Raw genomic sequence first — 274,048 nt, 5'->3', positions numbered from 1 at the left:
TGTCTGCTTTATGTCGGAATTAAATTTTATCCGTCCTCTCCTTTTTCTAGGCTTTTATGAGGCGCAGAACTTTAGGCGCAATTTTTCTCATTTTCATGACCAAAACTCACATTTTGAGGGACAACTCAGCTTTCAAGTGACTTTGAAAGGCCTAAATAACAGTAAAATCCCATAAAGTACCCCATTATAGAAACTTAAATTAACTACTGTATATTAAAACTCAATTTTACTGAGCAAAACCAAAATTGGAGAAAATTGCATTGTTTTTACTATCAACAACTTTTTAGGGCCATAACTTCTGTATTTTTCTGTTGTCAGATCTGGTTTAGGGCTTATTTTTTGTAAAAAGAGTTGTTTTTTTCAGTCCTATGATATTAGGGCACGTAACTTTTTTTGATCACTATTTAGAACATTTTTTTGTGATGTGTTTGATGAAAAATTGTATATTACGGGAAGTTTTTTGTGTTTTATTTTTACATCGTTCAACGGACAGGTTTAAATATTGATTTATATTTATTGTAAAGATATCACAGCCAACACTGGCACCAGTGAGACCCGTGATCCCGCAATCTTCTTCTGATACGCTGCAGAAAGGCATCAGGTCAGAAGAAGTGCCCTTAATGACCCCTGTAGAATTCCAATAGGACGGTCATTAAGGGGTTAAAGGACACCTACCACCAGGATGAAGGACAGTATGCAAATGAGCCTGAGGGGCTTCAGGCTTCATAGGTGTTAATGGAGCCTGGACCCCTTCAGGCTCATTTGCATACAACGCTTCATCCTGGTGGTAGATGTCCTTTAACCTCTTGGGGCTCCACGCCGTACAATCAGGATACAGGCCTGCTATGCGCAATACATGCTGTAAAAGTATATAGTCTCTATAGGAGATGAACTGGCATCGGGAAGCGGGGGTGTCAGCAGTAATCTATCACTGACATCCCTGTGTAACCTGCTCTGACCCCGGCTGTTAGCCCTTTAAATGCCATGGTCAACACAACCACAGCATTATCCCCTCCTTCACCCCTCATACTGTGGCCCCTCCCCTCATATTGTGCCCCCTGTCCTCCCTCATACTGTGGCCCCCTGCACTCTCCCTGGGTATGAAACAAAAAAAAATGTCCCCCACAGTCCTGTTCTGCTTATTCCAGGCTCTGCGATGATGGAGGAGGGCGCAGGCAGTACTGGGGACAGGCACTGTGGCTACTGGGGCGAGTACTGTGACTATTTACTACTGAGGGCAGGCACTGGGACTATGGGCTACTGGGGAAAGGCACTGTTACTAATGGCTGCCAGGGGCTGCTGGTGTGACTGTTGGCTACTGCAGGCTTGGTGCTGAGTCTATTGTCTACTGTGGATGGCTCTGGCTATTGACTACTGTGTGGGGACAATATGACTATTGTCTTCTGTCTGGGGGCATTAGTGAACCAGTTGCAAGCACTGTGACTAGATTAGCTACTGTGAATGGGCACCATTCCACATTGACTTCTGTATGGGGGCATTGTTACTATATTTTCTTCTGTGTGAAAGGACTGTGACTATTTTGGCTACTGTCTTGGGGCACCATTACTATTTAAGCGACTGTGGGGGCACTGTTACTGTATTGGCTACTGTATGCTGGGCCCCATTACTATATTGGTTACTGTGGGGATATAATAATCATCTGCAAGAGAACAATAGACAGTATTAAATTTGTGATAAGATAGAGGAGATGATGAAGTGAGGAACCTAAAATTTTTGTGTTGCTAAATCTGCAAAGAGAAGTTGTCACACTGCCCCTATAAGCCACACTGTCCCCCCTCCACATAGCCACATTGTCTCCCATAAACCAAACTGTTCCCCCATAAGTTACACTGCTCCACCCCAAAATATGCAGAGGCTTCTCTGCAGCCTCTACGAATAAATATCCAGAACAGAGGCAGCAGCCACCACCATTAAACATGTAGATTAAAACAGACATAAAGCATCTTGTGGCCTGTAAAAAAAAAAATGAATAAACGTTAACTTACCTCAAGAATTCATGTCAAAGGCTCCGTCCCGCTCTCAGCTTCCATGCGCCATGAAGTCATCACGGTGATAGACGGCGGTCTATCTTTCAATTACATCGGCGACACACAAGGATGCTGTTACCGATGTAATAGATTTTTCAGATTGTGGGGGCCCCAGCGCTTGTTCTGGTAAGCCGGCTGCGGGTGCCAGCCTTGTCTATGCAGTCAACACAACATTTTTGTACAGTATTCATATATACGGTATGTGTATATATGAGTTAATACATTAATTAAATTATTTTAGATATGACAGACTTCTTGCTCCCGAGTAATGATCCTATTGTTAGAATACTCTACTAGTAAAAAGCTACAAGTACTAATTACATATTAATACATTGGTGAGTTGAGTGTTTACGAACACTCATTTGCCAGGTGATCATAATGTTGTTGTAGACATAAAAATGCTTTGTGTTTGATCACACCCATATAACCTGGAATGTAATGTTGATAAATGTGAACTGTATGGTGGCAAACAATTGTATTACCAATCACTTATCTTCTACTAACAATGACTGTCAAATGTAAATAGCAGTTAACAATTACTGGTAAATATTCCAATTTGCTTCCATTAACACCTTAATAACGAGAGCTGGACAATTACAGTGCTTTGTCATTAAGTATTTATGGAGAGGGCTCACAGGTTGAGCCCAGTCTGTATTACACTGCAAACACATGCCGTTGCCCCCTGTGACCTCATTGGAGGCATTAATCTGTCGCTATGATAGCCAGGACCCTCTCCAAGGCTCTCATGGCTATCATTGGACAATCCATCATAGAGCAATTTAATTCGGTATATTGTATGAGGGACCAGATCCTGGTTCAGACACCATATTGGAGCCTGTAAAATTTAATTAAAAAGTAAAACAAAAAAAAGAAAAAGTAAACATAAAAGTTCAAATGGCACACATTTACCGATGATGGAACTATAAAATAATCCCAAAAGTTTGATATTGCTGGGTCACAAAAATGTTGCATTAACTGCATAGATCCAGAAGGTAGAACACATACAACACCAGAACCATGTTAAACACAGCACCAGAGCGGAGATCATACCAGAAATACAGCCCTCACAAAGTTCAATACATATATAGCACCAGAACCAAGCCCAAAACTTACAGTAACTACAGCAGTAAAACCAAGTTTGTATATATGAACCAAGTTCAGTAAATAAATGCAGCACAGAACCCATCTAAGTACATAAAAATAGAACCAAGCTCTGTGTAAAAGATATTTAGCATTGAGTGCAGAATTGTGAACTCATGTGTAACGCCAGCACTTACTGTAAATCCAATTAAGTCTGACTGGAAGAGACACATCATCATCATCTTTTACCTGGCTGCCATTTCAGCTTCTTCCAGCCACAACTTATCTATGCAGATTTAGCAACACAAAAATTTGTAGTTCCTTACTTCATCTATCTACTTATCACATGTAATACTTTTCTGTTATTCCCTTATTATGTCCCCACGATAATCAATATATTTGCAGTACCTCACAGTATCCAATATAGTAACAGTGCCCGAACACAGTATCCAATATAGTAACTGTTCCCCCTCAGAGTAGCCAATACAGTCAAAGCATACAAAAAGAAAGTCAGAAAGCCAGTGAGAGCAGGCATTTTTGTGTTTTGCTACTCCGCAAAGACTAAACAAGCGCTTGTTGTACTTTATCTGTAATATAGTCAAAGCGCCCACCCACTGTAGCTAATCTAGACACATTGCCCTGACAAAGAAGCCAAGAGTCACATCCATCCACAGTAACTAATAGTCATAGTACTAGCTCCACAGTAGCAGCAGACCCCATTAGTCACAGTGCCTGTCCCCAGTATCCAATAATCACAGTGATACCCACAGCAGCCATTAGTCACAGTGATACCTCCCAGTAGGCAGTCGTTACATCAATGACGTCAGTAACCACAGTAATGCCCCCAGTAGCCAGTAGTCACAGTGATGTCCCCAGTAACCATTAGTCACAGTAATGTACGCAGCACCCATGCGTCACAGTGAAGTCCCCAGTAGCCAGCCATCACAATAATGCCCCAGAAGCCAGAAGTCATTCCCTGTTTAGCCAGTTGCCAGCTGTCATGCCTTCAGTAACCAGCAGTAATGCCCACAGGTAAGACTTGAAGCGCAAAGCATACTGATCTCTGGAGACACTGGTGGATGAACCTCAGACTGGCTTCTCCTTGGCTCACTGAGCCGGCTAGAACTTTAACCACCAGTTTGCGGGGACCTGGCGGATCCCACCCCTGCTCTTACCAATAGTGTGATGAGATCATTGAAATTGACTCAATGCAGGAAATATAGTGAAATATAGTAAAAGTAGTCTTATATTAATTACAATGAATTATGTTTTAGAAATGAAAAAATCTAATAATAATAAAAGTAGATTGAAATTTGTGAGCATATAGCTTGTGTTTGAAAAAATTCCGTTCAGCGCCCGTTTGTGGATTTTCTACTTTTTTTTATTGTTTATGATTAAAAAAAAAAAAGTAAAAATAAACTATTAATAAAATCACAATAAAATTCTATTGTTGTTTGGGAGACGCGTTTCATACCCGTACCGGGTACGTCATCAGTCCAGATTCTTCTTTTTCTTTGTTCGGGTTATAAGGGGATTTTTTTGGCACATGGAAGCTAAGATTATAATAAAGCTAAGATAATAATAAAAGTAACATTTTCCAAACAAATCCATAGAACACATATTACAGTAGTACAATACTATATAGTATCACCCCAAATTCACCCCACATGTAAATAAATAACTTCATCTGGATGAAAGAACATGGTAACTACCAGACAATAGTCTGTCTGTGTCCAGCCCTGCAATTACCTAAAAACTGAGCTTTCCTTTCATTTTCACATTTCCTTATTAAATAATGTTATAATAAATCTAATTAAAATTTGATATATTGTGGGAATGGTTCCAGATGACCAACTAGCAAAGCCTTTAATGAATGAGCCCATTATATAGCTATAAACTCCACATGAAGCTGTTAGAAATTATATTTGGGTATCTGCCAAAGGTGCATAACCTGCATGTTCTGACAATGACAACATATTCCAGTGTGGGGCAGCACTGAATGTCTAACCCATCTGTTTATTTTTTGGGGTCACAGTGTTTGACATTGATGTATAACATCTACAATTATATAACTAAACATATCTTCACTGCTCTGCAGAATCTAAATCACACGGCTGTAGTCGATCAGCAAACCATGGATTGTGCACTGCCCAGATTTCAAAGACTGACCAGAGTAGTGAGGAAGGGAGTCTCAGCATCATAGTAATATATAGTGATGCATGGAGTCCCTCCGTACAGTGATTTTTTTTTTTTTTTTGTCCATTTCATAACTAGAATCTAAGTGGTTAACAGCCTCAATTGGTACAAGTACTGTTCAAGTATTTACTAACTAAGTAAACCTAGCATGTCCGAATACGTGACACATCTGTATGCTTGTTACTGATGTTGCAATTATAATGCATATAATATTTGTTATTTACATACTTCTATAAAGAGAAAGTTTAATATTTCTGTTGTGTTAAAAAGGTCTTTCCAGACATTTTAGCTACTACTGACTTACCCAGAAGTCAACTTGTGACGTACTAATATTAGGGAGTATGGAGAGGGCTCACAGAGTTGACACCGATTGTGGGCGTTAACCCTTTGACTGCAAGCAGCAAAGCCTCCAGCAGCAGTCAAAAGCTTGCGGCGTGTTGGCTTTGATCATTGCTCCCTGCGACAATATGAAGGAGCTACAACCAGTTACCATGACAGCGTGGCACATTTATAAAATTCCAGCACCTGTCATTGCTACAGATCTGTAACAGTGTGCCAGCTGCACACTTTTACAGATCTATAGCAAATTCTCCATATACTGTTATGCAGTAGTACTGTAGTATATGATGGGAGCAATCAGGCTCCCTAGGGTTAACCCCTTACCGACATGTGACGTAGTATTATGTCACATGCCGGGCGCGGTTGCATGGAGAGAGCTCACGGCTAAGCCCTCTCCATAGCCGGTAAGTCTTTGCTGCAGTGGGTGTTTTCCTGCTGAACGCCACCGGCGGCTTCAAAAGGATGGCAGCACATGGGCGCCGCCATCTTTCAGAGGATCGTCGCTCCCTGTGACGTCATTGGGGAGCGGCGATCCGTCACCATGGTAGCCTCGGGTCTTCTGAAGACTACTTTGAGTAAAATCCCTATATACTGCCATACTGTAATAGGATCGTACAGGCAACCTAGGGTTAAAGTACTCTAGGGAGTCTGAAAAATAGTAAAAATAAAAAAGTTTAAAAAAAAAATATAATAAAAAACCTAAAAACTCTTTCCCTAGAACTGATATAAATAAACAGTAAAAAAACAGGTCCGAAAATGTCCGATATATAAAAATATAATAACGTTTTTTCACTGCATTTAACCCCGTAATGGAAAATCACGGCCAAAGGCGAAAATGGCACTTTTTTGCCATTTAAAAAAAAAATTTAAAAATTCTATAAAAAGTGATGAAAAGTTTGGACAGTCCTAAAAATGATAACATTGTAAACGTCATCAAAATCCGCAGAAAAAGACACCTCCCAAAGCTCCATACACCAAAGTTATTAGCGCCAGAAAACGGGAAAATCTCCCAAAAAAAGTTTTGTACAGGAGGTTTTAATTTTTTTAAATGTATGAAAACATTATAAAAGCTATACAAATTTGGTATCCCCGTAATCATACCGACCCGAAGAATAAAGTAGACACGTCATTTGGGGCGTACAGTAAAATCCATAAAATCCAAGCCCACAAGAATACGGCACAAATACGTTTTTTTTACCAATTTCACTGCATTTGGAATTTTTTTCCCACTTCCCAGTACACGCCATGGAATATTAAATACCACCATTTGGAAGTGCAAAAAATTACACATTATACTGCTCTGTGCATGAAAGTATGAAAAAGCTACCCTATTAGCATCAGAACATTTGATCATATTGAAGGTTTTAATCTTTAAAAAATATTAAAACACAATAAAACCTGTATAAATTTGGTATCCTTGTAATCACACCGCCCCAAAGCATAAAGGAGATGTTTTATTGGAGCGCACATTAAAAGCCTTAAAACTGAACCCTCAAGAAAATGGTGCAAATGTTTTTTTCACCAATTACAAGGCATGGAAGTACAATTTATTATGCAGAAAACAAGCCCTTACACAGCCGTTGTACACAGAAAAAATAAAAAAGTTTTAGATTTCTGAAAGTGGGGAATAATAAAATGAAAACACGAAAGAGGGCCAAGGGTCAAGCCTGTTCTAAATCCACTATTGTAACGATCCCTGTACTATGAGTTATTCTCCCCCTATTGTAAATTCTAAAAATATCAAATTTCATCAAGAAACTCCATATAAAAGTAGAATGCCACTGATTTACAGATCTGGCATACAGTTCATGAACTGCAAAGTAACTTATTATATTCTTAACCCTAGAATGCATACCTGGGGCCTCGCAGGCCCGCCCTGTTAGTTGTTTTCTTTTTACTGCAAGATTACTTTAGTTAGAATTCTGAAACTCTAGGTATTCCTCAGTTATATAGTTGTTAGTCATTTCCAGTTGTTCATATATTTTTATGTTACAGGCATTTCAGTATAACTGTTTTTTGTGAATACCCCATATATACATACCTGGGGCCTTTTAGGCCCGTACTAGGTTTACATGTGATCCTAAGTTTTTTTGTCTTTTCTGTTGCTGGGGAAAACGGTGACTTAGGCTGCATTCACACTGCCGTTGCCCGCCGTACCGTAGCAGGGCAACGGCAGCGTGCGGAGGGAAGAGGTGAGCGCAACTCACCCCCGCCCCTCTCCATAGGGATACATGGCGCACGGTGCCATATTACGGGAAATAATAGGACATGTCCTATCTTTTTCCCGGGTATGGAGTGGTACGGTGCCGCATGCTCCCGTAGTGCGCCATGCGCCCATTGCCATCTATGGGGGACGTATATCGGCCGTATATACGTCCCCCATGCGGTCGTGTGAATGTAGCCTTAGTCTTTATGACTCCGCTGTTGCTGCGCAGAGTGTGGATTGTGCCTGACTACATGGTTATGTGATCTTGGGAAGGAGGCTACCTCATGATGTCATGCGTCTTTGACATCATCATAGTTCCTGAACAGGAAGGAGGAAGGAGTCAGCTTTCTTGTTTCTTGAAAAAGAAACTCTGAGCTCCAAAAATCCAAAGATTTCCACTTCACATAAACGAAAGTGGTGACCTGCTGAAGGTGAGACAGGTGAAGTGCACAGACACTAACAAAGAGTCTACAACCCCTATTGTAATAATTTTTTTTCATTATAGTTTACTGACTTCTAAGGTTACAATGGCAGAGTCTACATCCAGGGGGTTGACTGACCAAGAAATCAAAGCAATCATTTTTGATAGTGATGAAGATAGTGAACTTTCTTTGTCTGATGAAGAGTACATGCCACCAGCTAATGTCCCTACTTCATCATTGAGTGATTCTTCAGATGATGAAGAAGAAATGGATCCAGCAGAACGTACAACCAGAACATCCAAAACAAATGTTTTTTGGGACAGTACTCCTAGGGTTCTTGGATGCGTCCCATCAAATAATATTGTAAGAGTTGCTCAAGGAACTGTAGGAATTCCACAATTCTTGTCCAAAAGAGAGATTTTCTGTAAGCTATGATCAGATGTGGTATAAGTTTTCAGGAACATCCAGAGCCAAGAGATAAAAAAAGAAAGCGATGTTACATTTGTCCAGCAAAGAAGGACAGGAAATCGGAGAGTGTCTGTACCACTTGTGGACAAAATGCCTGCAAGGATCATTCTTCCGAACAGATAACATGTGAAAGAGTTTGCGGTCATTAGTAAATTCGAAAAGGAAACTTTGAAAAGGGAAATTCCTGCAGCATGTTTACTGCAACTTTTATATAAAAAAAACTTTTAGACAAAAAAACATTATTATACAGAGTTATATCAAATGAGTATATTGGGCGTTTTAAGCCCGTTCAGTTAATTTGGGGTTTTTTTTGCACAAAATGTTTTGAATTATTCACATCTTAGGATTCATTCTCACTAGTGCTGGTGTCTGCCAGGAGGTGATCCATAATGGATATGATCTCTTGGTAACTCCAGTTAAGGCTGCCGGAATGCCCGGATTCTACCAGCCTTAGCTGGGGACACCAGGAGGTCAGATCCATTACAGATCCCCTCCTGGCAGACCCCAGCGCTAGTAGGAATGCATCCTTACTTTGCATTTTTTCAAATAAACTTTGAAAAGTATTTTTATTTGAGTTATTCCATGTTATTTGCACACGGGCCTAAAAGGCCCCAGGTATGTAAAAGTGTAGATTTTTAAGGTCATGCATTCTAGGGTTAACTATCTCTTGTGATACACACTTCAGGTGCTGTACAACATCTGCATAAAACAGATAAAAATGTGATGCAGGTTAATATTCCTTCTCGGCTAAAATACTCCTCAAAAATGATAATAGAAGTATTATTACCCTTCTTGAAAAATGTAAGTGCGACTTCTGCTTTATCCATTGTATGCTCTGTGTTAAGAATTTCTGCAGCAGCTTTAACACAAAACAGTAAAATGCAGACTGCAGCACCGACGGACCTTTTAAAAAAGCGTGACATCACACTGAGTTGTAGTATATCCAAACTTGTACCATAAAGGTTCTGCTTTGGTGCTTCCTAAATCAGTGACATTTTTTTTCCTGCAGTCACCACAAGGGGGAGCTCACTGCACAGAGCTTCTTACATCATTGACTGTTGCGATACCATGCATCCCATATGAAGGTGTTATAGTGGTTTACAATCTGCGCATCAAATTAAATACTTGTTGTGTGTCAGCAATAAATGTTACAAAATGATCAACCAGGGTTAGTCCACATTTAAAAAAAGAAAGGTAATTATTGAAAAAGAATATGGAAATAAATCATGAGGCCTACTGAAGTGCAGAATTAGAATTTATTTTCATAGTGCACTACTTTTTGGATCCTAACTTGTATCAGGGTTTACACTTCTTTCCTAAATGTATGATAGTAGGAGGAGCACCAGCTCCACCACTCATCTGCAGAAATGGCTCCATTCCATACCAATGGGACTTTTTTTTTTGGCAAACCTGTAATTCGTTTCAGAAGTAACATAGAAGTCAATGGGCGCAGGACTAAGCTGCATCCTGTGCTTCATTGACTTCTTTTACACCTCTGCAATCAGGAAGTCCTGCTGGAGGGTTCCAACAAGATGACACCCCACTTAAGATCATACATTCCCCCCCCCCCCATCCTGTGGACAGAGGATAAATGTAAAACTTGATACAATCCCTTTAATTTAATATTTTTAAAATTTATATTAAAATTAAGACAATACTAAAAAAAATATATATTTAAATAAATAATATTACTGCCAGTAGCCCGCAACATACACATGATAAAAAGCACATTCCATTATCCCTACAGATGTGGGCAGATCAGTTCAGCTTTGTGTAATTTTAGTAGAAAATTCAATATCTTGCACACTAGTCCAGCAGAAACGCAAGGGATTGTGGGTTAATTTTAAGTCATATTATGAGTCTATCTTAATAAAGACCTTTGGACGGGAGAATACTTTAATGGCCTCCTCAATCTCAGAAAGTTTCTTCTCAAGCTCGGTGCGTCGGTTCTGGATGCTGAAATTGTCTGCTCGGACTGGAAGCATCAGGAGCTCCTTGAGGAGCTGGGACTGTGTCTGCTTGATCTTATTCAGTGTCTCCTGACATTCATGTTCTGGCATCATGGTGTGTCCCGGGGGAAGAGATGGGTCTGGAGTCTGCTTCTTGAGTTCCTCTTGCTCTTTCTTCCACTTTGCTTTGAGGTCTTGGAGGTACTGAGGGACATGCCCCTTCTGCTTGGTGTCATACTCTTGCTGCTGTCGCTGCTTTTCCAGCAGGACCTCGTTCAGGTTTTGCAAGGAGCGAGATCGTCTCATCTGGATCTTCTTGACATTCCTTGCATTGTGGGCTATGAAGTCAATGCTGGATCCCTGGATCTGCATGTCATTACTGGCGGAGGTGGGCCTGATGGGTCCTGGTGAAGGGCACCTCTTGGGGGGTAACCCTACACCACAGCGGGTGTGAGACTTGAGGAAGTTTGCCTGTGTTGCTTTCGGGGGCATTGGCTGTTCCTGAAGTTTGGCTTTGACCTTGGACTCCACCTGTTCGTATTTGGAAGACTTCCATAAAGCTTTGACAGGTTTAGGAGCCCCCTGCACCTTCTCCATCTCCTTCTCCTTACAGCGCTTCTGGATCTCCCTCATGCGCTGCACATTCTCTTTTCCATGGTCCTTTGTTTTTTTTGGAGGCGAGGATGCTGTGTGGAGAGAGATCCCCTCCAGCTTCAGCAGGACCCCCACTGTACCACTCTGCCCCCTTTCCAGGATATCCCTGGCATTGGGGCGGATTCTGGGTATGGGGCTGGCAGGCCTGGCACTGTAACATGTTGGATATAAGGTGGGATCCGGAGCCAATGGTCCTGACAGAAAGTCCAGCTTGAGATCAGCCCCTTCCAAGCGCCCCCGCGCTGAGGCCGGCCTTCTATAGTAATCAGGAAACAGAGTCGGGTCGGGAGGAATCGGCCCGGATATTCTGGACGCTCCTTCACACATATCACCGCCTTCTTATGGCCTCTGATCCAGCCTTGTCGTTACCGGGGACCGGTGCCTTGTTATTCACTTTCTTATACACTTTGCTGTCGCTTCGCCATAGAACCGTGGCAGTCCTGTCGCTTCCCGTTAACACGCCAAGCTCGTCACCTAGCAACGACAACTTCCGCTTCCGACGCAGAGGGATTGTGGGAATTGTAGTTAGAAGAAGAAGTCCCGGCGTGGATGAGCAGATTCCTCCATTCTGTTTTATTTGGTGTTGGACGTAACAACTGTGAAGAATAATATAAATAAGGCGCCAAAATATGATATATGCAAAGTGTGAACAAAGAGTGTCGCACAGATGAGGCATAACACAGAATTATCACCATCAGATTTATGTACAGACATTTATGTTGTAACAATATGTGCCATAGTAGACAAATGCAAATACTCTACAGGTTTATTTCATGGTAAATAAACACATCACGTTACATGAAGATTTGCTTGTGAATTTTAGTGCTGAGGGTCCCTGAATCCAGCACAAAATCTACAGTGAACGTCCATGTACTACATCCAAGGTCACACCAAATTTGAGAACATCCTGACCCGGATCATGTGCGGGAGGGGGAGATTTATCATTAGGCAGGATTTTGAGCTATGTGTTAGACTGGTAGGTTTTCACCTGTCGGATGCCTTCTGATGAGCTGTGTGTACTCTATGCGAGTAGACTGCACCAGTCGCGGGTACGTTTAACATTTGCTCAGTTTCTGCCTTTTTGCAATATTTTTACACAGGAAATTCTCAGATACCGCAAACATAAAATTGAGCAAAAAACTTCCCCCTGTAGTAGCAATGGACCCACATCTAATAATAATAATCTTTATTTATATAGCGCCATCAAATTCCGTAGAGCTTTACAAATCATAGGGGACATATACAAATATATTACATAACAAAAAACAAACAGTCATATGGAACAATAGGAATGAGGGCCCTGCTCACAAGAGCTTACAGTCTATGAGGATGAGGGTATTGACACAAGAGGTTGTAGAATTATCCAGCAATTCTTTATAAGGGAGCAAAGAATAATTTAATAAATAATTTAATAAATAAAAATTCTGCTGCTTGAACCAGCCCTCAGCCGCCATCTTATTTACAGGGTCCTAGGTGACAGTGACTGCAGAGAAGCCTGGAGCTTGGTGTATATCTGCTGTTTGCCGAATAACAGATGGGAGATAGGACATAGGATGGATTAGTAAAGGGAGAGTTTACATTTCATGCAGTTATAGTGTTATAGACCTGCCTAAAGAGATGGGTTTTAAGAGCATGTTTAAAACTTTGGAGAGTGAGTATTAGTCTGAGAGTCCGGGGAAGGTCATTCCAGAGAATTGGAGCCACTCGAGGGAAGTCCTGGAGACGTGCATGGGAGGTTCGAATTAAGGTAGAGATTAATCTAATGTCACTGGCAGATCGAAGAACACGGGAAGGGCGATAGACTGAGAAGAGAGATAGGGAGGTGCAGCATTATTCAGAGCTTTGTGGATAAGGGTTATTATTTTAAAGTGAATATTGAAGGAGACAGGCAGCCAGTGCAGAATAAGTGCAACAATTAGCATTTTAGAAGTTTAAATTTCAGAAATGGTCGGATTCTGGAGATGTTTCTGAGATGCATCCGGCAAGAGCAAGCAAGAGATTGAATATATGGTGAAAAGGAGAGGTCAGAGTCCAGCACAACCTGAAGACAGCGGGCCTGCTGCCTCGGTGCTATAGTGATCCCACAGACTGAGATGAGGAGGTCAGGGTTGGGTTAGTTAGTAGATGGTATAATGAGGAGGTCAGGGTTGGGTTAGTTAGTAGATGGTGGAAAGACAAGAAGTTCAGCCTTAGAAAGATTAAGTTTCAAGAAGAGAGAGGACATGATGTTAGAGACAGCAGAGAGACAGTCACTAGTGTTCTGGATTAAGGCAGGGGTGATGTTACGTGCAGAAGTATATAGCCTGGTATCATCAGAATAGAGATGATACTGGAAACCAAATCTTCTGATGGTTTGTCCAATGGGGGCAGTATAGAGAGAGAAGAGGACCTAGGACTGAGCCATGAGGAACCCCGACACTGAGAGGAAGATGAAAAGAGAAAGATCCAGAAAAGGAGACACTGAAAGTGCGGTCAGAGAGATAGGAAGAAAACCAAGAGAGTGCAGTGTCCTTTAGGCCAATGGAGCGAAGCATCCTAAGGAGGAGCTGGTGATCCACAGTATCAAGTTGATAAATGTGGTGTTGCACACTGTGTGGTGTATTTTTTCTGCCATTGCGTGACTTTAGAGTTGCGTTTTTTTCCCACTAAAAAACCCCACAAAATTAGGGTTTGCGCAAAATTAGATGCCAAGAAGCTACATAGGACTAATGATTAATCTCCCCCACAGCATCTACACATTACAGATGCACACACATATGCAACATATATACATCACATATCTGTTATATACATATTATTCTGTACAATGTGCAGCAGAATATGTATATAATGGTGCACATTCCCCATTCATTAGTGTGAGGTCGGATGCCGGGCTCCCTGACACAGTGGGTCCCATAGTGGCCGCTACCACTGTAATTACTCCCCTTCATACACTGCATTTAATGCCTAAATAGACGGGGGAACCAATCACAATTTTGGCTATGAGGCCAAGACTATACTAGTTACGTCCCTGGTATGAGGAGGCTGGTTAGTATTGCTTTAGAATTTCTTTGGAGCCTTTTCACATTTTATTTGGTATGTATTTCATTAGTATCTGTCAGTCTGTGCTTATTATCAAGAGCAGGCTATTCAAGAAACATTTTTCAATATAACTTCTGTGATTAGGATCCACTTCCGCATGTGTTATAATGAGACATGATGTGAATAAGACTGAATACAGGTTTTACTGTTCTCTTTTGGTACGAATTCTGACACTCAAGATGAATTGTTTTGATTCGTGACTGCCCTCTTGTGGCCATGAATGGAACATTTATTGTAAATATTAATACGGTAGATATTTTTTGTCTGCTCTAGTGATGAAATCCTGATCCCCATTATGTCTCCATAAGGAGACAGCCCATAATATCATCAGTTGTCAGGCGAACCATGATGATTGAGGGTACGGTCACATGGTGCGTTGTCGGACCGTTCTTAATGCGCTTGTAAATACACTGAAAACGCATGCATTTTTGCATGTTTACTACGCATTTGGCTGGTATAAAAATGCACCCAGCACACACCATGCGACTGCACCCTTAACCCCTCAACGCTGCGGTGCAGAGGTGCGGGGGGTGTATCTCTTAGCTGTCAGTGGATTCAGGACAGAAAGTTGATTTACACAAACTGTTTAAATAAGCAAAAAAGGCATAGGAAAAAGGACACAAACAAATTTCCTTAATAAATTATATTACAAAGTTTTCTATTATCATCTGGTCTAATTTAGTTATGCTCTAACTCAGGGTTCCCCAAACTACGGCCCGCGGACCATTTCGATCCGGCCCCCGACACTTGGCGCGCCAGCGTCGGGCCCTCGCGGCCTGCAACAGTCGGGCAGGAGCCTCCGTCCGTCCGAGCAATATTACTGGAGCGATGTGGCCGGAATACAACCCCGGCGCACATCGCTCCATGAACTAGGCTGCGCGGCCGCGTGATGACGTCATCCCTTCCTGCCCGGACGCGGCAAGAAGATAGAAGACTTAGGTGAGTACAGGGTTTTAATTTTTTTATTAAAAAGGGCAGTAAAAAGATTGTGGCGACTGGGGGCCAATAGTTAGTTATGAGGGGCAGAATAGGAAATAAATAATTATAAGGGGCAGCTTAGGAAATAATTAATTATGAGGGGCAGTATAGGAAATAATTAATTATATGGGGCAGCTTAGTAAATAATTAATTATGAGGGGTAGAATAGGAAATAATTAATTATGAGGGGCAGTGTAGGAAATAATTAATTATTTGGGGCAGCTTAGTAAATAATTAATTATGAGGGGCAGCATAGGAAATAATTAATTATAAGGGGCAGCATAGGAAATAATTACTTATAAGGGGCAGTGAAATCACTGATGAGCTATAATGATAATCAACCTAGGACTACAATTTACTGGAATTTCTGACTGGAGTAGTCGTGGAGGTAGGTAAAAATTAACTTTTATTAAAGAATTATTAAAAATGGCTCCAGTGTGACAAACAAAACAAGAATGTTCAGAATGTACAATGTATTATGTGACATTCTGCAGAGCCAGAGGTACGTATTGCTGCGGGCATATACAATACCCCAGGTTCATTACTACTATGGGCCACTTTGGTGTAGGTTGGCTCTGCCATCCTATGTGCGTGACACCATGGACGTCCTCAGGAAAATTGATGGGATTACCATCCCTCAGGGGACCTTGCTGGCTAGCTTAGATGTGGAAGCATTATACAGCTCTATTCCACATGACAAAGGATGCCTGGGGGTTAAACACTTTTTATCCATGAGAGGTTCACACCTATCTAACCATAACCAATTGATTATGGACCTTCTGGTGTTCATTTTAGAACATAATTATTTCCTGTTTGACGGGCGCTTCTTCCACCAGCTCAGGGGAACTGCAATGGGGAGCCCAGCTGCCCCCACATACGCAAACTTATTCCTGGGCTGGTGGGAGGAGCGTCTCGTCTTCACCGAGGAAATGGACGCATGGACATCCAAGATATGTCTGTGGACAAGATTTATAGATGACGTCCTAGTGTTATGGACGGACACCAGAGAATCATTCTCTGAATTTGTTACGGTCCTGAATAACAATGATTTAGGCATAAAACTGACGTCAGAAATTCAATCAGAAACGATTTCCTTTTTGGATCTCGCGATCACCATCATGAAGGATGGGAGTTTGGGCACCTCAGTTTACCGCAAACAAACGGCCTCAAACAACCTGCTGATGTGGCAAAGTCATCATCCACCAGCCCTAAAGAAAGGAATCCCCAAGGGACAGTTCCTCCGGATGAGGAGGAATTGCTCCAATATGTCTGACTTCGAAATGAAAGCCAGTGAATTGAAGACACGCTTCATGAGGAGAGGATATCCTGAAAAAATTCTAGATGAAGCCAGGTCCTTTGCTAGAGACCAAGACCGATCTTCTCTACTGGTCCCAAAACAACGAAGTGATGGCGACAATAAAATCAGACTCATCGCCACATTTGATGAAAAAGCCCAAGAAATTAACAATATCCTGAGGAAATTCTGGGATATCCTGAAATATGATCAGGATCTGAAACAGAGGATTGAAGGATACCCCTCCATAACATACAGAAGAGGGAGGAATATCGGGGACCGTTTGGTCCATAGCCATCTTACATCGGCTACCTCTGAGAATTCTTGGCTACAAAAATGCAGCATCAAAGGGACCTTTAGATGCGGAAAATGTAAGGCCTGTAGACACATCAACCAGAGTAAAACTTTCTCGAGTGTCAAAACAGGCATTACCTACTCCAATCGAGATTTCATCAATTGTAGAACAATGGGAGTGGTCTATCTTGCAACTTGTCCATGCCCCCTAAACTATGTCGGGAAAACCATTAAAGAACTGAGAGTAAGAATTCTCGACCATATTGGGAACATCAGAAGGGGCGAGGATAGACCCCTGGCCAACCATGTCCATCAATACCATGGTGGTGACCTTAATGCTCTGAGGTTTCAGGGCATTGAAAGGATCCGACCCTCCCCAAGGAGGGGGGACTGGAACAATAACATCCTGAGAAAAGAATCTCAGTGGATATTCCGGATGAAGTGCATCAAACCTGATGGTTTGAATGATGCAATATCATTTGCACCGTTTATTTAACTCTGAACTTTTAACACTATATGTTTATGCAACATAGGCACTAGTCCACTGCTTACATTTAGACTAATGCGTTAGACATTTATCTAGTGCCTTGACAGGAATATATCGGGCTTATGAATAACTGGGGCCCGTGTAATCTCCTGCATCTCAGCATTAATAAGGATTAACCACCCCTTTTGTGAATACCGGGGTGCTCCGGTATCTTTCTTTGCCTTGCCATGAAAAAGAAAAAGTATTTACCTGTCCGCCGTCCGATGAAGGGGCGGGGTCTGAATAGAGGGCTGGTGTCAATACCCGCTCTCCACAACCTATCAGCGGGGCCGACGTGCTCCAGCCCGTAATCGACTCCCCTGGATAGGTGGACAGTCTCGTGCATCATCTAGTGTGCGGTCCCACATTGGCCGGGGGGCGGAGTCATGCCGAATATAAGGACGGCTGTTCCGCCGCGCCAGTGGCTACGACTAATACACGCCGGCGCCCACCATCAGGACGCCGGCGTTCCACTATGTTTTATGTTCTGTCCTGTATGTATTAGATTAGGCATAACAGCGCTTGATGTCCCAGCTCTATGTCTCCTGATGAGCCCTAGCATCCAGGGCGAAACGCGTAGAGCCTGAGCGCAGGGACTAATAGAATTTAAGTGATCTGTAGCTACCAGAGCCAGACTACTGGGCAATAGGATTAGAAGGTCCACGATCTCTCATCATTGGGGGATCGGTTGGCAGCTTAATACATTTGCCGCGACCCTAACCTACACCAAAGTGGCCCATAGTAGTAATGAACCTGGGGTATTGTATATGCCCGCAGCAATACGTACCTCTGGCTCTGCAGAATGTCACATAATACATTGTACATTCTGAACATTCTTGTTTTGTTTGTCACACTGGAGCCATTTTTAATAATTCTTTAATAAAAGTTAATTTTTACCTACCTCCACGACTACTCCAGTCAGAAATTATAAGGGGCAGTATAGGAAATAATTATAAGGGGCAGCATAGGAAATAATTACTTATGAGGGGTAGAATAGGAAAAAATTAATTATATGGGGCAGCTTAGTAAATAATTAATTATGAGGGGCAGTATAGGAAATAATTAATTATATGGGGCAGCTTAGTAAATAATTAATTATGAGGGGCAGCACAGGAAATAATTAATTATAAGGGGCAGCATAGGAAATAGTTACTTATAAGGGGCAGTATAGGAAATAATTAATTATAAGGGGCAGCATAGGAAATAATTACTTATGAGGGGTAGAATAGGAAATAATTAATTATGAGGGACGGTATAGGAATAATTAATTATGAGGGGTAGAATAGGAAATAATTAATTATGAGGGGCAGCATAGGAAATAATTAATTATGAGGGGCAGCATAGGAAATAATTAATTATGAGGGGCAGTATAGGAAATAATTAATTATAAGGGCAGCATAGGAAATAATTAATTATGAGGGGCAGCATAGGAAATAATTAATTATGAGGGGCAGCATAGGAAATAATAAATTATGAGGGGCAGTATAGGAAATAATTAATTATAAGGGGCAGCATAGGAAATAATTACTTATGAGGGGTAGAATAGGAAATAATTACTTATGAGGGGTAGAATAGGAAATAATTAATTATGAGGGGCAGTATAGGAATAATTAATTATGAGGGGTAGAATAGGAAATAATTAATTATGAGGGGCAGTATAGGAATAATTAATTATGAGGGGCAGCATAGGAAATAATTAATGGTGGCGGCAGCATAGGAAATAATTAATGGTGCAGGTATAGGAAATAATTAATTATGGGGGGCAGTTTAGTAATTAATGGGGGGGAGGCATATTCAATAATTAATGGAGAGAGGTCCCAGTATATTAATTAATTAACCCCTAGGGGACACAGCCTATTTTGGCCTTAAGGACGCGGCCCCATTCTTCAAATCTGACCTGTGTCACTATAAGTGGTTATAGTTTTGGAACGCTATGAGATATCCAGGGGATTTTGAGATTGTTTTCTCGTGACACATTGTACTTCAAATTAGTTTAAAAATTTGGATGATATCTTTTGTGTTTAGTTATGAAAAAAAACTAAATTTGGCAAAAATTTGGAAAAATTCTTTATTTTCAACGTTCTAAATTCTCTACTTTTGATGCAGATAGTCATGGCTCCCAAATAAATTCATAACTTACATTTCCCAAATGTCTGCTTTATGTTGGCATGGTTTTTTAAGATTCCACATATTTTACTAGAATGTTATGAGGCTCAGAATTTAGGTATCATTTTTCAAATTTTTTGTAAAATCACCAAAACCTGTATTTAGATGGACCTGCTCAACTTCTAATTGACACTGAGAGGCCTAAATAATAGTGAGACTCGTAAAATACCCCATTGTGGAAACTACACACCTCAACGTATGAAAAACCACTTTTAAGAAGTTTGTTAACGCTTTACGTGTTTTATAGGGGTTAAAACAAAATGGAGGTGCAGTCTGCAAATTGTAATATTTTTTCACAATACACTCATTTTGGGTGGAAAATTAAACATTTACAAGGGATTAAATGAAAAAAGGCTCCACAAAGTTTGTTACCCAATTTCTCCCGAGTACACGGATACTCTACATGTGGTGGTAACCTGCTGTATGGGCGCACGGCCGGGCATAGAAGGGAAGGAGGCGCCATCCAGATCAGATTTGCTATGTCATATTGTACAGGCTATAATTTTTTTCTTTTTTTAATGTGGACCTATAGGGGCTTATTTCTTTTGCCACATGAGATGCACTTTTCTGGTACGTAATTTGGGGGAATCTATAGGCTAATTGGTGAGATTTTATTAACTCTTTGTTGGTGGAGGAAATGAAAATCATCACTTTTCAGGAAGATTTTTATGGGGGTTTTTTTTGGCTGTTTACCATACCATAAAAATAGTATATTATTTTTATTCTATGGGTCGCCACGATTACAAAAAGACCTCATTTATATAGATTTTTTATTTTTTTCCCATTTTTAGTGCATAAAAAGTAATTTGGCAAAAATGTTGTTACTTTTAGCATCACCGTCTTTCATATGCATAACTTTTTTATTTTTCGCCTCACAAATCTGTTTAAGGGCTTATTTTTTGCGAGAAGGATTGTTCTTTTTAGTGGTCTTATTTTAAAGTGCATAACATTTTTTAAATCCCTTTTTAGAGCATTTTTATAGGGTATTAATTGAAAATGATCTTTTTTCTGGAGCTTTTTTTTGTTTTGTTTTTTACGGGGTTAACTTTGCGGATCTAATAACAATTCTGTTTTATTATGCAGATTGTTACGGACGCAGGGATACCAAATATGTGGGGGTTTTGTGTATTTTATTCAATTGTACTGAATAAAAACCAATTTGGAGAAAATCTTGTACATTTTAGCATCACCATCTTTTCATATGCATAACTTTTTTATTTTTCGGCTGACAAATCTAGTTAGGGGCTTATTTTTTGCGAGAAGAGTTGTTCTTTTTAGTGGGCTTATTTTGGAGTGCATAACATTTTTTAAATTACTTTTTAGAGCATTTTTTTATAGGGTATTAATTAAAAATTATCTTTTTTTCGGAACGTTTTTGCGTTTTTTTTTTCTACGGCGTGTACCGTGCGGGTCCAGTAACGATTCTGTTTTATTATACAGATTGTTACGGACGCGGCAATACCAAATATGCGGGGTTTTTTGTGTTTTTGTGTTTTTTATACTTTATTAAGTGTTTTTATGGGAAAGTGACATTTTAGGGGCTTATATTTTTATGTATTTATTTTTTATTTATTATAATGTGAAGTGTTAAGTGTTTTTGCATATTTTTACTTATACTTACTTGAACTTAAACCAGTGATGCTCTGATCACTGGTTTAAGTTCAATACACTGCTCTACAATACTATTTTATTGTAGAGCAGTGTAAACTGTCTGAGCAAGCTTGCGCATGCTCAGACAGTTTACAGTCAGACCCGGAAGGGGTCTGGCTGCCATGGAGACCGGGCAGCTCCAGGGCACATGCCAGTCCTCGGAGCTGCCCAGAAGTGGATCGGATCCCCCGGTAAGCGGCACGGGGGATCCGATCCACAGCGCAAACACCCTTACACGCCGCTGTCATGTTTGACCGCGGTGTGTAAGGGGTTAACACCCGCGATCGGAGCCGGCTCCGATCGCGGGTGTTAGCGCAGGCTGTCAGCTGTACTAGACAGCTGACAGCCGCTGCTTCTGGTACCGGCTCCGTTCGTGAGCCGGTGCCAGAAGCAGGACGTTATAGAACGTCCCCGTGCGCTAAGCATCTAGCCCCGGGGACGTACTATAACGTCCTGGTGCGCCTAGGGGTTAATTGGGCCAATATATAAAATAGTTCACAAGGGGGTGCAGTACCGGTATATTAAATAATTAATTGAGGGGGGTGCCAGTGTATTATGGATGCGGTCACATGTTCCGCTATTTATTTTTAAACTTTAGTCCGGCCCTCCAACGGTCTCAGTGGACAGTGAACGGCCCCCTATGTAAAAAGTTTGGGGACCCCTGCTCTAACTGCTCAAAAAGTGGTAACAATTGTGAGACTACAGAAATCATTATATCACTTTATGGTAGGATCACTGCTTTATTAAATAACAATTATTTTGACATTTGCGATTTGTCTGATATTCCGTTGTGACCCCGGACCTGTTCCCGTTTACGCTCCTCCTCCTCCTGACCGTCTGCTCTGCCTCTGAACCTTTGCTGCCTGTCTTGACCTCCTGTCTGTTCCTAACTATGATCTTGCCTTACGACTCTGTATTTCGCCTTGACCGCCACCATGGCCTTGGAACACCACACCTGTGGAACGAGCTGGTGGTACCACGCCGCAGCAAGTCCAACCTGCTTTGCGGCGGACTCTGGTGAAAACTGGGTGCCACTTAGACTCCGGTCCCAGGTGTCAGCTTACGTCATCGTCCGCAGTGGTCCAGTGGGTCCATATGTAAGTCCTCTTCTCCAGCTGGTGCAGGCTTCTTCTTTGTGACCAAAAAGGATGGGTCACTCCAACCATGCATTGACTACCGAGGTCTTAACAAGGTCACAGTTAAGAACCGACACCCCTTGCCATCAGTCACGGAGCTGTTTAACGGTGTACGTGGAGTCAAGATCTTCTCGTATCCGCAAGGGAGAGGAGTCGAAGACCGCTTTTAATACCTGTGATGGACACTTTGAGTACCTGGTGATGCCGTTTGGACTCTGTACCAAATTACCGTTTGTGCCGACTTCAGCAGATTTAAAGGCGCTGGCCATTTCCCAGAATATTCGCCTTGGCAGTTACCGCGGACAAAGTCTTACCTGTGGAACGACCTGGTGGTACCACGCCGCAGCAAGGCCAACCCACGGTGGGTTCTGTTGAAAACCGGGTGCCACATAAATACCGTGTTGGCTTACGTCTCCATCCATGGTGGTCCAGTGGGTCCTGCAGCTGCCCACCCCCAGGGAATATCAGCATAGCACACTCTATTAAAATCTGTCAACAGCTTCAAATAACATTTCTGGGGAGAGGTTTCCTTAACTTCTCAGAATTTCAGATTTTCTGGTAAATTAGAATTTGCTCATAAACGAGTAAAATACAAGTATCCTTATACACCTTCTAGTGTATTGACATAACTTCAGAATTTAACATGCCAAGTGTTGAGATATCTTTCAAGTCTTAAAAAAACATCAATTGGCCTGCTTCTAGTGTTACCAAAATCTCTCTATGTTGACTGTTTACTCGGTTGCTGAACAACTTGAAATCTAGGCACCTACATTTACCCAGCTAAACTAGCAGGTATCGTATAATATATCCAAAGGAGAAAAAAATAGCGGCACTCACCCGTAAAAAACGACTTTTTATTTCAGAAAGAGCATGGGTGCAGGAGAACGCCCGGTGCGGCAAGGTTACGGTCTGTTTTGAGCTTTCTCAAACCACTGACGAGTGGTCAGTGGTTTCAGAAAACACTTCACAGCGTGAAACGGAATGTAACCTTACCGTGCCTGGCATCCTACCGCACCCATGCTGTTTCTGAAAAAAAATTTTCACGGGAGAGTGCCACTTTCACGCGTCAGAAAACGGGGGGGGGGGGCCTGGGACGATCCAACTGATTCGAACTGAGCGCGGGATTTAAAGTGTAACCGTCATTTCAAAAAACTTTTGATATGTTGTAGGGCTGGTAAATTTAAGCCCTTTTAGTTACCCGAATCTTGCTCCTTTCTCTTGTATTCTGCAGACTTCCCCTATATGTCAGTGACTGCTCAGATAGCTGATGTTAAGCACATCCCGTCTTCAGAAAGGAGCAGAGACTACAGAGCAGGAGACACACCCCCATCCCCCTCCCTGCTCTCAGCTGATCACCTCACAGCTCACTGCTCCAGCATGTGCAGGGAGAAGCCCTAACTAATGTAGTGACCAAACACCTAAACTCTTATCTCTCCCTCAGCTTTCCCTACACCTGTATATAAACAGATAATCCACACAGACAGAAATTGCAGCTCCTCCTCCCCCCATCACCTCACACAAGGAAGTGGCAGGAGACACTCTCCAAGTCTACAAGCTGTGCCCTCAAGTGCTGTGCTGGAGTTTTTCTTAGATAGATGATAGATAGAGATAGATGATAAATAGAGAAAGATAGATAGATGACAGATAGATACATAGATAAATAGACATTAGATAGGTAGATAGATATGAGATAGATACAGTATGTATGAGATAGATAGATATATATTAGATAGGTAGATAGATAAGAGACATATAGATATGAGATAGTTATGTATGAGATAGATAGATATGATATAGATAGGAGATAGAAAGATATTAGATAGATGATAAATATGAGTAGATAACAGATAGATATGGGATAAATAGATATGAGATACAGTAGATAGTTATGATAGATAGCTCTGGTGTCATTTGTCAGCAGTGCGGCTTGTGATGAGGTGACAGGGGGCAGGCTCCGCCCCTCCATTTTGGTGATTGTAGTTTTTTTGAGAGCTGGAAACCCTGGTTGCTTTGGGCCAAAAAAGGTACTAAATGAGGCCCGAGAGGCAAAATACTTTGAGGAATGATTCCAAGGGAAACCTAGAGCAGAATTATGTACTATAGTTTTTTTTGCTCAGAATGACGGTTACACTTTAAGATTCAATTTGTGTCGCAAGACATGCACCAGGAAGAAGAAGGTGAACTCTGTCGGACCTGAGCAGGGAAGCGACACATGCAAGATATTAGGCGCACGATCTTAGTGAATCGTGTAAATGTGTAAAAATAAAAAAGTTATAGATTTTTGAAGATGGGGAGTGAAAAATGGAAATGTAAAAACAAAAAAGGGCCAGGTCGTTAAGAATGACTTTCCTAGTTTTTGTACATTTTGCCATTTTTGGCAATATTATGCACTGCTCTTCTTGCCCTGCTTGGTGCTCACTGGCAACAATTGATCTATACTTTTATGTTTTGATAAATAAAAAAGATGATTGTGAGTAAACAAAGAATGATTTTCCAAGCATGGAAGGACAATCTCACTTTCTTAGATTTCCCTCAGCTTTCATTGTCTGACTTGAATTAGTAACAGATTTCTGCTCTCAATAAAAGAAATTTCACAACTCACAAACGAAGCTAACATCAGTGCTTTAAAAACATGCAACAGCAAATGCATCAAGGCCAGAAAATTACTATGTATATTCTGTTAGGGCGCTGTCCCACATTGCGTTTTGGCTTCTTTTGCAAACGCAAACGCAGACCAAACTGCACCAACCGATCCTGATCGCAGGCGTTGACATAGAAACGCAGCCAAAACGCAATGTGTGACAGTGGGTAGCATTGCTGGCTAACTTTAGTATCTGCATATTCTGGTCTTGATGCCACCTGCATACAGTATACAGGTACAGGCGATCCCCTTCTTAAAGGAAACCTACCACTTCCGATGGAGGTTATAAGCTGCAAATGCCGTGCACCAGCTCAGGGTGAGCTGGTGCCGGCACTTATCTTCATTACATTTTTCAACAGATGTAAAGCATTTAAACACTTTAGTAATCTTTATATACAAGTAGCTTGTAAAAAATCCCATTGTTATTGGGACAAAAAAAAAATTCTGTCTGGAGCTACAATAAACAATAAAATATACAGTAACCACTTACATACAAATTCAACTTAAGAACAAACCTAAGGAACCTATCCTGTTTTTTAAATGATTTGGAACCTCATGTCTAAATACGGTAGAAGAACAAGTTTTACTTCAAAGATACAAACATCTATGTGGTCTCTTTTTTGGTTTAATTTTAAAGTTGTGACATAGAACCGTTAATACAACATAGTAGTACAGAGAAATATTGGCAGAACCAAAATTACTACATAGATATGTTAACACAACCAAGATTATTACATAGATATGGTAGCAGACCCAAGATTACTACAAAGACTGTGTTAAACCAGCATCTGGTCCGCAAATCCACTAGGCAAAATAAACGAACTTGAGGTTCTTAGTTACATTTTGATCAAATTGTCTAAGCCCACTACTCACATCACAGCGACCTTGCAACGGCGGGGTACTTTGTCCGCGGTGATGGCCAAGGAGAGGTGCAGAGTCATCAGGCAGAACCGTGGTCAGGGACATGCAGGACATAATCAACGTCAAAGGCAAAGCAGGAGGTCAGGGCAGGCAGCAAATGAGCGTAGTCAGGGATGGAAAGGGATCACAACAGGAATTCACAAAATGAGCATTATGCATAAGGGACAAGCTTTTTCAGAGGCACAAGGCACAAAGATCCGGCAGGGGATACAGGAAAGGGCTGGGATTTCAACAGAAAGGCCAGCGGCAATAATCGCCAATTAGAAGGCGGGGATGTGCGCGCCAGAGTGAGGAGATCGTCGGTGGATTGTGGGAAGTTAAGAGAGACAGCTGCGGGGGTCCCGGGGCATAGAGAGGGGCACGGGTGTGCCTATGCCCCCGGACATGGGTCACAAGAGCACCCGTGAGAACCAGCAGGGACCGAGACCCAGCAGCTCTTGTCACCACCATAATCACACTACAGAAACAGATCTTGAATGCTGACCATTCCATGTTGTAAATAAGTGGCCACTTTATGCAATCTCCTGTGCAATAAAAACACCAAACCCAGTGGAACACTGGTGCCAGGAAAAATACAAAATAAGGCTACATTCACACGGACTTATGAAAACGTCCGTATCCGTACCGTTTTTTTACGGCCACATTCATTTCAATGGACAATACGTCCAACCATTTATATTGCCGTTTTTGACACTGTAGCGTACCGTACCGTATACTAGCCGTATAAAAATATAGAACATGTCCTATTTTCTCCCGTATTTCAGTCCTGTATGCCCTAGAAGTCTATGGGGATGTATAAAATACGGGTCACATACGTGCTGCATATGGATGAAAAACGTCACGTATATACGTGCTCATACGGCCCGTAAATACGGGACTGGAGAAATCATACGGTCGTGTGAATGTAGCCTAAATCAGAGGACAGAATTCAAACTGTGAAGTATTGTTTTATGTTTAATGAAAATGTTTTTACTTTTTATATACTAAGATGAGGCCAGACTATGGATGAAGATTGCTAACAGAACCCTGTGCAGTGAAAGAATGTGGCCTTGGCTGATTTACGATACCACCACTCCAAGAAGAAACTTTGTTCCTGCGATGATCATATTATAATTTACTAACCAATGAACTACAGACGTTACTTTTTATCTTTGGCAAGCCAAGCCCTGGTGCAGCCCACTGAAAGTTCTTTATGATCCTTTGTGACATGAATAAAGTTACATACATCTGCCTAGCCTTGCAGAGATTTAGATATTATACCATAGATTGTCTTGGTCTAATTTCTTCTGAGCTCAACTCTGTGACTTTTATCAGTTATAAGAGAACCTAAGGTTGTGTGAACAAGGACAAAACTTGACAAAACTATACCAACATTTGGAGAGAGAAAGACTTGGAGCGCAGATCCACACAGTAACATAAACAAAATCATAAGCATATTAGAGAGTGATGGGGAGTGTTGTCGCTCCCCAAAATGCCTGTTCTATTAAGAAATAAAAATAATTACCGGTATCCTGTAATGGGAAAAAACAGACAAATATCCTCACTTAAAAATTATAATGAGTGAGAGGTTATACAGTTCCAAAAATTGTATCAATGAAAACAGCTGGCCCTACTTAAAATGACACATTACAAAGCTCCAAATATCAAAGTATACAATTCATACCAACTAGTTTCAAAAAAGTGAACCAATCCCCTGTTCTTCCTCTAGGAAATAAAATTTTTTATAAATAGGTGTTATTATTCTCCAATAAGAATTACCCAATTTTAAATAGACAGGAGGTATTTGTTAACTCAACTTTTTGCTGTACCATACGAGATCTAATCTGGTTTGTTTTGTGGACCTGCTCCTCCAAGGTCGGGGGTTACCTTAGAAAAGTTTCTCGCTTCTCACTTTCAGGTGTGTAGCATAAAGGAAGAAGCTTAACTTCAATAGCCAGGGATCCAGATATATGAAATATATGTACTTTATTGCATAAGAATAAAATTCTTAAAACATGTACAAGTTTGTTTTCCTGTTTTCTTTTTATTCTCGACTCACTTTCTGGTCACCTCATTGTGGATTGTGACATCAAGCTGATTTATATGCTAAACCCCTTTACCGCTGAAACTCCATTGTTTTACGTTTTACGAGTTCAAATTGTCTTCCGTTCCTGGTTGCTTGATGCTCATCTCACACAATACACTATTCCTATTTGGGAAGGCTGGTTCAGGAATAGTGAGGTTTCCTTGAGTCAAATAGATTCAGGTTCACCATGTTCTTCATGGGTTGGACTTGCAGATTTGTTTTCAAAAAACCTTACTGCTCAACTAAGTACATAGCTTAATACATTCATTTAGTTCTCACTTATGAACTTACAGAAACTATGCCTGAGCACCGGGCTTCATGTCACTTGATCGCTGTATTTTGTTGATGACTGCACATGCGGGCTCATGCGCATTACCTGGAGATGAGAATGTGTGCTAGCTGTATTTTCCTCATTTTCTTATTTTGATGTAGTCGAACGACTGTGTCAGAAATATGACTTTAACAGTTATAAGGGTAACGTTTATATATATTTCAGTAAAAAACCTGCAGTCCATGATCCTAATTTAATTAAGGAAAAAATGCTGTCAAAACTGAAGCAGGTATAATGAACAGCGCCCACTGTGAATACTTGTCTGCTGTGTTAGTGAATGAAATCATGGATTTAACTTTTATATCTCCAACAGGGCAGTCAAGGTAATGAGCAAGTGTGAAGCTACAGGAAACATTTTACCAGCATTTTATTGATGTCTGTCAATGTCGTAACAGGTACGCCTGCGCTCATTTTACACTGTAACATAATTATCAGCAGCCTGACATTATTTGTATTTAATCCAATATTCCACATCAGGAATCCTGCTGCAACAGTAAAAGCATAGGACTTAAATACAATAATTACAACGTAATTTACTCTGCCAAGTGACAGCTGCATGTGCCATTTCAAGATAAGGTTGTCAGAAGAAAAAAGAACTTTACAAATAATCCCCTGCAATAAGCCTTTCTCTTCAAAATACAATCACTCATTCTAAAAATTAAACTAACAGTTGTTTGCCTAAAAACAAAAGTATTTGAAGAGTTGGCAAAAACAAATAATAGAGCCCAGTCGTTGGGCTCACTTAGGCCCCTTCTATACTTGCGTTTTTCATACGCGTGCTTTTGACACGCAGAACTTGCATTGCACTCTGACCCATTGTAATCAATGGGCTTTTTCAAACTTCCATATTTTTTCACGTACATATGTTTATATCTCAACATGCTATACTTTTGCAAGTCACGCTCGTGAAAAATGCACCATACAAGTCTATGGAGATGCATCAAAAAAGCATTGCACTCTGAGACACATGCCAGTCCAATGCAAGCGCAATTTGTTTTTCACGCACCAATTGCCATAGAAAATGCATTGAAAACATGCGTGAAAAACTGAGACGCTGAACAAACTCTGCCTGAAAACTGATTGAACTCTGATGCAAATTGTTGGTTTTTCACTGACCAAACCCTGATCGCACCCTGATCAAACTCTGACGTGATCTGCAACGCCTTAGGCCCCTTCCACACTAGCGTTGCATTTCACGTCAGGGTGCAATGCGTGAAAAACTGCATTTTTGTTCCATTTTTATTTGGAGTCATTAGCGTTTTTGCGTTTTTCACGCGCGTGTTGTTCACATTTTTCTTGCGTTTTTTAAGTTAATGGGAGACTCGAGCATTTTTCAAAGGGACCATGGTTCGGGAATAAAATGTTTTATTTAATTGAAAAAGAATGTCTTCTGATAAGTTACAGCATAATATGTATATAACAGTTCACATTTTCTACAGGACACAGCCTGAATCAGCAGCCCAGATAAGAAATGTCAGAGGAGAGGGAGAGGACAGCAGAATGACAGGACTAGGCATAGTATCATAGTATCATAGTATCATAGTATATAAGGCTGGAAGGAGACGAAAGTCCATCAAGTCCAACCTTTAAGAATTAAATAAATGTTTTATCCCCATAACCCAGTGATGGCTAACCTATGGCACTGGTGCCAGAGGTGGCACTCAGAGCCCTTTCTGTGGGCACTCAGGCCATCACCAGAGATGACTCCAGGTATCTTCCTGCAGTCCCAGACAGCCCAGGACTTGCTGTGCACAGAGCTATTTTAAAGTGACAGGACTACCTGGTGCTATTTTCTGCTTTATTGGTGTCCTCGGGGGCTGGTATCAATAAAAACTGTGAGAGAGAAGGGAGTATAAATCACAAATTGAATTTCTGTGTTGGCACTTTGCGATAAATAAGCGGGTCTTTGTTGTAGTTTGGGCACTCGGTCTCTAAAAGGTTCGCCATCACTGCCATAACCTGTGATATTTTTGCTCTCCAGAAAGGCATCCAGGCCTCTCTTGAACATGTACATAGAGTCCTCCATAACAACCTCCTGTGGCAGAGAGTTCCATAGTCTCACTGCTCTTACAGTAAAGAACCTTTGTCTATGGTGATGGTAAAATCGCCTCTCCTCTAGGCGTAGAGGATGTCCCCTTGTTCTGGTCACAGGCCTAGGTATAAAAAGATCTTTGGAGAGATCCTTGTACTGTCCGTTCAGGTATTTGTACATTGTAATGAGGTCTCCCCTCAGTCGTCTTTTTTCTAAACTGAATAATCCCAAATTTTTTAATCTGTCAGTGTATTCTAATCCCCCCATTCCCCTAATAATCCTGGTTGCTCTCCTCTGCACCCGTTCCAGCTCTACTATATCCTTTTTATACACTGGTGCCCAAAACTGTACACAATATTCCATGTGTGGTCTGACCAGGGATTTGTATAAGGGCAAAACTATGTCTTTATCATGAGAATCTATTCCTCTCTTGATACATCCCATTATTTTATTTGCTTTAGCAGCAGCCGCCTGGCTCTGGGCACTAAAATTAAGTTTACCATCCACCAATACCCCCAAGTCCTTTTCAGCTTCAGTTTTACTAAGTAATTGACCGTTTAGAACATAATTGTACTTTTTGTTTCCATGGCCCAAGTGCATAACTTTACATTTATCTACATTAAACCTCATCAACCATTTCTCTGCCCATCCCTCAAGCTTCCACAAATCCCTCTGTAATGCTAAACTATCGACCTCAGTATTTATTACTTTACACAGCTTAGTATCATCTGCAAATATTGAAACTTGACTGTGTAAACCCACTACAAGGTCATTAATAAAAATATTAAAAAGAAGTGGCCCCAATACTGACCCTTGTGGCACTCCACTGGTAACGTCAACCCAATCTGAGAATGTGCCATTAATGACCACCCTCTGTTTTCTATCACTAAGCCAATTACTTACCCAAATACACAGATTTTCTCCTATTCCCAGCAGTCTCATTTTATATACCAACCTTTTATGTGGCACGGTGTCAAATGCCTTTGAAAAGTCCAGATATACAACATCCACAGCGTCCCCCAGATCCAGTCTTGAACTTACCTCCTCGTAGAAACCAATCAGATTAGTCTGACAGGACCGATCTCTCATAAACCCATGCTGACGCTGGGTTATATGGTTGTGCACAGTGAGATACTCCAGGATAGCATCTCTCATCTCTTGTTCCTGCCGTGTACAGACCTCTCTGCCCGTTGTGACCTCTGATAAAGCTCTCTGGATACTTTACTTTAGTCCCAGGCTGCAATGATCACCTGTAAGTTGTCATGGATGCACCTGCGAACCTTGTCGTGGATCGCGGGCACACCCGAGGCCCCCAGCGTGGCGCTGCGCTCCTCGGCCCGGACTTACCTTCAACGAGGCTGCTCCCAAACTAGGACCCATCCTCGCTCCTGCTGCCGAGGCCAGCCCATATAGTCCGGCACCTCCTTTCACTCCCTGACGGATCTTCAGCATTCTAATGGAACTTCCAAGTGTCACACTTAGAGGAGGGAAAGTGTGTAAAAGTCTCTTGGAAGAGTCTGTGGACCCTCCGGACCACCGCTGGAGATGGTATGAGGCCTGCAGTGGCAGCCAAGGTAAAGGATATGCAGGAAACAGTCCAAGCCTGGATTGACAGCAGGAACACAGAGGAACACTGGTAACACTGGCACAGACCGGACCGCTGGACTGGAACCCTGGAAGGCACAGCAGGAAGCGTATGATAATGCTGGAGACAGGATACACGGAGGCATCTGGAAACCCTGGAATACAGGACACACCAGGAGCGTATGGGAATGCTGGAGACAGGAGACACGGAGGCGTCTCGAAAATCTGGAAGGAACACGGAGGTGTCTGGAAATGCTGGAAGACAGGATCGTCTGGCAATCACTTCAACAGGAACCGCTGTGGGAAGCAAGGTGTGGAAACCTTGGAAGTTCCATAGAATGCTGTATCAATGCTGAAGATCCGGGTCAGAAGGATCACGGGTGTACCCGTGATCCGCGACATGGATCGCGGGAGCACCCGTGACACCAAGGTTTCCACACCTCGCTTCCCACAGCAGTTCTTGTTGAATTGATTGCCCTTCAGCGTTTCCAGATGCTCCTGTCTTCCAGCATTTCCAGACACTTCCGTGTCTCCTGTCTCCAGCGTTCCCATATGCTCCTGGTGTGTCCTGTCTTCAAGCGTTTCCAGACGCCTTCGTGTCTCCTGTCTCCAGCATTCCCAGTTTGCCTCCGTGCTTCCTGCTGTGCCTTCCAGGGTTCCAGTCCAGCGGTGTCTCCAGTCCGTGCCAGCGCTACCAGTGTTCCTCTGTGTTCCTGCTGTCACCCCAGGCTCGGACAGTTTCCTGCATATGCTTTACCTTGGCTGCCACCGTGGCCTCATACAATCTCCCGCGTTGGTTCAGAGGATCTACTGATACACAGACTCCTTTGGACTCTTCCCAAAGAGACTTTCAGTTCTGTTGTCTGTGTGACCATTACAGCAAGATTCGGCCATGGACCCCGCCAAGGCCATGGATCCCGTCATGGACTGTTCCAAGGACTCAGACCAGTTGCTGGCAGAGGTTTTTGCCCAGCAGTCTTAACTGATTTTTTCTTGGAGAAAGGATCTGACCGGGGTTACCACCCTGCTCCGACAGGTGTTAGACTCCTGGCTACCTCAAGCTCCACTCCCACAGCTTCCCAGTGCTGTTCCAGCTTTCCAAGAGCCACTCCAGCCTGTCTCCATGCCTCAGCAGCTGTTTGATTGCCAGCAACTACAAGTGCGGCTTCTATGTCGGCCTCGCTTGGCTACGGTGTTCCAAAAGCCGGCCGTGGTGCTTCCGCAGCTTCCAAGCTCTACTCTGGTTTTCCAAGAACCACTCCAGCCGGCCACCATGCTTCCACCGCTTCCAAGCTCTCCTCCTGCTTTCCTAGAAGCCCCTCCAGACTCTCCGGCTTTCCCAGAAGCCTATCCAGAGTCTCCGGCTTTCCCAGAAGCCACTCCAGAGTCTCTGTCTTTCCTAGAAGCCCCTCCAGAGTCTCCGGCTTTCCCAGAAGCCTCTCCAGGGTCTCCGGCTTTCCCAGAAGCCTCTCCAGAGTCTCCTGCTTTCCCAGAAACCTCTCCAGTGTCTCCGGCTTTCCCAGAAGCCACTCCTGAGTCTCCGGCTTTCCCAAAAGCCATTCCAGTCTCCGGCTTCCCAGAGCCATTCCAGTGTCCGGCCTTCAAAGTGCCATTCCAGCTTCTACGGCTGTCGGTCCCTGTTCTCCTCCTTAGGTATACCGTCACCATGAAGAATTGGAGGAGATGGAAGAAGAGGCGGAGGAAGATCAGGGGCCCTAATGGGAGCTACTGTCAATGATGCACCTGTGATCCTTGTCGTGGATCGCTGGCACACCTGTGCCCCCAGGCATGGCGCTGCGCTCCCCGGCCCAGAGACTCCATGAGTCTGCTTCCCGACTTGGCCGTATCCTCGCTCCTGTTGCCGAGGCCGCTGGTTCCCGTTGCTAGGGCCCGTGTGTGCCCTCTCTCCCAGCCTTAAAGGGCCAGCGTCCTCCTGATTGGCGCTGGCTTGTCCGGCTCAGCCCTTAAAGTCTGGCACCTCCCTTCACTCTCTGCTGGATCATCAGCATTCTAATGGAACCTCCAAGATTTCCACACCTCACTTCCCACAGCGGTTCCTGTTGAAGTGGTTGCCCATCAGCGTTTCCAGACACTCCTGTCTTACAATGTTTCCAGACGCCTCCGTGTCTCCTGTCTCCAGCGTTTCCATCCTGGTGTGCTCTGTCTTCCAGCGTTCCAGTCCAGCGGTGTCTCCAGTCCGTGCCAGCGTTACCAGTGTTCCTTTGTGTTCCTGCTGTCACCCCAGGCTCGGACTGTTTCCTACATATGCTTTACCTTGGCTGCCACCGTGGGCTTATACCATCTCCTGCGGTGGTCCAGAGGGTCCACTGATCCACAGACTCCTCCCTCCGGACTCTTCCCATAGAGACTTTCAGTTCTGTTGTCTGTGTGACTGTTACATAAGTTCTCTATTGTGCAGTTTAATTGATAATCCTAAATCTCATTACAGCAAAAAACTTTGAAAATCCAATTGTCACAGGGACAAAAAACTACTTGTCAATTATAAAATATACAGTTCTGACTCACATAGAGATTCAACTTAAGTACAAACCTAAAGAACCTATCTTGTACACAATTGGGGACTGCCTGTAATAGTTTACAAAAACTGCCCATTACTAAACTATATAGAGGATAAGATAAATGAGGAAAGAGCTTTCATAATTGTATGCTCATGTGGTATTTTGGTAAGATTCTGATAAGATGGCTCATTTCCCTGTAGGCACTTGCATTCGTTATGGACTAATCTATCAGCTGCTTGGATTAAAATCTGACATTTAAAGCAGATGCACTATGTCATGGGGGTTTTGCTTCAGATCAGACTGTACAGCTAATAAAAGTCACAAAATCAGTCAAGGGGCTTAGTGTTAGGTAGAACTGTGCAAGCAGGAGAAGTCTATCATTTCTTGAATGTGAAAGCAAAGATCGTTTTACATTTTTCTGTTTAATTTTACTACATTATTTCCTATTGTAGATCACTGCACCTGCTTCATCCAATGAGAAGCCTCCGGGGGCGAACCACCAGGCATTGCGATTATTTCAGGACCTGCATGACATAAACCTGATACATGTCCCCCATTGGCTGCTTAGGGGCTTGGCTATCTGCAGGAGTCTGTAGGGTGAGAATGACTTACTTTGCTATTTTAAAATACTCCATAATTTTTCACATGAAATTTTTTTAGCTTAACAATCTTGTTTACTAGGAATGCATGTGCTTGGTTATACAACAAATTACAGATTTCACTTTTTATAATGAGTGATATAATCCTTTAATACAGAGACTCTCCTTTGCAGCATTTCTCTGCCTCTGGTAATGACTGCATGTTTTCAGATCCCCTGCTTATTAATAATTTATGACTTACTCTACAATGTGTCTCATATATCAGAGAGAAGAAGCCTCATAGCTGTCTGTCAGGTTATACAATGAGGCCACAACTTTCCTGAGTTTTTTTTTTTTAATAATAATGACAACGTAACATGAACATTTGATATCTAAGTATCCAATGCATCACAACACTGGAAAGCACAGCCCGATGTATTAAAGTGGCTGTTAGTAATTAATGGGTAGATGGAACTAATCAGTCGTGCGCCATAAAAATGCTGACATCAATGAAATGTGCGCCAAAATCTTACATGGACTCCGCCTTAATTTGTCTCTCTGACCAATTTTTTCCTGGTCTATTGTGCGCCAAAATTTGCGGCAAAAAATGCCGACAAAATGCACATAAATGTGACAGATAATGTGGAAAAGTTAGGCCACACCCACTTGCGCAAAAAACCCCAGAGGAGTCGGGATAGTCGGAAACATCTGTTCTTTCTGGTGCAAGCTCATTATAAATGATCCGCAACAATTGTCAGCCAAAAAAAAAGTTAAATCCCAGCATTTTTTTGGCGCAGATATGATAATGCATTTCCCCCTATGTGCTATAAGTTGTGAGACACTGCATAAATACATAGGGGGGATTTATCGTAGATACCTATCTCACCCTCTTGGTCGCACCGGCAGGCGGCATGGCCAGCGGTAAAAACTCTGCCAGGCCCCTACAGGCGTAGTTTAAGTTAAAAACAACGAACGAAAGTTGGTTTTGCAAAAGAATGCAGGGACCGGTAAGGAACGTCCACATGGCATGGAGGAAGCGTATTTAAACTGGTGTAGAAGCAGCGCTACATCTCCACCATAGAGAGGAAGAACCGCAGGGCCTTTATTACATGTTAAGGGCATTTCTGAACAGAAGAGTTTTTGTTTGAAGGTCTGGATGGAGGGGGAAAGTCTTCCATGTTTTGGTAGAGCAATGGGGATGCTATGAGATAGTAGGAGAACAAAGCAGAAGGTCTTGTGATGAGCAGAGATTTACAGATTAGGTCTAAGCTATATGGAGGGGACAGGTTGTGGGTTGTGCCACCCCATAACCTTTTATGGTTCAACATCAAACTTTATTGACTGTTGCATATTGATACAAAAAGTAGCAATACATTGTTTGGTTTGCAACATGTAGAAATACGTATACATTTACATTATTAGTACATATGTACTTTTATAGTGGTATACATCTCATTTGGCAAAAAGGGTAAACTTTTAAAGAACATCAACAACAACAATTGTCAAAACGACCATACGGCCTGTCAAAGGTAATTGAGAAACATGAGTGTAAAACATACGACAAGACAACACATACAAGGATTAAGGGTTGGAGGAAGTAAAAAAAAAAAGGAGGGGGGAAGTGAACCGCATTTTCTGCCCTAAACCTATGTTTATAGATCATGTACACTGTTACCTGAGGTTAACCAATCATGCAAGGCAGGGGTGTCTCGATAATCGATCCAAGCAGACCATATGTTGTTGAATTGTTCATATCTGCCCTCATCGCTCGCCTTCAATTCTTCCATTTAACACTTTTCATGCCTTCCCCCCACTTCTGTTTTTCATTCCTGTTTCAATTTCTTAAAACACACTTCAATACACAGAGGATTACCTCCCATTACACTTCTGTTATTATCAGGCCGGGTGCAACTTGGTAGAAGTAACAGAGGGCACCTACAGCTGCTCACTGCTCTTGGTAAAAAAAAAAAGTAGACACCTTTGGTGGCTCCTCTGCGACCCAGCTATGTGCGCTGGGCTTGCGCGCACACAATGATGCAGCGCCTTGTGACATCATAGTGGGTGGGCCATGCGCACAGTGCTGGGATGGGGGGGGGCTACAGTGTGCTGGGGCTACCTATATACTGTGGGGGAAGAGGCTGCATTGTGCTGGTACTGCCTATATATTTGGGGCAGGCTACAGTGTGCTGGGGCTACCTATATACTGGGGGAGTTTGGCTGCAGTGCGCTGGCTACCTATATTCTGTGGGGGGAGACAGCATTGTGCTGCTACTACTGAAATACTGGGGGGGGGGGGAGCTGAAGTGTGTTGGCTGCCTATATACTGTGGTGCAGGGGAGTCTGCAGTGTGCTGGCTACCTATATACTGGGGTGGGGAGGTTGCAGAATACTGGCACCCTGTATAGTGGGGAAGGGGGCTGCACTGTGCTGGGGCTACCTTTATACTGAGGAGGGGTTGACTGCAGTATGCTGGCTACCAATACATTGGGGGGCTGCCATGTGCCGACTCCTTATAAACGGGTGGGGAGCTGCAGTATGCTGGCTCCCTATATAGTGTGTGTGTGGGGGGGGGGGAGGGTCTGCCGGGTACTGGCTACCTATATACTGCAGGGGGGCTACAGTGTGCTGGCTCCCTATATACATATATACTGGGGGGAATACAGTGAATCGCCCTGTACAACCATGACCTAGAAACTGCCCTGGTTAGTAAAAGCAGAAATTAGACAGGAGGCTCTGCGTTATTTCTTTCCACTACTCGATAACTGAATGGGGAACGAAACCTGCCTAACGCAGGTGTGAACTTAGCCTAATATGTACACAGGATTTAATAAGAGACTCCTTTATCGTGGCTTCTCCCGGTATCTCTCTATGTGCGCAGTTATACTATTATCCAGCAGGGGGCAGACAATGCATGCTGTCTATGAACTATTATGGTCTATTGAAGTAACATCCAATCACAATAGCCCAAATGCAAACCCTGGCAAGACCCAGCCCACCCCTTGACGTCCCAGACGCTGCCCCGTCCCCGTGTCTTTCTTCCATAGATTTGCTGTATAGCCCTGGTAACCGCAGTGTACGCGGCGCGGAGTGAGCCCATGTCCAGCGCCGGCACCTCCCGCTGTGCCTGAGCGGGCACCTGCACCCCCGGCCCTGTGCCCCCCAGCAGTGATGGGGTGCTTCTGCGCAGTCCCGGAGGAATTTTATTGTGAAGTTTTATTACTGGATGAGTCTAAGTTGTCACTGACCAGCCAGCAGCAAGGGGTGAAGGTAAGTGCTGTCACCTCTGTCATGTGCACCCTCAGCCTGCTCCTCCAGCGTCCTCCTCTTCCTGCTGACAAGTTGTGGCAGACAAGACAATGGCAGTGCACGCCCAGGACACTGGGCAAAAAGTTACTGCTCCTACATACTGGTGGTACCGGGAGCACTGGAGGCTGGGTCCGGGGATGCATGTCCTGCCCCGTGTGTCTGATGCTTTGTGCAGCCCATGTCCTGTGGCTGTGCAGGTCTTCATTGTCATGTATGGGCTGGCACAGCTGTGGGGTGGCACTCTGGTACAGCTGCAGGCGCTCTGTATGCATCTCTGTGATGTTCAGCTCCTATACAAAGTAACAGCATCAGTGTATATGGAGAGGTCCAGATGTCTGATGTATAGACTCCTGTAGGCTAAACGCAATGTCTTGTTATAGGGGGGTGTCTGACTACCTAAAAAATATACATAACTTATGTTACAAAGAGAATGGTCACATTAGTGAAATCCAGTATCCTCAATGTGCAGTATAAAAGCCTTTAATGGCGTATTCTAAACATCACCAAAAATGTAAAAAATAGTAGAAAACTATAAGGCTTATTCACACATACATTGTTGTCTTCAGTATGCTGTAGGAGATTTTCACAGAGAGCATACTGACCCTTTATTGTCTGTGGGCACATTCACATGTCCATTTCGTTTTCCATGAACCGAGATGCACTGGATAAAATATTGTAGCATGTCCTATGTTTCACGTCTGCTCACCATGGACCTTAATATTAGTCTGCAGAAAAAAAACGAAACATTACTGACACCAAACGGACTGAAAACGTGTGTTTTTTTTTTTTTTTTTTTTTAATTTGAGCATGTGGAATGGACGTTTCTGTGTGAATGAGCCCTTATAAACCTAAAAAACAACTTGCACACCTGTTAAAAGACCTCATTTTACAGAGGGATCAGCATCATTTTTAAGCGATAAATACATAACAATTCGCTGCTATCAGCCAATTGATTATGGACAGTGACATCACCGGGTCCTCCCTCCTACCAAGCGACATATGCGCATGACGAGACTGTGGGGATGCGCTGCATCCACTCCCCATAGCGATCTATTGCCTCCGCTGAGCGCATACGTCGCTTAGGCGGAGGCTGCAGGATGAATAGTCGTAGCTTACTATGTCTTTCCATCCAACATTTTTTGAAATACAGGAGATATAGCGATCAGATGCCTCCGTCTGCCTCTATTTGTCAATGTATACGCTAAGTGTATATGTCGGGTGCTGTCCTGGCGTTTGTGCTTGGCGTGTACAAAAAACATGGTGTGAACCCAGCCTAAAAAGCAGAACATGTCCCAGTCTGAACCGTTTTTTATGGACTATAAACAGACTGGTGGAACATTTTTGAATACTGCTTATAACTATAACCTTTTATAATTGAACATGGTGTCAGATCTACAGGCAGCATGTTATAGAGCAGTAGGAGCTGAATAGTAGTAATATCGGAAGAGATTTTGTATTGCTCATCATTTACTCCTTTATAAATCTGCTCTTTCTATATTCAGGAGCCCAATGGCTGGTCCTATACAGTTACTGACAGGCCAAAAATTACTGAACATATTGAGATATCTATCTGTCCATCACCAGGAATTCTCCTCGCTGGACTGCTAAATATAGAAAGTTGGGAACTATACAGAGACTTATCCAGCAGAAGTGTGTATCGCTAAGCTCCTCCTGCTCTATAACATGCAGATGTTTCTTATATTACTGCTATATAAGTAAACGCTGCATGTGATATATTACAGAGGAGATAATTTATCAATCCGTTCTCTACATAATTCTATTATCCCGAAAGCCACAACATGTGGATTTATGACGTGATGTGAGCGTGTTTAGCCTGGCAAGTAGATGTTGACCATATGAGAAATTTGGCGCAAATTACAGGAACACAGACTCTTAGAGATCCCTCTAAGATTTTAAAAATTCCCCTTGTAATAAATATTTCCTTATCTATTGAATGATGCTCATCCTGATGCTCCACCCCTATTCACTGGATTTCTGGGGGTCCCATTCTCCTGATCACTGGGGGTCCCAGTGGTCAGACCCTCACCATTCAATTTGTTACCCTCTATCATGTTATACAGTAAAATAAAGTGATCATTTTAACTACCTTACGATTTTTATACTGTGTCCTTTCTTGAAATCTGTGGATTGGATACAGCGTCTAACAATTGCCTCCACATAGCCCAATAACCATTTGTTATCAGATGCTCTAAACTTCTTTTTTTTTTTCTTGAGGCTTTTTTACAAGTACTACAACGTTGGGTAATGATTTAATAAATACCTTTTAAGGGGTTTTCCAGGAATTCAGGCCAGATCTAACAAAATGAAATGTCCATACACAAGACTTGGGCCCCTTCCACACTTGCGTTGCAGATCGCGTCAGAGTTTGGTCAGGGTGCGATCAGGGTTTGGTCAGTGAAAAACGCACATTTTGCATTGGAGTGCAATCAGTTTTCAGGCAGAGTTTGTTCAGTGTCTCAGTTTTTCACGCGCGTTTTCAATGCAATTTCAATGCGTTTTTCATGCACAGAAAATGCGCGTGAAATGGACTCAGGACTGAGCCCTATCTTTTCTATGGCAAATGATGTGTGAAAAACGCATTGCACTTGCATTGCACTTGCAAGTGTCTCAGAGTGCGATGCGTTTTTGATGCATCTCCATAGACTTGTATGGTGCATTTTTCACGCGCGTGACTTGCAAAAGTAGAGCATGTCGAGATTTAAACGCGCTTTAAAAAAAACGCGCATGTGTGCGTGAAAAACAATGTCTGAAAAGACCCATTGATTACAATGGGTCAGAGTGCAATGCAAGTTCTGCGCGTCAAAAGCACGCGCAGAAAACGCGCGTGAATAACGCAAGTGTGGAAGGGGCCTTAGACTCCAGGTTCTACCAGCACCAGTAGAAATAGTGATGTCTCAGAGTCCGTTGATGCTACTGATTAGTAGGAGCCAGTCCCATGACCCTTAACTCCAGGGTTTTTTTAAGGAATTCTGCTTTAAACCGTGCTCTTCTCAAAGGCTCCAAGTTTAGTCACCACTGTTCCTGCAGTGATATCATCAGGTTGATCTCTTACATGATTGGCTGCAGTGATCTACCGCACAATGAAAGTGACCTCATTTCTTCAGGACTAGTGACATGTTTTATCTTTATTTTACGCAATTTCCTAGCCCAGTTTTGTTTTTTAATTCTTTGAGTTTTAATTCTTGGACAACCCCTTTAAGTCAAAACCCACAGAGAAATGGAGTGTTAAAGGTGTTCTCTGATTAATATGAAGTTTGGACGAAACATGGATGAAACATGTTGGGGTGGAGTTCCCCCTGGTTGATATTTATTTGCTTTTGTGATGATTGCTTTTGCATTTCTCTCTCCCTTTTTATGTATTAATTTTGTGTCTCTTTACATTGGTGGGTTAATGTAATCTAAATATTTGGGCAATGTGCTTTAATGTTCTCTATGCACTTTTTTAATATCAGGGGTGGAGGGTATGGTTGTTTGGGTTGGTTGACACTCCTTATATTGTGATTTTAATGCCATGTGTTAAAACAAAGTTTATACTTCTTAATTACGTTGGTTATTGACTTTGGGTCTAGACTGTCTATTGCGATGCATTCTTTATTTCAGTGTTGTTGTTTTTGTGTTAGAGGCCATATTTTTGGACGTGCCCAACCTTATGCTGATTATTTGGTTTAGAAAAAGACTGTCTAGTGATACATCCCTAGTCCAAGGGCATGCCGACACCAAGTTGTCATCTTATTTCTAGATATACAGGAATAACAAAAGAGTAATGGGAGGATGCAACATTCTACAATTGTTTATTTATAGATACTACAAGTTAAAAACAAGAATGTCAGGAGAGCAGGGTGATTCTACCTAGTGCTATAGAAGAATTACTTTAAGGGCATCTACCACCAGGATGAAAGACTGTATGCAAACGATCCTAATGGGCTCCAGGCTCCATTAACACCTATGCAACATTCAGCCCTTTGGGCTCATTTGCATACAGTCTTTCATCCTGGTGGTCAAGTGGGCAGTCTTCTATAAGCTATGACAACCAGTACCATGGTCCATGGTCCATCTTACTCCATGATGCCCACTTCTATATCTGTAGTATTCCATGGGATATTCTGTAATACATGATGTGTCTTTGTAATCCTAAAAACCACTGTCTTAATCCCTAGCGGCAGGTGACACTATTGTTGGTATTGGGACTACTTCATAGAATAAGAGGCTGGGAAACCTTGCTCTTGACAAATGCCTTACCCTTCTGTGGCCTTTGGCACGGTTATGGTGTGAGATGTCATTTCCACATGAGTCTCAGACAATAAAACCCGCCTTCCCGGTCTCTTTGTATTTTTAATATACTTGGGAGTTGTTTGACAAGTATGTGTCAGAGAATGGAAATCACCCCGAGGGCAGGCAGGGCATCTCTGGCTGTGTGGGGGAGATTACTGCTGTTAAGCTACTGTGTAATGTGCATGCGATGGCTTCATGTTAGTGTTTATAGGGTTGTGCAGAATAAATATCAGGAAGAAACTAAGAATTGGCCTTTGTAAGTATAGTAGCCGTTGTTGACTTGTTTATTCTTTTTATTTATTATCACTACTTTATTACATTTTGTTATGTATTTTTAATGTGATTCAAAATATTTTTTAATATCACATTTTAAAGGGAATTTGTCATCAGTTTTAATCATATTAAACAGCAGAGAGTTCTAGGTACAAGCCCTGGAGATCAGTGTAATCCAAATCTTTGTGTGCGTGGTAAGGGGCAGCTAGGACTATTTCAGTACCCCTCTATCCAAAATCCTGATACAGCTACTACTCCTAGCAGAGGAAGGGGCTGTGGAGCAGCACAGTGCAGAAAGCTCATCAGGCTAATAGATGCGCCCTGACCCCTAGATGCAGGTCTGGATTATAACTTCACTTTTCAAAGTCCAGTCTTCACTAATTCATTTACATGGGCATGTGTTTGTCCAGACCAGATCCTGGGCGTAGCACATGGCCGGATGGAGATAAGGGGGAGTGAGCGCTCCTCACCTCTCCCTCCCTTGGTCACTGTGCGGCGAGACACCATCGGGCAGCACGGTGGCTCAGTGGTTAGCACTACAGCCTTGCAGAACTGGGGTCCTGGGTTCAAGTCACATCCAGGTGAACATCTGCAAAGCGTTTTTTATGTTCTCTCCATGAGTTTCCATCGGGTCCTCTGGTTTACTACCACACTCCAAAACATACCGGTAGGTTCATTAGATTGTGAGCCCCATGGGGACAGGGACTGATTTGGCTTGCTCCGTGCATCGCTGCCTAATCTGTGTGCGCTATATAAATAAAGGAATAAAGGTAACTCAACACTTTAAGGTATGGTTACACAGCTCAATACCTGACATGTCTGCAGCTTTCTATGGTCAAAACTTCTGACTGTTTCCCTTTAAAGGGAGTCTACCACCTGAGTCAAGAATTATAATCTGCTGCCACCATGTTTAAGAGATATGCACTATGGGACAGATTTATCAATAGCATCTAAAATGAATCCAGTGCACGGCCAGATGAGGTAGCCAGACCTACATGCTTGGGTCTATATTAATTGTATCTCCAGGGGTACTGCCCAGTATGCAGTAGCGGCACAACTTTCCGGATCAGTAGGCCGATGGGAGAAGAAAAGTGTAAGTCTGCTTACAGATTGAGTTTCAAATATCCTCATTTCCTGGTTGCTATTATATAACTATTCTCTAAAATTCCTTATATTTCAGCTAGAACTAGGTAAATGTTTACCCTGACCTTATGTCACTTAGGGATGACTTTCTTCTAATACAAGTTTTAGGTTTCTTTAGAAGCCAAAACCAAAGGTGTCTCCAGGAAGCTAATAATATCTTCCATTCCTGCAGCAGGATCCTCTGTGTTATGACCTGTCAATCAACAATGTATCAGGGCTAGAAACAAATGTTAATTCAGTGAAAAAAGTTGTAGTAAAATATTGCTGTACAGAATGAATACATTTAATCAGATGGTTAAGCTCCACAAAAGTGTTTATTTGTATTTATATGTAAATTCAGGAGATTTGCTTTTGCCAGTAATGTATTCTGTTTCTGCTCTGACTTGTGCCTTGCCGGGAACAAAGGCCTCTGCAAATCCGGCCATAAATTAACTAGTCTTAGGAATTACCTTCACATCGCTAAACTAGATTAGTAATTTCTCCAGGGTTTTTACAGATGAGACCAGCATTGTCTATCCCACCTGGGACTTTCCATCAACAGAAACTGGGATCCTTCTTTTCCATGTCCTCCACCCAGTCTTATCAGAATTTAATTAAATACATAATACAATGTGACAAAGACAGAATGCTGTTATGTATGTTGTGTCTGTGTGGTAGCTTCATCATGTTGAGCATAATAGAAATAATCATATTCTATGTATAGCGCCACCATATTCCAGTTTCCAATGTATATATTCTGCAGACATAATCACAGAATAATAAACAAAAGGACTTTGATCACAAGAGCTTATAATCTATGAGGAAATAGTGCTGACAACTAAAAAATAGGCATCCTGTATTATAAAATATTTAAATAAAAAAAAAAAAACTTTAGCTTGCATGAAGCTACATAATCTAATTGATCTAATTTTCCAGGCTAATGAATTCCAGAGAAGTGGTGCAGCATGAGTGAAGTTTTGCAATAAAGAACATGTTAGTTAAAGGTAACTGATTCAGGAGACGGATATAGGAGAATATATAGGGTTGTGTAGCACTGAGGAGAGTTTTATTTGCAGCTGAAGGACAGAATAAAGAGGGTACTCGCTTTCAAAATCATCAAATAGAATGTAGGTGGATACAGCAGGATCCCTACATCAAGAAATACATAGCAGAGGCAATACAGCTGCAGAGGATAGTAAATGGAAATCCGAGAAAGTACTTGCTGAGAGCAGAAGAGGTGAGGCCTCTTGGAGGATTTGGACAAGGAGAAGCAGAGCTGAGGCCCCCTGATAACAATGACAGGACTGGTTGATATGATAAGTAGTCACTGATCTACTGTAGTCCTGCTGGCCCAGTAGTATAGCAGCTTTGTCACTGATGTAGCAGAGCTTTCTGAGGTTTGTCTCATGGTAATTATTGATGTAAAAAATAATCAGAAAAAAACTTGCTCTTAGAATAACATGTAGATTGCAACATTAAAACATCAACAGGGTCAAATGATTTTTTTTTTTTAGTCCTAACAAGTTGTAAACAAATTATTAAATTTTTTTCCCTGCTGGACCACCCCTTTAATTATCCAGGGACCTTGGAGCTGGTTGCTTTGAATCAGCCCGCCACCTTATTTAATGTGACCCACAATGTATGCAGAATACAAAAACCGGATTTAACTTTTAATGCAGTGCCACGACAGCCATGACCTGATATTCATTGTAGATCCCACTCTAGACCCGGCTGTGAACCTATTACATAAAGCCGACATACTTTAAAGGGTTGTCCATGTTAAGCAAATAATTGATGCTGTTTGTGTAATGAAAAGTTGTACAACTTTTCAATATACTTTCTGTATCAATTCCTGACGCTTTTCTAGATCTCTGCTTGCTGTCATTCAACAGGAAGCTTTTTTAAGTACCATAAACACTTGTGTATAAGCCGAGTTTTTCAGCACAAAAAATGTGCTGAAAAACCTCACCTAGGCTTATACACAAGTCAATTAAAAAAATAGACTTATATCCTCACCCTCCGACGGCCCCGATGCTTGGCACGGCTCCCCGATGTCAGCGTGGCTCCTCTTCTGTCTTCGATCTTCTGTACAGCAGACAGGGACACGGCATGTTATCTTCCTGGCCGGCGCATACTATGATGCGGCCGCTTATGAAGTCATAGTATGCGCTGGCCGGGAGATAACATGCAGTGTTCCTGCCTGCTGTACAGGAGGCTGAAGAAAGAAGAGGAGCGCATCGGGGTCATCTGGAGCCGCGCTGAGCATCAGGGTCACCGGAGGGTGAGTAAATTAGTTTAGTGCTGGGTGGGCTGGCCGTATACTACAGGGGGCTGGGTGGGCAGGCCGTATACTTCAGGGGGCTGGGTGGGCAGGCCGTATACTACAGGGGGCAGGCTGGGCAGGCCGTATACTACAGGGGGCAGGCTGGGCAGGCCGTATACTACAGGGGGCAGGCTGGGCAGGCCGCATACTACTTGGGGGCAGGCTGGGCAGGCCGCATACTACTTGGGGGCAGGCTGGGCAGGCCGCATACTACTTGGGGGCAGGCTGGGCAGGCCGTATACTACTTGGGGGCAGGCCGTATACTACTTGGGGGCAGGCTGGGCAGGCCGTATACTACTTGGGGGCAGGCTGGGCAGGCCGTATACTACTTGGGGGCAGGCTGGGCAGGCCGTATACTACTTGGGGGCAGGCTGGGCAGGCCGTATACTACTGGGGGCTTGTTGGCTATATACTGGGGGGGGGGGCTGTGACCAATGCATTTGCTTATACTCGAGTCCACTTCCTGTGGATAAAAACTGGTCCATGGTCATCTGAAGTCACTCAGTTGCAGGGCTTGCCATATCACACATGTGATTTCTGTAACAAGCCATGCACCCATGTGATATCACATGACCATTAACCAGTTTTATCCAATGGAATCAATGACTCTTCCTGTTGAATGACAGCAAGCAGAGATCTGAAAAAGGAATTCATACAGAAAGCATTTTGGAAAATTGTATAACTTTTCATTACTTAAACCATAACAATTATTTGCTGAAAGTCCACAACTCCTTTAGCTAGCCTCCTCCCTTGTTTGGGTGTAATGTTTTGGAGAAGATGCTAATTTAGAAATGGTTGAGAAGAGAAGATTACAAGTATAATTGGTGCTTTTAACACAAATGCTGTGCTGATGTGGCCCTTGTTGTACTTTGAGTGTGATACCCCTGATGTAATTTATGTAATCTGTGAACTAGGTCCTGCTTTAACCACCAAAATGGTTTTCGGAGCAGCTGTGATACCTCTAGCCAACTGGATCCTTACTATGTACTTGTATCATAGGTTATATTGTCCTGACCAAACAATCTATATCCAGTATTGTCACATATCGCTCATTGATATTCCACTTTACACTTTTAATTGTGTGATTTATCTTACCGATGCCAAATTAATATTAGCATGTGACAGGTTACTGTCCCATCTTGCCCCCTGTCTGAGATTTCTGGGCGCTTTCTGGCATCATCTAGGTTAAGCAGAGTCTGATGTGTATAGACAGGAGCCAGTGTGAAGTGTAGAAGAACTCTGGAGTGTTTCTTTTATCCCTGAGATGTTGTGTACAGCTGAGTGTTATTGACATTCTGTACCCACTATACATCTATTGAGTCGAGTTTGTTGGCTGATAAATCCATTAGCTGAGATGGAGAGTTGCAGAGTAAGTACGGCTGTCCTAATTTCTTCTGACATTTACTTCCCATCTGACTCGTACAACCTGGTCTACCACGACTTCACTTCAAAGGTGATGTTTTCAGCTGGATACAACAAATCACATGTCAACCAGGAGGACTTCTCTCTTGAAGTAAAGCAAAAAGGCATCAATTTCAACTTTAAGACATTGCATTCTCACGGGGGACCATCTCCTTGAAGCTTGAAAGATCAACATTTGCAAATAAAAGCTTCCGAAAAATGTAATCAGCCTTTTAGTAAATTATTACAGACTTTGATATTTTAATAATTCCAAATACTTAGCATATCAATGGAGTAAGAAGTTTAGGGAGTAACTTGTTAAACTTATTCTTTAATATTTATAGCTTTCCCTTCCTGCAATGTAACTGTCAGCAATCTGCTGGCAGAACGTCCTCATGGATATATCAAGGCGAGAAATGAAACAATGACTTCTCGGTTACCATTGTGTTGCTAATGTCATTACCACAATTGTGTCATAATAATAGCAGGCAATGGATATGTTCCATGCATTTAACTGTGCAGGAAGAATAAAATTGTCCCCAAATAATAGTGCAACACAAATTTGTAGATTTTAAAAGGACCTTTCACCACCTCCACTGAATCCTGCAGAGTATTCGGAGTGCTTATTACTTTTGTACCCAATATGCTAATAAGACCCTTTTTTGTCATCTGGGCGGTCCTAAACTGGACCACACAGCCTAACGTTTATCAAAAGAGCTTTGGAAATGTTTTTGAAAATCTTCTGTTTTCACGACCAAATCCCACACAGGACCCATATATCCAGAACATGTGCAGTAACTCTCATGTCAGCGGGAATGACAAGTCTGACTTTTTCCGTGCTCCCATAGACCTAAAAGTGAAGTATTTGGGGGTTCAAATGACAATAAGTTAAAACAGTATAGGGAAAGCCTTTTTATCATCAATGTTAACCATGGTACCTTTTTCAGTTCCCACAATGTATGAGACATAAATTAGAGGACTGATAAGACTACAAGAACCTGTTTTGTGTCTAGGCTATGAATGTATCTCCATTTTAAGATTTTGTGGAGTTTTAATGTTTATTTTTTTAAATGTAACATTACTTATATGTGGTAATAGAAACCGCAGATGTAGGGGCAATCACATTGTGATAACAATGTTGTCTTTAGTACTCCGGTAAATGCAATCTTGGTTCAATCTTGCCAAAGTAACCTTTTATGTCATCTGCTTTAGTAATTCCTTCATTAAAAAAAGGAATTTAAAGGGGTATTAACAGCTTAGTATATTAGACATATACATGTTATATCATACCTACCAAGTTTGGGATCCGTTTGACCACCGTTATTTTCAAGGGGGAATGAGACAGAGGTCCATATACTTAATCTTAACAGAGATATGAGTCTTAGAGGTGGATCTTATTGATATGACACAAGTTCCTGAGATGCGATGAGCGCTTTGAAGGTTTTCTTATTCCATGATATTGTCGGGCAATCTTTCTGTTCGATGATGCCCAATCTGATCAGCTGTTTGAAGGATTTGCGGTGCTACTAAGTAAGAAAGTGCACAATTGATATGGCCCCCTTCAGCTATTGACTGGGGCGCTTAGACTTGGAACCCCACTGCTTTGTTATTGAATATCTTAAGGTCATCAAGATCCTGATCCCTGAGGACCCCTTGAATATACTTTGTCTCACATTTTCTCATTACTTTGCAGATGACTGCTTGCTGTCAGGGAATAGAACCATGCTCAGAGGCTATTCCTAACCTAGTCATCAATTTAACTGCTGCAATGTAACGTTTCCTAATATTTACATTTACATTACATTACAAACATTCTGTGTGTTCTCACCGGGGATTGCTAAGCATTGTAGTCAGCTTGTCAGGAACGCTGCAGTAGTCCATCTCACTAATTTATTTTTTCTTTGATGCTGCCAAACTTGTTTTATATGTTTTAGACAAGAAATTTGTCAGCAGAAGCTGTCTGAAGTATTACCGGTATTTTATTGTAATATTTCATCGGTGTGCTAGTAGCTTGCTGACAAGTATACTTAATTGGGGAACACTTTTTTTTTTATTTTACAAAACACAGCTTTTTTGGTTATTAATTCTAAGCTTTCACGTGCATTTTATGTATGGATATGTGCTTTGGCTTTCTGCACATCTGTAATACGAATATTTGTGTGTGTATGTATTATAACATATAACATTTTTTAAAATTTTTTAATCAGAAACTTTTAGGGAAATCAGACTATTGTGCAAATGGTAATACCATAGAGAAATGACCAACAGCAGATACATAAGTAAAGAAAGCAACAGGACATAAAGTTTACAGAGATTCACGGGAATAACATGCATGGGGATCTTTATAGCAAACATCTTGCTAAAGGGGCTCCTTGAAGCAGTAATGGACAAGTCCAAAAAATGTGTTGGTGTTGCCAGGCTGTTATGGCACTCTGTATCAATGTGAGAGGATAGAAGTGTTGAGGGTATGTAGTAGGGCAGGGGTATGGTACCCATGCATCAGGAGCTTCTATTAGGTCTCCTTATAGTTGGTGCTCTACCTGTATGATCTGCCTTTCTGCATATGGGATGATCATGCATCGCACCTAAAATTTGTCTGCAGGGCATTTTCTATAATATTATACATTTTAAAGAATTATTCTCAATTAATCATATAATGGCCAAGATGGGAACATAGGGCCACATTTATCACTTTTGTGCGCCTAAGTGTAGTAGTTGCGCCTAAATTCGGGCGCACTGTTTTGCCAGAATTATCACAAGCTACAACCATCTGTGATAAGTATATTTTCTGCCTCTTATTAATCACTTTACTTTAACACAGTTTAGGCGCAGTTTAGGCGCAATGTTAGATTCGGGCACTTACATGTGATCCTGCTACAAGCTCCTCTCTGCTTCTCCCACAGCCCAGAATGAGAATAACACTCACAGCAGCACCCAGGTGTGTGACACCCAGCACCCAGTGACCTCCTCAGCAGTGGCTTCTCCTGGAGGGGATCCCCCAGTGCTGGTCTCCTGCTGCACCCCTGTAATTCTGCACAATATCCCCCTCAGACACTGTGCAGAATTACATGGGGGACACTTGTTTGTAGTATCTGCTACATTCTGCAAACTTGTGCAAACTTCTCTTGCTCTTGCTGTGAGCTCAGCGTTTTGCAGAATATTTTGTAAATAGAAGGTGATGAACTGTAAATAGAGTCTGCAGCTCCTGTCTGCAATGTATCTAATTGTATCTATTATATGTTCCAGTGTCTGGCTGAGCTCTGCTGCTAGAAATGAGCTCTTCTGCAAAGGGGCTCAGTGCTTTCTTCTCAGATAACGCCACCTTCGGGCTGGAGTGTTTTTGCGCCCGTTTTTGCGCCTAAATGCAAAAGTCGCACGTGATGAATATCATTAGGCGCAGCAAAACATCTGGAATTGAATGATAGATGAGGGAAAGGTGGTTATTTTAGCTGCGCGGCTAATTTGACGTTTAATCACAAAACGGGCGCAAAAACGGTGCGCCTAAACGAAAAGGCGCAAAAACAACAGAAAAAACAAGTGATAAATGTGGCCCATAATTTTTGGAGTACCCAAGACACTTTTTGCCTTTGGTACTTATTCCAATACAAGGGGTATCCATTTGTTCCTTTGTGGCTATTGTTACCAGTGGTGTAACTAGAAGCTGGTGGGCCCCTGTGCCAGGCCCCCGACTATAATGTATGGTTTATAGTAATAGTCTTCTCATATGGGAAAGTGACACCATAAGGGCCCCCTAAACCTCTTGGGCCCAGGTGTGATCGCAACCTCTGCACCCCCTAAAGTTGCACCCCCTAAAGTTACACCCCTGATTGTTACCTATTGTACCTTATAAAAATTGTCTATACTAAATACAAGTTTATTGAAAGAAATCTTTTTCATAGGGGTGTGGATGGGAGGTACACTTGCATTTGGTCACCTGTCTTGTCACTCCTGGTGGTTTATTTTAAGTCATGTATTTGTAATATCTCTGGCACAACATTAATAGGAAGACATGTGGAGACTTTATATGTGAAAGCGCTGGTTACTTAGCAACAGCACGAAAGTCCGTAGCATCTAAATAATAAATCAATTGTAAAATTTTACTGTCTCCTGAATGACAGCTTTTAATAAGAGACTGTAAGTACAGGATATTTTTAGAAGCAACAGATGGTTTTAAGTTTTAGTTACTTTCTTCTTACTGTTACATTTTCATATCTTTGTTCCTTTCCTGATGAAGTAATTACAAGCTCATTTAAAGAGATAATATTACTTTATACTTTCAGAGGTTTAGTGTGAAATCAAAGCATATTAATTTTCAGAAGGAGTGTGTTTTTGATATACAGATTATTGAAATGATCCCCGAGAGATTTCTTTTCACAAATTACTTCAATTATCAGAATTATGTGATTTATAGAGAACCCTTTTAGCTGAGACTTGCACTGCTGTTACTTCTGCTGTTACTTCTGCTGTTACTTCTGCTGTTACTTCTGGCAATTTGTCAGGTTCCAACTTCTTTGCCAAAGGAAAAACAATACAAATACAACAATACTGTGCAAAGAAATAATTTACCCAACTAACGGTTAGCCTGCTCTGCACTGATGAGGGGCAACAGCTGCCTGTAGGTGGGTGTCTGGGGTTTGGCTAAAATACCAAGGGGTACTTTAATGAGTGAAACATTTACTTGCAATAGAGTCTATTTGTAGGCACAGTGTCAGGCTGGTCCACCAGAGTACCAGAGGAACCGCCCGAAGGCCCAGGTCCTAACCTAATTCTGAGCCCCAGAGTTCCAGCAGTAGATAACTCTATTTAGAGGTTACTAGGGTCTATTTCCCAGAGGTTGATGGATGGTGGATCCCCAGGGTAATTTTGTCTGGTGGCCCAAGGAACCCCAGTCCCACACTTAGTAGGGGCACTAGAGAGACCATGTTTATTTCTGTAAGTCTATGTTCACGGAAATCTGTAACATGTCTCTCTTCATCTGCTCTCTTCATCTCGAGCTAGGGCAGGAATACAAAAGACCCCCCATTCTCATGATCCGTGAGGGTCACCCCTTTAAGCATATTTTCATCTGAGGTCACATTAACTACTATACAAGCATCTTAACTTTCACATTTTTCATGTAAGAAAAGGGAATGTGACCCACATTGAGAGTCCATGTGGTGTTTTCTGGCATTGACTAAACCAACTAATAGAGTAAGAAAGTCTAAAGTTAGGCCCTATCCCGTGGATAGAGCCTAACTTGCTGATCAGTGGGGGCCTCGGTGTTTAGACCCCCACAAATCGTGACTGCCGTCAGCTCCATAGAGGCTAGTGAAGCAGAACGGTCATGCGCGGCCGTCTGCTCCATTAGTCTGAGAAGCGGCAAGGAGTCGGTCGGGCACCTCGTTTTCATGATCTGTGGAGGTCTCAGACCCCATTGATCAGCAAGTTAGGCCATATCCTGTGGATAGAGCCTTACTTATCTTCGTGGGAAACCTCCTTTAATTAAGTGGGAGAAATTTATTAACACCTTACAATAAAATATTTTAATATAAAGTTCATTAGTTCTTCTAAAAATGTGTACCATTTCTGCCTGGTGTGATCTCACTGCAGCAGAGGAATTTGTAGCACACAGTAAGGCTGCATTCACACAACGTATGAACATGGGCATACATTTGCTGCGATGGAGAGGAGGAGGGGTTGATTCCTCCCCTCTCCATAGCAATACATGGCAAGCTGAGAAATATAGGACATGTCTTATCTTTTCCCCGTGTATGGAGCAGTACGGTGTCGCACTTGTGGCGATTGGCGTCTATGAGGGACATATGCATTGACGGTCATGTGAATTCAGACTTAGAGGGGAATTGTGCCTTGCATTCTCAGTTTAGATAATACCCATTCGTATAATTATAAAAGTTGATTTTAGAAGGAAGGAGACAATGGATATCAAATTTAAGAAGATTACCTCAATCAGATTGCCTGGATTTATGAGTAAGTGTCCCTGGTTTATCATGGTGGATACATTTATATTTGTAGTCTGAGCTAGTAAAAAAACGTTATGTGGTTATTGAAACTTAATAAAATTGTATATTTATACAATAAATGTACACTTTGCAGGTGTAAACTACTCAAGATATAGTATGATAAAATATAGTATATTAGAAGTCTGTATACATAGACCTCTATGTTCTCAACATAATAAAAACCAGAGTGTCCAATAAATGCTGTCATCTTCTACAACCCCACCAATAGATTATAGCCGGGGACATAAATCAGGTTGCTGCAGATGTGTAAAGATGACGGATTTGCTGACCTAGTCCATATAATAGACGGAAAGCTGTGCCCCGTTGTTGCTCTCTGCTGTCTCATTTCTAGCTATTGATTAACCATTAAGTGTTTTCACATTATTTGATCTGAAGGCAAAATGTCAGAGCTCCAGGTTTTTATTCTGGTCGTTTTAATTTGCATATGTTATAATCTGTAGAAAAGATTGATGGACTGTATAGATCTTTTAACCTTATGCTATTGACTAGTGGCTACCCCCCATTCGTATAAGATAAGAAGTGTCTGTGTGCTGTCCATACACAGAGTACATACATCACACTTACAGAGATTATATATATATATAATCTTGTGTGTATATATATATATATATCTCGCACAATTATAGGCGTTCACTTCAATATGATATAACTATGAATAGCTAATATAGTAAAATATATATTGAAAAAATGTTCGGCATTAATGATAAAAAATTATATGTTTCTATAACTGGTTCAGGTTTTCTTGGCTCAAAATACTTATAACAACATATTCATAGTATAGGTTCTCAATATTATATTGGTGGGTGTCTAACACAAGGGTCAAGAAGCACACAGCACTGTTCTTCGTGTAGTGGTCAGACCAGGTTACTGCAGAGCCATTCGTTTGAATGAAGAGCTGGTAAGCTGCAGTAACATGGTTCAGCCACTACACTGAGTATGGAGCCATTACTTTCTTTTCCATGTGGGGGGTGGTGGATAATGAACCCCTATTCTGATATTGTTGACCTTAGGATAAGAAATCAATATTTTTAGCCTGGAGTATTAATGGAGTCCTGTCTATGAATTAAAATATAGACTGGTTTTTTTTTCTACACCTGGTCCATCGCTTTAGGTTATGAATATTTAGAGTTGGTGTTCTGGTCAACCAACAGATAAGGCAGACTCCTCTTCATAACATAACAAGAAACACAAATACTTGTGTCAAAAAATAGTCCAACTTGCGTAAAGCATGATAATTGGAGATCAGTCTTTTTATAGATAGTAGATATGTGTTGGTGCATCCGACAACTTTTCTATAAGACCTGCCAACAATCTCCTGTTAATGGGAAATAATTGTATGATGGAATCTTTTGTTTCCTGGGAGATTTGCGGTGCCAGAGATAGCTGCCAGTTGCTTGTTTCACCGTGTATTGAAATAACTTGTTTGGCAGAGATGAGTGGGTATGTTAAAAATGGAGTTGGGAAAGATGGCTCTAAAATAAATCATATTGTTTGTCTATGTGTATGGCCCGATGTGATGTCTTCAATGAGTATCCCCATTAACCCCACTTACCCTAACTAGGGTACCAGGGTTTGATTTGCTTTGAATGGTGATGAAGGTCATAAAGACATTCAACATTGGCACTCCAAGTGAACACAAAAATTGGGGTCCCATGCTGTTTGTGCATTCACCCTACCAAGGGCTATTCAACCACCGGTTTCTTCCCTCCTGTAGGTCTATCCGAGTGCTCTACTCAGCTATCTGGTCTATTCACAGAGAGGACTTGAGGAACCCTGTTCCCAGGATCACTGGGTACCCTTACAAATGGACTCTAGCAATCATAGTCCTATCAGGTGAATATGTTGATACCAGTTTTGGTAAGATTTGCTGGTAAAATTGGTTAGATGAAACACTAGGTTCATCGTACCATCAAGCAAACATATGGTATTTAGAAAATCGAAGTGAGATCTTTCATACCTGTGTGCGTCAGATATGATTACCATAAATGTCTGCATACATTTGAGAATTTGCTCCGAAATGTAACCCAAATTAATTCCTGTATGGGATACTAATATAAGGAAACCAGTGAAATCTGATGCCTTGTTGGAGAACAGGATATGCTAAAGGAAGATATGCCGAGCTGTTGTGGTGTGTAAATTTATAAGCTAAAAAAGCAAATGGGTCAAGGTAGTCAAATGTTTGGATTACGCATTATAAAAAGCTTCAAAGTATTGAATTAAGAAAGATGTTCTATAGCTCCGATAACCAAGTTTTCTTTATTACAGAAATAAAAGCACTTAAAATCCACGTGCAATTGTTATTCCATTGCTATTCATGCCGGTGTGTGGTGCTTCCTGTGCACATCTTTATATGTGGATTTTAATTCTATAATATTATTAATAAAGACACAAATAATTATTGGTATTTGGGTGTTAAACACTTCTCTTTATCCAATGTTTCATGTGTAGATTTATATAAGTAAGAGATGGAGTAATAAGTAAAAGTATCCATTCCTGACTCCTACAAGAGGCATTGAGGGTCCCGCCCACACAAAGTGATTGACAGATGTGTGTTCACACATCGATACATGGCGAGCCAGTCTGTGTTGGTGGGGAATACAGAACCTGTTCGGATTTACTCAGTTTTTTTTTTTTACAGCTGAAAGTCTGGCTGGAAGACAAGCTCTCATTGACATCATAGAAACTAATTCAGATTACAGTGTTATAAAAGGCTGGTAATTGCAGGTGTTGTTACTGTGTCGCAGGAGAGTGATGGCGAGACTGGGCTAGTCAACATCTTCCTAAATTACAGCTTAATGTGATCCTTCCATTACAGCTTTACTAAGGCTTTGACAAGTCTATATGCTGCCAGTTTTATTGATCATTTATATCATTATCCTATTATCCTTGCAGTTTGGATGTGGCAGAATACAGTAATAACACAAGTCATTCCTTACTGGTGGATATTTTCATTCTCTGTGAAATGGACCCTGAAAGGTCAAACCTCCACGACCGTGTGCTTTTACCTTTTATCTAGAAAAAAATGCTACAAACTTGTTACATGCACTCAAAATGTATGTCAGCTCCTTACAGAGCAGTCTATCAGGGTTCATCTAACCAGCTATATGGGTGCACTGGTCCTGCAACTTAACATGTCACTAGGGCTGTGGAGTCTGTAAGCCAAAGCTTACACAGGACAACACAGGAAGTCTGCTCATATCCAAGTAATTGGATGTAGTGGGACTGAAACCACAAGGACACTTGTCTGTTACTTTATATTGATGTGCTTATTATAGAACCTAGCAATATACCCCAGTATGTAGTCATGCGGTTTTATATGAACGCTGTAACTCCGTATCTTTTGTGCTAATATACTAATCATGGTGGAGTAGTTCTAGATTTTGAATATGGCAGGCTACGTGCCAAGTCCCTAACTTCAGCAACATGAAGATAAGGTATTTATTAGTTGACTTGGTTTACACCAGTAAAATACACCAGATTATGCAACTCTTTAAAGCATAAAACATAATTGAAGGACGTTAATCACTGCACAGAACTGCATGTTGGGCATTTGTATATTGGCAGTATACTGTATACATATGAAGAAATAAATACATTTCCACTTTCACATTATACAAGTTGTGTTCATCCTTTGGTCCATAAACTACGGGGGTTAATTATCAAGGAGGCCACTCTCAATGCCACTCTTTTGAGGGGAAAACCAATGATGAATAACCCCCTATATCTGTGTCTTCCTCACTATTGTTATGTGCTCATGTAATCTATGGAACCCCCAGTGATGCTGATAATTTTCAGAGATGTAACATTCTTTTTTATTATTTAATTAAGGTATCTTTGTAAGTCCTATCATTGGATTTTGGAACTTATGATTTTTGTTCTTAGAACATTAAGTGATATAAATGTGCGCAGCACTCGCGGTGCAGCCAGCGGCAAATAACATAAATAAGCGTTTTAACAATTGCTATTATTCCGAATGAAGAGGGAGATTGTACAGTGCTGCGGGGATTACTTTTGAAGTAGATATTTTCTTAATTGGGGCATTTGTTCAGACCTTATAAAATAAGCTTTTTACATTTAACTTCTCAGCCATGCATAAAATCGTTGAGTTGCGTGTCTACATACTTTTAATTGTTCCTTTGAAGTGAACGTTTTAATGGCTTTGGTGGAAGAATGACAAAAAAGGAGAAATGAGATAAAAATACAGTAACTAATTATATTATGTCTATGTTTTATTGTAATGCACTTGAAAGCTTTATATTCATTGGCAGGGCCGTCAGCTAAAGTCATTTGTAGAACGCGGATGTGATTCAAGGATTTCTTCTAGGGAAAACAATAGAAAAGTGTCCTTCAAATGTTGGAAGTTTGTGAATTGCACGACTGCTTATGTGATGTCTCTGTACCCCCTCTGTTTGTACAGAGTTTTAACCTAGAGAAAGCATATTTGATGGATATTTCCTTCAGAGTTTGTAGGGTAGTAAAATTACTGAAAGGGAAGAGATTTAAGATTTAACCCCTTAACAACTTGGCCCTTTTTTGTTTTTCTGTTTCCATTTTTCACTCCTCACCTTCAAAAATGTAACTTTTTAAAATTTCTTTGTGTGCAGAGCTGTGTGAGCGACGTGTACTGAAAAGCATGAAAAAAAAACAAATGCGGTGAAGTTTTTCTTGTGTACTCGTGTGTAATGAAAGCTCCTTTATTGTTTGGGTCTGTATAAGCACGGGGAAACTATATTTATACAGGTTTAATTGTGTTTTAATACATTTAAAACATTTTTTAAAGCATATGTACAGAAAAAATTCTTCACTTTGCAATCATCTGATGCTAATAACTTTTTCATATTTTAGTATACTGGGCTGTGTTAGGTGTGTTCTTTGTGTGGTGAGCTGACTTGCTACCATTATGAGGACTCTATGACCTTTTGATAACTTTTTATTAACTTTTTTTCATATGTTGCAAAATGGAAAAAATTGGCGTTTTGGACATTTGGGTGGTATTTTTCATCGCAAGGTTCATTGCTAAGAATAACGGTATCTATATTTTGATAGATCAAGACTTTTGGGATTTGGCAATGCCTGATATTTTTATTTGTTTATTTTTATATCAGTTTTAGGGAAAGGGGTTGATTTTAACTTTAACCCCATATTGCACACGATTTTGGCTATTTAACCCTTTAGAGCTAACCCTCCTCAACTCCCGGCGATCGGCACCCCTGCACTGGGGTTGCTATGGAGTCTCCATAGCAACAAAGGACCGCAGGGCTGCCAAGTGTGACTGCACTGCTAGGGGCAGAACCCAGTAGTGCCAGTGTCATCCTATGCAAGTACATAGGCTGGCTGTTATAATACACTGCCATACATCAGTATAATCACTAGTTCAAGTCCCGGAGGGGACCAACAAAAAAAAGTAAAAAAAAAGACACCCAAACCACATAACAAAGTGAAAATCGCCACAAAAACCACACATATTAGCTTATCACCACGTCCGTATCAACCCGTACAATAAAATAAAATTATTACTGAACCCGTATGGGGAACTCCTTCTAAAGAAAAACAAATAAAAAGCAGAGCAAAGATTATGATTTTTGAGCATCCGAACAAGCAGAAAATACCATAAAAAGTGATCAAAAACTCACATTTACCCCACCTTCCTGGCGGGAATGCCTGGAAGGTGAGTAATAAGTTAATTTTTCTTTTATGTGCTGGGGCAGTGGGACGCTGCTTGAGCCCCACGTTTGCTCGACCATGTTGCGCTCAGGCCAATAAATAGGAATAGAACTTTGAAAACCCTAATAAAAATGAATTGTCCTCTAAAATGGTTGAATTTGAAATTTACTTAAAAATGTGGAATTTCTCTGTTTGAACTGTAAGCCTTCTAACGTCCTAATGAAATAAAATAACATAGAAAAAAAAAATTAAATTTCAACATAAAGCAGATATATGGTTTAGGTTACTTAGCAACCAATTTGGGCGGTTATACTAACTGCAGGATGAGAATAACATTTAGAAATCAGAAAATCACAAATTTTCACCAAATTTCCATTTCTTTTTGTAAATAAGTGCAAAAAGTTTCAACTAAACTATAGCATTAATGTAAAGTATAACCTGTAATGAAAACTGTTTCTTAAAATAAACTTGGTAAGTTAAAGCATTCTAAAGCTATAACAGAACATTGTAACAAATGGCAGATTTGAAAAATTGCGGTGTGTCCTCAAGGTAAAAATGAACTGTGTCCTTATAGGGGTTTTTCCCACGAACATAAGTTAAGACATAAGTTATCGACAGGATCATGAAAACAAGGGTTCCGATGGGATCCCACAAACCCCTCGTCGCTCCGACAGAATAATGGAGCAGATCACAGTGCATACCCATTCTGCTCCATTAATCTCTATGAAGCTGACGGAGATCTCTGAGTTGCAGTATGCAGCTAACACCAAGCTTTTTGGAGAGTACTCAGCCGTGAGCCCTCTCCATACTTCCATAACAGACTTGTGACAAACTAATACATCCCAAGTCGTTAAGGGGTTAAAATCTGTTTACAGCTAGACTGTCATAATTTGCACCCAAAAGCGGTCTTTTCCACAATAATCAAGGGTTTAAAGGGAAGCTGTCAGCAGAAATTGACCTAACAAACCAAAGCATGTTGTGAAGCATCTTAATACCTTCCAGGCCTTGTCATGTTTCTTCCATGGTCTAGCTTGGTGGCATCATCCAGAAAGTGAGATATGAAATGGTTGTAGAGGCGGAGAGTTTTGAACTGAAGTCAAGCTCTCCTTTTTTCAGAATGCCTCTTTTACTGTGATTGACATCATGCAGCAAACTTCAGGAGAGCTGGTAATGATGTCCTATAAAGAAGGGGCATTCTGAGGCATGGGGAGCTTCAGTGCTTAACTCTCCGCCTCCTTTGATTTTATACAACCAATTTACATCTTATTTCAAAGTAGATTTTCTGCATGAAGCCAGCACACTGGTCATAAAGAAATATGAACCAATGCATGACAACATACAGGTGATGTTATATCAGGTAATTTTCTGCTGACAGGTTCCCTTTACCAGTGTATGTTATGGATGGCCTAAAAATATAGTTTCCTGGTTACAATGGGTTCAGCGACCCATTAGATGTGTGTAGTTATAACCACATGTATGTTACAGTGTAGTAAACACAATTTAGCATAATCTCCTTCTCTCTAAAATTCTCAAATTTTACGACAATATACATAACCTATTATTAACTTTTATTGGCAGCAGTTATTAAAACTCCCTTGGACTAATCCTGTGCTATAGAAAGTTGAATGTACAAGTGTAGAAGAGTTTATTCTCTCTTTTGTGTCATCATTTCAGAGCTGGACATAAAATCTCCCCTTTTCTCTGCCTTGTGGTATTCCTGGCTTGAAAACATGAGAAGTAATGTGTTACATTTCAGGCTTCCTTGTATCTAATTTTCCTGGTATCCGAAGGCCGGTATACACCCTGTATCACTGTACTTAGTGTCAGGACTTGACGGCACAGGTAGAGTATTAGATAATATGAAGCTAATAGCATTTCCCTCGGGCCATGCATGCTGTGTCAAAAGGGACAGGTTTGCAGGTATTTACAAATCCAGCGCGCTCCCGAAACTTTTTTTTTTCTGTGTAATCATGCCTTCTTTTCTATCATGAATCTTTTTGGGTTTTTTAATAAATGACTTTATTGGTAGCAGGAACACAGGTAGAATCTACTAGTGCAGTTCTGCTCACATTAATCAGTACACATGAAGGAAAAAAAAGTGTAACAATGGAAAATATATGTATTTTAAATACCATGCATAACCGTCCTCGTTCTATCCTCCACCGCCTCCCCCAGACAATTTTATATTTTTTAGGAAATAGAGCATTGGGAGAACCATGTGACCGCACAGGGTCTACAAAAAGCCTCCCCCCCCCCAAGGGAAACAAGTTAATAAATGTAGTAGAGGTGAATGTGTAATTTGGTACAGCTAGATGTAGCGTATACACTCACCGGCCACTTTATTAGGTACACCATGCTAGTAACGGGTTGGACCCCCTTTTGCCTTCAGAACTGCCTCAATTCTTCGTGGCATAGATACAACAAGGTGCTGGAAGCATTCCTCAGAGATTTTGGTCCATATTGACATGATGGCATCACACAGTTGCCGCAGATTTGTCGGCTGCACATCCATGATGCGAATCTCCCGTTCCACCACATCCCAAAGATGCTCTATTGGATTGAGATCTGGTGACTGTGGAGGCCATTTGATTACAGTGAACTCATTGTCATGTTCAAGAAACCAGTCTGAGATGATTCCAGCTTTATGACATGGCGCATTATCCTGCTGAAAGTAGCCATCAGATGTTGGGTACATTGTGGTCATAAAGGGATGGACATGGTCAGCAACAATACTCAGGTAGGCTGTGGCATTGCACCGATGCTCAATTGGTACCAAGGGGCCCAAAGAGTGCCAAGAAAATATTCCCCACACCATGACACCACAACCACCAGCCTGAACCGTTGATACAAGGCAGGATGGATCCATGCTTTCATGTTGTTGATGCCAAATTCTGACCCTACCATCCGAATGTCGCAGCAGAAATCGAGACCGGGCAACGTTTTTCCAATCTTCTACTGTCCAATTTCGATGAGCTTGTGCAAATTGTAGCCTCAGTTTCCTGTTCTTAGCTGAAAGGAGTGGCACCTGGTGTGGTCTTCTGCTACTGTAGCCCATCTGCCTCAAAGTTCGACGTACTGTGCAATCAGAGATGCTCTTCTGCCTACCTTGGTTGTAACGGGTGGCGATTTGAGTCACTGTTGCCTTTCTATCAGCTCGAAACAGTCTGCCCATTCTCCTCTGACCTCTGACAAGGCATCTCCACCCACAGAACTGCCGCTCACTGGTTGTTTTTTTCAGGGGTGAGTGAGTATCGCCGGAGGGTGAGTATTAAGTTCATTATTTTTTTTATTTTTTTTTATTTGCTTGGCATACAGGGAGCTGGCTGGCTGTATGCTACATGGGGATGGCTGTATGCTACATGGGGCTGGCTGGCTGTATACTAAAAGGGGCTGGCTGTATAGTAAAAGGGGCTGGCTGGGTGTATACTACAGGGGGCTGGCTGTATACTACATGGAGGCTGGCTGGCTGTATACTACACCCTCGGCTTATACACTAGTCAATAGGTTTTCAAATTTTTTGGTGATAAATTAGGGGTCTTGGCGTATACTTGGGTCGGCTTATACTCAAGCATATATAGTATGTCATCTTTATTTCTCCATTGGTCACGTAAATAATCAGACTTTTATTTTTGCAACTTGAATGCTATAAAAAAGACAGGTTTATTTCCGATTGATGTAGATGGATGGAAACCGAAAAACATTACTAATTACACCTGACTCAACTCCTGCCTTAACCAGAGAGGTCATATCACAAATGCCGGTGCACCCAGTAATTGATCGCCGCTTTTACTGCAGCCTTGGTAATAGTAAACATAGGTCACAGCTGACATTGAGCAAACGTTGGCAAAGAGAATGGTTTCTTTGTCAATTAAATTAGCTTTCCAGTATGTGGAACAATAAGTGCCTATATATAATAAAACTATTATATATATGAGAGAAAACTCACAAATTAAACCACAGCTCACCTATAGATGCAGCGGATGGGTAGTTGAGAAGTCAAAGAGAAAAATGTTGATCCGGAGTGCGGATGGTGATGCAAGGAGTTGGAGCTTTGGATCTTTTCCTGTTCTTGTATATAATAAAAGTGGATATTTCTGTACCAAAATTTTGTTTGTGAAATCGATATTTATCTGTATGTTCGGTCAAGTACAGCTGAGAAATTGCTTTGTGGAATTGTAGAGCCATACCAATATATTTACATCTAGAAATAAGATCAATAGCTTCATCACTGTGCCCAGTTTATAAACTTGTATAATCTGAATTATTTGCAATCTTTTTTCTCAGTTCAATGAAAATCAGCAGAAGCTGAAGGCACCAGAGCATATATGAACTACCGTATATACTCGGGTATAGGCCGACCCGAGTATAAGCCGAGACCCCTAATTTTAACACCCAAAACTGGAAAAAACGATTGACTCTAGTATAAGCCGAGGGTGTGGAATGCATTGGTCACAGCCTCCCAGTACATAGCCAGCCCCTGAAGTATATAGCCTGCCAGCCCCCTGTAGTTTATAGCATGCCCAGCCCTCTTGTAGTATACAGCCTGTACGAAAAAAAACCGAACTGTACTCAGCTTCGGACGCCCAACCGGCGGGTCCACTTCTACCCGAGTATATACGGTACATAAAATCCTGCTCAATCTGAACATTAAGTATTATCGCCAGGTTTTACAGTTCTAAATCATTCCTATTAACCAGTGTTACATACATATGGTAGTTATATAGTTAGTTGAAAAAAGTTCAGTTGAGAAAAGACTTATGTCCATCAAGTTCAACCAAGAAAGGAAAAGGATGAAAGGGAACAAGATTCTTTATTATAACATAACCATCCGTGATATTTTGCTGTAAGGTATCTATACTATCTGCCGTCACTGCTGCGACTAGACCTTGAGCTCGGCCAGTGCCCCCTTGTCTTTTGATGTAATTTAACCTGCAACAACTTTACACCTTAATTTTTATACGGTCCATTACTATAAATTAATCATGTTATCCCTTAGTCATCTTTTCTTGAGACTAAATAATGCTAATTATCTTTTCTGATAACTGGGATCCTCCATAACATTTATCATTTCCATGCATGGCTCTGTTATGGCTCTGTTATGTAAAACTGTGAACTAATGACAAATAATTAGTTGATAGTGATAATGATCATTATAAATGCTGATTGTTGCTATGCCCCCATTTTTGGAGCTATTTTTGTATCCATTTGGTACAATGAATGACTATATATGCTGAACTACTTGTCAATGTCTCATAACTAGTTATGCAAGACCATTTTACTTTTGGAGCAGCAAAGAATACCGGAGTGAATGTTTAACACAAGACAAACACCATCGCCTAAGAGAATGTTACTCAATTGTACCTACTGTCACAGACAATCATAATATATGAGGTACCAGCCTTAGGGAAAGGTAATCAAATAATTATCACATTCTTGAAACCATCTTTTTTTTCACTCTTTCAGCAGCCACAATAGCCTTTCATACAGACCATAAATTAAAGAGAACCTGTAACCTTCCCACTCATACATAACCTATAACATATGTTCTTGTAGTGCTCTTGGCTTTCCTGAGAAGATATGTAGCTTCTTTATATGCAAATGAGCATTTCAGTGCACCTTGGACATTGCCGCAAGGTCCAGTGCACCCTCTCTTTGCTAGTTTCATAGGGGATCACTGTCAAACACAGATGACAAGAAGGAGTTAGATGGTGTAAGAAGACAAGATAGGGTGTTTGATTTTTATATGCAGGGTCTTCACGGCTCCTGTTATTTGTCCAGCTCTACCTAGAGAACATATCAGACAGATGGAGAGGTATGCTCATCTGATTCTCTTTGTTATTGTTGGAGTTGTGATCTCTGGGGCCACTACCGATCCTGCAAGACATGATGTCTTTATTTGGAGCTTTTCGGCCATCGCCATTTTGTCCTTGAGCACCCACCCATCTGGCTATACACTAAACTGCAGTATGGACTGACTACAGCTCCCAGACAATAGGGTGGTCATAGAAAACTTGAAAAAAGTCCTTTTCAGTCAGGATACCAATGGTATCATCATATTCTTAAAAAAAAAAAAGTACAGTATACATGTCAGAGAACCCAGACCTCATGGAGTACAGCTTTAAGGCATACACATTGTGAAAGCCAACAACTCTACACAGTCTGAATCTCAGGTGACACAACATGTCAGACACCTTCTCATGTATCTGGCCTTTGGTGTAGACCTGCCTGTCACACATGGCAGTGGTAGCAATAAATTGAACAATGTTCCTCACATAAGTTAGCTGGGTGTGAAGGCCATTTTTAATAATCTTTTTCTTTACATAGCACTTGGTTCTTTGGCCAGCAGTATAGAACTGGCCATTTCACTACTACTTTCAACAAAGCTTTTCTTAGCCATGTTCCTTTTTTTGGAGAAAATTTTTCTGCCATTGAAGTTAAAGTGAACCTTTAAGCAGAAATGTTGTTAGTAGCTGTTGACAGGTTGCAATAGCATATGCTATGCTGATTTAAAATATGCCTTTGTCATGATTCAGAAAGTACTTTATAAAACTTTATTTCACATTACCTGGCTCCCTGCCAGCAACGTGTGGTAAGTCCAGGGGGGGGGGAGGCAGCTGCAGCAGCCTGTGTGCCTGTGTCTCAGTCTCCTCAATGCAGTCTTCCCCTCCTCCACACCATCCCCTTCCTTCTGTTTCCTACTAAAGCACAAGACAAAACATGGGGAGAGGAGACCAAGAGAGAAGCATTGCTGTATTATTCTCCTTACCTTCACTCACCCCCCTGGGACTCACCACACATTGTTGGTAGGGAGCCAGGTAATGTGAAATAAAGGGGTGTGTGTGTGTGTATACATACATATAGAATATTATATACACATACATAGCACTGAAATTATTCAGAATTCTGACAAGGGCATTTTAAAAATAAGCATAGCATATACTATTGGAACCATCAAAAATACAAAAATGTGGTTAATGCAAAATATGTTTTTTTTTTTTACTCATCTTTAAAAGAATTATGTTCCATGACATCCCCCTCCTGCAGTCAGGCCAGTCAGACTGGCATAGGTGCACGCAGGTAGTCAATCAACTTCTAATTACCTATCCTTCAGACCAGTGGTGGCGAACCTGTGGCACTGGTGCCACAGGCGGCACTCGGAGCCCTCTCTGTGGGCACCCAGGCCATCGCCCCAGAATGAAGTTCACCGGACAGGACTCAAAGAATCTTCCTACAATGATAGGCGGATTTGCCCTACTCCTTTCAACTGCATTGGTGTCTTTAGGAGGCGGAATGATTTAAAGTTGTCAAAGAACAAGGAGAAATTACTGCTTAAATTTCTATGCTGGCACTTTGCAATAAATAAGTGGCTCTTGGTTGAAGTTTGGGCACTCAGGCTCTAAAAGGTTCGCCATCACTGCTATAGACCATGAGAAATTAAAGTGCCCCAAAAAAAACATTTGAAATTACTTGCCCACAATCTCCTAATTCAGCACAAGGTCACAATTCCTCATCTCAATAGACAAGATTGTAAGCCCTGGGTACATAAATGTTAGTAAAACGCTCAATTAACCAGTAACAATAGTTGATAGCAGGATAGCTCAGATTTGGTTATATTGTCCACCTGTCTACTCTTACAAAGCAATGGCAAGGCCATTATTGGGCTGTATAGCTAACAGAGAGGCCAAAAAAACTGATTTTGAAGGACTCCTAAAAATATATAAATAAAGAGGTAACAAGACTTCAGAGCCTGTATCTTTTCAATGCATCACAAAGCCTCAAGTGCTTTGGTATGTAATCACCTTGGTCGTACCTTGTAGTAATGTACTAAAGCACAAAAATCTGTCGCAAACCACATATTGAAAGCTTTACGGGGTTAATTTGTAGTTGATGATTCGGCATGCATTAGCCTTGAAAGAGGGAGTTTTTGTATCTCTTTGTCTGAAAGCTTCAATATACTAGAAGTGAAGGTTTTTTTGTGGGTCCAAAGTGTTATTTTTATCTTAAAGTTTTCTATTTTGGTGTATATTTTCAAACCAATATTTCAATTAAATAAAATTTCAACATCAACATGTCATCCTTTCAGGTAATTGTGACTGCTGGGTTACTTACTATGCCGTGCAACTTTTATACCTCCACTGAGAGGTGCATTAAGGGCTAGACTGCCCACTGCTAAATGGTTACCTGTGGTAAAAGGCTCCTAGTTTGTTTGTGTACCATGAATATATCCCCATTTTTTTACTACAATTCTGTATCTTGCTTTGGATCTGCTGATGTGTGAACCTTGGGTAGTACTGAGTACGAATCTGTGCTGCCTGCCCTGACCTATGCTGTTCTTCGACTCTGCTAGAAACCCCGCCATTACTGATCAGTTGTGTGGATGATTATTTGTGTCCTGTGTATCATGGTTGCATAAATTCTGTAAAGCCAGATCAGAGGGGCGAGAGTAGCCCATCGGGTTCATTAGCATCATTTTAACTATTGATTTTAGAGGAGGCCAGGGGTAACAAATGTAAGATTACCTCAGTCACAGTGCCTGGCTGTAAGAATAACTGCCCCTAGTTTATAATGCTGGATTTGGATGGTAGATTTACTTTAGGTACATGTATTGGAACAGTATTTCTTAGTTCTATATTGTGAATGCGGATATTCTACAGCAGATGCCACCAAGTCTGTGATCCCTGCGCTGCATTGATAATGGACTATAAAATATAGTCATAGTAAAAGCTCAACATGATGTGACAAATCAATGCTTACAGGAAAGCTGCAGGATATACCCATAAATCCACCAAGAACTTTATAGAGTTTGATAATTTAAAACCGAATATGTATCTTGATACGTTAATACTTCAGAAATCTCTTCCTATATAACAGGTGTTTTCCTGTGTATCCCATTACTACACATACTAAACTGACAACTGCTCTTTTTCCAAGTGTCCTTCCAAGTATTCAGCCAACAGGTCAAGGATGTTGCACAGATTTATCAACAGTCATATTATTATACCTCCCCGAGCCTGATAGCTATACTTTATTCACATGCAAGCTTTTATAGGTTGGACCGGTGTCTTTTTTTCAAGCCAAGTTGTCAATTGGAGGAGGGAAATAAGCCGCTATCTGCTTGCCGCTTATCCTTCTTGAAGTATTTAAGTTTTGATAAGCAAAATTTTAATATGTCCATTCCTTCTTTCCCCTTGATATTTGCTGTTGGAAAAAAGTTGGCACAACCTTATACATACGAGGTGGTCCAAATCACCGTATGACTAATGTATGAATTTGGGTTGAAATTCTGTACATGATGGATCTTGTGGAAAGTGTATGTTATATGATGGTCTTTATTTTCTGTCCTTTCCTTTTGACCATACCTTCCTATATTTGGATAATTTCGGAAGCCTTTGTACATTGGCCAGGGAGTGACATGTGTGTTGCCTGTTACTTTTGTTCCCTAATATCTGACTTTATTATTCATTCATATTTGATTTAGATTTTCTTTGACCGTTTTTTTTTGTTTTCCTGGTCTGTGTTTTAATGTATCATAATTAGGTGGGGAACCAATAAATACACCAGGTACACACACATACATATATATATAATACAGGCGGTCCCCTACTTAAGAACACCCGACTTACATACGACCCCTAGTTACAAACGGACCTCTGGATATTGGTAACTTTCTGTACTTTATCCTTAGGCTACAATAATCAGCTATAATAGTTATTACAGGTGTCTGTAATGAAGATTTATTATTAATCCTGGTTCTTATGACAACCCAACATTTTTAAAATCCAATTGTCACAGAGACCAAAAAAGGTTTGACTGGGGGTTACAATAATAAAGTATACAGTTCCGACTTACATACAAACTCAACTTAAGAACAAACCTAAAGAACCTATCTTGTACGTAACCCGGGGACTGCCTGTATATTTTAAACCAACCAAACAAATCTGCTACTTACATATAAATCATTAGAGATATACACAGAATTGTTAAGAATCGTACTTGTAAACAAGTACAAAACTAACAATAAATTTTTTACACAAAATATTGACAGATAAAAAAACAACGGTTAACTAATGGGGTGGAGAGATTTGAGAAAGTTATTCACATCATTATGAGTATATTATTTAGTATTGACCCACAGGATACACACTGGGTAAAAGTCTGAGTAACAATAAATCAATAATACATTGCCAGTGGATGCCACAACTGATAGGGAGATATTTATCAATGCTTTTACACCAGTTTTTTGGTATAGAAGCACTGATATAGCCGAAATTTAAAATATTCCGGAGACTCTGCCACCTCCGTGTCATGTGGACGTGGAGGAGGTGTGCAAGGGCGTACCCGGCGGCGAAGTGGGTGGGCATGGGGCGTTCCTGCCTTGTGCCTGCGCAGAGGGTTAATCCAGCACTGACCAAAATGGCAGCGATCCCTTTAATGGTTTTACTGTGTAACCGGCATGCAGCTTTTTGTTACCTTTGTCTATTTTGTAAAAAGCAGACTTTCTACTTTTCATTCTCAATACTAATATTCAAACAGTATTTATGGTTCTGTGGAGCTGCCTTTGTTCTCCGCTGAAAGCCTCGCTGATGGAAATCTCGGATAAATGCAGTCTGCTCAAAAGTTTCCTCGTACTTCAAGCCTGGAATCATCAAGTACATACTGATTATATATTACCTATACATGTATACTTCAAGAGTTTCATACTTGAAATGCCGGCTATTACACAAAAGAATAATATAACCTCTGTACAAATAGAAAGTAGAAACATAGAACTAAATGGATTTGCATGTGGTATCTGGCAAACCTTTTTGGTTCCACGTCATATTGCTGTGCAATTTTTAGGAAATTGCCCATTTACTGGGTGGTTGTTATCCTGCCGATCACTGCGGCTTCAAAAATGCGCCGCCATCTTCCCGACGATCGTCGCTCCTTGTGACGTCATCGGGGAGTGGGACCGTTTTAACCCATTCATTACAATGTGCTAATTGCACATTGTAATGAATGAGGAGGAAAATCCTCATACACTGCAATACTGTAGTATGATAGTATTTAGTAGGATCGATCAGACAACCTAGGGTTAAAGTACCCTAGGGAGTCTGAAAAATAGTAAAAATAAAAAAAAGTTAAAAAAAAAATTAAAAATAATAAAAAACATAAAAATTCAAATGACCCCCTTTTATTAGCGGCAGAAGATGGTAAAATCAAAAATAAAATTTTTGTACAGGAGGTTTTAATTTTTGTAAATGTATGAAAAAAAGTTATAGTTTTTTAAAGATGGGGAGTGAAAAATGGAAATGAAAAAAACAAAAAAGGGCAGGTCATTAAGGGGTTAAAGGACCTCTACCTCAAGTTCACTGGAGGTAGAGTGTCCTAATTAGGCTGCATTTTCAGTCTAGGGATGGAGGGGACTGTTTTTAACATGTTTTCCGACACCTTTACTAATGAAACATGTACCTTGTAAAACAGCTGGAGGAGCTCAGGCTCATGGAGCGCAAGCCCCTTTCGGCTTCCCCAGACTTTATTTTATGCATGCCCCCCCGCTGCAAGCCGCCTCCTGCTCCTTATTACTACACTGGGCTCTTGAGCATTTTTTCTGGTGTATTTTTAGTAGCCAGTTTTGAAGCATAATTGTTTTATGCTGTTTTAGCTACCAAAAGTATGAACTTGTATTTGTAATAGGCTGCCTTTACATAGGGCAGCACATTGAGTTGCCAATCCTGCGATGTCGAGAGAATAAGAAGTAGTCGAATTTGTTAATCAGCTCGTAGATGGCAATCAAGTGCTTTACCAAACAAGTGCTGAGGTGTGACGGGAGATGTTATAGCACAACATTATTGATCTATACTTAATTAGCTGCAAACCATTAATTATTAAGCTGTGTATCGATGATGTATGCATTAGAGTAAATCTGCCACATGAAATTAAGTGGAACTTGTCTAATGAAGCTACGGTAATTATTCTGCCATTGTATATATAGTAAAACGTACATTATTAAGAGTCAATACTATCACAGGGAATGTATCATGAAAACAGATAATATAGAGTACATTATAAGGCAGTGATGGTGAACCTTTACAGACCGAGTGCCCAAAATCCACGCAAAATCCACTTATGTACCGTGAAGTGCCAGCATGGAATTTTATACAGTAACTTATTTCTACCTGTTTTTCCACATCTTTCAATTGTATCGGCCACCTGAGGCCACCAATACAGTTGACAGAAGGAGGGAAAATTCTGACTATCATTGTAGCTTTTCTACAGGGCCTCTATACAGGAAGAACAGTGGGTCCAGCAGGAGGACCTCCAAAGATAATGCAGTTCTGTCAACACCTTCTCACTTTCCCCACAGTTCCAAACAGCCAATGAGGTGTCGCTTTAAAATGGTGCTGAGAGCAGCATCTCTTAAGTTGCCTGGGACTGCAGGAAGATTTATTGTTTGGAGAACTCTGTCCTTGGAAGATGGCCTGAGTGCCTGCAGAAAGGTCTCTGAGTGCCACCTCTGGCACCCGTGCCATAGGTTTGCCACCACTGTTATAATGTATATAATATAGAGTTACATTATAATGCCTAGCCCTACACCTGTTGTCACAGACGTGGAGACAATGAGCAAATAAAAACTTTGTGAGTGTATCATTTTCGTGTGCACATACCAGTCATTTCTGTCATCGGGAAAATACACAATTTATCGGACCAAAGACAAGAGCGTCCGAGCTGACCAGGAGTTCACGTAGACCTGCATCAACTGGCACTGAATTGGCTTCTCCTATGAGTTGACAAATGGAAGCCTAGGAGAACACCCCTCAACCATTATTGGGCATACGAAAACTGGTGGGGGGAGGGTTAAAGCCTGGAGACTGTTTGGGTTTTTTTTTCTTCTGTTCTTGCATATATCCACTGAGCTTTGGAAGGGACCTTCTACTTATTTAGCCACTATCTATCTATCTTTGCAGATGATAGACACCCATTCAATATCATTCTGGGGACTATGGGATCTTTCAGTAGGATAAAGCAAAAAGCAGATCACATCTAAAGGGTCACAGGTCTTGGACCCCATTAGTTAAAACGTCAAACATGTGATTGTTAGGGCAGTTTCCCACTAGTGTGGTCAGTCTGTGGTGCAGTGTCCTGTTTCGTGGACCAACCACTCTGCTGGGGACAGGATTCTTTACATCATATTAATATTTGATGCAAGGAGACCCTTCTTTCCCGCAAAACAGCGGTGCCAACAATGGAACTATGATTGCAGTTTGGGGTTTCTTGCTTTTTGGTATGGAAGCAGGGACTCTTTGTATAATATACTGCTATAACTCTAGGAGTCCAATTCAGTTGGTTTTGATCAATTATCAAGTTACCGTATATACTCGTGTATAAGCCGAGTTTTTCAGCACAAAAAAAATTACCCACTTAAAAAAAATAAACTTAAATACTCACCCTCCGATGTCAGCGTGTTCTGTCTTCTTTCTTCTCCGCTGCTCTTCTTCTTTCTTCTGGCCATGTTTTCTTTGTGGCCTCGCATACTATGACGTCAGCAGCGGCCGCGCCATAGTATGCGCATGCTAGAAGAAAACATGGCCGCGTCCATGCCGGAAGAGAGAAGAGGAGCCGCGGAGAAGAAAGAAGACGGGATGCGCTGTCATCGGGGACATCGGTAAGCCGCGCTGACATCGGAGGGTGAGTATTTAAGTCTATTTTTTTAAGGGCCGTAGGGGCAGGCTGCTGTATACTACTAGGGGCTGCTGTATACTACTAGGGACTGCTGTATACTACTAGGGGCTTGCTGTATACTACTAGGGGCTTGCTGTATACTACTAGGGCCTTGCTGTATACTACTAGGGGCTTGCTGTATACTACTAGGGGCTGCTGTATACTACTAGGGGCTTGCTGTATACTACTAGGGGCTTGCTGTATACTACTAGGGGCTTGCTGTATACTACTAGGGGCTTGCTGTATACTACTAGGGGCTTGCTGTATACTACTAGGGCCTTGCTGTATACTACTAGGGCCTTGCTGTATACTACTAGGGCCTTGCTGTATACTACTAGGGGCTTGCTGTATACTACTAGGGGCTTGCTGTATACTACTAGGGGCTTGCTGTATACTACTAGGGGCTGCTGTATACTACTAGGGGCTTGCTGAATACTACTAGGGGCTTGCTGAATACTACTAGGGGCTGCTGAATACTACTAGGGGCTTGCTGTATACAAGGGGCTTGCTGTATTCCCACCCTCGGCTTATACTCGAGTCAGTAGTTTTTCCCAGTTTGGAGGTAACATTAGGGGTCTCGGCTTATACTCGGGTCGGCTTATACTCTAGTATATACGGTACTTGATGGGCTAATAAAAAGAAAAAAATAAAAATAGTGGAATTTCAGTGAAATTTCAGTGGTTTAATTATATTTTCACAAATGGCTAAAAAGATGGGAAGAGGATTAGATAAAATTCCAAATGTTTGTGTGTCTTTTATCTTTTGTGGAGTTTTGAGTGGTCCCCTGTCTCATACCCGGTGTAGGAAGTAATTTTCTCATGCTTTTCTTTTCATGGTCACATTATGTAGCATTGAGGCAGCAGCAGGTGTTTCTGTGTTTTAACACAAGTTTATAGAAATGATAAGGAAACTTCCATGAACAAAGAGCTGTCACTCTTTACAGAGGAGCACAAAAGCAGCACCTTCGCCTGAATTTCATGCATTTTGTAAAGTGAATAATCTTAAGGAGTAAAACGACAAAGACCTTAAGAGGCTCTTGCTGTGAGGAGGCCAAATGTAGCTCCTGGTCAATAATACCAACCCCTCTCCTTACACAAAACCATAGTGAATGCATGAATGACGTTGACAACCCAGAATATTCTCCTGAATAGATTCTGTACATTCTTTCCCACAGAAGTCAACTAAAGGCTCTGTTGTCCTGGACTACGTATTCCGTCACCTAAACCTTGTGGAGATAGATTACTTTGGGCTACGGTACTGTGACAAAAACCATCAGACGGTGAGTAAGAGACATTTCACATTCTGTTTGTCCAACCATAACATCTGTCTGTGACCTTTTGTATTGATGTAGCTCACTCAAGTATGAAGGAGGCTATAGATGTAATCCTGGTCACAAGATGTGAATAAGTAGCAATGAGGTTTTTAGGATGCAGATTTCCTGTAAGAACATGGTTTTCTGTTCAAAAGTAGTAGTAAAAGATAAAAAGTAGTATCTCCCAACATTTAAAGAAGTTTTTAAAGGGAATCTGCCATTTAAATTAACCCACCCAAAATACATATGTCATAAAAAAAAACTATGATTAAAAAGCATTGCCCTCATCCCTAACTTGAGGTGAGTCCAATGATATAAATGGGGTTCTGCATATTAAATTTGACTTGCATTGCCCTGCGTCCTTGTTCTGATTGACAGTCTCCCTTTCTTGGACATGCTGCTGTATGGTACCAGTACTTTGGGACTGTCTGCCAATAATTACATACAGATATATACATCGTCCTTTACCTATTATCGGGGGTAGAAAATGCTGTGTCAATTTTTTTAAACAGTGCATTGTTGGAATGTTGATAGAGAGTTCTGTTACATCATTCAGCACTTCATTGTCATGTGACCAGGGTGAAGTCATCTAAGGTCCTTTACTGAGTAACAGTTTCAAAATCTACCCCATGTATGTATCTGATCACATGAAATCACAAATTTTGTATTGTATACACATACAAGGGCATCAAGCAAAAATAGACAAATGTTTTATGCATAATAGACAAGCAAACCCATTTTTGGAATGCTTCCTTTTATATTACTGAGCACTAGCTGTTTTCTCCCTGTCTACCAAAACTGCATATGATTTAGTAGATATGAAACTGTAGTGGGTGCACATGCAATAGTCACATCTAGGCCCTTGTGCGCAGAGAATCCCAAGGTCCTTCCACACTGCAATATTCTGTTTGTTTGTTTTTATATTTTTTTATTAGATCAATTACAAATCATGCACAAAAGATATGATACAGGCAGTCCCGGGTTTATTTACATGAAATGTTTCTATAGGTTTGTTCTCAAGTTGAATTTGTATGTATGTCAAACTGTATATTTTATAATTGTAATTGTGTCAGACAACTTATTTGCCCCAGTGACAATTGGAGTTTCAACGTTTTTTGCTGTAATGGGACCAAGGATTATCAATTACAGACTCCTTACAGCTGATTATTGCAATCTGGGACTATAGTAACATCCAGAGACTTCACCAGAGGTCACAGGGGGCAGAGGGGTCTGTTTATAATTAGGGGACCTCCTGTACATTTTAATTGCTGGGATATTTATGTCAACAATCCATTCCACAGTCTGCCCAGCCCAAATGATATATCCCCTATGATCAATAAAAAAAATGGAATGCTCCTTTGAGATTAAACTGAGATGCAAACAGGCAGCAAAGCTGTTGGAAAAAAATTCTCTGTATCTCGGTATCTTTTTAATTTTGATGGTATTGCAGAAATCCATATATACAGAAGATAATAACACTTTCAAGGCTATGGAATTGGTTTTTTTTTTCAAATTTTTTTATTATTTTTTTCAATGTACTCTAAATATCAATAGTTGATGGGGACATGTTTTATCCATTTGCCTTTAAGCACAGAAGCTTTAAAGGGATCCTCCCAGTCAAGCAAATACATATTGGCCCACATTTAAGGAGAACAGTGTATAGTGCAGAGTGCGCCACATTCAAGATTTCTGGCGCCTGTTCTTCATGAATCTGGCGCTTCCTGCACTGCCCCGACAGAGTGCACCCCTTTTTTTTTTTTTTTTTTAAACATGGGCATGCAACACAATTTTGTCAGAATTTGCAAGTTAAATCTGGTAAAGGGTCCGACTGAGCACCGGAGAGTCCCCTTTAGTGCAGAAATTTGTGTTGCATACCAGTGCAAGCAGAAAACTGGCGCACGGCCCTTAGTAAATGTGCCTCATTATCATTTGTATAATGAGAAGTTATCATGCTTGCTTTCATTATATAGAAAGCTTCTATGTTCACTTCCAGTGACTAAACACTGGTCCCTGGTCATGTGATGTCACACAGGTGCATGGCTTATTATATAATGAGCTTTGCACCTGTTTGAGCATGGACAGAGTTCTATCTGCTGGAAGTAAAAGATGAATCTGCCAATGGAATGACTGTAAGCGAAAATCTAGGAACTATTAAACTGATAAAAAATATTGGAAATTTGTGTAACCTTTCAATATAAGAACAATACTATTTATTTGATGAATTGGGACAATCCCTTTAAAGGACACCTGTCATCAGGTCTGTGTCACTAGTCTTGTCACTACTACCTGTTGGAGCAGCTCACAAGGATCCCATCCCAGCCTTTATCTAGTTATTTCATACATTAATCATTATAAAATCATCTATTTTTTATCATGTAAATGAGGCTGGTCACATGGTCAGAGGCAGTGATGTCACCCCTGTTACCCCTCCCCTCTCCTCCCCCTGCTCATGTCTGTGTGTAATGTATAGTAAAGCATGGCTAGTGTCTGCGCTGCAGCTGCTGACATGCTGAATCTTCCTAATATACAGGTGAGAGACACAGACATCAGCTACACATGAATCTGACATGTTCTGCTGTAACATGGAGCTGCTGTATCTCTCCTAAACACACACACATGCACACACAGGCTGCAGGGGGTGTGGCCACCAGCACCAGGAAGCACATCATTATACAGCCTCACATCATTATACAGGCTGTCAGTCAAGCACTGGGGGTGTGGCTGTGCCTCCCACTCATGAATAGAGTGGACAGCTTGAATATGCTAATGCTTCATTGGACATTTCACAGGTCATTTGCATACAGCTTTAGGACCTCATTGCTTAGGTTTACAGGCATGTAGAGAGAGAATGAAGGGATAGAGGCAATGCTCTCTAATGGCAGTTTATGAAAATATATTTAGTTTAGGGGGGTTATTTTGCATGACGGGTTCTCTTTAAGTTACATCTCAGCCATGCAGATTTATCTCTTTTGAGAAGTTTCTAGTTTCCATTTAGTTTTTAGAAGTTTCCATCCAGACAGGAGTGTTGGTATTTTATTATGCATATATTGGAAGGTAGCCCGGGGGTTAATATGTTACCTGTGCTTTATTGATCAACTAAGACTTCAGTGGATCTATTGTGAAGATGATCTATATATATATATTTTTTTTTTTTTAAAAAGGAGAATCTTGCTAAAAAAATACACAGTAACTGGGCCTCCTCGATGTAATATATTCATCCTATTGGAATGGAATTTTAGGTGGGGAGGCCTCGCCTGTCAGCGTTTTTTGACCTCTTTCCCTTTGAAGTAAGGAATTTAGAAAGTAAGTTACATTTGTGAATGGGACCAGTGTAAACAAACACATTCTTTTCAAAGCGTTAATATGTGTTATTGTGCATAGATCTCACCCAAAAAGATAATGTGTAACAAGAGGACACAAATGTACTCAAAATTATTTAACATTTCCCTTCACTTTTGCTGAAGGTCCACTGGGGGATTCTTGGAAAATATGCAAATAAGTTTTCCAAGATGTGATAAGGAAAACCACGCCTCTTTCAGCTACCTTGTAATGTAGCCCCATTAACACCAAGCAAGCTTAAAGGGAACCTGTCACCAGGAGACCCATTTTTCGCACTCCCGCAATCCCCACAGAGCATAGTACATACACTGCCAAAGTGTTTTTGTATAAAAAATTGGTTTTACAGAAAAAAAGATATGTTATATTGTACCTTTCATTAGCATCTGCTGTGTGACAGGCAGTTGCCTTTTGGGAGGGGCTGGAAAGGAGCAGTTCCCCCCCACCTTTGGGAAACATGTGACCTTTTCAAATATATGAATAACTCCCCTCACTCGGGATTGGCTGTAGAGGAGCAGGGGGCGTCGCTAAGCCCAGTGATGGGTGTTTTCATATATTTGAAAAGGTCACATAGAGAAGCAATTCCCCAAGGGTGGGGGGGGGAAACTGCTCCTTTCCAGCTCCTCCCAAAAGGCAACTGCCTAGTCACACAGCAGATGCTAATGAAAGGTACAATATAACAGATCTTTTTTTCTGTAAAACCAATTTTTTATACAAATACACTTTGGCAGTGTATGTACTATGCTCTGTGGGGATTGCTAAAAATGGGTCTCCTGGTGACCTTTAATGACATGATGCAGGATTAAAACCAGATTACAAACTGTAGATAGCATTGTTTTGCTGTGGTTGCATCTCTTCAGTACAGTGTAGGGAACTGGTTTGGCTGAGGAGAGGCTTTTGACTAGGGTTGGAAAGTAACAGAGACTTTGCCAATTAAGGGAGTCTCGTAGGTGTGTGGAGACCAAACCAGTATATCTATTCCAGATTCCCTACTGTAGACTGCACTATTAGATGTGGTTGCACCACGCGCCTGCAAGGCCGCCTTAGTTGGCAAAGTCTCCAACTGTAGTCAAAAGCCTCTCACTGAAGACACCCAACAGGTCAAAAAAGCGCTGTCTGCACTTGGGAGTCTGTTCCTTCTGGAGTAGATATACTGGTTTGATTTTAAACCTGCATCATGTCATTACGCTTTCTGATGCTTGGTGTTAAGGGGGATGTGCAACACCCTTGCCGATGCAAGGCGGAGGGGTGGTTGCGAATACGTCCCACAGCATGTCACTACATCACACTACATAGTCCTTATAGGACACAAGGGAACATTGCAGTGGTAGATCCTGCCTGGCAAGGCAGGAGTTAACTGTTTTATGTGGTATAAGATGTGTCATCCAATCACATGTATTGCACTCTATTCTCTGTAAGCTGAGATGTAATTGGAGGAGTAGCCACCACCTGACCAGGGGAGTTACAAGACCCTGTCAGGAAACTTCCAGAAGAGAGCAGTCTCTCCCTGGAGAGAGAAAAGACCAGTTCTAGCCAGACCTAGGAGTCTGCAGAAGCAGACTGGAGTAACCCCAGTCTAAACTCTATACAGCTAGCATACCAGGCCAGAGCAGGAAGAGCCTAGCCCCTGCCTGAAGAGTGGAGCTAATAGATAAGAGTTAGTGAGGAAAGGGGTATCATCCTACCTTCAAGGGTGATACCTGAAGCACTCCAGGACAAGCTGAAGCTTCCTATTAGGACACAGCTACCTCCCAGCCTGCCCTCTGCATCCAGGCTGGCGATCTACCTCCTGTGGCTCCCTCCAACTGCATCTCAGCACTCCACCATTCTGTTAAAGGCACATTGCTGCGTTTCCTGTCGGTTCCAATAAAGAATTGTAAGTTGTTTTTGTTCAACCTCTGCCTCCGTCTGGTCCCTGCTACTACAGCTGCCATCATCACAGGCACCCTGTCCACTACACAGAGACTAATACTCTAGACACCAAAGGGTTGCCCCAGGGAGATCCCCTATAGCAGCCTCTCCCTCATCATTTCTTGCCAACACCACCCTGCTGGAGACCTGCCAGGCTGTAGGACAGCCCTCCGGTTCCCCATACCAAGCACCGTGACACAAGCGTGCCTAGGCCGCAACCGCCAGCCACTCAGGTACTGCGGGCCCCGGCTGACTCCAGGCCCCGAGAAAATGGCTACGCCCCAGTGGGGGATGTTGCAGATGCCTTACAAGGTAGTAAAAGAGGCATGGTCTTCCTTTTCCTATACTGGAAAACTTACTTGCATACTTTTTGTGAAAGACGCTTCAGGATGACCAACTCTGAGGATCATGGTGTGGAGGAAGTGTTATACATATGTTTCTCACTAGCTGTGGCTGTTCATTCATGTCACTATTTCTGGTTTCAGGGATTTTTAAGGGATTGTGCAAAATGAAAAAGATACAACCGTCTGCTTCCTTATGAAGAACAGTGCTACGGCTTTCTGTGTGTCCATAAATTGGTATTACAATTCCGATAGGGTAAAGGGGGAAATAATTTGGGGTATTTCAGGGCTTCTACACCAAAAAAACTGCCATGCAAGTCCTGATAAATCTCTCTCGTGTGGGACCCTGACAACTGGAATCCAAAGAAGTTGCACAGGATACATTATTGGTAAATCCACTTCTGGTTGTTTCTTGCCTTTTACCCAGGGCCGGCTCCAGGTTTCAGTGGGCCCCTTGGCGATAGAGCCTCAGTGGGCCCATTAACAGTGAACTCATGTGGCGGCATGACCCTGCCACCTGAGCTCAGACACAGTAAGAGACAATCATATTTCAATTACATCGGCAACAAGGATGCCGTCACGATGTAATTCAATTTTCTGATCAGGAGCGTAATGGGCTCCATAGCAGACCGTTTCCTTAAAAACACATGCATGTTTTTACACAATCACAATCATTTTTACGCTCATACACGTGTCTACAGATTTATACACACATACAGTATATACACATCAAATTTACAACATACACATGCATCCAGTATATACAGCATACAGGCAGTCCCCGGGTTACGTACAAGATAGGGTCCGTAGGTTTGTTCTTAAGTTGAATTTGTATGTAAGTCGAAACTGTATATTTTATAACTGTAGTTACAGACAATTTTTTTTTTTGTCCCGTTGACAATTCGAGTTTCAAAATTTTTTGCTGTAATGGGACCAATGATTATCAATAAAGCTTCATTACAGACACCTTACAGCTGATCATTGCAATCTGGGACTAAAGTAAAGCATCCAGAGAGCTTCACCAGAGGTCACAGTGGTCAGAGGGGTCCGTCTGTAACTATGAGTTGTCTGTAAGTCTGGTGTCCTTAAGTAGGGGACCGCCTGTATATACATACGCATCCAATATATACACACAGCACATACCCACAGATATACACATGCATCCAGTACATACAACACAAACGCACAAATATACGGCATATATACACACACATCAAGTATAAAGAAAATACGCACAGATATACAGCATATATACACACGCATGCAGTATATACACAACAAATACACACAGATATACAGCATATCTACACACAACACATAAGCACAAATATACAGCATATATACACAGAAAAACACATATACAGCACATATACACACAAACACATATACATGCATTTACATGTGTAGCAATTCAACTTGCCCAGCTAGATGTCGCGCGGTCGGAACATGGTGGCAGGATCAGGAAGGAGACAGCATAGGAGAAGGTGGACAGCCCTGTGAGGCGTGCAGACGGGCCAGGCCGGCAGGTTGCGAGGTGTGCAGGCAGGCCGTACGCAAAAGCGCGCAGGCCCGTCAGGACGCAATGCGCGAAGGCCAGGCCTGACACGAGGCGCGGGACGCGCCGCATCACAGGAGAGGTGGGTTGGCAGGGCGGGCGGACCACATGTAAGGTGGGTAGGGAAGGGGGCTCGTCCCACTTCCTCTCCGCCCACCGGCGCGGTCCGCGGGACCGGCCCGCAGGCAAGAAATATATCGTGGTGGGCCCCTTTGGAGCTCTGGGGCCCCGGCACTTACCCGGGTCAGCCGGGTGCTGACGCCGGGCCTGCTTTTACCACTGACGTGTAAGTCGTGATATGTGATCCCAGCATCATAGCGAGTGTATATTAAGTTCTGATTCTATACAATGGGGCACATTTACTAAGGGTCCGCAGCTGCGAATCCGTCGGGTTTTTCGCGAATATTTCCTCTTTGCGCTGTATTTCACGGGATTGTGGCGCACGCAATCGTTTTTTGGCGCAATCGCGCCGACTTTTGCGCGACAGAAATCGGGGGCGTGGCCACCGGACAACCCGAAGGATTCGGAAAAACCGCAGAATTTAAAAAGCCATTTGTGTCGCAAGATCAAGCACCAGAAAAAAGCAGGTGAACTCCAGCGGACCTCGGCGCAGCAGCGACACCTGGTGAATATCGGCGCACGGACCTTAGTGAATCCCGGCAGAACCCGAATCAGCATCGGAGTACCCGCCGCTGGATCGCGACTGGACCGGGTAAGTAAATGTGCCCCAATGTGTTTTATTTTATAGCGCGAAGGCACCTACAGTATTTAGCCTATTAGCGTTATATCTCCTGAGTTATGAAGCCGTAGTCAGATCCATCAGTGTCTGGATGGATGGTTATATACATTCCCTAATAATGCTGAACCAGTGGGGACATTTGAACCACTGAAAATTCAGAAAGACATTTATAGGGTTACAATAGGGCTCAGGGTTAACATGACAGCTCCAGTGTGTTTGCCTTGTTTTATTACAGCTTTTGTGAGGTTCGGTGTCACCAGCTGTTTATGGTGATATAAAAATGACAGCTCAGAAACCTAAAGCTTCCCTACTTCCACCATACGTCCCGCAGTCAGTCCTCCAGGGCTTTGGCTGACATCTGATGAGTTCCTAGTTCCATACATATTTGTTCATTTTTCAGGAGATGGCCCTGCAGGGTAATAGACTGTGTTGTTTATTGCATTTCCTATTCTCCGGCACACGGATAGATTAACACCTGCATGGTGTCACTTCACATGTAATTCCTTTCCTAAAACATAATTTAATGGATTTTTTTTTTAGTCTAAATGAGTTTTTTTTACTCCTTGCAGTTCTACGGTGAGCAACATGAAAGTTTCTCAGTAAATGTGATGGAATATGTGAAATAGTCATATGTGATGTGTGGAATATGTAATATGTGAATATTTAATGTTTTATGTGTTGAAGTACGATAGTTGCCTTATAATAAGTAAACAGAAACGGCTGCTCAGGGCTACGGTACAAAATATTCAGGACACTTTGCCTCTACCACACGTGGAACAGAAATTAAAACCGATTACCAAGAAGTTATGAAGATGGGGAAGATTTATTAAAAGTTGAACCCAATTATCATCTGACAAATTTTAACAATTTAATTGGCATGCTCATTTCAGGTTTGTGGTTCTAGGTTCAGTCGGGTCAATCCCACAAGTACATGGGGGGATATTTATCAGGACCTCTGCGCACCGCCAGTGGCGCAGAGGCCCTGAAATAATCGCAAATGCTAGCTTATTGCTAGCTTTTGCGATTATTTTCCCCAATCCGCCACCTTCACGGCAGTGGGGTGCGAAGGGGGGCGCCGCCGGCCGAGCGGGGGGCGCGGCCGGACGGGAGTGGGCTGGCGCGGGGTGTTACTGTCTCCGCGCCTGCGCACTCACTGCTGCCGGCGACTTTTCGTACGTGAAAAGTCGCCGGTTGCGCCTTTTTCTACGCCAGGCCCTGCCTGGCATAGGAAAAACGCTGCGCTACTGGCAGCCCGATACATCAAGAGGCAGAAGCCTCTTCATGTATCGGGCTGCGAATTTGTAGCGGCGGGGCGCACGAGCGCCAGCGTATGATAAATATCCCCCATGGAGTAAGTTTGTCAGACCAAATTCACTAGTGGGCGATTTAAACAGAATATCTTATACTGCACCAAATTTTTCACTGTGTAATAATAAATCTGATTGGTGTCTAACTTTGCACCTCAGATCATTTTAATAATACGCCCCTTTTCCCTGCAAAGCCACACTCGTCATTCCCCAGCCTATAACTCTTTTTGTCATAACACCCAAAAAATGTTTAAGAACTGCCTAAAATATTTGATAAATGTATGGAAGAGAATTATTATTTTATGTAAAATAAGATGAATTTCTGATGTATACAGATTTATAAATAGTTATTTTTATCCCAAGAACATCTTGGACATGCAAAGGGGACCGATTGAGGAAAAGTCCTTTATGATGGGTCAGTTTCCCATACAATTATTAATGTACAGTTGTTAAAGGAATTGTCATTTTTTAATAAAGTGGATAAATGGCACCTACTGCCTCAGACCTAATCCAGCATTGCCCCCTAGTAATTCCAGGCTTTATAACTCAAACAATAATATGATTCTGGGGTCTCTACATTTCTATGTTGCTCCAGTGCCCCTCTGTACATGAATGAACATCACTCCTTTCTTCCTGTACCACCAAAGCACCAACCAGCATTGCTCAGGTGTGATGAGCTCTACATGGAGATGTGAGCACAGCAATGTATGCATCAGTTCTAATTCTTACATCACTTTTTCTCTTAATGCAAGCAAAGCCAATCATAGACCCCCCCCACCACCACCACCCATAACAGCTCATGGTAGACACATTCATTGTGTAAGCCAGGAAAGCTCCTGACCCACTGAAAGTGTCCATAGAGAGTATGGGAGGGATTTATTGATGCAGAATTCTGGCAGATTTAAGCAAAAACTTTCTAAAATGCCTTGTGCCACAGTTTTTAAGGCTTTTAGACCTTTTTTTGGCACTTTTTCCAACTAAAGGGGCGTGGTCTTTGGGGAATCATTGTGGCCTTGTTGGAAAGTGGTGTAGCCTGTGGCAAATAGTTCATATGCCAAATATTCTGTTGCACAGTTTAGACCAAAGTAAACTAGGTTTAAAGTAGGCACCTGCAGTCTTATTCTGCACCACAATTTAATAGCACATTGATCAAATCTGGCATAGAAAAAGGCTAGTGTTTTCTTGTTAGAAACTGGTGGAACTGGGGACACATTAGTAAATTTCCCCCATGTATTACATCCAGCACAAAAGACAGAATGAAAAGTGTAGTAGACTGTGTTTTTTAATTTTGCAGCCTGCTATAAAAAATAGTATATGTTCAGCTGAGACCTTCAGAAGTTACGAGGGATAGATGCAACTGTATGGCATCCATCCCTGGCCTCCACTCTGTGTACACTTGTGGGTAGTGATGTAACTGTTCATATAAGGAGACACGCTGAACATTGTTCACAGAAAACAATGCTTTCTTCTCCTCTCACTTTTAGGAGAATCTCCCGTGTATCCTGGTTCAGCCTCCCAATATATCCCTATACAATACAATAGAGGGCAAAAACAAGATGTGAACACAGTCAGAAATGTCAGTTACCTCTGTTAGGAATTTCTTTAACATAAAAACTTGATTAAAACAACAGGTCATTTCTGAGGATACATTCCTTATCTATGTGCCATATTTACTATTAATTCTGTGATAAATCGGAAATTTTTCTAAATTTCTTTCGACATCTGTAAACTATTTCATGGGTCAGATTGATCACCATTTATTTGCTAAGCGTTTCATCCGTATTGTCATATCCGTTGTGAAAAATATGTCTCTGGGTTTTTTTAGAGTTTTTCCCTCATTCGTAGATTATTTTTCTATTGCCTTACATTCATATGAAACCCACATAAAGGATTTCTCTTCTATATACTGCTACATGTTGTAATAAATATGGAAGGGATTATGGAGAATTACTTACCGTAGTTACACCATGTTGAAATTTGAGATTTTCGGATTCTTTATTTCCCTGCTGCTACTACAAATCACAGAAAGTGTACAGTATAGAGAGCGGCAGCTGTGACCTCACACTGGTTTCCTTTTCTATCAAGCATCTTGTTCCTCGCCTATTAGCAAACATATTATTATCCGTCTTTTCACAGGTCCGTGCAAAATCCACTCCTCAGACAGATATTAAACCTTAAGCAACCCCTTTCTTAGTGGCTTGAAATTACATTAAAAATGATGGCTTCACTCGGCTGCATCTTGTGCCTCATTCACTAAATGCTTTTGCTGACAATTTAATAGTCATTTGTGACACCACATTATTGTGTAGTGTGAATTATTTCCGACTTCTTGGCAAAACAGACAATGCAGGGCACTTCCCGGAGCTGATTGTTCTCAGATGACAGATAAGGGGAGTGGAAATCGCCTTTCTTTTTCATCTTTCTACCATGAAATCTTTAATCATCGAAATATTGGAAAGTTCACAGTGTGTAAGGAGTTGAAGTGATGTGAAATCATTGGTTTTTTTTAATTTGTAAATGCTTTGCTATGATATCATTTTGTTACTTGTAGTATTTGTTTTAAGGTAACTTTTCTATCACCCCATTTTAGCTTGGACCATGAGAAAATTGATGTTTGGGAGAATTAATGTAGATTATCTACCATCAAAGGAAATCTACCATCAAAGTCAAGCATGGATAAACCAGGGACACTTACACATAGATCCAGGCACTGTGAATGTGGTAATGTTCTTTGTTACCCATGGCCTCCTTCCTTCTAAGATTAACTTTTAAAATTATGCTGATGAACCTGACAGGCTACTGGGGCGGTTTCTAAGCCCCCCTGTGCTGCAGATTCAACAGCTGTTACAGTGTGCAACTATGTGCACAAAACTTCTTGTGCTGCTGTGAGTTTACAGCAGGTAGTGCCAAGCAGGAACAGAGGGGCAGGTTGCGACAGTGTAACAGCCTGTGAAGCTACAGCATGAAGAGGCTCTGGTAACGCCCACCCCAGAACCTTTCAGGCTCATTAGCATAATTTTAATAAGGTCCCTTATACTTGTAGTATGTGCTCACTGGAATGTCTGGCCCAAATGCTGAGCAACCGGAACTAAACTCAGCATATCAGTTAACAGTTCTACTTATCCGCTTTCTGACTGGATGTTCCAGGAAGCAAAAGCTGTGAGTGTGATGGGAGTTGGACACTTCATACTCGCTAAGTTGGACGACCCATAATTGCTGGTGTGTAAGGGGCATGGTTTATCCATGCTTGATTTTGATAGTAGATTTCCTTAAAGTGTCAGTGTCAATGGTTTGTCAATCTATTTTCAAATTTTAGACCATACATACCGTAACCTAGTTTGCTTGATACGGTAACATTCAAATCAAATATCAATAACATTGATTGACAATCTTTTCTCCATTGGTAATATTTAGTGTAATACGCTAGGAGTTGGCTATATAGGTTATATTCTCCAATAATTCAGCTTAGTGTGTTGCACCAAGTAAAGAATGACTAGTACCAACTTAAAGGAGTCCAAGAAAGGACATTGGCACACTGACAACATGATCATGGGCACCCAAGGCCCATTAAAATGCATGAGATAAGAAGCTAGCCTGCCTGGTCTGATTCCCCTGAAGAGCAATGTAAGAATTATGGAGCAATGAAAGATGATCCTGTATCAGATACAGGATCATCTTTCATTGCTCCATAATTCTTACATTGCTTACAGTGTATCTGGTGTGCTGGCAGTCGGCGGTATTATTAAGGGGGCCGGCCAACACACCCCCAGCACGTCCCTGCCAGCGGTCACATTGTAGGAGAAGCCGGCAGCATCGCACCGGCCGGCAATGTGAGTTATCACATGTTATTTAAAGAGCGTTACACCTGAGATACCAATAGGAGAGACACTTTCCTAAGAACAGGGAACATTTAGAAAGTGGTCCAGCAGTGACATGGGATGTTGCACCTGAGCTGGTCTCGCTACAGCCAGTGCCACGCATTTTGTACCTTACCCCTAAACTGCTATTAGCTCCCCTCCAACATATTATTTTTCTCAACCTCAACTTGTATGCCCCTGTTAATTTGGCTTGTTTCACTTGTTTGTTGTATATATTGCTATATTGGAATGCTTTTGAAGTGTATATATATAAATATATTGTAAATATACCAATCACTGTTCCACTTTTTATTGTTGATACAGTTCAGTAAATATTGATTGGAAATAAAAAAAGGTTCCCCAGTGCTCTCTCTAAAGGTGTTCCTTCCCCATTCCTTTGTTCTGATTTTATTCAGTGTTCCTCTGGTGACCATCCCCACTTGACTTTTCCCTGTTCTGTTTGTGCCAGCAATGATAATGGCTCATACTTTGGATTCTGGCTGTTTGTTGCCTGCGCCATACTCTCTCTTCACATCCATGTTCTTGAATCCGCCATGGCAGCTGTCGCCTACATCAAAATATTGAAAGAAGTAGCGACTTATTTTCCTTGTGGCAGTGAATTTCTTATCCAATTGTCCTCTTATGTTTACAACATTTAACCCCTAAACAGGAATAACACCCTTGATAGAAGTCCAAAGTTGAATGGGGTTGTTTGAGTGTATAAAAAAACCCTTGGGTGGCTGGGATGGCGCAGTTTAAAAAAAATAAACATGTACTTACTGCCGCGGTTCCATCCAGCTTCCCCACAGCGATCTCCCACATATACATCACTGGGAAAAAAGACAGTTGGGTGTGGCCGACCACCTTGGCTGGCCGGAAGCTGATTGCAGCATGCAGCTTCTGTGCCCCTGTTTGTTTACATGGGGCATGGGCCGGAGAGATCGCAGTGGTGGACGGGGAGGTAAGTACATGTTTGTTTGTTATTTTAACCCGCCCCATCCCGGCCACCCAAGACATTTTGTATACCTTCAGACAACCCCCCTTTAAACCACCTACGTGACACTGTGTGTCCACATTCCATTAATAGTTTTAAGAAAAGAGATGTAGAACCAGTGGCGTAACTTAAAGCTGATGGGCCCTGGTGCGAAGTCTGTGCCAGGCCCCCCCCCAACTATAATGTGTGGTTTATAGTGCTAGTCTTCCCAAATGGGAAAGTGACACCTTATGGGCCCCCCGGGTGCGACGACACCCTCTGCACCCCCTCAAGTTACGCCCCTGTGTAAAACATTTACCTGCTTAAACTGTAATTGCCTCGCCAGCGCCTCTTCTCATGATGTGGGAATTGAAACCAGGACCGTATCCTGGCTTCACTGTGCATGTCCCTACCTATGGTACTTGCGCAGTGAAGCCAGATTGTAATACACCAGATTTACGAGGGACGAGGTAAAAACAGACTTCTTTTTTTGGGCCCCTTAATGCTTAAGGGCGATTTGGGACACTAAAACATAACATTAGGACATGAGGACCTGTGGGTGATTTAGTGTCCAAAGTCGCCATGACCAGTTCTCTTTATTGGTCAGTGAGGACATGTCTTGGAGCAATATCTAAACCTCCTATATTGTCTGTCAGATAAACTGTGTTACCACCTGTTGTTTAGGTCTCATGAATAATATAGGATTTTGAAGCCTTTGTTGTTGATTTATAGCAATTCACCTCTTTGCATATTGGTATTTATGTGCTTTCAGTCTGTGCTGGTAGTTCATATGGATTCTTTAAGCAATAAGTTTGATATGTAAGGCACTAATGTTCTATTATTTTGTTCATGTTAAATACAGGTAATTTTGCCGTTGATAAATGATTTCCCTAAAGCTTTATGTGGCTCTATCAGAAGAATCAGGCAGCGCTCTTAACTAACGCAACCTCCTAAGCAGACTGTGACAGGAGGACTCGGGAGAGCTTGCTGGTAGATGCCGTTTTAGTGACAGGAGGAAAATTTCATGTTGTCTTTTCTGAAATATTGGTTATTAAAGTCACTTCTCAGGTCCCACCTGTAGTGCTGGTCTCCAGAAACCCCTTGTATAGGTATTGGTGACTTAATTACTGTGGGGAAAAGAAATCTGAAGTGACGTTCATATAATTAAGATTTTACTTATTGAGTCCCTTAAGGAACAGCAAAATATCAGTGTAAATAAATAAAGCGCAAACAAGTCAACCTCAATAAAGAAAAGAATAGCTTACTGCAGCAAAAACCTACAATGGGTGGCAAGGGGTTATACTTATCTTTGTAACTTCTGTTATCCTACTGTCTATATCTGTGTGGTTAACAAGAAGATTAAAAATGATGACCACTTTAAGGACCCTTTATACTGAAAACTCAGTATGACTAGTTCACTATCTAAGGTTGGGCTCACATCACGTTTTGTGCCATACATTGTAAGGACATGTCAGGGGGATTCCGACGTGTCCTTACAATGTAAGGCACAGATGTAACCCACTGTATGCCTATACAGTAGGATATGTCTCCTGGGGACCCCCTTCCCCCATGAATGCAGGGGGAGGAGTGCTGGCTGCTGCCGATGAACGGGTGTTCCCCCTGCAATGTCACTGTCCTTTTATGGAGGCAGGCACGCTGGGCTCCAACAACTTCTGCCTGCCTGGCACACACTCCCGTGTCCGCACCTGATACACATTGAAACAAATGTGAGCACCAGAGAAGTAAATTATAAGTTTTTGGTTTTTTTAACAGGCCACCCCCAGGCCACCTAGATAACAGACAACCCCATAATGGAATGTGTAACTGAACCTCTCTAATGCAGATGTGAATAGCCTAACTCTAATATTCTTAGTACTGGGATTAAGTAAGTGATTCTCCGGCCTTTCCATATAAATGGATGACATTACATTATTACAATTGTAATGCAACTGGTGATCGTCTGAACAGAAGATTCTACTGGGAACATGGGAGGTATCAGGAAAGGTATGGTGAAGGACCACAGAGGTGAGGATCACTTTTTACACCAGTCTTCAGCAGATTAGACTAACGAGATGGGCTGGACAGGTCCTTTAAGGCCAAAACGGACTACATCCAAGTTGAAATGGGTAAAGCGATGATAAAATGAATGGATTTTCACCTGAGCCTCTCCAACTGAGACATTATATAGTAGGTTTTAGATTTAAAGTCTATAAAGTCATAAATTTCTTAGGTTTTTACTGAAAAATTGTGCGAACCAAGTCTTCTTGTACAAAAGGCCATCCATAGGTTGTGACTGCTCCCTGTGTACATGCAGCAAATAGTATGTCAGGCTTATTTGTCCTGTCAGCCCTGGTTTATCTCCCGCTCTGTGTTGGTAGGAGCTGACCTCACTTCACTTTTCACAGAAAAGCATTTATGTTCTCACATCTCGCTCGTTGTAGAATACCTTCTCTGCTCTGTATAAACACAGACTTCCTTTGAAGAACAGTCAGGTGCACGTTCTGTCTAAGTGACCGTTGGGAAGCTTTTTTTCTCGGTAATAAAGGGTTATGCACAGAAAATTCTGCACATTTTTTCATGTCGCAGCACGAGTTCTGATTAAAACCTCAAGTTTCATAATTTTCTTCCTTTTCATAAGGAAACATGACTGGACTCACCAAAACCTTGTAACTCATAATATTATATCCTAAGGGTTTGTGTAAAATGAAATGTAAAATAGCAGTGGGTTCACTCGTATGGAAAAGGTCCAAATATTAAATTTACTTAATATTACTTTTCTTCTGGCTCCTTCCAATTATTCTAATCTTCTATTGTCTCTTTAAAGGAAAACTACCACTTTGGTTGTCATGATTTAAGCGATTTATACATAAATAGGAAAACTACTAGCATCGGGTGCTCACGTGCACGTAACATTTTTTTAAAATTAGTTTTTGTCCAAGATGCGACTATTTAAAGCTTAACAAAAAGCCCGACCTGTATGTATAAATAGCTTAATTCATGATTACCCAAGTGGTAGTTCTCCATTAAACCATTTTTTACAATTTTTTGTCCTTTGATTTTAAGACAGAGGATATATTTACCGGTATCAAGTTGTTAATAACACAATTCTATCATAGTTTATACATATAATACAATGGAATACTACTTTGTTAGTCCCATATGAATTTGCTTTTTGGACAGGCATAGTATTACAGATAGTTACAAACAGTTTAAAATAAGTTACAATTGAGAAGAAAAATAAAGCAAGAATATACAAGCCTAGCATAAGGAATGGTGGAAAGGGGGGGGGTTTGGGGCTATATCATTGTTGTTGTTTTTTCCCTAGCGCCTAAGATTTGGTTATAAAGTTTGATTGATTTTGGGGTAAAGAAGTTGTGGAATCTCATAGTTCAACAGCACAACTGACGGTAGTGAACACTGAGGGAAGTCCCCTGCAGTAGTATGTCGGGAACAGGGGGTGTCTGTTCATAGTGATCACCCTTAATTAGTGGAGGCACCTGTCCTTCTATACATGTTCGAAAGAGCTTAGTGGGTTACCCCAATGGTACACTATGTACTTTTAAAGATTTTAGCCACAGTGTTTTTTTTGTTTGTTTTCTACTGCGTAGAAAATAGTGCCAGCAATAGTGGAAACTAGTGGAAATAGTGGAAACTCATCGCAGATATTGAAATATTTGAATTTTCTGATTAACTACATATGAGAGCTGGCTTTTTTTTTTGCAAACCGTGACATTGACGACAAACTTGAATGGAGTGCGAACAATGACGAAGCCATAAAAAGCCTTGCGCCACGTTTATTGAAAGCCTTAGACCGTTTTTAGTCACCTTGTAGAACACAAGGGGAATGGCCATGTCAAAGGAGGAGTAGTTTGTAAGAATGGAGCAGCTGTTGGAGCAGCTTAAAAGGATCCTTTATCTAGTCAATTCGTACATTAATCATTGCAAAATCATCTATTCTTTATTATGTAAATGAGGCTGGTCACATGATCAGAGGCAGTGATGTCACTCCTGTTACTCCTCCCCTCTCCTCCCCCTCCTCATGTCTGTGTGTAATGTATAGTATAGCATTGCTAGCGTCTGTGCTTTACACACACAGGCTGCAGGGGCGCCAGCACATGGAGGAGACATTACACCATTATACCTCACATCATTATACAGCCTCACACCATTATACCTCACATCATTATACAGGCTGTCAATCAAGCACTGGGGGTGTGGCTGTGCCTCCCACTAATGAATAAGTCGGACAGCTTGAATATGCTAATGAGTCTTTGGACATTTTACAGGTCATTTGCATACAGCTTTATGACCTCATTGCTTAGGTTTACAGGCATGTTGAGGGACAATGAAGGGATAGAGGCAATGCTCTCTAATGTCAGTTTATGATAATATATTTAGTTTAGGGGTTATTTTGCCTGACAGGTTTTCTTTAACCCCCACAGACAGTGTTTGAATAATATATGCATAAATTCTGTCCACCACTTTCAGTAAAACAAACAATAACAAGTTGGCGTGTTATCAGAGCACAATTTATCAATGATTTTCCAACTTGTAATTGAGTAGTATAACACTTATCACCTTTCCTTTGGGACAACCCCTTTAATTCCATGAATCACAACCTGCTGTGTAAATGTATATACTGTATATATTTGTGTGCGTTACATCCAGCCTCCGGGGCCATTGTGAACTATGGCCGATACAGTCTCCGCTTCCTTGGATGGAGTTGCTGCAGGCCTTGTGTGGCCACTCTTAGAGACTTCTCTGTCATTATGCAATGCCTTGGACACATACGTCTCATGGATGATTGGTGACTGGCAGCTTTAATAGAGAATGACTGAATGACAACGTAAGTATAGACAACAGTGAAAGTGGAAACCTTGTAGTGCAGGATTTAGTATTTCTCCTTTCAACAAGAATCTTGTCTTTACATGTTAAGCCCTTTCATCATGAAAGGGAGAGGTGTAGCAGATAACATGCTGATACTTAAACAGTGGTGTGTTTGACACATCATTCATTGTATGACTTGGGCTGATACATTATGTTGGGGTTTTAAAGTGATCTTAATCTCTCAGGTGCAGGGTAACAAAATGCAGTCAGTTTCAACTAAGAAATAGTGATGGGGAAAGTAATCAAAGATAATTATGTTTCCCTTGGGTTTTTGTCTTCTGTTCTTAGGCTGGGTTCACATCACATTTTGTGGACAGTTTATACGCTGGGAAAGCTCCAGATGTATACGCTGGGCGTATACATTGACATATAGGGCCTGCGTATACATAAGGGGCTTATTTACAAAGGGTCCTGTGGCCGCATTTTTGTCGGGTTTTCCGACTTATCGGGGATCGCGCTGGGGATTGTGTCGCACGTGATTGGATTTTGCGCATCCACGCCGGATTTCATGCGTCATAAATCGGGGTCGGGTCGTCGGACGATCCGACGGATTCGAACAAGCCGCGGGATTTATCTTTGAAATTGTGTCGCAAGCCAAGCACTTACATGCACGGGGGAGAAGAAAGTGAACTCCGGCGCACCTGAGCGAGGAAGCTACACGTGCAGGATATCGGGCGCATGATCGTAGTTAATCGCAGCAGAGTGCATCCTCGTCGGACAATCCGGATCGGGGATTGCACAGGGACCGGGTAAGTAAATGTGCCCCATAGTGGCAGGTGGAGGCATAGTTGTTGCCTCTGACCACTATACGTTGTATTCAGCAAAAAAGGCTGGATAGAAAGTTGTAGTACTCTACACTACCACTCAAAAGTTTGGGGTCATCCAGACAATTCTGTGTTTTTCATAGAAACTCTTACTTTTATTTTTCAAATTAGTTGCAAAGTGAATAGAAAATATATTCCAGATACTGACAAGTTTTGAAATTTTTTTTTTTAATTTGAAATAATAATTTCTCTTTCAGACTTTGCTTTCATCACAGAATGCTCCAATCACGTATGCTGCAATTCCAGCATTGCAGACCTTTGGCATTCCAGCTGTTAATTTGCTGTTAATCGGGAGATATATGACAAGTTGCATTGGCTTGATGGGCACTTTTTGGGTACTATGCGGTCAAGCTCAAGGAGGTTGAGATCTGGTGACGGGGACACTCCATTACAGATAGAATACCTTCTGCCTGCTACTCCCTAAATAGTTCATGCATAATTCAGAGGTGCTTTGGGTCATTGTCCTGCTGTAGGATGAAATTGGCTCCAATCCAGTGTTGTCCACAGGGTAACTTCTGAGTTTGTAAGAATCTCCCACCTTACCAACACCAAAGCAACCCCAGACCATCACATTACCTCCACCATGCTTGACAGATGGCATCTGGCATCTTCCAGCATCTTTTCAGTTGTTTCTGAGTCTCACAAATGTGGGACTCTGACCTCCAACTCAGATTTGTCTGTACATAACACTTCTTTCCAGTCTTCCTTTGTCCAGTTTCTGTGTTTTTTTGCCCATATTAATCTTTTCCTTTTATTAGCCATACCTGAAGGCCAGCATCCTGGAGTCGCCTCTTCACTGTAGAGGTTGACAATGCCACTTGGTGGGTACTATTTAATTAAGATGCCTGCTGAGGACCTGTGAGGCGTCAGCTTCTCTAACTAGAGACTCTAATATACTTGTCTTGATGCTTAGTTGTGCAGCGGGACCTCCCCACTTCTCTTTCTACTCTGGTTACAGCCTGTTTGTGCTCTGCTCTGAAAGGAGTAGTACACACCGCTGTTGAAAATCTATGTACACCTTTGTTGATATTGAATTCAAAACCAGGGGTTTGCAGCTAGAATAGTCATTTACCACATTAACATGTATAGAGCATTTATGATTCATTTAATGTTAGATTTATTTAAAGAGAATGTGCTTTTTTTTCAAAAATAGTGAAATTTCTTCGTGACCCCACATTTTTGAGCAGTAGTGTACGTCTCTTCATCCTGCCCCCCTCCTGCTGAGCAACGTATACGTTCAGTAGAGGCAACACAAGCCTTAGGGGAACGATGCAGCGTATGGCATCCCTCCTCTAGGCTAGCTGAGCGAACATGCTGCAAACGAGGAGAGGGAAGACTGTTACCTTGGTACTTGGAGGAAGATCCGTTCCAACAACGTATTTCCAGGAGAATGCAGAGCTCATTGGGATTGGTATCTCTGCTAATACCGTGCATCTCCCAAGCTTTATCTCTAACAATATAAAGTCAGTTGAACACTGGATCTTGAGTACGCGGCATGTGCAGGATTCTATACAACACAAAGTTTGACAAACAATTTTGATTCTGCTTGGATGAATTGATATAATAACTATACTAATAAGCATTCTACTAACTAACTAAATGTACTAATCAACTCAATTCACATTTGGTACCATATTTTTGACTGTTAAAAGTTTGAGGTACAAACAATGTATCAATAAATATTTACACCAATCCATTATCGAATAGTGTTGACTAGTGATGGCGAACCTATGGCACGGGTGCCAGAGGTGGCACTCGGAGACCTTTTTGTGGGCACCCAGGCTTTCACTTCAGGACAAAGTTCACCAGACAGGACTGGAATCTTCCTGCAATCTTAGACAATTGGGATGCAGGTCTCAGCACTGTTTTAAGGTAACGTATCCTTGACTGATTGGAACTGCAAGAGGCGTAAGAAGGTGTGAACAGGTCCAGAATATTTTTGGAGGTCCTACTGCTGGCCCGACGATTCTTCCTGTACAGAGAGACCCTGGAGAGAAGCTACAATGATATCTGAATTTACCCTTCTTCTTTCAACTGTATTGGTGTCCTCATGGGGCCGATACGATTGAATGTCGTGGAACAGCAGAGCGCAATAAGTTACTGTTTAAATTGTTATGTTGGCACTTGATGGTAAATAAGTAGGTTTTGGTTGAAGTTTGGGCACCCGGTCTCTAAAAGGTTCGCCATCACTGGTGTAGACTATTATTTAATCTTGAATTATTACCTTGTTTTCCACAAACTTCTACTGCTCACTAGTAGGACCGTACATATTGAGGTGGTGTGTCCTTAGGGATTGTTTCCTTTTTTATCTTTTTTTAAATGTTTAATAATTTCTATGTTGAACCATGGGTTATGAATTCTGACGTAATAGGCCATTGTATGTTATAGACTGTCATCCTTTTGAAATAGGAGGGACATTTAATTTTTGTAATTCTTATGATTTGCAACACATTGTTAAAGAGGACCTGTCACCAGGAAATTCGGCACTAGGAGCTGCTTATTTAAGGAGTTTGTGTAAATCAGCTTTCTGTGCTTTATCCACTGACAACTGAGAGTGACTGATTCCGTAATCCTTTATAGACCGTCACTGTATAATCTACTCTCCTCAGAGAGCTGAATAATCAAGGGTCTTATTCTATTGGTATGGAAAAAGTTAATAATTGTAATCCTGCTCACTACAAGAGAAAGAACATAAAAAAGCACAGAGAAGCTACTTTAATAAAGGAAAAAAGGTATGTTCAATTCTACAATATAAAATTTAGCTTTAAAGGTTTTGTCATTCTTTTAGTGCATTTACTCAAATAATATGAAAGACACATGTTACTTATTTCATTTTTAAACAGTTTACATAGGTTGGGGAACATGTAAAATGCTTATAAGTGGCTTTTTGTGCACACTTTACTGAGCCGGAATCCTTAATCAAGGAACAGTACAGTACTTTGTCTTCAGGCTTTATCAGGGCGTTTGTTCTTGTAAGCCACGGTCTGTGAAGATAACTGGATAACCAAACTCATCTGTATGGGATGATTCTTTCTATCATCGTATGTCTTTATGAGACGTTTATAGCACAATTTGATAACATGCTGATGAATGAGACAGGGTGTTGAATTAATGCCATGCTCTGTAATGGATCCCGGTGCTATTGTTGAGTGATTTTTCTGCATTGTGTGAATGGTGATCCGCAGATAGACTCGGCCTCCTCTATACTAACTCAGACTTGAAACCCTTAAGTTGTGCGAATTGAAAGAAGGATCATGTATCAACATCAACATCATGTGCTTTGCTTCAGGTTTTGTTGTGATGTTTCTTATTATGACGGTGTTCACTAACATTTACAAAGTATTTGGCATCAGTTAAACTTGGTAAAACTTCCAACATGCGCTTTAAATGTATTTATAAGTCTGTTTACTCAATGTACGGTAGGTCAAAATAGCTTCTTTTTGTCTTCTGTTTGGCCAAGATTCTTAGAATTTTTTTGCTATTTTAAGAAAGTGTTATACACTGTGCTTACTTTAAGTGGCTACTGAAAAAAAATGTATAATGCAGGCACAGTGTAACCCTAAGGCTACATTCACCTTACCGTATTGAGGCCAGATTATGGCCACCATAGTCAATAACACCTGGCTGGTCATGATGTAGTGAGCAAACTGTGTTGCAGCGCACCGTGGCAAAACCGGGGAGCCACACGGCTAAATATAGAGCAGGTCCTATTTTTGGCCTGATTTGTGTGCACTCTGCTTCAATGGAGAGAAGAGGGGTGAACACTCCTCCGCCCCTCTCATTCCGCCTCGCCATGTGCTTCACCCAGGTTCTGGAGCGGTTGAAGCACCCGGTTGTGTGAATGGAGTTTTGGGCTTCCTGTACATGAAAGTATTTTTTCCAACAGCAGCAAAATACACCAATTTTGCCTTTTTTTGCAACCCATCTGTTAACAGCATTTTTCCTGAGTCAGAGCCATAAGGCCGCAATAACGGTCCATATGTAATCCATTTTTTTGCGGATCTGCAAATAAAAAAGGAGGCTGACAACTGATCCACAAATACGGAAGACACACTATGTCACCTGTATATTTCACAGCCTCCTAGACTTCAATGGGAGGGAAGAGCCAACTGAGCAATACACACAAGCATGGCCAACAACCTGCACAGAGCAATTCATGGAGCCGTGAAACGGCCATAAAAAATGTCCATACCGTCTGAGGAAAAAAAACTATTGGCCCACATTTATTAAAAACTGTGCAAATTGCCTATGGAGTGTGCAGAAATCAACAGATTCATGAATTGTGGTGCACATTCTTCATGAATATGGCACCCCCTGCACTGTTCCGGCACCAATCTAGCTTCACAAAGGTCCTAGATGCATCTTTACACCTAAATAACATTGGCTGTTTATGTTATATGGATTTGTTTCCCCTGAAACCCTTCTTTATCCGATTCCTTCCCTTTCTTGGTTGAACTTGATGGACATGTGTCTTTTTTCAACCCTATAAACTATGTAACTATGTAGTTTACTATTACTAAACAGCAATAAAACTCAAATAACACTACACTACAAGATGTGCAAGATTTACTGACACGGTCCCTTGGATACTACCTTCTTGGGAGTAGCCATGAGCCAAGTTGGTTGTGTACACCGCTGCCTGTCCCCCTGTTATGTAATTATTGGTGTTTTTGTGCAGCCTTTCATGATTGATGCCTGAGTGTTTGCTGTAGTTGATTTTAAGGGTTAATTCCCTTTTCCTATGAAGACAATTCCAATCTTCTCAGCATAATTAGCTTTTTATCTGCTAATTACATTTTTGTCCTGATAATCTCTTTTTAAATAGATCGCTTCAGGTTGTTTTGATTCTGCAGAACTTCCATAACGTGCTTAAAGGCTAGAGATAAAAATGATTTGGTGTAATGCTAGATTACATGGGACAATCATGTACTAATAGCGGATGCTATTTGTACTTTTTATTGTTTTCTTTTCCAAATTTTTTTTTTTTTTTTTACAGCAAGCACGGGACAGTGTCCACAAATCTGTGCAAATTTACAATACAATACATAATAGAATCATTGAAACATTGCCATAATCTGTTTTTATCTGACAGTAAAATGAAATTGGATGCCTTCTTATTATTGTGTATCATAATTTATTGTTATTAGATGTTATTGTTGTGATTGGCTTTATAGTTGCAAAAAAATATGTAGATTACCTAATATCTACTACATGATATGAGGGTTTCTGCAAATTACAGAATTAATTAAATAGAATTATATAGACTGGATATTGTGGGTTTCCTCCGGGTCCTCAGGTTTGCTCCCACACTCCAAATCATATTGGTAGGCTGATTGAATTGTGAGCCCCATTGGGGACAGGGACCGTTTTGGCAAGCTCTGTGCAGTGCTGCGTAATCTGTGTGCGCTATATAGATAAAGAATTATTATTATTATTATTATTACTCTATTAGTTCTATTAGACTGAGATATCTTCAGCTGTTTATCTCCTGCACCATTCCCAGTGAAGACTACTGTGTATGATATTGGGGCATTGACAAGCTTCTACCTTATTCTGTGTTGGGTCTATAGCTGGTATATGGACTACATACAGTTAAACTGTAGGGTCTTCTCAAAGGGTGGTCTTCTGGAGGGGCTTCACTGTAGACCAAACAGTCTACTCTATGACTGTAACATAGACCCATTTTAAAATGAAAATAGAACGTAAGTTGGCTATAGAAATGTGACACATACGGTACATCACTTTTATTTGTATTTTCCCAGGAGTTTTTTTGCACTGCACCCTTTCCATAAAAATGACAGATAATATATAAGCATTTGCCCATGACCTGCATTTTTTATTTCTTTATTTTATCTATATCTCTTGAGGTCTCCCTCATTAAAGGGTGTACATTGCAAGTTAACAACTGCATCAATTAATCAGAGATATAAATGGAAATCTAGTCCTTCACCTGTTATGACTATTAGAACAAACTTTTTTCGGTTGTGTTTTCTTAAAAGGGGTTTTGCTCTGGATATACCATAAGTGCGACCTACATTGGAACCCTTTGGTACCCACATTTGTCCCGCAGTTCCTGCCTCCCTACTTTCCCACCAAAAATCTAATTCAGATCGGAGGTCTAGATATGTGTTAACAGACGTTTATGGTGTTTTTTTTCTCAATAACGCCAGATGTGTTTTGATGTGTTTTAAAGTAAAACTACAATGAGGATTCTACCATCAGAAGTAGATCTGATGGTAGATTTCTCATGCCTGCCTTAATCTGTAATTTAATAATCCTGGAACCTAACTTGTTAAAAACTTTAAGATATAAATTAACAGCAGAGGCTACAGGGGTGTGGAGTAGCCTTGGCTCCCAGTGTGTGGCCAGACTAGTACACGCCCCAGTAGCTTCTGCAATTTTATTTGCATATTACTAAAAAGTTTTAACAAGTTGGGTTATGTTCAAGGATTATTAAATTACAGATTAGGGCAGAGGCAGGCAGGAGGGATCTACCTTCAGATCTACTTCTGATGGTAGATCTGAAGGTAGATTCCTCATGGTAGGTTTCCCCTAAGGTCTTCTGATGCTTTTTGCAGCTACAATTAGTTATGGATCATGGGAGAGAATCTATATAGGACAGATTGTGCCTTTTTACTTTTAATCCATGTCCGTTTTCATCTTCAAAAACTGCTTCTTTTTTTCTCACATGTTGATTTAATATGTCCATCTTGGGCTACATGCAAGCAGTCATTGTTTTCATCTGATTTCTTTTTACTGATATCACTGGACTCGTGCACATGAACATGTTTCTCACAGATCTGTGTGGAGGCTGTATAACTCACAGCAGGTCCTATTCCTGACCATGTTTGCAGCTCATGTTTGCATGTACCATAGAAGTCAATGGAAATATGGATGCCACATGGGTCATCCGTGTGGCAAACGTTTTTGCAGTTTTTCTTATAAGTAACACAATCCTGTGATTGGTTAGGATGACATACGGATTGCTTTTGAGGCCATACGCCATGACATCATGTTACACATTGATGAAATGAAGACCACAGACAAAGAAACAAGAATTTTATTGATTGTGGCTCAAAAACACCACATTTTTGTGCAGGTAGATTGAGAGTACTGGTAGTCCCCAGTTTATTTATAAGATAGGTTCTTTAGGTTTGAACTTAAAGGGATATTCCTGTTACAGTAAATTAATGGGCGTGTATGAAACAGGTGCACGGCTCTTTATATCACAAAGCTCTGATTACAAGGAGTCCCTGCCTAATAGCAGCCCCAATCTGAAATTAGATCTCTGTATTAGAACTTTATGTAACACATAATATATAATTTACCTAATTATGAAGATACATTTTATTATGTTGAGAGGTATTGTATATGAGGTCCACCTTTGTTGTGCTAACCTAATAACTTGTAATCAGGAGTTAAGAAAGTTGGAAGGTTAAATGGGTTGTCCAGGTATAAACAATGTTTTATTTGTGAATAGGGGGGGCTTTAAAAATAATAAAGAACATATACTCGCCTCTCTCCCTGCTCCCGTTCAGGTCAGCAGTTTGATGCCAGTCACTGATGTTGTTCTACAGAGGTCAGCAGTGCTGTCAGTACAACCTGTGTACCAGCTGCCTAAAACTACTGCAGTACCAGGCGCGTGCCTGGGGTTAGGAGTAGGGAGAGAGGTAAGTATATCCTAAATAAAAGGTAAATGTATATACCTTGACAACTCCTTTAAATAAAAAATGCACCTACCACAGCAGCATATGATGGATGGAAAATCTGCATTTGCCTTCAGTTTAACTTTTTTTATGTATCTTACAGTAGTTATACTTCATCTGCTGCTGTGTTCCTGACACAAAACATAAAAAAATTTTCAACTTGAATATTTATAACTCATAGGAACAGAACTGTTAAATAATTGAAGCCCCTGTTGGAAGGTAGAGTGGACACCTAACGTTACTCAGAAGACGCAATTGACTATGCTGGAGTCCATTGGCTTTCCGTTTCAGTCATTTTACATTGCCATTAATATGTCATTTCTATTTGCTGGTTAGACAGTCGGCTAAAAGCATGAGAAAGCTAAAATATGAAAAACACATGAAGGCTAAAACATCCACTTACTTCTTTAGTATGTATGTACGTTTATACTTCATTGCAACAAGAAGCATTAATCATACAGATTATTTAATTTTTCTATACATTTTTCCAGTTCAAAGTTTTTTTATTTGTAAAAAAAATAAACCTCAGGCTGTCATAATGTTGCCAAGATTTGGAAATGTATGCCCAATTATTTCCTCCCCAATGATTGTACTTTAGAGTGACTTTTTGTATTCTGCCCGTATTTCTTGATGTATTCTCTGATTTTAAATTTATATTATATGCAGGACCGACGCCAGCCCTGGGCATACCCGGGACCCAGAGCTGCTGGGTGGGCCCACATAATGCTGTACATAGGGAATCCACTGTACATAGGACAGTGATGGCTAACCTATGGCACTGGTGCCAGAGGTGGCACTCAGAGCCCTTTCTGTGGGCAGTCAGGCCATCACCAGAGATTACTCCAGGTATCTTCCTGCAGTCCCAGATAGCCCAGGACTTGCTGTGCACAGAGCTATTTTAAAGTGACAGCTGTACCTGGGACTATTTCCTGCTTTATTGGTGTCCTCAGGGGCTGGTATAAATGAAAACTGTGACTGAAAAGGGAGTATAAATCACAAATTAAATTTCTGTGTTGGCACTTTGCGATAAATAAGCGGGTCTTTGTTGAAGTTTGGGCACTCGATCTCTAAAAGGTTTGCCATCACTGCACTAGGAAATATAAGTCTAGTTTTTCAGCACAAAAAATGTGCTGAAAACCCAAACTCGGCTTATACTCGAGTAAAAACAAATATATAAAAACTCACCTTTCTGGCTTCCCCCGCTGCTGGCTATATCATTGTACTGTAACCATAATAATAATTTCACATCTCCATTTTCTCTACACAGTACTGGCTGGATCCAGCAAAGACAATTTCTGAACACAAAGACCTGATAAGCAGTAAGTATATTGTACAAGATCTGAGACAAGACATGGATTAGCTAGATTATCAGAATGCAGTGTGTTACAGGATTAGCAATGCACACAATACCGCATGTCACGTAATGAGATCCTGAAATAACAGAATATGGATGTAGCGTCTGACAGTTTACAGATGCTTGTTACATGCAGTTGATGTCTCCTGACTTACTTGCATATATTCTCATTATTTTTTTTCCACTCAACTTGTTGTTGATCTAATAAAAACGCATATTGTGATTCAAAGATTTTACAATGTAGAATAATAACTAGATACTATGGCAGACAGTAGATATAGAGATATGGACATGTTGCTTACGGAAAAAAAAATAACAAGAAGGTCTTATAGCAGTGGGTTTTGTTTTGAGAAGAATAATAAGATTTTATTGAACTTTACATAGAGACATGTATTGTAATTTGGAGCTTTTCACTTGAGTAGCTTACATATTGTAATACATAGAGTTAGGTTGTAGATGCGGGATCTAATATTTATGCATTGGATAGGATAGATGATCTGTATCTGATTGGTCGGGCTCTGATCACTGGACCTATGTGAGCTCCCATGTAAATGTCGTACTATAACCAACAGAGAGTTGTGGACTCTCTGTGTTATCAAACTGGTTTGACTTTAGGCCAACACTATCCCTTAAGCCATCCGGTTTTCCCTCTGGACTTTGCTATAGAGTGATTGCAAGGTGGTACCTCTTGAGCAACTGGTCCAAACAGGTCTAGGGACACTGGTGTGAAGCCCCAGGTGACAGGCTAGGTGTAGTCACAGACAGTCTGGGCAGATGACAATCCATCAGAAGCCAAGCCAAAGGTCAGTGACAGGCAGCAAACACAGAGCAGAGGTCAGGGCAGGCAGATATGGATCACTGTCAGGTCACACTTGGGTCTTCAACTGAGCAGAATTCCGCTGAAACTGAAATGCAGTCAGGAAATGGAGTTGGGGGTCAAACACGGTCATTGAAGCAGAAGCAGTATTTTACACTTTAGCTGGGGCCACATGCTTAGGCACCTCCTATCTGGGAGGGGGACCCTTTAATATTGGGAACTGAAGTGTGGCCATGCCTGAGGATCCAGAAGCTGACCTCCAAGGGCAGGAAGGGTCAAAGTATGGCCCAGTGGTCATACCCCAACACTGTGGATAGGTGATGAGTTTTTTATGAGAATACACATTTACGGTATGTTTTTTTTTTGCCCCAATGTCCTCTTCCAAGGAGAAATTTTATGAATTAATTTATTATGGTGCTTTTGTAGTTTGCTTATTTCCTAAAATTCACAGTGAAATAAGAAAAGCAATAGTACATAGAAAACCGGACAAGGGAAGACCAGGAAGCCCTCATAGAGTAATATTATTGTCAATGCCAATGGTGGTATTAAGAAGAAGGGTTGAAGCTAACCAGATCCAGCTGTGCTAGATTAGGCACAACTCTATTTAAGGGTTAAAAATGGTATCAGCGCCTCCAGGTGCTGCCTACGGACAGGGGTCGTCAAAACACGGTTGCCACAATGGTCTGGAATCGCATTCAGTAGATAAATGGGGGTTTTGTCACATTTGGCGCACTCACGAACCAGGGACATGGATTGTGAACGAATATTTTATTTGGTATCTCTGGAACACAACGCGTTTCGGAGTCCAAAATGACTCCTTTATCAAGTGGTATGAAACTGCAGCGCAGGTGAGGGATTAATGAAAGCAGCACATCAATGGTCTTTAATTATAAAGGGAAAAAATGTAAGATACATATATTGCAAAATAATTTAATGCTATGATTTTTTTTCTCTGTTCTTTGTTTTATAGCTGGCCCTCCATACACACTCTATTTTGGGGTTAAATTCTATGCAGAAGATCCATGTAAACTTAAAGAAGAGATAACCAGGTACAGTATAGTCCTGATATAAATGTAGAGATATAGAGAGATTACATTTAATCGCCAGGTCATGCAGTATAGGTTCCCTATTCACAGTATTACTGTATTTTGGGTATATTCTATAAATTGGTGCCAGCAATGTATATAACATTCTAGTGGCTACTTGTACATTATTTCTGTATACAAGATACACTCACTGGCCACTTTATTAGGTACACCATGCTAGTAACGGGTTGGACTCCCTTTTTGCCTTCAGAACTGCCTCAATTCTTTGTGGCATAGATTCAACAAGGTGCTGGAAGCATTCCTTAGAGATTTTGGTCCATATTGACATGATGGCATTACACAGTTGCCGCAGATTTGTCGGCTGCACATCCATGATGCGAATCTCCCGTTCCACCACATCCCAAAGATGGTCTATTGGATTGAGATCTGGTGACTGTGGAGGCCATTTGAGTACAGTGACCTCATTGTCATGTTCAAGAAACCAGTCTGAGATGATTCCAGCTTTATGACATGGCGCATTATCCTGCTGAAAGCCATCAGATGTTGGGTACATTGTGGTCATAAAGGGATGGACATTGTCAGCAACAATACTCAGGTAGGCTGTGGCGTTGCAACGATGCTCAATTGGTACCAAGGGGCCCAAAGAGTGCCAAGAAAATATTCCCCACACCATGACACCACCACCACCAGCCTGAACCGTTGATACAAGGCAGGATGGATCCATGCTTTCATGTTGTTGACGCCAAATTCTGACCCTACCATCCGAATGTCGCAGCAGAAATCGAGACTCATCAGACCAGGCAACGTTTTTCCAATCTTCTACTGTCCAATTTCGATGAGCTTGTGTAGCCTCAGTTTCCTACTCTTAGCTGAAAGGAGTGGCACCCGGTGTGGTCTTCTGCTGCTGTAGCCCATCTGTCTCAAAGTTCGACGTACTGTGCATTCAGAGATGCTCTTCTGCCTACCTTGGTTGTAACGGGTGGCGATTTGAGTCACTGTTGCCTTTCTATCAGCTTGAACCAGTCTGCCCATTCTCCTCTGACCTCTGGCATCAACAAGGCATTTCCGCCCACAGAACTGCCGCTCACTGGATGTTTTTTCTTTTTCGGGCCATTCTCTGTAAACCCTAGAGATGGTTGTGTGTGAAAACCCCAGTAGATCAGCAGTTTCTAAAACTCTCAGACCAGCCCTTCTGGCACCAACAACCATGCCACGTTCAAAGGCACTCAAATCACATTTCTTCCCCATACTGATGCTCGGTTTGAACTGCAGGAGATTGTCTTGACCATGTCTACATGCCTAAATGCACTGAGCTGCCACCATGTGATTGGCTGATTAGAAATTAAGTGTTAACGAGCAGTTGGACAGGTGTACCTAATAAAGTTGCCGGTGAGTGTATATTGTATTCAGTTGATGTTGTGCTTGACATAGCACTTACTGCTACTGCCTTTTATATTTCACATTCCTTTTCCCACAAAAGATTTTGTTTGTAACTACCTTAAAGTGTAACCGCACAGTTACTGATAAAAAGTAGTGTTAGCACAGCTGGAGAGAGCCTTTGATAACAAGTCTAACCATCCCTGTATCATGCTTCTGGCATCTTCCTAGTCTGAGATATATTTGGTATATTTAACATTAGATTCAGATTGAGCTGTTCCTGATATGGGTGGGCATCATCTCAGTTCAATGAAGCCAATACAGGACAGCATGTTTGTAATTGGCCGATCTGAAACATGCTCGTGACATCACTTAAGGTCCTTTTCATCCCACTAAGTAGTTTCAAATGATGCAGGACAGCTTGTTTGTAATTGGTCGACTCATCACTACAGGTCCTGCAGCCGCTCTCAACAAGCTGTTTTGTCTAGCTCTACTATACGGTTTGCCATGGCAACTATGAATAATGGAAAATGGAGATTAGCCAGGGGATGAGGGGCTAGCTAAAACCTCTGCTAGCTGTTAAACACCTGCAAATAGCTAATTATAGTAAATTAGAGAATTGTTTATTTTTGCTTAGTGCAGGGTTAGGCAAAATTTTTTATTCTTTACAGTTGTACTTAAAGGACATCTACCACCAGGATGAAGGATTGTAAACCAAGCACACTGACATACTGGTGTGTACCCCCTCTGGCAGGATCGGCTCTTCTTTTATCGTTTTATGCCCTGGTTTTTAAGAAAAAAAAAGGCTTGAAAAATTATGGGCTCCAGACTCCATTAACACCTATGGATCATTGAGCTGCTGAGGCTCGTTTGCATAGTTTTAAAAGCTTTTTTTTTTTGTAAAAACCAAGAAATGAGAAGATAAAAGAAGAGCAGATCCTGCCAGTGTATCAGTCGGCTTGGTTTACAAACCTTAATCCTGGTAGTAGATGTCCTTTAAGAGTAAATCCCATCTCTGAGGTCAATTATTTTCAACGATCTTTGGAATTGACATTTTAAAGTAAATCTGCCATAACACTCAAGCATGATAAACCAGGGACACTAACTCATAGGGCACCGTGACTGTAGTAATCTTCTTATATTTGTTTTCATTGGTGTCCTTTATTCTAAAATCAACTTTTAAACTTAATGCTAGTGAACCAGAGCCCCTCCATGCTTTAGCTTCATGGGCTGTTATCCCACCTGCTCTTTCTGCCTGCTGTAATCTCACACAGTATGAGAGAAGTGTTTCTGCACAGTGTAAGAGCCCGTGAAACTACAACATTAGTATAATTTTAAAGTTGATTTCCGAAGGAAAGAGGCCATGGATAACAAATATAAGACGATTACCACAGTCATGATGCATGGATCTATGAGTAAGTGTCTCTAGTTTATCATGATGGATTTGATAGCAGATTTCCATTGAAATAGCTTTGAGATCATGGATGCTACCCATGTGCATGTCTTTGTGTACTAAGCAGTTTGTTATCTGCTAGGTTATCATTTAAGTTTAGAAACTAAAATACTGTACTTATAAATTGTAATTGTAATCTCTGTGTTTTAGGTATCAATTCTTTTTGCAAGTAAAACAGGATGTCTTGCAAGGTCGTTTGCCTTGTCCTTTCAACATTGCTGCTCAGCTAGGGGCATATGCCATACAGTGTAAGTATAAAGGAATTGTGCTGCTGGGTACCTTTAATATTTTACTGTATTGAACTATAGCGGAGAATTTATATTTAAAAAGATACCAGTCTAAATAAATAGTATATTATAGTATAGTATTTATTTTGTGTGTGTATATATATATTATAAACATTATACACACACCTACAAATCATATAGCTTCATAAACCCTGCCTGAAGCCTGAACTTGTTGTTTGTGGCATGAAAAATCAATCACAACAATTGCATACAGTTCTGGATCTGATGCTTGTGTTATGTTCACCATAAATCATCTACTTCTCATTTAATTTTGGAATTGGTCATAAAAAGCGATGAGAGTGAAGGTTCAGGCACATAACAAGCACAAGACGACTCTATAATAAGTCTCTTAGCAGTTGTTTATCAAGACACTTTTTATACCTGGAATTCAATATTTTAGACTTTTTGGCGCCTAATTGACCATAATTGATTGTGACAAAAGACAAATGTCTGACGCAAGGATTTTACTGGGGTGGATTTTGTCAAAGGTTGTTGGGAAGAGTTTCTAAAATATTTTACAATGCATTTTTTCTAAATGTTATTGGTCCCATTGACCTACCCAGCCTAGGCCAGTCCGGATCAGAGCAGAGAGAGATTTGTCCTTTCAACTTCAAGGGAATCTGTCAGGATGATTTGGGACACGAAACCTCCCATAGGTCTTTATGGACTAGTGTGGCCACAATAAAAAAAAAAATAATGAATTCTTCCCTCGGTCCGGAGCTCTCAGCACGTGTAGTAGGTACATTGCATGTGAAGTGGAGCCAGGGTGTACTTCTTTGGCTTCATTGAAGCATCACACAGATGTCAGGAGCACCAGAGATTAGTCTAATCTTCCTTATCGGACTCATATCTAGGCAGGTATAAAGTTCTGATATTTTATAGCAGCCACAGAATGAGATATTACTGGATAATTTGGGGCCCAGAACCACTGGTCCATAAAAACCTGTAGTTGGTTTAGTGTCCTACATCACTGAACAGGTTCCCTTTAAAGAGGACCTGTCACCTAATATTTTGGCACTAGGAGCTGCTTATTAAAGTAAGCAGACCCCTGGAAAATGGAGCGGCCTATGGAGCGAGCGGGGTGGTCCGGGGAAGAGGCAGCGCCTTGGACCGCCCCCTCATGAATACATTGGACAGCTTTGCAAGCGGGTTTTGCAAGAGGTTTCCGGTAACGCTATCACTCTAACACTGCGGCGTTTGTTCAAGCACTAGGAGCTGCTTACTTTAGTAAGCACCTCCTAGTGCCGAAATTTTAGGTAACAGGTCCTCTTTAATCTGTTAGTATTCAGGACAAACATAATTTGGGTATGTTACCAATTAGTAGATATGCTGTTTACTCTCTGCATTCTTTAAATTATATGCAAACCTATATGGATGGCATTTTACAAAAACGTGCCCACACATTGTTAAAGAAATCTTTGGTTTTGATATACTGATAAATCTGCTGCATGTCCATCAATGTTACTGGCTTTCTAATATTACCTGGATTGACCCAGGCTTTCCATTGACGATGCAATGCACAGGATGGAATTTAATGACAGCATAGATTAATAACATAAACATGATGGAAGCATGATGCCTTCCACACTTGGAATCCTATGGTAGACCTTCCATATTTAGTTTCCATTTTGCTGTTCTGTAAGGGAAATGATAACGGTAGGAGAGCATTGGCCTGGAAAACTATTTGAGAGGAATTTATATTTTCCTAGATTCCAATAATCTGGGTTGCATCTTCACATTCATATATTCCACTGGATAAACATCCACACACTTTATCAATGTGACAGCTATTGTTCTAGGAAGAAATGTGATTCTATGACAGCTGTTTACATTTCGGTCCATCCGGGTAATAGCATAGCCACCATCTACTTGTCATGTCACCCTATGCATTATGCATGGATTTAGCTTCTACATTCATACACCTGTGTAGTAAACTTAAGTTCTACCGTATAAAGAACTAGTAATGTTTTCATTTGCCACTGCCTACCAGAACCAAAGAATATCACTCCCATCCAAATAATGTGAGACCTTCCTAGCATCTCTGAAAGGGAATGAGTCGCCATAAAATGACCTATTTTGTAATCAAATTTCAGTTTAAATATTTGTGTTTTAGAATTTTCGATCACTTTTTCCATGTCACCCTCTAATGGAAGTCCTTCCCTTGACCTTCTATATTTAGTATTTATTAAGCGTACTTTATCCTTCTTGGGCCTAATACTAGACTAACACTTAAAAATTCTGAAGGGTTTTACTAAGCAACAATCACCTAATTTACATGCCAGACAGGATTACAGTAGAGGATTTCTACGCCTCTATAGAAAGCACCATCATTGCCTCCATTACTGACAATAGATGATGCTATGGTTTATCTACTTTAAAGGAAATCTACCACCTGGATTAAGGATTGTAAACCAAGCACATATACATCCTGGTGTGTGCCCCCTCTGTCATGATCCCCTCTTCTTAGCTTTGTATTTCCTGTTTTTTTACAAAAAAAAAGGCTTTTCAAATTATGCAAACGAGCCTGAGGCACTCCAGGCTACATAGGTGTTAATGGAGCCCAGAGCCCCTCACGCCCCTCATGTTTGCATAAATTTAAAGCCTATTTTCTTAAAAACAAGCATAAGAAGCTTAAAGAGGAGCAATTCCTGTCAGAGGGGACACACAGCCATATGTCATTGTGCTTGGTTTACAATCCTTCATCCTGGTGGTAGATGTCCTTTAAATCCTTGCCCAGAGCATGCATAGAAACTTTCCATAGACTTCAATGAGTCGGCTCTAGGCTATTTCTGCCTATGGCCACAAGGTTGTTGTAATGTATCACTAAACGCTATAACTAGGGCTCAGGCAAGACGGCAGCCCCCATAATCATGAACAGGAAGTAGAAGAAAAATTTTAGAAATGAGAAAATAACGGATTATAAAGAGTCAAAAAGAAAATTATTAGTTGGATGTTCATTTCACATTTGCCAAAAAATAAGATTCTCATTATCAGGATACTTTTCTATAAACTCTGGTAGATAATTATCTTGTTACATTTGATAAAAAGCATACAAAGCATTCCGCAGTAAAACATCATACAAATAGCCAAGTATAATAATTTGCTGCCCTATGACCTGGATAAGGGGCTATTATTGAAGTAGCCTTTAATTGTGCTTTGTAGACAAAAGAATATTTGTAGATCTAAAACCTGAAACATAACAAGGTTATTCAGTGATATAATTAAATAAATGCAATAGGAAATTGAAAAACAAAATAAGAATTTTGGCTTATTCCTGACCTATGTATAACAGTGGTGGCGAACCTATGGCACGGGTGCCGGAGGCGGCACTCCGAGCTCTTTCTGTGGGCACCTGGGCCATTGCCCCAGCACACCAGACATGACTCAAAGAATTTTCCTGTAGTTCCAAGCAAAGATGCTGTTTTCAGTCATATTTTAAAGTGACTTGCTTGGCTACTTGGGACTGTAGGAAGAAGGAGAATGTGTAGACAGGGCCTGATTATCTCTGAAGAACTTCCTGCTAGCCCCATGATTCTTTGTGTACAGAGGGACACTAGAACGAAGCTACAATGATGCAAATTTTCCCTCCTTCTTTCTACTGTGTTGGTGTTCTCAGGAGGCCAGGAAGATTGAACGTTGTTGAAGAACAGGGAGCAATAAGATACTGCTCTAATTTTGGTTGGCACCTCGCGATAAATGAAGGGGATTTGGGTTTGCAGTTTGGGCACTCGGTCGCTATAAGGTTCGCCATCACTGGTCTAGAATATGCATGAAAAAGCTATTGTGGAAGGATTTAGTAGAAGTGTGAAAGACTTTTCCAATGGTTTGTTGCATCAATGCATTTTCACCACAAAGAAACCTCAAGTATGGTATGAAATATCCCTTTTTAGCATCTCCTTGTGTAGGATAAAAATTTCCTGTTTGCATAAAACAAAATCGCCTTCTAAAAGTACCAAAGCGTTCCTGAAAAGATTCCGATTAAGAGGCTTTGTAAAGATGGCAGCTTATATTCTGACACTGCTGTCTTGAACTCTCTAGCACCAGGCATTGGCACTTACAAGATAAATATCTCAGCTTTTAACCCATTAATGATGCACCCTGTAATAGTTGGTATAAATGAAAACCGTGCTTCCAGTGCCAGGATCGCCCTCTATTCTCCGCTGATATTCTCCTTCCTGGGGAGCAAATACATTTGCTCAAGATGCAGGAGAGATTTAGATTTCTAAAGTCTAAAACGTAAAAACGGGACATAAAAAACATCTTTTTATTGGAAAGAAAAAATCAAGGTTTTAATTTTCAGCAAAAGTAGCAGTATTTGATTGTTTAGTAAACCATACAAGTGTTACCCAACCCTTTCAATCTCTACAATACGTCTTTCTCTGCATTGGACTTTAAGAGACTCCTCTGCTTCTTGTTGATGGGTTTCTGCACATTTTTCACTCTGTTGATAAATAAAAAAACAATTAGACATTTTTCTTGGTTCTTTCCAAGAGTTGCTAGTGGTGGGGCCTTCCTTTCATTGCACTTCTTAGGTTGCTGTTAAGTTTCTAATACCCAGTCTAATCCGATCATACACCATTATAGTGTTGCCGGATGGATGAAGGGAGCTGAATGTGTGGAATGTCAATGAGGTTAGCACAGTCTTACATCAGATAACAAATAATGCCACATTTCTATAGGCCGAAGGAGCTCAAAACACAGTTGGGTTGAAAGAGCCTGGATCCTGGAAGTGGATATTAAAAAACCCAGCACACACAAAAAAAATCATCTATTTTGAGGATTAAACGCTTTCCTTGTTTATCTTTATTTTGTGTCCTTTCCTTATTTATCTTTCTTTTAAGAAGAAGGCCCCTTCAGGAGAAGATTCACCACGCTGGAAAGTTTTTTGCTTTTCTCCTTTGCCGAAGAGGCTCCAATATAATAATGTTCTGCTGTTGACTCCGTTCAATTGAAAAGGCTTTTTCGTGCAATAAATAGAACTTTGAAGTTGAGTTTTTATCGCACGCAAACAACCGTCAAGTCCTTCCCTGCCTAACATATGCTAAAATGTCAATCCCCAAGATAGAGTAAATCTAGCCTAAGATATGAAAACACACCCAGAGCCTTCTTCTATTAATATATATTTCTTATTAATGTCCTTCCAGAAGGTAACGATAAGCCGGGTTATTGTACGTCATAGCAAGCTAACATTTACAAATGCATTACAAAGTGCTTAGCTCTATCTTTTCTCTGAAATGGGTTTTAGGGCTGATTTCCCAGAGGAAAAGCTGACATTGCCTTGAGCCTTCTTCATATGTCTTATTTGTAGGCTTTGGGATTCTTTATGTTGCCTATGCAAAGTCTGTCATTTATTTATCTCTTGAATAATAAATTGAATTATCTTATTGAATAATAAGAAATCTGTTTCTGAAATATGTGGATTACATACATTGCTAAAAGGCAATTAATTGTTTAACAGTCAATTATAAGTCCTTGGGTTTCTGCAGTATACAACATAGCTGGTGATTTTATGATTTATGTTATCTATTTATTTCTGGTGACAATTACGTGTATGGTTTTGCTCCTATCGTGACCCTCAGGTTGGGTATGAAATGTCCATTCTAGAACTCCCTCATTCATGTGAAATGTCGCCTGTTGACATGGCCTGTTCACATGACTCCAAAGTTATGTGAAAATAAACAGAGAAGAGTCATATTTTGCATGAGCTGCGTTATAATTGGAGGGTGCGAAGACGGCCTAATTTCAGATTCCTCTATCTTTGGTTCTGTAGCACCTAGATAAATCTTTTAGATCGCATCAGGCTTGTGGCTCTATGAGCTACAGAACCTTATACTTCGTGTGAAATGCAACTACAAATCAGGATTGAATCTAGATCACAAACCTTATCATTAATATGACCCTTATTTTAATACGTACAAACAATAGTGACCGCATCCCATATGGGGGTGGTGCTCAATGTAGGATTCTCAATCCGTCCGTATTCCAAATGGAGAACATGGCACACACCGAACTGGATTTTTATGACTTTTTTATTTCAGTGAATATTTCACACAGTAAAGCCTTCACTGTAGTAAATGAACACAAATTATACACTCACTGGCCACTTTATTAGGTACACCATGCTAGTAACGGGTTGGACCCCCTTTTGCCTTCAGAACTGCCTCAATTCTTCGTGGCATAGATTCAACAAGATGCTGGAAGCATTCCTCAGAGATTTTGGTCCATATTGACATGATGGCATCACAAAGTTGCCGCAGATTTGTCGGCTGCACATCCATGATGCGAATCTCCCGTTCCACCACATCCCAAAGATGATCTATTGGATTGAGATCTGGTGACTGTGGAGGCCATTTGAGTACAGTGAACTCATTGTCATGTTCAAGAAACCAGTCTGAGATGATTCCAGCTTTATGACATGGCGCATTATCCTGCTGAAAGTAGCCATCAGATGTTGGGTACATTGTGGTCATAAAGGGATGAACATGGTCAGCAACAATACTCAGGTAGGCTGTGGCGTTGCAACGATGCTCAATTGGTACCAATGGGCCCAAAGAGTGCCAAGAAAATATTCCCCACACCATGACACCACCACCACCAGCCTGAACCGTTGACACAAGGCAGGATGGATCCATGCTTTCATGTTGTTGACGCCAAATTCTGACCCTACCATCCGAATGTCGCAGCAGAAATCGAAACTCATCAGACCAGGCAACGTTTTTTCAATCTTCTACTGTCCAATTTCGATGAGCTTGTGCAAATTGTAGCCTCAGTTTCCTGTTCTTAGCTGAAAGGAGTGGCACCCGGTGTGGTCTTCTGCTGCTGTAGCCCATCTGCCTCAAAGTTCGACGTACTGTGCGTTCAGAGATGCTCTTCTGCCTACCTTGGTTGTAACGGGTGGCGATTTGAGTCACTGTTGCCTTTCTATCAGCTCGAACCAGTCTGCCCATTCTCCTCTGACCTCTGGCATCAACAAGGCATTTCCGCCCACAGAACTGCCGCTCACTGGATGGTTTTTCTTTTTCAGACCATTCTCTGTAAACCCTAGAGATGGTTGTGCGTGAAATCCCAGTAGATCAGCAGTTTCTGAAATACTCAGACCAGCCCTTCTGGCACCAACAACCATGCCACGTTCAAAGGCACTCAAATCACCTTTCTTCCCCATACTGATGCTCGGTTTGAACTGCAGGAGATTGTCTTGACCATGTCTACATGCCTAAATGCACTGAATTGCCGCCATGTGATTGGCTGATTAGAAATTAAGTGTTAACGAGCAGTTGGACAGGTGTACCTAATAAAGTGGCCGGTGAGTGTATATTATTGTACAGATCAGAAATAGTTTACGATGTTTCGGTCATCACGACCTTTGTCAATATGATCTGGCACTGTCTGGGGTAGTTAATAGGGGAATGGTGAGGCAACTTTATTATGACATCAAAAGCATGTTTATCAGTATTATGGGACTAAAGAAGGGGACTGCTGAAGTGACGCTGCCTCACTTTTTAAATTTGACTCATCTCGGGCAAATAAGACTCTTTTCTACTCATTTTTATATAGACTTTGGAGATTTTTTTTAGGTAAACAGTTGAGATTTCATTAAAAAAGGAATTTTAGAAATTACATTTCATTCTTTAACAGAGGGGGCTTGTAGTTAAGTGGGGTAAAATCTGGTGACAGATTCTCTTTAAAGGAAATATACCATCAGGTATTGCATTCCATATTTTAATGCGTAGGAGGCACACAGGTTTATGTCACCTTTGCATATCCTGGCTCCGAGGACTGATAATTTATTTATGCCCCTGTATAGCCAAGTCCTTCAGACGTCACCCTGCTATCTGCACATGCGCTTAGACTTACCTTGCGTAGCTGTGAGGTGAACCTAAGCGCCTCTGGCTCATTAGCATATAGAATGAATGTGTATATATCTACAATAAGGATATGCAGGACAGTAATAAAAAATGTGTTATAAAGCTGAAAACGGCAGACACATGATTTATAAGAGTCTACTATCAGTATATCTGATGGTAAATGTCCTTTAATTATATAGTTAATTCTTCTGGCTCTGTTGCTATATAATTGTTTCCAAGGAGATCATTAAGGTATATTATCATGTAAGTCCAATCCTAAGATCCTCGACACAGTAAGATCAGGGCTGTTCCTCCTTTTCTGCCTTTTACCCTGAATGCTGCTTTCCATCTTGAACCTTTGATATTGTGAAATTCAGGTTTATAACTCAGAGAACAGATAATATAAAGTGTGTATATTCTAGAAATGAATTTTGGCTTCTTTGTTTTGCAGCGGAGCTCGGTGACTATGATCCATATAAGAACCTTGCAGGTTATGTGTCGGAATATCGCTATGTACCTGACCAGAAGGAAGAGCTGGAAGAAGCCATTGAACGTATACATAAAACACTCATGTAAGTGTTTGTTAGTGTTAGGCTCAGTTACGCTGTGTGACATAGACTTCTTAGAGCTATGTTTTTGATGTGTCAAAGTCTTCCAGGAGGTTTCCCCTTGGTTGACAAGTGATGATTTCTGTGTAACCGTGGTGTCCTGACCTGAATGTAGCCCTGATAACAGTTCACTTTATTTTAGATTTATTGGCCCCTGACAAGAATGTGTATAAAAAGTGTTAATGTGTTGACAGAGTTTTATTAGGAGCAAAGGTTATTGACCCCAAATTGGCTAGAGGTAATGGGATGAAAAGATACAACATTTGTTTCAGACTGGAATTTATTACTATTCAGTGTCACTCGTCACAGCCCTTGTTCAATAGAACATTATGGGGATGTTTATCATATACCCAGGGAAACTGTCATTAAGAGTAAGAAAAATTTAGGGAGCAGCAGTAATATTATTAGGGTCAGGGTTCAAGTAAGCAAAGGGGGCCATTGTCACCCCAAAGATGGTTCTTACTGTCTAGTAGATTGCTAGAGACATGGGGATAGTGCTCTATGATAACATTTGGTTAATGTTATACTGTCCTCCACCAGTTGTGGTACAAGTAATGATGGCAGCATATTCTCTTATATAAAAGAATAATGAATAGTCTGGAAACACAGAACAAATGGTCAGAAGGTCAAGGCAATAGTACAATTAGTTTTAAAGCTCATTTGAGGAAGCCCCATTATCAAACAAAAAAAAAATTAAAATTCTGTAGGTAGAAGTCCTTTAAGTACTTGAATGGTTTATTAGGTTATATGTATTGAAATCACATATGAAGTATTACATGTAGAGAAGAGTGGACACAAACTTCCAATTCGGGTGTGCCAAACAGCCGATCAGGCAAATTTACGCCCCTAGCTGCCAGCCATGGCTATGATTGGCCAATGGGAAGTTCGGGTCCGTGCATCTCTAGCTAAAATGCCCACTTTTAATTTTTAATGGTATATTTTTACCTTCCTCAACCTTTTAGATAAAAGGCCCTAAAATAGCTAAACAATATTTCTGATTTTCACTGGGTTTTATAAAACCAGTTCAAATTCTACTAGTATTTTATGTTTAAATCCAGTTTTGACCCGCTGTCCGGTTACCTCTTCTCTCCACTCTATGCCGGTGAGGCTGGCAGATCGCTGCTGTGATGCTGACTAATCAGCGTCATTGTTAGAAGTCTCGGCAGTGAGAGTTGGAAGACTGACACATTATCCATTACTGCCTGTAGCTATGCGCTCACCTCAGCTTCACCTCTTTCTTTGATGTGTATTCACCTTGGAATAGAGCATATAACTGTAATGAGCTCAATACAGTCACTTTTACTATGCTTTTTATGCAGTTTGTTACCACTCTCTGTTCTAGCCATACAAAAACAATGTGTTCTATTTTACTTTTTGCCCTGCGGGGCTTGTGAAGTCTATTTATTTTTGATAACTTTGTCACAACTCGTTTTTTTTCTGCATTTGTATTTCTTTTTTTCTGGTTCACTCACTTTAAAGGGCATGCGCCACAAATATTGTTGGACTTGCCAACATAAATGTGGCGGCCGGTGTGAATATGCTCCGGGATGCTCCTAAGTGCAGCCGTGACACAATACTGGCAGAAACGCTACATACATGTACAAGGATTTTGATAAATCTGGGCCGTTGTGTGAGCAGAGATGTGTGTGTGGACCAACAGAGAATTTAAAAATGGTGTTGCCTATATTTTTCCATTTTTTTTATGTCCAAATCTAGTGTACATCTTATGGTAAGGTGTGTAAAATACAGTATATATACATGAGACATAATCCCAACAGAACCAAAGGGGATTTACAGTGACCGCACAATGGGTGTGATTTATTCAAAACCAATTCATATTTGGTGTAATAAAGAGGAAACATATGAATTATTTCAGTCCGCAGTATGTCCTTTATCGATACTTATCTTTAGCGCAGAATCCCGGATGTTTCAGGCAGGCGTGTCCATTTCACCTGCACAAAAAAGACATCTTTGTTGTGGCCGTATTGTAGCCACATCTATAGTGCCACGTTTGCAAAAAAATACATTATGGTTTTCATAAGGTTAAACTCCCATCTCCAGCAGCAGCTAAATTACTGTGGAGTGTCCACTGCAGATATCCCATATCATGTCTGTTACACGTGTCCACTATCTAATAGCCTCAAGACTTCACTGTCACTGCTGCTCCCTTTCTTGGGATTTCTCCATTTTGACAGTCTACACAATGCAATTTGCCATGACAATGCATCCCATGCCAAACAAGTTTCAACCTCCATTATAAATGAGGACATCTTGTGTGCCCTATGCCCTTTACACACTTCAAGTGTAAAATTCCTCAGAGGTCACATGTGAAAATTCCATCACCATGTTATGTTACTTGACTTGGGAAGTTTTTACTGTAGCTCCTCTCTCTCTCTCCATTTCTTCTGTCATATAACTTTTTTTAATATGTTATGACTAATGCAGCATACAATATGTGTTTTTTTCTTAGTGCTACAAACTAGATTTTATAGTTTATCTGTTTGACTGTAGACCTACAATATTAATGCCAGTTCTCATGGACCTGCATGCATGACTCTGGCCTTTTCACTTGTTTTTTTGGCTTGTATATCTCAAATGTGATTTGCAGGACCTCCGGCAATGTAGGGTGTGCCTCATGGCTAACGCTCCGCATACTAATCCCTCAATTTCACTGACCTTACTCTGTTCACCTTCTAGGGGGAAACAAAATGAATAATAAAAGAACTTATTTTCTGATTCTAGATCTGACCTACTCCTACATCGTGCATGAGTACCGTATTTTCCGGACTATAAGGCGCACTTAAAAGCACTGGATTTCCGTGGAAATCCAAAGTGCGCCTTATAGTCCGGTGCGCCCTATGTATGGCGCTGGGCACAGGGCAGCGGACCATACTTACATAGGTCCCCGCTACCGGAGATCTCCAGCGGGAGATCTGCTGTCTCCGGTAGCGGGGACCTATGTAAGTATGGTCCGCTGCCCTCCTCCACCTCCCCCTCACCTTCCCTGCTCACCTTCCCCGCGTTCCCCGTCGCGTCTCGTCGCCGCGTCACGTCTCGTCGCCGCGTCACGTCGCCGCGTCACGTCGGGTCTCCGCCACGCCCCCGGCCGCCGGACCCCGCGCCTTATAGTCCGATGCGCCTTATATATGTAATTATTACATATATAAGGCGCATCGGACTAATGCGCCTTATAGTCCGGTGCGCCCTATAGGGCAGAAAATACGGTATACTAGACTAATATTTATTTCTGTAAGACTGTGTTGTTGATTTATGGGTCATTTTGTTAAAAGGACTTTGTCATAAAACAAAAAATGCCAGTATTCTATGTACTTTATTACAAAGGGCATGAAGGTGTCCTTGTAGTTTTGCTGAGTGTCTTGAAACTGTGGTTATACTGTATTAATCCTAGTAATTATAATAATAACTTGGTCAAGAGCAAAGTAAAAAAAAATTACAAAATACAGATTTGGTTGGTTTAGAGGTTTTAGCAAATAAATGCAATTTTGTAACGGATGAAGTCTAAGTTTTGGGGGTTTTCTTGTGCATTTTAAGATTTTTTGCTCAGATTTCCTTTTACCTCCAGTTCATAATTATGTGTCATTGTCACATACAGGAAAATGGTTTCATACAATACAGTTATCGGTGGACTGTCTTGAGCTGGTTGAGCTGCACAGCTCGGTGTCATATCTAATGACAAATCAAATATTCAAAATGGTGAAAAATGTATAAAAAGTGTATTTTAAAAATGTCTCTTTATCATGTAAAAAAACACAGGAGGCTTATGAGACACTGTAGTTTGATTCATCATTTAGGAATGTTAGAAAATCTCCATGTTCAACCATTTGCAACCATACATGAAGTAATCTCGCCTCACTGCTTGGTATATCCAACTTCTCATATTATGTGATTTAATGGATGCAGCCGGGCACATCTGCTGGCCAAGGTATGTCTGTAAGGAGAGAATATAGTGGAGGGGTGTACCCTATACCTCAATTCTTGTTTACATGAGTTACCCATAGACAAGCTGAGGTGTGGTGAATATATACATTGGCTTTCCATACACATACATGTTATACCCTGTATGTGCAAGGTATTTCAGTTTCCGCCCCATATTCTGCATTCATATCTAATTATTTTGTAATCATCTCTCATTTCTCATAAAACGCCATATATGTAGATTACAACATCCTCTCATTTTGTTTTCTACAGACCTGTCTTTTCTGTCTGACCCTTATACAAAAAAGACCATAAAATGGTAAAATAAATTGAAAAAAAAAAATTCCTCCTCTAAATATCCTTCTCTTCCCAAATGCTAATTACATATCATATATGTTACATGGAGATTGCAGCCAACCACTATTGGCATTGGTGACCTGTGCAGCATGGGGAATCACATAAGGGGGGATTATAAAGCATGGGGGCCACAAAGCAGTGCATTATACAATGGGGACCACAGTATAGGGGCCTTATAATATGTGGTTTCACAAAGAGGGTATTATACAGCAAAGGGGCCACATATAGTATAGGGGCCATTAATGGGTTTGTGGGTATACTAGAGGGGAGGGTTAAGGGGCAGGTCATCAATTTTTTTGGTGCCCTAACAGCATTTGTTACTTTATGGTTTTGATGTTAATTTTTCTGTCTTTGCCCTTAATCAATTATAAGGGACCCTCCCTTAACATAATGCTTTTGTGTTCTCTCATAAAATAACATTTGCAAATCCATTGCTATTCCAATGAATACATTTACTGAGCTCTGCATACTGTGTACATACAGGACTATATAGTGACTAACCAAAATGTACAGTCTGTTGTGTGAGCACCAAGGGTTGACAGCTTTCCTGCTATGTAGTTAGTGTTCAAACTGGGGATCTCTTGTACCTTACTATTCTTTGCTGTAGACTTTTTCACTCAGAGCTACAGGGACACAATGCGCTTTCATCTTTAACGCTGGGGGCTGATACTATTTTGTTGCTCAAGTGATATTGGGTGTTGGTTGTTTTAGTTTCTTAAATATAATAATTGTTTAATCTTTCAAGAACCAAACCAGATCAGTACATTTTAGAAGACAAATGTATATCTAAAAAATATATAATATCATTATATCTTGGGAATAAAGACTATTTGGGAAACTGGCATCTGTATGTCTACAAGAATACATGTTTTCTGTATAAATAGAAACATGCAGTTATCGAAGGACACAGAAGCTTAACAGCGCAGCGGTATGCAGTATATTGATGAGAAATGAGTGGGTAGATTTTTGTTAACCTTGTTAGTCAATAAGCCAATATACTTAATTATCTGCAGTTCAGTTATTGTTAACTTGTTACTGTAAAGCTCGATAAATGGACCTTTCTTAACAAGAGGCCATTAAAGATAGACAACTTGTAGTGTCCAGTGTCCATGAACGTTATGTACAGTATTTTTTGGACTATAAGGCGCATCGGAGTATAAGGTGCACCATCAATAAATGCCTGCTAAAACTTCTAGGTTCATATATAAGGCGCACCGGATTATAAGGATGAATGACCAGTAGGTGGCAGACCTGTGCACAGTTCAAGGCAGCTGTTGTCTGTCAGTTCAGCTCATATATAAGGCGCACTGGACTATAAGGCGCACCTTTGATTTTTGACAAAATGAAAGGATTTTTTGTGCGCCATATAGTCTGAAAAATAAAATAATTCTATCTAAAGTGAAATCTCAAATTGTTTACCTACAAAAAATATCAAATTAACGGGAAAATGACATCTTTTAGCCAGCGATCAGTAATTTTTAAAATTCTTTTGAATTTAGTTTTTTAGTACCTTGAAACATTCTTATAAAGATAAGGATCTCATCACCAAAAGCATGTTTCTAGGTTCTATAGAACTGAAGACTGAACTGAACTTAAATCTTGACTTAAAGGGGTATTCTCATCTGGGCATTCACATTCAGTTTGATAAATCTGCCATATGTAAACATTCTGTCAATTAGATGTTATTAAAAAAAATGTTTCTGTGTGAAAATAATTTCTCACAAATGTAGTCATATGGTCCCTTAGAAACGAGATAGCTTCCTCGGATACGGCCACCTCTGCTGGAGGGATTGCACAAAGAAACAAAAGGTTTTTGTATATGAAATGTCCGGGAGTTACTACATGTCGCACAGCCGTCCTGTGGTAATGAATGCTGAATCCTGGTGGTCCGGCTGGAGTCTATAGCGCAAGTCTGGCCACCGCTGCCAGAGTATGACGTGGTCGTATCCGAGGAAGCTATCTGGTTTCTAAGGGACAACATGACTACATTTATGAGAAATTATCTTCACACAGGAACATTTTTTTAATTAACATCCAATTGAAGAAATGTTCACATGTGGCAAATTAATTTAATTAAATGTAAATGCCCAGATGGGAATACCCCTTTAATATAACTCTTTTCTGCTGTAAAAAAAAACATACATACATACAAATGGTCGAGATTTCACATACGATAGAGAATTCTTTGTTGGAGGTGTGGGAGTGGGGGGAAGGCACATTTCTCCACATCTTCTGTTCATGCCCAACGCTGAAACCCTTTGGGACGCTGTACGGTCCGTTATTAGACAGATCGTTGGCTACACTCTGCACTGTGAGATTTCCTTCCAAGTGTGCAAGCATTCAATTCTTCGCTTCCTCGTAATGGCGGCACGTTCATGTATCCCACTTCTGTGGCTCCAAACGGATGCTCCTTCTGTGTCCCTGTGGCTTTCAAAGGTCAATGACATAATGCAAATGACGAAACTAACCGCCTCTGTACATGCGAGAAATTCCACCTGACTTGGCTCCCCTGGACACTGTTCAGGCAATAGGTAGCTTACAGATCTCTCTTGACCTCTGGTGATTAGTCTGGCCACCGGCATGGGTGCACCTCCATCCAGCGGCTGTTATGTCTTACTTACACTTGAAAATGTTTGCATAAATAAAAAAATTTAAAAAAAAGAGGGAATTCGTGAAAGGCCTACCTGATAAAGCTTTGAGTTTCTTGGGTAAAATCTAGTGACAGAATCTCTTTAAAAGTTAGCCAAAAAAGAAGAGAAATCTAAATATCCTGGCACTATCTTTAGAAATTGAAGGCTGCTTTGTATGTTATATACATATATATGTTTTATATACATGTGAAAAGTGACTTATTGTAGTAAAACATCATGAATTATGTATATTTGGGTCTCTCTGTAGCAGATAATTGCTTACCTGGTTTTCTTCATTGCTTCTTGTCTTCAGTTCACTTACTGAATCGTCAATTTAGAAATGACTGTACTGTATTGTAATGAACTGTGATGAGCAAGATAAGCTGTGTACTCGCTGTGACCTGGACTGGGTGCTGCTGATGGAAATGTCAGATATATCTACAAATATACATATTGCCTGGAGGATCATATGTCATTACACTTAACTGCAGTTAAAATTTCAACCTTTATTAAAAATTCCTGGTTTCTATGCAAATATGACCCTAGTTCCTCCTAATTATAAAATGCATTTTGCAAATCCAGTTTTGGCTTAGCAATAGGATTTTACCGTGATTGTACCACCGTGAGCAATCCAAAGATCTTTCGGGCATTAACTTATTTTAGTTTCAGACACGTCAATTTTACACCAATTATTGTCATTTTATTGCTGCATTTGATCAGTGTCAGACTATTGTGACGATTCACAGAAGAAGATAAAAAGTGGGCACATGAAAAATATCTGGTGGAAAGAAGTTTTCCTGCTGTTCATTTAAAATAAATGAATGGGTTATGAATTGTCCAAAATGAATAGATTGCGGCAAGTCTCCCGGGCTCAGTAATGTTGCTTCTGAGGTTGTCCTAGTAGTCATTGGACAAGCTGTAAAGTCTAGAGATAACTGTAGAAACATACATTTATCCAATGTAAAGATGGCCATACACAATAAAAAAAACGACATTTTTCAAAATTGATGACTGCGATTTGTATCTTTCAAGCTCAAATTTAAAGTGCATTGTTCCGACGATCATGCACTGTGCCGCGATTCACTAAGATTGTGCTCCCGATATCCTGCATTTGTCACTTACCTGCTCAGGTCCGCCGGAGTTCACCTTCTACTTCCTGGTGCATGTAAGTGCTTGTTCTTGCGACACAATTTTAAAGTTAAATCCAGCGCTCAGCCCGAATCATTCGGGTCGTCTGACGGCACGCCCTCCAATTTCGGGCACACCATCCCCCACTGTCCCGAAAATGTCGGAAAACCAAATGAAAGTGCACCCGCGGGACTTTAGTAAATAAGCCCCAATTTGTACTTCCACACATGTAACAACCCAGGCTAAAACGCAATAATAGCATTTATCCCATACAACACAAAACCTAAAAAAATAAAAATAAAGGAAAAACGAGGCACAAATTGACAATTTATTATTCATCCATCACATTAAACACAATGAAAAAGTTTTATGAACCCCAAGTGTGAACAAATAAAAACTATTGGTCTGTATGCAAAAATTTAAGCCCTCATACAGCTAAGTTGACAAAAAAAATTTCCAAAGTTATGTTATTTAGGTTCCACAATAAATGCTGAAAATGTGCGCTGTTTTTTAAATATACTGCATGGGAAGAGTTAATAAGAGTTAATGATAAGTAGGACTTATGAAACCCAGAACTAAATTTTGTCCCCAAAAAAACAAGACTCCATACTGCTATGGTGACCAGAATATAAAAAAAAAAGTTATGTCGAAAAATAGCTGGAGCATTAATGTGGAAAAGGTGCGGAGATGAGGGATTACATAATCTTTTCACTATATTATGCAGGACTGGCGTAAGGTTGTATGATGCATCTTTTTATTATCAGTAACTGATTAATTATCAATTTAGTTAAGAGATAATTTTAATATAATTTAATATAATTTTTTTTTTTGTAGGGGTCAGGTTCCTGCTGTAGCGGAATCAAATTATTTGTCTGTTGCCAAATCCCTTGAAATGTATGGAGTTGACCTTCATCCTGTCTATGTAAGTGTAAATTAAACATGTTTTTCATTTTATGATGAATTATCATCTGTTTTTCATAAGTATATCAAAAGCTTCAAGTACGAAATTTAAGTACTAGTTGCTTTTAATCACTGGATTTGTACATGGGCACAGATTTTGAAGACTTGTATACAGTAAGGCTGGGTTCACATCAGGTTTTATGTATATGCTCAGTGTATACATCAGGAAAGCTCCGGATGTATACGCTTAGTGTATACATTGACCTATAGTGGCAGACTGAGCCAAAGTTTTTGCCTTCACCTGACCACCTGCTGAGTGATGTATGCGTTCAGCGGAGAGAATAGAAGGCTATGGGGAGCGGATGCAGCTAATTGAATCCCTCCCCCAAACCTTGCGGAGCGGTTACGTTCAGCAGGAGGGGGGGGGGGACCCATTGGTGTAGCTGTCCTTAGAAGGACAGTGACATCACTGGGGAAACACCCCAGCCAATCACCCGCATTCAGGAGGGAGGGGGGCCCTGGCCAACTTAAGTATATGCTACTTATTTTCTTCACATTTCCAGTAATTCACTCCCATAGCCATAACCTGTATTTAGCCATTGTTCATTGGACAGTTAAAGGGGTTGTCCACTTTCAGCAAATAAATGTTTGTGTAATGAAAAGTTTTCCAATATACTTTCTGTATCAGTTCTCATCTGTTTTCTAGAACTCGGCTTGCTGACATTCAACAGGAAGCTTTTTGTTTACTTCCTGTTGATAAAAAACATTCCCTGGTCATGTGATGTCATACAGGTGCAGGACTTGTGATATCGCACAGGTCTGATTATTCTTTGTGTTCTTTGTGCACCTGTGTGACATCACATGACTATGAAGCTGTTTTAATCCACAGGAAATTAACAATGACGTTTCCTGTTGAATGAGAGAAAGAAATGTAGAAAATATTGAGGAATTGATACAGAAAGTATATTGGAAAATTGTGTCATTTTTTATTACACAAACAATATACATTTTTGCTAAAATGGACATCCCTTTTAATGTGAGCTAAAAAATATATATTGTACGGTCTATAGTATAAAAAGTTTAAATATTGTTATTTTTACTGTATACAAGAAAAGGGAGTCAATTTTTTATCTGATTCATTAGCGTTTTGGATTTTTCATGCACATTTTTTTTCCCCTTTCAGTGCATGTTCAATACCTTTTTCCACACGCATAAAATTCCTGTTAAAAAGACTCATCACTGTGGTCTAGTTTTTCTATGACAATTGATCATTAAAAAGTGTATTGCAATTGCATTTGTCGCTGAGTGTAGTGTGTTATTCATGCGTCTCCTTAGACTTGTATGGTACGCTTTTCAAGCATCACTTGCGAAAGTAGAGCATGCTTTTACACGTTTAACCCACATAAAAAAAAAAAATTGTGCCTGTGTGTGTGAAAAAAAAAATGCAAGTCTGACAAAACCCAGTGGGGCACATTTACTTACCCCTCCCGTCGCAATCCCCGCTGTGCGTTATCCGACGAGAATTCGGATCTTCCATGATTCACATAGCTCGTGTGCCCTATTTCCTGCATGTGTCGCTTCCCCCCTCAGGTCCGCCGGAGTTCACCATCTTCTTTCCGGTGTATGTGAGTGCTGGTCTTGCGTCACAATTTTGTTTTTAAATTTCGCGGTTTGTCCAAATCAGTCAGGTTGACCGATGTCCACGCCCCCCGATTTGTGTCGCATGCAAGCCGGCGACGATGCGCCACAATCCGATCGCGTGCGCAAAAAACCCGGGGCCATTCAGGGAAAAACGGTAAAAAGGCAGGAAACCCGACGAAAATGCGCTGTTTGGACGCTTAGTAAATGTGCCCCATTGAGTACTATGAAACTGTGTGTAAGGTGAGTTCTGCATGTAAAAAACACGTGAAAAACGCAAGTGTGTTAATTGGCTACAAGCTTGTTATGATCCAGGCACGTCAGGCAGTTCTGTGTGTGTCTGACAAATAATGGCGGCATAATTACTCATTGCAGCACAAAATAAAGCGAAGTAAAAAAGCACAAATTAAACCTAAATATAGATACGTGTAAGTGTAAAAGTTATGTAACAAATTTTACAAGTTTATTACACTAGACATTAGCACAGGTTTAAATGACATATGTGTACCTCAGTTATTTCATCAGTTTTAGTATAGATTATTGTGAGCCGGTCTTGAATTACTATATTTTAGTATGTGAAGTAATGTATATTGGACCAGTTCTAATCACACGGTTCTTAAAGGGATGATAGTGTAGAAATGTGATGAATATTCTCTACTCCAGAACTTACTGAGAAGATTTTCTGCTGGTTAGATGTAGTGACTTTCAAGGCCGGGTAGGCATTTGATTTTACTGGTAACATCTGCGGCATTTGCTGCCCCTGTGAAGAATTTCTTTGTGAGGATTTAGAAATCCTTTCCCAGTAACACGGCAGAGCCTGCGCCACGTTACTCATTTGCACTTCAACACCATTGATCTCTATGGCATTCGCTTTAAAATTAGTAACACAGTGAAGCAGTACCGCGAATGTGGTTGCTAAGAAGCGACTGAAAGGTTTCCAGACCCTTGTGAAGTCAGGTAAGAGGTGCTCCTAAATAGTTTAGGATAGAGATTATTGCCAAAGGGGAGGAGGACAGCGTATAGTTTGCTCTTTTCAGTTTGGCCATACAATGACTGAGGAAATCATTTTACAGATGCTTCTTTATAATAATTCTTTATTTATATAGCGCACACAGATTACGTAGCTCTGCACAGAGCTTGCCAAATCAGTCCCTGTCCCCAATGGGCTCACAATCTAATCAACCTTCCAGTATGTTTTGGAGTGTGGGAGGAAACCGGAGGACACGGAGGAAATCCATGCAAACACAGAGAGAACATACAAACTCTTTGCAGAGTGCAATGTAACATTGTAACATTGGACTTAGTCACTCTTCCCCTAAACTAATATGTTGTTGAGGAATAAGGTATCTCATACTTGCTTGTATGAGATACATCTCCGCTTCCCTATACACACATTTCATGTGATTTTTTTTTAGTAGGGAGAGTGGAGTTAGGAGGTCCCCATCCATATTTGTATGTGGATTTCAGCCACACTTAAATTGGGGCTTTCCTTGTCTTGCTGACTTACATTTGTAGAGGTTTTGCAGTATTAAAAATCTTCCCTAGTCAAGCCATTGCTTGCAGTACATTGTCATAATGTAATTATTTGATCTCTCCTGTACTCTGCCCCCCACAATATCCCCTGTGTTCTTCCAGGTGAAGGCTCGGCCTCCATCTACACCAGGTAGAAGCACCAAATTGGTTAAAGCTAATTTTCTGTAACCCATAGTCAGGCCTCTTTAATGTGAGGGAGTGCTCACCGCACACATGGCATCAGCCCTGCTCTCTACAAGTACATCAGGTACTCTGCTAGTACAGTCAGCATTGAATAGGGCACATTGATCGGTTTCCAGACAAACCGTTCCTGTTTAGCAGCTTTTTTTCTTCAGTTTTCTATTAAAATTATCTCCTATAACCATCAGCGGTGTAACTATGCCAGCTGGTGCAACTATTGTCTTCTTCCTTTGCCCTATTTCTATAGAAGTCAGATTTTGTCTAAAGTGGCAGCATAGACAGTTAGTGCATCTGCAGACGAGGCCACACCCCTAGTGCACCGAGATCCTTATTTGCATGAGCTTAAATCGGTAAATATATGTATGGAAGGCATGGGAAATGCCCTTTACAATGCTGCTTTTATGCTGCCCTTTACCGACTTGTTTTGTCCCTGATGTTTCTTCCCATGTTGAAAAGCAAATGGCTTATATCTTAGAAATTTATAATTTAATAACCTCCAACGGCCTCATTGGTTTTATTGACTTCTGTACTTGATCTCCGCCCTGCATAGGAACCGTTAATTGTCTCTAATGTGTCTTCACCGTCTATTAAAAAACTGTCGGAATAAGTGTATTTCCAATATTTAATTACAGATATTACAGGTTTTAGCTGCGTAAATATTCCATTACCTCTTTGTGACGGAGTCTACTTCATTACCATGTATTTGTAATGTTAAAACCTTTTGTTCTTCATTCAGTGGGTGTAAATTACAGTATGCATTGTGTACTATGCCTTATACAATGCCTTGTGACATAAGAGAAGTAGAGTCATTTATTGCTATTATTATATTTATTAGAATAACAGTGTAAAAACAGGTCCATATATCCGACCCACTAATACTGTAAGGCATGAGCATGGAGACTAAGACCTAAAACAGATGTGAGATTTGTGTGCTCAGTCACAGTAAATATAAGTATCTTCATTCCATGTTCTTTTTTAGGGGGAAAACAACTCTGAATACTTTTTAGGTCTCACCCCAGTCGGGCTGGTTGTCTACAAGAACAAGAAGCAAGTAGGGAAATATTTCTGGTAAGTTCTTGTTATACATCAAACAATGTAATGATCCATATTTCAGAATAAAGGCAGTATCCGGGTAACACACAAGATTGGTTCTTTAGGTTTGTTCTTAAAGGTAACCTACCACCACGGATCTATCTATTAAGGTAGATCCGGTGGCAGGTTCCTCTAATGTAGATTAGTATAGCCCTTTTTAGGGCTAATTCTTTTGTGACCCAGAACTTTTATAAATTTTAATTCCCCCAATATGCAAGTTTCCTAAAGAGGCTACTGGGGCGTGGGAGTCAAGATTTGCAATTTGCTTATTATTTGTTTTCAAAATTCTTGTTTTCTTGTTTGCGAACCACTTTTTTTCCATAATGACTTTTTATGGATAAAAACATTGTATATACTCCAGTATAAGTTGACCCGAGTATAAGCCGAGGTCCCTAATTTGGCCACAAATAACTGGGAAAACGTATTGACTCGAGTATAAGCCAAGGGTAGGAAATGCATTGATCACAGCCTCTCCAGTAATGAAATGTCCCATGCGGCCAACGACCCCCCTACTGATAAAATTCCTCATTTAGCCAGCCCCTCCTGTTATTAAATGCCTCATGCAGCCAGCCACCCCACCCCACCCCTACTGGTGAAATGCCCCATGAAGCCAGCCTCCCCCACTGATCATGAAATACCTCATGCAGCCTCCCCCCTCTCAGTTATGAAGTCCCCCAGGCCCCCCTGTTCTCAGGAAATGCCCCCAAAAGCTCCATGGCGTAAATAAAATAAACTTACATACTAAGACGATCACCATACTCCCGTCCCCGTGGCTTCTCTTCTTTCTTTTCTCTGCGCGTAACAACGGGCAGACGGTGTCCATATGCTTTGCCCAGTGGCGCACACTATGGTGTAATCAGCGGCGCCACTGTCACCTGCAGAGAGAATAAAGAAGACGAGCCGCTGGGATGGGAGTATCGGGGAGCTGCGCAAAGTAAGGTACGGTAAGTCACAGTATAAAAATATCAGAACTTAGTCGTTAAATAATTTTTTTAGCAAGTTACTTAGATTGGTTTTTATTACACAATTCTTAGCAGCAGCCGCAGATTTATTCTATTCCGTTCTATTTAGCTGCACCTTGATGTGCAGACATTTCAGGTTACGTGTCCAGATACAGATTGTCAATTAACAGTAAACCACAATATTACAACAGCCGCTACCAATCGTGTAATACTACCCTTCTAGATATTTTCGAGTGGTTAGATCTATTGTAATGAACGGCAGGTTTGGAATGTTTGTGTATAGCCGCAGCATACAAGCACATTATCAGGTAAGTGTGCAGAAGAAATAGTTCTCATTTGTGTACATGACGCTTAACAATATTACATTTATACTTTCTGGCACTGTTTGTTTTGTCGTGCTGTTTGTACTTGCTACTCGTTGTGAACATTGACATGGTGAATGGAATGTAGATATCGGTACAAGGTTATGTAATCTGCAGCTGGCATGACTTACTGTTCAGCCCCGATCCAACAACCTGTGTACACAAAATATCTCAAATATCTCCCTAATAGCTTGCCAGGAATTTTATTACAATGTGAACTTTCTATTGCAATTGTGTCAAAAATATTAGACACTGTGCATGAATATTGAATCATGTTATTTTTTTAATTATTATTTCTCTAATAGGCCCAGAATTACAAAGATTCATTTCAAGGAGACACAGTTTGAACTACGAGTTGTAGGAAAAGATGTAAGTAAATTAAACCGTCAGTGTTGATACAGGCGGTCCCCTACTTAAGAACACCCAAGTTATAGACGAGCCCTAGTTACAAATAGACCTCTGGGTATTGGTAATTTACTGTATTTTAACCCTAGGCTACAATAAACACCTATAACAGTTATTAAAGGGGTTATCCGGGACCATAAAAATTCTCCAGATGCTCCCAGTATTCATAGTTCATCATCCTAATGACCATGCCTTACCTTGATTCAAACTTTGAATCTTCCCTGCATATGGGGTTACACATCAGTCTGCAAATGTTTACAATGCCAGCTTCCTGTATGGACATTTTTGTGCTGCAGAAACTACACAGTGCATTGTACTGTAAACACAGCAGGGAGTGTATCCACCCATTCCAGCCTACACGGTGCTGGCAACCCCGCCCACTACACCTTCCAGGCTCTGCTGCATCCCGCCCACTACACCTTCCAGGCCCTGCTGCATCCAGCCCACTACACCTTTCTATTTTCTGCCTAGTGCACAGAGAAATAGACTGTGCCACGATTCACTAAGATCATGCACTTGATTTCATGAATGTGTCACTTCCCGGCTCGGGTCCGACAGAGTTTTAATTTTTGTATATGTATGAAAACATTATGAAACCTATATAAATGTGGTATTCCTGTCAGTTGGGGAAAACGGCTCAAATGCGTTTTTCACCATTTTCACTGCATTTGTAATTTTTTCCCCGCTTCCCACTACACAGCATGGAATATTATATACCATCACTATTAAGTGCAATTTGTTACACAGAAAAGAAACAATCACACAGCTCTTTACATGTAAAAATAAATTGGTCACCTATGTTATGGGGGCGAGGGGGGGGGGGCTGGGAGGGGTGTCTCAGATATGTGATCATATGTGACCACCTCCCTGCGACAACTGTGGCCATACCACAAGCTCATATGCCATAATGGGGGGGGGGGGGGTTGATGACATTTGTCTTGAGCTTTGGGTTGTCAGATATGTAGTAGAGAGAATTGTCACATATGAGGACCATGACATATGTGAACACGAGTTCACAAAGGTATATGTACATATTTTTATCAAATGTGGCTATAAGTGATTACACTACTTCTAAAGGTCCTGTCTACTGCGCATGCTCGCCTTCCCAGCATAATACCGCAGGTCGCGAAAGTCGCTGTGAATGCCGGCAAATCCGCACACCAGGCAAACCATAGCAAGTGCCAGTGTGCCAGTTTGCCAGCAATCACAGCGACTTTCGCGACCTGCGGTATTATGCTGGGAAGGCGAGCATGCGCAGTAGACGGAGCGAAGTGCCACCCCAACTGCGCATGCGCCATGGAGACTCCACACCGCCGGCCCCCAGACTCTGAAGAGTGCCAAAACCCCGCCCATCCGTCCCTCAGGAATTGAGAGCGATGTGGCCGTGACGTCAGCGGAAGTGGAGAAAGCTGAAGATGCGGGGTCACGTGACCCACTCCGGAGCCGCGGAAAGAAGACACTTTTGAAAAGGTAAGTATATTAGAAAGTTAGATTGCAGGTAGATGTAGAATAGTTAGGGAAAGTTTAGTCCCGGACAACCCCTTTAAAGGTGTCCGCAATTAAGCTTTATTGTTAATCCTGGTTCTTCCAACATTTTTAAAATCCAAATGGCACAGAGACCAAAAAAATTTGGCTGAGGTTACAATAATAAAATATACAGTTCCGACTTGCATACAAATTCAACTTAAGAACAAACCTAAGAAACCTATCTTATACATAACCCGGGGACTGCCTGTATATCTACACCGTGATGTCAGAGCGACATAAGCAACATTGTTGTTTGCTGCAGGTCTTTTGTATAGGGAAAATAGGATTTGGAAAGGATAATGGAAAGACGAAAAGGATAAAAATAACTTGAACAGATGTATAAATCTACATGAATTATGTAATTTATTAGTATAACTATTATGAAAAGAAATGTATCAGAATCATTTAAAAGGAACGGAAAACCACCCGACTGAAACATTGTATAGTAAATCAATTGTAATAAAAGCTAATCTACATACATAATTGTAGATTGTATAGTCAGTTAATAAAACAGTTCATTTGTTTAGATAATGAGCAATATATTAATAATATGTAAATGAGCAATCTCTGGTAATAATATCCCTGTATACATAAAAAAAAATTTCTAGGTTTTTTTTTCCCCAAAAAAATTTTAAGTGACTGTAAACACATCATAAATTTGACACTTGGCATATACACCACTTGTTAGGTGCAAAAATTTTCATAGTAAATCTTCCCCACCGTTTACTGGTGACAGGATAGTCTTCTGTAGTGTCCTCCCGGCAGCACGGGATGACTTGAGTGATTGTATTACCCTAAGGATAATGTAGTGAACCCATGATAGATGACCTTGCTTATCTTTGAACTACAGCTCTCTGAAATATGTGTACAGCTCATTTTAAACATGAGGACTAAATAATCATGGCTGCAATTTTAGGATGCTCTTTTTGGGAATAATAAAAATTTCCATTTTTTGTTACCTGTGATGTATGAGTTGTATAACCATGTCTATCATTCCAATCAGGAGACAATAAAACTGGAAAAAAACATACAGGCGGTCCCCTACTTAAGGACACCCGACTTACAGACAACCCATAGTTACAGACAGACCCCTCTGACCTCTGGTGAAGCTCTCTGGTTGTTACTTTAGTCCCAGACTGCAATAATCAGCTGTAAGGCGTCTCTAATGAAGCTTTATTGATAATCCTTGGTCCGATTACATGTGTTTAAACTCTAATTGTCACTGGGGCCAAATGTTTTTTTTTGTTTGGATCTACAATTATAAAATATACAGTTTCAACTTACATACAAATTCAACTTAAGAACAAACCTCCGGACCCTATCTTGTACGTAACCTTTGGACTGCCTGTATTTCAGTGATTTTTATTCTTTCATGTGAGAGCGAACAGTGGTTGTTCAGCAGGACAAAAGTACACAAAAATGGTTAAGATAGAAAAGGAAAGGGAAAAAAAGTATTCACTTCATAAATCCCCCACCCTCTTGTTACAATGCTCTACCAGTTGTCTAGTTACATCTAAATGTTTAAAATGCCATAAAATTCCCACTCAGTCAGTCAGTGGTGACCAATCTAATCAAGTGATCAGCTAAGCATTCATTTCCTAGCACTTCTTGTATGTAAGATGAAACTACTAAGAAGAGACCAGCAATAGGAGGGGAGAAGTAGATGATCAGTGGGGGCTCGTTTTTTGTGTTCCTCAAAGACAGGCCATTTTAAGATGGTGACACACAGGTCAGCCCACACTGACAAATCTGAAGCCAGAATGCTGGAGTGATTTGGACCTCACAGGCCATGCAAAGTGCAGAGAGTTTTAGACCATTTTAAGGCAGCTTTCCGATTTGTCTGTAGCGGAGTTACCCCATTTAAAGAGGACGTGGTCACACCACAAAATTGAATTGTGGCGCAGAGAACTAGACCAACAAATAGGAGGTGCAAAGTACGACTCCCCCCTATTATACTGCACCAGATTAATCATACAGCATCAGACACAGGGATTAATCTGGCACAGAAGAGACCTGTCTAGTTCTACTCCGCACTGGTCTATAGAATGACACATTTTTACATCTCCCCCATTCTGTCCATAGCAGAAACCCTCAGAAAAAGATATACTATTGTTAGAGATTTTTAACTAGCGCTTAACCGCCCTTACTTCATGTTGTACAGTGACTTTCAAATTAACTCTTTCATGACTGCCCCCGGGCTAGAACACAAACCAAGACACATCAGTCTCTTAGTGTATATAAGGATCTTCTCCCTTGTTTAATCTCTCAAATGCATAATATTACAGACATAAGAGTCCTCAAAGAGGCGTGAATAGAATACTGCAATGCTATTGGCCATAATGAATTTACCAGCACATTTCTCAGAAAAGGCTAATAGACCTTGTTCACAGACATGTTTATAATAATTTCCCTAAGAAGGAGGAGATAAACTGTCTCCAGAATCATAATATAATGAAGCATGAAGGACAGACTGCTTCTCATAAAGGGAATTAGTTGGCAGGCGAGCAAACCGGTTACATATAATGAAGTTTGAATCATGACATTAACTTGACAGTGGTCAGCGAACATGTCCGCTGTATCTAAGATGGCTGACAGTCCCTTATTGTGGGATTTCTTAAGTCAAGATGTTGTCCTAAACCAGTGCGATCTCCTTAACACTATGCTGCTGGTGAAGGTTAGCATTGGACTATTCATTAGACTATACTGTGGCTTAACTGTAGGGATCTCGCCCCATGAGTCACATAGGACATGTGGTAGCAATTATTTCAAAGGCTACCACATATCCCACTGTATTTTTGTGGGCTCATACACATTGCCGTAGTCACACAGCATTCTGTGAGTGGACATCACATTCCATTGACTCACACAGGCCACAAACAGTGGACTGCTGGTTCATTTTTTGTAGCCCGTTATTGCACATGTTTCTTTGTTTCTTTGCAGGTAACCTTAAACTATTATCATTTCTGTATCATACAGGGATCGTAGAGCTGAAGAGGAAATATTGTGTCAATATTTTTACATGGTGCCTTGTGTTGCATTCATATCATGTGACCAGGGTAATGTCCTCTAAGGTCCTGTATCTTTTACACTTGAAAATGTACCCCATGTATGTATTTGATCAGATGAAATCACATCATGCAGGATGGAGAGGAGTAGAAGTCCATGGAGGCATGCTGTGATTATGTGTAATCAGATACACTGGGTACATTTTGCAAATGTAAAGGGTATAGGACCTTAGATTACATCACCCTAGTCACATGACATGAAGTGGCATGAAGGAGGCATAAGGCATGGGGATCAGAGGGATCCCCCTCTGATGCCAGGTAGGATAATGTCAAGTTGATTTATGGGGATGTGAGGAAAACAATTTTTAGCTAAAAGAAGGGTAGGTCAGTTAGTTAATAGGCTCCATGGAAACCTATCATTAGTGGTGTTTGTGAAAATGTGGTGACAGGTTCGTTTTAAAAACTTAAAGGGAACCAGTCACCAGGATTGTAATTTTTAGCATGTGACGGTTTCCAATAGCCTATGCTATTCTTATTTTGAAAATGCCTTTGTCAGCATTCTTAATCATTTCAGTAATTTATATACTGTAAGGTTAATTCCCATTATGTTGCTCCCTTCCAGCAGCGTGTGGAGAGTCCCTGGGGGGGGGGCAGCTGCAAGTTGTGTGTGCTTGTGTCTCCTCATGCATTCTTCCTCTACTCCACACTATCCCCCCTCCCCTGCTTACTCAATTCACATGACAGGAAGTGAGGAGGGAAGGAGACAGACACATGCTGCTGCAGCTGCTCCCACCCCAGGACTCACCACACACTACTGGCAGGGAGCCAAGTAACTTGCAGTAAGGTCTGAAATAATTCAGAATGCTGATAAAGCCATTTTTATAATCACCATAGCATAGGCTAAGTTTAAGTTAATTTCAAGCTTTTTCTTTCCCTTAAGTTTTTAATCGTGACAAAACATAAAAATATTTAAGGAACAATATTTTTCTTAAATTGTTATAGAAATCTGTTCATGTGTCTGTTTTAGCTTGTCAAGGAAATAGCTTGAATGTTTAAAGATTTGTTAAACTATAGGGCATTTAAAAACATTGTTGAACTATATGACAATTGGCATCTTTTGAAGTGTCCAGGCAGCTTTTTATGACATCCTGGAGTTTTTACAGCTTGATAATCTCTGACCAAATGACATGAGGTCACCTCCCCCCTGTATCTGGACTTAGAAACAAAGGACTCTCCCCCTCATTAACACTTTGTCCGATCCTAAATGACTCTGTGGACTAATTAATAAATGGGAGGTCCTAAAACCTGAACTGAACAGATCCTATAAAACAATATGAGATAGTGTTCACTCTTTGGGGGCTGCTTGACAAGCTGGGGTGTTCCCCAGGGAATCAGGATTTACTTTAATTTGTAAGTTTCTGTTATTTTTCTCCCTTTTTATTTTATAACTGTTTTGCCTTGTGTGTGTCACATCTTTTTTTACACACTGAACAATTTATTTTAATTTTTAAAAACTTCTCTTTAATTTTAGTCCCTGTATGCTCTGGGAACCCTTAGCCTTGTAAAGTGTGGTTAGCTGTGTACTGCTAGAGAGCCAAGTGTGCATGTCTAGTGGTGTGACAAGGTGACTGCTTGAGAAGCAAAGGGTGGATGTAGAGTAGGATACTTATTGGTCCCGGTATAAATGCAATAAGTGGTGACAGCGGATAAATAATTGGGGAGCTGGAACTGTATGAGGTGGGATTTATGCTCAATTTGCGCAAATTTGAGTAGGTTAAATTAACCCTTACAGTTGCACCCCATGTCACGAGACGAGGTAGCGGCGCCCTCGCTGTGTCGTAGTTGCTTTACTTACAGTTTGTGTAAATCCTCTTTCTATTCTGTATGAACTGACAGCTGAGAGATAAAGCAATTTGATAATGCCTTCCCTCTTTGCAGACAGTTCCTGGATAGTACCTCTAATCACAATAGAGAGCTGAATCATCAGGTGAAATAACCTCTAGGTATGAAAAGATTTAACCATTTCTCTTCTCCAAGTGGATGGAGTTTTCTGATACCCTGCTCACTACAGGAGGAAGAGCAGAATAGTGCCACAGAGACGCTGCTTTACTTAATAAAGTTTATTTTAGAGTTTAATATTATCATTTGCTCTATTCATTTCTAAAATGGAAATGGCTTCAATGGTTTAGTTCCTTTTTAAAGGGTATCTAATCAAACCTGATAAACCAGGGGCACCTACTCATAGATACAGACAACATGCCTGTGGTAATCTTCTTATATTTGTGATCCATGAGCCCTTCTGTGGTGTAGCTTTACAGGCTGTTACACAGAGCAGGAGTGACCTCTGGTAACAACTCCCCTCACCCCCCCCTCCCCCCCCCCCAGACTCATCATTCTGACTCATCAAGCTGATTTTAAGTTGGTTTTAGAAGGAAGGAGGCCATGGATAACAAATATAAGAAGATATTAACAGTCACACTGCCTGGATCTATGAGTAAGTGCCCCTGGTTTATCATGCCTGAATTTCAACTAAAAGGATTAGTGAAGGTGAACAAACAAACTGTAACTCCAACCTCTTCTGAATAGAGAATTGTCAATGTTATAATAGATCAGCTTTTATTTCTCACAATGTTCTACATCCCTCTCTGTCCTAACTGTGCATCATGCCCACATCCAGATAATGCATCTTTTAAATATTCCTCCTGACATTGACCTGAGCTAAAGGTTGTTTTCCTGAGGATTAAACAGTGAATTCTCTAACCTTTGTAAAGTGAACATGGAGCCGGCTAGTTGGCACATACTAAGATCTGCAAATTGCACTGTAGGAATGAGCTATGTAAGAAGGAATTAGGGAGGATGTCCTGCTTGGCAGGTTATTTCAACCCTCCACTAGAAGCAGTCTGGCTGGTATTCCTCATATGTACACAAGGTATGTTAATGTAACATGACTCAGTGTACAATATCCAGACCTCAAATTTCCTTTAGAGGAGCCTTAGAGATAATGATGTTGTGCGATAGTTGCCTTCTATATGGATTTCAACACAATTCTTTCAATTATTTCTAGTCAACTATTCAGACATTTAAAAAAGACTTTTAAATAGTTAATTACACACCAAAATTTGGCATTCTTTGGACAAAAAAAAAAAATTGCATGCGGTTTACAAAATTTATTGCTGCAGAAAATGGTGCCATACATTACCATAACCGTAGGTTTGTGTTCAGACTACTACATAGGTAATAGTATGTTGTTGTTGCACTGTATGAGCTGGACATCATAAATTATATATACAGTAGGTAACTACGTCTTGTGCAACGGCGCCCACACACTCTTTACTTTTTATACCATGAATTTAAAGGGTACCTTTTTTGTTTTTGAGCCTCAACAGACATGTCCCACACACATTAAATAGCATATCCCCAAACAGTTTTTTTATAACACATTTGTGGTTTAAACTGTAACTTCTAGTAAAGTTTACCTGGCCCCCTGCCTGTTCTTGTCCCCCACTCTTCCTCCACAAAACACTTGTCATCCATGAGTTTGAAAATAAACCCCGTCCTTCCTCCCAGCCACTCCTTGCACCCTGCCTCTGCTTCCCACTCTTGCTGACCACCGCAAGCGATTTGCACGCTGCACAGTCAGAACCTTCTTGATGACATGCGCAGGTAGCGTTAAGACTCCTACGCTTCACACGCAGGGTTGCTAGGCAATGAGGTGAGTATCAGTGGTGTAACTTGATGCTGATGGGCCCCAGTGCAAAGTCTGTGCCAGGCCCCAGACTATAATGTATGGTTTATAGTACTAGTCTTCTCATATGGGAAAGTGAGACCTTATGGGCCCCCAAAGCCTCTTGGGCCCGGTTGCGACCGCACTCTCTGCACCCCCTCAAGTTACGCCCCTGGTGAGTATGCACCTTTATACATAGTTTGTATACCTGTGGGCGCCTCAGCTTTGACAGTGAGGCAAACTGCATAGCAAGTTGTATACCCGGCTCACGGCCTAGCAAGCCTGTGTGAAAGGCATCGCATGCGCAAATAGCTGTGGAGGAGTGCTGTCTCCACTGTACCTGCGCATGTCCTCTAGAAGGTGCTGAGTATCTTTTGCGGCGGTTAGCAGGAGGTGCAGAGGTGAGGGCGAGGAGTTGCTGGGAGAAGGGTGGGTGTATCTTCCAAACTCACAGATTAGTAAGTGTTTTCAGGCGGAGGTGTGGGGGACTAGGCACCGTGCTGAACATGTCCAGGGGACCTAGGACAAAAGCTGGCCAGAATCCAGTTAAACTTTAATATAAGTTATAGTTATCTTTAACCACAAACGCCAGAAGTGTTGTAAAAACTGTTTTGGGATATGCTATTCATTGTCTGTGGGGACATGGGGGGAGGCTCAAAAAGCTTGTCCGCTTTTAAGCGGCAGTCTTAATTCCCCCTTCCCCCCTACAGTGTAGTGCACGCCAGATTTACTAAGAGGCTTCGGCCCCTTAGTAACTCTTCCGCCAATATTTAAATAAATCATTATTTTGTATTTTTCTTTCCGGCTGTTGTACATATGAAGCAGGTTGTTTGGGTAGAGGGATGGGGCTTGTACTATGTCCCTTCTCTTTCTGGAATATTATACCAGGAAGTTAAACTCTTACTTTCTGCCTTTCCCCATGCATAGAGGTGACCAGGAGGTTATGGATCATTGTTGCTATTCTCTGTTCGGTTTTTACTAGCTTGCACACATCTTAGATAGACAAATAGTTTTAGTGCTTGTTTCCACATTAAGTTTTGAGACCATATAAACTCTGTTGGGGAGACTGGGCTGCGGTTTATGTGACTCCTCATGCCCAGCGTTCCATTAGTTAATCTTCAGTCACCCCCGGCTATACTGCCAGTTCATGCTTCTCTGCACAAACTATGTCTGGCATGTATCATGACGTTCCTTAAAAGGTAAACTCTTACCCGTATTACCTGTTAGTAAGGACAAAGGATTACATACAGGTGTCTGTGTAGCCTACCTAGACTTATCACCCAGGGCAAAAATACTGGGACAAATCATTATGGTACCAGGTTATTATCCATTTCTGAATGATTGCCTCTATAAGAAAGCAAGTTGTTGGGTATATTTCATTCCATGATGCAGATATTATTTACCATATACCTGTATTGCTTCAAGATGTGTAAAAGTAACAGCAAATAATAATTATCGTTAAGATAATAAAAAGTTATGCAGTTTTCTAAAATTTGTATGTATATTAATTACTTACATGGAAGGTGCTAAACAATGCGATACTTCTCTCTAAGCCTATTAATAACCCATGGACACTTGGCTGAGGATTCATGTGTATGAATGGCTCATAAGGAATAACTGTGTAATGTGTATTTTGCCATCATTGAAGGACATGTATCTGAGTTGTACACCTAGCCACGCCGTCATAAGACATAAACAGATTTTTAGTCAGTTGAAGTAAACAATAATCGTGCATTCACTGGAGACATAAAGAAAGAAATCCTTACAGATCTTAGTTTTATATTTGTTGCAGAATTTTTTTTTAATCCATTACAATGCGTAGATCTGCAGAAAGCATTGACATTGTAGATTTTAAATTTGCATGTTATGTTAAAAGGTTGCCGCAAGTGTTTCACACGCTAGGCCAGTGATGGGCAACCTTTTGAGCTTGGTGTGTCAAAATTCGCCCAAAAAACGAACATAACTCGGGTGGTGTGTCACCCTTAGAAAAAAAAACTTAATGTAGCGATATTTAGAGTTTTCAACAATAGGAGATACAAACCCTAAAATGGTAACACTGGAAAAATCATCTCATCCCGCAAAAAAAATGCCATCACATGGCCCCAATAACAAAAAGCTAAAATTTTATAGCCTACAAAAGGGTTCAATGAGAAAACTAAAATCCAAGCAGCTGCAGGTCCCTCCTTCCCTTCTGTGCTTGGCTGTGCGCCCATAAAACAAGTCACGGCCACATGTGGGGGGTCTCTGTACTCGGGAGAAATTACATAACAAATTGTAAGGTGGGTTTTCTCTTTTTCTCTTTTGGAAATGTGTATATTTTAGGCTAAATGAACATATAACCGACAAAATTTGACCCCCTTCCCTAAAGCAGTGCACATTAACCCCATCTATCTAACGCCCTTAGACAGAGACAGGACTGGCAGTGCGCAATTAAGATTCCCCCCTACAAATAACAAAAAAGCAGTGTGCCTTTTAACTAGTTTTAAGGACATTTGTGTCCTGAGAGGTGCCCCCCAAAGCAGAGCCCGGCAGAGCTCAACTCAGTAAATTAACTTACCTAACTGGCACAGGCTCCAATGACGCCTCGGGCCTCCGTTAGTCCTCTTCAGGCCGCTTCAGCTCCTGTGTAGAAGATGTTCCCGCGCAGGCTCAGCACAGGTCGCGTCTGTGCGAGCTGGGGCTGCTCTGTCTCCATGCTCCACTCTGACGCCATTGCGCGGCCACCGCAGAGCAGGATGGGAAGACAGGAGCAGCAGCTGCGATCTCTCTGACTGAGATGCAGCCGCTTGCTGCAGACCACATCACCGTCAGTCCGTGTTGCTTGCCAGTTGGCCGGACCGGCCCCAAACAGCCCCGATCAGTCTGCCCCTGCACTACACTACAATTTTTCTCTGGCGGGCGCCGTGTCACTTTAAATGGCTACGAGTGTCATTGGTTTGCCATCACTGTTCTAATGAAAGCTTCTCTATTTACTTCCAGTGGATAGATCCAGGGTAATGTGATGGACATGAAGGTGCACAAGCCATTATTATCACCAAGAGTAATAGAAGTTGTGTGTGATAATAACGGCTCATGCACCTGCACCTCATCACTTCACATGGACAGATTTCTATCCACTGGAAGTAAATAGAGAAGCTTTCTATAGCAGGACAGCAAGCAGAGATCTAGAAAACCGTGAGGAATTGATGTAGAAAGTTATATTGTATATAAAGTATATTGAAAAATTGTATATCTTTTCATTACAGACATAATATCAGTTATTTACTAAAAGTGGCCAACACCCGACTTACAGACGACCCAAAGTTAGACAGACCCCTCTGCCCACTGTGATCTATGGTGAAGCTCTCTGGATGTTTCTATAGTCCCAGGCTGCAATAATGATCTGTAAAGTGTTTGCAATGAAAAATTTTGAAACTCCAATTGTCACCGGGGCAATTTTTTTTATATATATATATATATATATATATATATATATATATACAATAATATACAGCTGCTTGCATATAAATTCAACTTGCGTACAAGATAGGTTCCATAGATTTGTTCTTAACTCGGGAACTGCCTATATTGTAAAATGGCGATGGAAGAGGAGTAACCCCTCATCAGATGCACACAGAAGGTGACATATGAAGTCTGCTATATACAATACACAATTAAGGAAGTCTCCTTCCTCACTTGTCTTCCATGGCCAGTCTGCATTATATTCTATAGTACAGTGATGGCGAACCTTTTAGAGAGCGAGTGCCCAAACTACAACAAAGACCCGCTTATTTATCACAAAGTGCCAACACAGAAATTTAATTTGTGATTTATACTCGCTTCTCTGTCACAGTTTTAATTTATACCAGCACCTGAGGACACCAATAAAGCAGAAAATAGTCCCAGGTACAGCTGTCACTTTAAAATATCTCTGTGCACAGCAAGTCCTGGGCTGTCTGGGACTGCAGGAAGATACCTGGAGTCCTCTCTGGTGATGGCCTGAGTGCCCACAGAAAGGGCTCTGAGTGCCACCTCTGGCACTAGTGCCATAGGTTAGCCATCACTGCTATAGTAGATACTGAAGCAGTAGCTAGACATGGCCAATATTTAATTTTATAGTGGTAATTGCTGTTCCTTGTAAGATGTCTAGATAGAGGGTCAGTACAGTTAGTGGAATACTTTGTATTGAGCTGATAAAGGCTCAGAGGATGTATAGTTTGTGACATTATTGGATACAACTTTAATTCAGGCAGTTAATATTTGACTCCATTAATCTTTCATAGTGTTTCTAACTGGAAATGATTTTGTCAAATGAATTTCTATTCACATTCTCCTTATCTTCTGCTCCTGCTTTACTTATTATTCTGGTGATTGATACAACATTGTTAAGAGCTTTTTGCTGTGATCCAACAGTTTATTATTTCGGCTCAGATTCCGTATAACACCATTTTATCTCACTAACTGCATTGAGCTAATGATGATTAATTGCTTACAGTTCCCATGTACATTATTATCTGCAGTAATGGGTTTTGTGGCTTCATACTGTCTTCACAGGAAATGGGAGCAGTAGTAATCACATTTTCATTAATTGATGTTGCAGGTTCATTAGACGAGTGAAATGAGTCAGCGGTTCATATTTCATCTCAGAGTTATCAAATTTATGGCTAACTATATAGCTAGCATTTGGTGGATTCTCACTACAATAACTAAAGACAAGTTGGTGCAATATTTGTATAAGCAGCACAGGGGTGCTGTGGTGACCATGGTTAAAGGGAACCTGCCATTTAAATTAATCCACCAAAAATAATTACTTCTTTAAAAATTATGATTAAAAAGCATTGCCTAAGTGGTTCCTTTCCATTGCCACAATGTTAAAAAAAACCTGGTGCCTTGCTGGAAGGTTGAGAGAACTCTGTTACATCATTGAACACTTCATGTCATGTGACCAGGGTGATGTCATCTAAAGTTCTTTACCCAATATCATTTGCTTTACCCAGTAACATTAACATCTACCCCATGTATGTATCTGATCATATGAAATCAAAGCATGCCTCCATAGAGTCCATAAAAGTCTATGCAGGCATGCTGCTGTGATTACATCTGATTAGATACATACATGGCATATGGCATGGGAAGGAGTAAATGGGAGGGACTGTCTGACATGGCCCCTTTCCAGGTAATATTACATAAAGTTGATTTTATGGGGATGTGAAAGACACAATTTTTAGCTATAAAAAGGGTGGAATGTAGTTGATGGGGCTCTATGAGAACCTGTCACTAGCTGTATTTGTGAAAAATATTGTGGCAAGTGTGGTCCTTTCAAGTACAACATCTTCTTGGAGTTTGTATGTCTTCGCTGTGTTGGCTTTAGCTTTATTGTAGATTAATTGGCTCTTTTACATACCATTTATCACATGGCCTGTTTGCAGCAAAGTCACATTCAAGCAAGTGTGGGACAGGGTCTCTGAGCAGCAGCACCTAGGTATCTAGGTAGAAACTATGTAGAGACTGTAGCTTTCATATGAGCAGTACAGATTCTTCAATTATCTAATCCCAGACAACTTTAAAGCTAATTCATGCGAGAAAGGGAAATCCTACAGCGAGCCCCATTAGAGTCAAGGATTGACTTATGACAGTATGTAAGTATATTTAGAATGTTGGTGCCTTATAAGCCACAGACAAAACTAAATGGTAAATGAGAAGAAAGACAAAGGTAACATGTCTGTTTTAATAAATACTTCTCTCAGAGGCTTGATGCTCCTGAGTCCCCAATGCAAAAATGGGATCCACCACCTACCATATTATATAACAGGCGGTCCCCTACTTAAGAACACTCAACTTACATACAACCCCTAGTTACAAACGGACCTCTGGATATTGGTAATTTATTGTACTTTAGTCCTAGGCTACAATAATCAGCTGTAACAGTTATCACAGGTGTCTGTAATGAAGCTTTATTGTTAATCTTGATTCTTATGACAACCCAACATTTTTAAAATCCAATTGTCACAGAGACCAAAAAAGTTCTGGCTGGGTTTACAATGATAAAATATACAGTTCCAACTTACATACAAACTCAACTTAAGAACAAACCTACAAACCCTATCTTGTATGTAACCCGGGGACTGCCTGTACATACTAGGCTATAAAATGGACACAAAATGACTTGGGATTTATGTTAATAACATTTTTTTTCAACTGTTTAGATTCATTCCTTGTTTTACCTTGAAAAATAAGATCTTAAAATAGATCAAAATCATTCTGCCACTTTGCCACAAAAGATCTGTAACATTTTAGATTTATTTCCCGAAGATGTACCGGCATGTAACAGCAGTGGAGAATAAGTATCTGTGTTTTTAAATTTGCCAAGGAAACACAGTAAAATACCATACTTCCAAAACTTGATTTAATAGGGATTAGATTACCCTCAATTATATGACTACAGTTTAACGAGAAGGAGGGGGCTGCTCCAAGTAGCTGTGAGATATGGCTATTAGCTCCATAATAGCTGCTTTATAAAAAGAGTTGCAGTCTGTTACCAGGGTCAGCTCCTTGCTATGGGCCTCTGGCCATTCTGTTGGTAATTGTTAAATTTAATTTTTTTATAAACTTGCAAGATCAATGTTTCCCTATGAAAATAATATTTAGACCATACTGGATTTGTTGTACTGGCACCATTTTTTTTAGGCTGCCTTTCCATAGTGAGTCACGGCTCACGGGCCGTAACACGGGGAAAGATAGGACATGTCCTATCTTTCCCCGTGTACGGAGCAGTACGGTTCTGCATGTGTGCGGCACCGTATTGCTCCGTGCGGCCCTTGACAGTCTATGGGGGATGTATGTACGGCTGCAGGCTTGCGGCCTTGCATACGTCACTCTACCGTCGTGTGAATGCGGCCTTATTCTATTGTTGGGAGACAATAGATCCACTATTACCATGACTTTATAAGTTGCAGTGGCACAGCACCGCCTGCATCTCTGTTCACACCTGCTCTGTTTTAGGCGAGTGTAATGTGAACAGAAGATCTTTCTTTTACCTTCTGTTCCCATTGCCCTCAATGCATGTAAGGTTACTTTCCTTTATTAATAGCAGGAAAAAGAAGCAAATGGCTGCGCTTTTTTTTCCAGCTATTTAGTCGCTGAAGGGGGATTGGCCCATTGGTCAGATTTACCTGTTATTGCAGTGTAAGACTTTTTTTCAGTTACTTCATAATTTTGGCATATGGTGCCATCATCACACAATAATTTTTGTTTTCTTTGTGCCCCCAAACCCGCTTTTCATGTTAAAGAAGGAAACTAAGTGGCTGCAATTTAGAAAGTGCCATATGCCCATTCATTTGAATAATACAGCAAACACTTTTCCTTTAAAGCTTCACAGTGGTATTCCTGATAATTTTCCTTTTATGAGGTGTTTTATCTTCAAAACTACATAAATAAGCACTTGAAGAAAGGAAAATGCACATTTACATGGGGGATTCAGGTGCTCAGTTCTAGCGGTTTGTCAGAAATTCAAAGCACCACAAGAGATATTTGTTAATTACCCGTGCAATCTATGCAGAACATATTTTACAGTGAAATCCTTTTGATGAAAGTGTAATTTCCTCTAATTAAATATTTGTTTTATTTAATTGCATAAAAAGGCCGACATATTGCCCCTCTTTATCCGAAAATTGCTCGTGACAAAAAAACCTACTGCACAATACACTATACAGAGAAGATTAAAGTATTGGCCGTGTAATACTTTTTACTTCTAAAGATATTCTAGAAATATTTTTTAAATAAAAGTGGATTTCATGTAATTGGATACATGAATTCACTTAATTGTTTAATGCCACGATGAATCTAAAATCATAGGGGAGAATTTATTAATTGTGGGTGCATCATGCTCCTACTATTGATTCCCCCCACCCTGCATCTCCCGTCAAATACACCAAAAGGCACCAGCAGGGTCTAGAATTTCGATATAACCTGCACCAGGATTGCACTGGTGTGGGGTGTGCACAGCCCACTGTATACCCTTCCCCTCCCCCACATGGCATGGAGGTTTCTCAAGAGGGAACTCAATTCCTGGCAAATTTATAAGCCGTGATAAATGCCCCCTGGCTTGTTCAGAGTTAAATTGATGGAAATTTACTGTATGTGCCGCATCAAATAATGACCTCGCCTATGATGCCGATCACTATCTTTTCTGTGGTTAGAAAAACAAGTTATAAGCCTTTAAAACCTTGGGGCATATGCACAATTATCTATGTTATCCACAGCAGAGAGAAGTAACTTTAACTAGTCATGTAGTCATAGTATCATAATACCATATGTGGGGTTTGTACTTAACTTTAGGGGTTCCGGTCTCCCTGACCTGACCCCGGTTTTCTTTAGAGGTTGTTGTCAGTGTCTGGGTTCACCTGAACTCCCTACTATTAACACTCACAATTGGTGCTAGAACTCTTTAAATTTGCCAGCGGCCGTGAAATGTCCCATTTTGGGGAGGATCATTACTCCCCAATGACGTCATCGGGAGCAACAATCCTTCCCCAAATTACGATTTGCTAGTGACATTTAAGCAGTAAACACCTGGGACTGGTGCCAGCACCAATCACGATTGTTATTGGTTGGGGTCCGGATTCAGTAACTGAACCCAGACCCAAACAGGTGTAAAAAGATATCTGTACTGCCCATTCACTTATTTGTATATTGTAATGATCATCAAACCATCATTTTTCTAAACCGAATAACCTGAAGTATGATAATTTGTCTTTGTACTCCAGTCCTGCCCATTCCTTGTCCTTAAAGTGATGTCTATGAAGATTGACATCTTAGAAAAAGATAAATATTATACTTTGCGTGGCAAGTAATACTATGGTGTACAGCGCTAATTCTGCTGATGTTTTTCTAGCAGCTCTTTTAGCTTTAATGGGGTCAAAGCACACATCTTGCTAGTTATTTCAGCAAACACCTGCGTATATTGTCTGCGCTCGGCCTGGATCCCCGCCAGCTGAAATCACTTTGTGTTTGAGTTGGCTGAGGTTGTGTTTCTTTTTATTTTTGAAGAAGAAATGCCAATCATACCTCTCCATGATGTACCGTTAAGGGTGGACGAACCGGCAGAAGGTTAAAGGTTACTTCATTACAGCTATAAAACTGTCCGGCTTCTCATTGCTCCTTTGTTTTGTGTTTTTTTTTCAGTGCTCTGAAACCTCATTCTTTTTTGAAACCCGGAACAAAGTGGCCTGCAAGCATCTGTGGAAATGTTGTGTGGAGCACCACACGTTCTTCAGGTTTGTATTAATCCATTGTTATATATTGAGAAAATGGGGAAAAGATGGGGCATAGTACAAGGGTCACTTCTGCCGTCTTTAGCTCCATATTAAAAAAAATAGCATAATCCATTCAATGCCAAATACTATACCAAATTCTCCAGTATAATCTCCACCATACAATGGGGGGGATTTATTATGCATTCACTGCCAGCTTTTTGGCGGAGAAGGTATCAAAATCTCCCTATCCCTGCCAGTTTAGTGGTGTGCAGAGCAGGGCAGAATGTGGACCTGCCACAATAATGGAACATATGATGCTATAGTCTATGGCAGGTCAGACTTGGTCTAAACAAGTCTGTCCTGGCAGAGATGACGGTCGGATCTACTAAAAGGTGGGAGCCTCTTAGTAGATACGGGGACGCTTGGGGGATAGTATTAATTAACTACCCAGAAAAATTCATCCTGTGGTGCCAACATCTGAGGCCATTGTTAAGGATGGAGTCCTAGACAGACATGGCCTTTTTATCCGTCGCTTTGACTCCCCCTTTATCCTATTTTTGTATGATGAATAGTTGTCACAGGTGGCTGTGTTATTGGGACTTGCATTCTCACTGAAACGCTTTTCTTTGAGAATATCGTTTGCTTTGTGCTATTTAACCGCATTCTAAATAGTTTTACAATTGCAGGGGAAATTCTTCCCATGTAAACATATTCTTATATTCTCAGCAAATCACAAAGACAGAAATGACAGCACAGCAGCCCAACTGGTAAAATGACGGGTTTCAGTTCTTCATGGTTTAGCCGTGTGGGTGTAATTTGCTGTGGAAAAGCACATTCTTTTCATGTTTTAGTACAGCTCTTCATTGCATGTGTATCGGGAGGAGGGTGCAGTCTCTCCTAGATAAGAGCTGTACATGTCTCGTACGTGTACTGTATATACTTCATGGAGACTGGAGATCCACACGTTCCATTAAATAATGTCAATTTTCATTATATATTGATCAGTAAATGCAGGGTAAAGTATTTGTTGCGGATGGGTTTTTTAAAGAAAAAATTTTTATATTTATTTTATTCGTATTTTCCTTCTTAAAACATTACAAGAGACATGCCTGATGGAGGTTTTTTAAGTTTGGAAACATGAACACTTCTCTGTCTGTATTATTGGTACCAAGGAAGACCCCATTTTTCTCTTCCCAAACTTACATTGAAGCACAACTCATTTATTGTATAATAATTTAACATACGGTATAAGATGTTAATATAATATTGAAAAGTGATATGGCTTTTACCATTATGATACAATATTCACATTATTGCTTACTGTTGCTTATGGTGCCGTTAGTGCACAGTATTATCAGCTAGGAAGCCAGATGCAGGGAACCCCGAAGAGCCATATGTAACTTTTTTTTAGCTTGTGGTTGTAGAACATGAATATAATCATAGAAAATAATTTCGATGTGACTGATTTTTTTTTTCTCCATATATTTTCCACAAAGGATTCCTGAAAATGATCCTAACACTCTATCGAGGAAGCTCAGTAAACTTGGCTCCTTAGGTTCTAGACATCGGTACAGGTATGTGAGGATGAACCTATGAGAGAAACAAATCTCTTTCAACAAATAGACAGACTTCTAAGTATGTATGCTGGAAATATTGGCTTGAACGCGGCATGTAGAGTCTAATATGAACATTCAACTTTGGGTATGTTCCAGTCCTGCCCCAAACACCAGTCTCTTATACTTGGAAAAAGTGGCCAAGTATACAATTATTACAATTGCTTAAGACTACCAGCTCATGCCCCCCTCTTGTTTATTTTTGTGAGCCAAGCTAGACTGACTTCTATCCTACTTAACACAATCCAGACAGGCATGGCTACTGAAACGTGATGGTATTCACATAAGACGGTAACTACAGTTGTGCCTAATAGAAGCACAGCCTCATCTGGTGAGCCTCACGCCACTGTCTATTGACCACCAACTGTTGTTTGAAACAATACTACTCTATGGGGTCAATGTCTTCTATTTTGCCTTTCCTTCTCATCTAAATAAGCCTTTATCAGTGGCGTCACTAGAAGCTTATGGGCCCCAGTGCAAAGTCTGTGCCAGGCCCCCGACTATAATGTATGGTTTATAGTAACAGTCTTCTCATATGGGAAAGTAACACCCTAAGGGCCCCCTAAACCTCTTGGGGCCGGGTGCGATTGCAACAACTGCACCCCCTCAAGTTACGCCCCTGGCCTTTATGGGCAGGACCATCCTTCAACTTGTACTAGTTCAGTGTACATTCACACCTTTTTGGGTGTAGTGCTGCACCCTTAACTTTAACCCTCTCAGATCTAAAACAGCGGTCCAGGACTGATCCAGAAGTCCCAATGTTAAAATATAAAGAGATAGAAATAAAAATATATAGATGTCTTATCTGACCGGAGCTCCAGATGCTCACAGAGGTTTTCACTCCAAACGTTCACAATAATTGTTCTCGTTTGTCCTCCGTTCTGCTCACAGCACAAATCCACAGATTCTCCAGATAAGAATAGCCCACTGTTCAGACACACGTGGATGCAGTTTTCGTTCCTCCTATTGTTACCACCGTTCACCACAGCGGACCACTAAAAGAAACATGCACTCCAATTGTGTAGAATGTCTTCATAAAATGTTTTAATAAAATTAAATACTACTCACAAACGTTTAGTAAAAATGCACATATCTATAGAAAGGACACCAGCCTTGCACGACCGCCCGACCCTGGGTTTCTTCTAGTGGTCCGCTGTGGTGAACGGTGGTAACAATAGGAGGAACGAAAACTGCATCCACGTGGGTCTGAACAGTGGGCTACTCTTATCTGGAGAATCTGTGGATTTGTGCTGTGAGCAGAACGGAGGACAAACAAGAACAATTATTGTGAACGTTTGGAGTGAAAACCTCTGTGAACGTCTGGAGCTCCGGTCAGATAAGAAATCTATATATTTTTATTTCTACATTCACACCTTGTTGTAGCCCTCCGTAGATTCCGAAGTATCTTTAACTTGGTAGAACATATCTAGAAACATCCTCCTCTTCCGCATTTCCCCATAGATTCCCCTGTATGGACAATTACATCACTGGGGCCTCCCAGAGATTACACTCAGTGGAAGCCTGGGATGGATGCAATACTGTTTTATCTATCCCACATAGTCTTGGTCTTCTCTTGTTGCGTCTTTCCATCTGTTTCTGTACAGAACTCCTGGCGTATATCTTGAATGTATCCATCAAACGTGATGTGAATGCAGTCACAGTCTAATTTACTAATAGTCTTTTGTACTCATTTGTTCTTGTCTAAATGTAATCTGTGTTAACCCCTTACTGAATGTAAAGCACCATGGAATTATTGATGTTCTAAAAAGGATGATGATAATAATAATATTTTACCCCCTCAGATTTTGTATCACTCTTATTTCATTGACAAAAGTTTTATAGACAACAAGCAAAGTTTAAAGGTGAAGGTGTGTGATGGGTGACAATATTCATCTGCCAATGTTTTAGTCAACACTTTCTCTTTCAAGTTTACGCTTTGAAAATACAATCTGTTCTGTTATCCCCAGTGGTAGGACTGCCTCACAGATGTGCAGAGATCTGTCCATCCAGCTGCCCCGGCCTGATCAAAGGGTAGAGAGAAGCAGGAGCAAAACATATCCAAAAAGATCGGCTCTCACCCAGCAACCAGGTATTCTATTCCCCCAATACTTTCTTCATTTACACCTTTTACAGGTATCTTCTACCTTTCCAATTTTGAGAACCTATTCAGAATTTTCTTAAAATGTATAAAAAAAAAATAAATTAAAATAAACACTGCACCAGATTCACCAAAGAGTTTTATACTGTCTAACTGTGCACCTGCTATTGGTTTACATAATTTACATCAGAAAAATATACCATATTTTGCACATTTTATAAGACTTTGGGAAAATTGTGAAATTTCCTTTAAATGGCAGTTCTATTCCTGATAGAGGGGCTTATTCCAGGAAGAACAACCTTTATTGGTCAAAGGGCCACATTGTCATACTGCACAACTTTAAGGGGCCACATTAGTAACTGTTAACCTTAGATGCACCAAAAACCACAATAAAGCATGAAATGCACAGAAATGATAAATGACACTGTAAAGCAATAAATACTACCCCTGCAACTAAATACTGAATTCAAAGCAGACAGTAAATGTCAGGCAGATAATAACAATACTTGGAGCAGTGGCTACTGAATTGTCTACTGCACTAATGAATGCTTCCATCATTTATGGAAATGCTTATTGGACTCTCGACTGTCAGCAGACTGTGGGAAGCAACTCGAGGCTTGCCAGGGCGCATGCAGCCCATTGGCCACAGATTGTGCACCCCGATCTAGGCTTTTAAGCGATGATGAATGTGTGCTGCACTTTATGTACATGCTCAGTAGTGCAACTTGTAGATCAGAGGGATAAGGCACTGGGAAGGAATACCCACTCTCATCTTAGAACAAGAGTCAGAGCAGGAGTTAGAGGTGGGGAAATTAAGGAGTTAGTTTGGCTAACCAAAATCACAACCCTGCTAAAAGCTGTCTAAAACTCTTGATAAATGTGGTGCATGGTGTTTTGGACATTCTTTTGGCACATATTTAGACACATTTCTTTAAAGACCCTGTCTTTAAAGATGAGTAGACTTCATATCCCCTGGCCAATCATAGCCATGGCTAGTTGCTAGGGGCATTCATTTGCCGGATTACTGGTTCAGGTGGTCAAACTTGGATGCGGACATAAAGTCTGCTCATCTCTAGCTGTCTTATTTTCAGACTTTTAACCTAGCATAAACTGTTTTAACTGGAATCTAGAGAATACATTTCCACAGAATAACCTTCAGTGACTGCTGGATTAAGCAAAAACCCTCCCACTAACCCAACACATTTTTTGGGGGGAAATCAAACCAGCTTTGACAATACAGCTAAATCAGCAGAGTAAAAACTACTTCAAAGAAACATGTTCATCTCTGACTTGTGATTTTAGCCCCAAGCGGCTTTTTGACTTTTGGATTTCTGATCTAAGAAGACAGAGTGAGCAAATCTGAGATAAATGTAGTATAACATGCGTATGTGTAATCCATGATCCAGCAGAACTTTATCAACTCACAAAGTTTTTTTCTTCTAGGCTCAAATAATTTAGAACAGGTAATGACGAATGGAGAAAATGTGGAAAACGAAGGGACGACCAAAATTATTGCCCCTTCCCCTATAAAAAGGTATGTATTTATCCTTCTTTTCTTTTTTTTAATAAATTAATATGTCTCTATGTAGATAGGCAATTCATCTTCATCTTAACTTTATCTTATTATTTAGCAATTTGTCAATTGTAATAATGTCAAATAATATATTCAAATATTTATTGGGTCCACAAAAAAATTCCCCGGTTCCAAATTCCCAAACATTTTTGAACACTTTTACTGAAAATGTTCTTTAGGCTTTGCTCACCCTTCGCTTTAGGATCTATAGAAAAACAACTACTACTGCACCCCATTAACCTAATATAGATCCTTTCTGCGCATACAGTGTTACATTTTTATTTTTTCTTAATCTAATATGTATCTACCATGGGTGGGGATGTGATTGATGTAAATAGAGTCTTATACATGTTGTTTCTATTCGTCGTATGGTAATGGAGCCTGTATGCTCTATACAGAGTGAAATACAGTATGCAGACACACGTAGTATAGATAATAAAGCCTGCAATGCACATGGCCTGGGGTGGTACCTTCTTACTGGTAATATGTAACAAAAGAAAGAACTATTATCCCCTGTGTAATGTTGTATATATTTCTTAAGGGGTATTGAAGTATTGATACCCTGACTGCCAGTAACATAACAATAATTTTTGCCTATTCTGTGCTTTTTCAAACTCTACTATTCACCAGAGTTGTTTTCCTAGCAGCTTGCTGTCTAGATGTGAAGATAGCAGTGTATGGTTCATAAATCATGGACCAATACAGTGCAGAAGACAGGACTCTAAACATCAAAGTCCCTGCTTTCCTGCAAAACAGCACAAGACTGAAACTTGGAATGAGTTTTTATCTTCAGTTTGGATTTTCTGATGTTCAGCTGTGTGGTTAACGTTTTTCTTCTACAGTGGTAGAAAAGTAAACCCATTATGCTGTACTATCTGAAGGCATCATGTTAGATCAAGAGAAGCTAAACAGTGTGTGCAGCACAGTAGTCTAAAGTAATGCAAAAGTGGTATTCACAGAGGGGTGGCAAATAGTAATGAGAGCGCAGCTTCTGACCCGCTGGCAGTCCACAAGACATGGGACATCATAGAAACTCCTGAAAGCAGATGCCAGGGGGTGTCTTAACCTGCATCTTTATACCCAGGGAAGTTTACCAAAGTACAATATACCCTATTATTGGATTGTACTTACCCTGGTAAAACTTACCGTATACAATCAGACCCAAATGTGTCACCTCCGGTGAGTAAACCTTATTTTCTCCAGACAGAGTCAGTGTCCCAACGTCTTTTGATTTGATTTAATCTGGAACAACTTTCCACCATATTTTTTGTATGGACCATTCATATATTTATATAAATAAATCATGTCCCCTCTTAGTTGTCCCTTTTCCAGACTAAATAAATCTAGTTGTTTTAATCTTTTCTCATACCTGAGACCCTCCATACCCCTTATCATTTTTGTGGCTGATCGTTGTACCCTCTCCAGCTCCAGGGCATCCTTTTTATGTACTTTTGCCCAGAAATGGACAGCATATTCCAGGTGAGGCCAAACCAATGCCTTGTACAGTGATAAGAGGCAGCTGATTGACATTGCATGCTGTTATTTATAAAATTTATGATCATTCATTTATGAACAAGAGATTCTCCAAAATTTACTCCCCCAAGGACATATTTTGCCTTTGGATTATTAGCCCCTAGGTGCATAACCTTAGATTTATCCACATTGAACCTCATTTACCAAGTTGATGACCAAACACTCAGTTTGTCCAAGTCACCGTGCAGCCTATGAACATCCTCCATAGACTGTATTACACTACACAGCTTGGTGTCATCTGCAATAATAGACACAGTGCTAATAATTTTGACCTCTATATTATTAATAAATATATTAAATAGTAGTGGGCCAAGCACAGAACCCTGGGGTACACCACTCATAACTAGTGACCACTGTGTGGAGGACTAGTGACTTTAGGGGTTTATCTCTGACAAATTGAGTACGGCTCTATGACTGACATTTTGATGAGGATGATTAGTATTAGTATTCTATGATGAGATCGATTTATGTATCCTAGGAATATAATCGTCTGACATTTTCAACACATTTAATACACTGCAGTCATAACTCGACTTTAGTTTAAAAAATTGATGGGACAGAGAAACAAGTTTATACATTTTTTCCTTTGCTGACTTTTTTTGTGGAAGCAATTTATGTATTTGGTGTTTTGTTTCATAAGATTAATGCTGTAAGGGTGTAGGGTTTCGCAGCCATGGCCCCAGCAACACATTTGCTCTCATTGTTCCCCTTGCTGTGATTGTTCTACTAATGACTTTCCTGTACGGTACAAGCCACGTCAGGGAGACATGAATACATGTACAAGTGCCGGCAGGGATAAAACTTCTCCATTGACGTAAAATGAAACATCAGTAAATGACACTGTGAAACTTTGTAAATTATCAGACATCTAATTCTGGGAAAAATAGATTGTCCTAATTTGTTTGAGCTAATGTATATATTTGTATGCTGTGTCATCATATACCATGTAATATATCATGAATATATCAATAGCTACGCAGGTGTAGTGTCCACAGTTGTACATTCAGTAATAGAAAAGCAGAGTTATAAAATGACAACACAGTGATATGATGATACTTATTGAATATGCGTAAAATAGAACTTTACTCTACAAAAACTAATTCATCTTTATAATGGCTTTTACATAGTTATCATACACTTGCTCTGGCATCTTGATGTATCTAGCCGTCAGCCGGGTTGGCTTACCTGGCATTTTTAATAATATTTTGGGGCTTACACCCATTTAAAGGGTTTTCCCACCAATCAAGTTAGGCCCTATCCACAGAATTGGGCCTAACTTGCTGTCTGACCCTCCATTCTCATGATCTATGGGGGTTGCATCACTGAGTCCCCCACCGATCAGCACCAATGTGGCAAAACTTGATTGGTGTGAAAACCCCTTAAACGGCTTCTTTTAAAGGAGTGCTTTCAGAAGTTTCTTTTTTAATGCACACTCACAGCAGTTTCTACTTTTGAGAGAATAGCTCCCCAATCACGTTTATGGGGAAGAGTATGTAAAAAATGCATTTAAAAAATGTCAAAATCGCATGTGCAAAATATGACAAAAACAGATTGAAATCTGATGGAAAAATGTTTCTTCTCCTGACGTATATATATTAGTAAAAAATTGTATTGTACTTTTTGGGTCATATTTCATTAAAACTATGCTTTGTGCCATTTGTCTGGCATATGTTTGAGTAACAGTGGTACATTAGATGTTCACATTTGAGGCACAAACCAAGAAAGATTAGAAACATGATGTGGATGTGAACCCAGCAATGGCTGCTTGAACTAAATACACCTAAAATGGTTATTCTGATAATGTGTTTGTTGTGGTTTCTTTTGAGTTTGCAAACTTTTCTTTTTTAATATTCTTTTTTTTATCTCAAGTTCTAAGAAGGTAAAACGTGACAACAGCCCAGATACCCAAAGAAGTAAAGCAAGTGCCCCCTGGGAAGAAAATGGATCAGCAAGGTACAGCACTGTACAATATAATGTCTTCATTAACCCCTATGTGTATTACTAGCAATATTTTTAATAATTCCTAGCCTTCCTCATATGATATAGCTCTTACAAGGCAAATTACCTAACATATTCAATATAAGAACCAGAACTAATATTTGATTTTTTTTTTTATATGCACGGTTGTTTTATATTGATTCCTTTTTTTAAATGTGCCATCACTGTGTGCCTTCACTGGCTGTATGTAGTTGTCAAAACATATCCATAGGAACTGGCCACTGTTCGACAAGTACACAAGCCCTTCCCAAAATCCCTGTTCAAAAAAAGGTTATTTATTTATTATTAATTTAATTACCGTCATTAATTTATCTATTTCATTGTCTTTCTGTTATATGGATACTGGTCACATCATTCACTAAAAACACTGTTTACTACAGGAGAAAGAAGCAGAAAAAGACACAAATATTTTTTTCTTTATATTGTGTCATTCTTGTCATGTATTGTTTATTGTTCCATTTACACACTTGATTTACTTCGGGTCCTAGGTTCACCATGCATTTTTCCTTAAATCTTTATTTAAAGGGTCACATATAGCACTCTATAATATTTCTGCTCTAAAGATCCAATCACCTCGTTGCTCTGACAAAAATTCCCTGTGTCGCTCTCATCATTTGTGTATCCCATTGCAGTGGTCTTTATAATTCTCCCAATGACCGCACTAAGTCACCAAAGTTCCCCAGCCCTCGACGGCGTAATCAGTCCGGGAGTGAAAATGAGTCTGGACAACCTATCAGGAGGTAAGTTTTACTGTATGATATCACATCTTTAGCTACACTTCATTTCCCACTAAACCACAGCGGTTTCCTTGTAAGCCACACCCACTTGCCGAGCAAGAGAACTATCCAAGTTGTGATTGTGCATGTTGTTTACTTGTATTATACTTATGATCTAGATTTTGAAGTTTGACTTTTCTTTTGACAAACATTTTACAAATGATAAGTGTAAGGTGCTGTAAATGCAGTTTATATTTGTGCTAAAATATATGTTATATATCGATATATGAATAACATCTGTATTAATTTATTATCCATACAGGAAAGGACAGAACAGCGGTGAGGATTCTGATCTAAAGCACAGAAGGAGGTGGGTATACAGGCAGTTCCCGGGTTACATACAAGATAGGTTCTGTAGGTTTGTTCTTAAGTTGAATTTGTATGTAAATTGGAACTGTATATTTTATAATTGTAACCCCAGCCAGATTTTTATTTTGTCTCTGTGACAATTGGATTTTAAAAATGTTGGGTTGTCATAAGAGCCAGGATTAACACTAAAGCTTCATTACAGACACCTGTGATAACTGTTATTGCTGTTTATTGTAGTCTAAGGCTAAAGTGCAGTAAATTACCAACATCCAGAGGTCCGTTTGTAACTAGGGATTGTTTGTAAGTCAGGTATTCTTAAGTAAAGGAATGCCTGTACTTGTAATATCATAAGTAGGACTGTCTTAGACGTTGTGATACCGCCCCGTTTGCTCTATACAATGAGCATTATTTACATTAAAGTATTTTCTCTAGAGAAATATGGCACATGTAGTTTCTGTAGTTCTACGGTTCTGTAATGTGTCTCTGCGGTGTATTATTGTGATAAATTCCACTAGAAACATTCATGCAATATGGAACCACCCCAGTTTCGAAGGTTTTATTGCGGGTCCATATTTGTCTATGTGTACAAGCTTAGGGCTGGAAATTTGTAGTTATTTCTGTCAATCGAACCCTTGATCAATTTCTCACCGATTCTGATTCTTCAGGTCACGATCGCGTTGTAATACCAGTAGTGGCAGTGAATCTGAGAACTGCAACAGGGAACATCGCAAAAAACGGAACAGGTAATGATTCAATTATCTATGGCATCTACATCAGTCGTCATCTATACAAATATTCCAATGGACTTGAATGGATAACTGGACCTCCATATAGGTCACTTCTACTGTTTAAAGAGGACCCACCGCCTACCTGTGCTCTCCATTGAAATAACATTGTAGGGTCTTCTCCAAGGCTTTTGTCGCTCCACATATTAGATTCAGTTTACTGTGTGTGCAGGGAAAGCATGATAATAATAATCTTTATATAGTAATGTCATATTCTTCAGCAGGATATTCTACAGATCACTGGATACATATAGGAATAAGATAAGACTTTACAGAGTAATAACAAGGTCAGAAGGAATATAGGAATGAGGTCAGAATATAGGAATGAGGGCCCTGCTTACAAGAGCTTACAATCTATTGAGCTTCCAGCAAACTTAGCCATAAACTCAAAAGATCTTCCTTTTGGCTGATATGGAGGGAATTTGTGCTTTGGTAGGCTGTGCGGTTCCATGCAGTTAAAATATACACTGTGTAGTACAGGCAGTCCCTGGGTTACATACAAGATAGGTTCTGTAGGTTTGTTCTTAAGTTGAGTTTGTATGTAAGTCAGAACTGTATACTTTATCATTGTAACCTCAGTCAAAATTTTTTTGGTCTCTGTGACAATTGGATTTGAAAAATGTTGGGTTGTCATAAGAACCAGCAGTAACAATAAATCTTAATTACAGGCACCATTGGTAACTGTTATAGCTGTTTATTGTATCCTAGGGCTAAAGTACAGTAAATTACCAAAATCCAGAGGTCCGTTTGTAACTAGGGGTCGTATGTAAGTCAGGTGTTCTTAAGTAGGGGACCGCCTGTACTGTATATTTTTCTTTATAACATAGGTGCATTTTAAGATTGTGTATGTCTTAAGCATTTTTTGGGTGTTTTGCTGTAGTACAGATTATTATGTTTTGAAACACTTATGTCTCATGCACCGGCCATATATGGTGGTCGTAAACTGGCCACACAAACAAATTGACTTGCGTTATGTACGGTCACGGTATGGTGAGCACACCATATGAAGGTCCTATAACTCCCCCGAAAAGCTGCATGGCCGTCTGGGTCCTGTGGGAACAGAGGGGTAAGGAGCGCTCAGCCCTGCCATCTCCAACAGGCCAAAAACTACCCCCTGCACGTGGCCTTAGCTTTACTGTTTGGTGTCGATTATCTATAAAGTTCAAGAACATAAATTCTAATGTATTATGAAACCACTTTTAAAACATTCATATAGATATTTATGTGTTACAGTCTTACATATTAGACAACATAGAGTTAAAGTAGTGAGCACATCACTTCTGTTTAAGTCTGGTCTCAGGATGTTGTTAATTTTGAGCACAATTTTTTTTTTTTTTTTTTTTTAGTCAAAAGTAAAAAAAAAAAAAAATTACTGCAAACTATAAAGGATCGGTAATGAAAATTGCACTAATCTGTTTGTATTCAGCAATGTTTTTCTTGTGCACCTGCCACCAGTCCCATCACTTTCTTACAGGCTCCTCGCCTGCCACCTAGTGGTGCAGAACAGTAATGCTCTATTGTGTGGTCACAGTGAGTGCCATCAGTATTGCTTCATTCTTTATATTATAAGAAGTTGCTGAGCTCTATCTGTCCATCTACTCGTCTGCCTCTATCGGCCGGGACATTATATTTATTATATTATAGCTACATCGTAGAGATCCCGGCCATGGCAAGAAACAAATAAAGATGGCCATAGCCAGGTTCTGCTGCAGCTTTCAATTGTAAATGATATGTAGATGGGGTCGCAGCTCCACATTAAGAATCTGCTACAATACTTGACGTGTTGTGTATTTAAAGCCTGCAGTGTAAAACCTTTAACGCTGTGGCTTTTTTTTTTCTTTTAAAGAGAACGTATCGTAAGAATTTAGGCCTTCAAGCCGCCATTAGCCTGTTTGGCACGGCAGTGACAGGATCACATTGATGTTCTCCTTTATCCATACAAATGAGTTCGGGTTCATTCACACAGACGTATGCCCACCCACACACATGGAGAAAGTTAGAGCATGAGCTACCATTGCCGTCTATATGGTGGTTGTATATCCGCCCACAAATCATTATAAACTATCTTTAGCTTCTGCTTCCTAGACCTGTGATGATGTACACGGACATCCTTACTTTTCAGGAAACTGGTATTTTGGCCACAGGTGCAACAAAACACTCCCTGTTGAGAACCAATATCTCTCATAGACACAGATGTTTACTAAAGCTCCGTGTTCTGCGTCCATTGTTTTCTCTTTTGCACATAATGGGCCACATTTATCAAAACCCGTGTAAGCTGCACTAAGTGCAGTTTGCCTGTGGAGTGTGGGCCAGATTAATCAAAAGTGGTGCACGTTCTTCATGAACCTGGCAACCCTGCACTGCTTGGAAGTGTGCACCAACTGTTTTTGGTGCCCCTTTAACATAGAGCTAGTCTGTTGAGTTGCAGTAATAAATATGGCGCACGGTCAGACTCTGCACCGGAACGCCCCTTTGTGGTGTGGCAGATATAGTGCAGCCACACATGTCTGCCACACTAGCGCACACTTCATAAAGACATGTGCATGCAGTTTGCAAGTTCTTTTTAGTGCAAACTCAGAATAAACACTTGTGCAAATGCGCTAATAAATGTGAGCCAATGTGGCAGAAAACGAGTAATTTTTTCCATATTCCTCTGCACTGATAGCAAATGTATTGTAGACCTAAACAGTATCATTCAGTGTCCAAACCTGTAATGATCCAGTCTATTGGAGCAGTGCGTCACCTAATCTCCAGTGTCCTCATTTACTCTCAATAGAGTCTCTTTCATTTACAGCTTGTTGTGATCAATACTTGGCAACATTCTGATAAATGAAATTACTAGGAGTAACAAGATGCCAAGGAAAATGCTGGTAAACATGGACCTAATGACGGTGGAAGCGGCAGCTTTTCTTCTTGACACTTGTGTGTTGTCACTATTAATCCGGCTAGCTGCATGGTGTTTGCTTCCATGTAAAACCTCATTAAAGTCGCGATTATTCATCATGAAGACAAATAAAACAATATTTCTTTTACCATGGCATTATAAAAATGTGGCTGATTTATTGCATCATTTGCCACAAAGGCATTAGTCAGAAGGTATTCACATTACTGTATCCTCATTGTCCAAGCATTACTATATCCAAATATTCTTTATAGCCATGCATTTATAGAAGTGCAGTAGTTATTTCAGTTGAATTGTCTGAATTATATTTTACACTTAAGTAAGAATATCATGTCTTACCATGACACAATAATACCCTTTACCACCACTTTTGTCACTAGTTTTGTATGTTCCTTTTCTAATTCTCCAATTCTCCCTGAGCTGGTGGGTGGAAAAGTTTTGTATTGATGTCTCCCATACTCAGCACATGGAGAGAAAATAGGTAATCAGCAGTGTTCGTGTAAATCCAGCACTAGACAACTTCCTTAAAGCAGCAGCAGCAGCATGGAAGCAATATGAAGAAGTAATAAGGGGTATATTAATGTAAATCCAGCACTAGACAACTTACTAGAAGCAGCAGCAGCACGGAGGCAATATTCACAAGTAATGAGCAGTGTTCATGTAAAACCAGCACTACACAACTAGCAGCAGCATGGAGGCAATATCAAGAAGTAATAAGCAGTATTAAAGGGGTTCTCCAGTGACAAAGATTGACCTTACTATACGTCATCTCCCCACACTTATCACTTTACTAATTCAGTGTCATTAAATCTTCTGCCCCCTTTTCATGAAATCCAAGTCACTCCTGTGCACAGCCTTTTCCTAAACTTAGTTTCCACAGAAACGACCTGTATGCTTTCTCTTCTCTCCAGTCAGACATGAGCAGTCAGCTCCTTGTTCCCTGCTGTGGAGGTGTGGCTGCTCGTTCTTCTGTGTGAAGAAGCTGTGCTGACCAGGTGGATTGTGGGAGATTTAGTCTTTTGGCAGAGTTGGGGCAGCCATCTTGGAGTGATGCAGCTGCAGCACTGAGATGTAAAGTGAATACAGCCCAGGGTGGTGAGGTAAGGGTTTGTAACTATAATTTATGCAAAGGAATTGGCCAGTTTAAACAAAAAAAGTATATTTAGTGACTGGGGTGCCCCTTTAATGAAAATCAAGCACTGGACAACTTACTAGAAGCAGCAGCAGCATGGACACAATATCCAGAAGTAAAGAGCAGTGGTCAAGTGAATCTAGCACTAACCAACTTACTAGAAGCAGCAGCAGCATGGACACAATATCCAGAAGTAAAGAGCAGTGGTCAAGTGAATCTAGCTCTAACCAACTTACTAGACGCAGCAGAATTTGCTTTAGTATCTCTGTTTCTCCTTAGTTTCCCTCCTCTCTTCAGACATACAAAAAAATTATGTCACATAATTCCTCGGAGAGACTGTTCATGCTTTCCTCAGAATTTTCCATCCCTGGAGAATAGGTAGAGAAAGAATTGTGGGTTGTTGTCTGGCACAGTGTCTTCATTGTCTTTAATCTTTCATGGTCACAGCAGGAGGTTGTCATCCTGCGTTGTAGTGGTGTGAACTCACATGTGCAATAGGATACATTAATGTCATTATAGATTTCTGCTTCCCAGTGAGTCATCCCTGCAGGGTCATGTCACTATAGTCTCACGCAGTGCTGATGTCTAACCTGCAGGGTCATGTCACTCTAGTCTCACGCAGTGCTGATGTCTAACCTTTCAATGCCAAATTTAAGCTGGACCCCAACATTGTGGTGTGTAATCCACATATATAAGTGTAATACTTACTGTTCATATGTATATATATATATATATATATATATATATATATATATATAGGAGACACCTGCGTACATTCATTTCCTATTGGCCCTGTTTGCGGCAATGTTTTGGACTGTGTTGCAACTTTCCCAAGGTTTCTTTCCTCCTGCTTTTTTGGGCAGCTAAACCCTTTGATAAATGCAGTACAAGGCATTCTAGACAAATTTTGGTGCAAATTACACCAGAATGTTGCATAGTAAATCTTCCAAAATGCTTTGACCTTTGAGAACAGAAGGCTGGTGATGATATGATATCTGTATATGAGTCCCTATAGCATCCAGTGCAATAAGTGATTCTTTCAAGAGCCCAGCAAAGCAATACAGGTTGGAGATGTATCAGAAGTTTCTTAGAGCATTACTGTGCTAGTTTCCCATGGCAACCATTCAGAGCTTTGCTTTATTTACTTATGGTAAATCTACTACGCTGTGTTCTGTTACTTGGTCATGAATATTTAAAGAAAATCCAACCATCAGATGCTGGTTTATTAACTGTGATTTGAACTATAGCACCTAGTGCCATTGTATGATGAAATCCACGCTCCTCCCCTGCACCAGATATATAGTAGGACTTCAGCCTCCTGATGTAACTGGCGGGTGGCTGTGCCATTGTACAATTACTATTGCGCCTTAAAGGGAAAGTGTCACCACATGGTTCCTTTAGAGCTCAATTAACTGACTGACCTCATTCTTTTAGCTAAAAATTGTTTTTCTTACATCCACATAAATCAACTTTTATCTTATATTACCTGGCATCAGAGGGGGGCGTGTCCGTCTCAGCCAGCCCCTCCCATCTAATACTCCCAGTACGCCTTATGCCTCCTTACTGGTCAGAGTGACCTCATCTCAGGTCCTTTAGCCTCTTAACAATAGAAAAATGTACCCCATGCATGTTTCTGACCACATAAAGTCACAGGGACTTCTACTCCTCTCCATCCTCCATGGAGGCTGCTGTGATTTCATGTAATCACATACATGGTATACAGTTTGCTATTCTTAGAAGGTTAAAGGCCCTGCGATGATGTCACTCTAGTCACATGTCATGATTGTAACACAAGGCACTCTGTAAAAAAATTGACACAATATTTCCCATCTGTACATAGAGCTTTATATGTCTGTAGTTGAATATTAGCAGACAGACCCTAAGTACAAGGAGTCAGAGAAGTGATTTGAAGAGACACAGAGCTGTCAGGCAGAATAATGGGGCGTGGTTCACTGCCAGCCTGAGAGAGAGAAGAGTCACAAACACCAGACATGAGTCAGTAAAGCTAATTTGCATATCGGAAAATGTCTGTAATTATTGTACAGAGCCTCACTGGCAGCTAATTTAGGTGATAAGGGGAGGACTTGTAACCATTTATCAGAAGGCATTGTTATTCAGGGTGGTCAAAATCTGGTGACAAGTTCTCTTTAACCTGCGCTCATTCAGGCTACAGTTAGTGCGAAGGTGCGGGGCATGTACTCCAAACACTGGCCAACTCTGCTGTGTGGCATGCCCCCCTTCAAACTCTTCTATGCGTGTTTGGTGTGGTGGTGGTGTAATAGGGTGAATAATCGTAATTCGGCGCTAGCTTTTCTCCTGTATTTTTGTTACAAAATTAACTTTATCTGTATGTTAATGAAGCATAAGTTCACTAGAGCCTCTCCGGGGTCTATGGCTATTACATGCACCCAGAAGCACTTCTCCCCCAGCTTCCTGCTGTGTGATGCTAATTACTGTTAGATGGGTGGTCCTGGGCTAAAGCGAAAATTTTGACTACAGCAGAATACGTGGAACATTGCATATTTTAGGACGCAAAGAGTTGGGGATGGTGAAAGGTCCTCTTTAAGTCGCACTGGTTGTGTATATTGCTGCATGGACTGTCAAACAACCCAAATTTTTCAGATATGTTTTTGCTGTTTTTCTTTTTGCTTTATTCTGAGGTTATATTGCTTTCCTGTAAACCACAAACCAGACTTTTGTTTCTTTAGACCTACCATGTAATTCTCTCGAAAACAAGCGCAGTGGCCAAATTACATAGTAGCAGAAACATTAGTCACATGACTGCACTTGCATTCGCTTCAGTGAAAATATAAAGAATTCATTTATTGCAGGTTACGACAGGAAAATGACATGGTGGATTCTGCTCCGCAGTGGGAAGCTGTGTTAAGAAGACAAAGGGAGAAGAACCAGGGTGACCCTAATTTCCGGAGGTCAAGGCATCGGTCTCGATCGTATGTTAAGTATAAGTTTTTATAGATCAATATTACCAGTGTAGCTGACCTGGTTAATTGGATTTAGGTGACCCTGCAGTGTTACACTGCATGGTCCAGTGCTCATTGATAGATGAGCTGTGAAGAGGCATATCCAAGATAGCAATAGTTAATTGGGCTACAGCACGGATTTACCATTAGCAGTAATTTAGGGCATTTAGATGATAAGTTGAGATTTATTCTCTTGTTTCTAGGTGGGCTTTAGCACAACACAAAAAAAGCAGATATAATTGATTTTATACATTTCTGATGTTAATTAAGGGCAGAACAGTGGGCAATTGGCAAGATCAAAAAAGTTCTTTTTTTTTTTTGCTCATTAGTGTACACTGTGCACTCCATCTTGACAGAAAAAAAACAGAAATGTAGATATTTTTGGAAATGCAAGAAAAACTGAAATATCACTTGGTCATAATTATTCAGCCCGTATGTTCAGTGTTGAGTAGAAGCAGCTTTTGTGTTAGTGCAGCCATGAGTCGTCTTTGGAAGATGCAACAAGTTTCTCACACCTGGATTTGGGGATCCTCTGCCTCTTCCTTGCAGATCCTCTCCTGTTTCCCTCAGGTTGGATGGGGAACATTGGTGGAAGCTGTTATCAAGTCTCTCCTTAGATGCTTAATTGGGTTTAGCTCAGGGCTCTGGATGAGCCAGTCAGGAATGGTCACAGAGTTGTTCTGAAGCTCCTGCTTATTTTAGCTGTATGCTTAGGGTCATAGTCTTCGGCCCACTCTGAGGTCCGGGGCACTCTGGAAGAGGTTTTCTTTCAGAATCTCTCTGTACTGGGCCATATATTTATCTATCCTTTAATTGTACCCAATTGTCCTGTCCCTGCAGCTGAAAAACACCCCCAATAGCATGATGCTGCCACCACCATGTGTCACTGTTGGGATTGTATTTGGCAGTTGATGAGCAGCGCCTGGTTTTCTCCACACATACTGCTTAGAATTACTACCAAAAAGCTTAATCTTCATCTAAGCAGAACAGAGAATCTTATTTCTCATAGTCTGGGAGTCCTTCATGTGTTTATTTGCAAACTGTATACAGCTTTCATATGTCTTGCACTGAGGAGAGGTTTCCGTTGGCTCACTCTGACTGGTGGAGGCTGCAGTGATAGTTGACTTTGTGGAACTTTCTCCCATCTTCCTGCTGCATCTTTGGAGCTCAGCCACAGTGATCCTGGGGTTCACCTTTACATCTTTCACCAAGAGTCTTCTCACTCTATTGCTTAGTTTGGCTGGACAGACAGGTAAAGGAAGAGTTCTGATGGTCCCAAACTTCTTCCATTTAAGGACATCTACCACCAGCATCAAGGATTGTAAACTAAGCACACTATACACTTGCTTTCAAGAAAAAAAAGGGTTTAAAAATTATGTAAATTAGTCTGAGTGGCTCCAGGCTCCATTAACACCAAAGGAGCACCGAGCCACTTAGGCTCATCTGTTTAATTTTGAAGTCTCTTTTTTTTTTTTTAAATAAAAACAGGGCATAATAATCTAAATAAAGAGAAGATCCTGCCAGAGGGGCAGGTTTACAATCCTTGATCCTGGTGGTAGATTTCCTTCAAGGATTTTGGAGGCCACTGTGCTCTTAGGAACCTTGAGTGCAGCAGAATCTCTTTTGTTACCTTGGCTAGATCTGTCAAAGCAAAGGCGTGAAATGCGGCACTCACCGGAATGATGTGAAAATGCTTCCTTTATTATTGTAGAGGTACAGAGCAGAATGAGGAGCTGCCTCGCCAAGGTGACGGGCCGTTTCACGTGACAACCATGCTGTGTTTTCATGTCAGAGTTTTTTTTTCTTTAATTCATTTTCTGTTTAATTAACACAAAGGGAAGAAAAATGAAAACTTGTTAATTTTTCTTTGTTGGGGAGTTGGGCAGAATATTCATAATAATATGTAAAATACAATTGAATACATTGTACTGCAGATAAGTTATTGCATGTATCACATTACTCCTGAGCACCAACCTACAGCAGAACCATGTAGTAACTGAGGGCAATGAACATAAAACTGGGGGTCATTAGTAATTTGATTTTTTCTTTTCTTTTTGTCAGGAGAAGCCCAGATGTGCAAGCAAAAGAAGAGTTGTGGAAACACATTCAGTAAGAATTAATTATTTCATTTGCTCTAGGATATATTCACACTAATCCCATAGCAGAAAGTGCATCACACAGAGTGAGGCAAGGAATCGGCTGGATCCGTGGTAGTAACCATGGCAAAATACTGGGGCAGATTTATCAAGCTCTCTAAAAGTTAGAATATTCTAAGTTGCCAATGGCAACCAATCACAGCTCTCCTTTAAAATATTCATTAGCGCTGTAATTTGTTTCCATGGGCAAATAAGAATATTCTGACTTTTAGACAGCTTGATCTGCCCCACTGGATCTACAGCTAAAAGTGATCAGTACGATGATAGCCATGAGTGATATATATGTGTATATATATATATATATATATATCTCATGGCTATCATCATACTGATCACTAGTCTTGTACCATTCCTCACGCTACAACTTATACCACACAGATCCTTACAATCCATACTTCACCTCCTCTCCATGTACTTTTGCAGATAAGGATGTGACGATTGACCTTATTGGTATAAATAGAACATTATTGATACAGACACAGTAACCAGCAGTCCCTATAGTAGTCATGATCAGTTTATCTGCTACTCTACAATACCATCAACACCAATGTTTAGAGACTACATGGTTGCAGTTCCTACTTTCCAGGTTGCAGCAAACATACAACGTTCCATAATCTACAACATAGTAACTCGGGTGTTAAGTGGTCTCACAAAGACACAGCAAGATCTGTCTATTTCAAAATTGGTCTTCAGGGAACATTTAGCAGCCACGTTACCATATTTACCACTGGATGCAAACGGGGAGTCATTGATGTTTTGTAGCAATTGTTTGAAACTCTGCTCTATTATAGGAGAATCTGGTAAATGAAGCTACACTCACCGGCCACTTTATTAGGTACACCTGTCCAACTGCTCCATAACACTTAATTTCTAATCAGCCAATCACAGTGCATTTAGGCATGTATACATGGTCAAGACAATCTCCTGCAGTTCAAACCGAGCATCAGTATGGGGAAGAAAGGTGATTTGAGTGCCTTTGAACGTGGCATGGTTGTTGGTGCCAGAAGGGCTGGTCTGAGTATTTCAGAAACTGCTGATCTACTGGGATTTTCACGCACAACCATCTCTAGGGTTTACAGAGAATGGTCCGAAAAAGAAAAAACATACAGTGAGCGGCAGTTCTGTGGGCGGAAATGCCTTGTTGATGCCAGAGGTCAGAGGAGAATGGGCAGACTGGTTCAAGCTGATAGAAAGGCAACAGTGACTCAAATCGCCACCCGTTACAACCAAGGTAGGCAGAAGAGCATCTCTGAACGCACAGTACGTCAAACTTTGAGGCAGATGGGCTACAGCAGCAGAAGACCACACCGGGTGCCACTCCTTTCAGCTAAGAACAGGAAACTGAGGCTACAATTTGCACAAGCTCATTGAAATTGGACAGTAGAAGATTGGAAAAACGTTGCCTGGTCTGATGAGTCTCGATTTCTGCTGTGACATTCGGATGGTAGGGTCAGAATTTGGCGTCAACAACATGAAAGCATGGATCCATCCTGCCTTGTATCAACGGTTCAGGCTGGTGGTGGTGGTGTCATGGTGTGGGGAATATTTTCCTGGCACTCTTTGGGCCCCTTGGTACCAATTGAGCATCGTTGCAATGCCACAGCCTACCTGAGTATTGTTGCTGACCATGTCCATCCCTTTATGACCACAATGTACCCAACATCTGATGGCTACTTTCAGCAGGATAATGCGCCATGTTATAAAGCTGGAATCATCTCAGACTGGTTTCTTGAACATGACAATGAGTTCACTGTACTCAAATGGCCTCCACAGTCACCAGATCTCAATCCAATAGAGCATCTTTGGGATGTGGTGGAATGGGAGATTCGCATCAAGGATGTGCAGCCGACAAATCTGCGGCAACTGTGTGATGCCATCATGTCAATATGGACCAAAATCTCTGAGGAATGCTTCCAGCACCTTGTTGAATCTATGCCACGAAGAATTGAGGCAGTTCTGAAGGCAAAAGGGGGTCCAACCCGTTACTAGCATGGTATACCTAATAAAGTGGCCAGTGAGTGTACAATGCCATTAGACGGTGGTGAAAATATTCTGTAACACTTATTACATATTAGACTGCAAATCTTAGATGATTTCATTAGTTCCAATTATCAGCCATGCAGTAGCCGTGTTTATATGTAATTACCCGAATATTCAGATCTGGAAAATGCTCATTTGCAGGAAGGAACTGGTCGACCCCTCAGGCTTATCTGAAGAACAATTAAAGGAAATTCCGTACATGAAGATAGAGTAAGTTAATTAACCTCAAATGCACCCAGGCTGCTAGCAGAAGGCTACTAAAAGCAATACAGCAGGAGAATTGAGTATTTTTAACATACAATGGCATCATGCTTATGGCGAATGCTATGACATTGATAATTGGGACACTTAAAAGGAACCTGTTAGCAGAAATGTAACTAATAAACTACTATTTGTATGTTGTCGGGAAGCTCACCACCTTTCAATTATGTTTCTTTCATGATCCAGTAGCATAAATGCTGGCTTCTAAAAATCCATTTAAATGTTGCAGATTTTTTTTTTTTTCATTGCATCTTCAAGTATTTTTTTATATCACAAGCTGATATAAGAATGTGCTGGATCCAGTAAAATAGGGATGTGTGAATGTTTATGTCGGATACCACCCTTTTACATTGATGAAACTATTTTTTCAATTTTTTTTCAATTTTTTTCTATCTTTTCACTACAAAACATTTGATAGTAGGCTCCATTTGTTATACTCTGTAGTAAAGAAAATATCAACCTTTTTGAGCAGTTTTTAATATCCAACCCACATTCACACAAAATCTGCCAGTATATAACATATATCCTGGCCCCTGGAACCTGTTACTACCTCTGTACTATATATAATATCCTTTTGCTTTTGTTTAGGACTCAAGGTGACCCCATACGTATCAGACACTCTCACTCCCCTCGAAGCTTCCGCCAGTACAGGAGATCTCAGTGCTCTGATGGTGAAAGATCAGTTCTGTCTGAAGTCAAGTAAGTTGGGAAATAAGCAATAACATGAAATGGGTTGTGTAGTCAGAACTAAATTCTGCTTGCAATGCTTTCCATTCAGCCGATGCCCATAATATCATGCAGTGACAGCACATGACTGCAAAAGTGCCATTTTTGTAGAGGTCATTACACCATCCACTGACTTGCTCTGAATGGTAAACCATATGATAATAACAGAAGGCAGCCTTCGGAGGTGACTAACCTGCTGTCTCTATCCTAGGGCCAGTGATGCAATATTTAAAACACTGAGCTGCATTAACCAATAGGCGACATCCATGGCCACAGGGCTTCCAACATTTGACTGTATAAACAGTGACCACAACATCATTCACTTTAAATTACTTTTTCAATTTGACTTTCAGAAGAGGGGCAACAGGAACTCTGTACTTAAGAAGGTCAAATTTTCAACAGCTAAACGGGGACCTTGTTCTCAAAAATAAAAGCCCTGAAAATAAATGGGATGTCTTTAAAAATATTCTAAAAAGCTCCTGCGAGAGACATATACCAGTAGAAATAAACCAACGTGGTTAAATAGTACGATAGGCGAGCAGTATTAGTTGTAGGATTGTAGGAAAAGAACATCGTTCCTCAGGACTTCTTTTATTATAACTCTATATGTCACAGTCGCGTAAATATACAATTATAAAAGTTATGCAAACTGGAACGGGTGCAGAGGAGAGCAACCAGGATTATTAGGGGAATGGGGGAACTTGAATACACTGACAGATTAAAAAATTTGGGATTATTCAGTTTAGAAAAAAGACGACTGAGGGGAGACCTCATTACAATGTACAAATACCTGAACGGACAGTACAAGGATCTCTCCAAAGATCTTTTTATACCTAGGCCTGTGACCAGGACAAGGGGGCATCCTCTACGCCTAGAGGAGAGGCGATTCTACCATCACCATAGACAAAGGTTCTGTACTGTGAGAGCAGTGAGACTATGGAACTCTCTGCCGCAGAAGGTTGTTATGGCCGACTCTATGTACATGTTCAATTTGACGTGAGGACCCTACACAAAACCTTTAGCAGACAAGCCTTGTTGTGATTACATATTAGGACACAATATTTGTGAACTTCTGGATGTTCTGGTCCTGTCCTAGCATGGCTGTGGGGTTGAGCTTTAATTGTAATATGCTCCAATTTAACAATTTTCCTTTATTTCTTTTTAAAAGTGCAAAGACTGATCTTTTGCCTCCTTTGACTGTGACTCGAGCCTCCGATACCCACTGCACCGCTGTCACTTCATCACAGGTCAGTAAAGGGTCAGGTTTAAATCATAGATTAGTATCATAGTACTTTTTTTTTTAAAAGCATGCCTAAAAAACCTTTACTATAACATGTTTTTGACAAAAAGTATAACTTTTTTTTTTTTTTTACAGAAACGAAACGGTTCCAAGGATAGTCTTATTGAAGCAGGAATTTCTCCTGGCAGGGAAGGAAAGCACAGTATAAAAACCATAAAGACAGTGCCCACCTCACGCCTCACCTCTGAAACCTGACAATAGTGGAAATCAGTTTAACTTCAGTACTCTGATCTATGGACCAAGAAACCCCATAAATTCTGTTTCCATGTCAGACTCGATGGAAATCTCTTCGGACCTCATCACCACAGTGATCATTACCTGCGAGTGTTGTGGACACTATAGAAGGTTCAGAAGATTGTTCCACTAACACCTTAAAGCTTGAGTCTCCTACATCGGCCGCCAATGTTACATTGACTACATGAAATCTGCTGCTCCAATGCCATTGTTACAATCCTGTCATGTGATCTGTGATGATGGACGCCAATCATTTCTAGCTGCCGGAGTTGTGAAACGCGTGACGTACCTGTTTGGCACAATCTTAGATTTTTAGTTGCTACAAGGGCAATTTATTTGGCCTATAGATGCTTGTATACCAAGTGAGACATTATTTGTAAATTTGTTTTTTAATTTTGAGGATTTTTTGAATTTATTTTATTCTTGCAGTATTAAAATCCAAAAGTATTTAAGAATAAAAACAAAGAAAAAAAAAAATAGCTTTCTTCTATAGCCAGAATACTACCTTAGACAGAAAAAAATCAGTGAGGAAGCACAAGAAAAGTAACAATCGTTTTTTTATTGTCTGCACTGATCAACAATTTATGTGCCGAAATTTTTTTTTCTACATTACTTTTCCAAAATCACATGCAGTTTAATGCTTCTGTATTAGAACATGGAAACATACCGTCTCACCTCTCCCTATTACGTGTAGAGTAAGGAACGAGCCACCCTTCTATACAAGCAAAACCATAAAATAGAAAATTCCACAGTCCAGCCTAACTCCAAACATACCAATCCACTAGGACAGGCATGCACCCACGCGTTTACCCCTCCTTAATCATGGCTAACAGCCCACCACCTCAGACAAACGTCCTAGATCCTCCTCCTTGCTGGGAGGTCACTTCCTATCCTGCTCAAAAGTGCCGTTTTACCATCATCATTACATTTAATTGAAACGAGTGACCAAGTATAAGAAACAAATAGAATTCACTACTAAAATTACTGTCATACAAACAATAGTAGTGTTATATCTAAATCCTGATATCAGATCACATGATGTAATAATCACATGGTCACAGGCTGAGCCCTCTTCATACACAGGTGGTTTTTTTTTTGGCATATTGCAGTAAACCCCCATGGAGGGGCAGCATATGAAATAATTAACAGTGGAGGGGCACCATATGAAATAATTAATGGTGGGGGGCATAAGAAATAATTAATTATGAGGAGTAGTCTAGTAATTAATGGGAGGGGAAGGCAGCATTATTCAATAATTAATGGAGAGGGGACCCTGTATATTTCAAAATTAATTTTTCAATATTAATTAATTCAATATATAAAATAGTTCACAAGGGGGTGCAGTATATTAAATAATTAATTGAGGGGGGGGCAGTGTATTACAGATGCGGTCAAATGTACCGCTATTTATTTTCAAACTTTAGTCCGGCCATCCAACGGTCTGAGAGGGACAGTGAACGGCCCCCTATGTAAAAAGTTTGGGGACCCCTGACCTAGGGTTGCTGTACATAGAAGGTCTAAGGTGGAAAAAAAAAAAGTTTCAAAAATAATTAAAGTCAAAATACTAAAAGTTCAAATCGCCCCCCTTTCCCTAGAAATGATATAAAACGTAATAAACAGTAAAAATCTGACGCAATAGGCATCATCGTGTCCCAAAATGCCCGATCTATCAAAATATAAAAACTGTTAATGCCAGCACTGAACCACATAACGGAAAATAGCGCCCAAATCGTGACTTTTACACCATTTTGGATCACATAAAAAATGGAATATAAAGTGACCAAAATGGCAGCAATGAAAACATTGCGTCATTTCACCAAAAATTTGCACAACTCTGCCTAGACAAACCTGCATAAAAACAGCGCGTATTGGATGTGTATTTTCTGCATGACAATTCGCAATGTGCACAGATGGTCCTAAAAGGACTCTTTCAAAACAGGGTATTTTGCTCAAGTGCTATTGTAATTTTGCTTTGTAAAATATCATAGTTAACCTTAAACTATTAATTTCATGTGGGTCTGTGAAATAGTCAAGTTTTTACATGGTCAAGACATCACAAATTATATCCTTATTTTGGATCTTAAAATTCCCTGTATATTTAATATTTACAAGACCCAAGCTTTAAAGAGCTCATGAACACAAGCGCAGTCTTTGTAATATAGACATTTGGGGAGGGAGGGGGGGGGGGGGGAGATTTATCATTAGTCCTATGTAGCTTCTTGGTGTATAATTGTCACAAACATTGTTTGTTTGTTTTTTAGCGAGAAAAAAAATGAACTCTAAAGTCACGCAATGGCGGAAAAAATCATAACATATTTATCAACCGAGAATTTTCAAAAGAACGCAAATTTAATCGCAAAAGTAGACCACATAGGAGGTGGTTACGTGGGTCCATTGCTACTACAGGGGGAAGTATTTGCTCAATTTTGAAGTTTTTGCTCAGTTTTATGTTTGAGGTATCTGAGAATTTCCTGTGCAAAAACATTGCTAAAAGGCAGAAACTGAGCAAAAGTTAAACATACGCGTGACTGCTGCAGTCTATTCGCATAGAGCACACACATCAGAAGGCATTTAACACTGCACATACACCGGACTATAAATCCAACTGGTGGAAACCTGCCAGTCTAACACACAGACAACTGCTCAAAATCCTTCCTAATGATAAATTTCCCCCTGGGAGTCAATTATCTTTAGTCAGGACGTTGTTGTTTTTTTTCCAGGTTTTGGACTTGGTTCCTTCACCTTAGATGGTGATGGCGAACCTTTTAGAGACCGAGTGCCCAAACTACAACAAAGATCCGCTTATTTATCGCAAAGTGCCAACACAGAAATGTAATTTGTGATTTATACTCCCTTCTCTGTCACAGTTTTCATTGATACCAGCCCCTGAGGACACCAATAAAGCAGAAAATAGTCCCAGGTACAGCTGTCACTTTAAAATAGCTCTGTGCACAGCAAGTCCTGGGCTGTCTGGGACTGCAGGAAGATACCTGGAGTCATCTCTGGTGATGGCCTGGGTGCCCCCAGAAAGGGCTCTGAGTGGCACCTCTGGCACCAGTGCCATAGGTTAGCCATCACTGCCTTAGAGCATGACAGTATCAGGCATGTGTATCTGTTGCTTTTTACAAGTTGCAAATTCTTCTGTAACCCCCTTCTAAACTTTTGTCTACACCTGCTTGGGAATGTAGTTTACTTGTGCCAAAATTGTGCCATTTTACCCTGACCTGCACCAAAATTCAGTTTTTGTTTTTTTTTTATACATTCACATCTGGATTTAAGTTAAGGCACAAAAATCTTTGTGTTGTGCCAGATAATTTTGCTAGGAGAGTGCACAAGAACAATTTTTGTGCAAATATGCAATTGCACCAAAAAAAGTCCAAAATAAATGACTCCCAATGCAAGTCAGTAAGGCTGTGCACATAATTTTACCTCACTGCAGACCAATTCTTCCTCCTAAAGGCCTCATTTAATTTTCTATGCCATGTAATAGGAAGCTAAATTGTGCTGCCAACAAACGTCACCAGGAGACACTCTGACCTGTCTGTGCCCTCTTCTAGCCAAGCCACTTTCCGCCGTCCATCTATTTTGGAAAATACTTACTGGATTGACCATTACCTCACAATAGGCTTCTTGAAAGGCAGACATTGATGAGATGGAACTGCCAAGGTAGCACTGGGAGGTGTAGTTTTCCCTTTTCACTCACTCAGGAAAATACTTCCTTTTCAGTGCACTACAACCCCAACATAACGGGTGGGACACTGAAGAAATATTTTGGCAGTGAAGGGAGACGGTTATCAAGGGAACTTAAAGGGGTGCGGGAATCATAGGAAACCCATTCCAGAAAAGGATGGATCCTGTGCACTGGAGATATCCAGCATCAAAGTATGAGGGGAACAGGTAACCGCTCAGGTCTACAGAAACCTTTATGCTGTAACAGTGCACAAACACATAGGTTCATTCAGGTTGTAGTACAAGCTAACATTAGTGGGAATCATTCATACCAAATTTGAAGTTTAACAAGTCTATATTCACAACCTTTAGAAGGAGACATCCGCTAAGCTCTTCATCACATGAGGTCATGTAATGACTTAACACCATTTCTGGTAAGATATCAGGTGTGTGCAATGCTTGGATATTGAAAACCCCACCTTGTATGCTTCCTAGTAAGAAACTGCCTAACAAGGTAGCAAAACTTTCAGGGAACCTAATGACATGTGGGACTGAGCCAAAACAGTACATCTATTCCAGAAGGAACCAATTCACAACTGTACGACAGTTTTATATTTTGTTGTTTCGACATGGTTGGGCCTCTTTAGTACAGTGTAGGAAACTGGTTTGGCTGAGAGGCTTGTGAAGAACGTTCTACTTATGGAGACTGCCAATTGAGGACACCATGTACTTTTTGCCATTGCTGCTCCACTAGGGGATTCTGGGATGAGTCTGGTTACAAGTCTCCACACACCTACCGGCGCCTTACTTGCCAAAGTGTCCATAAGGAGAGCTCTTACTCCCCGACTGCAATGCCATTCTGTCAGTTTGGTACGTGCAGCCGGGGAAGGAGGCTACAGCACTCAGACCAGTGCTCAGATCAGTTTTAAGAGGAGCTGTACAACCATGTGAATAACCCCTTCCCCTAGGACCCTTAACTGCCAGAGACAGGACACCAATGAGGCTATTGGGGAGAAATCAGCTTCAGGCAGCATTCACATTGCTGTATGGGGGACCTATACAAGTCATATGTCCCCCATAGACTGCAATGGGCACAAGGCGCCCTACAGGAGCCGTACGGTGCTGCATCATACCTCATGTTACTTTATGGAGAGTGCGGGGGTGAAAAGCTCCGACATGTGCCTGTCGTGCTATGGCACGGTGGGCACATCAGTGTGAATGCTTTTGGTTGTATACTACACCCTGATAATGCCATTGGTGGGTAAAGGTAAAACTTCTCCGCATATTCTTTACTCTTCAAAAATATTACAATACTGTGACAGCTCATGATACAGTGTAAAATAGCTACACACCCTTACCAAATGTGGTGCTGATGACCAAGACTAGCAGCAACATAGAAATCTATAATTATAAGGGTGCTGTCACACGTCGCGTTTACTGCATGCGTTTAAAAACGCATTGCTACAGCTGAAGGGGTATTTCCCTAATTAAACAGCTGTTAACGCTTGCGTTTACAAAACGCATGCGTTAACATCGCGGTTAACGCATGCGTTAACCGCGATGTAAACGCAAGCGTTAACAGCGGTTTACGCATGCGTTAACCGCGATGTAAACGCAAGCGTTAACAGCTGTTTAATTAGGGAAATATCCCTTCAGCTGTAGCAATGCGTTTTTAAACGCATGCAGTAAACGGGACGTGTGACAGCACCCTAAGGCTGCAGCCATAACAAATGCCTTATGGCTCCAATACCACATCACTGGTGAGTGTTTGCAAATCTCCCCATTTCATCACCGTGTTGCAGGGCTATACAGTCCGTGCATTTAGGGCACCTCTGTGGAACACAAATTCTTTGCTGATCATTACCTTATAGAAGGCCAAATGTCTGTACATCATGACAAGAGAAAAATCAAGTCTTCAAAATATTTTAATGAAATTATAACACAATAGTCTAACGTTCAGAAATCAGGACATTTCAGGCAGAGTGTATTCTCCAGTTGTTCCAAATCACCTAGGAAGACAATACACAAGAGTGAGCATTTTGGAATGAAGTGAATCTAATCAGTCTGTATGAAGAGATCTTCAATTACCAGCCACAATTTGTAGTTTCTGCAGCCTTAACTGTATTCCAGTCAGATATTAAAAAGTATTTTTTTTGAAGGTATGAAGATTATCTAGGGCCGTTTTATAGATTTCTCCATGTCATGCTGTAGATCATTACAGTTCAGATGTTAAAGTATTACAGATTCCCACACAAAAATTAGTCAAGACAACCCCTAAAGTAGTGCAAATGTGACAGGATATGACCAGATGTTACATTAATGTGTAGCACTGAAAAAGGGACATTCTAGATTTCAGCACATTTGATTCATTGGCCCCATGGAAAAAAAAAAAAAAAAAAAAAAACAAGACTGGTAGAGATGTTTCTGGCCAATGAGTGGTCATTTCTTTCGGGTGTAGGCTTCTACAGAGACAGCACAAGACAACTTATAATTGTGTCTCCTGATGCAAGTCTAACCCTTGTAAAGACAACAGCCCAGGCATAGCTCCTTGGCATAATTTTAAAAGATGATTTTTAGAAAGGAGGCCAAGGATAAATATTACATTACTAGTCACAGTGCTTGGATCTAAGAGTAAGTGCTCCTGTTTTATCATTCTTGATTTTGAGGTTTAGTGCCTATGGAAACACGTTCTTTATAGTAGTTTCAACTCAAATAGAATTTTAGTAAATTTAAAATCACAACTCAACTGTTCCCATACAACCTAGTACCCAGGCAAAAGAGTCAGGGCACAATAAGGTGCAAGGAAATTACTGTATGCCTTGTTTGACACCTCATTCATCACCTAATAAAATGAATGGGCAACACAAAGGCAAATACCCCAGATTTGGGTATCTGTACACTTTCAGAAACAGGAGGGCAGTATGACATCTACTATGCAGTGTCAGAATAGATCATTCCAGTGCTAAGCATCAGAATGGGGATCCATCAACGCAAATCCCCTCAACTTGTACTATCCTCCTATACAAGGCAGAACTTGTCAGATTAGAGGTTTACCTTCTACGTCTTCCTTCTGGCGATCTGCAGATAATGGGAAGCACTCAGGACCTGGAAACAATGATATCAGAATAGTCATAAGCCAAAACCAATACAAAACTACCTTCTACTTCATATAAAGTGCTAATGTCATCTTTAGGCCTCATGCACATGGTTCTGAAACGTGGACAAGGGCTCGAGCACAAGGGTGTGTATTCCATTGCCCCTGCAATGAGCAGACTACCAAAGCCACAGAAGAGAAGCTCCTATTCCTGCCACAGTTTGTGGCTTGAACAGTATTTCTATTGTCATCGGCACAAGTGTGGAGCTCTCCCGCTGATAACAAAGTCCTTTGAGGCCTAGTGAAGTGCAGGAGGCCACATCAAGAACTTGTAGTCTACAGGATAAATGGCTTCCCACCTTTAAGGTATATACCTTGCTGACCCACTATAAGACATTAATGTGCACATAATTAGGATTGTTTCAGCACAGCCATACACCACAGGAGGGGGTGATCCTGAAGCGTTGCAGGCCATGAAGAGGTTTCTTTTTGCCTTTACCCACACCACATTCACCACAGACGGCAAAGCGGCAGCAGAAAGGCAAAATGTACAATACAGAATTTTATAGAAAAAGTTACATCTCTATTAGGAGAGGCAAATTATCAAGCATCATTGGGGAAATCACTCACCCTTATCTGTTTAGTATTAGTAGTCATCAGGGCCTGGGGTTCTTACAAGATCAGATCCATGGAGGCAGCACAGTTGTAGAATGACCTAGAGGAAACAAGAACAGATTAGAAGACATCCACAGGACCTGCACAATTTATTATAATCTGCATGACATTTCCCCCACTGCTTTAGGATTTAAATCCATAAAACCCACATCCATTAGTGTCCAGATTAAGGCGATCTTACAGGAGAGGTCACATCAGGCAATAACTAATGTACACAGTATAAAGGCACAGCCCCGGTATAGGATGAATGTATAGGGGCATGAGGCAGATCCTACACTCACACTACAGCCCTGGTGTAGATTAATGTATAGGGGCATGAGGCAGATCCTACACTCACACTACAGCCCCTGTATAGGCGAGTGTATAAACGCACTGCAGCAGTACTGGGACAGGATGTCAGGCTCACGGCAGCTTGTCCTCGGCCAGTGTTATGCGATGGAGAGATGGGCCTGAGCATAGGGCGTGCACACAGGAGCATGTATCCCCCAACATGTCCCGTACATCGTACTGCTCATACACAAACACTGAGCAGCGCGGTAGTTTAAGGCCTCACCTTCGGTTACAAGGCAGCAGAGAAGCCCCGGAGACCTCAACCCCCCGGCCACCGGTGACTCCTCACATGTCCGCCACGTGTCTGGCTGTGAGCGGCCATCTCTGTACCACGTGGTCTCCTGCTCCTCTCGGACAAGAGCCGCGCACACTGTATCTCATCCACAGGGACAGAGGAAGGAGAGCGGGTGGAGCGCGGTATTCAATGTCCCGGGCTGTACCATCAGTGGAGGGGGAGCCAGGCTGTACCATCAGAAAGGAGAAAAACAGAACTATATCTAGATGGTAGGAGGGTCTTGTGTAGAGTGGTTGCTGTGGGTGGGGATGATGTCACGGGAAAGGGCGTGTCTTCCCATATAGGGCTGTATACTACAGTTATGGGAATTCCGGCTCTTCTTAGTGAGCTCGATCATCAGGCTCTGCTCACTAAGAAGAGCCGGCTCTTCTGGCTCCTGAAATATAATAAAAATATTATAATATAAATATATAATAGGGAGCCACTATCTTCTTCCTGGTGCATGTAAGTGCATTGTCTTGTGACACAATTAGAATACTAAATCCTGCGCTTAGTCCGAATCAGCTGGATCATCCCAAAAACAGTAAACAGTCAGATGAAAGTGCCTAGCGCGACCCTCAGTAAATAAGCCCCATTGTGGTGGTTTCTCTCCTTTATAAAGCCAGTGTGTAACCCAGTAAAGATCATGAAGGGAGTGGGCAGAAGAAATGGTGATCTAAAGAGTTCAATGGCAGGTGGTGGGATATTGGGCTAATAGCAAAGATGGAACAATAGGAGACAAGTTTTGAAACAAATAAATACTATATATATAGGGGGAGATTTATCCACTTGCGCTCATGCAAGGCCACGCCCACCCCTTTCCCAGCAGATACATCAAGAGGCCTCTTAAAGAGTAACTCTAAAGGTTGTAAAACAACTTTGCCTATTATCTTTGTTACCTACACTCACCGGCCACTTTATTAGGTACACCTGTCCAACTGCTTGTTAACACTTAATTTCTAATCAGCCAATCACATGGCGGCAACTCAGTGCATTTAGGCATGTAGACATGGTCAAGACAATCTCCTGCAGTTCAAACCGAGCATCAGTATGGGGAAGAAAGGTGATTTGAGTGCCTTTGAACGCGGCATGGTTGTTGGTGCCAGAAGGGCTGGTCTGAGTATTTCAGAAACTGCTGATCTACTGGGATTTTCACGCACAACCATCTCTAGGGTTTACAGAGAATGGTCCGAAAAAGAAAAAACATCCAGTGAGCGGCAGTTCTGTGGGCGGAAATGCCTTGTTGATGCCAGAGGTCAGAGGAGAATGGGCAGACTGGTTCGAGCTGATAGAAAGGCAACAGTGACTCAAATCGCCACCTGTTACAACCAAGGTAGGCAGAAGAGCATCTCTGAACGCACAGTACATTGAACTTTGAGGCAGATGGGCTACAGCAGCAGAAGACCACACTGGGTGCCACTCCTTTCAGCTAAGAACAGGAAACCGAGGCTACAATTTGCACAAGCTCATCGAAATTGGACAGTAGAAGATTGGAAAAATGTTGCCTGGTCTGATGAGTCTCGATTTCTGCTGCGACATTCGGATGGTAGGGTCAGAATTTGGCGTCAACAACATGAAAGCATGGATCCATCCTGCCTTGTATCAACGGTTCAGGCTGGTGGTGGTGGTGTCATGGTGTGGGGAATATTTTCTTGGCACTCTTTGGGCCTCTTGGTACCAATTGAGCATGGTTGCAATGCCACAGCCTACCTGAGTGTTGTTGCTGACCATGTCCATCCCTTTATGACCACAATGTACCCAACATCTGATGGCTACTTTCAGCAGGATAATGCGCCATGTCATAAAGCTGGAATCATCTCAGACTGGTTTCTTGAACATGACAATGAGTTCACTGTACTCAAATGGCCTCCACAGTCACCAGATCTCAGTCCAATAGAGCATCTTTGGGATGTGGTGGAACGGGAGATTCACATCATGGATGTGCAGCCGACAAATCTGCGGCAACTGTGTGATGCCATCATGTCAATATGGACCAAAATCTCTGAGGAATGCTTCCAGCACCTTGTTGAATCTAGGCCACGAACAATTGAGGCAGTTCTGAAGGCAAAAGGTGGTCCAACCCGTTACTAGCATGGTGTACCTAATAAAGTGGCCGGTGAGTGTATATCCAGCAGTTTCCTTGCTATACCCCTCATATTATCTCATTGCTGCAGGAGCTGCTTCCTCTCCCTGTGAATCTGTACTTTGTTTATAGTTTGTTTATCAGTTGGTTTCATGGGAGAAGAGCTGCTGCTCCCTGCTCACAGAGGAGGAGGTCATGTGACAGTGGATGTAGCCGAGCTGGATGTGTACAGAACAGTGGATACAGATGTCTCCTGCATAGTGGGACAAGATCTCCCCTGTCCCCTATCATTCCTTTCATCCCAATCTGTGATTCTACAGAACTTTCTCTGTCTGTTTCTGAACCTCATGCGGCTCTCTTCCCCCACCTTGTCATCGACAGCATCAGCTCTGTGCAGATAACATATTAACACTTAGTGCTCACACAGCACAGGCTATAGACTGCATGTAACTGGTGTACTTAGATTTCCACCACGTCCCCCATGGCGCCCACCTTGAGGATGCCCTTTGACCTCTGTGGGAACAGGAAGGAGAGAGGTTAAAAGTCCCCTCCCTGCATCCTCCCACCAGTGTCCTTCCTGTTCTCACAGCAGTCAGGATGGGGAGAACTCTCTCTCTTTTATCTTCCAGGTGGGGGAGGGGGGGGGGGGACATTGACACTTACGTGCACGGTCCCCCGGATTAGGTTTTCGGTTGACTCAGGTCCTCCCTAAACTTCTCCATCTCATCTCTTTATCATTTGTCCCACGGGCACCTGACGTCTACGGGACTAGAGCGGGGTATTTTGTGCGCTTACATCCATTCCTAGCGATTGCTCAAAGTCAGGTGTGACGACTAACGGCGCGTTTGGAAGTGACATTCCGGAACCGGAAAATGGAGCGAGGACGTTAGCTGCAGCCTACAACAGGGGGACGGGCTCCCCTAATGGTACTTAAACAGGGATTGAGTGGGTCCACCTTGGTCTGAGGTCTCAGTTCAAGGTTGCTGTTCTGGATCCTTTCTTCAGCCATGTGTTCTTTTCTCTGTTGCTGCAGTCATGTCTGAAGAGGCACATTTAGGCTCTGTCCACCCGATTGTACCTATAAGTGAGCTGGAGGAGACCTCCCTTTACTCTCATGTATATATATATTTTTTCTCCTGCTACAAATCTCCTCCTTCCCTTCCAGGAGGAATCTGGTGAAAAGGAGGAAGGCATGGAGAAGAAACAAGAAAAAGGAGAAAAAGTGGCTAAATCCAAGTCTAAGGCCCCTTCCACACTAGCGTTTTTCACGCACGAGTTCTGCGCGTGCTTTTGACGCGCAGAACTTGCATTGCACTCTGTCCCATTGTTTCCAATGAGCCTTTCCTCATTTGCGCGTTTTTCCCGGCCCTTTCAAGTCTAAGGAGACGCATCAAAAATGCATTGCAAGAGCAATGCGAGTGCAATGCGTTTTAAATGGATGGGTTGCTAGGCGACATGAATAATTCCCCTGCTCGAGATCGAGCATTTAATGAAAAAAAACACAGTGAAGAACAGTGAAGAATAGAATAAAAACAGTGAACACATTGAACACAGGATCATTTAAGTGAAAAATACAATGAAGAACACAATGGGGCAGATTTATCAAGCAGTCTGAAAGTCAGAATATTTCCAGTTGCCCATGGCAACCAATCACAGCTCAGCTTTCATTTCACTAGTGCTCATGAATATTTTAAAGGGGAGCTGTGATTGGTTGCCATGGGCAATTGGAAATATTCTGACTTTCAGACTGCTTGATAAATCTGCCCCAATGTGTTCTTCACACATATATATTGTTCTTCACATACTATTTTGTTCGCACGTTCCGCGCGTATCTCCCGACATGTAAGCAGATGTGCCGAACATCTGTAATCTATTCTTCACTGTGTTCTTCATTGTATTTTTCACTTAAATGATCCTGTGTTCAATGTGTTCACTGTGTTCACTGTTTTTATTCTGTTCTTCACTGTTCTTCACATCTGCTAACTTGTCGGGAGATAATATACGCGCGGAACAGTGAAGAATAGATTGCAGATGTTTGCATACATCTGCTAACTTATCAGAAGACATTCTTTTTCAATTAAATAACACATTTTATTCCCGATCTATGGTCCCTTTGAAAAATGTTCCCATTGACTTAAAAAACGCGCGTGAAAAACGCACCAAAAACGGAAAAAAACGCGAACAACACGCGCGTGAAAAACGCAAAAAGATACAGATCTTTCTCCTGCTGAATCACAGAACTCTGAAACCAGATACTGGGTGAAGAAATGGATAGATTACTTGAAGGGGTTGTCTGCTTTCAGTAAATAATTGATATTGTTTGTGTAAAGAAGAAAAGTTATACAATTTTCCAATATACTTTCTGTATCAATTCTGCATCCAAGACCAGATTATCTAAACAGCCTGGATCCTGAAAGGCAATTCCTGATGGAAAAGGATCATTCCCCCAAAGTCATCGACACTTTAAAGGCAAGTAGGAAACCTATAACCTTCGCCATTTATCACACGATCTGGAAGTTTGTGTCTTTTTGTGGAAATTAAGACTCCATCCCAAGATAACCCTAATATCTTTCAGGAGTTGGAGTTCCTCCAAGCAGGTTTGGAGATAGGGCTTTCCACAAGTAGAAAAAATTTGATGGTCCAGCCAACACCGATGAACTTTCAAACTTTTATTGTTCCTATGGATTAACACTGTGGATAAATGAAGATGACACAATAAAAGTTTGAAAGTTCATCGGTGTTGGCTGGACCATCAAATTTTTTGCCTTTGCAAACAAGGCGGGTGCCCGGCCGACTCCAATGTGTTCTTAGAGGTGAGCTGGGATACCTTTTCTTTTCCTGTTTCTTTCCACAAGTACCTTGAAGGTCCAAGTTTCTGCCCTAAGTGCCTTCCACGACTTTTGTCTAATGGACAATAGGTGGGTAAAAAGATTTATAACCGCCTATTCTAAGATCCGACCTCAGGTCCTTAACAGAATTCCTCCTTGGAAGATCTTCTGAAAATCTTACTCTAAAGACAGTACTTCTGGTGGCCATAAGACCAGCCCTAAGATTAGGAGAGCTCCAAACCATTTCCATTCAGGAGCCTTATCTAAGAATCCTTGATGATAGAATTGTTATAACACTTGACTCAACCTTTCTCCCTAAGGTGGTCTCGAATTTTCACAGAAATCGGCCTTCCATCTTTCTGTGGTAATCCATCCTCTTCCTGGAAAACCGAAGGGCACACACTTGACGTAAGGCGCATTGTTTTTCAGATACCTTCAATGTACTGAACCATGGTGTGTGGATAACAATCTCTTTCTTCAATTTCCGGGTTCTTACAACGGGAAAAAGTAATCCAAGATGACTATTGCTATATGGCTCAAGATGGCAATTTCCAAATGCTGCACTCTTCAGAATAAGCCAACTCCTTCAAATTTGACTGTTCATTCTACAAGAGCCATGTCAACCTCTTGGGCGGAATGAAGAGGAGCAACTCTGGATTAAATATGCAGGGCAGCTACTTGGGCTTCGCCAAACACATTTTCTAAACACTATAGAATGGACCTTACAAAAAATAAGGACTTAGCATTCGGAAGAAAAGTTCTTCAGTCAGAATCCCACCCTAACTTATCTCATTGGATAAATCTCCAGGTGGCCGTCATTGGGGACATGTTGGAAATTCACTTGTCCACTATGACGGCCTACATATTCCCTCTCGCCTTTTTCTGTTGTTATTGGTGCGTGATACATAAATAACAAACAACATACTAAATAAATACAACTTTGACATAATGTGAGGGATTGCTGTGTTGTGGCTTAACTCATTTAGTAATCTACTAGGCAGGGCCCCCCCTTGATAATGCATTAGACAGCTCCCCTTAGTAGTCCAGTAGGCAGACCCCCTTTCGTAATCCATTAGCAGGGTCACCCTTTAGTAATCCATTAGGCAGGGTCCCCCTTAGTAATCCATCAGGCAGCAACCCCTAATAATCCATCAGACAGCCCTTCCTAAGTAATCCATTATGCAGCCTCCCTAGTGATTTATTAGGAAGTTCTCCCCCATGGTAATCCTTAAGCAACTTCCCTTTAGTAATCCATTAGGCAGGACCCCCCTTAGTAATCCATTAGGCAAGGTTTCCCTTAGTAATCCCTTAAATAGGGCACCCCTTAGTAATTTATCAGACAGGGTCCCCCTTTAGTAAGCCATTAAACAGGGCCACTGCCTTAGTAAACCTTTAAGCAAATTCCCCCCTTAGTAATCCATTACTCATGACCCTTCTTTAGTAATCCATTAAGCAGGCTCCCTCAGGATGCAATCACATTCGGAAGCAACACATGTGTTTTCAAACGGATCAGAAAAGCTGAGAAGAGGAGATTTTCCAGATTACATAGCTGTTAACATTGCGTTTACAAAATTAATGCATTAAACCAATGGTAATTCATGTATTTGTTAACCCCATGAAAACACATGTGCGTGGAGTAGCCGGCACGAGGCTACACAGCGCGGCTACTCCACGCCCCAGTAGCCACATTACTCCTCCTACCCTGTTGTGTGCGGCGCGCAGCTCCTCGTAGCTGCGCGCCCTCGTCCGATATGATGGCATGCGCAGAACGCCGGCTGAGCAGTCCCAGCTCCGTGGCCGGAGTTACTGCGCATGCGCAGTAGCCGGCTTGTCAGACGAGGGCGCGCAGCTACGAGGATCTGCGCGCCGCACACAACAGGGTAGGAGGAGTAATGTGGCTACCGGGGCGTGGAGTAGCCGCGCTGTGTAGCCTCGTGCCGGCTACTCCACGCCCCAGTAGCCGCATAACTAAATTTACATATTCGGTCAATAAAGTTTCCCAAAAGTTAGCGGGGACGTGAGGATTAGCTCTAAAAAGAGCTCTCCTCACGTCCCTTACATCCACCTACCACCTGATCTACCTTTATAGGTAGATTCGTGGTGGTAGGTTCCCTTTAAGTGCTAAAACAGACGCAGCAGTTTTCTACTGCTAGCGTTATCGGAAACCTCATATAATGCTAACAAACACTGCTGCGTTGTACACTTCAAACAAACTCTCATGAGGGGGCAGGTTTAGGGGCGGTGACTGCCACATGACCTATGGAGCGAGTGGGGCAGCCCAGGGAAGAGGCAATGCCTTGGACCGCCCCCCCTCCATTTAATACATGAAGACACCGCTTTGAGAGCGGTCCTGCGTTTGTGGTGTACAGCCCAGCAGATTTTCCGATAATGCTAGCAGTATAACACTGCTGTGTCTGTTTAGCACTAGGAGCTGCATGCCGTTTTTGAGGGTGACAGGTCCTCTTTAAATGTCCAGTAGCAGCCTACCCTTATCAATAAAATGTCAAGCAGAGCCCCCCTTTAAAATAAAATGTCCAGCAGAGCCCTTCTTTAAACTAAAATGTCCAACAGAGCCCTCCTTTAAAATAAAATGTCCAGCAAAACCCCCCTCTAAAATAAAATATCCAGCAGAGCCCCCCTTTAAAATAAAAAATGTCCAGCAGAGCCCCCACTTAATGGCATGTCCAACAGAGCCCCCCCTTTAAAATAAAATGTCCAACAGAGCCCCATTTAATGTCATGTCCAGCAGAGCTTCCCTTTAGAATAAAATGTCCAGCAGAGCCCTCCTTTAAATAAATGTCCAGCAGAGACCCCCTTTACAAATAAATGTACAGCCGTGCCCCCTTTATAAAAGTATTGACCAGCAGTGGCCCCCTTTAAAAAATTATTGTGCAGCTGTGCCCCCTTTAAAAAATTATTGTCCAGCAATACTCCCTTTTATGATAAAATAATAAACTTAGTACTCACCTCTGGCGCTCACCTCCAGCGTCCTCTTTTATCCACAGCTCATCTTTGCCCCTGCATTTTCCGTTTTCCCGGGAGTGCGGGCAAAGGCATGTCTACTCTCTCCCTCTGTGTGCACATAATATGATGCTGCATGTCTCGCCCTGATGACGTCAAGCCCCGTGTGCGTGCATGCGGGCAAAGAGCATGGATGTGCCTCTGCCCGCACTGCTAGGAGGCCGCAGCTCTGTGGAGAAGAGGATGTGAGTGCTAATTTCTTTCTTTTTATATACCCGAGTATAAGCCAATTGGGGCTTTTTCAGCACAAAAATTGTGCTGAAAATCTCAGCTTAAACTCGAGTAAATACAGTAATCAGGCAAATCTCCTCCTCTCAGGTGTTCTGCAGCGTTTGAAAACGCACCCTCATAGTATCCCAGCCAGGCCCCCTTAGTAATTTATTAAGTTATCAATTAGGTAGTTTCTCCACCCCCTTCAGTAATCCATTAGGCCCCACTCTTAGTTAATATTTAGCACTAGGTAGCACAGAAAAATAATAAAATGAGTCCTCCCCAGCATCCTCCTGCATCTTCTGCTGTTCTCTGCGCAGCTTCATGTAGATGCTCCTAAGTGCTATGTATTCGCCACTGCCTGTGCTAGCTGCAGAATCACTTGCATGCACAAGCAAGTGATTGCATACTGAAGCACAGAACCGGCTTATCATGGGAGCTGTTGAAGCTCCTGGCCAGGTCCCCCTAAAAAAAAACAACTCAGAATGCAGGGCCTGGCGCTCGTGCTCCAAGAGCGCCAATGATGATCCAGCCCTGTAGATGAGTTCTATACTTTACATATAACTGTATGTTGGAAGGTGCTTAAAGGAAAGAAATGATGCACCTTATAATGTACATGCCATTGTTTGGATGCAGAGGTGGCATGGAGAATCTTCTTAGGCCCAGTTCAGCCCTGCCTCCGAAACCCATTTTTTATTATCTTCACTGATTAGTTAAAATGCCCCTTGTTTTCAACAGACTTTTAATGGCCTCTGTAAGGGTGATGCCACACATGACATTTTTGGTCCGTTTTTAGTCCGTTTTTCCCAATTATCTTAATATATTAACAGGTTGTAAGCAGCCAAATGCATGGTAAACTGCCAAAAACGGACTGAAAACGGAGGTTTAAAAACGGACCAAAAACGCCATGTGTGGCATCACCCTAAGTACACCCTTGTGTACCGCATCCACTAGGGAATCCATTATTTGAGCTTAAAATCAAATGGAAGCTGCGCTATTCTCCAATAACTGAAGCCTATTGAATGTGGTACAAGTGGACACTAATTGAAGTCCACTGAAATCAAGCACATTAAATAAAGTTATTTTAGTGATGAAAGATAACTAAGGTCCATATGCAGGTGTGAACTGGGTCTTAAATAGGACTGTATGTTAGTGGAGTTGAAGAAACAGAAACCATGTAATTTGAATGAATGTTTGGAGTGATGAGGGGGTGATATTTCATGGGACTGTATTTCAGTAGGCAGAAGGACCAGGAATTATGAATTTATCATGGGAATCCATATAGGGGGCTGTAGTAATTCACTTCTCCATGTTATTCCTCTGCATTTAGGCTGGTATCACACTGCGTTTTTGCAGTATATTGTAAAGATTGCCAATATCTCCATACAATGGTGGGCTACAACATATCCTACTGGATTCGTTCACATATGCCAGACGGAACTGAAGTGGCATTACAACTAAATAGTTGCACTTCTTAGATTCCACTTTTTGTTGCCAACAATGGGGCTCATTTACTAAGGGTCCGAACGCCGCACTTTCGTCGGGCTTCCTGAATATTTCGGATTTGCGCCGTATTGCCCCGGTATTTTGACACACGTGATCGGATTGTGGGGCATCGCGCCGGCTTTCACTCAACAGAAATGGGGGGGGGGGCACGGACAACCCGACGGATTCGGAAAAAACCCAGAATTTAAAAAAAAATTTGTGTCGCAAGAGCAGCACTTACATGCACTGGGACGAAGAAGGTGAACTCCGGCGGACCTCGGCGCAGCAGCTACACCTGCTGGATATCGGGCGCACGACCTTAGTGAATGTCGGCAGACTCGAATCAGCGTGATCACGACATGTCCGGGAAAGAAAATGCGTCGGGAGAGAAAAATCTCTGCCAATGTTCATTTGCAGGGGGCATAAGGATACCTTCATACGTTACGTATTACGTGCAGATTTAACAGACTGCATTCCCTGCCACTCCATTTCCTGTCTATTGGAGTTGTTGGAGAAAGCTGAGCGCTGTGCTCATCTGTTTCCCTCATTCCCACACAAATCAATGGAGCAGCAGAATGGATCCTTGTCCCACCGTTCCTCCCATTGGTAAGAAAGGGATGATGGAATCCGTTTTTTATGATCAGTGGGGATCCCAGCAGTTGGACCAATCACCTTGTTATCCTCGATCCTGAGGGTAGGGGTAACTTCAATACTTGGGAAAATCCCTTTAAGACTAAAAACCAACTAAAAATTCACCTCAAATTAGGCCATGTGATCGTATCTTCAGCTAACTGCACACACAGTGTAATGTCTGCGTTATATCGCCATTTTGCTAATTTGTGTTAGCGGAGTTTGCAGTGTAGATGTTGATTTCTTGACCGTGATTTCTGTAACAAATAATTATGCCAAAAATTCTGTGAGAAAAATCTACAGCTTATTCACTGCAAACTCAGTTCAGATCATCAGTTCTAGGTCCAGTCTGGTGAATCACACACACAGGGCAAGATTGTCAGAACAACTTCATTTGTGGGCAGCCGCTGTAATGGAAGAGAACAACAGAGAGCTATAACACCGGTGTGAACCCAGCATTATAAATTGTGCTGCTTATTCATCTTATCCAGCAGGGTAAAAAAACATTTCAATAGACCTCTCTTGGAATAGATCCATATATACTTGATGGTACTGATCGAGTAGAATAAAAATGCACAAAAGGACCAAGCACAGAGCAAACCATCACCTAACAAGGACTGAAGATTGAAATAATGTGACTGACATTTCCCCAACATGGATAACCTTAAATTCTAATAGTTGTTAATAATAATATTACAATTATTAATAATTATTAATAAATATTATTAATAAATTATTATTGTGACTGTTATTACAGCAATAACGATTTGGGGATTTTTGGCACTAAAATTCCCATGATCATTCTTATATCCTAGATCAGTGGTGGCGAACCTATGGCACGGGTGCCAGAGCTGGCACTCAGGGCTCTCTATATGGGCACCCTTACCATCACCCCAGGGCAGGGTTCGCCGGACAGGACTCAAGGCCTCTTACATTCCCAGTCAGCCAAGAAACCCTAGAAGGAAGCTTCAATGATAATCCAAACTTCTTCTCCTTCTTTCTACTGTATTGGCATCCTCAGGTCCCTTTACAATTAAAAACCTGTAAAAGGGCAGGGAGTCATAATTTACTGCTTAAATTGTCGAATTGGCACTTTGCGAAAAATATGTGGGTTTTGGTTGTAGTTTGGGTACTAAAAGGTTTGCCATCACTGTCCTAGATGGCTTTTTTTAAAAGTTGGAATATCTAAGCCATTATTAAAACACAACACAAGATGGCAGCAAAGTCCAAAACGTTAACATCCTTAGCATAAAACACACACACACGCACATACACCATCACCAGATACATCATATCTATAAAAGAAGGGATAGAATTGCTACATACTGGAAGTTTTATGTATGCATAATGAGCCACATAAAAGAAATTCCTTTTTTTTCTGGAAAGAATACAACTCATAAAACAACATCAAATGAGAAAACCGTACCAAACGGCATCAGAAAGGTGAGATAAATGTTGTGCACAACATGGCAGTTTATACAAGACAACTTAGTGAAAGAAGGTTAGAGGGTAAGGATATACAATACATTTGGAACGCCCTAAGACCCTTTTACTGTTTTAACATTTCGTCCAATTTTCTCTCCATAATTCTGCACTTAATGAGAATGTTTAAAGAGGACCTGTCAACCCGGAAAACCCACCCACCAAATGTGCCCCCCAGCCCCTTTCTCCCTTATGTGCAGTAAATTGATTTAAACCGATCCGACCTCTTACCAAATAGGAGGTCGGATTGTGTATCTGGCGTGCTGGCACTCGGCCTTATTCATAAGGGGGAGTGCCAACGCACCCCCAGCACGCCCCTGCCAGCGGTCACATTGTAGGAGAAGCCGGCTTCTCCTACAATGGGACCGCTGGCAGGGGTGTGCCACCTTATGAATAAGGCCGAGTGTCAGCACCCCATAGTAGTTGTAAGGGAGAGAAAGGTTGTGCAGGCCCTGAACCTCAAAGCCCTACCTTATTGCCTTGCTTACCCTATTGGTAAGGGACCACCTGAAAACTATCCCTACTCACAGGGTTCGTTCACATTGTGCATTAACACATGTGTTTTCAATCTGTGGATAGAGGATAACTTAAAAAGTTTCTACAACCCCTTTAAGACCATCTAGTCAAGTTTACACTTTTAGGTAGTATTAGTAAATGTGCCCTGTATATTCACAAGTAAATTTCTCTAAAGCAGAAGTTCTTCCTAACATTGTGACCTTTTAAGACTGAGGCATGTGTACTAATAATACATTCAACACACCCTCCTTAATTTATGTGTGTGATAGCAGCATTGAACACAATGTTATGATATATGGGACAAGACTTAGCTGCTGGTTGTGCACTGACATGTCCAAAAGTTAGTCACCTGAAGGGTAAAATTAAAAATAATTGGACAAAACAAGCCTCCCTGCATGATTTAAACTGGACTGGGGTTTACAGGATTGCAATCTAATATATAAAGCGTTTACTAATATATAAAGTGTTTTTGTGTGAATAAATGTGTGTGTCGGCTAAAGGATTTACAATCATAAAGTTTCGAACAGACACCTTCTTTGTCTCAGGGAACATCATAGACTATGTTAGGAGTGGATATTTTTACCCTGTTCTTTCATAAATATGCCTGGTAACCACCAAATTACAGGAAACGTATTCTGTTGGCTGTTGTAGCAGTTAGCAGAGATACTCAACAGGTGGCATATAGCAACCAATCACAGCTCATCTTCTATTTTGCTCTGATTGATTGCTATAGGCAACAAAGGACAAAGCTTACCGTATTTTTCGGACTTTAAGGCGCACCGGATTATAAGGCTCACCATCAATAAATGCCTGCTAAAACGTCTGGGTTCATATATAAGGCGCACCGGATTATAAGGCGCACCTGATTATAAGGATGAATGATCAGCAGGTGGCAGACCTGTGCACAGTACAAGGCAGCTGTTGTCTGTAAGTAAGGTTCATATATAAGGCGCACTGGACTATAAGGCGCACCTTTAATTTATGAGAAAATCAAATAATTTTTTGTGCGCCTTCTAGTCCAAAAAATACGGTTTGTGCGATATGATTTCGATTGTGCCACTTAGCCAACGTTCCGTTGCACAGTCGGATGTTAAAGTTTCACAAAAAAAAAAGTGCACTCTGTTGGAGCAGTACAGGGGGTTTCAGATTCATTAAGACGTGTACCACAATTCTTTAATCTGGCGCACCCTGCACACTTTGCTGAAAGACCAGACTGAACAGAATTAGTTTTTACACAAAAACACCAAAGTGAGATCATGTTCGTAATGCTTCACGACATTCACAGGCGTTGTGGGCCACCAGAAAATTGATCGTCAGATTAGTAGCTTGGAAAAAGGAAAACTTCTTCTTCATAAAATTATATTAAAACAAATATCAAAACATGGCAAGTGGTACGCCAGACAGGGGGGATTTAAAGATGGATAAAAAGTAGTGCCTCTGTGATGCCTTTAAAACTCTACTAGGGAGTTCTTTGTCAAGCAGGCAGTATAAAAAAAAGGTATCAGAATTATATAAATTCTTGCATTAGTGCTCTTCAAATAGAAAAATACAAAATAAAGGGAAGCTGACAGCAATTCTGAACATATAAAGCTTCAAACTGTTTTAGGTATTGTTCCTGTAGAGCTGTGTAACTCTTTTGTGCTTGTTGTTAGAAGTGACAGGACTGTGAAAAGTGAAATAATGATCCAAGTCTAGGAAAATTGTGATACATAAAAACCATTATTAGTTTAACTGGTATACATTAAAATAACATGTAACACCCAGGAACAAATACAGGGGCACATTTACTTACCTGTCCGCTGTAGTTCCCCGGAAGTGCATTGTCCAACAATAATGCACTGTAGCGCGATTCGTAAGCCCGATAACCTGCATTTGTCGCTTCCCTGCTCAGGTCCGACGGAGTTCACCATCTTTTAAGTGGTGCATGTAAATGCATTGTCTTGCAAGACAATTTAAAAGTAAAATACCGTGCTCAGTCCGAATTAGACGGATCGTCCAACAACAAGCCCCCGCATAGAAGCCAGCGCAGCTGCACCAAAAAACGATCGCTTGTGACACAATACCAGCACAAACACCTGTTAAATATCTGTCCAAGCCGTGCAATCCACAAAAAAGACGAACAGTCCGACAAAATTGAGATCCGCGACCCTTTGTAAATGAGCCCCACAGTGTCAAAACCATATATAACAACAGTTCTCATTAAAAGGACAGCATATACCAGACCACTGGTATCTAAGGCAGCTGCCTACTGGCACCTTGCAAAAAGTAAGGGAAAGTGTGGTCTTACCGTAATTGCCGAAACTGGGACCGGTGGGTGAGGTATCAGTGTGATCTAATTGTTTGTGGTATCCACTATCCCCATAGTACACCATACATGAAGACAGAGCCATGTACTGTCCCTATTCCCCACTGATTGTCTCCCGCCTTTACAAGGGCATTCCCACAGAGTGTACCCTACAAATATACACCTGCATCCCCCACCTTGACATATTTCTTACAAATAATGGAGTCATTAGAAGGTTCATTGATTGATGCTACAGTGGCTCAAGGAAGATATAGGAAATTAAAGGAAATTATGTATTGGAAACCCTGTGAAAGGGGTGGCCAGAGAGGTTTATTATGGATCAGATGTCCACTTTACACTCTACTGGTGGTAGACTGTTTGCCTAGCTCCCTGGAAACCCCAGTCAATGGACTTCCATGCGATCCCTTCAAGATCACTAGAGATAGTGGCCCTCCAATTCCCTGGATAATTAAAAGGTCTAAACACTCACCTCTTCCCTCTCATCTGTGCACACGCCGCTCCACTTCCTGTTAGCATGTAAGGACTGGTGATGTAGTGCCTGACTGACCGAGGAATCAGGGGAGGAGTATTGAGAGGGGACACCGGTAACTAATAGCTAACACTGCCTCTCTGGGCATCACCTCTACAGCGAGCAGGACATGCAGTATAGACTGTGGGGATTTGTAATCTAAGCCAAACAAATGGCCATTGACCCCCCAAGTTAAAAACCAACTCAAAATAGAAAAACGGACAAATGTTCTTGGTTTGGGAGTGTGGGTAGGCCACAGCAATTTTTATTAAGATATAATTTAACTTTGTAAACTTTTAACAAGTTGAAAATGTTTGTAAACATGTAAACAATAAAACAAAAGAATAAAATTTTAATGCCCGCCTGGCTTGATTGTATGGAGCTCTTCTCCCGAGATGGCGGCTGCCGCAGGACAGCCATCATTTGGGTGTCTTCCTCGCCTTCAGGCATGTCTATCCTCCGCCCTTGCTGTGACATCTAGGATAAAACAGAAGGAGAACAGCAAAACCAAGAAACCACCTGAAAATAAAAATTTCTTTACACCTGAGGGCAGGGTGGGAGGGAGACTTCACACCTTGTTGATCCTGAAGGTAGAAGGAAAGAGGCCCCCCCACATGTCCTCAAACTTTTATAGCCCTGGGGGCGGCCCACTTCCCCCAGCTGAGCCCACCCTTAGGTGGCCGCCCAGAAAGGAGGGGGCCAATCACCAGAAAATGCCTTTTTTAAACTGGTGAACCACCGAAATCCCCCACAGTCCCCGGCCCCTTCTCTAGACAATTTGGGGCCAAAGAGACTGTGGGGATTTGTAATCTAAACCAAACAAATGGCCATTGACCCCCAAGTTAAAAAACAACTCAAAATAGAAAAACTGAGAAATGTTCTTGGTTTGGGAGTGTGGGTAGGCCACAGCAATTTTTATTAAGATATAATTTAACTTTGTAAACTTTTAACAAGTTGAAAATGTTTGTAAACATGTAAACAATAAAACAAAAGAATAGAATTTTAATGCCCGCCTGGCTTGATTGTATGGAGCTCTTCTCCCGAGATGGCGGCTGCCGCTGGACATGTCTTCCTCACCTTTGGGCATGTCTATCCTCCGCCACGGAGCCGCCAATGCGCACTAGAGCTGACTGCGACCCCCCCACTGCCCAAGGCGATCGCCTTCTCCGCCAACTCCTGCAGACCGGCAATAAAAATGTCCAAACCGATCGGATTCAGGTGAACCCCGTCACCTATCAGCAGGTGCCTGTTGTCCCCCTCCAATTCTAAATGGCGATTCTAATGTTAAGAATCTTCCTGGCTCTATTAATTCACTCTTGAACGTGATCGCCTTGCCAGTGACAACGAGGGACAATTTCGGACCAGCCAAGTGTCACTTTCCTAAAAAAGGAGGGTAAATGAGTAAGGTCCTCTTTCATAAGGGCTAATAGCTCACCCAGCTTGACATACGCCAAGTCGTTACCGCCTGCATGGAAAAGGAGGACCACGTTTTCACGGCAGCTCCTGCTTATATCGGCTACCTCCTGAAAAACCTGGGTCCAACGCATGCCGCGCACGCCACGCCAGTGCACCCTAGCATCCTTGAGACCTAAATTCACACCGCATCGGCGAGTTTCCACCCTCCGCTGTGCCCAGTGGATGAAGGAATTCCCAACAATCCATACATGGGTCAAATGGCCTGTAAAATACAAAATGAAGGATAGCACGACCTATAGATAAACGTTAACATTACAGTAAATTAAAACAGGGGATTGAGATCTGGTCGGATGTATGACTTAAAGGGGTATTCTCATCTGGGCACTCACATTCAGTTTGATAAATCTTCCATATGTAAACATTTCTTCAATTGGATGTTATTAAAAAAAATGTTCCTGTGTGAAGATAATTTCTCACAAATATAGTCAATTTGTCGCTTAGAAACCAGATAGCTTCCTCGGATACGGCCACCTCTGCTGGAGGGATTGCACAAATAAACAAAAAGTTTTTGTACTTAAAATGTCCGGGAGTTACTGCAAGTCCCACATCAGTCCTGTGGTAATGGATACTGAATCCATGTGGTCAGGCAGGACTCAATAGCGCATGTCTGGCCACTGCTGCCAGAATGTGAGGTAATCGTAACCGAGGAAGCCATCTGGTTTCTAAGGGACAAAATGACTACATTTATGAGAAATTATCTTCACACAGGAACATTTTTTTTAATAACATCCAATTGAAGAAATGTTTATATATGGCAGATTAATGAAACTGAATGTGAATGCCCAGACGAGAATACCCCTTTAAAACAATCCGACTTCCATCTTCCGAGTGTTTTTATTGCTTCCTCACTCATTCCACAAGAGTGCGCCATGGTCAAGGCACCCATGCGAAATGAGTGAGTGCCAAATTCTTTGGGGTTTAAACCCAAAAAGAGTATTGCTTTCTTAAAAACCGCACTAAATTGGAAACGGGAAAGGGGGGAACCTGAAAGGTGCAGTAAAAAATTCGGACCCGCTGGGCGTAAATGGGCATATCTCCCAATCAAAGAAACCGGGCATGGGTTTGAAGACATGGGAAGTATGGTAATTCATGTTCCTCTACCATAAACTTCCGTTTTTGACTTACAAATCCGAATTTTTACCCCAGTATCGCTGACTAGTACGTCCGATTGCAGCAAACCGCCCGATTTTACCGCGCTGAGAGGAACTAGTTCCCCGATCCGTAGCTCCCCGAAAAAGGCTATTGCAAAGGCCGAGCTAAACAAGGAAGTTTCATAGTCATCACTGCATACTATGTGCAAGATGGAAATAATACGGGAGAATAAAGGCAGTGAAACCGGTCTGCGTAAATCTTGAAAAGACTTTACTTTTTTTCCAGCCCTTCATAATTTGCTTTATGGTGAATGTCTTTGTAACATCAGGACGGTCGTGAATTTTTAGCATAAAAGCCAGTCCGGCTAAACTGTGACGCCCCCTGACTCCTGATGTGTGAAAGATAATGTAGTGAGTGCCTTAAAAGTTGGTCCTTCTCTGCGGGTATAGAGCCACCGGAGATGGCTAGCCACTGCTTCCGGGCTGAAGAGTACTTCTGCCAAGTGGCTGCTGACACCAATCCTTTTAACAAGTTTACAAGCTGTTCTCGACCAGCTTCCATAAGGACTGGGGGCAAGCAATCCACTTCTCTGCCGGGTACCCGTAGAGTTCTCTGAAGCTCTGAAATTGTGAACATAGCCGAGTCGTTCGTAAGTTCCGGGACATGCCTAGCCCTAAGCCAGATATTGAATTGTAAGCACCGCAGGACTAAGTGTCTGAGCAACGCGAGTACCGGGTATGAAGGGGAAGAAAGTCTATTTAGTGCGTGTACTAACCCGCGGTCTTCAGACCACAGACGTACTCTTTGGTTGGCCAAAACCAAAGCCCACGTTTCTATGGCGACCACTAATGCAAAAAGGTGTGTGAGGGTGGTGTTTTTATTAAGGCCCTGTCTTATCCATAAAGACGGCCAATTTTCCCTGCACCATGCATTGCCCAAGATAGCAGCGAAGCTACTACCCGTGGCGGAAATGGACAAGCCTAAAGAAACGCTGTCGGTTTCTGCTTCCTGAAGGATCCCAGACCCATTAAAGTCCTGAAGAAAAACTTGCCAAACCCGCAAATCTTCCTTAAGGTTATTGGTCACTCTAATAAAGGGGGTTGGTTGTATTACTCCTTTTGTGGCCAGGGATAACCGACGTGAAAAAGCGCGGCCCATTGGGATGACTATGCAAGCAAAATTTAGCAGGCCCAGTAAGACCTGGAATTGCCACAGAGTGGCCTTTCGTTTGCCTAAGAGAAAGCTTATTTCTTGACTTAATCGAGATATTTTGTCGCTTGGGAGTCTAAATGTCATCTCCACTGTATCCAACTCAATTCCCAGGAAGGAAAGGTTGTTAACCGGCCCGACTGTCTTATCCGCAGATAACAGAACTCCGATGTACTCCAACAAAGAAGTAAACCTCCGCAAGAGAAAGGAGCAAGATTCGGAATCCCGTTCGCCAACAAACAAGAAGTCGTCCAGGTAATGGGTGATAGAAAAAAGACCTGTGTCATAGCCCAAGATCCACTCCAAAAAACTGCTGAATACCTCAAAATAGTAACATGAGATGGAGCAGCCCATGGGAAGACACATGTCATAATAATAATGACCCTCAAGGTAGCACGCTAAAATATGGAAGCATGACGGGTGAACTGGCAACAACCTAAAGGCAGACTCTATATCAGATTTGGCTAAGAGGGCCCCCTGGCCCGCTTGCCTAACCAAATTTACGGCCCGGTCTAACGAAACATAGGATACAGCTGCATCCTCCTTTGAGATGTCCCTTGGGGAAAGATAAGTGATGGATTAATCTAAACGATCCCGTTTCCTTCTTAGGGACCAGGCCAAGGGGAGAAACCCTGAGGTTGTAAAAAGGGGGGTCTACAAAGGGGCCGGCCATCCTGCCTAATTGGACCTCTTTTGAAACTTTTTGAAGGGCCACGAGGGGGTTTTCCCGCACAGATATCAAATTACTGCACATAAAAAGGGTAGTGGAAGGTTGGTGCGGGATAAAGAAACCGAGAAGAGAGCCCCCTTCAAGAAGGCTTGCTTCCCGTTTCTTGGGATATAACTTTAGCCAGTGAGCAAGCCTGTGCACGTTCACCGGAGTTCGCGGATTGGGACGGGGAGGAGTTATTTTTGTTTTTGCGGTAGCAACTCAAGGCTGAGTGATTACCACCGCAGATTGAACACTCGGGCCTGAACCTGCATGAGTTGTATAATCTGCAATGGCCCTCGTTGTAGAGCAAGCATGCTCCGGTGGGTTTGTGATCCGCAGGGGCAGACTGCTGGGCTGGCCATGCGGTGGATCCTGAAAAGGGCCGTTGTGAGCGTTGTGCCAGTATCAGCTGTAACCAGACGTCCGTAGCCTTGGATGCCCAGCCGATACTGGGGTTAAGTGATAGGCTGCGAAGAAACTCTTTGTCGTACCTCCACCAAGCCGTGCCCCTGTGTAGTTTAAAAGCATTAAAAGTTGTGTCCATATAGACAAATAAATCCGGGGCCGAAGCTGGAGATTTTTGGGTGATAATGGAGGCCATCACCGCAAAAGCCTGCACCCAATTGTGAAGGCTTTTTGAAGCCTTAACCTTTTTTTCTGAACCTTTTTCAAAGATTTGTTCCTTGTCCAGATATCAGCTTATTCTCCCTTCTGAATTTTATTCTTCACTTCTTCAGGGACATATTTACCTAAGGGGGCTACTGCGCAAAACATTGTATCCCTAAATGTATTACCCGCCCCTAAGTTACCGCTGGGCTGCGCTTGTGTATTAACCCCTTGATGGTTTGATTCTAATTGAGATAGAACCGATTTTAGTGATGATATAATGTGTGTGGTGTCCCTGTTAGTGTTATGCAGTGCCGAGGTAATGGCCGACCACGAGGGAAGACCACAGAACTCACCGTTCGCAGCAGAAGTTAGATCAACCGGAATTGGGAGCGCTGTCTGTCTTTGTGCTGTTAGCTGGTCCTGGGGAGCCGACTGCTGGGGAGCAGGAGACTGACGTGGCGGTGCCGACTGCTGTGAAGCAGGAGACTGGCATGGCGGCGTTCTTCTTGCTGCACCACCGCTGAACGGTCTGCTGAGTGGCTGGTAGCAACTCTGGCGGGTAGCTAGAAGATGCTCTTGATCTCTTTGAGTGATGGCGGGTCGGCTCCGGCAGCGACAGGCCGGAGCCCACACTGATCGGCTGTGCTGCGGGGTGCCGGCGAGCCCATTTCCTTCGGCGAGGGATTCTTCTTCCCCGCTGCTCCGCGGCTCCTGGTGCTGGGGGGGACCAGGGGCTGAGGCGGTCCGGAGGCCTGCTGCAGCGCACGGGCCGCCATCTCTCTTCGCTCTGGAGCTGCTGCTGCGGTCCCGCTGCCGGGGAAGACATCGGGGGTTACCAGAGGAGGAGGTGAGGAGCGGGGGGAGCGCTGGAGGGTGCCGGGTTCGGCCGATGCCTGACAGGCAGAGGCATCCGGCAGGCCTGGTACCTGGGGGGGGGGGGAGTGAAGCAGGTGCCGGTCCGGCCCCCTGATGTTCCTTCTGGGCAGCACTGCGCTTGATGAGCACCTCAAGCCAGCCTGAGCCTTCCCTGGCAATCCGGTCCATCACTTGTTCATCTAGGATGAGGGACATGGTGACACTCTCTAGGTAAGTGATGGCACGTAAGGGGGGGGTCTTAGACTTCACACCTTGTTGATCCTGAAGGTAGAAGGGAGGCCCCCCCCCACATGTCCTCAAACTTTTATAGCCGTAGGGCGGCCCACTTCCCCTAGCTCCAGAAAGGAGGGGGCCAATCGCCAGAAAATGCCTTTTTCAAATTGGCGAACCACCGAAATCCCCCACAGTCCCTGGCCCCTTCTCTAGGCGATTTGGGGCCATAGAGATCAAAGACAGCAAATGTCTGTAGATATCTAGCTTTAGCTATCAAATGTACAGCAGTGTCTGAGTGCAAGGTGACGCCAGGCAGCAGAGAAAATGGGGTAATACCTAAACATTAGTGTAAGAGGATAAAGCAGGTTGGTTCTCCCTTCTAACCCTCTTAGCTGACCCCCTTTTTTCTTCAACCTTTTCAAATGCCTAACCTTAATGACTGTCCCAGACCAGGGGGTGGAGAGGTTACAGATATTGGAGCACATTTACTTACCCAGTCCCTGCGCGATCCCCGTTGTGCATTGTCCGCTGCAATGCCCATCTTCCGCGATTTACGAAGATCGTGCACCCAATTTCCTGTATGTGTCGCTTCCCCGATTAGGTCCGGCGGAGTTCACCTTCTTCCTCCTGGTGCATGTAAGTGCTTGGCTTGCGACAAAAATTGATTTGTTAAATCCCGCGTGTAGTCCGAATCTGCCACCTAATTTGTGTTGCGTGAAAGCAGGCGCGATTGCCTATTACACAAACAAGTCTGCTACATCTCACTGACATTTGCCTGCCTCCCCCATCCCCTGGATCACTTATCTCCTTGTAGCTTGTAGTTTGCAGCCTCTCTCTCTGCTCACTATGTGCTGACAGGATGTAATCTCTGAGCTCCGTGCAGGGGGCGTGGCTACAGATACACAGCGGTGACGGACAGTAAACTCAGCTCCATGATCTCACACAAAAATCCAAGATGACAGCCACCCGACCCTAAGTGAGAACTTACAGTGTCGTGTCTATGGGAAACTGAAATTGTGTACAGCAGGACTGATAGAGACAAGTTGGACTTATCTGTGAAATGCTTCATTTTTGTTAACAACAGTGAATTATAGAATGTGTTATTTTGTTATGCTGAGTACATATAAGAAACTTGTCTTCATGGGAATATTCCTTTAAGGCCATTTGGGTTAACCATACCCAATCCATATATCTATTTGGCCTCTGTATAAAGAATTCTCTGAATCCAGTTACTCCTTCTCTCTGGGTAAGGTATAGTCGCTACACCAGTTACAATTTTGAAATGTCCTCCAGACATTTGTTTATCGTCAGTAAGACACATTTATCTTGTCGAAAATGACATTTATCATTTCAAATTGTCTAAAATTTGACATTTTTTGGCACAAAAAACTCCAGATGAAACCATACTTAAGGAAAACTTAGAAAATGGAAAGAAGTGACATTGGTAAGAAATGTATCAACAAGAGATCTGAAAAAAAAAACATTTAATACAAGGAAAAAGGGAGATAAATTACCATAGAAGAAGATGGACAAAAACTAGCCAAAACAAACAGAGATAAGAATTTTGGGTTTTCAAGGTTTTGCGATTTTGCATCTAGTGGACTCCTGCCCCATCCCTCTGATGCCAATAGCAACTCTATTAGGATTGGTTGGTTACTTACAGCAGCCATTCACAACAGAGGGGAACGGCTGTTCAATATTTCTATGCCAAGAGCCAAAAGCCCCTCAGGCTGAAAGACCTGCCCAGAGCACTTGCAGGAGCTGCAGACCTGGATGAAAATTTACTACAAACACAAAGGTTACACAGCTCTCTAGGGCCTAAATGTAGCAGTGTCTGCTGTTTATTATGGTCAAAACTGATATTGGATTCCCTTTAAGAGATACCCCAAACCCTTACTTCTACAAATATTAGTTTTTTAGTGAGGATTGTAACTGCACGTGTATACTACAGTGTTCTTATACTAGTGTCCATATCATCTGAGGACATCTGCCTAAATCATGAATAAAAATAATCTTTTCACGTCCAGACAGATTTTGAATAAAAATGATTGTAATACGGTACATTCTCTCTGCACTTGCACATTCATGTGCCATCTGCATCCTGCATCTGCATCACTTAGGTTTGTGCAAAGCAGTTAATGATCTGTATTAATTCATGATAAAACCCATATGTGTGTAATCCCCTGGTCTGCTGCAATAATCTGTGGTGACAGTAACATGCTCGAAGACAAAAAGGGAACCGGACTGTGTAACACCCATGTCATGTATCAAGCTGCTACTTAACCTAGCACTAGGGTGTTCTGGGGACATTGCGGGTGGCTTTCTCTTCTGTGATCTGCCATCTATAGTCTTGTGCCAGTGCTGCTGTCATCCATTCAAGTGCAAGGGAGAAAAAGCAGGTGGCAAACAATGGAAATCCAGTGAAGGCTGTAATAATACTGCTGAGCTGTGGAAAGCATGGCACTTCCCTGCTGCAGGATCTGTCATTAGAATTCACATCCACAAGCTACTTTATTTCCTTCAGACACGACTGGCAAAGCAGGGTCATTTCGGGATAAGGCAGCCACTGGCACAGGTGGGTGTGCGGAGCTGAGGGAGGGCGATGCACAATGGCGAAAGCTGCAATAGAAGGAAAGCGTGGTATAGACGATGGAAAAGGGGAGAAGGGTACAGCAATAAGAGAGGATATTTAAAGAGGTCAAATAAGGACAAGGCATTTTTCAAGAGTGACTGCGCTATCAATGTGGCAGATTAGAGCGAGAGACTCTTTAGGTAAAGACGACTGAGGTACAAAGCAGGTCACACGAGGACACATCATTCTTTACTGGGCTGATTGTTCCTGGCACGCCGCTCAAGCACATTCTCTTAAGTCTGACATCTGAGTTTTATCGATTATTGTACTTGCAAAGAGCACAGACATGGAAGCTGAACGCATGATTTCTATGCACAATGCAGTATCTGAGAGTGCAGAGTTAAATCGACATCTTGCAGAGCACATCTAGCTTTTTTTAGACAGTGTCGTCATGCCCAGACTGCAGAACAGAATAAAAAAGAGAGAGGCGGGCAATATTATGTGTGACATTGAGAATCCACAATAAGCCTGCTGCCTCACCGAGGAACAATGCAGACAAAGAGCAGAAAAGAGCTTCTTATATCAGATTGTTACATCACAGGCAGTCCCCGCATTACGTACAAATAGGTTCTTGACGTTTGTACTTAAGTTGAATTTGTATGTAAGTCGGAACTGTATATTTATAATTGTAACTCCAGGCAAATATTTATTTTGTCCCAGAGACAATTGGATTTTCCAATTTTTTAGCTGTAATGGCAACAAGGATTTTCTATAAACCTTCATTACAGACACCTTACAGCCGATCATTGCAGCCTGGGAGTAAAGTAAAGCATTAAAGCATCCAGAGGGCTTCAACAGAGGTCACAGTGGGCAGAGGAGTCTGTCTGTAACTGGGGGTTTTCTGTAAGTCGGGTGTCCTTAAGTAGGGGACTGATTGCATTTTATTACATGATATACATTTGAAAAAATATAGAGAACTTGCTAAATAATTTATAAATTAATGCACCTTTTTCCTTTACCAAAATTATGGTAACTAACTTGCCTTGGTTAAGTTACCAGAGAGCCAATTATGAGGGGAAATCCATTTATTACTTCATAACAACCTTCATTAAACCTTGTACCAACTGTATGTATTGGGATAGAGATTACATATTCTAGTAAATGACCGTAAATATCCATTAGAAAGGCAAGTAGTTTGGATCTGTATCTTTGTTACTACTATGGCGGCACTAGCACTAATCCCTTAGAGTACAATGTGAAGGGAATATTGCAATCTAGTCAGTTACACCAGTGACCACTAGTGCCCCTCATTTCAAAACTATGGATGACCAAATGTCGGATAGTATCACAGTTGTGGAAGTTTGTTACTCACCGCAAGACATCCATATCTGTATACCCCTAATGACCCTCTCCTGCCTCCTCTAAGAACAGCACACATCATTAAATGCAGATAAAAATTAAAAAAAATTACTGTTTGGCATTCCAAAAATGCAAAGGTGTAAAAGCCTGAATCATGTGTTCTTATATTTGTTATCCATGAAGTACTTACTTCTAAAATCAACTTTAAAATTATTCTAATTCTGCTATCCTTCTCCTCTGCTTCTTCAGCACTTCTGTTCACTGCAGAAGTGCTAAGGTGAGACAGTGTAACAGTCTATAAAGGCAGACCACAAAGGGGCAAGGGAAACCCCACAAGCAACACAGTGTCAGGCACTAGGGGTAGTGGACCCACTGGACCACCTCGGACGATGACGTTAGCCAACACTTGGGAGCGGAGTCCAATTGGTACCGCTTTTCACCAAAGCCCGCCACAAAGCGGGTTGGACATGCTGCGACGTGGTACCACTAGGTCATTCCACAGGTGCAGCTTTGTCCACAGTGGCGGCTAAGGTTTAGTACAGAGTCGTAAGCCAAAACTGAGGTTGGGGACGGGCAGGAGGTCGAGGCAGGCAACACAAGATCAGAGTCAAGGACGTAGCGGTAGGTCACGGCAAGCAGCACGGGATCGAAGTCAATAATGGAACCGAGGTCACAACAGGAAATCGCTAAATAAACACAGGGCATAAGTAACAAGCTTTCTCAATGGTTATAACTCACAAAGATCCGGCAGGGAGTGCAGGAAGAGGCTGGCCTTTAAAGAATTCCGGGAATGGCCATCAATCAATGGTGCGTTGGCCCTTTAAATCTTCAGGAGCTGGTGCGCACACCCTAGGAGGTGGGGACCTGCGCGCCTGACCGCCGGAGCTGGAGAAGGAACGAGGGCAGGTAAGTCTGACCACAGGAGTGCTGGGGCATGGAGAGGGGCACGGGTGAGGGAGTACCCGTGACACACAGCACAGTAATTTACACAGCTTTTAGTCTGGTCTTCCTCAATCCCAATATCTAGTTTTGAGCATTTCTAAAAAAAAGGATGTTTTAGATGAAATGAGACAAAATGAGTCCTGAGTGATTTCGACTCTGTCCGTAGTGTCAACAGCTTATTGGCTGTGGTGCCGAGTGTCTCAATAATTGCCTATTAATGACCTACCCTAATTATTTGCCAAGAAAACCCCTTCTAGAGTTCTCTTTTAACAATGGTCCGGTTTTGGTTTCAGTTTTCAAAGAGACACTTATCTTCCTTATCATCTGTGATACACAATCAGCTTAGCTTTATGGATCATTGGTTTTTTAAATATCCGTTGAGTTGGGCACCTGGAGTGGATAGATCTCAGTTCAATGCCCTCCATCTGTCACAATACACCACAAAGAACAGTTGGTACACAGGCTTGCCAAGATAAAGCCTACATCTGCTGCCAGCATTCACCATGCAAAAGGCTGAAAATAGAGAAGAGATGCAATCTTACTCAAGGCTACAACTCAAAGGTTAATTGAAATACAGTACAATATACAAATCATTTTTGATCGACTCTCGCATCTTGTGTTATATATTTCAAAGGTTTTCAGATATCTTATTAATGTATTTTTAAATGTGAAACTCATTTCTGTTATCTTTCTTTTAGTTAATGCTCTCAGGTTTTTAGAACATATCTTTCAGCCATTTAGCATCCGGTTATTTCCAAATGCCAGATAACCAGGAAAGATGTATATGTTAGGTCTGAGGAAACAAAAAATAAATTGACGATACAGTTGGAGTGGTGACAGATTATATAAATTTCTGTACTGACTTGATTGTTCCAACTAAAAGTTTCAAGGTTTTTCCTAATGGTAAACTTTGGGTTACAACTGAATTAAAAGAGGCAACAAGGGAGAAGAGGCAGGTGGTGATACTAGGTGGTGATGTTGTTGAACTAAGGACATCACAAAGAAAATTATTGGAGTGTAAGAATAAGTCCATACTAGAGCTTTAACACTTAAAATAGTAGGGATATGTGGACAGGAATTAAAAAGAACAGAGGCCTTTAAGTGTATTCTTCTGACCAAAAAAAACCCCCCCAAACCATAATTCTGGTGTCCCTGCGAATCATTCCTTAACCCCTTATCACCGACACTAGTTTTCAGCTCAATGACCAGACTCGATTTTTCAAATCTGACATGTCTCACGATAATTGGTTATAACTTCGGAACGCTTTAACATATCTCGGTGATTTTTGAGAATGTTTTCTCGTGATACATTGTACTTCATGTTAGTTATAAAATTTAAGTGATAAGTTTTTGCGATTCGTTCTGAAAAAAAGTGAAAATTTGCCAAAGTTTGTAAAAATTCTTAATTTTCCAAGTTTGAAATGTTCTGCTTTCCAGACAGGAAGAAAAACTACCAGCTTCCAAGTGACTTTGAAAGGCCTAAATAATAGTAAAACCCCATAAATTACCCCACTATAGAAACTTCACCCCTCAATGTATGTAAAACAACTTCTATTAAGTCCATTAACCCTTTAAGTGTTTCACATGGGTTAAAACAATATGGACCTGCGATTTAGAAACTATGGAATTTTTTTGGTAAATACATTCATTTAGGCCAAACTGACAGTTTCAGAATAAGTTAAATGATGAAACGCACTGCAACGCTTGATGCCCAATTCCTCCCCAGTGTACTGATACCCCATATGTGGTGATAAACTGCTGTATGGGCGCACGGCCGAGTAGAGAATGAATGGAGGCGCCATTCACAGCAGATTTGTATTGTCACATTGTACTACCTATACATTTTTATTTTTTTTGGTAATGCAAACATATGAGGGCTTATTATGTACGGGATGAGATACAATGTATAGATAATTCATTTTGGGGGTCTATAGCTTATTAATGAGATTTTATTAACTATTTCAAGGGGGACACAAACAAAATCATCAATTTTTATTTTGGATTTTTAGCATTTTTTCCCCCGCTCACCGTAACATAAAAATAATATTTTATCTTTAGTCTCTGGTTCACTACGATTGCGGTGATACCTCATTTATATAGTTTTTCTTATCTTTGCTCAATTTTCCTGAGCAAAACCAATATTGGAGAATATCGCATTGTTTTTACTATTGACAACTTTTCAGGGCCATAACTTCTGTATTTTTCTGTTGTCAGACCTGGTTGAGGGCTTATTTTTTGCAAAAAGAGTTGTTCTTTTCAGTCGTATCATATTAGGGAACATAACTTTTTTGATCACTTTTTAGAACATTTTTTGTGATGGTGTTTGACAATTTTTTTACGTCGTTCACCGAGTGGGTTCAATATTGATTTAGATTTATTGTACAGATTGATACGGACACGGTGATACCAAATATGTATGTGTTTTTGTGTTTTATATACTTTATTTGCTTTTCATGTGTAACTGGGGAGATTATGGGACTTTTATTTCATTTATTTATTTAATTATATTATAAAATGATTTCATCTTTTTTTTTTCCTTTTTTACATTTTCTACTTCTTGGCTTGAACAAGCGATCGTCCGATCGCTTGCTCAAGCCTTTTCACTGCAATACACTTGTATTGTAGTGTATAGTGAAAGTAACTGAGCTTGCTGCGCATGCTCAGTTACACACAGCCGGGTCCTACCAGGAAGGCAGAACCCAGCGAGAAGAGGAGCCGACAGCCCCAGGTCACTCGTCGGAACCCGGGGCTGAGGCAGGAGGGATCAGATCCCCCGGTAAGCACACCGGTGGGGTCCGATCCCGGGTGTTAGTGCCGGGTCTGGGCTGTAAGATCACAGCCCGACACTGGCACCAGCGAGACCCGGTGTCCCGAAATCTTCTTCTGACGCGCCGCCGTAGAAAGGTGTACGCGTCAGAAGAAGTACCCTTAATGACCGCCGTAAAAAGCCAATACGGTGGTCATTAAGGGGTTAAAGTATTCTGTCTGCAAAGTTCATTCCTCAAAGTTCTGCAAAAACCTATAAAATGGAGGGGCGGGACCTGCCTCCTGTCACATCATCACACGCCTGTGCTGCTGACCAATGAGACCACAGCTTGTGCATCTTAGCCACACCCACACAGGCAAGTGTGGAGCTGGTAGCTGCGAGGCTGAATAACTTACAGAAGTGAAAATGTGAAGGTTTATCTAAATGTGAAACTCTATCTATCTAAACTCAAAGAAGCAAGGCAGCACTTTTCATGGTAAGGATGTGTCGCAGCATGTTGCATACAGTAGATGCAACATCTTTAAAATGAATATACATTCCTCATTATTCCAGGCTCTGCTCATTTGCACCTCTCTTCTTTTTTGCAGCTTCTTTCTGTCTGGTCACTAGGTTCATCAGGGCTGGAAAACTGACTCATATGGTGCGCTTATTTTTGCAACCCAAAAATGCAGGGGAAGAATATATGGACTGTGGGTTGAAGGTAACTATTACTAGGCCAGGCATCTTCTCCAAGGGAAATGGTGTTCCTCTTCTGAGCAGTTGTGGACTATCACTGAACCCTGCCTGCTACAGCCTCTGCAGGCACTCCAGCTTCAACATACCCTGCCGCAGGGCCAATGGCTATGCACAGGATCGTACTCCCTTGGTACAGCTCTGTGATACAAAGGGTGAAGCTCACCCTATTTGGGGTGAGGCCTGAAACAGGGCACTATGTTACACATATTTTGGGGTATAGTGTTTTAACTACCTTGTGGTCCATTATTTGGTAGGTTATCTCAGAATTTATAGGAAGAAAGAAACGGGCAACGTAGCCGTGGGATGGTCATGCATCAAAATGTATCCAAATAACAAAAGAAGCATATATAAAGAAAAAGTCCACTGTAGCAGAGTGTCACAATACGGAGACTCAGGAGTCGTGGTATAAGACTCACATGCATATATCTACCAAAAAATGAGGCAGCACTCCAAATTCAAAAGTGAAGACAGTGAAGGGTTTAATCCAGGAGCAGCAACAAAAGAAGCAGATAGATGCAACAAATGACCAAAAGTAAATACAAAAAATCTTTATTAATCAGGCGGGCTCCACTGGTCCTTCCTCAGGTCACAGAGTATAATCTCCTCATATGCTGAGATGTTTCTTATACACCAGGTGACAGGTCACTGTCTGTATATCACAGCTGCATTTTGTGTTGATCTTTGGTTCTGTGCACTCTCTTGTGCTTGTTTTGTTATTTCATAAAATTACAAACTATATAGTTTTTTTTTTAAATAAACACTAATTTTAGAGTAAAAAAGTGACTTTTTAGAAGCTTTTCTTTTTAAGTTGAATATAGATGAACAAATTTGTTTTGAATTCAAATTTCATTAGTTCAATGGAAAAGCAGGATGTAAATAATTTAAAGATGTTTTGGCTATAGCCTAATCTCCATCCCTGATTCTCTGCACTTAATCAAGAAGTTTTATAAATAATTTATCTACAATTTGAGTTTTAAGTCATTCTTCAAAACATGCACAATCATATAACTGAATATAATCTGAAGGCTTAGTGCCAGTTGTAAGTTATAGAAAGTTATTAGAGACTTGATAAAGACCTGGAGTGGAGATTGGTTTAGCAGATTGTAGGTTACAGTTTTCGGCTGCATGTTTTATTATAATGCCAGCACAAAAATGAATCTCAAAGGCTTAGTGCTGTGTGATGGACAGTGATTATAACCAATTATTCTAACCATGTAGTCGTACTTATCACTATCACTATCAAATTTGTTAAAATGTACGAAAACCAATGGCAAAACATCACAGACACTCTACAAGTAAAGGTGTTAAGTGGGACAGCCTTAGGTTGGGTTCACATCATGTTTTTTACCTATGTTGTAAAGACACATTGGGGCACATTTACTTACCCGGTCCTGTCGCGATTCCCGATCCGGACGGTCCAGCGAAGATGAAGTCTGGCGTGGTTCACGTATCTCGTGCGCCCGAGATCCTGCATGTGTCGCTTCCCCGCTAGGTCCACTGGAGTTCACCTTCTTCTTCACCGTTTCTTGTAAGTGCATGTCCTGCGATACAATTTGAATTTTAAATCTTGCGCATAGTCCGAATCCGTGGGGTTGTCCGAAGGCCATGCCCCCAATTTGTGTCCAAGTTGGCGACAAAATTGGGCCCAATTTGTGCCCAAGTTGGCGACAAAATCCCATCGCACACGCCAAAAACCCCTGTTAAATGCAGCACAACACAGAAATCATTGTGAAACCGGACAAAAATGCGGTCCGCGAACCCTTAGTAAATAAGCCCCATTGTGCGTATCGCCAACATATCCTTATAGTGTATGACACAGACGTATTCCAATGTATGCTTTGCCATGGGACGTATCCCAATGTATGGGTCGCCATGGGACCCCTCCTCCACCCTGAATGCAGGGGGAGGAGTGAACAGCAGCTGGTGATTGGTTACTACCGTTGTTGCATGGCTGGAGCTTTAACCATTTTCACTTTACAGCCCACAGTGCATATGAAATGGCCCGTGGTCAAGAATGTACTGTGTGTGGATAGCTCGTAGTCTGCACCGGACACACTGTTCCTGGAAATGACAAGGGGACTGTGGGTGCTACATGAACTGCGGGCACTACGGGCACTACGCGCTGAGCGTATACCATTAGCGTGATGTGAACCCCAACCTTATAAACAATCCGAAAATTGCACAATATCTGAAAAAGTCAAATTGATACCCAGAGCACCTAATTTGCAGGATCTAATACAGAGTCTTTTTTGTCGCTCCAAAGTCACACTGGGTAGAAGAATATGAGTAAGGATACTTTCCCCTGTGGGAGTTGTACTTGGCTTCATGGAGACAGTGAGGGCTTTTTAACATCCCCCGTATATAATTCAAAACTAAATAGTGAGATTTTGTTAACTGTGAAACCAGTAAAACTGTAAAATGTAACGTATAAACTAGAGTATGAGCCTAACCGGGTATAAGCCGAGGTACCTAATTTTAACACATAAATCTGGGAAAACCTATTGATTTGAGTATAAGCCAAGGGGGATTGCATTGGTCACCCCCCCCCCAACCCAGTATAGCCAGCAGTCCCCCAGTAAATAGCAGGCCCCTGTCCCCTAGTATGTAGCCAGAACATGCCCCCTAGTATAAAACCAGTAGCACCCTGCCCCCAGTATAAAGCCAGCAGTCCCCTAGTATATAACCAGCCCCCAAATATAAAGCCAGGCACCCTGTAGTATATAGCCAACAGCTCCCTTGTATATAGCCAGTGCCTGCCCCCTTGTATATAGCCCCCTTCCTCCAGGATATAGCCAGAAATCCCCTTGTTATAGCCAGCCAGTGCCTCCTAGTATATAGCCAGTGCCTGCGTCTGAGAATATAGTCAGTGCCTGCCCCCCAGAATATAGCCAGTGCCTAGCCAGTACTTGCACCACCCATTTAAAGCCAATGCCTGGTTACTTTGTACTCACCTTTAATATGCCCCCTGCAGGTCCTCTTCTGTTTTCAGCTCCGGCTCCGTCATCAGCCCCCGTGTGGTCCCGTTGAATACACCATGACCTCAGCTGCTTGCTGACATAGTGTGTGCTGATTGGCGGCGCATACACTATGATGTCTACAAGCGGTGTCATAATGTGTGCAACGCAGCCGCTGTGACACGAAGACGGAGTCAGAGCTGAATACAGAAGAGGACCTGCAGGGTTGTCGGAAAGGAGAGCCCTTTTTTTTTTAAATGACTTGAGTATAAGCCGAGTTAGGGTTTTTCAGCACCTTTTTTTGTGCGGAAAAACTTGGCTAATACTCGAGTATATATGGTAATTTATGCTTTGGTATGACCCTGTCCAAAGATCTATGCAGGACAAACGGTGCAAGAACGAAGGAAAATAATCTATCAACATTTTTTGACAGTAAAATCAATCGATGATGAAGTAAAGAAGGACGAGATTCTGCCCACAGTTACATTACATGACTGAAAAGAAAAAAATATTGGGGCTCAGTGGTCTGTGGACTGGATAAATCACCTTGAATAACAGAGGTGGAAGTATTACACCATCCCATATGAAGATCTGAAACAAGGTGGATATATGAACTTGGAGCTATGGGTCCAACGGGGTTAAAATGGGAGTTATTGTAATAGGATTTTACTGGGGGATCCATTGTGTTAATTTCTAGTTGTTGTTCTACTTCTATTGCATTCTGACCTGTAGCATGGCATGTTTTTCTCTTCTATCACAATTGTTCATTTAGCTTTTACTAACTGTGTTTATACTAACTTTGGATATGTATTAGAGGCGGGTCACTTGGTTTTCATCTCTTTTTGAATATACTTATATATTTACTGTATATTTTGTTCTCGGTATATATTCTTCTTAGTATTGAACATGGCTATATACAGTAGTTGTTTTTCTTTTGCTTTGCAACAGGACCCGTAAGTGTGGACAGTAGCCTAATGGAACAAGAAAAATCTGAACACGGACCCAAACCCCTATTTTGAACTACTATAATGACTGAATACAGATGGCCAGAACGGTGCTGTACTTTTTTTTGTAACATGATGGGGCACATTTACTAAGGGTCTGCGGACCGCATTTCCGTAGGGTTTCCTGACTACTTCCATTTTTGGACGCATTTAACAGGGGTTTTTGGCGCACGTGATTGCGCCAACTTTCATGTGACACAAATCGAAGGGTGTGGTCGTTGGACAACCCAACTGATTTGGACTAAGCGCGGGATTTAAAATTCAAATTGCAGCAGATAAGCCCGCCCTGACAAGAGCGAACCTGTTATCTGGAACCTAAGGGTCCCTGAGCAACCCTGACACAAGACTAACACAGGAAAGTGGGGTCACAGTAGGAGATAAACGATCCTGAGGGACAAACAACAGATACAGGCAGACAAGGGGAGTCAAACAAACCGAGTCAAAAACAAGATGACGGCAAAGGTACAGAATCGTATAGCAATAGAATGGTCAGTAGGCAAAGCAGAAGTCAATACACAGAAACGCAATGGCAAGAGCACTAGATACACAGATAGACTGCAATAACCAGCACCTAATGAAGAGCTGGGCAGAATATAAGGCAGAAATGGACACTACCTCCAGCACTGACTGGCTCAGCCGTCCATCACTCAAACTGCAGCTGCAGGCAAACAATTACAGAGACACACCCAGCTTTCCCAGGATCAGAAATGTAGCTGTCAATCACAGGCAGCTCTGGGTGTGGTCTTCCAACAAGAAGCCTGAAATCTGATCCCATCAGAACAATTTGTGAGTTGTGACAGAAGTTCTGTCGCTTCTATGGCTACTTTAGCATTTCTCCAAGCACGTGAGTTGTTCTCTGCAGGAGATGATGATGTAATCCCTGGGTTGTCCCTTAGGGCAGAATAATCAATTGCTGCACCATCCCGAAGCTGCTATGTATGAGTGATCCAGCTCAGGTTGATTAGTTATGTCTTGGCTAACCTCCATTTGTAATTACAAGCACCCATGTGTAATGTGTTTGTGTCAGCCAGCCTGACCCAACTTTTCCAAGGTCCTGAATATTATAATTGATATGATCCTGCATCAGTGTAGCTACAGCAGTCTCAAGGTATGTTTGCTAATGCATGAAATCAAATGCTAATTAACTTTACCTGTCCATTACATTAATATATTTCTGGCATAGTTCTTGGCCTATATGTAAGGATTTTGTGATAAGTTGAAATGGGGACATTTGGTGGATAGCTTTACCATTTTTTGGCAAAGGTAGTTCTGTCCATTGATTTAAATTGGTATTTTTATACGTTCCCTGTGGTTTATATTTTCAATAAAGGATTGATATACCTTTCTACAACTGCCCATGCATGTATGTCTTTTCTCTTCTTTATATATTCATATTGCGCACCATGGCGTGCAGCAGCACGATTCCCAGCGCGATCTACAAGTACCTGTTCATCTTGTCTTGTATTTGACAAAGGCCATACAGGCCGAAACGTCATACGCCATTGCTGTAGTTTCGTAGTACTGTAGTACTGGAGTGCTTGATCCTAATTTGCATGCAGTATCTTGGGGTAGTATCCCTGGATCAGTTGAACAAACATTGTTAGGCTGTGCAGTGCGAATATTTTTTCTACATGATCCAGAAACAATTAACCATTGGTGATTGGCAGCTCCACATCCTCTGTGTTGTCTGGATCACTGAGCTCAGGCCCAGAACTTCTTATATGTCATCACTCCTGCTCACCTTGCATTCTTTTCTGGTTATCTAATTTCCTATCTGTATTTTTCAATTAGGTATCTTGACTTTTGCTTCGGTTCATGGACCTCCCTTTTGTCTGATGATTGTGTGCTGTGCTTCCCTTTCTGTTCTGACTCGGCTTTTGGCAACCTTGCTTACCCATTTGTTTTGTTTGTCCCCATGTTTTGTGTTTTTACTTTGTTGTAAGGAGGGACTGTCCTGTATCACCTAGGTTACGCAGAGGCAAGCAGTTAGGGCTTGTTTGAGGGGTTAACTGTAAGGACTCGCTGTCTTGTCTGTGTCTGGTTCCCCTCCGTTACATTGAATATCTGTGCATTTTTGAGTTTTATTAAAAGTGTTCAGTGTTTAAAGCTTTAATATAAAAGTATTGATGCTAAATATAGTTGTATACTGGATCTCTAGAATATAGTTAGCATTTGGATATTTTAATTATAACATACAATGATTTGGCTCAGCTGCTATTACCATGGAAACAGTTTATACAACAGGGATCTGTATGGGACAAATATTCTTGCATAATGTTGATTGTACGGTGATTTTTACTCTTTTATAATAATAATAATAATCTTTATTTATGCAGTGCCATCATATTCTGAAGTGCTTTACAAATCATAGGGGACATAAACACATATAATATTACATTACACAGTACAAAAAGTCATATGGAACAATGGGAGTGAGAGCCCTGCTCACAAGAGCTTACAGTGTATGAGGATGAAGGGGTTGACACAAGAGGTAAAAAAGATTGTATGATGGTCCAGCCACTCTTTATCAGGGAACAATATAGAATATTTTAATAAAAAATTAATAAATAGAAATTCTGCTGCTTGAACTAGCTATCATCCGCCATCTTATTTACAAGGTCCAAGTTGAAAGTGACTGCAGAGAAGTCTGGAGCTTGGTGTATATCTGGTGTTTGCCGAATAACAGATGGGAGATGGGATAAAGGATGGATTAGTAAAGAGAAAGTTTACATTTCATGCAGTTAGTGAATGTGATAGGCTGCCTAAAGAGATGGGTTTTAAGAGCACGTTTGAAATTAGTTATTAGTCTGAGAGCGCGAGGAAGGGCATTCCAGAGAATTGGTGCGACTCGGGAGAAGTCCTGGAGACGTGCATGAGAGGTTCAAATTAATAATAATAATTATTTAATTTATTGTCCCCAAAAAGCGGAAAAGAAGAATTAAGAATATAAACTATTACATAAAAGAGAAATAAAAAAGTTGTTACAACATAGGACAATAAGACAGCCACCCAAGAACTACACGATGCCCTATCATCATCTCAGCCCTACAGATGCCAATTAGAAAACATACTATAACCACCTAAGCACCATATCTTACCCACTGGTTACCCATGCCTAGAGATGGCTTTATTTCTTGTTGGACAGATGGATATACAGTGGCATGAAGGATTTTTTATACCTATCTACCTATCTGCATCTAATTTCTATTTATCTGCTACTGAAGCCACTCCTTCCAATTCATTGTATAATGGGTGCGATTGATTTGACAAAATGTTGGCAAACTTTTTGCGTACACAACGATGGAGCATATGCTCCCATTGGTCCATTTCATGCCTATTGAGTTCACCGCTTTTTTAATAATTTTCCTACATTTACATTGATCTTGAGAAGATAACACAGGACCATTAAAGAACTGCCTACCACGGACTCATAGAAGTTAATTAAAAGAGCGGTGTTTACCGAGAAAGCCTTGAGTGATCTCAGGAAAAACAACTTGCTTGTTGTCTTCTTGTATACATAGTCCACCTGGGATTGCCATTTTAGTTTTTCTTCGATCATTACACCAAGAAATTTATACTTCTTTACCCGTTCGATTTCAACCCCTTCTACAATCAGTGGTTCGATCCAGTTGTTCCTTTTTCTAGAGAAATCAACTATAATTTCCTTGGTTTTTATCAAATTTAGGTTATTATCACTGCAGGTTATTTGCAGTACACCAATCACAGAATTCACCCACGGTTGTCCTGAACCCCCATCCTCGCCATCTTTTATCAACCCAACCAGGATCGTATAGTCAGAATAATTTTTGCACAAAACAATCATGATTATTCCTACGAAAATCTCCTGTATATACGGAGAACAGAAACAATGGGAGAACTGTCCTGTCACAGGTGCTCCCGCGATCCCTGTCTCGGATCGCGGGTGCACCTGTGCCTCCCCGGGGTCCGGTGGACGGTTTCCCTCACCTTCCCCAGCTCCCGCGGCGTTCTCTGCTGCTCCCGCGGCTCGCTAAGTGCCGGCTCGCTAAGATTTGAAGGGCCAGTGTGCCATTAATTGGCGCTGGCCATTTAACTAATTCTATTTAAGCCTGCCTCTTCCTGCAAGCTCTTGCCGGATCTTTGTGCCTCACAGCCTGAGAGAAAGCTATTCTGAGATTTGCCTGCGATTCCTGCGTTCCTGTGTCTTCTGCATTCCTGTGTCTCCTGTGTACTTGGCCTCCTCCGTGTTCCAGTGTTACCTGACCTCCTCTGTGTTCCAGTGTTACCTGATCTCCATCGTGTTCCTGTATTACCTGAGCTCCTCCATGTTCCGTGTACCAGTGTTCCTCCGTGCTGCTGTCCTGTGTGCTGTGTTCCCGTACCCTCCTGCTTGGACCTCCTGTTGCTGACTCTGGACCGGACTCTGACGTTGCACCTCTGCCGCCTGCCCTGACCTTGTGCCTGGACTACGACCACCAGATTGTCTGCCGTCTCTGTACTTCTACCTTGGCCGCCACTGCAGACAAGTCACGCCTGAGAAACGACCTGGTGGTATCACGCCGCAGCTTGTCTAACCCGCCTTGCGGCGGGCTCTGGTGAAAACCGGGTACCACTTAGACATCAACATCTCAAGAAAATGAAATAGGGAGGTGCAGCATTATTCAGAGCTTTGTGGATGAGGGTTATTATTTTAAATTGAATACAGAATAAGACAGGCAGCCATTGCAGTGATTGGCAGACACTGCAGGCCTCCATGTAGATGAGTTCTGCACAACCTCAAGATAGCAGGCCTGCTGCCTCGGTGCTATAGTGATCCCAAAGACCGAGATGGAGAAATCATTGGGTCGATTAGTAGATGGTGGAAACACAAGAAGTTCAGTCTTAGAAAGATTAAGTTTCAAGAAGAAAGAGGACATGATGATAGAGATGGCAGAGAGAAAATCACTAGTGTTCTGGAGTAAGGCAGGGGAGATGTTACGTGCAGAAGTATATAGCTGGGTATCATCAACATAAATCACTCTAAAAAGCAAATCTGCTGATGGTTTAGAGCGAAAAGAGGAGGAGGAGAGAAAGATCCAGAGTAGAAGACCCTGAAAGGTCAGAGAGATAAGAAGAAAACCAAGAGAGTGCAGTGTCCTTCAGGCCAATGGAGCGCAGCATCCTAAAGAGGAGCTGGTGGTCCACAGTACCAAACACTGCTGAGAGATCCAGTAGAACAAGGATAGAATAGTCAACTTTGGATTTATTTTGTGAGGAGATCATTAGGGACTATAGAAAGTGCAGCTTCAGTGGAGTGCATAGAGCGGAAACCAGATTGTAGGGGATCCAAGGAGGGAGTTACATGATAGATAACGGGTTAGTTGAGAATAGACCAGGCATTCCAGGAGTGTGGAGTTGAAAGGGATATTAGAGACTGGTCTGTAGTTAGTAGCACTGGATGGGTCCAGGGAAGGTTTTTTTTTTTTTGTAAAGGGGTAATAACAGCATGCTTGAAAGAAGAGGGGATGACACCAGAAGAAAGAGAGAGGTTGAAGATTTTAGTGAGGTGGAAGATGTTATTGAGGTGAGAAGTGACTGCTGGGGAGAGAGACTGTACCAGATGTGAGGGGATTGGGTCACTGATGCAGGTAGTGGGGCGAGCAGAGGAAAGGAGCCTGGACACTTCTTCCTCTGTGACTGGCTCAAAGGAAGAGAGTAAACAAGATAAGGTACCGGAGGGAAGGGGATTAGTGGGGTGAGTGGATTGAGCAATTATATACTCTATAGAGTCTATATAGTATATAATTCTCTGTAGTACACTAAACTATATAAAGTCACTTTTCCTTAATTGGTATTATACATCTTCTGATTTGTCATTAAAGAAGTGTCAGAAAATGTTCAATGGCAGGAGAGCATGATCCAAGACTTTCGCTGATCACAGATTGCAGAATGTCCATAGTACCTCTTGTTATCAATCTCTAAATTGTCACAGGTCACTGACCTCCGTCTAAATATCTTCTAATATATCACTTGGTGGAAAGGTGATCTAGTCTTTAATTGGTTGACACATCCATCAGACCTCCATTACAGTAAGCTCATTTAGACAGAGATACTGGGGCAGATTTATCAAGCTGTCTGAAAGTCAGAATATTTCTAGTTCCCCATGGCAACCAATCACAGCTTCCCTTTAAAATATTCATGAGCACTGGTAAAATGAAAGCTGAGCTGTGATTGGTTGCCATGGGCAACTAGAAATAATCTGACTTTCAGACAGCTTGATAAATCTGCCCCTTTGTGTCTGTGATTTGCTTTCTTCACCTCTTATAAAACCTGCCAGGTCCTCGCTGGTCTCTGTATCTAAGCTTCAAGCATTGATGTCCTTGCTTCTGCAACAATGACCTCCGTGTTACTGACAGGTCGCTGATACAACCAATGATTTGCTGCTGTATCAAATTTTGACAAGGGAAGATTAGAATATGAGCAGTAGGGATCAGTAAGGCCATGCATTTACACCCTTGCTTTATGCTTATATAAAGGGAAAGTGTATGTGAAAAATGCCTTTAGGAATTTGTCATTCTTTTTTTTTGCCATGTCTTTATATAAATTCAATCAAGAGTAGTAAATCCTGCAGTTCTCAATCTCTGTTCTTAGTAAGTGCAGGAGTGGCACTATTAGCTGGAAAAGAGTTTTTAAAAATATGCAGATTAGTCGGAAGCCCTCGGGCTGACGTCACCTGAGCGCCTCTCGGCATCGCCATCTTTTAATTTATTCATGTCCCACACTATAATAGTACCACCTGCGCCAGCCCGAGGGGCTACTAGAGAGCTCCCGCCCTGCACTCTACATGCCCTGACTCTCTGATGTCACCAGATTTCTCCTAGCTCGTCGGGCGGGAGCACTTGGTGCTGTTACAGTCCGGGGCTTGAATAAATAAAAAGACGTCAACGCTAAGAAGCACTTAGATGACGTCAGCCTGAGCCAATCCGCATATTTTTTAAAAATCCAGCTATTAGTGCCATTCCTGCACTTACTAAGAACACAATCAGGAACACCATAACAGAGGGGACATGTAGGTTCTAATCATTAACTATCAGTCAAACTAATGGTAGGTGTCCTTTAAAGTGTTTTTAAATTAAATGGGTTGTCCAGTTGTTTTTAAAATTCTGCAGGCGGGCTGTATCATGCGCCGAGATATGGGGACAACATGGCGAGGCGGCGGTGCGAGACACCGGGAGCGACAGAGGAAGTGAGTACAGGTTTGATTAGATATAAGATTCTGAGTTTTCAATCATATAGAAAATGTTTTCATGCAAATAGTAGATAAGTACATACAATTCTTCAGCACAAGGCTGTCACTACAGGGAACACACTGTGAATGTCTACAGGGTCATTGAACATCTTTTTTTATTACCTTTATTTTGGCATTGTATAGCAGTAATGTATACACTTAACAAGCCAATTCACACATAGAAATAATCTGTGTATACAAAAAAATTGCATTGATATACATTGATATATTGCATAATGAATGTACCCAGAGACTTTCATTTGTGTAATAATACAATTGTATTCATTGGCACTCTGTCTCATCAATGGATTTCATGAAATAAGACTATTACATATAAAATCTCTGCTATAGTATTTACCATTTATTTTCTTTATTCCATTGTCTGAACCATCGAATAGGGCAAGCAAACCCCTAAGCCACCTCCTATTGTAGGTTGAATTTTTCACCATTTTTTGGTTGCAATGGTTGACACCCAACAAACATGTTATACTGTACTTTGAAAAGTGTTTCAATTCGTACCAGCTACACAAAAACAGGGGCTTGAAACAAGCCACATAGTGTATTGGGGAATATTTTTTGAATAGGTAAATGGGTGATGATATTAAATACCCTACTTGAGGGGGGCTATAAGTTTCGTGTGGTAACACCTGGTAACGGGTTCTCTTTAAAACTGGCTCCAGTGTTTGGGAGGTTAAAAAGCAAGAACAGGTGTGGAAGCTAATAAAATAACATTGTTCAACCCAACCCGAAAAGTCATGCTGGACAAAGGCATGCGACAGATGAAACAATCACTGATTTGTTTTATACATTGGAGCATATGTTCAATTATTCATGTAGAAGAGTTTGAAAGAGAAGAGAGAAACATAATTTGTTAATGTGCCCTTTCAAAAAAATGAATATGTAAAATGAATAAGAACAGGGCTGGTAGGGTGGGTATTGAAACATAGTGTGCTGCCTAGTATATAACATGTCACCTTGTAGGCCAAGAAAAGTAAGCAACTATTAGACATTAGAAAATAATGAGGTTTACAAAAGTCACTTAAATAATAATAATGATCTTCATTTATATAGTGCCATCAAATTCAGTAGCGCTTTACAAATCAACATTTAAGACTACTTTGTACCACATTAAAAAGACACTCTACCAAAAAGTTTTCAGCGAGCTCCCTTATTATATTCCATGTCACTGCTCTTCATTGTGCTGTTTCTATATCTATACAGGTAGTCCCCCGTACAAGAGAGGTTTGTTCTTAAGTTGAATTTCTATGTAAGTTGGAACTTTATAATTGTAAGCCCAGCCAAATTTTTTTTGGCCTCTGTGACAATTGGATTTTAAAACTTTTCGGTTGTCATAAGAACCAGGATTAACAATAAAGCTTAGTTGCCTTTCATAACTGTTATAACAGTAAGTTACAAACATCCAGAGGTCCGTTTGCAACTAGGGTGTCATCTATAAGTCGGGTGTTTTTAAGTAGGGGACTGCCTGTATAGCACATTGGGATGATTATGAACTTGCCCCCAGTGACAAACTTAGATTGTACGGCCAAATTAATATTCAGTATCCTTTCTATAATTATGTCTAGGGATAACTATGTGGCATCTGTTACATCAAAAGGTCTTTATTCCTCTAAAAAACAACTTTATAAAATATGTAAATGAGCTTGTGGCACTCCAGCCGACGTCACCGCGCACCTACTGCCCCCTGCTCTCACTGTTCTCCCTCATCCTCCCCGCAGAGCTGCAGACAGCTTGTGACGTTATTGGCTGTCTCCAAGTTTCACAATCCAGCACAGCCGGCTACAAAGTATGATTGTGAGACCTGCAGACAGCCGGTGATGTCACCATCTGTCCGTGGCTCTGTGGGCAGGACGGGGTAGAGCAGTGAGAGCAGGGGGGGTGCGTATATTATAAAGCGGCACAGCCAAGAGCTGCTCCAGTGACGTCGCCCAGAGCGCCTCAGACTCATTTACATATTGAATAAAGTTTTTTAGCGGAATAAAGGTCTCCCAGGATTAAGGAAAAAATATATAATTCCCAAGATAAGGTAACAAGCATTTTTGTTTCCTTTAAGAGAGGTTTTACTGTTAATGTTAGTGTTGTGTATATGTCTCCAGTCCGTACTTTCAGACTGGGAAGACGCTGATTTCTATCTGGTTTATTTCAGTCAGCAGTCGGAGCAGTGCTCTATGGCTGGACTGCAGGTTGAATCTACCTTGCACTATTCTCTGCAAACATTACACGGAACCAGCAAGGGTTAATGCTCTCATTCTCAGAGCTCTGTCTCATCTCACCGGGAGCAGGCTCCCTTCTCTAATAAATTTCTTGTGTGCGCTATCCTGATGGCTGGTTAAAGATCTTCTTTCTGGCTTTCTTGTCTGTTTCGCTTGCTATACGTCTGTAATTCCGATTTTTTGATATTTGGCTTACATTCTTGGCTATTCTTCTGTGTATACGATGCTGTAGTCACAAATCATTTGTTGACTGACTGTGACCAATTGAGGTAAGTGATAAAGCAGGATGTTGTATTGGCTACTTAGTAGTGTCTGTGAAATATAATTATCTTTCCAAACTTAGATACAAAATAATGTCCAAATCAAGTAGAGAGCCTGACGTGTGGCCACCTATGCACTTGTCTTGTGAAATCAGGTGTAGGGGATCAACTCAAATGGCAACTTCAGTAACAGTCCAGGTAGCTGTTTTATTTCTTTCCAAAACAGTTTAAAGAAACACAATAGCTTGCTTCAGCATATAACAGAAAATACAGTCCATATACACGGGCCGGACTCACAGTCCTCCATCCAGCAGCATAACCAAACAATGTCACTATTGCTGATCCTTGGCTGTGTAACACCTCCAGCTCTGCATGCAGTATAGCAGAGACTTCCAGACTGCAAACACACATCCCCCAGCTCACCTGAGCTTCCTGGCTTTATCTGTCAGCCAAAACCTGGCCTGGATATGTGGGAGTAGTCACCCACCCTGCTCTTGACTACTCCAATGAAAGCCGGCCCGGATCAACTGCATTAAGCAGCTTTGCTACATTAACAATTGTCAGAAACCTAAGGTTCCTGACCAAAAATTAACCAGCTCACTTCACTGAGGCCAGGCACCTCGGTGACACATATCTGCCATCAATAATGGCCCCTTGTACCTTCTCACACAGGGCACAGGTTAAGTGATTGGAATAGCTCTTTAAATTGGCAGATCTCATATGAGATAAAAAGTACAATACAACCTAATAGCACATTAGTAAACAATTTTCCCGAGGATCATAAAACATTCATTTTTCTCTCAATATGCACATTACATTTCTGTTCTGTAGAAGACACTTAAATTTTATTATAACCTAGATTTACAATACAAAAGGCATCCAAACTAAAATGAGTAAAGACACTTTTATAAAGAATCAAATAGATGTGAGCTGGTTACCATGGAGACAACAATTGCTGAAAAGCTGGTTATTACTTTACCCCAAACTTCAAACATGTACTGTCACTTCTTATTGGGCAGATTCCATTTTTACCCACACATAGCAGCTGAATGTAGTTATATTTAGTATTTAACTACACATAAGGACCAGTGGGGTAGCTTGAAGCTGATGGGCCCTGGTGCGAAGTCTGTGCCAGGCCCCCGAGTATAATGTATGGTCTATAGCAATAGTCTTCTCATATGGGAAAGTGACACCATAAGGGCCCCCTAAGACTCTTGGGCCTGGTTGCGACCGCAACCTCTGCATCCCCTCAAGTTACGCCCCTGATAAGGGTTCTTTGACATTGGCCTTGTTTTTCACATCTGTGATTCAGTGATTTCCTCGGGTGCCTCATAAAGCCATTTATTTCCATGGATGTTTTCACACTGGTTTGTTATTTCACTGATGTATGAAACATGTTTTTGCACAGATGTGGATCATGGAAACCCATAAAAGTCTATGGGACTGCAAAAAAAACCTAATGAAAGATCTTTTTTTACTCTGATGATTGTGAAAAGCTAGGTGTCTTCTTTTCAAAGCAATGTTAAACCTTCAGTTTTTTTGCAGACGCGGAGACAAAAACGGAAGCAAAACAGAGACACACGCTAATGTTAAAGAGACTTTACACTTAACCCTTGTTATTGTATTGTTCAGGGTGGCAGAGCAACAGTTATCATACATAGCTTGATGCTAAATGCTGAACCCATTTATGACATGTTAGCACATGGCAGGTGGTAGGTACAAATCCATCTCTAGTAACTAGAGATGAGCGAACACTAAAATGCTCGGGTACTCGTTATTCGAGACGAACTTTTCCCGATGCTCGAGTGCTCGTCTCGAATAACGAACCCCATTGAAGTCAATGGGAGACTCGAGCATTTTTCAAGGGGACCAAGGCTCTGCACAGGGAAGCTTGGCCAAACACCTGGGAACCTCAGAAAAGGATGGAAACACCACGGAAATGGACAGGAAACAGCAGGGGCAGCATGCATGGATGCCTCTGAGGCTGCTTAATCGCACCATTATGCCAAAATTATGGGCAACAGCATGGCCATGACAGAGTGACAGAATGAAGCTAGAAAGCATGTAAAACATCCAATAATTGACCCTGACACTATAGGGGACGGCATGCAGAGGCAGCGGCAGCAGGCTAGAGAGTGGCATGGCGACATACCCTAATTGGACTCAGGCTTCAAACCAATGGGTGTCAGAGAGGAACCAAAGGAGGTGAGCAAGAAGCGCTCAAATAATATCGGTACATGATAAAAGTTTGCCAGTATATTTTGTGGATTACACAGCAGGGTGGCGACAAAGTTAACATGGAAGCCATGAAAACAACCCAAAATTCTGCCTGACACAGCTCGTTTGATAAGGGGACCATGTATGCTTACAGTTCATGCCAGTCGCTGCACTGGCTGCCAGTCTCCTTTCGAATACAGTTTAAAATAATAATAACCCTCATCCATAAAGCTCTGTATAATGCTGCACCCCCCTACCTCTCCTCTCTTATCTCAGTCTATCGCCCAACCCGTGCTCTTAGATCCGCCAGTGATCTTAGATTAACCTCTACCCTAGTGCGGACCTCCCACTCGCGTCTCCAAGACTTCTCTAGAGCTGCACCAATTCTATGGAATGCTCTGCCCTGGACTATCAGACTAATACCTAACCTCCAAAGTTTCAAACGTGCTCTTAAAACCCATTTCTTTAGGCAAGCCTATAACACTCATTAACTGCATGAAGTTTTAACTCTTCTACTAACCCGTCCTGTGTCGTCCTCCCATCTGTTATCCAGCAACCAACAGGCACCAGACTTCTCTGCAGTCCCATTCACCCTGGACCTGGTATATAAGATGACGGCTGAGTGGTTCAAGCGACAGCAATTCCATTTATTATATTTTGTTCTATTCCCTAAGAAGAATGGCTTGACCATTAAATATTCTTTTACCTCGTGTTACCCCATCATCTTCATAAACCGTAAGCTCTGGCGAGCAGGGACCTCACTCCTGTTGTTCCATACAAATGTTGTGCTCTGTTACATTACATTTGTATTTGTTTCCTATGATTTGTAAAGCGCTACAGAATATGATGACGCTATATAAATAAAGATTATTATTATTATTATTATGGAGGCAGTGAACTAGTAGTAGATTAAAGGTGCTGCAACTATGTTAGTTGGATCTTGGGATGGAGCTGGCGCTCTGCAGCCAGGCGAGCTTTTGCCAATCCAAGCCCCTGTCTCTAGGCTACTCCCCAAACAGCACTTCTAAGAACCTTTTGTATAAGATCAAGTGTAGTAGCGTTCTTATAAGTTTAGGATATGGCGGGTGAGGGGAATGTAAACAGATGCGCAAGAAGCGCTGAAATAATATCCCTAAATGGTAAAAGTTTGCAAGTATATTTTGTGGATTACACAGCAGGGTGGCGACAAAGTTAACAACTTTGATGTGGAATGCCCTGTAATAGCTCTTGGGCGGTGTGCCTTTAATCGCCTAGGCTCAGCAGTTTCAGCACCGCCTGCTGTCGCTTAGCGACGGCACTGCTGCTGTGCCTAGAGCTACCGACTGATGGCGCCATGCCCACGGATGGTAATTCGGAGGAGGAGGAGGTGGAGGAGGGGTGGGAGGAGGTATAGTAGGCCTTTGAGACCTGGACCGAGGTAGGCCCCGCAATTCTCTGCGTCGGCAGTATATGACCAGCCCCAGGGTCAGACTCGGTCCCAGCCTGCACCAAGTTAAGTGTAGTAGCGTTCTTATAAGTTTGGGATATGGCGGGTGAGGGGAATGTAAACAGATGCGCAAGAAGCGCATGATGCGCATGGAGCTGGCGCTCCGCTGCCAGGCGAGCTTTCGCCAATTCAAGCCCCTGTCTCTAGGCTACTCCCCAAACAGCACTTCTAAGAACCTTTTGTATAAGATCAAGTGTAGTAGCGTTCTTATAAGTTTAGGATATGCCGGGTGAGGGGAATGTAAACAGATGCGCAAGAAGCGCTGAAATAATATCCCTAAATGGTAAAAGTTTGCCAGTATATTTTGTGGATAACACAGCAGGGTGGCGACAAAGTTAACAACTTTGATGTGGAATCCATGAAAACAACCCAAATTTCTGCCTGACACACCTCGTTTGATAAAGGGACGATGTATGGAGGCAGCTATATGGACGACTTTTGGAGGTAGCAATGGAGACAACGTGTGGAGGCTGCTATGGAGACAATTTAATTTGGATAGTGCCTGTATGTGGCAGTCCCAAACATTTTTCAAACCAGAGGAGCAGGTAGGTGGCCCTGCAGTAAAATGGAATAGATTGAGTGCCTGTATGTGGCAGTCCCAAAAATGTTTCAAACCAGAGGAGCAGGTAGGTGGCCCTGCAGTAAAATGGAATAGATTGAGTGCCTGTATGTGGCAGTCCCAAAAATTTTTCAAACCAGAGGAGCAGGTAGGTGGCCCTCCAGTAAAATGGAATAGATTGAGTGCCTGTATGTGGCAGTCCCAAAAATGTTTCAAACCAGAGGAGCAGGTAGGTGGCCCTGCAGTAAAATGGAATAGATTGAGTGCCTGTATGTGGCAGTCCCAAAAATGTTTCAAACCAGAGGAGCAGGTAGGTGGCCCTCCAGTAAAATGGAATAGATTGAGTGCCTGTATGTGGCAGTCCCAAAAATGTTTCAAACCAGAGGAGCAGGTAGGTGGCCCTGCAGTAAAATGGAATAGATTGAGTGCCTGTATGTGGCAGTCCCAAAAATTTTCAAACCAGAGGAGCAGGTAGGTGGCCCTCCAGTAAAATGGAATAGATTGAGTGCCTGTATGTGGCAGTCCCAAAAATGTTTCAAACCAGAGGAGCAGGTAGGTGGCCCTGCAGTAAAATGGAATAGATTGAGTGCCTGTATGTGGCAGTCCCAAAAATTTTTCAAACCAGAGGAGCAGGTAGGTGGCCCTCCAGTAAAATGGAATAGATTGAGTGCCTGTATGTGGCAGTCCCAAAAATGTTTCAAACCAGAGGAGCAGGTAGGTGGCCCTGCAGTAAAATGGAATAGATTGAGTGCCTGTATGTGGCACTCACAAAAATTGTTTCAAACAGAGGACCGGGTAGGTGGCCCTCCAGAAAAATTAAATGCATGAAGTACTATAGCAAGAGCCAGTGGGCCCTGTCAAAAAATAGCCATTTTCCTCTGCTTTACTGTACAAAGAGGAGGAGAAAGAGGAAAATGAGGAGGAGGAGGAGTGGATCAATTATTCAGGTTGAGCTTCCTTCACCTGGTGGAGATTGGAAATTCTGAGAAATCCAGCCTTTATTCATTTTAATAAGCGTCAGCCTGTCAGCGCTGTCAGTCGACAGGCGTGTACGCTTATCGGTGATGATGCCACCAGCTGCACTGAAAACCCGCTCGGACAAGACGCTAGCGGCAGGGCAGGCAAGAACCTCCAAGGCGTACAGCGCCAGTTCGTGCCACATGTCCAGCTTTGAAACCCAGTAGTTGTAGGGAGCTGTGTGATCATTTAGGACGATGGTATGGTCAGCTACGTACTCCCTCACCATCTTTCTGTAAAGATCAGCCCTACTCTGCCGAGACTGGGGACAGGTGACAGTGTCTTGCTGGGGTGACATAAAGCTGGCAAAAGCCTTGTAAAGCGTACCCTTGCCAGTGCTGGACAAGCTGCCTGCTCGCCTACTCTCCCTCGCTACTTGTCCCGCAGAACTACGCACTCTGCCGCTAGCGCTGTCAGAAGGGAAATACTGTTTCAGCTTGTGCACCAGGGCCTGCTGGTATTCATGCATTCTCACACTCCTTTCCTCTGCAGGGATGAGAGTGGAAAGATTTTGCTTGTACCGTGGGTCCAGGAGAGTGAACACCCAGTAATCGGTGCTGGAATAAATTCTTTGAACGCGAGGGTCACGGGATAGGCAGCCTAGCATGAAATCTGCCATATGCGCCAGAGTACCAACGCGTAAGAATTCACTCCCCTCACTGGCCTGACTGTCCATTTCCTCCTCCTCCAACTCCTCCAACTCCTCTTCTTCTGCCCATACACGCTGAACAGTAAAGGACTCAACAATGGTCCCCTCTTGTGTCTCGCCAACATTCTCCTCCTCTTCCTCCTCATCCTCCTCCACCTCCACCTCCTCCGATATGCGCTGAGAAACAGACCTGAGGGTGCTTTGGCTATCAACAAGGGAATATTCTTCCCCTGTCTCTTGTGACGAGCGCAAAGCTTCCGACTTCATGCTGACCAGAGAGTTTTTCAACAGGCCAAGCAGTGGGATGGTGAGGCTGATGATGGCGGCATCGCCACTGACCATCTGTGTTGACTCCTCAAAGTTACTCAGCACCTGACAGATATCAGACATCCACGTCCACTCCTCATTGTAGACTTGAGGAAGCTGACTGACCTGACTACCAGTTCTGGTGGAAGTTGACATCTGGCAGTCTACAATCGCTCTGCGCTGCTGGTAAACTCTGGATAACATGGTCAGTGTTGAATTCCACCTCGTGGGCACGTCGCACAACAGTCGGTGAGCGGGCAGTTGGAGGCGGCGCTGCGCTGCCCTGAGAGTGGCAGCATCTGGGCTGGACTTCCTGAAATGCGCACAGATGCGGCGCACCTTCGTGAGCAAATCAGACAGATTGGGGTATGTCTTGAGGAAACGCTGAACTATCAGATTTAACACATGGGCCAGGCATGGCACATGTGTCAGTCTGCCGAGTTGCAGAGCCGCCACCAGGTTACGGCCGTTGTCACACACAACCATTCCCGGCTTGAGGTTCAGCGGTGCCAGCCACAGATCAGTCTGCGCCGTGATGCCCTGTAATAGCTCTTGGGCGGTGTGCCTTTTGTCGCCTAGGCTCAGCAGTTTGAGCACCGCCTGCTGTCGCTTAGCGACGGCACTGCTGCTGTGCCTAGAGCTACCGACTGATGGCGCCGTGCCCACGGATGGTAGTTCGGAGGAGGAGGTGGAGGAGGGGTGGGAGGAGGAGGAGGCATAGTAGGCCTGAAACACCTGGACCGAGGTAGGCCCCGCAATCCTCGGCGTCGGCAGTATATGAGCAGCCCCAGGGTCAGACTCGGTCCCAGCCTCCACCAAGTTAACCCAATGTGCCGTCAGAGATATATAGTGGCCCTGCCCGGCAGCACTCGTCCACGTGTCCGTGGTCAGGTGGACCTTGTCAGAAACGGCGTTAGTCAGGGCACGGATTATGTTGTCTGACACGTGCTGGTGCAGGGCTGGGACGGCACATCGGGAAAAGTAGTGGCGGCTGGGGACCGAATACCGAGGGGCGGCCGCCGCCATGAGGCTGCGAAAGGCCTCGGTCTCTACTAGCCTATAGGGCAGCATCTCCAGGCTTAGCAATCTGGAAATGTGCACATTAAGGGCTTGGGCATGCGGGTGGGTTGCACTATATTTGCGTTTCCGCTCCAGCGTCTGGGGTATGGAGAGCTGAACGCTGGTGGATGCTGTGGAGGATCGTGGAGGCGACGATGGGGTTTTTGTGGCAGGGTCCTGGGCAGGGGGCTGACTAGCAGCTGACACAGGGGAAGGAGCAGTGGTGTGCACGGCCGGAGGTGAACGGGCTTGTTGCCACTGAGTGGGGTGTTTAGCATTCATATGCCTGCGCATACTGGTGGTAGTTAAGCTAGTAGTGGTGGAACCCCTGCTGAGCCTGGTTTGGCAAATGTTGCACACCACAGTCCGTCGGTCATCCGGTGTTTCCTTAAAGAACCTCCAGACTTCTGAAGATCTAGCCCTCGCCGCAAGAGCCCTCGCCACGGGAGCTTCACTAGTTGACACATTTGGCGCTGATGCACCAGCTCTGGCCCTGCCTCTCCGTCTGGCCCCACCACTGCCTCTTCCAACCTGTTCTGGTCGAGGACTCTCCTCCGTCTCAGAAGCACTGTGTTCACCCGGCCTCTCAACCCAGCTTGGGTCTGTCACCTCATCATCCTCCGATCCCTCAGTCTGCTCCCCCCTCGGACTTCCTGCCCTGACAACAACTTCCCCACTGTCTGACAACCGTGTCTCCTCATCGTCGGACACCTCTTTACACACTTCCACTACGTCAAGAAGGTCATCATCACCCACAGACTGTGACTGGTGGAAAACCTGGGCATCGGAAAATTGCTCAGCAGCAACCGGACAAGTGGTTTGTGACTGTGGGAAGGGTCCAGAAAACAGTTCCTCAGAGTATGCCGGTTCAAATGCCAAATTTTCCTGGGAGGGGGCAGACTGGGGGGGAGGAGGCTGAGGTGCAGGAGCTGGAGGAGTGGCGATTTCGGTGACATGGGTGGACTGCGTGGAAGACTGACTGGTGGTGGACAAATTGCTCGAAGCATTGTCAGCAATCCACGACATCACCTGTTCGCACTGTTCTGGCCTCAACAGTGCTCTACCACGAGTCCCAGTAACTTCAGACATGAACCTAGGGAGTGTAGCTCTGCGGCGTTCCCCTGCTCCCTCATCAGCAGGTGGTGTCTCACCCCGCCCAGGACCACGGCCTCTGACCCCTGCAGTAGTTGGACGCCCACGTCCCCGCCCTCGTCCTCTACCCCTAGCCCTCGGGTTAAACATTTTTAAAATGAGAGTTATAACTTTATTTTTTTTTTTAACTTTTTTTTGGTTTTTTTTGTGTTTTTTGTTTTTTTTTGTGTTTTTTGCTTTTTTTTGAGTTTTTAAAACCAAACAATGCTATCCTATTGCTATGGCTATTTTCTAGCCAAGTATCAAAGCACACTACTATGCCAGATGAGATGACACTGAGTTAGTGCCTAATTGAAATCCAACCCCTACTAAATTTTCCCACTTCGGTCTTTGCTATGGATATGTGCGTCACTAAGCGCAGAACACAGCGGTCGCAAGTCTCACTACAAATTGCTCAGAATTGGCTAGTACATGCACTGCAGAAAGTACAGCCACCAGCAGATCAACCAGAAATCAAATATATAGAACGCTACTGTATGCGTAAGTAAGCTCTTTGTATTCTCCTATGGCTATTTTCTAGCCAAGTATCAAAGCACACTACTATGCCAGATGAGATGACACTGAGTTAGTGCCTAATTGAAATCCAACCCCTACTAAATTTTCCCACTTCGGTCTATGCTATGGATATGTGCGTCACTAAGCGCAGAACACAGCGGTCGCAAGTCTCACTACAAATTGCTCAGAATTGGCTAGTACATGCACTGCAGAAAGTACAGCCACCAGCAGATCAACCAGAAATCAAATATATAGAACGCTACTGTATGCGTAAGTAAGCTCTTTGTATTCTCCTATGGCTATTTTCTAGCCAAGTATCAAAGCACACTACTATGCCAGATGAGATGACACTGAGTTAGTGCCTAATTGAAATCCAACCCCTACTAAATTTTCCCACTTCGGTCTTTGCTATGGATATGTGCGTCACTAAGCGCAGAACACAGCGGTCGCAAGTCTCACTACAAATTGCTCAGAATTGGCTAGTACATTCACTGCAGAAAGTACAGCCACCAGCAGATCAACCAGAAATCAAATATATAGAACGCTACTGTATGCGTAAGTAAGCTCTTTGTATTCTCCTATGGCTATTTTCTAGCCAAGTATCAAAGCACACTACTATGCCAGATGAGATGACACTGAGTTAGTGCCTAATTGAAATCCAACCCCTACTAAATTTTCCCACTTCGGTCTTTGCTATGGATATGTGCGTCACTAAGCGCAGAACACAGCGGTCGCAAGTCTCACTACAAATTGCTCAGAATTGGCTAGTACATGCACTGCAGAAAGTACAGCCACCAGCAGATCAACCAGAAATCAAATATATAGAACGCTACTGTATGCGTAAGTAAGCTCTTTGTATTCTCCTATGGCTATTTTCTAGCCAAGTATCAAAGCACACTACTATGCCAGATGAGATGACACTGAGTTAGTGCCTAATTGAAATCCAACCCCTACTAAATTTTCCCACTTCGGTCTTTGCTATGGATATGTGCGTCACTAAGCGCAGAACACAGCGGTCGCAAGTCTCACTACAAATTGCTCAGAATTGGCTAGTACATGCACTGCAGAAAGTACAGCCACCAGCAGATCAACCAGAAATCAAATATATAGAACGCTACTGTATGCGTAAGTAAGCTCTTTGTATTCTCCTATGGCTATTTTCTAGCCAAGTATCAAAGCACACTACTATGCCAGATGAGATGACACTGAGTTAGTGCCTAATTGAAATCCAACCCCTACTAAATTTTCCCACTTCGGTCTTTGCTATGGATATGTGCGTCACTAAGCGCAGAACACAGCGGTCGCAAGTCTCACTACAAATTGCTCAGAATTGGCTAGTACATGCACTGCAGAAAGTACAGCCACCAGCAGATCAACCAGAAATCAAATATATAGAACGCTACTGTATGCGTAAGTAAGCTCTTTGTATTCTCCTATGGCTATTTTCTAGCCAAGTATCAAAGCACACTACTATGCCAGATGAGATGACACTGAGTTAGTGCCTAATTGAAATCCAACCCCTACTAAATTTTCCCACTTCGGTCTTTGCTATGGATATGTGCGTCACTAAGCGCAGAACACAGCGGTCGCAAGTCTCACTACAAATTGCTCAGAATTGGCTAGTACATGCACTGCAGAAAGTACAGCCACCAGCAGATCAACCAGAAATCAAATATATAGAACGCTACTGTATGCGTAAGTAAGCTCTTTGTATTCTCCTATGGCTATTTTCTAGCCAAGTATCAAAGCACACTACTATGCCAGATGAGATGACACTGAGTTAGTGCCTAATTGAAATCCAACCCCTACTAAATTTTCCCACTTCGGTCTTTGCTATGGATATGTGCGTCACTAAGCGCAGAACACAGCGGTCGCAAGTCTCACTACAAATTGCTCAGAATTGGCTAGTACATGCACTGCAGAAAGTACAGCCACCAGCAGATCAACCAGAAATCAAATATATAGAACGCTACTGTATGCGTAAGTAAGCTCTTTGTATTCTCCTATGGCTATTTTCTAGCCAAGTATCAAAGCACACTACTATGCCAGATGAGATGACACTGAGTTAGTGCCTAATTGAAATCCAACCCCTACTAAATTTTCCCACTTCGGTCTTTGCTATGGATATGTGCGTCACTAAGCGCAGAACACAGCGGTCGCAAGTCTCACTACAAATTGCTCAGAATTGGCTAGTACATGCACTGCAGAAAGTACAGCCACCAGCAGATCAACCAGAAATCAAATATATAGAACGCTACTGTATGCGTAAGTAAGCTCTTTGTATTCTCCTATGGCTATTTTCTAGCCAAGTATCAAAGCACACTACTATGCCAGATGAGATGACACTGAGTTAGTGCCTAATTGAAATCCAACCCCTACTAAATTTTCCCACTTCGGTCTTTGCTATGGATATGTGCGTCACTAAGCGCAGAACACAGCGGTCGCAAGTCTCACTACAAATTGCTCAGAATTGGCTAGTACATGCACTGCAGAAAGTACAGCCACCAGCAGATCAACCAGAAATCAAATATATAGAACGCTACTGTATGCGTAAGTAAGCTCTTTGTATTCTCCTATGGCTATTTTCTAGCCAAGTATCAAAGCACACTACTATGCCAGATGAGATGACACTGAGTTAGTGCCTAATTGAAATCCAACCCCTACTAAATTTTCCCACTTCGGTCTTTGCTATGGATATGTGTGCCACAACGGTAGCAAGTCCCCCTGCTAATTCCTCACAAAATGGTACTAGATGCAAATTAAAATAAAAAAAGTAGAACGTTATTGTAGCCCTAAGAAGGGCTGTTGGGTTCTTTGAGAATCACTCCTGCCTAACAGTAAGCTAATAGAACACCCTAACGCTTTCCCTGACCAGCAGCAGCTCTCTCCCTAGCAGCATCCAGACACAGAATGATCCGAGCAGCGCGGGCAGCGGCTAGTCTATCCCAGGGTCACCTGATCTGGCCAGCCAACCACTGCTATCGACGTGTAAGGGTACCACGTCATGCTGGGTGGAGTGCAGAGTCTCCTGGCTTGTGATTGGCTCTGTTTCTGGCCGCCAAAAAGCAAAACGGCGGGAGCTGCCATTTTCTCGAGCGGGCGAAGTATTCGTCCGAGCAACGAGCAGTTTCGAGTACCCTAATGCTCGACCGAGCATCAAGCTCGGACGAGCATGTTCGCTCATCTCTACTAGTAACCCATAGTACTTTGAAAAAATCAGAAAGTATCTCATTGTCTTACAATGGGCCCCATTAATCAGACAGAAGACATCTTTATACAACTGACCACGAGTTCTCTTCTTTGGGTCGGTCCCCGGTCTTTTGTCATCCGCAGCATCCCTGACTGATACTTTTGCAGAACAGGGTTGAATCGCCCTGATTTAGCTCTGCCCATGTGCAGTGTGTCAGTTTGTGGAAGAGAACCGCTGCAACACCGGAGCACACACAGGACTGGTAGAAGTTCATGTGTTCCTCAAGTTAGTGACCCGTGAAGAACGTTCAGCAAGCAAGAGAAGACAGATGATAGAGAAGAGGCTGCAGGATTGCTCAAGAGGATCAGGACAACAAGGAAAAATTACTTCTAAAGGTAAGGGACATAAATGTTTTTTTAGCCTGCCCCAAAGCCCTACCAAATATATGTAAAGTGGCCAACCCCTTTAAAATACTGATCATCTTCTGGAATCTCCATTGTTATTATCAAAGTTAATTAAAATATTGGAAATACCCAAATGCTTCTGACACTCTTATTTACCTCTGTAGAAAGTATAATAGATGGGTGAGTGTTCAATCAGTTTGATCCCCATAGTGCAACAATTTATACACTATCTTATTAATAGTCTTAATGATCAGTATGTTAAATAATAAATAATGTATATGATATATCATATAAATATTAAATAAATGCTGTGTTTCCCTGTCTGCCTGCCGTGCAAGTCTACATCAGACAGCACTTGGACATCAATCTGACACATTGATAATCTATTGTGCAATGCACATGTCCGAGGTTTGGCACAGTCCATTGATCCGATCCCATCGGAGTAAATCACAGCATGCACTTCTCAAATCTAAGTAGTGGAACTCCCGCATTGAAGTTAATGTGAGAGCGAAAAAAAAGACAAATGTCAGATTACTGTTTATTGGTAGATTTTATACTTGAGTCTTTCACTAACACTCAGTTGGGTGCTTTTGCTGCTGTTTTTTGTCAGGTAATGCCAGTACGTTTTGAAAAATGTAAAGACTGTTGGCGCAACAAAAAGCTCTGTTTTACCATCCCCGCAACTATTTTTGTCTCAATGTGGGTGCAGCTATAGTTTCAGGACACTTTTCATGCACTTCTAGTTTCCTGACACCTATTCTGGCGCACATTAAGACCAACAAAAAGTAAGTTTATCAGCGTCTAAACCCCTTTCTGAATGTGTTGTGTCGTTTCTGATGCCCATTTGTTCTTCCTGTGGTGTGCTAAATAAATTAAGCCCTTGCGACACAATGAAAAATCAAACCAGACCCTGCACCACAGATCAATGCATTCCCCCCAGTATCTCCTGGCCAATATGCAACTTCCAGGACCAAAAATCTACCTAAAAGCATGAGCCCTTAACCCCTTAATGACCGCCCTATCGGCTTTTTACAGCGGTCATTAAGGGTACTTCTTCTGACGCGTACGCCTTTCTACGGCGGCGCGTTAGAGCAGCATGCTCAGTTGCTTTCACTATACACTGCAATACAAGTGTATTGCAGTGTAAAGGCTTGAATAAGCGATCGGACGATTGCTTGTTCAAGCCAAGAAGTAGAAAATGTAAAAAAGTAAAAAAAAAAGATGAAAACATTTTATTATATAATTAAATAAATAAATAAAATAAAAGTCCCATAATCTCCCCAGTTACACATGAAATGCAAATAAAGTATATAAAACACAAAAACACGTACATATTTGGTATCACCGCTTCCGTATCAATCTGTACAATAAATCTAAATCAATCTTGAAATCGCTCGGTGAACGACGTAAAAAAAAAACTCAAAAAACTTCCCGTAATATACAATTTTTCATCAAACACCATCACAAAAAATGTTCTAAAAAGTGATCAAAAAAAGTTGCGATATTCTTCAATATTGGTTTTGCTCAGGAAAATTGAGCAAAAATAAGAAAAACTATATAAATGAGGTATCACTGCAATCGTAGTGATCCAGAGACTAAAGATAAAATATTATTTTTATGTTACGGTGAGCGGGGGAAAAAAAATTGCTAAAAATCCAAAATAAAAATTGATGATTTTGTTTGTGTCCCCCTTGAAATAGTTCATAAAATCTCATGAATAAGCTATAGACCCCCAAAATGAATTATCTATACATTGTATCTCATCCCGTAAAAAATAAGCCCTCATATGTTTGCATTACCAAAAAAATTAAAAATTTATGTGACAATACAAATCTGCTGTGAATGGCACCCCCATTCATTCTATACTTGGCCGTGCGCCCGTACAGAAGTTTACCACCACATATGGGGTATCAGTACACTCGGGAGGAATTGGGCATCAAACATTGCAGTGCGTTTCATCATTTAATTTATTCTGAAACTGTCAGTTTGGCCCAAATGAATGTATTTTCCAAAAAAATTCCATAGTTTCTAAATCGCAGGTCCATATTGTTTTAACCCATGTGAAACACTATGGGTTAAACACCAGGGTTAATGGACTTAATAGAAGTTGTTTTACATACGTTGAGGGGTGAAGTTTTTATAGTGGGGTAATTTATGGGGTTTTACTGTTATTTAGGCCTCTCAAAGTCACTTGAAAGCTGAGTTGTCCCTCAAAATGTGAGTTTTGGCAATTTTCCAGAAAATGAGAAAAATCGCACCTAAAGTTCTGCACTTCATAACATCCTAGAAAAATGAGAGGACTCATAAAATATCATCTCAACATAAAGCAGACATTCCGTAAATGTTAATTATCAAGATTTTTGGGTAGTTTTACTTCCTGTCTGGAAAGCAGAACATTTCAGACTTGGAAAATGAAGAATTTTTACAAACTTTTGCCAAATTTTCACTTTTTTTCAGAACGAATCGCAAAACTTATCACTTACATTTTATAACTAACATGAAGTACAATGTATCACGAGAAAACATTCTCAAAATCACCAGGATATGTTAAAGCGTTCCAAAGTTATAACCAATTATCGTGAGACATGTCAGATTTGAAAAATCGAGTCTGGTCATTGAGCTGAAAACTAGTGTCGGTGATAAGGGGTTAAAGAGTCTTTTTTGGGACCCATAAAAGGGGAAAAATAATAAAATCAACTTACCCTAGTCTTGCTCTCTGTTTTATCTATTTCCACCCCTGGCTGGATCGGAAGTTGTGAAGGCCCTATTAAAAAAGTCTCTAAAAGCAAGATGTCACTGCTGAACATCGCTGCTCTTCCTCCTGTAATGGCTCCTGAAGGCCAGTGCTTGGCTGCAGCTGTCATAAGATCCCAGGACCTTCTTATCGGGGTCAGGCATAAACAGACAGAACAAAGGGCCACAATAGTGGAAGGAGGAGCTGGGTGAGAATATTTTATGTTTTTTTATTTTGTATTTCACCTTGGCTTTTCAGTGGGTTTTTTTTTCGGAGAGCCCAGAAATCCATGTAAACAAATTGGATTGTGAGTCTTATGGGGACCAGAAACAGATGACAATTAGATTTTTGGTGCATATTTAGTACTGAACTGCGCCAAGTAAATTACATCTTTGTGCCACATTAATCTATTACACTATTTAAGCCGACAGCTCGAAAGAAACACTAAAATCGTATCCGATGAAACAGGTAATAAAACCTATCTTGCTAAAAATAACTAAAATCAGTAGTTTTATCTTCACTAAACCATGTCCATATCTTAGGACCACTATTATATATTAGCACTGCATTTGGATTGAGGTAATGAGTACCAATCATCTTTCATGTACCAGCTAATTAAATTTGCTCCGCAGCTGCTAAAAAGTAGTTACTAAAAGTAGACTAATAATACTTAGCAGTGACAGCAGTGATATAATTGCCTTTATGACTATAATAAGGGCTGACTTGTTGAGTAAGAGAATTTGTGGCAACAAATGCTATCATTTTTGTATGTGGGCGTGCCTGACAACTGTTTCTATAAGAAAAATAGGAATGTGTGAGGTTGTAAGAAAAGAAATAGGACTAAAACATTTTATTCTGGAGCAAGGCTATTTTACAGATGCAAAGTGTGAGATCACGGATTATATTCTTCAGATTGAGAAGCTACATATACATACATTCAGTGGAGTACACAGTCCCAGACTTAAGAAAACCCGGGTTAGGGACTATTCCTGGTTACAAACGGACTATCTGCCCTCTGTGACCTCCCCTGAACATTACCCCCAGGCTGTAAGGTGTCTGTAATGAAGCTTAATTGATAATCCTTATCCCCATGACAATCCCAAATTCTGAAAATCCTATATACTAACAAAAAATATAGCAGCTCTGACTGATAAGAATTCATCTTAATAACAAACCTACCTACCTACCGCAACCTACCTTCCGCTGGGAGCATGGGACAGGGGAGTGACGTCATGCTGGAGGTGTGCATAATTAGCAGCCCGGAGCACTGGAAATCTTGTCCTTGGGTCGGGCAGCAAATTCTAAGTCTCAGTATACAGCCAGCCCTTCCCCCGACACATCAAAATAATAAACCATGTACTCTCCTTTCCGACGCTCCCCGATGCTCCACTACTTTATCCAGTCCGTCCGGCAGTGACAGCTCTGTGTGCTCCGCGGGGCGCATAACCTGTGACATCAGCTGCTTGCCAACATCATATTCTGTGCGTGGCCGGCCCCGCGGCAGCCCCAAAGCAGTCGGCCCACCGGGATTTCCCCTGATGGGCTTAATGGCCAGTCCACCCCTGGCTCCCTGCGACCGTAAAAAACACAAAAATCGCTTGCCCCTTTAAAAAAAGGAAAAAACACACAAATTTTGTCCTCCACAATCCAGGCTACAAAACTTCCGGTATACTATTTATCCTGTATTACAAAAAATTTGCCAAGATTCACATATATTAATTGCAATTAAAAAAACTTTATGAACTTTATGAAGTAAAAATAAACTACAGGTCTTTTCTCAAAAAATAAGCCCCCACTGAGCCACAATGACAAAAATATAGCCCTTGGAACGTGTCAAAGCAAAATTTTGTTTCCCCCCCCCCCAAAAAAAACTATTTCACTATGCAAAGGAAAGTCATTTTAAAAATAAAGACCTATAAATATGGTAACGCTGTGTGCGTGTTGACCCAGAGAGAAAGTTATTCTTCTATTAAGGTTTGATGATGTATTTTTTATTAGAAAAAACAACAACAGATTTGCATTCTTTTTTTAAATAAACTGCACAGAAATAGTTAAAGGAAACCTACCATCTGCAAGTTCAACTAATGAATGACATGGGAGCCCTTTTTAGGGCTAATCATTGAGTGGCCTGTATCTTTATAAATCTTTTATCACCTAATATGCAAATATTTGAAAGGGGCTACTTGGGCATGGAGTAGCCGGAGCTGAAGCTACATGTCACAGTTACTCCACGCCCTAGTAGCCTCTTTGGATCCTCCTACTAGGAGATCTTCAGCATGCAGCTCTTGGTAGCTGCGCACCCTCGTCCACGCTCTGTATGTGTGAGGTTGTAGCGCGGACGAGGGTGCGCAGCTACCAAGAGCTGCACGCTGAAGATCTCGTAGTAGGAGGATCCAAAGAGGCTACTTGGGGATGGAGTAGCTGGAGCTGAAGCTACATAGCGTAGCTACTCCATGCCCTAGTAGCCTCTTTGGATCCTCCTACTACGAGATCTTCAGCGTGCAGCTCTTGGTAGCTGCGCACCCTTGTCTGCGCTCTGTATAGACTTTCTATGCAGAGCCGGCGGCTGCGGGTACTTGGCTCTGAAGCTGGAGCTATTAAGCATGTGCAGTGGCTCCGGCTTTACAACCAAGTACTCGCAGCCACCGGCTCTGTATAGAGAGTCTATGCAGAGAGTGGACGAGTGCGCGCAGCTACCAGGAGGCTACTATACAGGATCCAAAGAGGATACTATTGGGGCGTGGAGTAGCCACGGCGTGTAGCTTCAGCTCCAATACTCCGCACCCCAGAAGCCTCTTTCAGATATTTGCATATTAGGTGATAAAAGCTTTATAAAGTTACAGGCCACTCAAAGATTAGCCCTAAATAAGGCTCCCATGTCATTCATTAGTTGAACCTGCCACCAGATCTACCTTAATAGGTAGATCCGAGATGGTAGGTTTCGTTTAATAAAAGTTCACCAGGGAATAGGAATCCCCAAAATTTGCTAAATTTCGCCCCCAGAAAAAAGTCCACATACAGCTATAGTGACTGTAAAATTTTAACGTTATAGCTTGTCAAAGGGAATTGACGGAAAAAAACAGAAATATGGCCTGGGCTGCAATAATGTGGAAAATAGGTGCAGAGATAAGGGGTTAAGACAAGGACATATTATGGCATAAACCACACATTTTTGATTAACAATTTATGTAGTCCCATATTTTAAACATCTTCTGATTTGATGGTTGTGTGTATTCCTGAGCAATAGTCATTTAATTACATCCTTAGATTTGTATATGTACATAGAATATAAATCATAAGGTTGTTTTATAAGGAAGCAGCTGGAAATACTACATGATACAGACAATTCTGCTGTTCATTTTATAGCATAAAATACATCACAGTAGGAGAAACCATTAGCAAATGGTAGCGCTGCTCTATTGATGAAAACTTCAGAAAAGAAACCCATGTGTTTGCACAGTGTGTGGAATGTTAGGGGGCCACATCCCTTGGAAACAGCTCTTAAGATATCTAAAACTAAAAATCATAACGATCTTCTTCATTTTTGATCAATCTACACATCAAAAGCTTCAAATCCAGAGATGTGAATATAAAAGACTCGTAACATCCACAAATGATAAGCTCACTTTGCACCAAGATTCATCCCATTCTATAGTCATAACGAGAAGTGTAGAATATAAAAGTATAAAGAAATGTGCGCCTACACAAAGTAAAAGGTGTGATTCAGATTGTTTTTAAACAGCTGCTATGATGTGAAGATGTGCAATGCGTTTCATTCATCCGCTCTGAATACTGTATACAAAATAAAATAATATATCATCTACATTACAGAAATTGTAGCTGACCTGAATACTTGCATCAAGTTCAGTCTACAAAATGTGTGTTTCACTACAGGCTGTCCCCTACTTAAGAACACCCGACTTACAGACGACCCCTAGTTACAAACGGACCTCTGGATATTGGTAATTTACTGTATTTTAGCCTTAGGCTACAATAAACAGCTATAACATTCATCAAAGGTGTCTGTAATTAAGATTTATTGTTAATCCTGGTTTTTATGAAAGCCCAACATTTTTAAAATCCGATACTCATAGAGACCTAAAAAAAATTTGGACTGGAGTTACAATTCTAAAGTACATTAGTTTTGACTTACATAAAAATCCAATTTAAGAACAAACCTACAGAACCTTGTTAGTAACTCGGGGGACTCAGGGACACTTACTCATAGATCCAGGCACCGTGACTGTGATAATCTTCTTAACTTTGTTATCTATGGCCTCCTTCCTTTTTCCTAAAATCAACTTCTACAAGTATGCCAATAAGTCAGAAAGGTATTTGGGGGCGTTACCAGATCTTCAAAGGCTGTTACACTCCCCCTGCTCCCTCAGCAATTAACTGTTCCCTCTTCCTGATGTAATCTTATGGCAGAAGAGGACGTTTCAGCACACAGTGGCAGAGGGAAGTGCTCCTTGCACAGTGTGAAGCTGCATAATTAGTAGCATAAGTTTTTAGCCACTTTAGTAATTTTTTTAGCCACTTTGCCACCCCATAATATGGCTTTACAGGCTGTTACACTGTCTCACTCTCGCGCCTGCTCCCTCAGCATTTGTGCAGCAAACAGAAAGTGCTCTATCCGGTCCTTGGATTGTGAATGCTCAATCTTACTGTAGAATAATTTACTTAATTATTATTATAATAATAATTCTTGCAAATTGATTGTCAGCTTTGCTAAGATCATTGGTTATGTCTCTCCACCTTGGCCTTGTGTTAACACATGCTTGAATTCTCCAGACCAGCAAGTTTATCAGATATTTTTAGAAGCGGCACACTTACTGATGGTCAATTCATTCTAATTTTTAATTCCTAATTTTAGGGCTTTCTACGTACCAGATTTTAAAATTATGTCCTGATTCATGACTGAAAAATCTGATAAACTGAATAGAAAGAGAATAACCAGCAACCTTTGATTAAATTGAGCACATCTTAGTTTTAGCCATCGTCTTCTACTAGAATATTGCAGTTGACACTCTGATAGGGTTAAACTTCCACAGTATTGAAAATAATAATTAGTGGAAATACACAGCGCCCATTGTCTCCTAGCAACATCATGGTCTTTGACACAGTCCTTTCCAAGCAGTCAGTACACATTTACTGGTTTTTGCACCTCCAGCTCTACGAAAGTGCAAATGTTGTTGAACTGAGAGCACAAAAAGTAAAATACACTCCCAATGCTGACAGCTTCCCTTCCACATTTCTGGCCTGGACTCATTAACACTGAAGTTTCAGGGCACTGTGGAATTTCAAATAAACTGGTATTGTCAAAGTGCACGCATTTTAATAAGATTCTGGAGTCCTCTTGAATTTTACCAGGAATAATAGCCTTTTTAAATGGGTTGTCCACTCTTACATAAGGTGCCCATGTGCCTTTACTGCCTTAATAATAATCTCTGAATGTTCATCAAGTGATTCAGGTCAAGAAGTATGAGTTCTCTTTATTGAGACTTTGCCAATTAAGGCGGCCTTGAAGGCATGTGGAGACTTATTGCCATTGACGGTTCACTAGGGGTTGTTAGGAAAATATGCAAATAAGTTGTCCGTGACAGGATAAGGAAAACACAGCTCTTTTAGCTACCTTGTAAGGCAGCTCTCTTAATATCAAGCATGAGTTTCAGGAAGCCTAATGACATGATGAAGGATTAAACCAAACCAGTATATATATTCCAGAAGGAACAGATTCCTAACTGTAGACAGCGCTGTTTTGATGTGGTTGCATCTCTTCAGTACAGTATAGGGAGCTGCAACATGTCATTAGAGTTCCTTAGAGTCATGCTTGATGTTAAGGGAGTTGCCTTACAAGATAGCTAAAAGAGTTGCGGTTTTCCTTATCCCATTCTGGAAAACGTATTTGCATATTTTCCCAACGAGTGATTCAGCATTCCTTATACTTAATTTAGTTCTGTATGCAGACTACTGTCTGCTGTGATTCTTTGTTTTCATGTCTGAGCATGAATAGGAGGGGCAGCAGCAGGAGATTATACACCCTCCCCTCTTCCTGTGGCATTGAGACGGACAAAGTGGACAGCATGAGGACAGCTGGAGCAGTGAAAAACAGGAAGTTGTGTATATATATGAGAACAGTGAAATACTGAAGCTATAAAAGGAGGCAATGGAAGAGATTTATTGAAAAGTGGCCAACCCTTTTAAGTCATGGATAAATAAAAGGAGTAGAAAATATGGAAGAACAAATGACTCTTCAATACTTTTTTACACTTAAACCAGATGTAATTAGATTTTATAATACAAAATGAATATGACCAAGTAGGTGTTTTAGACCTAAGGAGGATGGTGTACTTACACTGAAAATTCATGTCACTATGGCTGTATAATCCTTTTTGAAAGTCTTCCAGACCAGCTCAATCTCCGCCCACATGACATGCTTGTGAGGGAGCGTAAATCTTGCAAACTCCTAAAAAACCAAAGTATACATTTACGGTAGTGGCCTCCTGCTCTCTGCTTACGTTTTCTGGAATTATGAAGAAATTGAATCCTGCCTGTGCACAACATACCGGTACTTATCAGAGGAAATATGGAAATCTGTGGAATGGATTAGATAAAGATGTTTACTGCTTCATTTGCAGCTTGGTTTATTTGTCCGTTACTGTTACTTAATTGTGATAATTCTGTAGTGTTCGATATCAAGTTGTCACTTGTAAAACCAATGATGTATTATATATATATATATATATATATATATATATATATATATATATATATATATATAAATTATATTTTCAAAGTTTCATTTTTCCAAAATCAACATGGAACAAAAACCTTTGGCTGAAGCACAAGGTTTGAGAATTTTCTGACTCTAAAGGTTCCGTGTACCTTTGGGCCACCACTCCTCAAAATAGATCCATCATTCAAAATAGATTTCTAACACATGTGTTGTTCATAAGGTGTGGTTCTTTCTGAATGCACAGAAACTGTGGACTGTTAGTCCATTGTGATCAACATTTCTCCAAGCAGTTCAATTCTTTATACATGGGTGGTCTTGCTATGCATTACTTTCCCTGCAATAACAAACATGAGGGTGGGTTTCTCTTAAATGACATCTACCACCAGGATGAAGGATAGTAAACCAAGCATACTGACATACTGGTGTGTTCCCCCCTCCTGCATAAAAAAAAGCTTTTATAATTATGCAAATGAGCCTGAGGGGCTCTGAACTCCATAGGTGTTAACAGAGCCCGGAGGTTAAATTACATAATTTTTAAGGCCCTTTTTTTTAATTAAAAACAAGGGCATAGAAACCTTAAAGAAGAGTGGATCCTGCCAGAGGGGGCACACACAAGTATGTCAGTGTGCTTGGTTTACAATCCTTCATACTGGTGGTATATGCCCTTTAGGTTCAGTTATGTATTAAAATGAACCTGTCATCAGGACACACATTTTCACCTAATGAAAGGGGTCCATAGCCCTTTAATTTTATTTCCTAATCTGACCTTTGCAACCCTCAGTTAGTTCCAGCCTTGGATATGTACTTCATTCGTTTAGGTTAATTTGAGTCTGTTATCATGGTGACAACTTTACAAGTATTGCCAAGTAATGAATGATTTGATGAGGAGCAATTGCCTGTCCCCTGGTAAATCAGTTGGACCTTCATACTGTGCATTAAAAAGTCTAACAATGTTGATCCAATGTTTCTGGGGTAGATTTTACAAATGTTAATGGGCAAAACACTTTACATGACATCAACCTGACCACATGATATGAAGTGGCCACAACAGATCTACCTGGTGTGTTCCTTGGTCTTCATGATGCAGAACCCAGAGGGTGCAGTCACACATTCAGTTTTTCAGATGCAGTTTTTGAAGCCAAAAGCAGGTGTTGATGATAATGGGTTGAGGCAAATAACTGAAAGGTTCTGCTCCTCCTTCTACTTTTACTCCACTCCTGGTTTGGACATGAAAAACTGCATCCGAAAAATCGAATGTGTTGCTGCACCCTGAGACTATCACAGAGCAGGTGTATTTATACGGAGACTTGATTACACACAGGTGGATTATATTTATCATCATCAGTCATTAGGACAACATTGGATCATTCAGAGATCCTCACCGAACTTCTCGAGGGAGTTTGCTGCACTGAAAGTAAAGGGATAGAATAATATTGCACGCCCCACTTTTCAGTTCATTATTTTTTTACAAAAATTTAAAATATCCAATAAATTTTGTTCCACTTCACTATTGTGTCCCAATTGCTGTTGATTCTTCACAAAACAAATTACAATTTTATATTTATGTTTGAATCCTGAAATGTTGTAAAAGGTAGAAAATTTCAAGGTGGGGCGAATACTTTCGCAAGCACTGTGACATATCAATAGTAATAAATATCATTATGACTGACTTACAGGAGCTGTCATCAGTGTTGCACTAATAAATGCAGGAATACATCTTTCCGTCTTTCATTTACTTACTATAAACCTCCCGAGGAAATATTGCATCAAATGATTCAGTGTCTGATTTGGAACTGCAAGGTCTTATTTTCATAGTCACCATGGCAGCTGCTCCACATCCCTGTCTAACAACAAACATGTCTAGACAGTACAAGCAAGATACAATTTCAGCTGCCCCTTTTACATAATTGTGCAGGTTCGTTATAGGGCAAAGGCCCCTTTAAGTCTTAATCTCACATTCATTTATCTGTTTGAAGTAAAAGGTTATTTATGCCACATGTGAGCAATTATATGTTACAGGCTGTAATTTTATCTTCACTGATATATATATATATTGTTTATACATGTACCATGATGGATGACATGGGTCCAATTTACAATAAAGTCTAATAAATCTTTATAAATCTAGGTAATAAGGTTTCCAATTTTCATAGGCTGGATTCACAACAAGTTTAGGTGTATGTCAGGAAAGCTCTCGACGCACATGCTATATCTGTCCACAGACTTATAATGTCAGATGGATTCATCCTTTTTGCTTCCGTCTACACAGTATACATCACGTCCAGCAAGAAACACTGGATGAAATAAAGATAGCAAATTGTGTTTTTTGATCCTGTTTCCTGCAACAAAGCACAGTCAGAGGAGGACATAATAGCCTGTGGGGGACAGATTCAACTGTATTCCTTCTATCCCGGCCTCTGCTGAGCGAACACTCTGGGAGATTCTCCAGTGATGTAACTGCCACACGTCAGACAAAATTGTGTTGCAGGGTTCGACTAATCAGTAACACACCCCTTAAGGTGCACACTTTTTCTGCCTTATTGGACACAGTGCAGCCACGACACAAAACTGGCGCAGACACTTTATAAATACATGTGCAAGCAGTTTGTACGTTCTATCTAGTGCAAAGTCAGACAGACAACTGGTGCAAATTAATTGGTGCAACTTAATTAATTGTGAGCCAATGTCTTGTAGGATAGTGCTTGCTTGAGAAAGACAGAGATGTTAAACTGTTGCTGTGTGCCAGTTGGATAAAACACATTCTTCACCAACATCTGGAGTGCTGCTACCTTCTATGTTTGAAGTTATATATTTGAGATCCATGAAACCAGGATTTACAGGTTACATGCACCCACTGAATTCATCATTGTATGACGCCTTCTATGTACAAAGTGGAATCATTGTTGTTACAGATATCACTGTGCGGTCCAATTGACTTGTCCCCTTTATTCTTTAGGTCATTATGATCACAGAGACATCAAATTTAGATATAGATAGATAGGTTATGTCTTAATAACTTTTAAAAAAATTAAAAAAAAAGTCTTGCATATTCTGACATATGTGATTTTTTCATACATCCACAGGACCTTTTCTTTAACCAAAAATGCAATAGACACGACACTGTATAACAAGACATAAATGGATAAAAATGCCCAAAATGATAAATCTGGAGCACCTCCCAGCATAACAGACGCACTTCTCTTCTGTCTGGCTTTAAAAAATTCATGCGCATTTGCCAAAAAAACTGAGAAAGTCTGCAAACACTGAATTTTATAAATGTACCCAGATATGTTTACTAAGTAAGCTGGCTTCAAAAAGGTTAAACGTGTAAGGAAAGTACTGTACTGTACCAAATACATGTAGGTGTTCATTAACACTGAGTCACAGATGCTTTTTATAAGAAACCAGCTGTAGCTCACGGCGTTGTCTTGGATAGTGAATAACTGCCCTTTGTATCTATCTCTCTTTGTCTCTGAACTTTCTGTCTCTGAGTTTCTCTGACTGTCTCTATCTGTGTCTACCTATCTCTGTCTCTGACTGCCTTTGGTACTGACCGTTTCTGTCACTGGCTGTCTGACCATCTCTGTCTCTGACTGCCTCTGGTACTGACCGTCACTGGCTGTCTGACCATCTCTGTCTCTGATTGCCTCCGACTATGTATGTCTCTGACTGTGTTTGTCTTTCTGTCTCCGTCTGTCTCTGTTTCTGTCTCTGTCTTACCATTTCTGTCTCTGACTCCAGGCTTCTCTGACTGTCTCTGGGGCTGGCTATTAACACTGTATACAACTAGGAGTTATAAATTTGTATTACTGAAAATTCCATACTCCTCCTCGGCTAAAAATACTCCTCAAAAATGGTGAGAGGAGTATTTTTACCCTTCTGGAAAAATGTTAGAGCGACCTCTGCCCTCAGTAATTAATATGTAGAACAGCAAACCCGATTAATTAAAATTAGTGGAACACCCAGCATTAATTAAATATATTACAGCAGCACCGCCTATAATTAATTAATTTGTAGCACAGCACACACCAATTGAGTGAATGTAGAACAGCAACACCCCCACATTAATATGTAGCACAACAACCTCCTAAGTAAATAAAATGAAACATAAAACCATGCACCCTCCTTATTAATGAATCCAGAGCTCAGGAGCCACCCTTATTATTTAAAGGGAACCTGACAGGACGATTTGGGACACTAAACCACCCGCAGGTCCTTATGGACTAGTAGTTTATTGTCCCAAATCACTCCCAACTAGTGAAGCCTGCATAGTGCACCCCAGCTTCACTTGCCGCCAGCATGATCTGAAGATGTGAGTCCAATGTGCCTCCTCAGACTCATATCTAAGTAAGTAAATGGTTTTTTTTCATTCAAGCTTCCCAAAACCAATAAGCAGGTCAATTTGGGACCCTAAACCACAGGTCCATACTAACCTGTAGTTGTTTTAGGGTTCCGAATCCACCTGACAGGTTCTCTTTAATGCAGAGTTCCGCAGATCCCCCCTCCCATTAATTAATGCAGAATTCAGAATCACCCGCTCCTTATTAATTACTCCAAACGGCCCGCCTTTTATTAATGAGTTTAGCAGCTTCCTCCCCCCTAATTAATACAGATATCAGGAGGGTTAATGCAGAGTTCAGCATCTTTCCACCCCCCATTAATGAGTTCAACCCCCCTATCAATTAAGGCCTAATGTGTGTGAATGTGGACTGTAAACATCCATACATATGCCTGAGAGACCAGGGGAGGGGCAGAGGGGCAGCACCCATGGTATGGTTAGTTGCCATGTCTGATGGGGTCTTGCGTTAGTCACTACTCATGGACCCTGCACAAGGTCATGTGTATGAGATTAAATGAAGAATAAAGAAGTTTCCCCCTCCCCATGTACTAATGCAGAGTTCAACAACCCCCCCCCCCCCTCATTCATCAGGTCTCTCCCTTTTTTCAAGTTTATCATGTTTAGAATTCAGGAGGGAGCCCATAAAAAACAATAAACTCAGTACTTACTGTAATTCTTCTGCTCTAATGTTCATGTGGCTTTCTCTTCCACCCGGGCTTCTTTTAAGGTAACCTGTCATAGAGCAAGGCAGAATATCCGTTCACGTCTCTGCAACTAAAAAAGTAATACCCCACAAGCCTGGTGCAATAATTGGCTTAGCCAACTTACTTTCTGACTGCTGTATCTTCTCAGTTGTGACACACAGACACACACCAGATGTAAACTGTCACCGCAACAGATATCACGAGGACCAGATGGAAGCAGAACTCTGGAATTTTATACAATGTATAATTATTATCACTCAGGATCGCTATAATTGGTCTGTTTTCCTATCAATGCCATAGTGCACTGCAATTTGGAGATTTATGGTCTCATACATTCTATTTCCATCTCAAACTATTAATGAGTTTATGGGGAAATTTGCAGGAAAGTGTTTTTTTTTTTTTTTACTAATACTGTTTAAAATGTATGCAGTATAAGGCCTCATGGACACAAACGTATGCTTGCCCAGGCTGTAGCTTTGGCGAGCATACACCTGGTGCAGGAGGGAGGAGGGCTGAGTGTCCCTCACCCCTCCCCTTTTCACTGAAGGCCGAGCGGCTACGTCATAAAAATGCCAAAATATAGGAAATATGTGCTCACAGCACTGTGACTGGGATTCATAGATATATATGAGGACCATAATGTGACGGCAAATTGTGTGGCCATATCACCGTCTTATGCATGGGGTCTAAGTGTTAATTGTTCAAGCCCTGCATGATGGAATTTTGGGTTCAAAATGATGCCAACAATTGAAATAGTCTTTGGAGACATTTTGGGCTTGTTTGCACCAGCATGTAGCAATATTTTTATTTTTGTATCAGTCACTATACTTTTAAAAAGTGGGTTGGAAAATGGGCATACTTGGCCAGATTTGGAACATGCACACAAGTCACAACAATTGTTTAGAGGGAGGTCTCATCAAAAGTAAAATAACATTTTAGAATAACATTGTTAGATCTAAAGATCTGTTGCTGTAGTTTAAATTTGGTTTAAACTACAGTACAACAAAGAAAATCTCTCAATGTAAAGTTAAAAATGCACTAAGCAGGATGGTTGGATGATAAATATCGGGGGGTGTTTGACTATCTAGTCTACCATTGATTTTATAGCACCTACAAATTAGCTTGCTTTGAATTTCAGTGCATCTAAAGTTGCTCTTTATGGCCCTTTCACGAGTTTCACTTGTAAACTGAAACACAAAGCATGATAAATTCCTCCCATTGTATCTGAATGAATTGTGTTTTTCACTCATCCATTGCTATAGAAAATGTAGAACTCATTCATAAGTATAATTCATAAGTGCATTAAGGTTGCATTAAAAACGGATCAAAATTTGCACATGAAAAACTGACACACATTGATGGTTCTCTTACTAATTTCTGCAACATTTAGGTGAAAGCAACTTTACCCCTTTTATGGCAAGTCACAACCTTTCCTGATAAATTATACTTTTGTACAGCGAGTGTATCTGCAGTCAGGTCAATCTGTGCAGTCAATCTGCAGCGTAGTACAGTAGCATTGTAGTACATGGGATATTTTTAGGTTCATGAATGTTTTCAAATTTTGGTTCTGTACATTACCACAATAAATTTAGAACAAAACAATTCAGATGCAGTTGAAGTTGAGACTTTCAGCTTTAATTTACTGGGTTGACAAATAATTGTAAACCCTTTGTTAGCAATGACTGCTAAAGCACGGGTCCAATCAGGCCTGTAGTCTTGTGTTATCCAGCACGGCTCACTGCCCTTAGGGTGCATTCACATGCGGTATGCTCGCGGTGTGCTGGAGAGGAGGAGAAGGTGGCCCCTCCTTCCTCCATAGAAAACAGCGGCGCACGGCCACACACTCACAGAAAGATAAAGCATGCTCTATCTTTTTGCAGTGTGCGTGCCGGATCAGTGCCAAACATGTGTGGCACCGTATCGCCGCCGTGCAGCTATTGCCGTCAAATTTGCGGCCGCATGTACGTCCCCGCAGACGGGCATGTGAATGAACCCATATGCTGCGCTCGTATGGAGCATAGGATAGGGCAGGGTACCTCCAATACACACCTTTCCTTGCTCTCCAGAAGCAGAGTCTTCTTTGCTTTTGATGCATCAAAAGGGTATGGTGGATGCTTGGGGGAAACTGGAGGCACTGTGGCTGCTTGGGGGCACTATGGCTGCTGGGGAGGCACTTGGGGTATTGTGGCTGTTGGAGAGGCACTAGGGGTACTGTGGTTGCTTGGGGGCACATGGCTTCTGGGGGGCACTATGGCTCCTCTGGGACACCGTGACTGCCAGGGGAGTCAGACTGTTGTAAAGTCAACATGCAGAAAGACAATAACTGTATACATGGCCGCAACTACCAGAGTAGCAGGCATAGCAGCCGCTATGGGACCAATACCAGGCCATATCCACCAAGGGAGCAGTTAGTAGGGAAAGTGGCAAGTTGGTTTTTATTACAGAATTTTTACTTTGTACAGTGATATCCCTGTGTGAGTTACTCTCATATTATCATTTGTCTCAGTTCTGTGATATTGCTGTTTATTTTCTCAGTACAGCAACATTACTTTGGACATTATGGGGCACATAATACGGTCAACTGTGTTCCCGGAAACTGCATTATACGTCTATATTGAAGTGTGTGGCGATTCACTAAGATTGTGCGCCTGAAAATAAAAATCTGTCGCTTCCCCACTCAAATCCGACCATCTTTTTTGTGGTGCATTTTAAACATGATTCAAACACAATTGCAACACAATTTGAAAGTTAAATTGCTGAATATGTGATTCAATAGAAATATCAACGGTAGTCAAGAAATTTGATGAATAAGTCATCCTAGAATATTATAAAGAATTGCCAATATACTCCTACTAAAAACAAAGGTGGCTGACAACGCGAATAGATCATCATAGTTCTAAATCAAACAGTACATATGAGACGTAATGAATTATAAAACGGCAAAACAATGTGATGGTGACTAAAATGCGATTTTCAGTATGCATTCCAGAATTAACGTTTCGGTCAAATCCCATGACCTTCATCAGAAAGTGGAAAATGAACAATATACATAGAATATCAATCACCTGGATTCCAAACAGATAGCAAGTAACATGTTGCTTCAGAACACTACACTATCTGAAATATGGATCTAGAGCATATAATTAGAGAACGTTGTGCAATATTAATATGCAAAATAAACATTGCCGAGGGAATTAATATGTTTTCATATGAATATATACATAGGCTGCAGTGATGCAGTACACTGTACTATATATAGACTATGACAAGTCTTATTCAATTCAGTTATCTTAGTGTATAACGCTAAGGAGAAGCTATATGGCAAGCTATGCAAAAGAAAATATAGAACAATCTCATAATTGAATGCATTTCCCTGATAATGTATTTAATTATGAGATTGTTCTATATTTTCTTTTACATTGAATTAAAGAAGATTGCATCACATTTGAGTGCCAAGTACTTTATTCTTAAATATGATAAGGGGTAGTTCCCTAACTTGAGCACCAATTTGAACCATATACTTTCAGGAGTGACGTGTATTAAACTATCATTACCCTAATGTGACAAAACTGTGTGTATTATGGCTTTACTGTGACATCACTTGTGTAATATTCCTCCACTGTGAATCAATCTTTATTAATCGAATACTGTCACATTCCTGTGTGTATTATGGCTTTACTGTGAAATCACTGTGTATTATCCCTGAACCGTGACATCACTGTGTGCATTATTCCTGTACTGTGAATCAATCTATATTAATCCGATACTGTGACATGCCTGTGTATATTACGGCTTTACTGGGACATAACTTTGTGTATTATCCCTGAACCATGACATCGCTCTTTATGAACTCTGTATTATCCCCATACTATGACACCACTATCTTTATTACTTCTGTACTGTAACATCACCAGAAGGATTGTCGATATGGCGCACATAGGTATTCTAGGAGAATTGAGATTTTCTACATTTAAAACTATTTATTAATGTCTCAGTGACACAACATTTTTCTGAATCATTTAAGAGTCCTTTAGCAGCTCTGGGACCTCCACAAGTTCCCCAGACTTCAGACTCTTCTCACTTTAAAAATATATTAAATGATTCTGAAACGCGTTGTGTCACTGAGACATTAATAAACAGGTTTATATAAAGAAAATCTTGATTTTCCTTGAATACCCGTGTGTGCCTGTGAGGATCGGTGGTAATGGTAATCCTCTGTACCACCGTGGACGTAAGCTGTCACCTGGGACTGGAGTGTAAGTGGTACCAGGCACCACGCCGCAAAGCAGGTTGGACTTGTTGCAGCGTGGTGCCACCAGGTCGTTCCACAGGTGCGACTTTGTCCACGGTTGCGGCCAAGGTCTAGTACAGAAACGTAAGGCAATCTCGTGGTCAAGGACAGGCAGGAGGTCGAGACAGGCAGCACAGGATCAGAGTCGGGGAAGTAGCGGTAGGTCAGGACACAGAATCGAGAGTTAGGAACCGGGGTTACAACGGGAAATCAGGATAATCGCAAAGGGTTTGGAATACAGCTATCTCTTAGGCATAGAAGCACAAAGATCTGGCAGGGGGTATAGGAAGGGCCTGGGAATTTATCAGGGAAGGCAGCTGGCCAGCGGCAATTAGCGTCGCGCTGGCCCTTTAAATTATTGTCGGCCAGAGAAGGTAAGTTTCCGTGCAGTCTCAGTCCGGGGGCACAGGGAGGAACACTGGGGAAACCTGTGCCCCGGGATATGGGTTGCAGGACCACCCCTGCCCGTGACAAAACCTCACCTGAATACCACCCAAAATTTAATTTTTGATGAATAGTTATGTAAAATAATGCAAATATTATAACATTTTTGTGTACCGTATCTTATAATATGATAATGTATATATATAGATATTTTGTACAACATTTTAGCAAAATCGCAAGAAATAAAAAATGTTTTATTATGTACCATTTTTGTGCAGATCTTCTAGAATGGAAATAATCGAAGTTGGCATTTCTGGAATTTTGTAAACAACAAAAAAATGTCATTTTATGCTTCAGGTAGAATTAGTTTTTGGCCACTGAGCCATAATTGGAAGCTAATGGTCCATGAATGGAGATTTTCTGACCCACCACGCTGAGACTGTGACCTGAGCTGTTACAGTAAATTAGTATTAGGTAATTCAGGACACCCACAGAAGTTGAAAAATGTTAAAAATAAAAGTTAAAAAAATGCTAAAAAAGATATTGTTACTAAAAATTATTATATCAACCTATTTATAAAAATAGTGTTATATGTTTTAAAAATGATTATTATGTTTTACTGTCAATGGACAGTGCTAGACTAATTGAACCAGACGAGTCTTAATTATGAATTATTCAGTATTAGACGCATTCATATATCTGATGCAGTTAAAGTTTGTCTGTTTAAAGAGAACCTGTCACCTCCTCTATGGTCCATACACCTAAAATAGTACCTTATTCATTACTATATATGTATCCAGTTAATGTTCTTCTTACTCCTCTACCTGGGACCTTTCCTGTAAAATCGACTTTTATTCCTCCTTTGGTATTTCAGCTATCCAGTCAAGGAGTTACAAGTAATTTGTAATTGCAATGTACATGTAATTATCCACATAGTATGCAATGGTACATCATCATCATCAACAACAGGTACCCCTTTCTTGAAGGGGAAGTGGACGAAGGCTCTTCCTGAGCCGAAACGCGCGTCGGGGACGCGGTCCAAACCTGGCAGCGGAGCTGCGCATTACCCCTTACTGGTAAGAGCTGTTACACACTCATAGACAGCTTCAACACCAATATTCTCCTTTCACAGGAGTCTTTGCGTATCTCTCCTAGATATGTACTCTATGGAGACACCATACACCTAATACACTCCTTGGTCCAGCTCCACATTTACTGGTCTCAGCATACCATAATTTTTCTCCTCTGCTCAGGCTTATCCGCTTTTTATCTGTGCCAAACCACTGTGTTTTATATTGTATGTTACATTGTTTGTACACACACCAGCGCCAATTATTTTGGCACTTCTATGTTTTTTGCATTTATATATATACCGTAGTACTAATAAAGATTTAATTTTTTATCAACATTTTCAACTTTGTTTGTGTCCACTTCCCCTTCAAGAAAGGGGTACCTGTTGATGTCTATGTAGTTTTGGACTAAACAACCTATGTGCGTAATTAGAGTGGGCCACGTTACACAAGGACCCCGTTAGGTCACCACACATACCATAAAATCCATTGCAATTTGCTAAACAGTGGGCCCTTATCTCTGTATCCAATCTGCTTTCTAAATGGTACATCATGTAGTATCCAACCAGCATAGAACTATTGCTATGGGCTGTGATTCTAGTAAAAACAATAGCTTTTATGTAAAACTAAATTTGTGTTTTAACTGTTATGTAACATTGAAGACATACTTCATGTTGGATGTCCCCTGAAGAGCATGAGGTAGTGGAAGAGTTTTTTTGTGGTGTCTAAAGTTATAGTACAGTGGGTTTGTTGGGACAAGGGCTATTCTTCATGAAAGGATGCACACCACGACGATACACCACAGTTAGCTAGCAATCGGGCTTAGAGACTGGTGCCTTTGGTGGAGGGGCTGAGATGGAGTGAGTAAGGTTCAGGATTGTGCAACTATGAGAGTGACTATGACCAACACATGATAGTTTACAGGAAATCTACCATCAAAATCAATCATGATAAACCAGGGACACTTACACATAGATCACATTTACACAACTAAAATGATGGTAAACAGCCACAAGGGCTCTGGGGGCGTTACCAGAGAACCTCTTTTCTCTGTCTTCTCAGGCAGTTTACTGTGAAGCTGCAGCAAAGAGGGACTCTGAAAACAACCCTAAAGCCCTTTTAACTTATTAGCATAATCTTAAAAGTGAATTTTAAAATGAATGCTGCCATGGATAACAAATATAAGAAGATTAACACCATCACAGTGCCTGGATCTATGAGTAATTGTCCCTGGGTCATGCTTGATTTCGATAGTAGATTTCCTTTAAGTAAGTGAAAACCTGTCAAACTGTCTGTAAAGCTGTAAAAGCTTGTCCTAAATGGAGAAGATGCTGAGGTATGAGTAACGGGGGCGTAACACGAGGGGGTGCAGAATGGGTGGTTGCAAACCGGGCCCAAGAGGCTTAGGGGGCTCATAAGGTGTCACTTTCCCATATGAGAAGACTAGTACTATAAACCATACATTATACTCGGGGGCCTGGCACAGATTTTGCACTGGGCATGCCACTGATGGGCACCCAACATATGCTAAGCGATGAGTAGGATACATAGATATTAACTTTCCCTTGGCTAGCATACAGTGTTACATTGGAAATTAATAGAATGTTAGAGTCCTTGCAAAAAGATCCCGTATTTACCATAAAGGCCCAAACCATCTTCTTATCTAGACCCTTACTATACTCAATCCCACCCCTTTCAAAAGCACACCCCCTTAAGTGAGGAACCACTTAAACACCTTTAATCTAATGGGGAACGCCATTGTTTCAGTACACAATGCTTTTTTTAATTCCTTAATTCAACCAGTGTCAATAAACCTTTCCATGTCTAGTCTTATTCTTAATTGGGAATTGTATACTATTGTATCATGCATGTTACATTATTCTGAATGAAACATCTCTTCAAGAACTGCATAAATATTATAAGAAGAACTTAAAGCAACTTCGAAGAAATGCTGAAGACTTACGATTTTCTCTAATCGATTGCTGCCATATAGTTCACTTTGATCTACAAAACTGGATGCAAAATCAGATACATAAAGTACAGTCATTCTGGACAAGTTTATGAAATTACTCATGTGCAGACTTGAAGGCAGGCCACGGGCAGTTCAAAAATCTTAGAAATGTGCTTAAAAAAACTTTACTCTGCTTTCCAAGAATTTCTAAGGGAGTTTGTCTGTTCTTTCTATCTTATCTGCTCGCTGACTACACTATTCCTTTTCATGTCTCACCAATATGCAAACACACTGATTAAAAATACTGTACATGTAGAAAGTGGTTCAAATACCAAGATTAAAACATTGTTCAAAATTGGGAGGTATTCAGAAAATACATATGTGATGCATGGAGTCCCATCCTCTGCACTTAACCATGGTAGTCTGTTGGAACCCTAACAGATAGGTTACCCCCAAAAAGCACTTTGGCTATGCTATCAGAATTGTGGAACAAGTTCATGAATTTAATGTGTGTATTAAAAGGGGTTTTGCACCCCATGTGATCAGCAAACTCCCTGTCCTCTGGATGAATATAAAAATTGCACCTCATCCCTCCCACTGTAGTTATTAGCTCACAATAACTGATGCAAAAAAAAAAATTCAATAACTGAGATGTGAACTGGTGCCTGGTCCTTCTTTTACATCTCCCAAATCCTTAGAATCCAATTCTGTCTTATTATTTTTTATATATCGAGTAACATTAGGAAAATCTGCAGATAATAAAGTAGAACATCAGCACAATATTTTCCCACAATGTTTAGTTATTAGCTTTTTTGACCAGCCCCCGGAGACCAACAATGGAAAAGCTTTGCAACAATCTGGAAAACAACTTTCAGCAATCTGTTTTACGTTATTTCAGATGTAAAGACTGAAGAAAGCATTGCAAGAAACATAAAGCTTCCTTAGGAATGAGGAAGGTAAGTAGCTGCTAAAGGCTACATCTCAGAATCTTCAGGCCTCCAATTGCATGTTAATTATTTCATTTTGTGACAATACAATTAGAAAAGGGCTAAACAATTAGGATCCCTGTGTTGTCAGGGAAAAACTTCCTCTTTCTGTAGATAGGAATATGGCAGCATGGATCAAATTTACACAGTTGCATCTGAACAAAATGAAAGACTACTAGAACAATGCCATTTGAACAGACTAGATAAAATTGGTGTCAGACAACTGTCAAGGAAACAGCGCAACCACAACCAGACTGTGCAATCTGTCAGACTGGGTAAGTGGTGGTGAACTCACCCTGCAATGTCCCTGCAGGCAACCAACTTCCTAAAGCAGATAAGCCGCCCTGATAGGGGTGAACCTGCTATCTGGAACCTAACTAACAGTTCTAACCCCTGAGGGACCCTGTAAGGTGACTGGGAAACTTACTTAGTCTGGCAGCTGCTGGTTAGGGGAGCGGACAGGTAACAAGAAGTCAGAGATAGAGAAGTATTCACACTAGGACACAGAACAAATATAGACAAACAAGTGAAGATAAGTGAAGAATAGAACTGGGTCAAAAACAAGATGGCGGCGAAGGCACATAATTGTATCACTAGATAGAGGTGAAGTAAACGTAGCAGAGGTCGCATACACAGTGTCACGAACCCGACTCACCGGAGTTCACACACTGGGATAACTACTCTATGGAGTCCCAGAATTTAGCCCTTAAGCTCCGCCTTCTTCCACAAAATGGCGTCCTTACGCTAAATTTACTCCACAGAATCCGCACTGCCACCACCCACGAGTTACTTATGCAAAGAAGGCCGTAGGCACCTCAACCACACAGACAATGCACCCTGATGATAACTCAGCACATGCACTCACTACTTACACGATATTACAATTATAAACTCACACAGAACATGCAATCGCTTACTACATGGACTATGCTAATAATGACCTCTGGTAACGTGATTCCCTTCAGAGACTCAGATTCTTTAAGGCTACAAGCAGAGGCTTATTAAAAAGTTTTAATTTACATAAAAATGCAGTACACTCAAAGAATTCAATTGTCAGATAAAATAAAAAAAAGGATTAAAACAATACACATACAATACTTACAAACAGTTATGGGAGAAAAGGAAACAAAAAATTCTTGCTAGTGAAATAGGAAGAAATTCTTTGGCCCGAGGACAGGGCATAAGCATCGATCCAGCCTTCTATTGTGATAGAATCCTCAGTCTGAACACTACTATGTGGCTGCTTCATTAATTTAAGCCCAGGTGATTTTTTGACCCCCACCCCTGGCTGTGATGTCACTGTGAGGGGGATTTTTCTATCCCCCTCCCATCAGTGAGCTACTTTTTGGGTCTGGGTTTTTATCAGAATCCCATAACTTTTGATTGGGAGATGGCACAATTGTGCCACGGCTTCCAACCAAACGGGCATGTTATTCCCATTAACCCCATACCAAACTTGGGGTGTCTTAGCCTAATATCAGGGGTGTTCTGCTATTGGCTGCCTTCCATTGCAGCTAATGTTCTGATTTTCAGACCAGGAGTGTGTCTAGACCCCATAACTGTCCTGTGTAACTTGGGACCTATAATTATGAATTATGTCCCAGTTATGGGCAGCTATGATATTCCCCTTTGTCTGAATTTGGAGGGAAAAACATGCAGTCTGTGGCTTCTTTTTATCCCCCACTAGCTAGACTACTCTGGCCGAGAGGTGTTAATTTTACCACTTAGGAAGACCATGCTTCTCTGATCAAGCATAGACTCCCTGGGGTTTTATAATCACCCTGCCAGGCTCACCTTCCTGGCTGATCTTAAACAAATGGAGCCTAATGATTTATAACAGGCAGAATGAAACACAAAGAAAGAAAAAATAATATATATATAACAAACAAACTGTGGAGGAGTAATATTATTATCACACACAGGATAGCAAGAAATAACACAAGATCACAGGGAACAGGTATGGGGAGACTAGTAGAACCAGCAGGTTTATGAAGGTGTTCCTAGACGATGCCTACAGCAGATCGGCCTGGATCGGCCGGCTGTGACTAATAACCCTTGCTAGACAGGGCAGGGCTAGACAGGGCAGGGCTGAATATTATATGGTGCCACTAGAAAGTACAATTTATCTAGAAGATTACAAAGCTAGATGAAGGCTAGTTAACAGAAAAATTGAAAAAGATAATGCCTGTGGAAAGATGTAGTGAAATTGAGAAAAACTTGGTCTTGATGGGGTTAAGTAAAAATATACTCATGTTATCAAGAGGCGGGCTACAAATTACTGGCACAGAGTACCTACCAGACTACACACAATTTTTCCACATGTCCCCAATAAGTACTGGAGATGTGGCGAAGAATAGGGCTCCTTCTTCCACACATTTTGGTCCTGGCGAGATTTGGGTCATATCCTTACTACGTGGAGAGACAATTAGACTGGAGCCATCCCTCTTCCTTCTCCAATACTGTGACGTGTCCACACATCAATATAAGAAATCACTGCTCCGTTTTCTCATCACCTGCATTCCGTTACTATGGAAGAAAACTGTACCATACCCAATGGGTATGTGGGTGGCAAAAGTGAATGATTTTAAATGTACATGGAGGACCTCAATTCCTCTGTCCATGGAACCCATGAAAGGTTCGATAAAACATGGCTACCCTGGATCCAATTCAAACAGTCTCCTGAATATGGAGAGCTACTGTGAAATCAAAGGTATGATACGTACCTCCCGGACAAGACATGGCCCACGCCCCCCTTCCCTTTTTCTCTCCCCTCATTCCCTTTCTCCTCCTTGTCCTCCTCATACCCCTCATCTTCCCTCACCCTTTCTCCTCTTTTCCTTTGCCCAAAACCCTCCCTACAAAAATGCCCCTTCTCTCTCTCTGAGCCCTCTTAAAGCCATCTAAAAGTTCCCTTCCAAAAAAGAGCCGGACATGCAGATTAATCGTATATGCAGAGTTTGTTTATTGAATTGTACAATGACATGTATTTGTTTCAATTGTATGTACACTGTTACCGCATTATGTAATTCTCACACTTGCGATCAAATTTGCTGTTCATCAATAAACGAAATGATAAAAAAAAGTAAGAATATACACTTTTAATAATTTTCTACAAAGCACACAGCCACTTGTAGCACAGCTCACCGTCCCATGACCGAGCACAATAGGCGTCAATAGGGACCAATACCAGTCCCCATTACATTCGTCTGAATGTGCCTGATAAATAAATATACAAAAGTACAAAAATAAAATCAGTCACATAACTGATATAAAAAAATAAAAAAAAATTAAAAAAATAAAGTTATGGGATTACTTTGGCTCTGTTAAGCAAGTATCCTGTTACATGTGTGTCTCTATACCTGAAAAATCTTTGTCTGTGTTTACCTTATGCTGCCATGATTCTTCAGGCATTTCCTTGACACATTTAATAATAGTTTTCAGCTAGTAATTTCAGCAGACACTTTGGGATGTATTTATCATTGTTTTTTGGCATAAAAAGTGTAAAAAAAAAGTCACATTGGGGGCTATTTATCATTGGCTTCGGAACCCATGCAAGGTAACTACACATCGAGGTGCTGTAATATACTGGCCATCAGGATGTACAGTATGTCCTAGAATGCCTAAATGTTAAAATGTTGATTTAAACAAGCCACAGCATGCCTTCTCTGTAGTAAAAAAGCCCTCAAAGTACATCTACCACCAGGATGAAGGATTGTAAACCAAGCAAACTGACATACTGGTGTGTGCCCCCTCTGGCAGGATCTGTTCTTCTTTTATCCTCTTATGCCTTGTTTTTTAAGAAAATAAGGCTTTAAAAATTATGCAAATAAGCCTTAGTGGCTCCAGGCTCTATTAACACCTATGGAGCATGGAGCTCCTTAGACTCGTTTGCATAATTTTAAAAGCCTTTTTTTATATAAACCAGGGAATAAGAAGATAAAAGAAGAGGAGATCCTGTCAGAGGGGGCACACACCAGTATGTCAGTGTGCTTGGTGTACAAATCTTCATCCTGGTGGTAAATGGCCTTTAAGGTAACATATACATGACATATAGTTGAAATGGCTGCTGCAGATTTGCTAGCTGTTGTCCCCATTACAGTACCTGAAAAGCTCACAAAATCTCACCTCTATGCTGTGCTAAAATCCCACAGTGGAAAATAACTTATGCTTCAGGTTATTAACCTGCAACACAACCTTTTTTTGACATGGCTATCTGCTGCTATTACAGAGCAGGCACCTCTTCTCTTGGCCTTTGATCTGCCCCCATACAGTGTAAGTCCATGGCAAATGGGTAGAGTATAACTCTCAGCGGGTGATCTGCAGCTTACAGTGGATATCCAAGAACACCACGTGGACAATTTGAAAATCCTAAACAATTTTTCTTTGTTTATAAACTTAAATATGACACAAAATCCAAGGCAAAACCCTCTGTGTAATCTAAAATATATTATATATAAAAACATAAAATATATTATAATCACCCCATTAGTGGTGGTGTAAGGCTAATGTATATAAAATAATAAAAATCAATAATAGTAAAGTTGTTTTCTGAGAACAGTCAAAGGACATGTCAAAGGGCATATTGGGGAACCTATTACCATGAGACTTATAAATCAGATTTGCTGGAGAATGTTTTAATCACCGCAGCACTGTTTGATAGATACAGGCAGTCCCCGGGTTATGTACAAGATAGGGTCCATAGGTTTGTTCTTAAGTTGAATTTGTATGTAAGTTGAAACTGCATATGTTATAATTGTAGTTCTAGACAAATTTTTTTTTTTTTTGCCCCAGTGACAATTGGAGTTTCAAAATTTTTTGCTGTAATGGGACAAAAGATTATCCATAAAGCTTCATTACAGACACCGTACAGCTGATCATTGCAGTCTGGGACTATAATAAGGCATCCAGAGAGCTTCACCAGAGGTCACAGTGGGCAGAGGGGTCCGTCTTTAACTATGGGTCGTCTGTAACTTGGGTGTCCTTAAGTAGGGGACGCCTGTATAGTGAATCCATAAGACTGTCACATGTTACTCTACTTTTTAAGCCACCTCTTTAGAGAGAAACAGAGACAATTTATGCAATAATTTTTTCAGAACTACTTCAGAAAAGTATAATCTGGAATAATCATCAGACAGAATTATCTCCTCGGGAATGTGTGATATGGAAGTCTATTACTTGCAAAATTGGTCCTCTATACAGCAATCATTTTTCTGGTAAAATTCAGTTTAACCAAATAAAATGTTGTTAAAGAAAATCTAACATCAAAATCCATCATGATAAAGCAGGGACACTTACTTATAGAACCAGGCACCATGACTGGTAATCTTCTTATATTTGTTATCCATGGCCTCCTTCCTTCTTAAATCAACTTTTAAAATTATTCTAATGAGCCAGAAGGGCTGAGGGTGTTACCAGAGCCACTAAGTGTTGTCCTGGCACTGGTTGTTACAATGAGCAGAGCAGGCCTCCCCTCCCCCTGCACTTTCTGTTGCTGCTACATTACACAGGAAGAGGGAGGAGGGAGAGGGGGGAAGACATGTTCTTCTCATTGTAACAACCTGTGATGCTGAGCAAGAAGGACTCTTTAAACACCCACCAGAGCCCTCAGGCTCATTAGAATTATTTTAAAACGTTTATTTTAGTAGGAAGGAGGCCATAGATGACACATATTAGAAGATTATCACAGTCTCTGCCTGGGTCTATGAGTAAGTGCCCCTTGTTTATCATGCTGGACTTTGTTGGTAGTTTTCCTTTAACAGCTTTAACAAAATGTAACAAACATATTTCGCATATCTACATGATAAAAGTCTGCTGGGTGATATCATACACTAAGGAATTTATTCAGTTTGTGATTTTCTCTACATAATCATTAATGAGTAAAGGGAAAGATCATGGATTCATGCAAGGTCATCGCAAATACAGGGACTAGAGATCACTCAATTAAACAATATTAGGTTTTAAAGGGGTATTCCCATGATGACTCCCTCTCCTGATACTCCTTCTCCTGATGCCCCTCTCATGATGTTCCCTCTCTTGATGCCCCTCTCATGATGCTGCCTCTGCTGATGCCCCTTACAATATTCCCACTCATGATTCCCCTCTCGATAATGATCCCTCTTCTGATGCTGCCTCTCCTGATGCCCCTCTCCTGATGTCTCCTCACCTGATGTCCCTCTCATGATGTCTCCTCACCTGATTCCCATTTCATAATGCTGCCTCTCCCTATTCTCCTTCTCCTGATGTCCTCTCACCTGATGCCCCTCTTCTGACGCTCCCTCTTCTGATGCTGCCTCTCATGATGCTTCAACTCGTTACGCTCCTGCCAATGAGCACGCTTACCTGCATTACTCCCTGTCCCTGCTCTGCCATGGCACAAGCTCTCTGATAGTTCCCATTGGGCCCCTCCACTAGTAGGGTTTGAGGCTCTTTGGCTGCAGAAATGCATGGGCCAGAAGTCATGCATCTGACTTGTGCACTTCTCCAAGGACCCGTGCCTGTCAGGAACAGATACAGAACTGTTACAGCCACAGATCGCGCCCTTCCGGCAGGGCCGCTCACGGTCACACACCCTGCAACCGCAATCGTTACGCCCCCATTGATATATCTTTTGCTAGGACAGGCGGCTCGGGTGTGGGCATGAACCCACAGAAGTAAGAGATTCTTTGTACTGTGTTAGACTACCTGCACATGAACATGCATGTAGCGGACCTGTGGTCTGTTTTTGCGGTCTGTGTGTGGCGATTGGGAATAGAATAGATATTTCCACTAGATACATGCAGCTAGCTTTACCATTTGGATGACATTCTTATAAGGGTAACTACTCCTCAGTACTTACATATTGCTAAATATTAATGCATTTTTCACAATCCTGCTGCCACTAACCACATACATAAAGACATGTTTACATAGATCTCCCCCCCTGACTGGGCCCCCAAACTTATACTAATATTACCACCATATGGAGACCATATCTGGTAGATACTTGTTTAAGTCAGCTTTCACACATCTTATAAATAATCACAGTACATAACAATGTAGTAGTGACTACTCTGATTGTAGCCATCTGTAGCTTTCATGTCATCTTGGCCACTATGGCTTCTAGCAGCTGTGACTTTTCTGCTACAGAAGAAAGAAAGCTTTCGGGATCTTTACACTTTTATGTAAAAGTATTGTCCATGTTGACAGATATGAAAGGAAACTCTTCAATTTCTATTATACTGGCATTCTTATTGAGGAGTATTAGTAATGTGCTGTGTCCATATGCAGAATAAGAGTTGTAGGATTCAAGAATCAAGAATGTGTTGCTTTACAAAAAAAAAGCACTGAGAGCAGCATTTCCCGAGTTATCTGGGACTGCAGGATGATGCTTTGAGTTCTATGTCGAGCGCTATGTTGATGGCTTGGATGCCCAAAAAGAGTGCTCAGAGTGCCATCTCTGGCACCCGTGCCATAGGTTCGTCACCATTGCTATATAAGCTACTGTGCGGGCACTGTGACTATATTGGCTACATTGGGGAAATGATTAGTATATTGGCTACTGTGGGGGAACTTTTACTATATTGGATACAGTGGCATCTATAGGACTATATTGGCTTTTGTGGGAACACGATTACTATATTTTCTATTATGGGGGCATAATAGTGATCTCTATGGGAGCATTAGAACAGTATTAAAGGGAACCTGTCATCAGCAATTGGCCTAATAAACCACTACCAGTATATTGTCAAATAGTGCAACACCTTCTAGTTTTTGTTTCTTTCATGGTCCTGTGTGATGGCATCATCCAGAAAATCAACTTTCAAGTGAGACGTAAATTGGTTGTATAAAGTCAAGGAGGAGGAAAGTTGGGAAGCTCTAAACGCCTCCTCCTCTGTGATTGACATTAGGCATCGGACTTCAGGAGATCTGTTAGTGATGTCTCTAGATGTAGGACCATCAATTACAGTGACTGGGGCTTTCTGAGAACAGAGAACTTGACTTCAGTGTTAAAATCTCCGCCTTCTTGACTTTTTACAGCTAATTTTCATCCCACTTCAAAGTGGATTTACTGGATGATGTCTCCACCTTGGTCATGAAAGAAACAATCTGGAAGGTGTTGAGCTGCTTGACAACATACTGATAGTGGTTTATTAGGTCACTTTCTGCTGACAGGTTCCCTTTACATTTCTGTTAAGAAGGTGCTAAAAGTCTTGTGTTTCTAAATCTAAAGGATGAATTGTTACTGTGAGAAGCTCACATTGCCAGGTGAAAAAAGAAAAGAAGAAGTCCTCAGATCAAAGTTGTCATCTGTCACCAGATTTACAGTAAGTGCTAGTATTACTCATGAGTAGAGATGAGCGAGTATACTCGTCCGAGCTTGATGCTCGTTCGAGTATTAAGGTACTCGAAACGGCTCGTTGCTCGGACAAGTATTTCCCCTGCTCGAGATCGAGCATTTAATTAAAAAAACACAGTGAAGAACAATAAAGAATAGAATAAATACAGTGAACACAGTGAACACAGGATCATTTAAGTGAAAAACACAGTAAAGAACACAGTGAAGAATAGATTACAGATGTTCGGCACATCTGCTTACTTGTCGGAAGATACGCACGGAACAGTGCGAACAAAATAGTATGTGAAGAACAATATATATGTGTGAGGAACACATTGAAGAACACGGGGAGCAGCAGAGAGACACCGGGGAGCAGCACAGAGACATCGGGGGAACAGCAGCACGGAGACATCGGGGCAGGGACACTGGGGCAGCACGGAGACATCGGGCCGGGGCAGAACGGAGACACTGTGGCAGCACGGAAACATCGGGCAGGGGCAGAACGGAGACACTGGGGCAGCACGGAGACATCGGGGAAGGGGCAGAACGGAGACATCGGGGCAGGGGCAGAACGGAGACACTGGGGCAGCACGGAGACACTGGGGCCGCACGGAGACATCGGGCAGGGGCAGAACGTAGACACTGGGGCAGAACGGAGACACTGGGGCAGCACGGAGACATCGGGCAGGGGCAGAACGGAGACACCGGGGAGCAGCAGCACGGAGACACCGAGGAGCAGCAGCATGGATCCCGACAAGTAAGCAGATGTGCCGAACATCTGCAATCTATTCTTCACTGTGTTTTTCACTTAAATGATCCTGTGTTCACTGTTTTTATTCTATTCTTCACTGTTCTTCACATCTGCTAACTTGTCGGGAGATAATATACGCGCGGAACAGTGAAGAATAGATTGCAGATGTTTGCATACATCTGCTAACTTATCAGAAGACATTCTTTTTCAATTAAATAACACATTTTATTGCCGAACCATGGTCCCTTTGAAAAATGCTCGAGTCTCCCATTGACTTCAATGCGGTTCGTTATTCGAGACGAGCACTCGAGCATCTGGAAAAGTTTGTCTCGAATAACGAGCACTCGAGCATTTCAGTGCTCGCTCATCTCTACTCATGAGCCCACATTTCTGCAGCATTTCCTATATTCTGTGACTCTCTGTTATTTTCTCCTATGTAGGGGAGCTACATGGGGACAGTATTATCCTGCATTAGATTTATTACACAGCATCAGACACCGTGATAAATCTGGTGCAGAATAAAACTGCCTGTCTTGCTCTGCTTGTTTCTGCTCCAGTGTCTATGTAGTAAGCTTGATTCTAGTGCTGTATCTATGTAGTAAGCTTGATTCTAGTGCTGTATCTATGTAGTAAGCTTGATTCTAGTGCTATACCTATGTAGTAAGCTTGTTTCTAGTCCTGTATATATGTAGTAAGCTTGATTCTAGTGCTGTATCTATGTAGTAAGCTTGATTCTAGCTCTGTATATATGTAGTAAGCTTGATTCTAGTGCTGTATATATGTAGTAAGCTTGATTCTAGTGCTGTATCTATGTAGTAAGCTTGATTCTAGTGCTGTATCTATGTAGTAAGCTTGAATCTAGTGCTGTATCTATGTAGTAAGCTTGATTCTAGTGCTGTGTCTATGTAGTAAGCTTGATTCTAGTGCTGTGTCTATGTAGTAAGCTTGATTCTAGTGCTGTATCTATGTAGTAAGCTTGATTCTAGTGCTGTATCTATGTAGTAAGCTTGATTCTAGTGCTGTATCTATGTAGTAAGCTTCATTCTAGTGCGGTATCTATGTAGTAAGCTTGATTCTAGTGCTGTATCTATGTAGTAAGCTTGATTCTAGTGCGGTATCTATGTAGTAAGCTTGGTTCTGATAATGTATGTTTTTAGTAACCTTTATTCTGTTGTCTACTGTTATGTTCTGTTTATATGGGGAAGGAATAGTGTATGTGCCCCAAGACTGGGCTCCGTAGAACTGCACTGTCACCCACTCAAATTACACTCCAGGCTGCATTTATTTAGCATTTTTATAATTTTTGCAAATGTTTAATGCCCGGCCCTGACATAGCCTTGCTTTTTAATTAACTGCAGTAGCCTAACATGTATTTTATATAGATTTTTCATCTAATCTTGAAGGTATAATTACTTACAATAATAAATAACTAAGTATACAGCTGTATATTTAATATTGTACAACAAAATAGGACTGAGGGTGAGATTAATACTTCTAGTGTCAGCTTTTGCTGTACATGTATTACCAGGACCAGTGCATTATGGGGGCACCAAACTGGGAATTTGCCTAGGGCATTCTGTCCTAAAGGGGCCCCCTGCATGTGGACTCTTGTGGGCAGAGGATATATTTATCCTTTAATATCTACATATCTATCTGTCTAGTTATATATCTCCTATAATTTGTCTATTTTTTGCATCTTCTCTCTCCTACTGTATCCATCTTTCATATCTATCTTCTATCTATAATATACTTTATATTTATGCATCTAGAAATCTATATCATCTTTCATATTTATCTTCTATCATCTGTCTATCTCCTATAACATTCTCCAATAGCCCCATAGTACCCATTGCCTTACCCTACTACTGCTTGTAACTACAGTGTTATTATTGTGCAGGACTAAAGCCTCTTAGTGACTGTTCATACATTTGTTTTATTTTGGGGCCCCACTTTATCCAAAACCTGTCCTGACCAGGACAATATGATTTACTGAGGCCCAGATTAATACTTCTAGTGTCAGCTATACATATTACCAGGACAATAGGAGTTACTGGGGCTGTGTCAGTGCACATACACTACAGGCTATGAAATATTAGTGATGTTAGAGGACTCCTCAGCTCCTGTAGTGTTAATGGCAGCTATAACCCTGAGCTAAGTGATGAGACATAATCTACCATTTTAGGTTAGAGGACTGTATAGAGTTACTGTTAGCATGTCCATAAAATGTCTGCCTCCCTGTCCTCTCCTCACAGAGCTGCCATGTGTGTAGGACTGTTCTTCTGACTATACATGAGCCATGATTATTCTGCCATGTATCAGGGCCGCAGGGAGACATCTCCCTCCTCACTACAGACATGCACATAAAAGGGCAGGAGGCAGCAGCACGTCCGTGTCCTGGTTGCCTCAGACGACCTCTGCTGCAGGCTTCTGGTTACAGCGCCCCCTCCCTCCCTGGCAGGCGGCCACGTCTGTGCAGCAGCAGCAGCGGCAGCGGCCTGGAGAGGGTTCATGACTGCGCTCCTAACCAATCACCACTCTCCGAATGTGCAGCAGGACCCGCCTCCCTCTACACCTGAGTGACGCCGCTGGCCGCCAATCCCTGTGCGCGGTGACAGGAGGGACGGCCCCCTGTCTGCAGAGCCGGGATCATGCGAGGACTGTGGGCGGAGCTGCGCCTCCCCGGGAAGGGCCGGCCTGCAGGCGGCGCCAGTGCGCACCATTGGCTGTGAGGCTCTGGCTGCTAGACACTGGGGCACTTTGAGTTGCAGATTATTGCAGACTAAGCAGTCTGGCTCTGCAGCGGCACAAGGCGAGGGGCTGGGAGCCGGCCAGCAGCCTCACAATTAGCTCATTAATAGCCGGGCGCTGGGGAGAGGCGGCTCTCTCCCCTGGGCTGCACCTCTTCTTCCTACAAGTCCCGGCACTTCTGCCTGCAGCATGTCACCTCTCTGCTAACTATGTGTGAGTGAGGACTGAGCGGAGCCGTCTGCCTGTGAGTATCTGCACGGACCTGCGTCTTTTGTATGTACTATAGAAGAACCGGTGCGGCATTGTCAGCCCTGAGCTGCACAGCGGCTTTACCGGCTGCTACTAGTTGCAGAGGAGAACGATGACGTCACCCACGGCACTTTGTGCTGTATACCCTATATACCCACATAGCAGTATGGGATCAGCATAGCCGCTCTATACTGTCTCCTCTATAGGGGATGTTCATGCATTGTACAGATATAGATATATTTCATGTATGGATGAGGAATGAATGCGGAAGAAAATATATAAATGGAGCAGATGATTTACCCACCAGACAATAGATCAGGCTGATCCATGTATTTCATATAAACTGCAATGAAAGTTTGATAATGGAATGAATCCACTGAGTGTAAATGGGATACATGCCGGTAATATTCCTTTGCCGGCTGAGATCCATGTCATTGGCACAGATGATAGTTATGCAGACTGTCATTTCCTAAAATAACCTCCAGTATGAAGAGCTGAAGGAGGGACCTGGGATACTGACCTGCCTCTGACAGCACAGATGTAATGGGTCTGGGGGGTGATGTTGGATGGGGATAGCGGGAGGAATGGAATTCGGGTTTTTTAAATTTATTTTTGTCTTATTCTATGAATCATTGGATGCACTTCAAAGTTGTGAAGGCGGCTATTAATAGAGCAGCTCTGCAAGGACATGCTGCCGCTGGGGGGTAGAGGAGGGGGGGGGGGGTTCTCTTTAGAATTCTGGAGATGGAATGCAGAATTATCCCACCAATAATATGAATACAAGTTCTTGGATCATACAACTCCTATATGTTCAGATTATGATCAATGTATGTTATCCTTGCAGCCTGCCCATGTAATGCTATACATGATTCACATGCATTCATTTTATTTCTGCAGATTGTTCTCCTTGTGGTAACAGCCACAATGCAGCCTCCAGACTGCTGTCGGGTTGTTAGCGTGGTAAGATCACTTGGCCGTCAATCTATATTGTTTATTATATTACAGTGAATAAACAATGGATACCTTTTATTGATGTATATGTAACACTTTGTAAAATTTTGTAACA

The 274,048-nt window shown here is 41.5% G+C and overlaps 2 protein-coding genes, 2 long non-coding RNA genes and 1 other non-coding gene across 5 annotated transcripts in view; 2 read left to right on the top strand and 3 right to left on the bottom strand.

Moving 5' to 3' along the window:
- Nucleotides 1–9,996: 9,996 nt before the first annotated feature.
- ENKD1 (enkurin domain containing 1) lies at nt 9,997–11,896 on the bottom strand. Its single transcript, XM_072140629.1, has one exon. It carries the CDS (start codon nt 11,687–11,689, stop codon nt 10,613–10,615), a length of 1,077 nt encoding a protein of 358 aa, XP_071996730.1. The 5' UTR covers nt 11,690–11,896; the 3' UTR covers nt 9,997–10,612.
- Nucleotides 11,897–38,135: 26,239 nt separating this feature from the next.
- On the top strand, nt 38,136–174,301 carry EPB41L4A (erythrocyte membrane protein band 4.1 like 4A). Its single transcript, XM_072140618.1, has 23 exons — nt 38,136–38,425; nt 74,436–74,540; nt 103,277–103,328; nt 105,151–105,229; nt 108,207–108,304; nt 116,639–116,759; nt 125,681–125,768; nt 130,077–130,165; nt 131,819–131,882; nt 149,337–149,428; nt 150,904–150,981; nt 152,988–153,109; nt 154,562–154,652; nt 158,094–158,177; nt 158,855–158,962; nt 159,261–159,308; nt 159,973–160,050; nt 166,958–167,077; nt 169,169–169,216; nt 171,445–171,513; nt 172,153–172,263; nt 173,459–173,537; nt 173,666–174,301. Exons 1-23 carry the CDS (start codon nt 38,327–38,329, stop codon nt 173,783–173,785), a joined length of 2,043 nt encoding a protein of 680 aa, XP_071996719.1. The 5' UTR covers nt 38,136–38,326; the 3' UTR covers nt 173,786–174,301.
- Nucleotides 174,302–179,400: 5,099 nt separating this feature from the next.
- LOC140073532 (uncharacterized) lies at nt 179,401–182,076 on the bottom strand. The gene is made up of 4 exons (XR_011849193.1): nt 181,816–182,076; nt 181,218–181,302; nt 180,548–180,598; nt 179,401–179,502 (listed from the first exon to the last, which is right to left on the bottom strand). It is a non-coding gene; the product is annotated as an uncharacterized lncRNA (long non-coding RNA).
- LOC140087870 (small nucleolar RNA SNORA13) lies at nt 180,238–180,365 on the bottom strand. The gene has a single exon (XR_011850040.1). It is a non-coding gene; the product is annotated as a small nucleolar RNA SNORA13 (small nucleolar RNA).
- A 90,586-nt stretch (nt 182,077–272,662) lies between the features above and the next one.
- The window catches only part of LOC140121248 (uncharacterized), a 17,859-nt gene continuing 16,473 nt past the window's right edge, over nt 272,663–274,048 (top strand). Inside the window, exons 1-2 of the long non-coding RNA XR_011854052.1 lie at nt 272,663–272,977; nt 273,880–273,942. This is a non-coding gene — a long non-coding RNA (uncharacterized lncRNA). The remainder of the gene's footprint in view (nt 272,978–273,879; nt 273,943–274,048) is intronic.

Source organism: Engystomops pustulosus, chromosome 1 (assembly GCF_040894005.1).
Source record: "Engystomops pustulosus chromosome 1, aEngPut4.maternal, whole genome shotgun sequence".
Taxonomy (NCBI): domain Eukaryota; kingdom Metazoa; phylum Chordata; class Amphibia; order Anura; family Leptodactylidae; genus Engystomops; species Engystomops pustulosus.
Note: the sequence above shows the minus strand (reverse complement) of the source record. Positions and strands in the feature narration are given on the sequence as shown.

Coding starts and splice junctions, on each gene's coding strand:
- ENKD1 (XM_072140629.1), bottom strand. CDS start 11,689: ATGTGTGAAGGAGCGTCCAGAATATCCGGGCCGATTCCTCCCGACCCG.
- EPB41L4A (XM_072140618.1), top strand. CDS start 38,327: ATGGGGTGCTTCTGCGCAGTCCCGGAGGAATTTTATTGTGAAGTTTTA. Junction 149,429..150,903: donor GAGCACCACACGTTCTTCAG/GTTTGTATTAAT, acceptor TTTTCCACAAAG/GATTCCTGAAAATGATCCTA. Junction 159,309..159,972: donor GATCTAAAGCACAGAAGGAG/GTGGGTATACAG, acceptor CTGATTCTTCAG/GTCACGATCGCGTTGTAATA.